The 250,532-nt window shown below is 37.0% G+C and overlaps 1 protein-coding gene across 1 annotated transcript; it reads right to left on the bottom strand.

Annotated features, from left to right (window-relative positions):
- Positions 1 to 7,453: 7,453 nt before the first annotated feature.
- On the bottom strand, positions 7,454 to 216,003 carry CAMK4 (calcium/calmodulin dependent protein kinase IV). The gene is made up of 11 exons (XM_059919407.1): positions 215,828 to 216,003; positions 106,171 to 106,249; positions 83,483 to 83,545; positions 81,409 to 81,491; positions 64,169 to 64,241; positions 34,741 to 34,831; positions 32,640 to 32,714; positions 17,803 to 17,878; positions 13,121 to 13,247; positions 9,078 to 9,230; positions 7,454 to 7,894 (listed from the first exon to the last, which is right to left on the bottom strand). Exons 1-11 carry the CDS (start codon positions 215,986 to 215,988, stop codon positions 7,454 to 7,456), a joined length of 1,422 nt encoding a protein of 473 aa, XP_059775390.1. The 5' UTR covers positions 215,989 to 216,003.
- Positions 216,004 to 250,532: the final 34,529 nt, after the last annotated feature.

Genomic DNA, 250,532 nt, shown 5'->3' with positions numbered 1-250,532 from the left:
AAGGCAAATATTGTGGAATGAATAATTTCTCTGTGACAGAAATAGACTAAGAAAAGGGGCCCTCTTGGATTTCTAAATATGTAAGAAAAGGAAAGGAAAGCATTTGCTCAAGGCCTTCTCTTTCCGAAGAAATGAAATATATAACACTCAGAAAAACACAGGGATTGGAAAGTAGCTTTCTTACATTAAAAAGTTGGCTATTTGCCTGTTTCCTGAGCTATTGATAAGCAAGTCATTGTCATAGAATGCCACATAATAAAGCATGTTATTTCCTAAAAATGATTAAATGAAAATCCAATTGGTATAAATTACTTGAAAATATTCTGAAGGATTCAGAACCAAAGGGGGCTCTCATTTCTTGGCTTACTAAATAACAGCTGCAGATTGACTTAAATGTGGGCAATATAAAATGTCATTTACATGATTTTAAATGAAAGGATCAATTTTCTAAAACATGCTTGATGTGCTAGAAATCTTTCTAATTCCTCTCTCTTAAACAAGTCAATTCATACTCTAAACTTTTCTTTTCAGGAATGATGCAATTTTGAATTTTTAGTTCTCTAGGGAAATTTTACTGTTAAGTTGTACTTCCAGCAAAATTATTGTTGAGACCATCTGCACAGAAACAAACCTCTCCTAACTTCCTAAGAAGCAAATGGGATAAGAACCCTAAGCTAAGGAGAAGAAATCTGGAGTATGGGAATCTGTATTCCTAGATGTTACCAAAAAGGCAGGGTGCCATGAAAAACCAGGGTCATCAATTTTTTTCTGTAAAAGGCCAGATAAACATTTTAGGCTTTTCTGGGCCATACAGTCTCTGTTGAAACTACTCCACTCTGTCCTAGTAGCATGAAAGCAGCCATAGCCAATGTATAAATAAATGAGCATGGTTGTGTTCTGATAAAACTTTATTTATAAAACAGGGCTCTGGTGGATTTGGTCCGTGACCCATAGTTTGCCTGACTCTTGAAAACTGATCTTTGGAGATTTAACTTTATTTCCTTGGGTAGTTATGTGGAAATTACTTTTTAAAAATGCACATATAAGTTTTATGTGTATATCACAAAGACCATAGATAAAAGAATGATTGGCATTCAAATAAGAAAGAGTATAAACATTAGCCCCTAACTTGTTTACTGATAATCCCTTTTGTCTGTCACCTGTCTGCTGTTGCCACTCAGTAAACTCAGAGGACATTTTAACATGTCAAGGGAAACACAGCAACAGCAGTCAGACATGGAATGCACTACTACTATTATGTTGTTTGGACCTAACTACTTAAAAAATGGGCATGTTAGGTAATTCTTTTGGCTTGGTAGGTAGGGGGTCATGAAAATATTACTGAAATTAAGGGTGCATGAATATAAACATTTTGAGAACTTCTGAAATAATAATCTTGACAATAAAAATCATACTCATGAATATGCTATTTGTATGTACCGTATATTAGCTGCATGATAGGCTATAAAAATAGGTCAAGTTAAAAGGAGGCAGTTATGAGATGACAGTTGTCACTTTATAGTCATTCTTACTTGTATCCTTTACAAACCAGATTAACTACCATACATGTATCAAGGAAAGGACAAAGAAAGGACAAACTTAGTAAATTTTTATCATCCACAACTGATTGTCAGAGTGAGAGAGTGCTTAGGGAAAACAACAGCTTTCAAAAATTCTAATATGAAGCCTGTTATATTTGAGTAGCCCAAAATAATCTTTTAAATTTAAAATAAATATTATATGATCTGACTGAAGATTAAGTATCTGTCATTTTTAACACAGTGAATCACAGAAAAGACTACACAGATATAAATATTCCATATCCATGGGTAATCCAGGTCAGTTTTCAAAATGTGCTGAAAACAACTAGTTAAGAACAGTATGATTTTGCTGTCTTAGCATTGCTGTTTAGAGTTTCAAACTAAATTCTGGGCCACCAAGGACTCTACATTTCTTCAACCAGTCTGGGATACTCTTTCCAGGATTTTAGAGGACTTCAGAATTCGAGAGGGCAGCTTGATGGCCATAGGGATGGAACAAAACATTGATCTGGGACAAGTGGTAGCAAACCAAGTCATGGGAAGAGCAAATGATTGGTGAAATCTCATTTTCCATTACTGACTAATGGCACTGTACCAATATTCAAACAGTATCACTGGAAGAGGTGTTTCCCATTTGGCTCATTTGAGCTCAACCAAGTCACATGCCTTGAGTCTTCACTAGAGCAATGTCTGATTCCTGTCAAGGACTCACATGGTCCACTCTCATGGCAAGGCTTCCTCCTTGTCCTAGGTAGACCTCTGGGCCAGGTGACAGAGAAAAGACAATCTTGAAGGAAGTTAAAATCACACAATCAAAGCCTCTAGAGTACACCACAGAGAGTATGTGAAAATTAGAATTTTAAACAAGCAAACATAAATTAGTCAAGTTTGTTATTGCTCTCCAAGAAAAGTATATAAATGGTTGGGTTATGTGAGCTGAGACTATATTATCTGATCTCAGGTGATATTTGAAAGTAATGATGACAAAAACTGGCCCTTAACAGATCAGGATGTAGAAAGAAGAAATGCTGAGCTTGGTTACTATGGGTGGATACCTGATATCTCTCCAGTGATCTTTTAGGTTCTTTTTCCATTTGTCAAGGAGCCAGAAACTCACCCTGAGTTGTGCCGGCGAAGAAAAGAACTTTGAAAAAGTTTCATAGAAAATTATTGGTTACATTTCTGCTTAACATGTGGTTATGAATATTATAATACCAATATTGAGATTATATGTGCATAAATGTTAAAAAAAAAACACTGAAGACACACATAGAGTCTAACCAGTAAGCAGTATTTAACCAGTAAATGCTCAAATGTTAGCAACGACCTTGATCAGAGACATATCAGTGCTGAACATTAAGGAAATTTGAATATGACCTAATAGGCAGTAACTACAAGGATATTACAAATCCTATTATGTAAGTAGATGTCTGAAAATTTGGCACCAGCTAAAGTAGACCTAGATAACCAGACTGAATACTCCGCAATGACAAGTAAATTACATAATGGCACTGTAATTATGTAATTGACTCTGCTCAGTATATTTATGTCAATTTATGTGGAGTCAGCCTCATCAAGAAAAACCTAGTGCTGATTCACTTTTTTGACTTTTTTTGCATTTGCTTTGCAAAGACAATCCTGAAACAGAATAAATGATTTACTGATTTTATCCTTTGCCTTTTTTGGCATTTACTTCTTTTATTTTCAGATTTGCAATGCAACCAGATGCTTCTGTGAAACAACTGAATTATGAAACAAAATGGCTTTCTCTAAATTTTCAGTCTATAGGCAATCTTCAAGCAGTTACCTTGCATGTGAAACTGGAAATAGGGATTGCTAAACATTCTAAATTACAAAATATGTTTAAAATACTATGTAATTGAGGTCACAGTAAAAGGCAAACTGTTCCTTTCTTTTAAAGTCTGCCACTAAAAATGGCTATAGAACCTTGAGGATTATTCTAAAATAGCAATATGTAAGAAAATTCCAAAAAGTCTTTTGAATCCATGTGTAATGGCAGAGTTGATTAAACTCTTCTAAGGAAATATAAAAAATGCCAGTGGATGGTCATATTCTCATTTTAAGGATAACTGGGGTGATATCATCCTTATCATACAGTCTTCATCATGCAAATTTGGTATATTTCAGAAGATTTCTATAAAGAAATATTGCCTGCAACACAAGGATGGTGTCCAGCCTTGTTGGTGGCCAGGCCTACAAAATCCCACTAAGATTCTGTGTGCAGTCCTTCCTGAATGAGGACACATGGTTCGCCCGCAGTAGATTTTGGTATGTGAGAACACGATTGGCTTCATGGCAGTACTCAGGAGACGCTAGCCTGTAGTCAAGATTCCAGGGCCCAAAGAGAGGAACTGTAGCCAACAGACAACTTGCCAATGCCCAGGAAAGTTCTCTAACCGTCATGCTGGGAAACACTTCTCCTCTGAAGCACATGAATAAGTAGACGTGGCCAACAGAGTTTTTACTCAGTCTATGACATTTCTGAAACATTTTCTTTTTGGCCTCCTACCAACTCATCAGTGTGGAAAACTGAGGCAGCTCAAATCTAAGCATAGAAATTCGTGTGTCATTTTGCTTTGAAAGTGCTCTAGACCAGTGCTCTTCCAGTACCACTGTAGCCACTAGTCACATGTGGCTATTGAGCACTTGATGTACTAAAGGTGTAACATAATCCTTCTTTTGAAAACTTAGTAGAAAAATAAAAAATTTAAAAGGTCTTGTTAATTTTTCATATTGATGATGCATTGGAATAATAGTATGGATATATTGGATTAAAGTATAGTTAATTTTACCAGCTTTTTTTTTTTCTTTTTACTTTTTAAAATGTGGCTAGGAGAAAATTTTAAATTACATATGTGGTTCGTATCATCTATATTAGGCAGCACTTGTTCTAGACAATAACTTCTACAACCATATTATTCTAATTTCTACCTTATTTATGTATTCATGGGACAAATGAGCTCTTACGGTTTGAGAAAAACCACTGGGATTCCAATTAGACTTTTTAAATGGGAGAAATAATTCAAGATTTTCCTTCTCTATGGCAAAATAGTCTGGTTGATGCTATGTATCTGAACTTATCTGAGAACAAAAATCAATAATGTAATAACTGTCATCTCTAAAATGCAAAATGTAATTTATTGTTTGCTGAAATTCCCTTAATTATTTGCTTTGTGACTATATTGTCAATTAAAGGAAACATTATGAAATAGTTCATCAAATTAAGGTTCTATCTGCATTAGTCTACTATTATAAATAAGTAATCTTTGAGATAGATAATATATCCCATTTTAACAAGCAATATAAATGTTTACTGTTTTTTCAAAAATGTTAATTTAACTATCCTAACTTACATAGCATCTCTGTGAAATCTTAGGTTGAATCATTTGGCTGAAATGACCGATTTTTGTGAAGCTTTGACTTGTTTTCCACTGAAATGACTAACTCAGTCACTTAGGCATTATCAGGACTTAATCTTTAACATACAAGTCAAAATTTAAAACTCCTGCTGATTTTTAGAGGGTGCAATTTATGGGTTAAAAAAGAGGAAATTACGCTCACACCCTCGAGTACGCACCAGGGAATAGGCATGTGTACTCATTTAAATGAGTAAATTCTTAAACACACACTGGCCTTGGCATTTGCAGTGCTCTTCACACTACACAGTCCGCAGGTCTGACCATTGCAGTCAGCCCTGAGTGTTGGGATGATATAACCACTGACCTTGGAACAATATGGAGGTGGGCTGGGAGGGACAATGTGTTCTCATCTTCCTATTAGTATTGCCACTTTCCATTAAGATTCCTTTCCCTCTCTTCTTCCCTTTTCCAATATACGGGACACTTACCATATACGCCTCACCATATACACCTGTTAAGTCTCTTTGGGAAAAGTATACCAGGCAATTGGTCTTTTAAAATAGAAATCTTAATGCTTAGGGAAGAAGGCATTCTTAAAGGTTGAAACTAGTGAGCCCCTTATAATAGCTAAAATGGAAATTCTGAGAGAATAAAGAAGGAAGGAAACAGCAGAGAAGAAGATAAGTACTCTCTACTAATTAATAAAGATAAAATGAAACAAAAAATCTTTCTCTGAGTCCAGATGATGTGCCCTTAAGGGCTTTTTCCTCCACGTCAGTGATCTGTCTGGCCCCTATATTATGGAAGACAAGAAGTTCTACCTTATTTTCTTCTCATGAGAACAGGAGTAAAGAAAGATTTGCACTTGGAAAGCAGAATGTCTCCAAGGTCCGATAGTCCCCAGAAACCAGAGGTTTAATTTAATTTTCTAATTTAATAGGTCTGAGGAAGAGCCAAAAGAATTTAAGATCTCTATTTTTGAGAAGGATTTTTATGTGATAGTCATTTTTATTCATAATTTTGGCCTGAAAATAATCCTTTTTTAAAATTAAGGAAACCTACTAAAATATGCTGGATAATTAATTTGATAAAAATGTTCATTTAAGCTCAAGCTAGAAATAAATCTGAGGTATTTGGAATTTAACTGTGATTTTTATAAGGGAAAACTGTTTATATGAAAACGAAAGAAAAATATTTTGAAAAAAATCATGGTAATGTATTAGGTCTAATGTTACAGCTTCTCAAGAGTCTGATTTGAAATCAGTGTGTTTTTCATTGTTTCTTTTTGTTTTTGTTTACTAAAGTAAATTAAAAGCTGCATTGTCCTACATTTCTGGACATGGAAACTTTCAAAAATGCATTGTAAATTATGGGTGCTTCCATTCCAAGTATGAGAAAAAGATATGCTAGCTTTTCAGAAATATCTTTAGTCCATAAGCCGTATATCTAAATAACCATCAGTTGAAGGAAAAAAAAGGACTTTTATAAAAACAAAGGTTTCCTTACTAAAGTCAATAATGGATGATCTTACAATGGGATATTATTCCCACTCTATTCAGACATTCTGGCATCAGCCTTTGGTGTAGACTTTTCTAAATATCTGAACCTTGGTAAGTATAGAGTTTATCCATAAAAGTGTTCCTATCTTTAAAATTGTACAAGCTTGTGAATAAATTCAATTTTATCTGAAAAATGACAAGGAGTCAGTCTTTATTAGTCTAAGCCCCAGTCTTACCTCCTTTTCTTCACTAAATTTCTTAATTCCACCCTTAAGTGTTGTCCATCAGAAGGACTTCTTGTTAGAGAGCAGGTGAAGGAAAGAATAAATTCCTCAGCGTGAGTTTGTAAAATAATTTTTTTAGGACTGTAAAATGGCAGATATTTGTAATAGAATGTTTTTGGTTATTAGTAATATGATGTGTATAAATAAAGACAAAATAAAAAAAGCATTCTGCACACAAGCTTTAGGGGCATATGGTTTCATAGCCCTTAAAGTATGCTTCAGTTTCTTACCATTATAAGTGGATTTGTTTTTTTGCACATACCATACAACTATAACCTAACCATCTTCTTGTAAACAGTTTGAACACATTACTGAAAAGACTGTGAATGTCATGGGAATACATCTTATAGCTCTACCTAGTATTAGCTGAGCAACAGTCCTTGTAAAGAAATCCAAAGGGTGTAGGCTGGCTAGGTTTTCAAAGCAAAAACAATTTGTTACTATTTAGTTCAAATGTGTGCTACTGGTCCCTGAAAATGTATGTTTTTAAATGTTATGTTGTGTTTACTTGCAATTTCAAATTTAATTCATCAGTAGGTATTTGGTATCCATTACATACCATAGAAGACACTATTTTTTCATAAAGCAGTCACATGCATTGAAGTTAGGATTACCAACTGATATATATGTATTTTTTTGCACCTTAAAAACAGAATCACTATAATGCATATCATGCTTCCACACCTTCCTTGCTGAAGGACAAAATGCATAAAGTGCCAGGATTTGGCTCCCAGATGGAAGGAAGCCATTTAGTACTCTGGCAGGATCACATCATTCTGCTGAGCTCCAAATTCCAGAGCAGGGTTTTCTTGCCCTTCTTTGGGGGCTGCTGCTTCCTCAACAGTCTTCAGCTTTTCCTCCACTAGGCCCTCCTCTATTTCTGGGTCAGCCTCCTTTATCCCATCCTCTAATGCCTCGGGCACCATCTTGGTGGCCTCAGCAGCATTTATTTCAGCATCTTTAACTTTCTCTATGGCCTGCACCTTCATCAGCTCAGCCTCTGCCCCCTCAACTGCCACTTGGGCCCCATCTCCTTGAATTTTCACTCCTTCCGGAATAGCTTTAACATCTTCATTGCCATCTTGTGTTGGAGATGGCTCTCGGCTGGCCTTCTGGCTCTCCTGGATGCTGCCATGGCTGCTGCTGGCGCTTCCCAACCGGGAAGAGGCCACCACGGCCTTCACTGCTGCCTGATTGGAAACAGAAAAGTGTCAGGTGTTACTTTCACTTAAAATCCCAAATCAGAGCTCAATTTCAATTTTGCATTTCGGGAGTTTGTTATTATATGTTAGTGTTTAATCTTTGAAAGTATATTATTCCAAGATTGTCTAATGAAAACTTGTTTGGAGAATGAACAGCAAAATATGTTTAATCTCAAATTAGCATATTTAATCATCTGGACAAGCAAAAACCTGAATAAATGCATTTTCCCATGGATTACCAATATTCAAAAATTTTAGATTGTGTTTCCCAAAGTATTTGTTTCATGGGACACTAGTTCCATGGATGTTAGTAGGCACTATGTAGATAAAAGAGTTCCACAGTCAAATTTGTTTGAGAAATCCTGGGTTAAGTCAAGGTTGTTTAATCTAGTGTATTTCAAATTAATATGACCATGGAACCCTTCAGGTTTATTTAGTCTGTATCAGCCTGTAAGTGATTGCTGAATAGAACACTATTTTTGACCCCCAGCTATTCTCTGAGATCCCTTGTATGTATAGCTAGTCCTAAATACCATTAAGTAAGAGAAAAGCACCTAATCTCTATTCCATATACATTCTATAAAAAGAGATATGTTTTCATAGATAATTTTCCCTATCACTTGAATTATTTTAATTTTTACCAAGTATAATTATTTGCCTATGTAATAAAACATAGTTTAAAAAAATTGTTTCCCAATTTTTGCATATTCACAAAGTAGACAACTTTCTGAATAAATGTTTCCTGAACAATGCTGTTCAAGCAGTTCAGCCTTAATTAAATGAGAAGCAATGATAATGGATTTGTTTGGTGAGTAAAGCTCAACATACAACACATTTCCCTTTATTAACAGTGAATTCTGGGAATTCCCTGGTGGTCCAGTGGTTAAGACTTGGCGCTTTCACCAAGATCCCACAAGCCGAGTGGCGCGGTGCCCCGCCTCCAAAAAAACCGAAAAAACAAAAATCCCCACAATGAATTCTTATGAGAGGATAACAGAACTACAATTGGCTTTATGCCAGCAGTGTTGGGATTTCAAAGCAGAATTTTTCCTAGTACCACAGGAGATGAATAATAGTATTAGATAAATAATAGTGGAATTATCTTTTATCATCAAGATATGAGAGAAATCTTTTTTTTTTTTTTTAATAAAACAAATAAATGCCATCTAACCTTGAGCTTGCGCCGGGCATTGAATTCTTGGAGCTTCTTTTGAGCTGTATCCATGTGTACAAAATTGGCTGCTTTACCTGTGACCCACGGGTGCTGGAGAGCTTGGAAGGTAGTCAGCCTTTTCTTAGGATCCAACACAATTAATTTTCTGACCTGAAATGATAAAGAACCATAGTCTTCTCAGGGAGATTTTTACGGTGACCTGGGCTTGCCCCTCAGCTCGTGAACTTCTAGGTCCTATTTAATTTCCTTGGCGGTACACTAAATATACATTAAACAATTTTTTTAAGTCCCCAGAGGTCACTGTAGAGATGGCTTCAGGTAGCAGTAGCTGAGGAATCTGAGAGTGGTGTGCGTAGGCTACCTGAGAGCCCAAACTGGCGGACAGCTTGCCCACAGAGGTCAAAGAAACAAGTCCTGCCTTGCCTGTAGACTGGAAGTTCTTTGAATGAGGACCAGCATCTGAATAATTCTCAGCCGCACTTCACATCACTTAGAGTTCAGAGCTTAAAATACACATCAATGGAGACGGAATCGTTCATGCATCCATCATTCTTTCTATGGGAATTGAATGGCAAACAATAGGGGCAGTATCATAGCCCTTATGATTATACCATGAGTCTATCATGAAGTTAATAGCCCTCTCTAATCCCTTGAGGGTACTTGAAGGAATAAGCCAAGAGCTGGGGTGAAAGCCTATTTAGAATCAAAGTAAAGGTGTCAGTAGCTTGGGGGTATGATTTGCTTAAAGGACTGAATTCAAACCAATGGTAGCCCATTCTGGGAGGTTTACCCTTGCTTGTGAGGATGAGCAGACAATAATTTGCCAGGAAGATCAACAACCAAAATAATCCCCAGCCCTAGGCTCAGAAGGGGTGACCTGGAATGAGGCAGAGACTATTTGGAGTCAGGAAGCATGTTCAAGTCCTAACTTATTCAAAGTCTCTAACTACTTTTGTGACCTTAGACAAAGACCACATGTGAATTGGGTGACTATGGACACCCTCCTGGGCCCTTTCTTACATGACCTCATTTCCACCCTAATTCCTTTGTATCAATAAATACATTCTTATAGACATATAACATTAAAAAAAACAAAACCATGTAACCCTGTCCATAACATTATCAATTAGTAACTATTAGCTCCAATTCATAAATGAGGGATGGAAGGAAGCTCAGAAAGATTTAGTGACTTGTGTAAGGTCAGACAACTCGTAACTGGTGGGGGCTGTACTCAAACTCGGGTCTTAGAGTTTGTCTCATGGCCACTACACCATAGTGCTTCCAAGGTAGTCAGCCTCTCTGGGTTTCAGTCTGCCAATATGTAAAATGAGGGGCTTTGGATGATTTAAGGCATAAGATCTTTTCTAACTCTAATAACCTAAGAACTGAACATAGGCTAACAAAATCAGGCAGCTAGTCAAATGAAGAATGAATATCTGGTTCTCCTTTCACTTCCTTTTTGTAGCATTTGCAAAGAAATGTGTGTGTGGGGTAGAGACACTGAATTTGTAAAGGGCAGAGATGTGAGACTGCTTAGGCTTAAAATCAGAGAGGCGGTGGACGGAGATAAGGATAATTAAGAAAAAGAATGCACAGTAGTAATACAAATTTGATAGTAGTCAGAGCTATCACCTGTTGAACACATATACTAATAATTTTATGTAAATGATACCTAATCCTTACACCATCCCTGACAGTTAGATATTTCCCTCTCATTTTCTAATCATCCGTTTCCTCTTATCATTACCATCCTCCTCCTCATGAAAATACAAAGAATTTACTGAAAGCCAGTATGTACCAAAATTTTATATATGTCATCATTAATCTTTACATTTGAAGATACTGATGCAACGAATTATTAAGAAACTTGCTGAAGATTAGAGAGATCCAGTGACCTTGTCAGGATTCAAACCCAAAGCCTTGCCATTATCCTACGGTTCCTCTTATAGCCCAGCTCCCCACTCATCGGCACCATAGCCTCTGCTCATGACAGAACAGATGCAGGTTTTGCTAATAAGTACACATTATGAGGCTCGATGATTGCTTTAGTTCTGAAGTTTTATAAATTTATTAACCAACAGGAGGTCTAGCTGAAGGAAGGAACATCACAGCTAACCCTCTTATCCATTTAATTTTTATGAGGGATAAAAAGAAATGGAAGGAGGACTAAATAATGGGGTTGTTATTGAGTTAGTTGGTGGTGATTACTTAGTATGTATTATATCCCTTAATTCTTCTAAAGACCTAGAGATAGGTACTGGTATCATCCCAGAGAAGAAAACTAAAGCACAGAGAGGGTAGGCTAGCCCAAGGTCATACCTGTAAATTAGAAGAAGGGGGGTCACTTGAATCCAGGCATGTCAGACTTTAAGAATCCTCGGTCTGTTTCCTGATTCATGGTTTCATTCAACAAATATTTATTGAGCCTGTACTTTATGTCCATATGGTACTAAGATCTGGGCACACATGCTTCACCCTCTCCCAGAGCTTACAATCTAATTAAGCAACACCTTTGAGCAAGTATACAGAAATGATGACCATCATGAAGTCTAGGGGGCAGAGGAACAAGTGGCAGAAGGAACGAACCAACTGTGAGAAGAATGGCCTGCTGAAGACGAAATCTCCCAGAGAATGCCAAATGGCAGCCAGGGCTTGAAGGTAAGAGTTACCTATGTAAAGAGGTGTGTATGTGTATGTAATGGTGGAGAGGAAGGAGGAAAGAACATCACAGAGCAGAAGAAAGAGCAATGGCCCATACCCAGAGCTACGTTGATGAGGGACTGCAAGTCTAGTGCTCTGGAGGAAAGAGAGATCAAGGGAGAGTGATGTGAAATGAGTGGCACAAGAGAGGATGACACTTATTTATAAAACCATTCCTCTGGATCCTGTGTGGAGAGTGTACTTGAGAAGAGCACAAGAAGAGGCAAGGAGACCAGATAGGAGGTTGTGGCCGTGAACCAGGAGAGGATGGGGCTTGGACTAGGCAGTTGTAGTGGAGGTGGAGAGAAGTGGACGGATTCAAGAGATGTTTAGGAGTGTGGGCCCTGACATGAGGGAGGAGTTGGGATGACCATTCCCACATCACACACACGGCCTCTCTTTCACAACCATGTTGGAAAATCCATGACCTGTAGGAAATCTGTTTTCATGAAAGAACACAGATGGTAAGGAGGGAAAAGAGCACTGGATAAGGGGTCTGGAAATCTGGATCCTTAGTTCCTAACAATGCCTTTCTGCTGAGAAGCTGTGTGAACTTGGACAGTCATTTCACTTCTCTGGGCTTTAGCAAACTCATCTTTAAAATGCAGGGAAGATTAGATGACTCCTAAGATCCCCTGGAGATCTAACCTTCTATGATTCAGAAGTCAGCTTTTAGTTATTTCTGCGTGATTTCTCTCCAGAGGATTGATGGTAAATGTTTCAATTACACCCTAGTATCCTCTTTATTTTAGAACAGGTGGGCCATCTCCCTAGAGGGTATGTGTTTCCTGAATGAAAACAAACTTCAATGTTACCTGAAGTGAGAAGCCAAGTAAAACAAACAAAAAAACCAAACAAAACATATAGTGTAACTTGTATAATGATAATCATGCATGATGGGACTTGTGTTACTATCAGGATATTTTAATAAGTTTGAACATTCAAGAAGCGATGTTGTTTTATTCAAAGTATAACTAATCTAGGTGATAGCAAACCATTTTAAAACAGAATTCTTCTGTGTAAATTATGTTTGGATTCACTTAGCACAGCTGTCTTCTAAGCAAGGTTCTGCATTGACTAGATGGTAAAAACTCATTAATTAATATGCCGTAATTTGTAATTTGTGATAATTCAGCTAGAGATGAATCAAACATATCTTTTTCATTATCTATAAGGAAAATGCATTAGTGTGCATTGTTTCATTAAAAATACTTTATAATTAAAAAGAAATAAGCATTAAGAGGGGTTAATTTAAAAAATGGCACTGTCCATTAATTAGATAAAAATGAATGCAAGGGATTTTATTTCATTTTGCTTCATTTTGTTTTGGTCACACTTACCAAATCCTTGGCATTTAGAGATACTTCATCCCACCAGGGGGAGATAAAGTAATATTCACAGTTCAGAATTCTCCTAAACATGAACTGATCGCCTCTTTCATCATAGAATGGTTCAAATCCACAAAGTCTAGAGGGACAAAAGATAGAGAATAAAATGTCTTTAAAAAGCCTAAGCATATTTCACCATTTTTTTTCAGAAATTCAAGACTGTCCTTTTTCACAGCTTCCTCTTATGAATGTAATCGCTCAGTTTTAGTATGTAATCACCTTCTTACAATTCACTTTTGATTATATAAACACACAGTCATGTCTTCAGGAAGTAAGAATAGATACAAAACCAATTTAAGATTTCTATAAAAAGTTATAATCATATTAATAATTATGACACAAAACAACAATAATAATAGCTAACACTATTCTAGGCATTATGCTATAGTGCTATTTCCATGGATTTTTTTCCACCAGGAATTGAGAAGACAGATTGATTAGAATTCCAATTGATTACAAAACAGAAAAGTTAGGATTTTGAGAAAAAAAAGGTTAAAAGGTGGAAAGAAAAGTTTTTAGTTGTTTTTATTCAGCCCTTTTCACTTGAATTCTTCCATAGAGATGAATAAAATACTCGATTTCTATCCCATTCCAGTTTGGATTTCAGAGTGAACAAACACAGGAGCTAACACTATTGTCAGGGAATGGCCTTTTAAAACTTACTACAGTGAGCAGATGCAGCCAGCAGAGGTGAGCAGCCTAGCGTTAGCTCAACCTGGTAAGTGACCCTCACTTTTGCACATCTTAAAGACATCTCACTATGTTCACCTTCATCTTCCGTCACGGGTCAGCATAAAAATGTATGAGAAATGTGGGAGAAAAGAAACAGAGAACCATCTCTGGCATCCTAAAGAGAGAGAGGAAAAGTGAGTTGCTGGTCTGGGACCACCAAGCCTCTACTGTTTATAGGTGGGTGGAGGTACTGAAATCACTAAAAGGGAACTCTTTTTTAAAAGTCCCTGCTAGGGCATGTGTTGCATCTAACAAGGAATGAAGGAAAAAGAATGAAAAACATTTCCCCAAATTCTTCCTTCAAACCGGCCAGGTTGGTGCCGAGAATGAAACGTTCCAGTGCATCCTAATGGAGTGAGTTTCTAGGAAGGAGCAATTTCTCATGTTCTTTTGCTCAGGGAACGTCCTGTTGGGAGAGTCTTCGTTTCTTTCAAATATTGTGGAGCCAGCCAGGAAAAGGCAAGCCTCAGGGAGTGCTGCGGCCTGGGCTCTGCCTCCTCCCTCTCCCACTGCAGCAGTCCACGCAGAGAATACTGCTCCAGCAAAAGGAGGGAAGGGAGCACAGGTCCACACGACGCCAAGGAGGCAGTTCAGCCTCACCTGGCCCTCCTCTGCCCTCCAAAACACTAGAAAAACATAGCCTGTTGTTGGCTAGTCATGGAGAAATTGGTCAGCTTTCCAGGCTTAGTTTAGGGAACTCTTAATGTTTCCCCTTCTGGAAATCTAGAGAGAAAAATGATAGTTCAGAAGGTACAGTACTCAAATGCCTTTCTTTCCTCTCAGTCATGTCAGCAAGTCTGTGCATTGGTAACAGAGGTAAAAAGTTTATCTCATCAGCCTGAAATGTCAAAAATGGAAGAAATGTGACAGAGAGCGGCACGCATGTGTGCGTGAGCACACAGACATACACACAGAGTGAGAAAACCCTTTAGAAATGGAAATATTTGAATGCTGACAATGACAGTTTAGGAGCATATTAGGATTATAAGGCCTGAAGTGTGACTGTATTACACAGGGTAGCTCCAAGCCGTTGAGCAGAACTGTAGTGTTGAAAGCTGAAGGAGAGAATTTGAATCTCTGATGTTATCTGATTCTGATTTTGACCTGAGAACTGTAGTAGTTGCTTTTGTCTGTGGGGACAAAGGGTTTTGGTTTAACGCTTTAAACCAAAGAGAGGGACCAGAATTCTTGTAAGAAACAAAATGGCCTTTATTTCCAGGCTACTGTCATCCTCAGAAATAGCAAGGTCATAGCACAGAATAGCCTGGTGGAACTCTTAATAATAATAAAGGAGGTACATAAGCCCAATGGCACAATCCACTGGAGAAAATGTTCCAATGAATCTTGCGTAGTGGACTTCATCAATTATTAATGGACTACAGATTAAATAAAAAGTCCCTAGGCTTAGGGGCTGACAGAAGTTGGATCAGAACTAAAGGATATTAGGGGCTTCCCTGGTGGCACAGTGGTTAAGAATCCGCCTGCCAATGCAGGGGACACAGGTTTGAGCCCTGGTCCGGGTAGATCCCACATGCCATGGAGCAACTAAGCCCGTGCGCCACAACTACTGAGCCTGCGCTCAAGAGCCTGTGAGTCACAACTACTGAAGCCTGTGTGCCTAGAGCCTGTGCTCCGCAACAAGAGAAGCCACTGCAATGAGAAGCCCGTGCACCGCAAAGAAGACTAGCCCCCGCTCGCCACAACTAGAGAAAGCCTGCGCGCAGCAATGAAGACCCAACCCAGCCAAAAATAAATAAATAAATTTATTTAAAAAAAAAAGAACTAAAGGATATTAGTTGTGAGCAGCACTGTTACTTTAATTTTGGGGGCTGCTACCACTTATTCAACCAACACCTATAATTAATGGCCTTAAGTGAACTAGGGGAAAGAAACTTGAGAGATTTTAAAAATTATTTTCAGGGTTACAGTAAGACGTTTCTCAAATGGCCACATTTTTTTCTCTTCATTTTCCCATGTTAGTGACCACATCATGGAGTTTTACTCATCCCATATTTCAGTTTTTCAAGGCAAACGTTACTAAATTTCCTACCTCCATCTCTGAGTTCTTACACATCCCCAGTGCTTCAACCCCTCCCATCACATTTCAACACGAAACTCTAATTGGGTGGGCACATTTACATTTTAGGGGCAAATCTGGAGCATTATTTGTAGTTCAGTTTTTCACTTAACATCACTAATTTGATATGTCACCCACATAATTCAGGAGACAACATTCTTTCGCAGCATAAAAGTGATCTTAAATGTAAGGTGAAGGGATTCTATGATGCGGCCTTGGGAATTCATTTTAATGAACTAATAAGCACTTGGTGTGGCAAACAAATTACCTAAAAGTTTTCAGTTTCCTAAGAAAAAACATGGTTCCCTAGCTCTCCAAATTCTTCTCAAGCTTTAATACATCCTGGAAACACAGGGAATTGATCACTGAAAATATCTTTTGACATTACATAATAGCAGATGGCTATTTTATGGGTTGCTTTTAAACATTTTTATGGTTCTTACTGACCAATATATCAATATAAACCCAGGTGAACTTAGAGTTTGCTAACTTGTTTGTGGGTTCTACCCTAGTTACCCTCTTCCTAGCCCATATTACCTAGACACTGCACTTTCTAAGATCACTATTAAATCAACCAAACCAAACCAAACCTCTTCCTACTATGGACTGAATTGTGTTCCCCCCAAATTAACATGCTGAAGCCCTAACCCCCAATGAGATGGTATTTGGAGATGGTGCCTTTGGCAGGTAACAGGGTTAGATGAGGTCAAAAGGGTAGGACCTCATGATGGGATCAGTGCCCTTATAAGAAGAAGACACCAGAGAGCTTGCTTCCTCTTTCTGCCTTGTGAGGATACAGTGGAAAGGCAGCTGTCTGCAAGCCAGAAGACAGCTCTCACCAGAACCTGACCTACTGGCACCCTGACCTCAGGCTTTCAACCTCCAGAACTACAGAACTACATTTCTGTTGTGTAAGCCACCGAGTCTATGGTATTTTGTTATAGCGGCCTGAGCTAATTTGCTTTCTTCCACACCCTTCAAAATCTCTTTACAGATTTGAATATTACAGGTTCCAACAATTAACTCTGCAGTATCCTCTAATTGAAAACCAAATCTACTTGGTTTGAATTAAACTTTGGAACTTACTGATATCTTGCTTTTGTAGTTGTTCTACAACAGCCTTCCTCCCCAGATACTCTTCCATTGTTCTTGATTATTTCCCTTGTATTTGTCTGCAATTCCATCATCTCTTTGGCAAACTGAAACCCCATGTTTATTAGTAGACAGGAGCTCAGGAATGGAGTTGGGGATACCAGAGGGTGAGAGATTTAGCCCCCCCTTTTTTTTTTCTACCAGAGAACAGGTTTCTCTGAGTTTAGGGTATTAAACTAAAGGTCCTTGAGAACTTAACAGATACAGGAACCAAAACTGATAGCCCAAATGCATTTAAAACATTCCTGATAAGAAATGTACCAGTTTGGGATTGCTTCAGAGATTAAACAGCCATTTGTCCCTTAAAAAGGAATAATACTCTAATCATTTGGACGAGATGCACATAAAGAAAATAAGTGCAAGTTTAATAGGTGGATTTGTTTCATGCTCATTACTATCATCAAACAATGAATTGTTCCCCAAATCTGCTATACACTGCATAGCAGAATGAGACACAGCAAAGCCCTAGACAGAAGTTCTGGCCCCAAGAAAATTACAAAATAAAAAGCAATGCTCATTTTCTGAAAATTCCATCAGTAACTACACTTAGTATGTCATAGAAAAACCACAAAAAGTCAAAAAGGAATATTGTTTTTTATGAGGACTATGAGTAACTAGAAAATATTACAGCAAAGGCAAACAGTATGCTTAGAGATTGCTTTTCTTCACTTACAAGATGTAGGTGATTATTCCTACAGACCACATGTCCACCTCAGGTCCATAGGCACAGCCTCTAAGAATTTCAGGTGCTGCAGAAAGAGTGAAAACTGTATTAAATTACAGTTTAACTTCAATATTCACATTTAATAACAAGCAATAGGGAAGAAATGAATTCGTCAACAGAAACTTCGGAACAGTTTTATAACCAATCTTCTCTCCCCAAACCAAAGTATGAGTCTACAAATTCTTATGTCTATTTTAGTGGGAGACATTATAGTCTCTCTGTGTTTGGGGTGCATAAAAATAAAGTTATTAACTTTAATAGTCTACATCAGAACATCATGATACTGCTCAAATCAGATAGAGCTATATTTCTGCTACAAAGGGAGCTGTGTATATAGAAAAGAAATGAAAGTTTAGCATAGTAAGGGGAAAAAGGCACAATCATGCCACCTGCGGCCTGGGGTGTCCATGAGTGTGTGTGTGTATTTGACAACGTGCAGGGCAGGGAGCAGGGCAGACAGTGAGAGGACTGGAAAGTCTCTAGTACTGGAAGGTTGGAACAGGAGCTAGGAGGGGCCCTGGCACATGTCTCGGTGCTGAGAACTACACATAGGTCTTCAGAGAGCAGCTGTCCCCAGTCAGTCTGGGATTATGAACTGAGAAAGGGGGCTTCCCAGTGTGCAAGGAGGCTGCTCCTATCAGCCCTGCCCACCATTGTGAAAATGGAAGGTCTTCTCAGCCATTAAACAGCCCTGGTAGTATAGAATAGTGAGATCTTCCATGATTTTATTACCTTAGAGCCGTGAAAATGGAGGGTTAACTGGGTCTAACTGTTTGCACTGAGGATTGGAGGTGTTGTTTGTTTGCCTAACTAACAAAGGAAGAAAAGAAGTGAGAGCTCTACCCTCTAGTAGAAATAGGGCTCAGGTTTAGAGCCCAGAGTAGCCCCTCTCTATTTTGAACAAAAGTGCTGTCTGTAGGTGTCAGCAGGGCCCCTGAGGAAGGAGCTGATTGATGAATGCTAAGGGCTCCTTGAGGGAGGCCTTGGGGACAGGGGCACCACACTCCTCCTTCCCTCAGGGGGGCAGGAGAGCAGGATCCCTTGTCCATGCAGCCTGGGAATGTCAATATTGGTGGAGATTATCAAAGTGAGCTCCTAAAGGAAGCTGTTCTCATGGGACTCAGAATTTAATTTACAGGAAGGAACACAGCAGATTTTCCACTGACGTCTTCCCATTCTATCCCCTTGTCTCCATCCTTTTCCAACCAGAATATTCTCTTCATATTTTATGTAGAAACTGTGTTACATAAAATAGAGGAAATGAAGAGCCTGTGTAATGATTGTGTGCATTCTAGCACTCTTGAGCAGCAATTCAGCAAGATGTACCCTTTGAGGAACTGGATCTGGGGCCAAGAAGTTTTTCTCATCTATGAGCAAATTATTCCTAGAAAATTTTTCTTTTAAGATTTAATTAACATAATTAAGAAAAATGCACGCTCAAAGCCAACACCATTCTCTCTGTCAGGTTGGCTTCCGTTTCCAGAGCCATCTGTACCCACAGACAGTTCCTTTGGGCCGCAGCAGCCCCCGCACTGAACTCCCACTCGAAAATGCTTTGCTCATCATAGCGCAAAGGGAACTGAGGTTCGGCTGCCACTTTCAGAAGGGCTGCTACTGTCGGGGAGCTGAACACATGCATATTTGGCATGCACAGTTAGTACCATGTGCCCTTCCCCACTCCAGGTCTCCACATCCGTGAAGCGTTATCAAGTCTCATACTGACATTTCAACATAAACACAGAGATATGTTGCGGACAGTCTTATATTTCCTGGGTCTTGGTTTTTACCTCTGGTAAATGAATTGAACTAGCTAATTTCCAAGTTTACTTTGAGTTTTAGCCACTGTGATGTGCGTAAAGGGTTAGTTATTAGAGTTTAAGCAAGAAGAGAGGACAAGCACTCCTGCTACAGAACCTGCTGAAATCCCATCCCTCCCACCGGAGCGCCTACTGTGTCTGTTGCCTTGCAGGCACCTATCCTGTCAGCTCCAGTGAAACCAAACCTCCTGTCCTGTGCTGTGCAGAGGTCAGCATGCTGTCTCCAAGGTCAGGTGCTCTCTCTGGCCATCCTCCATAGCTCCCAGGCCAAGGGCCCCAAACGAAGTGACTACTACGGAACAAAAGCCTTTCTGAATCCACTTTAGAGGGCATCTGGGTTTCTTACCTGATATGGCAATATCTGATCTCCCTTCACAGCACTGGGTGCAACCTTACTCTCCAAAGGCAATTTATTTCCTTGTAAGACCTTATGCTGCAATGTGAGTAAACTGGTGGTGTGAAAAGCTAGACTTTCCATAGTGAGGTTAACTGAGATGAAAGGAATATAGAACGTTTTTGCCCTCCATAATAAATTCTTCTTAAAAAGAATTTTTTAAATGAATTTAGCCTATTGAATATTTACTAATCCTAATACAAAATTTGGGTGAAACACACCTAAATTCCTAGACACAATTAGATATCAATTCACAGTAACCTTTAAATATTTTCACTCATTAGTTAATATGACCTTGACTTCAGAACCAGCAGAACACACCCTTGTAATCTATCTGAACCCTTTCCAAGAGCCAAAAGCTTTTCTAGAATACATTTCAGACGCTGGCACGCTAGCGCTTCAAGTCTCCTAGGTATCAAATGTCCTTGAAGGTAATTCTACAGATTTGTGATTTTCTTAGAGTGAGATATAGTTGACTACTTCCAATTCAGTTCAAGAAAAGGCATCAACTAGTGCACCTATTAATGCTATAAGCACTTCTGGATGTCCTTCATATATTTTCTTACCTCATTGCCAAAATAAATGCAAAATGGGGGGATAAAACATTTCAAGGTGTAATACAGTTTTTAAAAATGTATTTTAAGTGATTTAGAATCATCTTTTCAGAAATAGTCAATAGTCATTTATTGATTTTCCTGGCTCTCTTCTAAGTAGATCCAAGTTTTCTGCCACTTCCTAAAGTTATCTTATCAATTATGTTATTGCTCATTAAACACTAAATGCCACAGAACTCCCAGGACACCTCACACTCCAATATCTAGCAATTGAAGGTACATATAAAGATTGGAAAGAATTACGTTTTATTAAATAAAATCACTGTAACTGAAATTGGTTCTAAAATAAGAAGTATCAGGTATAGCCTGTGACACATTGATTGGTGCTAGGTTTTCCCTTTTTTCCTAAAGTCCTAGGAGAAGAATAGAGGGATAATTTAGGTCACTTCATTTTGTCAATGCCCTAGATGAGCTTTATGATCCCTTCCTACCTATGGAGTTAAAACTACAGAGTGGCATTCGTTATCGGAAGACTTTTTCAAACTACCGTTAACTGTTTTGAGACAAATCCAAGGGAGACTAAGGTGAATGAAATCAACAGGTTCATTCACTCAATCATTTAATAATTTAATTTATAATAAATTTAATAAATTAATAAATCATGAACTATTTGTTAAGCACATGCTGTATGACAGATACCATTGGGTGGTGCTGGGGAATAATGGGGAGTTACAGAGAACAAGTCTCCATCATCACGGAGCTTACAGTTTGGTGGGGGAGGTAGATGCTGATCACGAAAACCATACAGGGACTTCCCTGGTGGTCTAGTGGTTAAGACTCCGTGCTTCCAATGCAGGGGGCCGGGGTTCCACCCCTGGTCGGGGAACTAGATCCCGCAAGCTGCAAGGAAGATGCCCGCGTGCTGCAACTAAGACCTGGCACAGCCAAATAACTAAATAAATAATTTTTTTTAAAGTATCCTTTAAAAAAAAAAAAAAAGAAGAACAAAGAAAACCATACGTTTTGTAAAGTGGTAACTGGAAGTGCTTGGAGGGAGAGTGGCTCTAATAGAGGGCTGACCTGGTCAGAAAGATGGAGAAATGTGATCAGAGAAAGCAAAGTTTAAACAGATGTAAAAGATCTAGAGAAGTTAACTAGGCAAAGGGGGAGAGGTAGTGGTTGAAAGAGACAGAAGAGGGTTCTGATGGAGGAACCACACGTAAAGAGACCTTGCGGCGGGAAGGAGCAAGGGGCCCTTAGAGAACCAGAGCAGTCAGTGTGGGTGGAGCGTAGCCGGTGTGCGAGGCCCAGGTGCATCCAGCGCCTGGGAGGCAGGTCCAGGCCAGACTGCAGATTCCACTAGGTCACGGTTTTTTTTTGTTGTTCGTTTGTTTTTAAATTCTCTCCTACATTTTCATTTTAACCATTCAAAACATATGGGAAATATAGCCAATATTTTATAATAACTATAAATGGAGTATAATCTGTAAAAATTTTGAATCACTATTTTGTACACCTGAAACTAATATAATATTGTCAATCAACTCTACCTCAATTGCAAAATGGAAAAAAAAATCTATTTTCATCTTAAAGCCTGAATCTGACTTTACAAAACTACTCCCCCGCCCGCCATAGCTGAGGGAAAAACACTGTGGAGCTTTCACTGTAGAGGCTTATCCTGAATTCATAGTTTTCTTGGGGCCACAAAAATCCATGGCATCTTTAGAACTGAGTCTAGAAGTCTCTCTAAGCTTTGCCTCTGGGGAGTGAGCAGTTTGGAAGGAGGAGGGAGAGGGATTTATCTGCCAGAAGCAGAAGAGCAGTGTTTGGAAATTCTCTGCTTCTTCCCGGTTCCTAACTTGGCCTAGGAACCGGGAGGAGAATGCCTTCAGGGTAGCGTCCTATAGGTGGCAGCAAGTGCCCACAGCCGGGCAGACTCCAAACTTGTGCTTTTCTTAGCATCTGTACCATGTGTGGTCCTCTGTGACGGTGTCACATACATTTGACAAGAATGGGGCACAACCTTTTTAACATTGTCAAGTGCAATTTTTGCTTTGACAACAGAGAAGACAGGCGATGTCCCAGTGCTACATGTTATAACAAAGGTATGGAATGCATCAGACTGTGATAACAGTTGAGATGCTTCCAGAGGGGGTTGCCTCTGGCTAGGAGCAGCCTTGTCACTTTACTACAGTGAATCTCAGAATACTATCAATTCTTGCATGCCATGCTGTGGAAGCTTGAGAATGACAGAGGAGGAATTTGAAGCCCCTGTCACTTTAGTTATTTATAACTTGTTCGTGTAGAGCAAGAAAAAAGTTTGAAGGATGTTTTGAAACACAAGTGATAGGCTCTTTATGTTCCAATGCATCTTCTCTATTTTCCTTGGCTCTTGATCTTTTACACTGCAAATATCAGGCAATCCAACCCTCACTTGATGTTTTTCATTTTAGCTGTTAAAAAAGTCTTCCTTGCCACATGAATTGTATGACATTTCTCTTTGTATAAATCTTATAAATGGGTGAAGAAAGAGCCTGTTTATTTTTCTCACTTTACTTTTTTATTTTTTTAATAATACCCTGAAGAGATAATCAAATATTTGAGAACACCTAGTGCTTTCAGAAGAGGAAAAAAAAGAAACGTGACTTATTTTAATTACCCTGTGAAAGTTTCATTTCTATGAAATTCACTTTTCTATGATTCTATTGAGCTCTCCCATCTTGGAGTAATCACTGTTTGTTCCAAACCTTAATCATACCAAGTCTCCTGGTCACTTTAAAGCTGTGATGGATGCTGGCTGAGGGACAGCAAAGGAGTGTTAACTGTTGAAAAGCTGCCTTTCCATTTTTGTGGGATAAGGTAGAGTATAAATAAATAAACCATATAAATAAATTAACCCAACTCATCCTAATATTAACATTATGTAAGAATCTCTTTTTTATATGAAGATGCAGATATAAAGTAATGGACTTAGCATTCAAACTCTGTCTCATGTGTTAAGTATGGCAAATACTGTGTTTTTCTCCAAAGACGCTATACATCTTACTGATAATTATCAATAATAATTCTTTTGAAACTTTTAATGTTTATTTTATGCATATCCTTTCTGTAGCAAACATTCTAAAATGGAACATTTTGTGGGTGTTCAGGGCCCAAATAATACGTTTTAAGCAAGTCTTCTACCCACTTGCCATCAATCACCTCTCCCTTTTGACCTCTTTTCCTCCCATCATTCCACCCTCACATATGTAATAATAGAGCTGAATCCTCATGGCATGTGAACTCTCCAGCACAGTTGGTTCTGTTCTTGAAGTAGTCTCTTACAATTATAAGGAAGTGGGCACAGAAAATGATTTGTGATATTGAGACCCAGAAGTTAAGGATTAACAGTACATTAAAAGATTGCCTCTAAACTAAAAGGAGCAAGAGAAGTGAGGGGATGATGTTGGTGACAATCTCTTTAGACTCAATTTTATCAGCCATCTCAGGCCAAAATATACTTGGTTAACTTTGATTTAACTGAGTGGTTGTCCTCAACTTAGTTTATACATATAGAATGTATACACAGATTTTGTGGTAATATTATTTAATACCATATGGGTGATGAAGAAATTTGTAGGACTCTTCCTCCCCTCTCCTTGTCGATAACCCTAAATCCTGAGAGATGAGTCCATCAGCTTTTGTGACCATTTCCCAAGCTAGGGAGGCAGGCCTTTATGTTGCTGACAGCTTTAGATGTTAGAACATTGTTTTGTGTGTATTGAGCCTCAATTCTGTGCCTTACAACATCTATTCATGATTTCTAATTCTGTCCTGTGGAGCTTCTACTATTTGACAGTCTCAATGATAATGTGGTTTCTTCTCTTCTCTCTGGCCTTCTAATGGTGATGTTGCCCAGGGATCAGTCAGGGTCATTTCCTTTTCTGCTTTGGTGGTGCTAGATAGTCTCATGACTTTAAATAGCATGTATATGTTGATAACGCCCGTATTTATATCAACAGCCATGCCCTTGCTCCTGAATTTCAGACATATACACCCCTCTGCCCACATGTCACCTCCACTTGGATGTCTAACAGGCATCTCAAAATCAACAAGCCCCAAACCTGTTGCTCCAGAAGTCTTCCTCATCTCAGTGAACGTTAGCTCTATCTTTCCAGCTGGAGCTCTCTGATCCCTTCTCCGACCTACTCTTTCCCGCCTACTCTTTCTTGCCTCAGGGTCGGTGTGCTCTGTCCCCTCTACCTGGAATGTTCTTTCCCTAGATATCCATGTTGCTTGCTCTCTCCCTTACCTCTTTCAAGTCTTTGCTCTTATGTTCCCTTCTCATGTGAAGCCTTCACTGATCACACCTGTTTAAATATTAACTCAGGCTCCCAGCACTTCCTATCCCCTTTCCCAACTCTATATTCTTCCATAGAAATTATAACCTCTTTTTATATAATTTACACATTTACTTTGTTTATTATTTGTCTTCTCCTGCTAAAATGTACCTTCCTTAAAGAAAAAATTTTTTCACTGCTGTATCTCTAGCACCTAGAACAGTGCCTGGTGCATAATAGGAGTTTAATAAATATTTATTAAACGAAAAAAGAATAAAGTTCCACAGAATACCCTTTGTTTAGGTCAGTATCAGACCAATACAAAGGCGCCAAGAGACTCATTTTCCTCTAGTTTAAAATTTCCAAGACAGCTTAAAATAAGCCTGCACTCAACCTGCAGAGTCCCTGTCCTTTGGAAGGTCAAGAACAAGATGAGCTACAACCTTTCCTCATCACTCCTGTGTCTGTCCGCAGTCCCACTTTTTCCTTTACCTGGCACTTGTTCATTTGGATCAGGCACTGCTAGCATGCCGGGGACAATCCTATGATGGCCTGGGGACACAGCATATCTCAGGGAAAACGAAGGGCTGTGTTCAGAAAGGGGAGATGGATCCGGGACCAACCTGCTTATCCTTCTTTGCTTCCTTCCTCCAGCCTTCCCTACTCCCTTCCTATTGTTAACAAGCCCCATGGGAACCCTAGTGTACACACACCAGCCTGTCAAGGAGAAACTTACACACAGTGCAGATGACATTTTACTATATGTTTATTTCTTCTAGTATTTTTTTTTTTTTTTTAAAGTTCATTGCAAAAAGATAGGCATCATTGTGGGTATTTAATTAGTTCTCAGGTGAGATAATCCCCTACTTGATTAGATTATCAATGTAATTGGATACTCATTATTTCACCTTAACTATTTAGTGTTCTAGAAAGGAACAAAAACATGAAACTATTCGGAAAGCTTGTGTTTTAAACTATTAAATTTACTTCTTTTATCTCATTTAAATTTTCCAATATTTTTCATGGTGATGTGTGTGCTTGTAGATAGAAATCTCTTCTGACTGTAGATTGTTGAAAAACTGTAATTTTCATAGAGTGAATGTAATAGGTTATTTCTTTAGAACATTGCAATGTGGTAACAAGGAAGGATTATTCCTATAATAATGAGACCTGGCAAATGCCAAGAGGAAATAAATTCTTAATAGCTTCTGGATCCTGAAAATAGAATTTGGATAAACAGACAAGTAGGAATATAAAATATGAACACATATAGTTTAATTAACTAAGCCTATGAATAAATTAGATACTTGGTATTAGACAGAAACATTCTTTTATCTAACCACTTCCACACTGGTTTCTTTTTTACTCTAACAGCTTGTATTTCTTTTCTGGGATGGGCATGGGTAGGTCTGAACACCCACAGACTTCAAGCCTCAAATATCTGAACAGTTAAGATATTTTGGAAGTAATATTGCATAGTTACATTGTAGCACATTTATCAGGAGCCATGGCCCAATGGATTTTTTTTTTCTTGAGACCTGTTTCTTTTCCCAACAACAAGATTTTGAGAATTTCTTCAATGTTGACCCCCTCATGGACTATGTCAGAGCACTAGTCATTGATTCCATTTATCTGGATCACAAATTTTAGTTTTCTAGCCTGGAGTTAAGTTTTGACTGGGCAGATTTCCCAGGAAATAATGAGTATTTGCTTAAACACACAGCATCTGTGATATTTTTTCTTTTGAGATTCACTTATAGGAGAACTCTCTGTTATTAATAGCCTGGGGCAAAGGTTCTATAAGTGAGACTGATTGGGTAACTTTCCTTTTTTAATTTCCTGACAAATGACAGATGGTATGACATAAATACCCACTCTCTCCAAAGATGTAATTGAAAAAACCCTTCTATTCAAAAAACCAGATGCTGCGTACATAAGGATAATTGACCTAGGATGTAATCGGCCTTACATCAAGCAAGGAAACAAGCTCAGCCCTCCCCTCTCTGTCACTGTTCCAAGTTAAATGTAAAGTCTCTGTGTAAAGTAATGCTTTCTATAGCATGACAGTGATTCTCGCCAGTTTTGCTCTTGAGTGTCATTTCCAGATCATTCTATAAATAGACAGTTTCCTCCTCACCTAAATATTCTCAGAAGGCTACATGGCAAACTGATGACAGTACTTATATGTGGTGAGGGGAGAAAGGGCTAGAATTGAGGGTGATCCTCAAAGAGGGCTTCAGCCTTGTCTATAAATGGTCTATGCAAGAGGGAAGAAATATGGGAACATATGTGTATGTATAACTGATTCACTTTGTTATAAAGCAGAAACTAACACACCATTGTAAAGCAATTATACTCCAATACAGATGTTAAAAAAATGGTCTAATTGTTTCTAAGACAGATGAATATAAATATTACTATATTACATTAAAAAAAATTCAAAATCCTGCATCTTTCCTCCACTCTAGGTCACCTACATCCTGCGCCCTGGTGTTACTAGGACTTCTGTTTTTCCCTAACTCAGCTTTTTCAATGCTTTCAGTGTATCCTTAAAATCCTGCCCCCTCCTTTGCTCCCACTTGGAGGTAATATTCTAGTGTATTTCCTTTGGACTAAGAGTATGTATGAATATATGTCTCTTTATATATATATATATATTTTAAGTTTATTTATTTTTTGGTTGCACTGGGTCTTCGTTGCTGCGTGAGGGCTTTCTCTAGTTGCGTTGTTGCAGTACGTGGGCTTCTCATTGCGGTGGCTTCTCTTGCTTTGGAGCACGGGCTCTAGGCGCATGGGCTTCAGTAGTTGTGGCATGCGGGCTCAGTAGTTGTGGCTCGCAGGCTCTAGAGCACAGGCTCAGTAGTTGTGGCGCATGGGCTTAGTTGCTCCATGGCACATGGGATCTTCCCGGACCAGGGCTCGAACCTGTGTCCCCTGCATTGGCAGGCGGATTCCTAACCACTGCACCAACAGGGAAGTCCTCCCTCTTAATATATATTATGAACTTTGCTTTTTAAATTAAATACATTGAACTTTCTTGTTTTTGACTTCGAAGCCTGCCTCAGCCTATATGATAGTAATTCCACACATACGTTTAGCACTTGAGTCCACAAAGCACTTATATTTTCTCTCTCAATCTCCACCCCTGCCCCACCTTCCTTGCTGCTTTCTCCTCCTTTTTGTATAATATAGCAAATTACTACTTCCTGATGAGTCTCTACCTACAGCAGAGTGAAAAGATTATCTTGATCTTGTTCAACCACTCAATTCCCTTTTTCCCCATTACATAGCCTCAAGGGTGATATGGATATCTGCAGGGAAAAAAATAGCAAATGGAATATAAGCCTCCATTATGAGATGGCATTATCTGTAAGATGGGCCTGTCTTATAAGATGGCAAAGACAAGAGTCTGAAATAGTATTTTTACAATAATTTTATATTAAAAAAATAAACGATTGGATTTAGGAATAGACTGAATACATTATTCACTGAGAAGCTGTTTATGGAGTGACAGGAAAGAGCATTTACAATAGCTTTCTAATTTGTCTTCTTTTGATCTTTTTTCTCTCAAATCCATCTGTCATAATGTCATTATCAAGGTATTTATAAAATACAGATTTGATTTAAAAATATAATTGCCCTGATTAAGAACCTTTGCTGGATCACTATTATCTACCAAAGCAAGTCTGAATTCCTTAGCCTAATGTACAGATTCTTTTAAAATTTGGTCCATCCTATTTTTCCAAGTCCATCTGTATTCTCCGTACCAAAGACTCTATTTTCCAGTCATGCAAAGTGACAAAGTAACAAACAGTCCCTGAACTTTTCAGATGCTACCACTCCTCTGACTTTTCTCTTCCTGTGCTTGCTGACAAACAATGCCTTGTGGCCACTTCTTCACTTGTTGAACTCCTACTAATCCTTTAGTACCCCTCCTCTGTAAAGGCCCATCTAAGAAGGATTAATTGTTCCTTCCCCTCTGCATGCTTGAGCCTTTGGCTCAGATAAATATATAACTTATTACAATAAATTTTGATTTATGTGTACAGGTCTTTCTTCTTTTATAGCCTATGAAATCCTTGAAGGGCAAGATCATACTGTGTTCACTCTTATGATCTCAGTGACTAACATGGAGTCTATTAGACATTCAATGTTCATTTTATCAGTGAATGAATCATTCATTCATAGAATGACCATTCTGTACTGTTGCAAGAAAGATTTGCTCTTATCACTATTATTATTATTTATTTATTTATTTATTTTTATGTTTGGCTGCACGCAGGATCTTCGTTGCGGCATGCGGGCTTCTCTCTAGTTGCAGCGTGCAGGTTTTCTCTCTCTAGTTGTGGTGTGCGGGTTTTCTCTCTCTAGTTGTGGTGCGCAGGCTCCAGAGCGCATGGACTCTGTAGTTTGTGGTACGCAGGCTCTCTAGTTGAGGTGCATGGGCTCAGTAGTTGTGGCGCGTGGGCTTAATTGCCCCTCGGCATGTGGGATCTTAGTTCCCCAACCAGGGATCGAACCCGCATCCCCTGCATTGGAAGGCGGATTCTTTACCACTGGACCATTGGGGAAGTCCCTCTTATCACTATTATTAAAGCCACTGAAAGGCCTCTGCTATCTCTTAGTCACGGCAGGGACCCTGAGAGATCACTAGGGTAATTTCTCCCTGATCCTTCAATTTCAGGGCTGCTCAAGTCTCAGAGAATTTCTCCAACCTACCTACCTCCCTGGAATATTTATTGTTCAGTATTAGATAACGATTACTAAATTGTCCACCAGCTTTATTCTTGTGGGAAATCCTTAATTTGTTGTCTCATTCTTTTCTCAATCATCTTTCACTGTTTCTGTCAATTGGTCAGCAGTTAGTGGTCACAAACAGGCAACCCCATTTGGCATATAGTACTAAATTCAAGGTTCTTATTTTTCTCCATATTGTTGGCAATCTGGAGGCAGGAAAGAAATTCAGGATGAGGACAAATAAGGACATATGAATTAGAGAAAGGAAAAGTTCACACGGCATCATTAGAAGGGAAGGGTGATAGGTTGTCAGCTAACAGTTCTAAGGAAAATGAAAAAGAGCATGCCTATAAGGAACATACTGCAATGGTTTCCACATTAAAAAAATATTTATTTACTTATTAATTTATTTGGCTGCATCAGGTCTTAGTGGCGGCACGCGGGTTCCTTTCTAGTTGTGGCGTGTGGGCTCTAGAGCATGCAGACTTAGTCGCCCTGCAGCTTGTGGGATCTTAGTTCCCAGACCAGGGATCGAACGCACGTCCCCTGCATTTGAAGGCGGATTCTTAACCACTGGACTCCCAGGGAAGTCCTCACATTTTTTTCTGAGAATGAAAATCTTACTCGTAAGCCTGTGGTAGAGATAGTGAGTCATCTAATGCAATATTCATTCTTTGTAACAGAACCCTGAATTCATTTGGGACAGCAGCACGTGCAGCCAAGGGACATATTGCCAGTTTCCCTGGCAGTGTGGAGGCTATAACTAAGTACTGGCTAATAAGATATAAGTGGAAGTGACACGTGGGGCTTCAGCAAGCCTGTTTAACAGTGAAAATGTGCACTCCTTTTTAGATTTTTTCCCTTCTGGTTGTGTAGAATGCAGATATAATGACTGATTTCAAGCAGCCATTTTGGACTGTGAGGAAACATACTAAGGAATGGTAGAGTAAGACAGAAAAAGTCTGAATCCCTGACACTGAGATCCACCACACCTGCAGAGCCAGAGCTGTGGAACCCATCAGGATTGCCTATCTCTAGACCTCTAGCATCAGAGAAATTAACTTCTGTCTTGTTTAAGTCATAGTTATTTTTAGTTTTCTGAATTTACTCCTAATTGATAAATTACTCCTGTCCTCAAGGATCTTAAGATACAGAAGAAGAATATTTGGCACAATGTAACGATTTAACAGAAAGATAGGTACACAATTCTGTGTAATTACTGGATTTATGAACAATTCAGCTGCAAGAAAGTAATCTAAAATATTATTATTTTAGACCAGGGAAACTAACTAGTTAAAATCAAAATTATAAAATGTTTATGTGAACATGGAAACATGGAGACTGGTGTGGAAGAATGAATGAGGCTGTTAATATTGATTACACATGTTTGGATTTTCACTTCTTACAATGACCAAGTAATACTTTTGAGGCTTCAAAAATTAAAATAGAGAACATTTTAAACTAAAAGCAATAAATGATAAATATTTCTATGAGGGGAAACTATATTGATTTATCTATGTTGCTTTTTTGAATAGGGAATTCTATGAATCTGTTTTTAGGACCTTGTATACCTGGATTCTCATCCCTGATCCACTAATAACTAGATGTGGAATCTTGGGGAAGTCATACTCTTTTGACCTTAGTAAAATAAGAATGTTAGTAAATGAATATTAAAGTTTCTTTCAGCACTAAAATTCTGTGAATTTAATCATACATTTGCTTCAGTGACTATCTTGCTGCACCTCTACAGTCTGATTTCTATGAATTCAAAAGTTGTTACAATGAGTTAGTAATGTAGTTCTTATGTGTCTATTTCTGAGGTGGGGTGACTAACAAATATAAATGCCATAAAAGAATAAGACAGATAACTCCAAATACCACCCTTCTCCTGTGTCTCCATAAAGGCCTTTCCATATGCATAACCTGGTATTTCCTAAGGTGTGATACTTTTTTGGTTTCATGTCTGTTCCCTTATAGATTGTGAACCCCTGGGAATGGGGGTGGAGGCAAGAAATGCATCTTCCTGGTGCCAAGCACTGGCCTGAAATACAGCAGGTGATTTTGCTGAAGAGATGAGCGAGTGAAGGAAGATTTGTATAAAAAGACGATGATCCTAAGAGAAAATGACAGCTAATCTTATGACTGGTAACTTGAAGTCTTGTCTCTTTTCTTTGTAATCCAGATTTTAATTAATTTGTGACATATTCATTAGTCAGAAAAACTTTAGAAATTCTTGATAATTTTTGCGAGCTTTATTGGCTTTTAGGTTGTTGCCAGATTAATATAGCTGTCAAGAAAAGAAGGGCGAGCTTCATGCTGGCTTGGATCAAATGCTATTGTTCTGTCTCTGGATTGTGAACTGTACTCAGGGTACCTTCAGCCCATTCTGGGAGACTGGGCAAGAGGATGGGAGGACTGTCCCACACCTCATCTCTGGGGGACTCTGGCGGGGAAACCCCACCTAAAGCCGTTGTCCTAGTGAGGCTAGGCCAATGCCATCCATGAGAACCAGGGGCTACCCCGCTCTCACTGTAGTCTTATACACCATCAGAATTAATGATATATGCTCTCCTCACACACCGTCCTGAGTAAAAGCAAATAAGTAAAGTAACAAAGGGCTCATGGCTTTAATCCCAACCACAATGCTGTTTCCCTGCCCCTTTCCCCAGTGACTGTCTTTCTCTTCCTGAGTGGGTCCAAGAGTAGCTACTACCTAAAAGCAGGTACAGAGCACCCAGTCCTTCCTTCTGAGGGCCCCTCTCTCCCTGCTGTCTTAACAGGGGTGCCCTAAAATCAACATCATTGAACCCCTCATGCAGAACAACAGGTGGTCTGAGTGTCATTTATATATGCCTTCCTCATGGAGACTTACATCAAATTGTGTTTCAAATAGAGATATTAGGAGTTAAAAAAAATCAGATCACTGAATACAATAAAAGTAAAATATCAGTATTAAAGAACATACCGCAGTACCCTGGGGTTCCACATACTGTCTTCATGAGCACTTGATGTTCCACGATTTTAGAGAGTCCAAAATCAGCTGAGACAGGAAAAAAATTTAATGAAGCGAGTCTTTTCTCAGCTTTTATATGATGACAGATTACTTTTTTGTTATTCAAAGTAAAACTTATTTATTTGTTTGACGTTGGGGTGGATATAGATAGGGGCCAGTCACCTGGGAGAGTAAACTAAAAAAACTAAATAATAATTCAGGCCTTGCTTTAAATTGGAAAAAAATACCCCATGACTCCCAAATACATGTTATGCTCTTCTCTATAATTACTAGCTTTTAGTAAATAAGCTATTTCTTCTTGAAATATTAGTTGTGACAGATATAGTTTGTCTAATATTAATTCCGAGATTTGAAACTAACTCTAAAGGACAGTATAGAATTACTGATATAATTCAGAACTTTTAATCCACTGGAAGAAATCAAAATAAAAAATTAGACTTTCGTAAATGTCAGTAAAATGAACAGAAATATCAAAGGTTTATTCTGCTTCAAAATAAATAATTCTGTTCTCTAGTATATTTGACGGATAAGAATTTACTCTTGTATGAGGAACATATAACTTTGTGCAAAAATTCTTATTTATTTCTCAGAATGGTACCTAGATAAAACATTAACAAAAGTTGCTACCATTATGGTCTATTTGCTGGGCTACATCCTTCTCACCCAGGAAACATAAGGAAACAGTTCAAGGCCATTCTTCAAGAGAGGCAGGTACAGAATTGATGCCATTTTCGACTTCAAAGATAAACCCACATTTCCATGGAGGTGCTGATCCTTATCAGAAAAAGCAGCAGGAAGTCCTTCAGAAAGAAAGGCTCTCCTGTCTAATTTAGTATCTATCCATCCATTTAAAGAAATTTCTTGAAGGATAAAATCTTTGAAAGTGATGTTAAAGGAAATGGAAGCCTCCCTGCTGCCCACTGCCTTTCAGGAGTGATTATGAGAACAAGCTGGCTTCCCAGCACGACTTCAGTATTTTTTCTTTAGGTTCTTGCATTCATAAAGCACATTATGTTGTCTGAGCTCTTCCATGATATGTACAACGTCATTTTCAAAAGTGTTAACGTTTATAAATGCAGTGAACTCATCAGATTAGCATTATAACGGACAGCGCCAAAAGAGCAATGCCCTTTAGAGGATTTAGTACAGAGTCTACTAAGGAGATTTCATCTAAAATAAATTTTATAATTATTTTTGCAAACAAAGATTTGCTCTGTAAGGGACATGGAAAGTAAAATTTAACATACGTTTTTCTAAAATGATGATTTAATGATCTCTTTGGGTAGATCAGAACTTCCCAAATCGTCTTTGTAGTTCTTCAAAGTGCTTATTGGGGGAAAAGAACCAAACCAGGGTTTCCAGAGTCAAATAAGGTTTGGAAAAAGCCTCACAGACACTAATTTAGATGTCAGTCTACACATTAGTATTTTTAACTTTCTCAAAAGTCCTGCAGAAATAAAAATCTTGTTTAACTGTAAGTTGGCATTTCCTAACTTACTTGACCAAACTTAGCACCACCACAAACCATTCCCCCCGCCAAAGGGAGGGGGGAAATGGTTCACTCAACTGAGGACCAGTGTTCCGTGGAGTGTACTTTGGGAAATACAGATCTCAATTTATCTCTGTTCATATAAACAAATGATTCAGGGCCCAAATTCACTGATATGTACTAAGCACTTTGTGTCAAAGTTCTTCATTATCTAAAATTAAGCTCCAACTAACTTGTGCAATAAGAAGTGTCATATAATCTGTGATTTTCTACTATATAAACTTATCTACAAAATACGAGGTCACCTCCTGAAGTCCCTGTCATTTCCAAGAGCTGTGATTCCTTTGTGTGTCCAGCAATGAAGCACCACCTTCCAAGCACTAATTCAGGTAAATATTCCAGGAAAGAGCACAGATTTCCAAAACAATGCATTATTCCTTTACAGACACCAATATTTGAGGAAATTGAATGGAGGCAAAACTGGACAGAGCAATATTTACAAATTCCGTGGAATAAGTTTCTTCTGCTTTGGGAAAAGGGATCATAAGACATCAGGAAACATACCAATTTTGAGTGGTGCATCTGGGGCTGGAGTTGCATAGAGAAGATTCTCTGGTTTGAGATCACGATGGACAATCCCATTTTCATGTAGGTACTAAACAGGGAAAATAATTAAGTAACATTCATATAATTATATTTATGGTTCCAACATTTAATCTTTCCAGAATTATAATAATTTTTACTAAGTTATGTGATTCAACAACACACACACTGTGATTTAAAAATAAACACCATAAGGGAAAATATGTTTTAAACTATATGTCATTTGAGAATAGCTTATACATATTTTCCTAAAAGTGAAATGCGATTTAAATTGTATAGAACCAATTGCCAGAAATAAAATATTTACTTCTCAGAGAATATTGGTTGCAGTTCTCATATGCATATTACCATATCAGCTCAAATTGGCTAATTATTATTATAATAAAGTCAAGGTGCTCTGTGTTGAAATTTGTCTGATTTATTATCTGAAAAGCATAATTGTATGTGTCATCTTAGGAGTTCACAACCATAGCAAAGACTTCATAATTATCGTTCGAACAGACATTTAGATGTGAGTAATTAGTATAGAGAACTACCCTTCATATGAAAAATATTGTTTAATGACAATGAATGCTCTCATAGACTCTTCTGAGGATTAGTATATCCAGCTATCAATATAGAGTATTATACTTAAGATTATCTTAAAAATTACCTCTAACAACTCCATTCATTTTATTACATTTTAAATTATTTTGTAAATCATGTGTAATTAAACATGTAACATACTCTCATTGTGAATGTAAAAGTTCTACCTGACCCTGCTTCTCTTCCAGGGGAAGCCTCAGGTCCTCTCCAAAAGCAATCATTCATCAGTTTGAAATGGTGTGAACTTTTTTCTATGCATTTACAAATATGAGTATATGTACACAAAGAAATATCCCTGATTTTTCCATTTTCTTACATCAATGTATCATTAATAAAAGTTTTTACACTGCTCTTTTTTTCACTTAACATGTCTTTGAAATCTTTCCCATGTCACCACAGCTTATTTTATTTAATCCTTGCATCCATTTTTTGTTTGATGTCCATCACTTTTTATTTTGCTATTCCCATTTTGATGGACATTCAAGTTTTTAAAAATTACAGATAATGCATTAATAAACCTTCAGTACTTGGATATTTGAGTATTTTTGCTGGTGTTTCTCTAAGACAGATACCTGGAAGCAGGTCTGGTGGGGTCAAAAGGTAAATAGACTTAATTTTAATATATACTGCAAAATCACTTTCCTAAAAGACTCGATCAGTATTTACTCACATAAACATTGTAAGTGTATATGTTTTCCTAATATCTTCACCAAATTTATATTTTTAACTTTTGCTGAGCTGGAGTATAAAAATTATACCTTAAGTTTTGTTTAATTTGTCTTTCTCTGTTTACTGGTATAGTCTAGCTTCTTTTCATACCTTTATTGGTTTTCCTTTTCATAAATTGCCCATTCAAATCCTTTGCATAGCTTTCTGTTGGGTTAAGAGAAAAAGTTGCCAGGGTGCTGTAGTTTTTCTCCTTTCCAATCTCATAGGGGAAGGGAGGAAGTCCTTCTTTCTTTCTACTCAAGCCAAGTAAGAGGGGATAAACAGCTTCAAGGTCACTTGACATGTGTCACTTAGTGATTTGGGGAAACAGGAACTGATACCTGGCTCCCTCATGAAAAACTGGAAAATGGTTGGAGCAGGTGATTGAGGAGAGAGGGTCTCAGTGAGATTCAGCTACCCTCAAATAAAAGCTGGACAAAGAAGCACATTTCTTATGGGCCCAGTGTGGACTGCGCAGAAGAGAATCAGACACTAGTCTCCCAGAAAAGGTCCCTTTGCTGGAGTGTTTCCTGCTGGGATGATGCCACCTCACCTCAGCATCACAGAAAGCAGAACATGAGGGAGGTGACAGTAGGGCTACTCAGATCACCTGGAGTGAGAGAACTGTCCTGCAGTGAGTCTCTGTAGAGCTACCAATGGTGTCCCATAGGGAAAGAACAACAGGCATTTGTAACCTGCCACACCCAGAGATCACTGGTGCCAGCCCAGAACTGTGCCAGTCTGGTAAGGCCAAGTCTTAACCCTCCATCTCCTAACCCACTCTTCATCATCGCCTTCACATCCCCACCCTGGAAGGACCACAGTCAGCATCTAGCTGGTTGAAAAAGAGCAAGAAAAAAAAGAAGAAACTAACAAGAATTCCTACCCCCTATGTCTATAAATTACAGATCCCAAGGTGGGGAAGGGAAGAAGTTTAAAACTGGGTGAATCTTAAATTTTGGTCTTTTCATGAAAAGATGCTCAACATTGCTAATTATTAGAGAAATGCAAATCAAAACTACAATGAGGTACCACCTCACACCAGTCAGAATGGCCATCATTAAAAAGTCTACAAATAACAAATGCTGGAGAGAGTGTGGAGAGAAGGGAACCCTCCTACACTGTCGGTGGGAATGTTAAATTGGTACAGCCACTATGGAAAACAGTATGAAGGTTCCTCAAAAAACTAAAAATAGAATTACCATATGATCCGCAATCTATTCCTGGGCATATATCTGGACAAAACTATAATTCAAAAAGATACATGTACCCCTATGTTCATAGCAGCACTATTCACAATAGTCAAGGCATGGAAACAACCTAAAGGTCCATCGACAGAGGAATGGATAAGGAAGATGCGGTACATATATACAATGGCATACTACTCAGCCATAAAAAGAACGAAATAATGCCATTTGCAGCAACATGGATGCAACTAGAGATTATCATACTAAGTGAAGTCAGTCAGAAAGAAAAAGACAAATACCATATGATGTCACTTATATGTGGAATCTAAAATATGACACAAGTGAACTTATCTATGAAACAGGAACAGACTCACAGACATAGAGAACAGACTTGTAGTTGCCAAGGCAGGGGCCGGGGAGGGAGGGACTGGGAGTTTGGGGTTAGCAAATGCAAACTATTACATATAGAATGGATAAACAACAAGGTCCTACTGTATAGCACAGGGAACTATATTCAATATCCTGAGATAAACAATAATGGAAAAGAATATAAAAAAGAATGTATATATATGTATAACTGAATCACTTTGCTGGACAGCAGAAACACAACATTGCAAATCAACTATACTTCAATAAAAAAAGTAAAAAATAAAATTTTGGTCTTTTCCTTACCCAAGAGGGACTAGAAAAACTATGGGCATGGCCTGAAATTTTATTCATTGAGAAGAATGGATTCACAGGGTTAATGTGTCAGGACAACAGTGAGAAAAACATAAAGTTGCTTTTGTTCATGCCTTACCAGGTCTAGCTCACTCTTTATACTAGATCATTATCAGGTAGATAATAATACCATTCATGTCCTAAGCACTTACTATATTCCAAGCACTATTATAAACACCTTAGATCTCTTAGTTTATTTCATCTTAGCAGCAGCTCTGTGATGTAAATCATATAATTCTTGTTCTGGAAGTGAGAAAATTGAGGCATAAAGAGGCTAAGAGATCTGTACAATGTCACAACTAGAGATTGTGTTGTCAAGATTCAGACCTGGGCATCTGGCAGCAGAGTCCATACCTTTGCCCATGACGTGATTCCCAAGCAGGTGCTCAAGAAATACTTATTTCTTGATTTTGTAGGGTGGGGATGAGAGGAAAATAAAAATGAAGGAGAAGAGGGGAGAATAATGGAAGAGAGGGAAGGTAATAAGAGACTGGGAGGAGATATGAGAGAATGATAGAGGACCACACTCAGCCTCGAACGATACCCTGGAAAAAACCACCATATTGCTAAGGAGGAAGATACTATATCTCGTATATGCAGCGTTTGAAAGGCAAAGCTGTATCTCATATAATAGCTTTGGAGCATACCTAAGAATTGCATAGTTTGGGATCAATAGAAAATATTGATTTTCCTCCCTAATCTAACCCAATTTAGAAGCTCCACTGCTTTGGGAAGAAAATGACACTGAAAATAGCAACATAATAACAACAACAAATGAGATGAACTGACAAGTGTTGTTTTAGCAAGTACTAATTATGTAAAGATTCTCATTAAATGTTGTTCTGGCTTTCTTAAACAGAAATGGTGGTCATGTGTTCTAAGTCCAAATTTTAAAAAAGCAAGACAAAACAAGCAAAAACAAAACACCATTTGGCACTCCATAAAGGAGAACTAGACCAGATAACAGAAGAAAAGTTTTAGAGAAAATAATAGATTATTAAAAGTCATAATATAGTCATGTACACATATGGGAGGAGGCATTTAAGTGTATTTTATTGACAAAATGGCAATTTTACTTTTGCTTAGACCCACTGATTGCCTTTCATCAATAGTTAGTATTTTTGACTTTTACATTATCTCAAGTCAGGAAGCCAGGAAGAAGGAAAACATGGAGTATATGATCTTTTGTCTTCCCCAAGGAGATACAATCATTAGAAGCAGCAACACTTCCAGAGCACCAGTTCTCAAACTTTTTGGTCTCAGGACTTCTAGAAAGTTAAAAAAAAAATATTAAGAACCTCAAAGAGCTCTTGTTATGTGAGTTATGCCTAACATTTAGTTACTGTTTAAGTAGTTAAAACTGAGAAATTTAAAAATCACTTATTAATTTATTTAAAAATAAAATAATAAACTCATGACGTTAACATATACATTTTAAAACATAAATAACTATTTTCTAAGACAAAAAATTAGAGAGTACTATGCCATTGTTTTAAAGTTTTACAAATTCCTTTAATGTCTGGTTTAATGGAAAACAGCTGGATTCTCATATCTGCTGCATTCTCTATTGTAAAATCACATATCATGTAGACTCTGGAAAATTCCACGGTACTTTGATAAGTAAGGAGAAATGCTTTCATACTATGATGAAATAGTTTTGACCTCACAGACCCTGAAAGGGGTCTCAGGGACCCTCCAGGAATCCCTAGAATATACTTTGAAAACTTGTCTTACAGAATCTGAAGACATAAAAAGAGTAGTTTTTAAGAGCTGAATAATAGACACACTTCCCCTTATTTTCAAAATAGGTTTTAAATAAAATACATACTTCTAATCTCATCAAATGCTAATCTTATTTTGACACATCGAGATCACTGCCCATGGAGAAGTGAAGAAGAAAACGATATGAAGGGGAAAAATGCTCCTCAAAATTGTGTACTCATAGGAAAATGTGTAAAGACATTTTATATCATATAAATGATATAGAACTGATTAAGGAATATCTAATCACAGAGAAATAGACCTTATCAAAGTATTGGCATTTTAGCTACAGATTATTTAAATCATGGGGATTCAACATAAGTAGACAAAAGGATTAGAAAAACTAAGAAATGAGATTATTGGATATTTTAGAATAAACCAAGTGTTAAAAGTAATCATAATTAAAGTAATTTGAGGACAAGCAAGGAAACAGGTTGAAAACCTAAACAACAGTTTGGGAAAAGATCTATAAAATCTATATGAATCCAACAATTTAATAGGGAGCAATAATAAATCTGACAACAATTGTAGCAGCTAATTACTAAAGGTTATCTTGACTAATGGTAACCTTTAATAAAGAAATTGGAAAAGCAAACAACCAGGTGTGTATGAATTTAATTAAAACTTTGTGGAATAAAAAGAAGAAGGAGAAGGAGGAGGAAAAGCAAGCGTCAGAGGCAGAGAAGCCCAACTAATTTACTGGCTCAATTTTTGCAAAGTGCATTCTCCTTTTTAGGAAAAAAAAGCATTAAATGACAAGTATAATTCTATCTGGAGACTAATCAAGATAGGAAAAAAATACTTTTTAAGGATTTTATAATAATAAATTTAACGTTTTGGTGCCAAAGGCATATCTTTGCCGAGTTCTGTTTCAATATTATGCTCTTGGTTTTGATCAAGGGTTAATATAAGAAATAAAGCATAATAAGGTTTTGTGGTATTGTTTTTGAAATGGTTATTAAGGAAAAACATTATGAGAGCTGCTTTGGGGCAATTTACCCCAAGTATACCATTTATTACCTGTGCAACCTTAAACAATTTGCCCACCCTCTAAATCTCAGTTTTCTCATCTGCAAGGTCCACTTTGCAGGCTGTAGTGAGAATCGGAGATGGGGCATGGAAGCCCTTAGCATGTAGTAGATATTCTACTTTATAAACAGTAGTTATTAGGACTCTACCATTGTTGTTTCACGTCTCTTACAAAATAAATTACATTTAGAAATCCTTTGAGATTTGGAAAACTTACTCTTTTCTGAAGTATCAAAGGATACTTTGATCAGAAAATACTTGCTTTTTATTTCATCACATTTTCTTCTTCTGTCTTGGCTGCCAAAAAACTCAGTGAAAAAGAGGTTTCAATTACAATAACTAGCCTAATTTGGATTATTTACTTCTCCCTCTCCCTGCTTTTTTAAAAATTCTTTTTTCCACTTTAATAGCTTTATTTTGTATGCCTTTTCCATTTAATTTGCCACAACTTCTCTTCCCAAGAAGATGCAATATAAAGTACAGAGAGATAGGATGTGTTATATATATTAGTCTTCTTCACCTTTGAAACAGGTCTAAGTAAAACAAGGACTGAAATTGCTATATATGTGTTCATAGTTTATGGTAAGAATGTTTAGAAGTTAGAAAAGGAAGAAAGTTTGTGGCAATTAGGATTTGAAACATTCTTACTATGTTTTTCCCAATTGTAAAACAAAGAATGTCTGTGTTTTACAATTGGGAAAAACATAGTATACAGTATCTGTCATTGATAAAGAGCTGCATTTCAAAGCCTGTTGTTTTGCTTGTGCTCCATTCTCCTGGATCTTTGGTGGTTCTTCAAGAACTATCCCTGGATGCAGCTTTGGATCCTATCCCATGGCCCCTCCCTACTCAGAGGCATTGCCCCATCAGTACTGCCTTTTTTCCCACCTCTCTCCTGCTATTCCCTCTTTCATCATAGAAATATCACCAGACTAGGCCAGCCCTCCTCATCCTCAGGACTCAACTATAATGTCAATCTTCAGGGAGGCTGTACCTGCCCTTCCAAATTAACATGTTCTCTTATGTACACACTCATATATACTCTCATTGATGCTTCCTATTTTTCTTTATAGCATATTTGTTTCTTTGCAAGCTTTATGTTAAGGATGTCTCCCTCACTAGACTGAAAACTCCATGAAGACAAGGAAATTTTTACCTGGTTCCTCAGATACCGAGTTTCCTCTACAATGCCTTCACTAAACATGCACTCAATAAATACTTTTGAATGATCAATAAATAAATTTTCCTATAGACATGTATGTTATTCTACTTTTTAGTCACTAACTTGTAGTTACATATTCAAGAATGATGGTAATCTGCACCTTTTATTCATTTGCCATTATTAATGTCAGAAGTTTAAATTCTTGTGCTTACACTGTAGTGATTCCACAGCAACATTGCTTCGATACATTTAGCTGAAGTAAGGCTCAGCATTTATGTGTTTGTGAAACATATACCATACTTACTGGATAATAATACTTAAGTCACCTCAGAGGTGCTCACTGAGTTATCAGTTAGATGAGATTTGCAGCATCACTTTGAGAAAAGCCAAAATCCAATAAGAATATTTTAACTGTAAGAGCATGCAAAAAGGGGCTTCCCTGGTGGCACAGTGGTTAAGAATCCGCCTGCCAATGCAGGGGACACGGGTTTGAGCCCTGGTCTGGGAAGATCCCACATGCTGCGGAGCAACGAAGCCCGTGCGCCACAACTTCTGAGCCTGCGCTCTAGAGTCCGCGAGCCACAACTACTGAAGCCCGCGAACCTAGAGGCCGTGCTCCCCAACAAGGGAAGCCACCGCAATGAGAAGCCTGCGCACTGCAACGAAGAGTAGCCCCCGCTCCATGCCACTAAAGAAAGCCCACGAGCAGCAACGAAGACCTAACGCAACGCAGCCAAAAAAAAAAAAAAAAAAAAAAAATCAGGCAAATGGGTTTCATCTACAAAATGACATTTTGAATAATTACATTATTTTTTTTTCTTCTGTAGTAGCATTAAGTTGATAGTTATGGCTGAATTAATTTCTTCACATCCTTTGAAGTTGATTTGAATATTCAATACAACATAAGCCTCAGGGGAGTTTGGGGAAAGACACTTGAAAATTCACCTGTTAGTTTTCTCTTCAGTTTCCTTCATGTCTAAAACATTCATAAATTGTACGGGGCATTGTAATAAGATGGAACTGAGTTGTCCAGCCATAATAACTCATTAGCGAAGAGTGACCAAGCCAAAAGGCCTCCGTTTGTAAATGAAAGAGCAGCACTGGACTCCAGTAGTGAGCTTGAAGAGGACTGGGCCCGCTGCTGTCCCTGCAGTAAGGTTCCTACGTGGGCACCATTATTTAGATTATGGGTGTGGCCTGAAGTGTCTGGATAAAGCAAAGCTTTGCTGGAAAATGCTTGCTGGAGTGGCAATGTCATGGGGAAAGAGAGTAGGATGCTTTTACAGAGAGGATAATTATGAATGTCACTGGATAGGGAAACCTGTGGTGTCAGTTTAGAGTAGTTGATAGGTGAAGAGGTCAGGAAGAACAGTCAGACTCTAATTCTTGTTTCTGATTTTGGTACAAGTCTCCTGGTGTACAAAGTCAGAGTGGGGAAACATGGGTGCTTGCAACAGGTTGGAAATTCATTTTTCTATTTATATATGTGTATGTCATAAAAGTCTATTAAGTACATATTTCTAAGAATGGTCTATTTAGTATTGGTGGAAATATAATTTTACCTATATTATTTTCCTTAGATTCAATCCATGGGTACAAAGGGACTAACAGGTGGAGCACAAAGGGATTAGGGCAGTGAAGATCCTCTGTATGGTGCTATAATAATGGATATGTGCCATTATACATTTGCCCAAATCCATAGAATGTACAACACTGAGAGTGAACTGCAATGTGAACTATGGACTTTGAGTGATTATGATGTGTCAATTTAGGTTCGTCAGTTGTAACAAATGTACGATTCTGGTGGGGGATGTTGATAACGGGGAGGTTGTGCATCTATGGGGGTAGGGAGCATATGGGAACTCTCTGTACTTTCACCTCAGTTTTCCTGTGAACCTAAACCTGCTCTAGAAAATAAAATCTTTTTTAAAAAAGTATTTCAAGTTTTGTTGATTCTTTTAGATTTTCTAAATAGACAATCATGTCATCTATGAACAGAGACGGTTTTTTCCTTGCTTTCCAACCTACATATGTTTTATTTCCACTTCTTGTCTTATTGCATTAGCTAGAACTTTCAGTACAATGCTGAAAAGGAGTGCTGAGATGGGACATCTTTGACTTGTCCCTAATCTTAGAGGGAAAGCTTTGAGTTTCTCACCATTAAGTACGATGTTATCTGTGAGTTTTCTGTAGATATTCTTTATCAAGTTGAAGAACTTCCCTTCTATTCCTAGTTTCCTGGGAGTTTTTATCATGAATGGGTATTGGATTTTGTCAAATTTTTTTTCTGCACCTGTTAATATGATTTAGCCTGTTGATGTAATGGAGTACATTAATTGATTTTCAAATGTTGAATCAGCCTTGCATACCTGGAATAAATCCCACTTTTTCTTGGTGTATAATTCTTTTTATACATTGTTAGATTTAATTTGCTAATATTTTGTTGAGGATTTTTGCATCTACATTCATAAGAGGCATTGGTCTGCAGTTTTCTTTTCTTGTAGTGTCTTTGTCTGGTTTTGGTGTTAGGGTAATGTGGGCCTCATAGAATGAATTAGGAAGTATTTCCTTTGAGTCTATCCTCTGAAAGATATTGTAGAGAATTGGTAAAAATTTCTTCCTTAAATGTTAGGTGGAATTTACCAGTGAGCCCAAATGGGCCTGGTGCTTTCTCTTTTGGAAGGTTACTAATTATTTATCCAATTTCTTTAATAGATATGGGCCCATTCAGATTGTTTACTTCTTCTTGCTTGAGTTTTGGCAAATTGTGTCTTTCAAGGAATTGGTCCTTTTCATTTAGGTTATCAACTTTGCTGGCATAGTATTTTTTAGTATCCTTTTAATGTTGATAGCTCTGTAGTGATGTCCCCACTTTCATTTCTGATATTAGTAATTTGTGTCCCCAGTCTCTTATTTATTTATTTTTTTTAGTTATCCTGGCTAGAGGCTATTGATTTTATTACTCTTTTCAAAGAACCAGTTTTTGGTTTCATTGATTTTTTTTTTCTACTGATTTCCTGTTTTCAATTTCATTGATTTCTGCTCTAATTCTTATTACTTTTCTTCTTTTTACTCTAAATTAGAATACATAAAAGTAATTTGTTATGGATTTTCAAGTACTTCATATATGAATATAAGATATTTTTTGGTAATTTCAGTAATTCAGGGTTTACAAATACAAAAAGTTTTATCATTCCATTAAACACCACATTCTTTAAATTGCTGGTATTGTCAATTCAGGTTAAATGACATTGTATTTATTTAATGTTTTTCATTGTTAAATGACATTTCTTTAGAATTCACATGATGAGGCTCAGTGTTAAAATTCCTGAAGTGATATTAAGGTAGAAATCTAATATCAAAACCAAAATCAAATCAATGCATATCCAGAACTTTTTTTTTTCAGATTCCATATATATGTGCTAGCATACGGTATTTGTTTTTCTCTTTCTGACTTACTTCACTCTGTATGACAGACTCTAGGTCCATCCACCTCACTACAAATAACTCAATTTCGTTTCTTTTTATGGCTGAGTAATATTCCATTGTATATATGTGCCACATCTTCTTTATCCATTCATCTGTCGATGGACACTTAGGTTGCTTCCATATCCTGGCTATTGTAAATAGAGCTGCAATGAACATTGTGGTACATGACTCTTTTTGAATTATGGTTTTCTCAGGGTATATAAATACACTGCATCTCAAAACCAAAATCAAATCAATGCATCTCAATTTCCATTCCATGAAAATCCCATGTGAATATAAACGTGGTTCCTGGTACTCATGGAGAATAAGATTTTAATCATATGCAAATATAATAAGTTATTTAATAAACTCTACAATGCAAAAAGAAGCGTATTTGTACTGTGTTGGTTATATTGTCATAACAAACCATGCTAATTACTTTTAGCCTACCCATCATTCCCGATATTTAAGAAAAGTTGGATGAATGAATGAAGAAAGTTCTGAATTCAGCCAAGCTGAGCTCTCTTAGTCTATCTATTGTTTGACTTAACTTTGAGGAAAACAAGGATTGATTCTACAAAATGTCAAAGGAGGAGCAGGTAGATGCTTTCATTCTGAAAACATAGGGAGCTGCTATTTGAGAGTCAGCCTCATCATCAGCATGCCTGGTAAGACCAGTCTGAATAATCAGCCCATGATTGCTGCACTAATATTTATGACCCCCTAAAACTTGTGTAAAAGGGCAACTACTTGTGAAGAAATACAATAATTAAATGGACATTGAATTTGGCTACGAAGAATTTAAGTCTCCTCCCCAATTTCTTACTATTGACTCACATCAAGGGATGTTCAACTTTTGACACTACCATCATTCTGGATATAGACAAAGTGACAGAGTTGATTGCACGTGGAAGAGTTACATCTGTGGAGCTATCATTATTCCCACCTACTCTTGTCCAAAAAAGAATGAATTATGCATTTGCACATATTCCTAATTTATTTGAGACAGACTTAATTTTTAAATTATAACATGTAAAGTGATTCTCTCTCATTATCTCAAATAAGCAGTTTTCAAGAACTGAATCCAAGAGTAAGAAAGCAAAGGCAAACATAAACAGGCACACCTGCTGCAATGCACCTGTGTCTTTTAAAAAGGTGTGACTTTTTCCCTGCTATGTGATCTTTAAAATAGATGTATCTATCTCACTTGTCACATTTCAGTGTTAGCCCTTGAACTCCTTCCGTGCTTAGGCCTCTCTGTCTGTTCATCAGTGTCTCTGGCTTTGGGTCCAACATCGTCTATAACATAATATGGTAGAAAAAGGCAGATGGCAGAGGGATTAAGAGTATAAACTCTGAAGTCAAGTTTTATTTTGTGTTCTAATCTTGATTCTGCCACAAACCAGCTATGTGATCTTAAAAAAGTTACCTAACCTTTCTGAATCTCAGTTTCCTTATCTGTGAAATTAATGTAAAGAGACTGATAGCCTTTGAAGATTAAGTGAAATAATTTACATAAAGCTTTTAGCAAAAGCTTGGTCCACAATAAGTGCTTGATAACACATGGTAGTGATGGCTGGCACTATTACTATTGAGATAGTTATTATTAGGTCTTAGTCACATGTGTTTAACTGTATATTCCTCTCAAGATTCTTTCTTCTTTCAGTTTTCTAGCAGAGTAGAGCATAAGCATTTAGTTCCTTCACTAAATGGCCCATTATATATAAATAGAAGGTATGATCGATGTGAATCAGTGTTAAGAAGGCTCTTCCTCAGTGAAATTCTACTTACAATACGATGGCATTTCTGGAATTCTGCAGGATCCAGAAACATTAAGACTTGAGTGTGGCTAAGCTTCTGTAACAATAATTTCACAGGCAAAAGTCAGGATGGTAATTTAAAAGTTAGATACTGGTGTTCTAGATAGGTTCCAGCATTCAAGGGAACGTTTCAAAGAATAAATCACACAGATAGTCAGAACCTATGGCACATTCAACATATTATTCATAGAAGTCTAAGTGTTTTAAGGTTAAATTTTGAGAAGTAGAATCCAAGAGTAGAATGCAAAGTGTATGTGTGAGAAATTAAGTTTTTCAACATGGATTTTCCTCTATATCTATCATCATGTGAAGTTCTACAAAATTAGATATCTTTTCCAAAACACAGAGAAATACGCTATGTATATTTATTTAGATTTTAAAAGACTTTATATTCCATGAAATGTGCTCTCCTGCAGAGTTGGGTTAGCACTATCATTTTTGAAAGTAATGTGATTTAAGTGTCTTGAATTATTAAATGTGTTCGAAGTCCTATTATCTTTTAAAAATCAGATGATCTTGAAGTTATTTTTGTTTTACAATAAGTGCTACTGGCAAAGTTGTTTTTCATAAGAGTTTTGTGGGCAAATAAATATCTATGAATCAATAAATTAATCAATAAGAAAAAAATAAAAAGTAAAAATGAAGGATATAAGGCCAGTTCTAAAATATTCCCAGCACTCAAAATGCTGGTATCCTAAACAAGTTTTTGTAAATAATTGGATTCAAGTCAATGAATATATATTGTACCTATTTGTGCCATGAATACAAAGGCATATATGGGATGTGAGGAAAGGTGGTAAAGGGCAGAGGAAAAGGATGACAGACATAGATAAATAAGTCATTATTCCTGCCTATTTCAGGAGACAGGACCATGTACAACTAACCATAATACAGTGTGGTTAGTGCTGTATTACAGTGGTAGAAAATGCCATGAGAGTGCAGGGAAGAAAGTAGATTTGTTAAAATTCTAAATTTATATCTCTCAGGAAGAGAAAAGCACAGAAAATTATCAAAAGCCTACAAGACTGCTTAACTTAATCGACTTCTGTACAGATTGAAACTTAAAAGACCCAGAATCCCAAAGGCCAATAAGGAAGACTTGCACAGATACCTGGCAATGTGGTCAAGCCTAGACTGCGAGTTTTAACAGCTTTGGTTCCACTGTTTGAACAACCTTGCAAAGCTTGTTTGTGCACAATTGTAAAATGGGGGAAATGCTATTGCTGCTTTCCGAATAGGAAAAGAGCTGTGAAAACTGACACGCACCTGCTTAAGTAACTGAACTTCAAGGATAAAGAAGGGATTCATAGACCTCTAAGCAGAAAAAAGCAGATCATCTCTAAGAAGAGAAATATCAAGTTGATGTCAGATTTCTGTAAGACAGCTTTCAGTGCCAGGACATTACAGAGGAATGGGTACAGACTGCTGAGGTTAGGACCAAGTGTCCCACAAATGTTACAAAATGTCCTGCAAATTTAAAGTGACCATAAAAGTCATGAAATAACTTGGGGAATATATTGTTGCTATACCCTTCTGGGAACAGAAAAAACAAACCCAAAGCAAAACAAATAAACAAAAAACCCTCAGCTACTTGAATAAATCCAGCCAATTAAGAAATAAAGAGAAAAAACTGTGGTAAAGGGCTGGTAATGGGCATCAAGTCCATTTAAAGGTAGAACCCAAACAAGTAAGATGCAGATTATAAATGATGTAAACCTTACCAGTATAAAACAGAGATATGACAAGAGAGAATTTGAAGGTGGAGGTCAATGGAAGGAAGTGAATGTATATTAATTTCCTTATTTTTCTCAATGGAGAGAAAATATATAGTGCCTAAGTTTAATAAAATATAAAATAGAGGTTGAAGGATATTGTTTAAAGTTATAAAAGGTATCACCAGAGAACTAAAAATATAAATGCACACACAAGTTCACTAAAATAACAAACAATAATAATATTTCCATGTAAAGAGTTATCAAACAAACAAATGTGGATTAAACTAACAAAGACGTATCAATAGTAAGTGTGGGTTAAAGAGCTAAGAAAACTACGAAAAGGACAAGAACAAAACAAAATGACCGCAAAAGTATTTTAAGAGTAATTACATGAGATTTTAAGTATATATAGAGAGAGAGAAAGAAAGGGAGGGAGAGAAAACATGATAGGACTTCCTAAGAAAGATATAAAAAATATAAAGTCTTAGAACTGATGAAAAAAAACCTTACAAATTTGATCCCCTATGATAAAATTATGCAAGACAACATAAATAAAGCAAAACTAGGAGAAAATATTTACTCTACTATCCATCTGTCTATATGATATGGATTACACATAAAGATATATATAAGATTATACATATATGACCAAGATTAATATTTGAATATATAGAGAGCTCTTACATACCAACAGAAAAGCACATAAAAACACATAAAAATCACTGAAAAACAGAGCAAAGAATAGAAAAAAGAATATAATGATCAGGATTGGTCAGATGCACATGCTGTTAAAGAGGAAGATTCAAACTATTAGCAATATTGCAGATTGGTAAAGCCTTGAAATTTAGCCACATCCATAAAAGAATGTAAAATGAATATAATATTTGTCTAATAGAAGCCACTTCTTGGAATGTATCTTAAGGAAATATTTTCACCTGTGCATAATATGCCTCAAGGATATTTATTACTATATTATGTATAATTTTTAAAATTGGAAAAAAGTTTAATAACCATGTAGGAACTGGATAAATAAATTACAGAGCTCACAGTATGAAAAACCACATAGCAACTAAAAGAATGAAAAAGATCCATATGTATTAAAATATTGTAGACAGAATTATGGTCCCAAAGAAGACTCCATTCTCCAATTCTGGGACTGTGAACATGCCATGTAACATGGCAAAGAGACTTTGCATATGTAGTTAGGATTATGAATCACTGTTGCCTTAAAATACAGAGATTATCCTGGATTATCCAGATGGGCCCAATGTAACTGTATGAGCCTTTAAAAGCAGAAGAGGAAGGCAGAAGAGTCAGTGAAATAGATTCAAAGCATCAGAAGGATTTGATGTGCCATTGCAGGTGAGAAGATGGAGAAGGCCAAGTATCAAGGCAACTACAAGGGACTGAATTCCTCCAAGGAACTGAATGAGCTTGGAAGCGGATTCTTCTCCAGAGCCTCCAGAGAGAAGTGCAGCCCTGATGATGCCTTAATTTTGGAATTGTGAGAATCTAGTCATGCCATGCCTAACTTTTGACCTACAATATTGTAAGATAATATATAGTGTTATTTTAAGTGTTCAAGTTTGCGGTAATTTGTGATGCAGCAATAGAAAACTAATACATAAATGGAAAAAATTTCCAAGGCATATTGTTAAGCAAAAAAATAAGTTAGAGAGAAACATAAAAAAACAAATGTATGTTAAGTATATTGCATTTTTTTTTTTGTGCCAAGATGCCACACAAAGCCTCAGCCACATGCCATCATTCTTTCTTTTTGATCACTGATCCGTGTTTCAGTTTGTTTTCTAAGATATGGCAAATAGTTTTGAAAACCTCTGAAAATACTTGCTGTGGTTAATACTCTGAAGTAGCAGAATTGATTTCCTAACATATGAAGAAAAAAAAAAAAAGAACACCAGGAGAGAATAATAGAAGAGCATGAGAACACAAATTAAGTTCTACACGTTAAAAAACAAACCAAAATACTTGTCAGTGAATGAGTCTTTGAAAGCCCTGAAAACCAATGACATTCAAGTTTATCCTTGAATGTTGAACTTTGGATTCCTAATTTACTTTCCCATAGAATCCACATTTCGAGTTGATTAGACCGAATACATTATGTTAGAAAACGAACGCATCACACCTTTATTAGTAAGAGTAGGTTGGTCTGGGTGTAACAGGCAGAATTCTATGAATGACCCCTATGTGAAATTAGCTCTTATATTAAATGCTCTCCCTTCTGAGTGTGGGTGGAATCTACTAATAGATGAGGCAGCACTCCTAGGATTATATTAATTTACATGACAATAAGGAGGTTATTCAGATAGGTTTAATCAAATCAAATGTACCCTTGAAAAGCAGAGAGTTTTCTCTGGCTGGCAGCAGAAAAGGAAGTCAGGGATTTGAAACAATTTAGCTTTGAAGTTGGAGGGAGGCCTGTGCCAAGGAATGAGGCAGTCTTTAGGAGATGAAAGCAGTCCTTGGCTGACAAGCAGTGAGGGAACGGGGATGTTGGTCATACAACCACAGGGATGTGAATTTGGCGAAGGAGCTTGGAAGCTCAACGAGTTTGGAAGCAGATTCTTCCCTAGAATTTCCAGATAATTACCTGGACAACTAACAGCTTAGTTTCCACTTTGTGAGACACTAAGCAGAGAACCCAGTAGAGCCCCCTGGACTTAGACCTACAGATCTGAGAGATAATTAGTTGTTCTGAGTTGCTAAATTTGTGGTAATTTGTTAGTCAGAAATAGAAAATGAATACACTGGGTATTTTGCAGTTAGCAAATGGTAAACTAAATAACATAAATATAAACTCTTGGCACACACGTGCCATGTGCTCTCTTATTGAGTGTATAGTGTTAGGGTCTAAATATATGCTCAATAAATATTTTTAGTTGTTTGGTTAGGTGGTGAGTAAATGCATGAATGAATAAATGAATGAAGCAATAAACAATCTTTGGTCAGTCAAGTCATCCAACAAATATTTATGGAATGCCCAATATACACCATGAACCATTCTGAGTGTAGGACATAGTAGAAAGAGGTTCAAGACACCAGGTAATTTATTTTCTAGTTTCAAACAAGAGCTCAAAATTCCCTGGACTGGAGCTTCTCATGTTGGAGGAACAGAAGGTCATTGGAATGCCGTGAATGAAGGCCCATGGAAAGAGGATCATGAGGTCAGCAGAAGGCCTTTCCAGGCAGGACTTTGAGGGCCATGCATAGAGGGTGACTGTGATGGGGGGACACTGGAGGGTTAAGGGGGGAAATGGTGTGATATGATGTATGATTTTATCTTAAAAATCAAGAAGGATACTAAACATCTAAAGAAAGTCTTTTAAATAACACAAAATAAGTCTGAAGAAAATTGATCACTACAGAGATGCCAATGCAATAATCTCCAACTTGCAGGTGTGCTGTATCAAAATTAGAGCTGAAAGTTATACAGTGCACCCCCCGCCTCTTATTTGCCGGGGATACATTCCAATATTCCCAGCGGATGCCTGAAACCGTAAATAGTACTGAACCCTATATATACTCTGCTTTTTCTATACGTACATATTTATGATAAAATTTAATGTACAAATTAGGCAAAGTAAGAGATTAATAACCATACCTAACAATAAAATAGGATAATTATAACAATATACTGTAATAAAAGATATGTGAATGTGGTGTCTCTCTCTCTCTCTCTCAAAATAACTTTTTTTTTTTTTTTGGTGTGTAGAAACTCTATTCTGTTTCTTTAATCACTTTATCTCTCTCAAAATATCTTGTCGTAAAAATTTAATGACTTTTCCATCTTAAGCATTTATCATGCACTGTGGCCATAACTTCTGCAGTTTGAGGGGTTACAGCAAAACTAGCACAGATTTCTTTTTCTTTCTTCACAATTTCATGCATAGAAGATTCATTCTTACCATAGATCTTAGTAGACCTTCCTAACCTCAGCACATGATTTTTTTTTCTTTCTTATTAACCCAAGAACTTTGAACTTTTCACTTAAAGGAGGCACTTTTTGGCTCTGTTTGGCATATCCGAATTGCCAGTAACACTACTTTTGTGCTTTAAAGGGGGCCATCACTAAGTAAAATACGGGTTACCCGAACACAAGCACACAATACTGTGACAGTCGATCTGATAACCTAGATGGCAACTAAATGACTAGTGGGATATGCTAGACAAAGTGATGATTCATATCAGGTGCGAGATGGAGCCAGACGGTGCAAGATTTCATCACGCTACTCAGAATGGCGTGCAATTTATAAATTGTTTATTCCTGGAATTTTCCACTTAATATTATTGGACCATGGTTGACTGCGGGTAACTGAAACTAAGGAAGGCAAAACCTCAGATAAGGGGGACTACTGTACTTTTGGTTCAACATATACTGTGACATAAAGAAAACAAGGGACAGTTAAATGTGAACCTTCCTTGTCTACATTCCAAGTTATGTATATATACTATTCATTTTCTTGGTGGTCATCATTTGCCACTAAAATCATGCAACTTATACATATCTTTTAAAACACGTGGAACATTCTATTAATAAAATCTGAGTTTTGACTATTTTTAAGTGTCCAGAGCACAGATAAGTATTGATAGTTATCTATTTAATCCACCAACTGTTTATAACATAATAGGGAGAGCCCTGACATTCCAGCAAAATTTTATGGATTGATGATACGTAGGGAAACATTTCCTCGAAAAAAATAAGCCGAGCAGGCTCTGTAAACTTCAAGCAAAATAAATAATTGGGAGGAAACACTGAGGTCAGAAATCACAGAAGATTAATATTAAATATATGGCATGTAAAATGCATTAGAATTATTTCACACTACTTTCATGAGCCAAAAATAAAGAGGATATTGCAGAGGGGCCTTAAATTACATTTACAAAAGGCAGAAAGATAAAGTGGAACACTGGAATGAGAAAGGGTATTCTTGTCCTAGGTCAAGAAAACATTTTGAAACCTCTGGTGGTTACTGAAATTTTTCTTTAAACTAGGCAAAAAAGTTAGTAAGAATTGTTAGTGTGTCCAACACTGCATATATTGCAATGGTGTTTCCATTTCTTTAGATCTTTGGATGGTGATGATTCTCTGGAATTTACAAAATAAAGATAGGAAGGGAGAGAAGGAAGGAGGAAGGGAGAGAGGTTGAAAGTAAGAGAGAGGGGGAGAGAGAGAGAAAGACAGAGACAAAGAGACAGAGAGGGAGAGAATAGACACATTAAGGGGACAGTTGCACTTAGATGCATTGGAAACTGTGTGAAAGAATTTTTTCTTTTTTGTAGTCGCAATGTATTGGCCTCCTACTGGCATTCAGTGTACTGTATTGAGGTTAGTGGTATGGACTGAATGTTTATGTCCCCCCAGAATTCATATGCTGAAGCCCTAATTCCCAATGTGATGGTATTTGGAGGTGAAGCCTTTTGAAGTAAGTAGATTTCGATGAAGTTTTGAGGGTGGAGACCTCGTGATGGGATTAGTGCCCTTATAAGAAGATGAAGAGACCAGAGCTTGCTCTCTCTCCCTTGTGAGGACACGGGAAGAAGACTGCAGTCTAAAACCTAGGATACAGCCCTCACTAAGAATCTGACCATGCTGGCATTCTGTTCTGGGACTTTTAACTTCCGGAACTGTGGGAAACAAATGTTTTTTCTTTAAGCCACCCAATCTGTGGTATTCTGTTATAGCAGCCTGAATAGGTTAATATAGCCAGTGATGCTAAACACCTACAAAGAACTGCCCTGCCCAAATGAAACTCGTGTTCCTGTTGTTTCCATCGAGAAACTCTGAATCTTAGCCAAAGTGAGTAAGCTGGATTTTTTGTGAGCACTCCTTATTCAGGAGCTACACACTTGAGATGGGACCAAAGACAGTGACTAAAACAAGAAAACCAAGTTAACCTTCTGTTTCCATGAATCGTGCAATCTATAGGCTATGACCTAGGCCTCTACCTATTTGTTAATTTGACATCTTCATTGAATTGTATATTTCTCATTTATGAGTCAGGCAAAATACTTTGTAAAACTTTTGCAGAATTTGTTCTTGAATTATTTAATAATACTAAAATCAAAAGTCCATGTTCAAGGAATGAAGTTAACAGAGTATTATTATAATGTTGCCTGAAAGCTCTTCTTCTGACCCAGAAATAAAAAAATATTTACCTGACTCTTTCAGAGGATTATTCATTTTTCCACACTACTTCTGAATTAACCATTCCCAAAATAAAAACTCACTTTTTATGGGTCAAAGACATCATAAGTAGAAGATTCATATTCATCCTTATAATACAAAATAGGACTTCATTTCCTCAAGGCAGACAGTACTTCAGTTTTGGGGCAGACAACTGTTACCCAAGAGCAAGGAAATAAATTTCATGGTCCCATCCCCATGCTCCAATAAATAATCAATGAAAAAACAACATAGAAATAGTTAGCTAGAGTCTAACCTTAGTTACTCCACCATCCTTGGAGAGAAGCACACATACAAAGAAAGGATCACTGTTCACCTTCAAGCCACAATACTTTGATATTTCCCATACGATAATTCTTTCCTAAAAGGGGATCATTGTCAAAGGAATCTTTTTAGCTTAGAGTCATTCCCTTGCAGCCCATAGGTAGAGGTTGTCACACATAAACTATATTGATGTAAAGAAGAGACTGTCCTCCTAGAGAGCCCATTGTGGGTGGTAGAATTCTTTGCTCAGCTTTTTCTGAATTTTAGCTTTTCAGAGCATTCAGGGTCAGAGAAACAGAATACATAGATGTGCAATACTGTATCACAGGAACAGAAAATAGGCCAAATTGCCAATCAGAGTAAGGTTTGTTTAAAATAGAAAAGGTATCATGATAATATGATAATATCCTTCCTCTCATGGTCGATACACACCTGCTTGGAATAAGCATTTTTAAATGTAATTAAAATTTATTACTTTACTTAAAACCATATTCCCTTATAGCTTGAATTCCCATCTTTTTTCTTTTTCTTTATTCACATTAAATCTTTGTAGGTCATCTATAGAAACAGAAACAATGTGTGCCTTTCCTGACCTCACGAGGAAACTGCGGGTAGATCTCTATTACTACATTTTGTTTCCTTTTTTGTGCTTTTTTTTTTTTTAATACTGCCCCTGTTAACTAGAAAAATTTTTCCTACCCTTACTTGAGGTTATCCAATTCTCCTGCTCCAAAGACAAGGATTCTGTGAATCTCGTTCCTTTAGCAACTGAAGCCTGACAGAACAGCTGTGAATGAACTTCTAAAGACTGTAATGCAAGGACATCAAGTAAGAATCAGGTCATATCTACACAGTAACCTCATGTGCATGACATTTCAATGGGCTTTTGCAATAGTGAAGACATTCATCTCAATCCCAAGGTGTTTCCTTCTAAGAAAGATAACTTAGATGTTATTTTTTACCCTCTTTTTCTTGTTAAATCTTTCCAGGCAGGGACTGTGTCTCATGTTTACTTTCTGTAGCTCTCCTCAGGACCTACAGTGCATGTTGTGTGTAGGGAATATGGTCATCCTGGGCTAGAGGCTTTGGTTGGTCTCTTAAAATGTTTGTTATCTTTTGCTGCTGCTTTATTCATCATTTGTTCTCAGCTAGAGGAGAGGCAAAACAGAGTACAAAAGGGAAAAAAAATGTAGGCGAAGGAAATAGGAATTGAAGAAAAAGTTCATTAGAGGAACTGTGTGACTGTATGGAAGAGAATGGAGTAAAGCCTCAGAGAGCAAGTGGGCAGAGAGGTGAGGAGAAGAGAATGCATTGTAATGTTAATAAAGGTGAGAAAGTTTGATGAGAATTTCTTATCAATCCTCTAAGTCCTCTTCTATGCATGTTCCCCACTCTAGTTTATTTCTCATAATCTCTAAGTCTTCACATATGTAACATTCATAAATATTGGCAGTGAAGACCCAAGAGGAATCCTGGGCTTAGTTGTTAGCATATTTCATTCAGAGAATCACAAACCATGTCCTTTTAGATGCTTTTCATCTATTGACTGGACATTTTCATAACCTCTTAACTGGCTGCCCTGCTTTTGGACTTCATGCTGCCATGAAGGATGATGGTCCTGCAGCAAAAGTCCCTCAGGGTCTCCTCATCTACAGAAACATGGGAACTTCTTTCATGTAAGCCTCTCTGGACAGGATCCATACCTCTTGCTCAAACCCCAGTTCTCATCAAGTGTACTTTACTTTCTAGCAATATCCAAAGACCAGCAGTTCATGCCTTTGCATCTTTGGTCTATTATGTTCTATAAAAATTTGTGGGAGAAAAGGCGTATTCCTGGTATTCCCTTTTTTTCATACTGGCTGCCTACTAAACAGCAATTTTTCTTTCAAAACCCAACACAGACATAACATCCTCTGGCAAGATTTTTCTGACTCAGTTTCATTTTAGATGTTTTGAATAGGTTTCACCCTCCCTAATGTCTTTGAAGTTGCAAAATGCATCAATTGGTGCACATATGTCATCTTACAGCTATGTGCTTATGTATCTATCTGCTCTATAAACTAATGAACTTCTTAATCTCTGTATCCAAGATTTTGACACATACCAGAGAATCAGCTAATGGCTGAACTGAATTACTGACATCATTCAACATTTACAGAAAAAACAAGTCATTTAGAATGTAACAATTAACATGATATTTTGTATATAGTACTTGGAAAATTCCTAGATATTTACTCTAGAATTTATTGTGATTCCCTGGAATCACAAGAGAAAAGGCCACTTAGAATTTGATAAACTTTTGATGTCATTGTCGATAATGACGTACAGAAACATTTAATGAGAAAGGAACCTCCTTCCCAGGCATTATTTTTAGATCTCCAGGTTCCTAATATTGAGCTATAATTTTCAGAATGTAGTTTTTTTTTTGCTCCAAATTTTTTTTTATAAAATATCTATGCTATGCCTAAGCCATTGATCTATTTTATTCTATGTTTATAAATAAAAAAATTATAACATTAACAGAACTATTTGTTATTTCTTCTCTGGTGAATGTAATCTCTCAATTCTTAGTAAGAATATATAACCACTTCTACTTTTTACTGGTAAAATTATCATTATAGTGTTTTAATGCCTGAGCCTTGCATTAAAATCCACCCTCCAGAGATCAATGTTCAAATGGAAGTAACAAGAGACAAAATCTCCCCAGAAAAAAATGTAAATACCACAGGAACCGACAAACTTAAACAACAACCCCCCCCCCCCATTTTCTTTCTTAGTCTTTCATTGCTTAATTAAGTCCTCAGAAGAATCTTTTTACTGACAATAAGTGGACCCAAGCAGGAACAATACTCACAAAAACAAAGAACAAGTGTCAGAAGCAAGCTTATTGTTAATGACCTTAAACATCAGTGTCCCTTCAAATCATATTTAATCCTCATTTATCAGTATGTGGATGTGTGTTTTATGTTCAGTGAAGTTCAGTTTTTAGAAATGTGAGGGACCAGAATCTTTTTATCTAGGAGTATGCCCTTCATGTTATGTTTAGATAGACGGAAAACTATACAATTTGCTCTGAACACCGAACCATTATTAGTATATACTCAAAAGTTTATTTAAGAAGAAGTTCAGTATCTTTTTGCTTCAAGTAACAAGATATACAATTTAAAGTGGCAGAAATTTTGAGAAACATTATAATCTATGAGATATCAAGCAGGAGAATTCCAAAGATGTCTACTTTTTCCTCTGCCTTCTTCAACATTGTCATGTTTCTCTTCATAATTACAAGACAGCAAAAGCAGTTCCCAGCTTCATACGCAGACTCCAATATGACAGTGAAAAAGAGAAAAGACCTTTCCTCCCCTGGCTCTCCTTTTATTAAAGGGAAACTTTTCTAATAACTCACAAGCAGACTGCCCATCAAAACTCACTGGTGAGGATCAGGTCATATGCCCTTGCCTAGCTGCAAGGGAGGGTGGGAGAAGTTTTAGCCTTTTCCATCTTTATAAAAGTAGATTGGTTCCGTCAACAGGAATAAGAGGTCAGGTGGAAGAAGGCTTAAACGTGTCAAATAATGTAAAGTTGAATGACGTATACACTGCCCATTAAACCTATAAATGTTATCAAGCATAGTACTTGGTAGTAAATATAGATAGTAATTTTTTTTTAATATTTATTTATTTTTGGCTGCGTTGGGTCTTCGTTGCTGCGTGCGGGCTTTCTCTAGTTGCAGCGAGCGGGGGCTACTTTTCCGTTGCGGTGCGCAGGCTTCTCACTGCGGTGGCTTCTCTTGTTGCGGAGCACGGGCTCTAGGCGCGGGGACTTCAGTAGCTGTGGCACACAGGCTCAGTAGTTGTGGCTCGCGGGCTCTAGAGCACAGGCTCAATAGTTGTGGTGCACAGGCTTAGTTGCTCCGCGGCATGTGGGATCTTCCCGGACCAGGGCTCGAACCTGTGTCCCCTGCATTGGCAGGCGGATTCTTAACCACTGCGCCACCAGGGAAGTCCCTAGATGGTAATTTTTTTAATGCTGCTGCCCTTGTTTTGAATTCATTGACCTCTAGAACCATTTCACACACGTTAGTAAAGACTATGAAGACTTTAAAGAGTCTATGAATAGAAACAGAAATTTTGAGAATTGATTTTTGTTTTCAAATAACTTCCGGTACCATTTATTAAGCTATTGTATCTCAACTTTATATCTGCCCTTCTATAGTCCGCTTCGTGAAGTGGGGACTTGAGTTACAAGTGACACTTTTCCTCTGCTGGCTTCCTGTTTGGCTCTGCTATTAGAGGGCACTAGGAAGAGAGTAGAAGGCTTGAAGAGGATGAAGGGACTTGCTTCCTTTCTGAGTCTGTTTTTTCTGCTTGTTCTTCCCACGTACCTTTGAAACAGTTTTTAACCCCGCAGTGGCAGACCATTCCAATAGCAGCTGCTAATTCCACTTTGCACTTTTCCAGTGCTCACAGAACCAATCCCAGAGTCCCTCTTCAGTAACACCAGCACTAGCTGGCCAGAACACCGTTCTCAAAGGTCTGAGTGCCCGCTGCATGGGCAACGCCTCTGATGTCAGAAAAGAGACACCCGCCTAGCCAAGCAGTGAACTTTCACACAGGTCTATAGAGCACCTCCTTTAAACTTCTAAATTTTAATAATCTTAACCTCTTTACTTGGTTTCTCCAGTCCAATAGGAGGCTGCTTCTTGAAGCTGCTACCTCTACAATACATTAGCTTAGTGTTCCCCTTTTGCCTTTCCAGTTCTTCACTGTCTAGTTGTTAGTTCTTTATCGATTGATTCTCTAATAGGCTAAATTTGTTCTTTTTTAGGGGAGATTACAGGTTTTTAAAGATTTACCAAAAGGAGCTTCAACTATTTCTGCATCCTTATAATCATGTCCATTTCCTGTTTTTCTTTGATGTTCAGATAGCATATTTTTTTTCCATAACCTTAAAGGGTTAGATGCTTTTGTCTGCAACTTTTCACGCCCATCACCATAATATTTAAAACAATTTGAACAAAAAAAATCTATGTATTGGGATAGTAAACATATTTAATATTTTTTCAACCATTTCCATTTATTTTATTAAATTCAGTGTATACTCTATATTACAAGTTTCTCCAGGCTCCAAGTTCATGGCTTTGAAATTAATACATGCCCAAGAAAACTGTGGTTAGCAAAAGAGGGGAGGCAGCATTAGGGGTGGAAAAAAGAGAAGGACAGCAATTTTTTTGAAAACAGAGGAAGAGTAGGATAGCAATGATAAGGAAAGAACTAGAGGTGGTGGCAATAGTGAGCTGCCAGAGGAGATGAAACATTCCCTGGTTATCTCTACAAGTAAATGGAAAAGGAGGGCTTTAAGGTTTGGCCTTGTGCTTTATGACACATGACATGATGACCCTTCCTGAATGTCCAGACTGACTAGACCGTTTAACTTGGGACAACCTTGAATTCATTTCAGGAAGATAGACTACTCAAGAAGGCTTAAAGATCTGCACTTAAAGACTAGTTGAATGAATTCAAACGCAAAGGGGGAAACATCTTTCATATTCATTTAAAAAGCTTTCAAAAATGCTATTTAAAGCTAAAATGCAGAAGGAGCAAGATTACAGTCAGACAAATGGTGTGAAATATTTGGGGCAAGAATTGGGATGAAGTGGGGAGGAAGAGAAGGATTACAAGATTTGTTGCCTAAGGGGGGTAATTATGCCTGCGACATATTTCCCAAGAAATTTTTAATCTTTAAGTTTTATACTTCTGTGCTTTCAAAAACCAGCCTAGATACAGTCTTAAAAGTGTGTGATTCAGAGGAAATGTGAGATATATCACTGATTACTTTGAGTTCCCAACTGTCTTGTTTTTATAGTTATCTGTAGCCATGTAGTTGACAATAAACTATTTCATAAATGTCAGCTCCTTCTCACAAGTTTTAAATTGCTTGCTTTCTACCTGTGAAACACTGAGGGAAATTACTTTAATTTTTTTCTCTAAGTTAACCCTTAGGGGCAGCAATCAGAGAAACTCTGATTTTTATAAAACTTCTTTCAAAGAATGTTTGACTTGAATGCGGTAACCTGCTTCCTAAACTGGAGCTTTGTAGAGCTTTATGAGTAGGTAAAAAACACAGTTTTTCTTTTAAATTTAAGATTAGCAGTAGACTAACCAATCCATCTTTGCAGACCTGAAATAGAGTTCTAGGAACTCTAGTCCCTGTGTTCTATGTGGAGCACCTCCATCTCCATCTCTATTGGTGGTTCTTTTATCCCTCAATTGATGTAACTACAACAGGTGGAAAATCCTGATGCTGAAAGCATCCATTTCTCATTCACTGAATGAGAATTCTCCCAGTCAGCCACCCGAGGTATCACTAAATTGAAGCATGCCCACTGTGATAAGCCAAAAGAGTCAAGAGCTGACCTAAATGGATGGAGGCGACCAGAAAAAACATATTGAAGAAGGTAAGTTTTGGATGAAAGGAAAAGAATTAAATGATAGTAAGGGAGTAGAAAAGAATCTTATGAATGGAAGCAAGTTACATAGTTTTGTTTCATATGAATTGAGTAGAAAAATGATTATAAGAATGTTTCAGTAAATGTGACATCATCTAGAAAGACAAAATATAGAATAGTGGTTATTTCTGACTATTTTGATAAATTTTCACTTATTTATTCAGCAAATATTTTTGAGCACCTACCATTGTCATTTGTCTTTTATTTTAGTACTCAGCTGTGGAGTGTATATGTATATATAGATTTATAAGATGTAATACATCTTCAAATGAATATTCTGAGTCTGAAGTTGCTTATCCTCTTTTCCCTCTTTTTTGTAGATTGCTATGATTTCCATACCTTATTTAGTCTTTTCCACAACCCTGTTAGGTTGAATGTTATGCCTATTTTACATGCGGAAACTGAGGCTCAGAGGTGTTTAGTGATAGACCCAAGCTCTCACATCTAGAAACGGAACCCAGCTCTGTTTGACTCCCAAAGTACTCTTAACTGCTATACCAGCTGCCTGCCTGATTTGAGGAAAGTGATAGTGGGCCACTGCCAGCAAGTTTACTTGAATAGATAATCTATGGAACACAGTAGTGAAAAAAGAAGATTTAAAATGAGTATTTAAGAAAGGAATAAAACTACCATTACTGAACTCAAAAGGGACAAAATGAAAACAGTGACTGCAAAGGATAATTGATAGACATATACAGACATATATTTAGGGATAGGAATTGGAAGCAACCAGAAGTGTTTTTTAAAGTCATGCCAGAAATAGTCATAGCATGACATAGGGAGCAGGATTATGTTCATGGATACTTGAAGAGAGATTCAACTGAAGTTGGTAAGGTGGATGTGAGGAGAGAAGGTGATGGAAAAGTTAAAAACAATCCAAGTTGGAAAGCTTAGGAAGCCAAGATGGTAAATATATTGTATCTGATGAAAAATCTGGAATGGAGTGGTTATTTTAGGTGTGGTGAAAAGATGAATTTGATATTCAAAATTCATATAATCAGGAACTGCATTGTGTATTTAAAGTAAAATTCCATGGCATCTTCTCCAGCTTTTATCCACCCCAAATTCAAACTTTTAATCCCCCACCATAGCAAAAAGATCAAAACACTTTATAGGAAAAAATAATTTGGAAAGTCTGGGTTATAAAGCCATATGAACTTGGCGTTGATATCTCAATAATGGATTTTGTTAGATCACAGATCTTCTATTTCTAGTAGCCCTATGCAAAAATTGCGAAGACTGGATTTTTTTTCTTTCCACCCACAATTGGTACATAAGCTTGTTAGATATCAAGAGTCCTCCCTCCCTCCCTCTCTCCCTCCCTCCCTCCCTCCTTCCTTCCTTCCTTCCTTCCTCCTTCCCTCCTTCTTGTTTTGGCTGTAGGTAAAATTCATAGGACATGTACTTGTGCCACTGTGGCTCCTCAAGATATTGACTAATGATTTTAGTTATATAACTGACTCTGATTAATAGAATATATATTAATTCTGGGTATATTTTATAGATTTGTCTCTTTAACTGATCCTAATAAATATGTCCCTTTGGGCCCCATCCTGTTTGTTCAGAGAATAATTTGTTCTGGATTTATATTCAATAAATAAATCACCAAAGTGTCCCAGGACATACTAGACACCACTAATCTATAGGAAGACTTGCACCAGTTGAGTCCATTTTATTTAGGCAAATATTTCCTTATTAATTCAATACAAACCAACTTCTCAAAATTATATATATATATATATATTGGTAAATGTGTGTCCATGTTTCCATCATTAACTTACAAAACTTTATTCCAGTTTAAAATGTTAACATACTTCTCCCTTTAAAAAAAATAAAATTGTCAGAATTTTTCTCCTAATTTACTCATTTTTTCTCTTGAAAGAAAAATTAATAATCTCTATGCTCTAAGGTCTATATTTATCTCCTTGAACATTTTCCCACTTCCTTACCAAACAACAAAAACAATAAAGAAATGGAAAGAGAGAGAAAAGAACAACTATAGGCACCAAAGTCTCATCTGATTCATAATAATAGAATGGAAATGATTTTTACAAACTTATGGCATTACATATGAGGACTGCATCTTTCAGAGTTTGAGTTATCAATAGAAAATATAAATTTGTTCAACATTTTCTAGTAAATATTTCATACTGTTTTTCTGTAAATTTTACGGCTTGTCACAGATATATACTTCCTAAATGATGATTCTGTAAAAGGAAGACATTACCCAGTTACACTATAGCTGTCACTTCATACTTACAGCAACTGCCTCCAGGATTTGTTTGACAGCATCTGCAGCATCTCGTTCACTATAATATCCCTTTTCCACAATCCTAAAAAAAAACCATGAAATCCTTCTCAGACACATGCATCCAGTTGAGTAGATGTTAAAAGAAGTTGAATTAACGTTAAAGAAGATTTATCTAAACAATTGCAGCAGGCTACCATGACATGAGGGGAAAGATTTCCATAAGTTGGCACTCTAGAAGTCTTTAGGTTTATTTAGGAAAATGGAAACATTTATTTTGCCTAGGCTTGAAGTTTCCATCCTATTGAGGACAAAAAATTCTTTTTAAACTTTGCATTGCAAATCATTTTAAACATATACTAAGTAGACAATATACCATGAACCATCCCATTTAACTGTCACACTGCTTCAGCAATTATCAATTCATGGCCAATGTTGTTTTGTCTATCTAATTAATTACTTCCCCTCCTCCTTTATTATTTTAAAGCAAATATCAGACATCATATAATTTCATTCATAGATATTTAAGGAGGTATATCTAAAAATAAAGGACCTTTTAGAAATCATAACTACAATGCCACTACATCTATAAATTACAATTCCTTAATATTATCAAATATGCAGTGTTTCAACTTTCTAATTATCTTGAACATGTTAAAATTTGTTTGTTTTTTTGAATCAATATCCAAATAAGGTCCATGCAATTGATTGGTTGATATGTCTCTTATTCTCTTTTTACCTGTAGCTCCTCTCTCCCATTCCCTCACTCACTCTCTCTCACCTGCTTTTCTTTTCCAAATAAATGACTTGCTCTTTTTGTATAGATTTGGGCAAGAAATTATTCTTTGAAATTAAAGTCTTTCCTTTTTTAATTTCAAGAATTTTCCTGAGTTAGAATGTTTCATATTTATTTTCTTCCATTGTTTTGGTTTTCTTCTTTGGGGTATGCAATTACACACATATAAGAGGTTTTCTACTTTATGGACCCAAATAAACAAAATAAGAAATGAAAGAAGAGAAATAACAACAAATACCACAGAGATAAAAAAAAAAAAATCATAAGAGAATACCATGAACAGTTAAATGCCAAAAAATTTGACAACCTAGAAGAGACAGAAAATTTTCTAGAAACATACAACCTGTCAAGACTAAATCAGGAAGAAACAGACAATCTGAACAGGCTGATCAGTAGTATTGAAATTGAATTTGTAATAATAAAAAAAAAAAAAACTCCCAGCAAACATAAGTCCAGGAGCAGACAGCTTCACAGGGGAATTGTAGCAAACATATAAAAGAGAATTAATGTCTATCCTTCTCAGACTATTCCAAAAAATTGAAGAGAAGGGAAAACTCCAAAATTTATTCTCTGAGGCCACCATTACCCTGATACCAAAACGCCAAAGACAATACAAAAAAAGAAAATTATAGGCCAATATCTCTGATGAATATAGATGCAAAAATCCTCAATGAAATATTAGCAAACCAAATTCAACAATATATAAAAAAGGATCATACACTATGATCAAGTGGGATTTATTCCAAGGATGCAAGGATGGTTCAATATTTGCAAATCAATCAATGTGATGCACCACATTAACAAAAGGAAGGATAAAAATCACATGATCATCTCAATAGATGCAGAAAAAGCATTTGACAAAATTCAACATCCATTCATGATAAAAACTCTTCATCAAACTGGGTCTAGAAGGAACATATCTCAAAATAATAAAGGCCATTTAAGACAAACCCATAGCTAACATCATACTCAACAGTGAAAAGCTAAAAGCCTTTCTTCTAAAATCAGGAACAAGACAAGGATGTCCATGCCCTCCACTTCTATTTAACACAGCATTGGAAGTCTTAGCCACAGAAATCCAACAAGAAAAAGAAGTAAAATCATCCAAATTGGGAGGGAAGAGGTAAAACTGTAACTATCTGCAGATGACATGATACTATAATATAGAAAATCCTAAAGTCTCTACAAAAAAACTGTAAGAACTAATAAATGAATTCAGGCAAGTTGCAAGATGCAAGATTAATATACAGAAATCTATTGCTTTTCAACACACTAATAATGAACTACCAGAAAGAGAAAGGAAGAAAACAATCCTGTTTAAAATTGTGTCAAAAAGAATAAAATGCCTAGGAATAAACTTAACCAAGGAAGTGAAAGACCTATACTTTGAAAACTATAAAACACTGTTGAAGGAAATTGAAGGTGATACAAAGAAATGAAAAGATATCCCATGTTCTTGGATTGGAAGAATTAATATTGTTAAAATTTCCATACTACCCAAAGCAATCTACAGATTTAATGCAATCCCTATCAAACTACCCATGACATTTTCCACAGGACTAGAATAAATAATCCTAAAATTTCTATGGAACCATAAAAAACCCCAAGTTTTGAAAGCAATCTTGGGAAAAAAGAACAAAGCTGGAGGTATCACGCTCCCTGCCTTCAGACTATATTACAAAGCTACAGTAATCAAAACAGCATGGAACTGGTACAAAAACAGATACATAGATCAATGGAACAGAATAGAGAGCCCAGAAATAAACCTACACACTTATAGTCAATTAATATATGACAAAAGAGGCATGAATATACAATGGAGAAAAGACAGTTCCTTCAATAAGTGGTACTGGGAAAACTGTACAGCTACTTGTAAAAGAATGAGATTAGAACATTTCTTCACGCCATATACAAAAGTAAACTCAAAATGGATTAAAGACATAAGTGTAAGACCTGAAACCATAAAACTCCTAGAAGGGATTGTAAGCAGAACACTCTTTGAAATAAATCATAGCAATATTTTATCAGATCTGTCTCCTGAGCAAAAGAAGTAAAAGCAAAAGTAAGCAAATGGGACCTAATTAAATTTAAAAGCTTTTGCATTGCAAAGGAAACCACTGACAAAATGAAAAGACGACCTACTGAATGGGAGAAAATATTTGTAAATGATATGAACAATAAGGAATTAATATCTAACATATATAAAGAGCTCATACAAGTCAATATCAGAAAAACAAGCAAGCTGATTAAAAAATGGGCAGAAGACCAGAATAGACATTTACCCAAAGAAGACCTACAGATGGCCAACAGGCACATATAAAGATGCTTAACATCACTGATCATCAGAGAAATGCAAATCAGAATCATAGTGAAATATCACTTCACACCTTTCAGAATGGCTATCATAAAAAACCCCACAAATAACAAGTGTTGGCAAGGATGTGGGAAAAAGGGAACTCTTGTGCACTGTTGGTGGGAATGTAAATTGGTGCAACCATACTGGAAAACAGTATAAAAGTTCTTCCAAAAACTGAAAATAGAACTACCATATGATCCAGCAATTTCACTCCTGGGTATATATCCAAAGAAAACAAAAACACTAATTCAAAAAGTTACATGCACCCCAATGTTCACAGCAGAATTATTTACAATGGCCAAGATATGGAAGCAACCTAAGTGCCCATCAATAGATGAATGGATAAAGATGAGGTATATATACATAATGGAATATTACTCAGCCATTTTCATTCACAATTCGATTTTATCATCCATTCAAATAACTGAGCCAATCCAAATTTAAATGACAGATGATTTAATTGGGCTTTAGTAGCTGAAACTGCTGAGACACTATACACTTCAAGCTTCTGATGACTTTTAAAATGCCTCCAGTGTACACATGAATATAGGATACTTTTATAACCTCCCTGATGAAAACCTAATATTGAAGTAGCAGCTGAACCCAGAGCCAGCACTTAGTGGTAGAGGCTGCAGGTCTCTCCTCACCATCTTCTTTTGCACTTGGGAAGCACAGCAACATCTGGGTAGAGTTCTAGCTTGGACTTCTGTCTCCTTATCTCTCGGGGTCCATTCCTTAGCACGCTAACTTTTTTTTCTTGTTATGTTTGTATCTTGTTTTTTTGTTTGTGTTGGGCTTTTGTTTTCCCTTTGTGTGTGTGTGGTTTGCAATGATGTACTTGCCTAAACTTTGAATTGCACTTTTTAATAAATATTTGTAACAATTTAAAAAAAAATGAATGAAATTCTGCCATTTGCAACAATGTGAATGGACCTAGAGAGAATTATGCTTTGTGAAATAAGTCAGACAGAGAAAGACAAATATTCTAAGCTATCACTTATATGTGAAATCTAAAAAATAAAACTAATGTATATAACAAAACAGAAACAGATTCACAAAGAGAACAAACAAGTTGTTACCAGTGGGGAGAGGGGAGAAGGGAGGGGCACAATAAGGGTAAAGGATTAAAACACAAACTACTATGTATAAAACAGATAAGCAACAAGGATATATAGAACAGCACAGGTAAATATAGCCATTGCTTTGTAATAACTTTAAGTGGAGTATAATCTACAAAAATATTTAATCACTATGTTGTACACCTGAAACTAATATTGTAAAACAAGCATACTTTAAAGTTTTTCTACTTTTGATTTACATTGTTCTTCTTACTATGATTTTCTTAATTTTAGTTTATTTTGCAATATTAAGTTATAATTTCATCTATTTTGTGGGCATATCCTCCCGACATGCTTTCACTGTCTAAGGGGACCCTATTCTTCTCCTTATTTTCTGTCCTCTTATAATCACTTTGTATTGTAATTAACTGAGCCACATCTCTGCTGTTTAAGTTAAATTTGTTTTCTTAACCTTTTGACAGAGTGATAGGTCAGAATATCTATTCTAGTTTCATGGCTCTCGACTTTCTGGTTACTTTCATGAAGCGTTCAAAAATTGGACCTCATACTTTCTGAGATCTCTTCTCTATCTGGAACATCATTCCCTTTCCTCTACCATCTCTACTCTGATTACTAAAGTCTCTTTCCAGAAGTTTCTCCTAAACACAGGTTTTTTTTCCCCCCAAAGAGGCTTTAGATATTAATTTCATGAGTTCACAGGGCCTTGACTGCATTAGTCTCTTCAAACCTTACTGTGGGTGTAGCCCTCGCACTTCTCGAAAATTTGCATACCAAAAAGCCCTCAGCTTTCTTCTTATACTGGCCCATCCTGCTCCCAAAGATTTGGAGATTTTAGAGATTTGAGTGTTCTCCTATTCTTAGTTCCATCACATGCTTTCTTGCTTCCTTTGCTTCTTCTTACATAAATGCTAATACCATGTGGCTCTTGCAAACTGTCATTAGTTTGTCCTCATTCACTCATATTTTAGCTTCATGGAGATACCTTGTCATCTGGTTTTGCTATAGATATTGTCAGTGAGGTTTTGGTTTTTTAGTCCTAGTTTCTCTGTCTATTCTTATGGGGATATTTGGGAAGACTGAAAGACTACTTTGTTGTGTGGTTTCTGTCTTCCCAGAATTTCAAGAGAAAACATAGTTTTGATAGACTGTAGATCACCAACTTGCACAAGATGTTTTCAGCTGACAAAAAGTTGTGGTAAAGACATTTGAAAAAGGTCAATTCAAAACATGAGACACAACAACAAAAAACAATTCTAAAAAATTGTTGACTTTTTGTAATTTTGGATTGAAATTTTTCTTAGATGGTTAGTACCTCAAATAGTATAGTTATTTTTCAGAAAGTACCTTCTTTCTTTAATGTTGCAGCAAGAAGTTTTAAGTTCTCAAAGTAGCTGGTGTTAGAAGCTGAATTTTGAAAATGTTTACAAAATAGGGCATGAACAGAACAGATAGGACAAAATAAAAAGATGTATTACAAGAAGATACCTTAATGATCATAATTATTAAGATCCAGAAAAACTATATTGATGCAAAAATTCCAACGACTTTCTCCATTCAATTATTTTGAACGTTGCCAAGAAACACAAACTCATCATATTTTTAAAGGATGAAAGATGGAATATCCTTCCTCACCTTTTTATTTATTGGATACCTGTTATGCACCAGGGTCAAATAAAATGTGAAAATAGATTAAAATATTCAGAGGGTTATTATTAATTGGCCCTTAAAAATAAGTTTTCATATGATATTTCCTTAGAATACGAATTTTTCCAACTCATGATTAAGTTACATAATCTACTTACTAAAATTTTAATTGAAATGGTTTCTTGAACTATACTTTCTGAACATTGTTAAATGGAGTATGAGAGAAGGGGAAAAGAAGGACTATTGTGTCAGTGTAAGTTGAGAACGTCGGCTACCATTGCATCATCCTCTGCGTTGCTCTCTAAATGTGGATTCTGTGGTACATCCATCAGCCAACACAAATGTAATTAGTGCGTCCTCTGTGTGCTGCACCTGCGTGGTTTTCTCCAGTTGTTAAAGGAAGGGAGTTGTTACAAAGATGATGGAAAAGAATGGCTGATAATTAACTTTTTTTTCCATCTCCCATTCTCCCCAGAAGGGGAGAGAATCAATTACCTCCTGCCTGCCATAAACAGTGTGGATTTTCCCATAGTCACTCTTCAAGACTAGAGCTTTACCACAACAGCTTTGTGATACCCCTCCAGGGAGTGCTACTCATGGCTTAGTTTATGCAAGAAGTATTCTTCAGGGTTGTTACAGAACCAACTTGCACAACCATGTGCAGCCTTCCTGATGGGAATCCCTCCTTGTCTGTTAAATACACATGAGTTCTTATGAGCATCCCCACCCCTTAGAAAGGAAGTGCTTCAGCCACTAGAATTTCCTCTCTATCATTTGCTTTATTATGAAGTCTCAAGCTTTGACCTAAATATGATATTTATGCATTTTCATTTTGATATAATTTAGGGTTAAATGCCTGTGTTCAGAACATGTCCTTGTGTGAATGTCTAGTGACTGGCTGGATGGAGGAGTGAATTTTCTTGGGAGCTGTTTTCAGGTAGCATAGAGTTAAGACTAGTAGGTGTAAGAAGAATGGTGAAAATTTCATTAATTTTCTATAATATATATGTTAAATTAGTAATATGCTTCATCTAATTAATGGAGAGGATGCATTCTAACAAATATATCCATTCATTTACTTATTCAATAAATATTATGGAATGACCACTATGTGCTGGGCGCTCAGTAGTAAACCAGACATGGCCTCTGCACTCATGGGGTTTCTCTTGGTATGAGTAGACAGACAACAGTCAACACAGTGTGCTAAACGCTGTGATAGAGATATTAGAGAATGGCCTGGGAGCTCCTAGAAAGGGCAGGCAATTTATTCTGAAGGCTATGCAGGGTGAGAAAAGGATTCCGGAGGTAGTTCAGACCTGAAGGACGTACAGAAGTTTTCTAGCTGTAGGGAGAGTGGGAGCTGGGGGTAGGATAGGTGTAGGGGAGGAGTATGGGATTGGAGAGAAGGGAAACTGTTCTAAGAGAAAGGACCAAGACTACGGTGAGGATTAGATTGTGAGGATGGGGTAATGATATTTAATTAATATTTTAAACTGCCTAATGTGAGCCAGGTACTTGCTGGATTTAATAAAGAATAAGATTTGGGTTCTGCCCCAGATGAGACCACAGATAGTAGAGAAATTACTAATAAATACCTAATCATAGATGTAATATATGTTATACTAAGGTTTGTACAGCCAAGAGATTTATGAATTTTTTTGTCAGAAACATCTCTAGAGCAGACGTGGGGCAGGAGCACAAATGCAGGTGCCTTCCCCACCTCATCTCATGTGAACTCTCCACCCCATAGTTTGGTCCTACCATCAGAACTCAACTGTTTCTCTTCCAGGCTCCTTCTGCTAAAAGGAATTTTGTTCCCAGCTGATTTGTTCATCAGAGAGTCACAGGGATAGGTCTCTGAAACTCAGACATTCAATTTAAAATATTTTATAAGTTGAGCCAGGCCATCCATGACTGACTAGGAAGAGCAATAGCAGGGAACTTCTCAAGTTGCAAATGCACGTTTGTAACTTAGAGCTAAGGCTGTAGGTGAAGATATTAGTGACCAAGCAAAGGAAAGTGAAATCGTGCAATCTTTTTCTCTTCATTTAGGTAGCAAGACTACAGCAGATGCGTTTGGTCGATGTCTTCTGCTAGGTATTGTGGGAAAAATTCTTAGCCTTCTCACTAGACTATTGCTTTGATCACCCATGGAGCCTCGCTCCAAGCCTTGCTCCTAGTAGGCGGTCAATAAATATTTGTGGAATCAATACTAATTGCTACGTGAATGGATGCCAGAAAAATTTCACACTGTGGGCATCTGGACAACTCCTTTGCCTATGTTCCTTATCATGTAGAACAAAAGTACTGGACTGGGAAGTGATGCTCACTTGTTGCAAGCACACTGGCCATGGATCCAGAGAGAGAGCTGCTGTATGTATTCATGCTTCCCAAAGCAACATGCAACAGGTAGAAACGTGATTGTTGTCCTTAGGAATAAACTCACAGTTACATAGTTCCTAGATATTATTGTAATAACATGGATCATTTTAGAAACTTATTTTGAACAAAATCAAAGTGATTCAATTCAGCAAAATAGAGTATTTGTTTCATGAGGCAACAAATAACAATTCCTACAAAAAATTTAGTTGAAATTAAAAAAAAAATGCCAATTAAGTTGAACCACATATACACAGTTAAGAGTTTATAGCTTTATGCAAAATATACTAGTACTTCAATTTTTAGAAGCAACAATACATCCAATCATTATAGGGGTTTTAGGGCTGTAAAAATAAGAGAACAATTTTGGTTGATATTTTTGTCTTTTGTATTTAAACATACTTATCGCTATATTTCTCTTCAGATTTAGTAACTTCCTTTTCATGTTTCTTACATAATAAGAAGGCAGTTAAGATGCTACCAGCGCTTTAAGATCATTTTCAAAGGACCAGGGCCATGTAGTTTGTAGCTATGCTGCACAATTTCGTGTTGCTCCATTGTAAGCTGTGCTAAAAATAAAATCTCTCCTAGGATTTTAATCACAACACTGACCCAAAAGTCTGCCCTGGTGTCCCAGTTCCTACAGGTCTCTCAGTCACTAACAGGCCTAGCTACATCTGGAGATCTGGGAAGGAATCACAATGGGGTGTGTTTCCTTCGACTCTCAGGCTGTGATTCTTTGGCCTCAATAGGCGTTATCACTCCAAGACCATGCCTTTTACTTCCACTGTTTGCTATGTTGGCCCACATGCTCTTTCCCACAGTTGGGACTGTTTTTCTTCTCATCATTTTAAACTTGTAGGATGAGAAAACACAGGCAACGCCTGTTTCTCTCCAAGGATCTGCTTTAAAATATGACTTTTGTACATTTGCTTCTGTCACCTTAATTGCTGCAAATTGAATTGAGCTCATCTCCAGCCCAGCAGTTAGCACAGGCAATGCAGCTGAAGAGCTCTAATCCAATCATATCCTGAGGCCCTCAGACTTCCTGGCACAAAGATTAAGAGCCCTACTGCTCTCCCCACCAATGGCAGCTTTTTCTTAAATGGAGATGTTATTAGATGACTGTAAGTTTATATGAGAAAGACATTGGTCTGGTGAAAATGTGTACTGAAGGATTGAATGTCACAGGGTAAAAGCCCCAAATAATATAAGTTTCAGGAACCAAGTTTTAAGGGCTGCCAGTACATCGTTATGCTGCTACATAAAAAACTGTATTTAAATGAATTCCACTGTACCCTGTGTAAATCTACCACTCCTACATAAGCTTCATTCACTGCTTTTTCTTATTACATTCATGTCACCTTTGTCTGTATTGATGCTTTTTCTAAGAACTCTCCCAAAGAGTATTAAACTCATATGCTTTAAAAAAACAGTTTCAAAGGGTACTACTAGCACCTGTTAAATTTGAGAAGCTAGGGAGAGAGTGAGGGAATTGTGGATCATTGTGGGTGCTGGCCAAGGAGTTGACAGTATAGGAGAAAGAGGAGGCCAAATCAAATTGTAGACCTGGCAATGGGCCTAAGGGATTCCCAGTCCAATTCTCTCATACTGTAAATGAAAAGCCTGACCCAAAGATATATAAATTGCCCAAGAGCATAGAGTTTATTCAATCATTCATCTGACAAATATCTAAAAATTGCTTGCTTTCTGTCTAGAACAGCTTCTAAGATGGACATGAAGATACTCATATCTAATCCCCCCGTCAGTGTGCTCTGCCTTGGACATCACTTTGCCCTTCCCTCTACCCTTCCCTTCACCTGCTAATTTTCTATTTCCCATTTAAGATTCAGCTCAAAAGGCTCTATTAGCTCCCTGAAGTCATTTCTGGCTTAGAAGACCCCCTTAATTTATAACCAATGTACTGTGTTTATGCCCCAATTATAGCATTTATCTTCCCCACATGAATACTTACAGCCAAATTTGTGACCAGTCTCTAGCAAATGCAAAGTATCTTGTGATAGGTTTTTTGTGTACTACTGATTCTTATCTTTATTTTTTTAGTCCCTTGTCATCCTTTATTTTTTTATCTTGTGATAGTGTGGTTGTCTCTATAAGCCTAGTACACTTTTTTGGAGGTGATGGTAGTATTGAAAGTAATATTTGGGTCCATATCACAGTTTACTTTCCCTCTTCTAGACCATGAGCTACTTGAGGGTGAAGACAACGTCCTCTGGTTAACACGGTGGTGAGAAGAGAATAAAGTGGGTAGTGAATCTGAAATGGTAGAATGAGGCCAGACTATAAGGGGTTTTGTTTGCCATGTTTAGAAGAATTTACTTGAACTAAAAGTAGTGAGTAGGCTTCTGGGCTGATCTGTGATCAAATGAGTGCTTTAAACATAGATGGATGGAAGAGAGTGAAACTAATGCCAGTTAGGAGTCTATTGCAATGGGAAAGAGAAGGTGAAGGCTCAAAAGGACAGAAGCAATGGGAAAGGGGAGAGGGAATGGATTTGAGAGCTGCTCACAGAAAGAATTATGGGGAGGGGGGCAGGGAGAAGTGAGAGGAAGAGGGAGAAATCAGTGATTAGCTTAGCTATTAAGTCAGTTCACAGAGGTAGGGAGGAAAAGCAAGATTGAGAGTTGAGGGAAAGATGCTGAGTTCATTTGAGGACATATTGATTTAGAGGTGCCTATGGGACTTGTAGGTGAAAATGTCTAGCAGATTGTTGAAAATACTGTTTCCATCTCTGCTGAGACAACAGTCACCAATGTGTCTGAAGCCACAGGAGAGCATCCAATTTACCTATGGAGAATGTATGAAGAACTTTAGGAAAGGCAGACATTTCAGGGATGAAAAGAGGAAGAGGAACTCAAGAAAGGGATCAAGATAAAGAAAACCAAAAAGTAAGATAAAAACCAAGGGAAGAAGATGCTGTCAAAAACTGTACTAAAGATATGGAGAGATTTAACCAACAATATAAACTAACACAGACCAGATTCTCCAAAAACACACAGCCTCTGGCCTCGGCAGATCCTTAGTGCTTCTGGCAGATCCTTAGTGCTTCTGGAAATTCTTGCCCTTGTCTGTTCTCACATTTCCAAACTTTACCACTTCTTTCCTCAAGTGTTCTATTCCATTCTCTCCCAGCCATTGTTAGGAGATCAACTTCTCTTCAACAACACTGAAAGAATAGAACCTATCAAGTCTGAGCTACTTAAACCTCTTACACTCTCCTCTCTCCCAACACAATCCCATTCCCAGCCCTAGGCAACCACTGCTTTGCTTTCTGTCTCTATAGGTTTGCCCCTTCTGGAAATTCCAGATAAATGGATTCATAAAATATGTAGTCTTTCCTGTCTGGTTTTTTTTTTTTTTTAACTTAGCATAATGTTTTTGAGGTTCATCCATGTTACAGTATATATCAAAAGAACATTCCTTTTCACCAAGAACATTCCTTGGTGAATGATATTCCATTGTACATTTTATTTGTTCATTTGCCTGTTTATGGACAATATAAGTTATTTCCTCTCCTTGAACACACCCTACTCTGTCTGCAGGCATCCATTTGAGCCTGTTGTGATGCCCCCATGGGACTCTGACCAGGAGTCTCATATCTTTTCCCAACATCCATGAAGGTGTACAAGGCTAACTTGTTAGTTTGTAAGTAGGCTAGAATTATATCCCAGCCCTGATATTAAGTCCTCTTTTTCAAAATTGTTGCGACTATTGTAGGTCCTTTGATTCTTCTGCAGCTTGACTATGCTTCTGAGGAAGAGGGAAACTTTTTTTAAAACAAATCCTTTTAAGTGGCTCTAGATCTTATTCCTTCAGTGTCTTCTCTGGGATGTTCCAAATAAAAGTCCCTCTCACACAGATCTCTCCTGCTTCCCCATCCTGTAGCCTCCTTCTCATCAGCAAATTAATGTGTTACCAGCGTGCCAGCTTAAGATAATAAATAAGCCTCCATTTATCCTGTGTCCTTTTCTACTACCTCACTTTTATTTTTCCCTTTAGAGCCAAGCTTCTGGGAAAAGTAGACTTTAAATCTAGTCCAAATCTAAGTATATGTTTTCTTCATATGTAGCCAGATAAAACTGCATAAGGGAAGATGTATTTAAGATATCCATGGTTGAAAAACAAGTGTATATATATATATATATATATATATATATATATATATATATTAACGTTTAAGTTAAGCCAACACTTAAGCAGAACAAAATGTTACATTACTAATTTGAAGTTTTATTTTTACGTATTAAGAGTACTGGCATTTGCTTACATAGCAGCAGCATGGCATGGTAGAAAAATCATGTTTGGAATCCAACATACTTGAGTCCAGTTTCATTTAATTATTGTTGTTGTAATTATTAGATCCAATGTAAACTGAGTGACCTAATGGTAGTTAACGGAACACTCTGATCCTCAGTTATCTGGTCTACAAAATGTATATATATCAAGGCCTACCTTGTATATGTGTTTCTGTGAGGATTAAATGAGATCATGGTTAGTAAAATGCCCTGCCACTGCAAGGACCCCAAAAGGCACTCACAAATGGCCCTCATTATAGTGACCAATTATCCTTTTAGACAATAAGATTTTATAGGTCTTCACTTTAGACAATTACATTAATGACTAATTTTTGACACAATAGTCTTCACAAATTCAGATGTGTTCTGATTTTGGTTAACGAGAATACCAACCATGACACAACTCCATGGAGACTGGAGAAAAGACCTAAGTTCCATTTCTAGAATCTTTTCCTAATGACAATGTCCTGAAAATTCCATTTACTTCCACCAACAGTAAGAGACCCAAGAATGCTGAAGTAGAAATGACTATTAGGACTGATATACTAGGACTCTGTCAGGTAATTAATGGGGTAAATTCATAATCCGCAAACATAAGCACTACTTCTCCTGCATGTTGATGACTTGTTGTTTGGAAAGAGAATATTTTCACTTTTGGGAAATGAAAAAAAAAAAGTTTGTAGTCAGACAGATGTGAGTTTCAGGCCTGACTTTATGACTTATCAATTTCTACAGTTGGTGTTCTTGAAAAAAATGGGGATAATGCCTTAGAAAAACATGAAGGGTGATTGAGTGAGTTAAATACATACACAGTTTTGCATAGGACCAACCAATACATCAGGGATTCTCCATAAACACAATAAACAATAGTTTATTCCCTTGGAAATGATTTAAAAGGGGCTAACTGGATTTAATAAGAAAGACAGTGAGGTCATATGAGGAGGAAGAGTTGGATGAAAAGACACACCAGCTGCCTATTTGGGGAAGATCATTTACCTTGACTCATTCTCAGTTTCCACATCTGTATAGTGGGGACAATGCTCTTCATCTGCTTGCCCCAAAGGGTTGACATAAAAGAGGAAGACACACTAGTGTCTGTGAAAGAACTTGTAAAACCACATGTACTGAATTTTTGCTCTCAGTAATGGTGGGGTAGACAAGCGTACAGGCAAGAACAATGAAAACAAGCTAAATAAAATACATTTTAAAGTATATTTGAAGACATCTCAGAGTTACCAAGGAAGTTAAGGCTTTAGGAGCCAAGATCTAGAAGAGAAGAAAAACCCAGAAAAGCAAACCTGATATCTGATGCCTATGCTTTCCCTTTAAAGGCATTTACTGATTCTAAATCAGTAGCTGATGGGCCATCTCACAGGGTAGAGGGAACAGAAGCTAGCATTTAGGGTCTGTCTGTCAAGGAAGGGGGGCCCTGGCAAAATCCCCTGGCTAAAATTGGGACCCTTAAAGAGCAAAACCCTATGAGCAACAGTTGACAAGAAATAGATCCACCCTCAGGAAGCCCAGCTTTGAATCAGTCCACTGCCTGATTAGATTAAAGTGATCTGTTCCTTACCTTAACTGCCTGCTGGAGCAAAATAAAATCTGCTCTTTTGGAAGGCAACAACATTTAAAGCCTCAAATTCTAAAACCTTTTATACATAATGTTTAGCATTTGAACAAACATAATCTAGCAAGCAAAAACACAAGGAGAAAACAGAAAAAAAAAGACAATTAAAAATTCACAAGATATTCTGATACTGGAGTTAGACAAAAATCAGAAAAAAAAAAAAAACCTTAAAAAAAATTTAATTAGAAGACCAGAAGGACACTGCTAAATTAGTTATCTTAAAATACAATCATTTTCTGGAAAAAAAATACTTGAAAATTTACTCTTAAACAACCTCAGAACTTGTCCACTTAAAAAGTTCAATAAATTTATAAGAATTGTGACTAGATTGAGAAAGACGGAACAGAAAACGTTCTGGAGGTTTTTCCATGATATCGTAATTTTGTGGAAATTTTTTGGGGGGATTTTCTTGGACACAAAATATCACTGATTTTAATCCCTAAAATTGTAATCCATTGTCCTATGCAATTTACTATTCATACTCTACATGAAACAGCAGATTCCACTTGGATTTACCATGTTTCGGTTTTTAGGAGCACCGTAGAACAGATCTTTTGTTAATAAAATACAACCATTTTGACTACAGTGGACTAACATAATTATCTCTTCATCAGTTGCTCCATTAGTTCATTCATTAGATACTATTAGAGTCATCCTTAGACCAGAAATGAATTTCTATCATTACAATTAAATATGTTTGGTTTTTGACCTAAGTACAGGAAAAAGAGACCATATTATGATTTTTAACTCTCAAGAAAGAAAGCAATAAATGGATAATAATGCAGGATATGTTTTCAGTTTGATACAAATTTAAAGATAACTGTAGAATTAAGTAACTTAATGGCAACAGATATGTGGACAACAACATTCAGGGGGAAAAAAGCCTATTATCCACGACCACTAAGAGTTTATAGAGTAGTTGAGTGCTCTACTGGCTGTCTGCCATTCTTTAGATGTCCTCTGTTAAATCCAAATATTTCATCCATTTATCACTGTAAATGAAATTTATCAACAGCATTTAGTTTTCCACTCTTATCTATAGCTGAATTAACTCTATTCCATCAAAATCAACTAGACTGCAAGATGAGAGAACCAGAAAGGCTGGGGAGAAGGGAAGGAAAGAGACTCCTGATTCCAAAATGATTCAGACAAACAGAGGTTAGAAGGTAAATAGTTAAGTGCCATTGGTAGATGACAACTTCATTGTGAAATTCCTGTCCTGCAATTATTTACAAAGAACAGGAGATTTTTCTCTGTTAGACCATAATTAGCAGAGAAATATGTAAGTCTTCCTTAGGAAGATCTCACGGCTCCAAAGCCATCAGGATCTAACTATAATTTGACTCTGTTAATGTACGTAAAGAAGGAATATGTCCATGAAAGAGTCAGCTAAAAAAGTGTTGAAAAAGGACCAATTACTGGCAAATTTAGGCAACATTCAAATAAACTAGTCCAGAAGAGTCTTGACTAAGCATATGGGAACATGATAGTTTTAGGATAAGGCTATCCTTATAGTGGATCAGAGTGTCTCAGCTTCCCTAGGATCATAGTACAGCTTCAAATTTGTTCTGAGGTTCAGAGAAGTTAAGCAAACCGCTCTATGTTAGTTATTTGTTCCTTAAGTCAGGATTTAAAACCATGAGTCCAACTGACTATGAGCCAAATACCACAAGAAGTATCAATATATGTCTAGGCTACCTATGTTTACTTCCCTCAGGTGATTCATTTATTTGTGAAGAATGAATATAGCTTAAATGCTACAATTTTTAAAATCTGATAAATTCACGTAACTTGCTCTAAGGAAACTTTAATATACAACTGAACAAAATGTTGAAGATACATATGTAGCTCCAATCAAGGCCGTTTTGCTTCTTCCTATCTGAAGATCCAACTCTGCACTGGGTAACATTAAAAGCAGACAGGAACTTTGAAAACCAATACGAAGACTTTTGGAAGCTCTTGAAGAGGCAGTAAATTTAACTGGGTGGAGTAGGGGTGGGGAAGAAGGGGAGGCATGCTCTTCTCCTAACACATTCTAAACCCTTAGGTATCTTTCTCCTCAGAGTCCATTCACTGTAGCAGTTGCTCACTCACTCATTCATGCAGCAAATATTTATTGAGAATTTACTGTGCTCCAGGCACTCATGCTACATTAGCAGTTCATCAACCTCTCTTCTGTCTTCTGTCTTCAGTCCACTTCTCTCTTAACCCTTTCTTCAACCAACAAGACCTTTACATCACAGAAACTGCAGTTTCTTACCATTTCTGATATATACCTACTCAGTCTCTTTGTCTTCTTCCAATTCCATTCTTGCTTAATTACCCTGTTCAGCACAGCAAAGAGCTCCCAAGAGCCCATCAGGGCAAAGAGGGAATTCTGAGGAGATGAGGAGGGTAGGAAGACTATGGAAGCTTAAAGTGTGTGTCTCTTGTACAAATAGTGTACCTATATTATGCGCTACCAGATTTCCAGAAATACTCCCTGCCATCCTCAAACCTCTGCCTTGAGTGATGAACATATGAACAGACAACTAAAATTGGTTATAATTGGATATAACAGAACATGTTTTTCTCTGCAACTTGGAACTCTTTACACAGCCTAACAAAGAAAGTAGGCCTAGAAACAATCATTTGGAGAGAATTGATTTTTATGGCTTTTGGATCATAATAAAGAATACTATTATAATACATGTTTAACTTTCTATAATTCTCATTGAATATTTTCTCACAAAATATTCTCATAAATCTTACTATTTAGTTTAGACTTAGTATGACTTTAGAAATTCTGCTTTTTATCTAGAAGTAAATGTTTGCAGAAGTAAATAGTACCATGTTTCTATTTTTGTTCACTAAGCTTCCCAAATTTTCATCTACCCACATCTTACCAAATACCACTCTCTTTCCATTCTACACTCCTTTTAAGATCTATTTTAGTAGAAGTTATCAACTGGCATAATATGTCATTATGAAAAATTTCAGGAGAAATTTCCTTTTGGTTATTTTTGGTGACTGGAAGCAAAACCTTACTGTGGTTACATTCCCAGGACCTACTCACCTGTCAAACAGCTCTCCTCCTGTGACGAGTTCTAGGACCAGACTGATTTCTATAGGGGTTTCAAATATCTCTTTAAGTTTTATCTGGGAAAAGATATAAAAAAAATCACAAATTCTTTATTTTCAACTTTCTAGGAAATAGTTCAAATTATAGCTACAACAGCACTCTCTGTAATAGCAATATGTTGGATCATGGTTAAAAAAGCTTCCTTATTCTCGTACCAGGCAGTCATTTGTCACTCTCTGGTTGTTTTTATCAGTTACCTCATTTATTCAAAGGTCCTTTTGAGTTTTTATATTTTTCATTTTGATAGTTGAAAGATACCTGCCCCAGAAATGTTTCTTAAATTTTGCCAAATCATCCCAATTTCTGCATTTCAACAGAATTAAAAAACAAACAAAAAACAAACAAAAAAAACAAACAGAAGCAAACAAAACTTCCTAAACCGTTTGAAAGCATCATGGTTGGTAGAGATGCAAATGCCTCTTTCTCCTAGAAAAGGACTTCAATTAGGGGTCTGAGACAGAACAGGACCAGGTTAAAGTCTGTCTGTAGGGAAAGGGAATCCCTTAACAGCTAAAAAGTTGCTGGTAGATGAAAGGATACTCAGAAAAGTAACAGTGATAGTGATTTGATTCACCATAACAGGGTTTTCATCACATTCAGATAATCCATCCAAGTTTGGATATTTTCCTTCTGAGAATCTAGTGACCAGGACTGATCTATATTTGAGGAAAATTCCATATTGACTTCTCTTTGAAAGAAATAAGATGGATAATGTAAAAGTGGTGATTATATATGGTAACTTTTGTTAATTGCTTACCCAAAGTCCTTCTCCCCCTACTTTACTGCAAACAGAACCCTGATTTGTTTAGGGAAGCAAGGTACCTAGCCTTAAATTATGGATTATGTTTGGTCTAAGCCACTTATGATAACCCTACTCCCTAATTTTCCAGTCTCCATGCAGTTTAGGGTGATCTTGTGACCAGATCTTGTGGCCACACACTGAAGAGAATTCTACCGCAGCTGGAAATTCTGCAAAAAGCTTTTACGCTTCTCATCAGACTCTGCTTGTTAAGCCTTTCCACTACTTTCTGTCTTGAATATAGACCTGAAGACTTGTGAACACTGTGGAGCAGCCATTTTAGGACCATGAGGGAAAAGCATGAAGGTGAAAGCCAGTGCACTGAAGATGGGCAAACCAATGGATGGAAGGTGTCTGGGTCCTGGATGGCATCACTGAGGAACTGAACGAGTGTTAACAACTGCCTGCCTTCTGATTTCTTACAACATAAGAAAAATATTTGTTTAGACCACCATATTCAAGTTTTCTGTTATTTACAGCTGAATGCATTGCTAACTAATATACAAGTTTTAAGCACTTTGCCTTGAGCCTAAGCATTGCAGGTAATCCTCGGGAACACCACAACTTTCTCAGAGAAATGAGTAAAATATTTTAAGTAAGTGACTCAATTTATAGAAACAAGTTATGGCCTGGAAAATGATTTTGTTCTTTTCACTTCATTGGCTCAAGAAAGCTTTTCCCCAGCCCTTCTTTCCCTCCTTTGTCTGGACATAGCCTAGAGCAGAGCTTGGGAGGACGTTTTATTTTCCCCATTCAAGTACATTATTTACTTGAATCTTCACATTGTCTCTGACGCAAATACTCTCTCATAGGAGACTGAAATGACTATGGAAAGCAATGCATTTTCTTCACAGGCGTTTTCAGCAATGGCATATTAGTAAGATAGGCCCACAAAAGAAAAAAGTCTGTGTCTTATTAGAGTGAAAAAAACTCTTCAATTTTAGTTATCCTCTTATGCATGAAAACATCAATGGTATATATTGCTGAACTGCCCATTTTGAAACTCTTTCAAGGGGTATAATTCTTAAGATTTATTCAGTTAAAAAGAATTGAAAAACGGGATCAGATGAGGACAAGAGCTAGGCCAACGTGGTTACTTACTGGAGGTGGAAGAGTCCCTTTCTCATCATCAGAATGGACAGTAAAGAACAAAAATCTCATCCTGTAACATTGGAGATTATTTGAAAAAACAGGCTAAAAACCACTTACAATGTTTGGATGTGAGAGGCGAAGAAGAACTCCTATCTCAGTTCTTACGATTTTTTTGTCCACCTAAAAGGCAAAATGAGAGAAACTGAAAGATACTCCCACCTTAGAAATATCTTCATTGTAGCAGAGAGTCAGAAACAGCAATAACCACCTGGATGAATCAGGTCAATGGCAGAGGTTAATTTCTAAGTGTTGCCTTCCTCCCTTTTTTGTCCAGCTGCATGTCTTTCCTCTCTGTTTCAGACATAAAGAGAACTAGTTACAAATATGGGTCACAACTTGTCAGACCGCTTGTGTGGCCCCTTTGCTATCAAAAATTATCGCTATCACCACAAAGGCACAACTACATCTCAACCTATTCCTCCTCCTTCTCTTCCTTTCTTTTTTGGATCCTTGACCCAAACCCATTGGAGCTGTCAATCACTTCGCCTGCCTTTTTCCCACAGAAGTGAGCACATAACCCAGCCTAACCAATCAGAGTACTCTATTCTCTGGCCAAAGTGACTTGAGTCTGGGATATCCACCAGATCCAAGTCATTACAATCTCGGTCCTCCCCCCAAATTTTGCTCAAATAATCAAGAAAGAGGTATTCTCTTTTCCTCTGAAATTGTGAGAGCAAGAGTATAGAGTCTGCCACTACCAGGGACCATTTTTGATACCATATGGAGATCACTTCACTGAAAATGGAGCCAACACAGAAAAAAACATTGCTAGAGATGAAGAATGAGTACTGCTGACCATGTAATCCACTGGATTCAGTTATGCATAAGCTAGTTTGCCCTTTGAGCTGTCTTATTATGTGAGCTACTGAATCTTCTTTTCTAGTTAAGTTATCCGGAGTTGCTTGATGCTATCAGTGATGTAAGCTGAAGGAAAATAAAGGGGTCTAAGGAAATGATGACTCGATATGAAAGGCTGGAGTAGAGATTTGGATAAAGCAGTTCCTCAGATCTATGTGTTTTCTGGGAGGGAAGACGATCTACAACATTCATCATATTCTCCAAATGTCTGAGGCAGAGGAAAGCCTAAAAATCTGATCTATTTAAAAAAGAGAAAATGTGTTCCATGGAACTGGGGAGTCAAGGATCTCTCTTCAATGTATACGTAATGAATGTATAGTACATAGTAAGGGTCTAATATAGTTTTTAATGTGCTCAGCCTCATGTTAAACAATGCTGGGCATATGAAAAAACACACAAAATATCATCTTTTTCAGAGGAAGATTAAAATCTAATTTTGGGCATAAGACTCCCCTAGAAGATGCCATAAGAAGATAGAAGAACATAAGTTGTAAACAAGTTTTGTTTTAAAAATTCCATTGTTCAGTGGAAGATCATTTTTCTGTGAGTCAAAATACTGCTATCATTCAAACAGTGGGCTAACTCTAAAAGACTTTGAAATTATTAGCCATTAAAAGTCATGCTATTGGACTTCCCTGGTGGCGCAGTGGTTAAGAATCCACCTGCCAATGCAGGGGACATGGGTTCGATCCCTGGTCCGGTAAGATCCCGCAAGTCGAGGAGCAACTAAGCCCAGGTGCCACAACTACTGAGCCCGCATGCCACAACTACTGAAGCCTGCGTGCCGAGAGCCTGTGCTCTGCAATGAGAAGCCACCGCAATGAGAAGCCCGCACACCGCAACGAAGAGTAGCCCCTGCTCGCCACAACTAGAGAAAGCACACGTGCAGCAATGAAGACCCAATGCAGCCATAAATAAATAAATAAATAAATTTATTTATTTATTTAAAAAAACAAAAAAGTCACACTATTGTTAATATAAAATGAAGAAAGACTTGTTAAAGTGCGCACAGGTGATGCTAGTGTGATATGTGGGCTGCTGATGGCCACTCAGTGATATCAGACAGCCCAACACATGGGATATTGACAGCATGGTCTGTGGGTAATGTAGTATTAGAGGGAAACGCTATAAAAGTTCTTTTATCTAGTTAAGAAATCACATATTTCATGAAAATTTGCTATTGAGCAAGAGTCATTCTACTTGTATCAAAAGGGAGAGCTCTGAGAAAGAGGGGCATTGCTAAAACAGGCAGATGACACTGACAGATCTCTTCCAAAGAGTTCTTGGCTCACACTCCATTTCAGTTCTGTAGATGCTGTTGAGGAAAATTTGGATATAGATGATAATTTTTTAATTATTTTAAAAAATTTAAATTTTTTTCTAGCTTTGCTGAGGTATAATTGGTATACAAAAACCACATGTAATTAATGTATACAATGTGGTGGGTTTGGACACGTGTATAGATTCACGTTACCATCACCACAATCAAGGTAATAAACATATCCATCACCTCCAAAAGTATCCTGTGTCCCTTTGTTGTGTGTGTGTGTATGTGGGGTGTGTGTGTGTGTGGGGGGGGTAAGCACACTTAATGTGAAATCTACCCTCAACAAATTTTTAAGTGAACAATACCTTATTATTAACTCTAGGCATTATGTTGTACAGTAGATCTCTGGAACTTACTCATTCTGTATAACTGTAACGTGATACCCATTGAACAACAAATCTCCATCTCCCCCTCCACCTATCCCTTAGGAAGTACAATCCTACTCTCTACTTGTATGAGTCTCACTATTTTAGATGCCTCATATAAGAGGAATCATTCAGTGAATACAGATTTTTTTTTAACGTTTTTATTGGAGTATAATTGCTTTACAATGGTGTGTTAGTTTCTGCTTTATAACAAAGTGAATCAGCTATACATATACATATATCCCCATATCTCTTCCCTCTTGCATCTCCCTCCCTCCCACCTTCCCTATCCCACCCCTGTAGATGGTCACAAAGCACAGAGCTGATCTCCCTGTGCTATGCGGCTGCTTCCCACTAGCTATCTATTTTACATTTGGTAGTGTATATATGTCCATGCCACTCTCTCACTTTGTCCCAGCTTACCCTTCCCCCTCCCCGTATCCTCAAATCCATTCTCTAGTAGGTTTGCGTCTTTATTCCCGTCTTGCCCCTAGGTTCTTCATGACCTTTTTTTTTTTTTTAGATTCCATATATATGTGTTAGCATACGGTATTTGTTTCTTTCTGACTTACTTCACTCTGTATGACAGACTCTAGGTCCATCCATCTCACTACAATGACTCAATTTTGTTTCTTTTTATGTCTGAGTAATATTCCATTGTATATATGTGCCACATCTTCTTTATCCATTCATCTGTCGATGGACACTTAGGTTGCTTCCATGTCCTGGCTAGTATAAACAGAGCTGCAATGAACATTGTGGTACATGACTCTTTTTGAATTATGGTTTTCTCAGGGTACATGCCCAGTAGTGGGATTGCTGGGTCATATGGTAGTTCTATTTTTAGTTTTTTAAGGAACCTCCATACTGTTCTCCATAGTGGCTGCACCAATTTACATTCCCACCAACAGTGCAAGGGGGTTCCCTTTTCTCCACACCCTCTCCAGCATTTATTGTTTGTAGATTTTTTGACGATGGTCATTCTGACTGGTGTGAGATGATATCTCAATGTAGTTTTGATTTGCATTTCTCTAATGATTAGTTAGGTGTTGAGCATTCTTTCATGTGTTTGTTGGCTATCTGTATGTCTTCTTTGGAGAAATGTTTATTTAGGTGTTCTGCCCATTTTTGGATTGGGTTGTTTGTTTTTCTTAAATTGAGCTGCATGAGCTGCTTGTATATTTTGGAGATTAATCCTTTGTCAGTTGCTTCATTTGCAAATATTTTCTCCCATTCTGAGGGTTGTCTTTTTGTCTTGTGTATGGTTCCCTTTGCTGTGCAAAAGCTTTTAAGTTTCATTAGGTCTCATTTGTTTATTTTTGTTTTTATTTCCATTTCTCTAGGAGGTGGGTCAAAAAGGATCTTGCTGTGATTTACGTCATAGAGTGTTCTGCCTATGTTTTCCTCTAAGAGTTTGATAGTGTCTGGCCTTACATTTAGGTCTTTAATCCATTTTGAGTTTATTTTTGTGTATGGTGTTAGGGAGTGTTACATGTAGCTGTCCAGTTTTCCCAGCACCACTTATTGAAGAGGCTGTCTTTTCTCCATTGTATAGTCTTGCCTCCTTTATCAAAGATAAGGTGACCATATGTGTGTGGGTTTATCTCTGGGCTTTCTATCCTGTTCCACTGATCTATATTTCTGTTTTTGTGCCAGTACCATACTGTCTTGATTACTGTAGATTTGTAGTATAGTCTGAAGTCAGGGAGCCTGATTCCTCCAGCTCCGTTTTTCTTTCTCAAGATTGCCTTGGCTATTTGGGGTCTTTTGTGTTTCCGTACAAATTAGTGAATACAGATTATTTTTTATCACAGTCTTCTCTTCCACAGGACAATAAGGATTTACTCACTAATACAAAATAAATATATTTTTCATTACTGCATGATGCTTAAAAAGATTTTAAGAACATGGGTATCTCTAAATTAAGATTTGTTAATATTCAAACCTATTTTTCTCACTACACATTTAGTGCTTATGTAATATAAAGTTTTCCCCCTTGTTTTTTATGTTTTTGATCCATATAAAATAAGTGTCAGAGAGATCCTTTAATTTTTTCATATGACACAGTAAACAAAAACTTTTTAATACAAATAAGAATTTTAAGCAAATTTATTTTTTATCATGTTATGTCACACATATTGGGATGCCTTCAAAACTTAGTTCTTTGAAAGTTATCTAAACTCTGGAAATATTCATAACATACTAGATTATTTAGACTAGCAATCTTCTAATGTAGTTATTTATTTTTAATTCAGAATTAATTTTTCTTTAAAGGTAATTTTGAAACGGGTAATTATTTTCCCACTATACCCCAGATCAGTGGTTCTCAAAGTGTGATCAGAGGACCCTTCTGGGTCCCTAAGACTCATTCAGGGTATGTATGACGTTCTCCCTTTTCCAACTGCACATCTGGGTAAGGCTAGATTTTTTCCTATACTTGAAACAAAACAACATATTGAATGCAGAGGCAGAAGAGAATCCAACTGTCTTCTATTAAGCCAGATAATAAAGAGATTTACAAAACAATGCCACTCTTCTAAGTATTTTTTTATTTTGGAAAATATAGTTACTTTTCACTAAAAATGTTATTTATGTTAAAATGTACTGGGTTTATTACTGTTATAGTTTTAATTAATTAATAAATACTTAATAATTCTTTAATCTCTATTACAGTGGTCCCCAACCTCTTTGGCACCAGGGACTGGTTTCGTGGAAGAAAATTTTTCCACGGATGTGGGAGTGGGGAAGTGGCAGATGGTTCAGGCGGTAATACGAGTGATGCGGAGCGGCAGGTGAAACTTGGCTTGCTCACCCGCCGCTCACCTCCTGCTGTGCGGCCCCATTCCTAACAGGCCGCAGACAGGTACTGGTCCGCGGCCGTGGGGTTGGAGACCCCTGCTCTATTATCGAGATTCTTTAATCTCTAATATAGTAAATGTGTATAGCTATTTGGGATTCTCAGTAAGTTGGAGCAAAAAGGGCTCCTAAAGCCCAAAAGTTTGGGAACCACTACTCCAGAAAACTTAACATTACACATTTGAAAACGGAAAATAGAAAAAAAAAGAACAAAATTGTAGTAATAATTTAAATGAAAGAAAAATGTGAATGCGGTCTCCTTCCTGCTCGAATGCTGTAGCCCAGGTTGAATGCAGGTCATGACTTAAATGGAGCCTGAGAAGAATCGAAGAATGAAGTTATAGAAAAATGTGGTATTAAAAACCATCAATCCACAGAGAGTAAACTGAGTGACAAAATCTGGACTAGAAGCCAAAGTAATGACAACCAAGGAAACCAGCAGGCGGTAAAGTTGAGAGGGAGAAGTGGACAAAAAAGCAGGCAGATAAATGACTGAGAAGCCAAGGACAAGACAAGGATGAGGTCAGAAAATCCTTCCCAGAGAGGTTAGCTGAGAATCATTTGTCATCTCTTGAAACAAAGCCTAGAGGTTCCTAGGCAGCCGGACTTTGGGGGTGGTTCCTCCAAAGGTGTCATGTCTTGGAGGTCACAGCGGTGTGTGTCTTGACAGCCATTTCATCTGATATCTTCTCAATATTTCTCTAGTTCCAGGAGCTGTTGTTTCCTTCCTACTTCTGACTTCCCCTTCCAAATACCTGGGTAGGTCAGGATAGGGTGTGAGCACTGGCACTGCCATTCAGAATAAGTGTTGTTTTCCTAGAAAATAACTGTTAAGCAAGTTAACTGTTAAGCAACTGTTAAACGAGTAGAGACTACTGCTGTACTTCTTGGATTCAGACAAGTAAAGCAGCATTTCCACATAAAATGCTCAGCTTCATCTCATTTTCTTTGCAGGGAATTCCCTGGTGGTCTAGTGGTTAAGACTCCATGCTTCCACTGCAGGGGGCACGGGTTCGATCCCTGGTTGGGGAAGCTCTGCATGCCTTGAGGTGCGGCGAAAAAAAAAAAAAAAAAAAAAGAATTCATTTTCTTTGCAGAGATTGAGACCATAAGTCTTATTTTGTCTCTCTGCTATTTCTCTGGCTTCTTAGGCTCATTTTTGGTTTTAACAATGACCAGAGAACATGATGTGAAGTACAGAACTGTGCTCCTCAAATCCTTTGTGGAAAGAGGCAAAATGTAAATTATTAATGGGTAAATAAGCAGACAAATATCTTTAAATTTTCACAATTCTTTTCTGCATAGCTTCTGCTTAATTTAGCATCCTGTTTTCTGACATATCAACAAGTACATGCTGGCACTAACATGCTTGGTGAAAAGACTTGACAACTGGAGCTTTGTTAAATTCAAGAATGACAGTTTTAGCCTACAAGGATTTGAAAGCTAGGAACTGCTATTTGAACATGCAAAAATCAAATGTGGGACACTGAGAAAAATACTGAGGTTTTCCTACCTGAGGCTAATATCTCCAAAAACTACAGAATTTTAGCCAAGTCTGACTATTCCTTTATCTTCTTGACCTAACAGAAACCTGGGCATCTCATGACTACCTTACTTTCTTTAGGGTCTTCCCAAGTGGTGACTTGTCTTCATGCCAGTAGGAAAGGTACCATAGGGCCTGGAAGGAGGACAGGGTGTCCTTTTCGCTACTCATTGCTATGTCCAGACCATTTCTCCTCCCTTATGCCTCCAACAAAGAGGCCAGTTTAGCCAGAGGAAAGTGACAGAGGAGGAAAACAATAGATGATGACAGAGTCTCCTAATGACCAGAAGCCAGGATGAACATGGTAAGGACTTGATATTTTTGTATCAGAGAGGTCAGACACATTTGGAAGATTTTGAGAGAGGAATGACATGACCTCAGTTAATTTTTAAAGGGATACTCTCACTCTTGGGAATTCCCTGGTGGTCCAATGGTTAGGACTCTGCGCTCTCACTGCTGAGGGCCCGGATTCAATCCCTGGTTGGGGAACTAAGATCCCACAGGCCAAGCAGTGCAACCAAAAAAAAAAAAAAAAGAAGGATACTCTGACTCTTGTAGGGATGAGGATGTGAGGATGATTGGAAGAGTTAAATCAAAGAGACTCAATAAGAAGTTATGGCAGTTATCCAGGTGAGAGTTGATGGTGACTTAGACCCAGGTGCTAGTGATGAAGGAGGTGAGTGAGAAGTAGATGAACATTTTTTTAAGGAAGAACCAACAGTATTTGAAGATGGACTGGTTATGGGGTATAAGAGAAAGAGAAATGCAAAGGTTGACTGCTTGTTTTTCCATCTGAGAAATGGGTAAAATAATATTGCCATTTACTGAGATGGTGAATAAACAGGTTTAGGAAGATGCTAATAATATCGTGTCCCTGTCCATTGTACTGAACTCACCTACCATTCATCCCCTTTTACTACAGCTCACTGATCATCGAATTGATCTTTCAAGAAGCCAAGATCATTTCCACTTCTGAGCCTTTCCACTTTGTACTTGATAGTTTTTCATCTTGAATGTTCTTCTCCCAGATATTTCCGAGTGACTTTGGACTCAATGGAGAGGAGAACGGTAGGCGCAGCTACACAGAGGAGGTGATGGTTCAGAGGTGGAGGCAGTGATGAGCAACAGATATGGTGGGGTGGGACCGACAGAAAAAGTAAACTGTAGAGAAACCAGTATTCTATTTTACATTTAACAAGACTAGTATAATGCCAATCTGGTTCTGACCAGTATGAGAAGACAGACTAATAAGCATTTCAGTCAGATAAGCTTGGTTTTGAAAATTGTGAAACAGTATTCTTTGGTAGTTCTGTAACAGCCACTTCCTACTCTCTGCAGACTCTAAAACATTTGGGAGGCAAAAAGGAGAAAAGTAGAGCTTTCCAATGGAGGAGGATCCCAAGGATTGGAACTGAATTTAAGAAGACAAAAATGGCTCTCAGAAGCTCAACCCAGAAAGAAAAACACTTGTCTTTCAGAACCTGAAACCTCTGTAAATCAGGTAGGTTCAGAAGACAGCAGCTCTTCCAAAGGAGGTAACCTCTCCTCCTTCATTCTTAGAGTCTAAAATATAAGACTTCCTGCTTGCAGATGCTAGAAATTCTTTCACGGGGAACAGTCTTTTACTTTACAGTGAATGAAGGAGGCTTAAAATATTCCTGGGAGAGATAACAAGCTGAACAAAGTTTATACAAAAGATCTGGCTGATGCCAGACTTTCTCTAGAAACAGGTTTGGCTTAACAGAGGGAGAGAAAAAAGGGAAGAGAACATGATATATAAAGTAGAAAGGACATTATATTTTATACACCTCCCTCTGCTATTTCTTTCATCTCTGTATCTCTCCCTGGCATTAAGAATATATGGGGGTAACCCTCATTTAATACCTCTTATCTTTAAAAAGATCTCACCCCTCAGTCCCTCACCCCTCTTCCTGCTTCCAAAGTGTAGCTCTGCTCCCCTTAGCAGAAAACCTCTCCAGAGCTGCCTCTGCATTTTCTCAACTTCCTCCTCCCTTTCCCCGTATATTTGTCAGTGAAATTCAATCTGGCATCATCCCAAGAACTCTTCCAAAACTGCTTTTATAGAAGTCAGTGGTCTCCTTGGAGGAGACTAACTGCTTTTCTGATCTTATCTTACTCTGTCAGCAGCATTCGATATATTTGATCACTCCCTTCTTCACGTGAAATTGATTATACCATGTCACCATTTTGGTCTGACTTACTTTAAAGGCTGCAGAAGTATTTTAATACTTCCTAACTAGTCTCCCTGCTTTGATTCTTAGTCTTTGCAATCATTCCCTCTGCATACAGCAGCCAGGGTGATGTCTTTAAAATGTAAATCAGATCCTGTCACTCTCCAACTTAAATGTTGGCATCCCATGGTTCTAAGAGTAAATGCAAACTCTTTACCAAGGCCTTAAAACTCAGGATGGGTTGGCCTCACCCTTTGGAGCTAATGTCATTTTTCTCTCTCTATACAGGCCACTCAACTCCCAGACCAGGTTCCAAGGCCTTCACACTTGCCACACCCTCTTCCACTAGACCTTCTCACTTCACTCAGAAAACAAATGAGAGGCCTTCCCAGGTCACTGCATCAAAAGTAGCTACACACACATACACATATACGCATACCATAATCATCACTCTAATCCCTTTATAAAATTTACACAAATCTATGTTACCATTTAGTTACAAATTCATTATTTGTTTCTCCCACCAGAACATAAGCTCTATGATAGCAAGGGCTTGTCCATTTTTTACACATTAGTACCACCAGCATTATTGACCAACACCTGGTATATAAATTTATTGAATAAATAAATAAGGGATGGTACTAGTGTTTGAATACAAAAGGTTGGGGGCTCAAAGGAAAAAATCCCTGGTTTAACAGCTCTGGTTAGATGAGATTAGACTTGGTTAGTCACTTCTCCTGCCATTCAAATCCGTATGAAATTTTTGTCATGTTATCAACACCAATGGAGTGGAGAATGCCTGTCTCACAGGCAGAGTTAAGTACCCAGATCTTCTAGAGACTACACAGATAATAGCTTGTGATTTCTAAATTGTGAGCCACAAAGGGTCACTATACCACTTATTCAAGATTGCACTCTCCCATGGGTAAATGGGGAATGTTCCAAGAAATATAATTAACAAAATCTCTGGTGAAGTTACTGACTTTCTAAATCCACTGCAGCAGGTACTGATATTCCTCACAGGATATAGAGCTTTCACAGCTTCTTCTTCAACCAGCACACCTTGCTGTTAATTTGTGTGATACATGCTGTGTATCAAACATAACCACAGAAGAGATTAAATGAGAATGAAATGATGAAAATTAGAAAAGAGAAGTGTGAGAACTGGAGTATACTATGCATTCCCAAAGAAGGAGAAGTGAGATCCTTGGTAAGCAGAGAATTCTAGGGATGCAACTGTGAATTTTCTGCTTTGTCTTTGTGCCAGTCAAGGGACAGTTCAGAAGAAAAGCTTTGCTCGGTTCCTATTCACATATTCCCCAATGAGGTGACTTCAATACCCGCATGGTCAAATCCATGCAAAAAAGAAATTGATATCAGGTGCTTACAAAAAATGAACATAATGTTAGCCTCCCAAATTTTCTTTTATGTTCATGTTGCCAGGGTTGGAAGAAAATAAACACATATTATAAATTTTTATAAAGGTATCAGCCACTTTTTAAAAAAAATGTAAAATATGAAAAATAAGAGTGAGTACCATATCTACCATTGTAACATCATCATTATCATTTTGGTTTATTTCCTTTCAGTTTTTAAAACTGTGCATATTTCCTTATATATTTCAAATATGGAAATACAATTTTGTTTCTTACAGTGTTCACTGAAAATACCATAAAGTTTTATGAATACCCAATGTTCATAAGCAGAAGGTAAAACAGAGCTTCCTAATGGCCCCGTGTCATTAATGGCTATCCTATGGTTAGACACTTACAATTGCCTACATTTTGTTACTAATATAAATCATTCTGTAATGAACATCCTTGGTTGTACTTTTTTTAAAAATGCAATTTGGATTCTGGCCCTACCATTTAGAGCCCTTTATAAAGTCTCTTATCCTATGTGAGGATTATTTCAATTTCTTCACGGATAAGATGTGGATAATAATTGCTACCCTACCGTGTTATTGTTGTAAGGATTAAATGAGAATATATACGAAATCTCCTGGCCCGTGGTAGATGTTCAGTGCCTTTCCTGAAAGAATTTGTAAAAGTAAGGTAAACATTTCCTAGTCTTCTATTTCCAATTTTCTAAGTCTTCACATAAAAATTAATCCAACTAAAACAAAGTGTAGAAATATAAGTATTTATGAGGGTATTCCAGCCCTAGAAAGGAAAAATGCCTAAAAAACATGAAAATATAGCTTTATTTATCTTTTTTCCCCTAAAAGTGTGGAAGACAACTTCATTAAAATCTTAAACTGTGTCCAATATAATCTTCTTGCTGAATGGTAATCAAAGAGGGGGATTGGTGTCTATTTGCATTCAAATTTAAACACCTTCCTTCACCTTTTTTTGAAGACTGGGATGAGAGCTGTACTACTGTGGTTAAGCTCCATGGAAATTTTAAGGCCATTTCTCATGTTTATTAATTACTGTTGACCATCAGGGTCACACCTGGGTTACTACAGACCTGAGTAACAGCCAGGTCCTACAGACATTCAAGTTCTAATAGAACTGAAACAAATTCATCATTTCTTTTTCGTTCTTTTTAGTCGTTTTCACACGGTCAAGGCAGTACTTTTCAAAATACTTTAAAAATTACCAAGAAGGCATGAAAACAGCAAAATTTAGTTCTCATTTTATATTGCTTTCAGCTGGACAGCAATGACTCGGTTGCAGAATTCCCAAACCATTTGAAGTGAGCGGCATATATTTTCAGAGGCCCTGAGATCTCCCTTTGATCCTAAAACTAAGTGATCATCTATGAGATACTAAACTGAGAATTTACATATTCAAGAAGTTTATGACTTTGTAACCTGTCAAATAACAAAAACAAAAAGTACTCCTGGAAATATTAGCATTTAAGTCTCATCAGTTACATCTTGGGGTTGAATCCCTTACTGAGGATAGCTTTGAATAGGGGAACACCTAGACACTCTTAGAAGCGTTAGCTCCTTGATGTTCTAAGACAATTAAGACTTTCAGATACCCTGGTTAATATTGTTCAAAAATGCTAAAAACTTCCTTAAAAAAAGGAAAAGAACAGGCTGTAGACACAAAAGGCTTTTAAATGACCCTAAAAGTGATATAATAATGCTCTGGGGCTGGAATAGGAAAGAGATACAAGAAATCTTAATGATTTAAGGTTTGAAAAAAAATTTCCTTGTTGCTTTTGTTCCACGGCAGTGTCAACAACAAATTGGCAGTTGTCAGCTACCTCTACAAGGATTAAATCATGTGCTGCTGCAGCTGCTGATTTTCAACACCCCCTGAAAGGAGTTCAGGGTGGAGAGCAGAAATGAGAAACTCTGTGCTCTGGGAAGACTGGCAGAACAGGTCTTCAGATAGTTAGATATTTTCAGGATTCGATTTTATGAGCCCAATTCTTGTATCTCCTCATATCTAGAAAAGTACTAAAATCCTTCATGGTGACCCCTGCTCCTGGTGACTAGCAGAAACTTTCTGCAAAAAATATGTGCTTGATTGTATATACTCCCCCTTCACCAAAATCACATATATACTGATCTTCCCCCCTACTTCTTTGGAGCAGTTTCTCAGAACTATCTGAAATGCTGTCTCCTGGGCTATAGTCCTCATTTTGCCCCCAAATAAAACTTGACTCACAACTCTCACGTGCATGTTTTTTAAGTCCACAGCAGTAGCTCTTTCTCTTTGTATAAGTCTGGATTTGCCTTCCTTGGTGAGGAAGCATCTTAACATCTTAACCCAGAGCTTCATTTTTTCTGAAGAGTTCAGATGTTTCCAGAAATCAATAACTAAAGCATGTCAGCTCAGTCCTTCTCAAAGTCTTTCTCTTTACAGTGATATGCATCTCCTCAATGCACTCCCATCAGCGTGTCCTTAAATCTCTTCTGGATTAAACGGCTCAGAGCATAAAAGTTCCATGTATGACTAACTGGGTAGATATGCATACATTCCTTGCTAATGCCCTACCATTGCTTCCTCTCTTGATAGTTTCCAGGACTGTCAGGGCTCAGAGAGGGCAGTGGAAAGGGGCCTATGATTCATGCAGTGGGCTAGTCTTGTTCTGTCTCTGAATGTCTGATCATTATTCAACCCCATGATGTGTTCCCCAGCTGTCTATAGCTGCTAATGCCCTTGCCTAACCCCGTCTCTGATGTAGTCAGCATCTGGCGATGGCTGTGGTGCATGGCTGCTTTATCCTCACTGTAGAGACCATGCTCCCATGTGTTACGTAGCTGCCCTTGAACCCAGAAGCCAATGTGGTAAGAACAGAGTGAGGGAGAAACAGCTCTGAGAGAGAGCTGAGTTTACACTGAATACTTACTCTAAAGAAATTCTTTTAAACTAAAAGAGACTCTTAAACTGTAAAAAACTGAGATATCTTTGACTGAAAAATTTAAGTACTTTTCCCCCCAGATATCCAGTTGGTACCAGATTCAGGAAGAATTTTAATCATCATAGAACGCAAAGAATACTTAAATTTCTTTTTTTTTTTTTTGCAGATATAAATATGGTAGGTAAATCGTGACACTCATCCACATTCCCCTTCATAAAATACGTCAAAATTTAAAAGATGACAATAGTAATCTTGGATCCACTTTGATTTATCAATAAAAGAAAGCATTCACAGCCTACAGTACTTCAGTATGTATGTCACACCTTGAAACTGATCATGACACCCAAATATGTCCTGATGCTATGATGGAAAAACAGTTCTAAACTATTCTGATCTCAAAATTTCAAAGAAAAATCCTCCCAGTGACAGTGTGGTATTCTGTGGGGAAAAAAGCATTGTAGATATAACTACCCATTTGATACATTTTTCAGACTTCTGGGGTAGAGATAAGTATGAGTAGCTTTGAATGTACTGAATGTACCCTGTGATACTGACACTTAGAGCAGAGAGCAAACTGGAACTCCATATACACAGCCACACGTGGGACCATCACTGCATCCTACCTACCCATGAGACAAAAGGCAAAGAGAGCCACACCCCGCAATGTTTTGTACATTACACACTCCTTCGTTATTCTTCTTTCATTTGTTAGTGGATATTGTATACTGAGACGCATTAAACTAAGGTTTTAATAACATTTGGAAAAGAAATATGTTGCTTGTTTTCTCTGCACACAGGAAACTCTTGCTCACTCACAGTGTGACCTGAACTGCACTCAGCTTCTCTGTGTCTGTGTGTCAACAAAGGCTTTTTCATCCTTTATCAGATTAGCAAGGAGCAACATCTAGTTTCAGTCCCAGATCTGGGCCATGCTTATTCCTTACTTTTTTTTTTTTTTTTTTTTTTTTTGGTCTTTTTCTCTTTCAGGACCTAGCTGGTATCAATAGAAAGGGCTCAGATTTGGGACGCAAAAGTCTTGCGTTCAAATTCTCCATGCTATTGTGCCCTTCGGGGAAACATCCCTTCTCTAAAACTCCCTTAAGTAAAACACTCCCATGAGGCATTGTTGCGTTAACATATGAAAGGGGCTACTACATATTGTTGAATAATTAAGTGTGGGTCCCATTCTTATTAGCATTATGCTTCTTTACTGTTAAAATTGCTGGAGTGGCATATGGTGATTTGAAAATGCTTACTTTTAAAAAAAAGCTGTTATAAGCTAATTCAATACTGAAAATTATTTGGATCTCTTCTAATCAATATCCTTTGCACACAGTCATTCATTTCCTCTCTTTCAGCAAATTAATGGTTTTGGAGTTCCAGGACTTGATCTTCTCTTAGCCTTCTTTCTCTCCGCTCTTCTTACATTGTCTGGATGAATACAGCTTTGACCATCATTCAACTTTGTACCATAAAGAAATATAAAAATAAAAATTTGTTAAAATGCTTTTCCCTGTTAACACTAAGATTATAGCTTTTCCCCTTCTCACTAAGATAGGAATCCTAAGTTTGCTTTGAGGCTGATCTACTGTGTTCCTTCTCAGCTTTCCTGTTTGTGGTCGATCAGGCACCACTCCCCAGCTCTGATCTCCTTGGGCTCCTCTCAACTTTCCTGCTGCCCAGCACCTCTCCTTTGGTTACAAGGCCTTTCCCATTCAGTTCTCTGAGAAGTTTCTAGTCTCTTTCTTCTACTAGGGTATGGTAACATAAGCTCTTCCTCTAAGATTTCCTCTGGTTTGGGCTAGTCACCTCCTTTTTTACCTCCATAGACTTCATATAAAGGGTGAAGATCACTTTAGATCCAACCACTCACTACTTGTAAAAGTACCAGAAGGTTGGGACTTCCCTGGTGGTGCAGTAGTTAAGAATCGCCTGCCAATGCAGGGGACACAGGTTCGAGCCCTGGTCCGGGGAGATTCCACATGGCGTGGAGCAACTAAGCCCGTGCACCACAACTACTGAGCCTGCGCTCTAGAGCCTGCACACCACGGCTACTGAGGCCCATGCACCTAGAGCCCGTGCTCTGCAACAACAGAAGCCACCGCAATGAGAAGCCCATGCACCACAACGAAGAGTAGCCCCTGCTCATGGCAACTAGAGAAAGCCCGCACGCAGCAACGAAGACCCAATGCAGCCAAAAATAAATAAAATTTAAAAAAGAAAGTACTAGAGGGTTAAATGTGATAACTTGAGTAGATGATGTAACTGCAAAGTATGTTTCTTTCTGGGTAATAGCACACAGGCCGGTGCCTGTATTATCAATCTCTCTCTCCCTACTTCCCTTGTATCAGCTTGCCTCTGAATTATGTTTATTTTTTAAAAGGCAACAAAATGCCTGTGAAAGATCAATAAAATGAGAGGATAGATAAGTGAGCTGAACTGTGACAGATTCTAGCAGCGTTTCTATCAAGAAAGAAAACAAATCAAACTGCAACGACTAGTTCTCTGCAAGAATGTTCAGACTTCCAAGTGGATCTTTGAATGGTAAAGCATACAAATCAGGCCAAGATTTTAACATTCCACCCTGCTACCTCTCTTCTCTTGTAGACATATACTTGTCACAAACTAAATAGAAATATCCCTATTCCTATTCCAGGAAACCTGGCTTAATAGTCCCTATGAAAATCAATAGGTTCCAACTGACAGAATGCTTGAAGAAGTTTCACTTCACTTGACACAGCTTGTTATCGGCAAGCTACTTTCCTTAATGTGTTCTGAGACCTCAATTGGGCCCAAAAAGTCTATTTGAGCTAGTGATTTATTATTTTCCTCTCCATCACTGACCAAGGGCGACCTTGACTCCACTTCTAGAGCATACCCATTAGTTGTTAAAAGTAGTTATAGCAGTGTTTAATAGATGCATATCTTTAACACAGATTGACCTAGCCATCTCTCTTACGTATATCACAGAAATTGAAAAATGAATGGCCTGTGGTCAGTTTTCCATGTTCCCAAAGGTTAGATAGAAAGAGACAAGAGCAGGTAATCCTCAGTTTACCAAGTGGTATAAATGTTATTACTTCTGTTTCAGAACTGAAAAACCTGAAAACTTCTCTAATGGAGACATCCCGGAGATTCAACTACCAAGAATTTGAGGGAGGCCTGTGTACATTCTGTAATTTAATCTAGAGCAACTTTTCAAAGTCTCCTGCAGCATCATAGTTACGTACTCAAAGAGCTAATTCACAAGAACATAAGGAAAAATGAATACAAATTAAAAACTAACTCATAGAATGATTAGCAAGTCACAATGTGTGGCTCTTCAACTAACTGAGAGGAGGATAAAAGGCCTCTTTTATCCCTTAGCACTTAATGGAAATTTTATAAAAGTTAGGAACATTTACTAGGTGAATGCTAATTAAATTATTCAAGAAAAGCCTTTCCAGAAATCTATAGATAAGTTTACATTACAATAACTAAAATATGACAAAATTTAGACCTAAAACAGCTTCTAAACTATGGATCAAGTCACAGTTGTCCAATGTCAAGAATCAGAATAGAGCAGTAGGGTTGAAAGTGTTCCAAATCTAGGAATCACGGGCATCCAAGATTTGTTTAAGTATGAGGTCATACGACCAGAAATCTTTAGTGTCACATTAAATTTTATTGATAATAGTAAAATATACACCCATTTTTAGCAGATATTTTAAAAGCAATCCCAAAATGATATAATTAGTTTATTCATACAGCAGTATACAATATGTCTGGTGCTGCTTACTGCTTAGTTTTCAATCAAGCTAATGAAAACATTAGAATTACATAGAATGAGCTGGTACTATTATAATATAAAATATCTGTGTGGACCCATTACAATTAATAATAAGAACAATGTTCACCATTTATTACATGCTCCCTAAGGTGCTGAGAAATATTTTACATAAGTTATCTCATTTTAATTGTCACTAAAATGCCACAGGCTAGATGTTCTTAAACTCATTTCACAGATAGATTGAGAGATTTACATAACTGTTGTAGGGTCACGCAGGTAGTAAGTGGCAGAAGTGATCCTGAACTCAAGTTGTCTGGCTCCACAGCCCATGATCTTACCCCACAACTACATAGCCATTCTTAAGGAGAGTCAGAAGACCTATACATTCTGAACTTACACACTGAGATTGGCTCTCAGACTCATAAATTCTGAATTTACACACTGAGATTAATTCTTAGACTCAATACTGGGTATTTCATGAAAGGATTTTATAGCAATCTGAATGCAATCTTTTTCAAGAGTTGAGCCACATGGCTAGAAATGTCATCAGGATTTTAGAATTCAAATATGTGTCTTCAAAATTCCAGGGACACTATAAATGATTGATGATCATAATTTTCTTAAATCTCAATCAGTTCTTGAAAATGAGCCATATTGATAGGCCTGAAGTGTGATTATTTAGACACACCCTAAGGGATGTACTCCTTAGGAAAAGAGATAATGCCTGTGACTCATTCCTGAAATAGTGACTCCATTAACACCAAAATTCTTCAAAAGTTGTGATTCCATTTAACTCAGCAAAAGTCAGTCCAGACTGAAGGTTCCATCTGCATAATCTGTTCAAATTTTGACATTTTCTTGAATCTATTATTTTCCTTCTGTGCAGTTTTAAGTTTGGCATATTCAAAAGTCACGTAACATCAATAAAAAGGTCCCATCTTGTAAATCACTTATTGTCCCACTACCCGTGTCTGTCAGAATCTTTTAATGCCTCAAAGTTGTTCATCTGAGGACGCAGCTTAGAAAATCTTTCTACTCTACTTCAATTTCTTCTAAATATCGCATAAAATGGAGATGATGAAAGGCTCATGAGTGAAGGAAAAAAGGAGGCCTTGTTTCCTTCACCCTGGATTCGTTTTACAAAGTTCACAGTAAAAGTTTCACTGATATCTGCAAGCCAATTACATACAAGGTAATGAGGTATTTATGGGCAACAAAAATGGCACTGCCTGTAAATCTGTAACTGTTTTAAAATAAAAAGTTACAAAATGGGTCACCTTTCCCAGGAGGAGAGTAGGTATGGCACTCCCAGTGACTTGATGAGTTCTTCAGTCCAAGGATCTCTAATACTACGTGGAAAAAAATTAAAAAAAATAAACAACCAAAAGAGCCCTTCAATTCATTTTCCTCTCTTGTTTACTCTCACTGCCCTCAAAGCTTTATCCTCATTAATGACTTGATGAGACAAATGGATATTGTTTCTGGAAAAGTCCAGGATTTTCAGTATAGTAAAAAGTTGGTTCAATTATCATTTTCTGTTTTCTGGCACTTCAATACATCTATAATAGAGAGTCACTGGTGTTTATCAGGACATTTAGAAACTGTAAGATCTTGTAACACTTTCTGAATGTCCAGAGAAAAGTTATGTTGAACAGGATCTCAATGTTGAAGTTTGGTTTAACTCAAATTTTTCGTTATGAGAATTTTCTCATATACTGAAATTCTGAAATCCAGCATGGACCCTAGTACACTGTCCTAAATTTAATAACTATTGATTTTTGCCATATTTTTTTCTCTCTCTCTCTCCCTATATGTGCACACACATACACACATGCACACTTTTCTTTCATTGTGAACTATTTGAAAGTAAGTTGCAGACATTAATGATGTTGGTCGATATGTATTTTAATGTATTCTAATTCTAGAAATTGTAGTTGTCTATAGCTAAAGAACATGGTATTATATCCACATATAAAATATATGGTAATTTAAAATATTTTTGTTATAATTACATGTTAAGTTCCCACAAGGATATTTTATTAGCCAAAATACCTAACTGTCTGAACATAACAAGCTACTTTATGTTTATTATCAGTATTAATTCTGTCCTGTACCTGACAACCAATGGAATGTGGATTTCTCCACAAGAGTAGATGCTTTAGTCTGTCTTCCTATGGATAAATTAGAGTCTTTGTCTATCACTCAGACATATGAGTGCTTAATGGATTGTTAATGACAATCAGGGTGTTTTATAGGGGGAGTAAGTCCCTTATTGCCAAGGTAAACTAAATCCTTCCTAAAATATTAAGCTATGAGAAAGGAACATAATATTGGCCACAAAATAAAATTTGGGTAAACTGTCCTGAAACAGCTTTTAAACAGATCCTGGGGAAGAGGATTATTGTTATCAAATAATTAACTTGTTGAAGAGATAGGGAACTTTTCTTAGACTTAAAAACATTTATATATGAATCTAATCACCTATAAAATGGATAGGTTTTCTTATGTTTATTAGTTTCTTGAATGTGATAAAAGTTTTATTCAACTTCAGATAGATTATTGAGTAGAATATTTTGAAATTCACCTTAGAGGTCCTCTTTTATTGATAGGATTTTGGGTGGAATTGTGTTCCCCCCTCCAAAATATGTTGAAGTCCTAACCCCCTAGTCCTTAAAAATGTGACTTTATCTGGGAATTAGTGGTTGTAAATATAGGTAGTTAATTTAAGATGAGGTCATACTGGAGTAGGGTGGGCCCCTAATCCAACAGAACTGGTGTCCTTATAAGAAGAGGGAAATGTGAACACAGACATGCAGAGAAGGAAGATGATATGAAGACATGCAGGGAGAAGACTGCCATGTGACAATGAATACAGAGATTAGAGTGATGCAATGACAAGTCGAGGAACATCAAACATTGCTGACGGTCACCAGAAGCTAGGAGAGAGGCATGGAACAAATTCTCCATCAGTGCCCTCAGAAGGAATCAACCTTGCCGTCCTGCCCCCTTGATTTCAGACTTCTAGACTTCAAAACTGTAAAAGAATAAATTTTAATTGTTCTAAGCCATCCAGTTTATGGTACTTTATTACATCAGCCCTATGCAATTCTTACAGATAGTTGATAGATGATAGACAGACAGATAGATGTAGATAGATAATCTTTCAAACCTCTTAAGTTTGGGTCTAATCATAAAATGAGGACCCAAGAAATTATCCAGTGAAGTGGTATAGTAGCCCCAAAGTTGTTAGTTGAACCACATAAAATTGTCATTTTTTATAGGTCAAGAATAGTTTAATAGATGCAGTTTTATGTGTGGCTCAATCTAATAAATAGATTACCCAGATCATTCAAGTTTTCTGAAGCTCACTTTCCCCGTCAAGAGCAGATCTTTAACTGAATTTGCTAGAAGAAGACTTTGTTTCCCCTGCATCACTTTTCCTCCAGAAATAGATTCTTAGTCTTAAAATAAGATCATAGGCTTCATTCATTTCATTTGGATAAGGAAGTTCTGTCTTCATGACCTATATAGAATTAAACACTGGAGGCAATTTCTCTTTGAGGTTTTGCCTGCTATTCCTCTTGTTTACACATCTCTGGGCATGGTTGATTCTAGGAGACAATGCTGGGAATTCCATCTAATTTATGTTCAAAACTGAGGTTTCTCCAGGGGATTTCTCTCATTCCATTTGGTACAACAGTAACTGTGTTTGACAACATCTGCCTTACTGCATTGCTCTGCAGTTCCATCTGACACTTGGTTCCCGTCCACATTTTCTTCGTGCCTGTCTTCGGAGGAAGATGTTTCCACAGCAGAGGTGGAGAAGAGAAGACAGGGAAGGCAAATCAGAGCTTTACTTTCTCAATGAATAAAAGTCATGAACCCACCAAGGGTCTTCACTTATCTCTTATTCCAATTCATCCAAAGATTTTTGACATAAACAAATATTCTCTAAACCAGCCCCTTGTCCTTTGGGATTCTGAGCATTCACAAGTCATTTCTGAATACTCATTTTCCTAGATGTTTATATAGCTAGTGCCTTTCAAAGTTTCCTCAACTATGAAAATAAAATAACCACACACAAATTTTACTGAGAATTTTTTAACCAGCAAGAAATGATACAACCAAGTCCAAAAACATCTCTTGTGTCACTACTGCTAAAGCATGCCAATATATTTTCATAAAAAGCAGATGTTTAACAGGAAATTCTATTTCATAAAATTTTAATACTCCTTAGTTCAAATACATTTTATGACTATAAGAAATTGATTTAAGAGAAAACTCCAAAGCTTATCAATCAAAAGCTGCCTCTACATTCTGGAATCATTGGCTACACCAAATAGGAAATCCAGAATAAAGACCTTATTAGGAACAATTGCCATTTAAACTATTACCTTCTTCAGTTATACTGTTCTTGTTAGTTGAATGGCCTTAAATTCTAACAGATTGTTTGAAAATGTCATTCTACTTCTACTTGACTGAAAACATTGTGCCATTATTCTCTTCTTCATTATATGAGAGTCTAAAATTTCCCTGTGCCAGACAATACATAAACAGTTGGTGATATTAAGCTGACTTTAGAAAATAAAAAATCCCTTGGCCTCAAAGAGGTATTATTTGACTTCAAAAGTTACAGTATGTCTCTCCTCAGCATATGTTACATCTGGGTTTTCAGAAATATATATATTTCACATATTTGTTCACATAAAATTTGAGAAAGGAAGAATTTGCTATAAAAGAATATGTTGTCTTTTTGTGGTTTTATAAGGGGAAATTACCTAAGGACAGAAAGTATAAGTAGGGCATTACAATGACAAATATTCTCTGGGGCACAGGGAGTACAAAAATGCCAGTATTACATGCTGGCATTTGTATTTTGAACTCTCACCTTAGCATTTCTTACTTATTGGAGATGAGCCTAAGTAACTTTTGCCCCCTCAGCTCACCTACAAGTTTAGGGCAAAAACAAAAAAAAAATCCAAAAACAAAATCCTTCCTTCTTGTTCAAATACGAACTTCTTCGAGGAGCAGGTTCAGTCCCAGATACATTAGCATTTGCCTAGTTGTACTTTACTGAAGTAAACCCACCATCTGAAAATCAAGTTAGAAGCTGATGACTTCTTTAATAAATGCATCTATTTGTGTTTCATTTAGGTATTTTTAAATAGCAACCTTTTCTAGTATATTAAATTGTGATTGGAGGTTATATAAATGTACATATATATCTGAAAACATGACAGGTATACAAAGCAAAGTTTACCTGGCAACTCTAAATGTCTTTCCATTCCATACTTCTCCTCCCCACAACCGTATCTAATTTGAGATCCAGTTGCTTTCAAAGAATCACAGTTTCCATCAGAAAACAACCGATTTGGCTGCACTCTCATAATCATGATTCAAATGAGTTAGTTGCACATAGCAGCTCTCTGGTCCTTTTGTCCTTTGAATCAGGGCTCCTGCCTTCTCCAGGTCACAGATCCCTTAGAGATGCTATTATATAATGAAATAAACTTACTGTTTTCTTTAACACTTTGAGAGCATAAGGCTTCTGGGTCCCCTTCTGTTTGCATCTGTATACAATGGATGTAGCACCCCTTGAGGGGGAAAAAGACAAAAAGAAAATGTTATGCTTTGGACAAGAAATTAAGGGGAAAGCTTGAAAATAAGTATGTCTTACAGTTACCCTCATAACTGACAAGTGTTTATAAGTTCTATTATAGGACTGGCCCAACTGTTGAGAGGATTTTTTTCTCATAACTAAAGATAGTGTGCTAAGATTTTCCTGTCTGCTTTTTTTCTCCTAGCTCAACGCTATACAGGTAACCTGCCTAAGGCTGTTGCCTTCAGTCATCTCTGGAGAAAAGTAAGCCTTATGGCTTCAGGGAGAGGGTTTAATTTCAGCACTAGGCTGTAAGGGTCAGGAAAGTCTCCACTACTTGGCAAAGGTGCTGGGGACCCTTGAGAATTTACACCATTTCATTTGGTTCCCTGGCATTCTCCCAGAGCCAATATTAGTCCCATAGAGATACCGGTTCCTTCATCTTGGTGAATACTGCTACCACTTACTTACATGTGCCTAACAAAAATGATTATGTGAAATGTCCAGGAGAAAATCCTATTAAAATGGTCAAAGATATACAGAGAAAAAGTAAATTTATCCCTCTATAAAAAACTTGGAGAAGTAGAGAAAGTTTTTTACTTGTAAAGGAGAATGGTAAGAAGAGAATAACTATCTTTATGTATGTGATACATGTGTGAAGTTACTAAAAAGAGAACATTAAAAAGCAGGACATTGTGGTCCTGATGCTTCCTCTCCAGTCATGAGAGCAAGAGAACAAGACAGAGATAAAAAGAGACGGAGCAGGCTTAAGTACAACCTTAGAGAACTTCAGATAAGTTTTAAAATAAGATCAGCTGAAGTAAATCTGTCATACTTTGAAGATTAGGCCAAAGGACCTCTCATGATACATTCAGTCCAGTGGTTCTGAAATTCTAAGAAAGAACAAAAGAAATATACAAATCAAGCATATTCCTAGCTACCCATGCACATCAAATTTTTAATAGACCCAGCAAGTCAGGAAATGGTGGTGTAAATGCTAATAGGTAAGAACAATTTCAACACATTTTTTTAAAACTGTGGTAAGATATAACATATACACAAAGAAATAAAGAGTTGCAACGGAATAAATGGAGGTAAATATAAAATTCTATTTTCCTTATTTTTAATTGCTCTAAATGATATCTATAAAAAGCAAAAATATTAATTCACTGTGTTTATGGCATATGTAAAAGTAAAATGTATGACAACAATAGCACAAAGAATGGGAGAAGAATTTGAGAAAATACTGTTAAGTCCTTATATTACATGTTAAGTAGTATGATATTATTTAAAAGTAGACTCTGATTAATTAAAGGTGTATATCGTGTAACCTAGGGCAATGAATAAAATAATTTTTAAAAGCAAAAAATCAATAATGAAGCTAAAATGGAATAATCAGAAATGAAATGCTGGGGAACAAAACAAAATAAGAGATTAAAAAATAAAACAAGTAATAATATGGTGTATTTCAATCCAATCATATAAAAATTACATTAAATGTAAACTTTATAAGCATATCAATTAAAAATAAAGATCATCAGTCACATGCTACAACAGACTCCACTTAATCTTCAGTCTCAATCTGTAGCAATGACCTAAACAAATAATTCCATGTTGTTTTAAGAAAATTTTGTTTATGCTGAAAATCTACCACCCTCCAAATTTTCTGTCATATGTAAACTCGTTCAGCCAATGACTTGCTTCTAATAAATGACTCATTACTTCAGGTTCAAAAAAAAAAAAAGTAAAGATCATCAGATTAGACTGAAAAAAATCAAGACCAAACTATACACCATATACAATAAATCAATTTTAAATATAAAGGGTAAATAGCTTAAAAATAAAATGATAGACTAGAGATACTATGCAAACACTAAACAAAAGAAAGCAGGAGTAGCTATATTAATATCATGTCAACCAGACTTTAAAATAAGGATAAAGATGAACACAACTTAATTATTACAAGGTCTATTCCACAAAATGACATAACAAATGTAAATGTGTATGCACCTAACAACAGTGCTTCAAAATACATGAAGCAAAAACTGATAAAACTGAACAGAGAAATAGACAAATCCACAAAAACAGTTGGAGACATCAACACACCCTCTCAGCAGTTAATAGAGAAAGCAGAAAAATTACCACTGAGGATATGGAGGACATGAACAACATTATCAACTAAACTAAGTTAAATGACATTTAGAAAACACTACACAAAAACAGCAGAATACACTTTCTCTTTGAAGTTAAAAGATTCATATACTTGATTTCCTGACTTAGTATAAAGCTACAGTAATCAAGAGAGTGGTATTGAAGGAAGAATAAACATGTAGACAAATGGAAAGGAAAAAAGAATCCAGAAGTAGTTGTACACATATATGGCTAATTGGTTTCTGACAAAGGTAAATAAATAGGCAATTTGGTGGCGAAAGGACAGTTTCACCAAGTATAAATAGTGCTGGAACAACTGGATACACATATGCAAAAGCAAAAACAAAAAGCCTTTATCCAAGCTCATACTCTATGAAAAAATTACTCAAAATGGATCATAAATATACATGTAAAACCTATAATTCTAAAACTTAAAAAAAAGAAGAAAATTTTGTGACCTTTAGTTAGGCAATGATTTCTTACATACACAGCCCAAAGCACAATAATTCAAAGAACAAATAAATAAATTAGACTTCATTTAAATTAAGAATGTCTGCTTTATGAAAGACACAGAGAGGGAGAAAGTTTTTATAATCACATATCTGATAAAGGACTTGTATCTAGAATTAGAAACAAACTCATAGCCCAATAAAAAGAAAGTAATGCATTTTACAGATGGGCCAAAGATTTGAATATATACTTCACCAAAGAAAATATATGGATGGCAAAAAGCACAAAGAAAGATGCCCAACAACATCAGTCATTAGGGAAATGCAAATTAAAACCACAATGAATCACTGTAGAAATCAAAGAGGAAATCAAAAAATACCTAGAAACAAATGACAATGAAAACACAATGACCCAAAACCTATGGGATGCAGCAAAAGCAGTTCTAAGAGGGAAGTTTATAGCAATACAATCCTACCTCAAGAAACAAGAAACATCTCAAATAAACAACCTAACTTTACACCTAAAGCAATTAGAGAAAGAAGAAAAAAAAAAAACCCAAAGTTAGCAGAAGGAAAGAAATCATAAAGATCAGATCAGAAATAAATGAAAAAAAAATGAAGAAAACAATAGCAAAGATCAATAAAACTAAAAGCTGGTTCTTTGAGAAGATAAAAAAAATTGATAAACCATCAGCCAGACTCATCAAGAAAAAAAGGGAGAAGACTCAAATCAATAGAATTAGAAATGAAAAAGGAGAAGTAACAACCGACACTGCAGACATACAAAGGATCATAAGAGATTACTACATGCAACTATATGCCCACAAAATGGACAACCTGGAAGAAATGGACAAATTCTTAGAAAAGCACAATCTTCTGAGACTGAACCAGGAAGAAACATAAAATATAAACAGACCAACCGCAAGCACTGAAATTGAGACTATGATTAAAAATCTTCCGACAAACAAAAGCCTAAGACCAGATAGCTTCACAGGCGAATTCTATCAAAGAGCTAACACCTATCCTTCTCAAAAATCTTCCAAAATATAGAAGAGGGAGGAACACTCCCAAGCACATTCTATGAAGCCACAATCACCCTGATACCAAAACCAGGCTAATATGTCACAAAGAAAGAAAACTACAGGCCAATATCACTGATGAACATAGATGCAAAAATCCTCAACAAAATACTAGCAAACAGAATCCAACAGCACATTAAAGGATCATACACCATGATCAAGTGGGGTTTATCCCAGGAATGCAAGGATTCTTCAATATACACAAATCAATCAATGTGATACACCATATTAACAAACTGATGGATAAAAACCATATGATAATCTCAATAGATGCAGAAAAAGCTTTCAACAAAATTCAACACCATTTATGATTAAAAACCCTCCAGAAAGTAACAGAGAACTTATCTCAACATAATATAGGCCATATATGACAAACCAAAGCCAACATCATTCTCAATGGTGATAAACTGAAACCATTTCCACTAAGATCAGGAATAAGACAAGGTTGCCCACTCTCACCACTATTATTCAACATAGTTTGGGAAGTTTTAGCCACAGCAATCAGAGAAGAAAAAGACATAAAAGAAATACAAATCAGAAAAGAAGAAGTAAAACTGTCACTGTTTGCAGATGACATGATACTATATGTAGAGAATCCTAAAGATGCCACCAGAAAACTACTCTAGCTAATCAATGAATCTGGTAAGGTAGCAGGATACAAAATTAATGTACAGAAATCTCTTGCATTCCTATACACTAATGATGAAAAATCTGAAAGTGAAATTAAGGAAACACTCCCATTTACCACTGCAACAAAAAGAATAAAATACCTAGGAATAAACCTACCTAAGGAGACAAAAGACGTGTATGCAGAAAACTATAAGACACTGATGAAAGAAATTAAAGATGATACAAATAGATGGAGAGATATACCATGTTCTTGGATTGGAAGAATCAATAATGTGATAATGACTCTACTACTCAAAGCAATCAACAGATTCAATGCAATCCCTAACAAACTACCACTGGCATTTTTCACAGAACTAGAACAAAAAATTTCACAATTTGTATGGAGACACAAAAGACCCCGAATAGCCAAAGCAATCTTGAGAAGGAAAAACGGAGCTGGAGGAATCAGGCTCCCTGACTTCAGACTGTACTACAAAGCTACAGTAATCAAGACAGTATGGTACTGGCACAAAAACAGAAATATAGATCAATGGAACAGGATAGAAAGCCCAGAGATAAACCCACGCACATATGGTCACCTTATCTTTGACAAAGGAGGCAAGAATATACAATGGAGAAAAGACAGCCTCTTCAGTAAGTGTTGCTGGGAAAACTGGACAGCTACATGTAAAAGAATGAAATTAGAACACTTCCTAACACCATACACAAAAATAAACTCAAAATGGATTAAAGACCTAAATGTAAGGCCAGACACTATCAAACTCTTAGAGGAAAACAAAGGCAGAACACTCTAAGACATAAATCACAGCAAGATCCTTTTTGACCCACCTCCTAGAGAAATGGAAATAAAAACAAAAATAAATGAATGGGACCTAATGAAACTTAAAAGCTTTTGCACAGCAAAGGAAACCATAAACAAGACGAAAAGACAACCCTCAGAATGGGAGAAAATATTTGCAAATGAAGCAACTGACAAAGGATTAATCTCCAAAATATACAAGCAGCTCATGCAGCTCAATATCAAAAAAACAAACAACCCAGTCCAAAAATGGGCAGAAATCCTAAATAGACATTTCTGCAAAGAAGATATACAGATAGCCAGCAAACACATGAAAGAATGCCAACATCTAACTAATCATTAGAGAAATGCAAATCAAAAGTACAATGAGGTTATCACTTCACACCAGTCAGAATGGTCATCATCAAAAAAATCTACAAACAATAAATGCTGGAGAGGGTGTGGAGAAAAGGGAACCCTCTTCCACGGTTGGTGGGAATGTAAATTGATACAGCCACTATGGAGAACAGTATGGAGGTTCCTTAAAAAACTAAAAATAGAACTACCATACGACCCAGCAATCCCACTACTGGGCATATATCCTGAGAAATACATAATTCAAAAAGAGTCATGTACCACAATGTTCATTGCAGCTCTATTTACAATAGCCAGGACATGGAAGCAACTTAAGTGTCTGCCGACAGATGAATGGATAAAGAAGATGTGGCATATGTATACAATGGAATATTACTCAGCAATAAAAAGAAATGAAATTGAGTTATTTGTAGCGAGGTGGATGGACCTAGAGTCTGTCACACAGAGTGAAGTAAGTCAGAAAGAGAAAAACAAATACTGTATGCTAACACATATATATGGAATCTAAAAAAAAAGGTTATAAAGAACCTAGGTGCAGGACAGGAATAAAGATGCAGACGTAGAGAATGGACTTGAGGACACGGGGAGGGGGAAGGGTAAGCTGGGACGAAGTGAGAGAGTGGCATGGACTTATATACACTACCAAATGTAAAATAGATAGCTAGTTGGAAGCAGCCGCATAGCACAGGGAGATCAGCTCTGTGCTTTGTGACCACCTAGAGGGGTGGGATAGGGAGGGTGGGAGGGAGATGCAAGAGGGAAGAGATATGGGGATATATGTATATGTATAGCTGATTCACTTTGTTATAAAGCAGAAACTAATACACCATTGTAAAGCAATTATACTCCAATAAGAATGTTAAAAAGAAAATAAAAACAAAAAACAGAATAAAACCACAATGAGATACAACTACACTCGTATTGGAATGTCTAAGAAAAGAGAGAGAGAGAGGCAATACCATGGCTGGCAAGGATGCAGAGCAAGTGAAATTTATACACCGCTGGAAGGAATGCAAAATGATACAGCCCCTTCGGAAAACAGCTTGGCAGTTTCTTATAAAATTGAGAATACCATACCATTGAAAGCTGTGTTCACTCACAAACTTGAACATGAATCTTTACAGCAGCTTGTCAGTAATCAGGAAACACTACAAACAACTCCCATATCCCTCAACTGAGAAATGAGTAGAATACTCATAAATAAAAAGGAATGAACTAGGATACACACAATAACTTGGATGATTCTCTAACATAGTATCCTAAGGGAAAGAAGCTAGGCTCAAAAGGATGTATATTGTACTGCACTTATATAATATTCTTGCAAAGGTAAGACTGTAGGGACAGAAAATAGATCAGTGGCTAAGAAGTGGGGGAGGGACTGACTACAAGTGAGTATGGGAGAATTTCCTAGCATAATGAAATTGTTCTATATCTTGACTGTGGTGGTTTTTACATAACTATATACATTTGTCAAAATAGGTAGAACTGTGCAATAGAACAGGTGAAATTTATAATTATATAATTATATAATTTAGAGTTATACCTTAATAAAAATACAGTAAAAAACCTTTCCAAGAAAACCGTATTGTTCAAAAGTAAGATTAAAAAACCACAGTACCAAAATGTAACCTATAATATTCAACTTACTCTATTTCCATTTAATGGCAACTGGTGAAATAAAAAAAAAAAGAAAGAAAATAAAAAAGAGAAAATAAAGGGAAGTGATTTGCAAACATTGAAGAAAACTAAAAATTTAATTTTTATACCAATTGAAAAATTAATATTATTCAAGAATTCATGTAAAAGAAAATATATTAAATAGCATCCATTCCTTAATTTCCTTATCACATTAAATTAACCTATCAATAATTTCAATATATAAATCATTACCATAACAACAGCTTTCAAAGAAATTTTAACAAAATACATTCTTGTCTGATCAACCTCAAGATACAAGTATGCTAGAAATAACTTAAAGTTTTTTTAATTTTTAATTTTTGTGTATGAAGAATCCATTAAGAATGTCCAATTTATTTTGTTAAGTAATAGTCTTGTTAATATTAATAGAACTTTTAATTTTTTCCCAGCTCTACTGAGATATAATTGACACATAACAGTGTGTAAGTTTAAGGTGTACAATGTAATGCTTTGATATAAATAGGTATTGCAAAATTTATACCACAATATAATTAGTTAATATATCCATCACCTCACATAGCTACAATTTTAGAAATAACTTTTTAAAGGATGTAAAGATCAAATTAAAAGAATAGAACAGCCCAAACAAACTTATATGAAAATAACACCTCAGTAATTTAATCTGTATTCTTTGCTGAAATTAAACAATTAATTTAAATCATTTAATGTCTGTAAATATAATTTTAGAAAGAAACCACACTTTCAGTATGTTTATATAAAAATAAAAATATTTTGTATATTAACAGTAAATTTTTAATACATAAAGAAGTTTTTGTTAAAGTGTTGTATCTACATTTCAAAATAAATTGTATAAAGAGAGAATCGCCGTAAAATTTCCTGAGATATAAAGGAAGCAAGAAGATTACAATAGAGGATTTTATATTCATGGAGTTATTCAACTGGAAAAATATTCACTACTCATTTCTATTCATTTATAACATATTCTTTAACAAAAAGGCCAAAGAATATAGAAATTATTTTGGTTACAATTTTTTTTTTCTATAATTTTGATGAGGAAGTCAATACTTTTTTGGAGTCTGGGCCTAACTTCCACTTTCACATTAGTTTTCTTTAAAGAAATTTTGTAACAAAATCACTTTTTAAATACAGCCTTGTCTAATATGGCTGATAATTTTAAAAAAAGTTAAAAGCAAGAAGTTAAAAATGTCAACTACCATGTTTCACTGCAGAGAAAGAGAAGGTAGTCAAACCTACAACATGTTTGTAAAATCACTTATCGTATGTGTATATGATAACCATAATACTAGGTATATGCTATTATATACACATACTATATATAGTATATATATATATATATATATATATATATATAGTGCATATACATAGTGTATATATAGTGTATGTATGTGTGTGTCTGTGTGTGTCTGTGTGTATATATATATATATATAAAATGCACACACATACACCATTGCCCTGTAAAGCTGTGAAGAAGCACTTGATGTTGGTACCTAGCACTGTGTCCAAACTTATAAATATGGGGGAAAAGCACCAGATATAATGTTTGCCTGAAGGCATTTCAAGCAGAGCCCCTTGCTACCACATTTAGGACTATTTAGTACAGAAAAGGGGGTTGTTTATCCTACTGCTCACCTTTACAGGCTCCTCATGGTCAACACTTAGGAGACAACTATCAAAAATGTTTTTCATCTCTCTTATAACACAGGGTTTTTTTCTTTTCTTTTCTTTATAATCTCTTTATTTCTTTTCTTTATAATCTTTTTACTCTTCCTTTTTCTCTTTTTTCTTCTATTAAAAAAATAAGATTGGCTAAAGATTGGTTTAATTTTTCCCTTCAAACGAAATCCAAGTGCATTGACATAACTGTCCACCCACTGGCTGAGAGATAGATATTCAAATGCATTCAAAGGGCCAGGCAGAGGTCAATCTGCTTCGAAATGGAAGCAGGAAGTCCGAAGTCTGGATTCACGTCAGTGTTTTAGGGAATTAGGATGATTGTGCAATGTTAAGACAGTTTAGAATCACTGGCATTCTCCCATCAAGGGAGGTTATAAATCAGAGACTGGCTTTCAGGAGGAGGACCTAGTGGGACATTTGTGACTGGGTTGAAGCAATAGAGCTTGGCTTCCCTTGGCACCAAACATAAAACTTGCTTTTTGGAAATGCAGGAGAACTTCAGGTATGGAATCTCTTAAGATATAGAAGTCTGGAAGGACTGTTGACTACTCTGTTGTTTGGCCCCAGCTGCATCTTTGTAAAGACATGCTTCACAGCCATGTAAAATGGTCTTTGCTAAGGATATTAGACCTCATAGGTTATTTTTTTTAATTAATTAATTTATTTTTGGCTGTGTCGGGTCTTCGTTGCTGCGTGCGGATTTCTCTAGTTGTGGCGAATGGGAGCTACCCTTCGTTGCGGTGCATGGGCTTCTCATTGCAGTGGCTTCTCTTGTTGCAGAGCATGGGCTCTAGGCACGCTGGCTTCAGTAGCTGTGGTGCACAGTCTCAGTAGTTGTGGTTCGCAGACTCAGTAGTTGTGGCTCATGGGCTTAGTTGCTCCACAGCACGTGGGATCTTCCCGGACCAGGGATCGAACCCGTGTCCCCTGCATTGGCAGGCAGATTCTTAACCATTGCACCACCAGGGAAGTCGTAGGCCTCATAAGTTATTAAAGACTTTCACCTTTTATTTTTTTTTTAATGGGAGGAGTCTTGAAATGGAACCAAAGAGTCTTGTTACCTTTTTCTGATGTTGAAGGTGCTTGGTTAAAGAATATAGTTATGTCAAAATATTAACCATTTCTAAACATTTCAATGCATTTATTTCTTGTTCTTCTGTTTGTTTTTACATTTGATTTTTAAATTTTTTATTTCCAAGGTGTGTATGTGCGTGCAAAAAAGATCCTCCTAACGTTCATTATGAAAAGGTTTAAGAGCAAAGATGTGATTTATAAGAACTGTCAATCAGATGTTGAAAATGTGTGTGCGACTCTGTATAGCACTGTATTTCTTCCACATGATTGACTTGCTATTATTTAACAAGCCTATTCTTTTCACTGATTTTGATTAGATGAATTATTAAAGAAGACTGGTTATAACCTCAAAATTGATTCTTCTTGGGGGTGAAAGTAGAGTCATTTTCAGGAACAGGAGGCTGAAAAGTCAAAGTCTCTGAGTGTTTAATGTCAGCATACATCTGGCTCCATTCCAGCGACAGTTTTTCATTGTTTCATTCCCTATCTCCGTCAGCTGCAACGCCTCAATGTTCTTCACTACTTAAGTGTTTCAAGATGTTCTTTGGTCACCAAAGATTAAAAAAAAAAAAAAAATCTAAACCTTAAACCAACAAAGAACAGAAGAAAAAAATTGCTGAAATGATATAATTACTGATTTGGCGTTTTCAACCTACAACTTGAAGAATGGCTAACGTTTAGAATTTAGAAAGTTGCTATTAGACCTGGAGTTTTTCCAAGCCAATTAAATTTTACAATCTTAAAGTAAATCTCAAAAATACCATATCAAGGAATGATACTGAACCCCAGACCTTAAGAAGTGCTCAAGGCCCAAAGTTTTAATAAGCTTGAGTTCAGAGTCTATCCATAACTGCACTCCCTTCTCTGGTTCATTGACTTGCTAAATCCCACAGGGAGCAAGAGCAAGCACTCCATTTCAGCATCAGGGTCATAGCACATCCTCTTACTCGGGGAATTATATTGACTCTTGTAGCTGTCTCCCTGAAAGATTCTCATTTGTCATTTCACTCTGAGGTCAGCTTAGTCTATATCCACTGTATTTTATGTCTAATTCCTGACCTATATTCCCTTCCTCAAGACCTATACACATTGCCAAGTGTTTAACTTTTTAACTCTGATCACCAACTCAGATCATAAACCATTATATTCTCTACTTAGTGTGCCTCTAGTTTTCTCACAACCTGCTTGTCTGGTTAACAATTTCTTTCAATGGTTGCCTGACAGCACCTAGTTGTGACTTTGCTCCTAGTGCCTGAATCTCTGCAAGAACTGGCTGAAACATGACCCCTTTTGTTCCAAAAATTTAACAAAACCCCTGTCCTAAGGTAAACTGAGAGCTTAAGAAGCTTTAGAATCCAAATGCTGAATTTTGGCCACCACAAAGTAAGTAAAAAACAACTTCAAATTATCAGGCTGCCTTAAGTATTTATTCTCAATGACAAAGTGATGCGACAGTAAAAATTGTGAATATAAAAGGTCTTGGGCTTCCCTGGTGGCGCAGTGGTTGAGAATCTGCCTGCCAATGCAGGGGACACAGGTTCGAGCCCTGGTCTGGGAAGATCCCACATGCCGTGGAGCGGCTGGGCCCGTGAGCCGCAACTACTGAGCCTGCGCATCTGGAGCCTGTGCTCCGCAACAAGAGAGACCGCGATAGTGAGCGGCCCGCACACCGCGGTGAAGAGTGGCCCCCACTTGCCGCAACTAGAGAAGGCCCTCGCACAGAAACGAAGACCCAACACAGCCATAAATAAATAAATTAATTAATTAAAATGGAGATTTCTTTAAAAAAAAAAAAGGTCTTAATACTGTTGGCCATCAGTATCAATTAGATACATTCTTTTTTAAAAAATTTTATTTATTTATTTATTTATGGCTATGTTGGGTCTTTGCTTCTGTGCGAGGGCCTTCTCTAGTTGCAGCAAGTGGGGGCCACTCTTCATCACGGTGCGTGGGCCTCTCACTATCGCGGCCTCTCTTGTTGCGGAGAACAGGCTCCAGATGCGCAGGCTCAGTAGTTGTGGCTCACGGGCCCAGTTGCTCCGCGGCATGTGGGATCTTCCCAGACCAGGGCTCGAACCTGTGTCCCCTGCATTGGCAGGCAGATTCTCAACCACTGCGCCACCAGGGAAGCCCCCAAGATACATTCTTTTAGCAACTTTCAAGTATATAATACAGTATTTATTGTTAACTATAATCACCATGCTGTACATTAGATCCCCAGAACTTATTTACTTTGTAACTGGAAGTTTGTACCCATTGACCTATATCTCCCCATAACCCCCATCTCCCAGCCTCTGACAATCACCATTCTACTCTGTTTCTACGAGTTTGGCTTTTTTATATTCCACATATAAGTGATATCACATAGTATTTGTCTTCCTCTGTCTGACATTTCACTTAGCGTAATGCCCTCAAGGTCCATTCATGTTGTCACAAATGGCAGGATGTTCTTTCTCATTACTAAATTTCCCATATATATATATATATATATATATATATATATATATATATATATATATACACACACACACGCACACACACACACACACACAAACACACACACACACCTGTTGATGGACACTTAGGTTGTTTCCATACCTTGGCTATTGTGAATAATGCTGCAGTGAACATAGGAGTGCAGATATCTTTTTGAGATACTGGTTTAGTTTCCTTGGATATATATCCAGAAGTGATATTGTTGGATTATATAGTTCTATTTTTAATTTTTTGAGGATCCTCCATATTGTTTTCTATAGAGACTGCACCAATTTACATTCCCATCAACATAAAGTTTCCCTTTTCTCCATATTCTCACCAACACTTATCTCTTGTCTTCTTGATGACAGCCATTCTAACAGGTGCGAGATGACATCTCATTGTGGTTTTGATTTGCATTTTCCCAGATGATTAGAGATGTTGAGCATCATTTCATGTACCTATTGGCCATCTGGATGTCTCCTTTGGAAAAATGTCTATTTGGTTCCTCTGCCCATTTTTTAATCAGATTGTTTTTCACCTTTTAATGGCAGTATTTAGTTCATTTACATTTAGTATTACTAGTGATAAGATTGGGTTTAAGTCATCCATATTGCTATTTGTTTTTTGTTTCATTTGTTCTTTGTTCCTTTTTCTACATTTTACTGCTGTCATTTGGATTGAGTATTTTAGTATTTTCAGTATCTATTTTATCACCTCTCTTGGCCTTTAAGGTAGACCTCATTATTTTGTTAATAGTTGTTCTCAGGATTACAGTATACATCTTTAACTTATCATAGTCGGCTCATAGCTAATACTGTAAAATACAAGAACCTCAAAACAGTAATTCCATTAACCACCTTCCCTTCTTTCTCTATTCTTTAGTTATTGTTTTTGTATATTTTACTTCTGCAATGATTTTATTTTGCTTCAAATGACTAGTTTTTAAAAAGATATTAAGGGAAGGGTGAAAACTATTTTATATTACCTATATTCTTCTATTTCCAATCTGAATTTCTGTCTGGTATTATTTCCCTTCCCAAAGAACTTCCTTTAGCATTGCTCGTGCTTCATGTGCAATGATAGTAGATATGCCCAGTGTTCATTTATTTTTAAATGTCTTTATTTTACTCTCATTTTTGAGAGCTATTTTCACTAGCTACAGAATTCTGAAGTGACAGTTTTTTTTTTCCAGAACTTAAAAGTTGTTGTTCCATTATATTCTGCCCTGTTTTTTTTCTGATGAGGTATTAGCTGTAATTTATATCACTGTTCTCTGTATATATCATATCATCTTCAGTTGCTTTAAAGATTTTTCCATTTATCTTTGTTTTTTGGCTTTAGACTATATGCCTAGGTTTGGTTTTCTGTTCATTTATTATGCTTGCTGCTCAATGAGCTTCTTAAATCTGCAACGTTCTTCACCACACTTGACAAATGTTTGCCCATTATTTCTTTAAACATATTTCTCCTGCCCAATTCTTTCTCTCCTCTTCCTCTGGGACACATATTATGTGTATAATAGCCTTCTGGATATTTTCCCACAAGTTATTGGGACGCTGTTCTTTTTTTAACAATTGTTTTTTTCTCTATTCTTCAAATTGGATTTCTATTGATTGTCTTCAAGTTCACTGACTCTTTCTTCTGCAGCCTCCAATCCACTCTTAAGCCTATGGATTTTTAATTTCATGTGATGTGCTTATCAATTCTAAAATTTCCGTTAGGCTCTTTTTTATAGTTTGCATTTCTGTGCTGAGATACCCCATATGTATACTCATTATGCCCAACTTGTTGTTTCACTTTCCTGACTGTATGTACCACAGTTGCTTTATACTCCTCCTCTGCTTATTCCAACATCTGGGTCATCTCCAAGTCTGTTTTATTAACTGCTCTTCTCCCTTGATTATGGGTCTAATTTCCTGCTTTTTTGAACATCTAGTATTCTTTGATTGTGTAATAGACATTTAAAAATGATACACATTAGGTAGTCTGGATTATATTATCTTGTTTTAAAGAGGGTTGACTTTTTTTTTTTTTTTTTTAAGAAATTCACGTTCTTTTATTTATTTATTTATTTATTTATGACTGTGTTGAGTCCTCATTTCTGCACGAGGGCTTTCTCTAGTTGCAGCAAGCGGGGACCACTCTTCATCGCAGTGCGCGGGCCTCCCACCATCGCGGCCCCTCTTGCTGCGGAGCACAGGCTCCAGACACGCAGGCTCAGTAATTGTGGCTCACGGGCGCAGCCGCTCCGTGGCATGTGGGATCCTCCCAGACCAGGGCCCGAACCCGTGTCCCCCGCACTGGCAGGCAGACTCTCAACCACTGCGCCACCAGGGAAGCCCGGGTTGACTTTTTTTAGTGGCAGGCAGTTATACTGTTGACAAATCTTTCTGATCCTGTCAAGTTTGGTTTTATTTGTTATTAGAACAGATCAATTTGGGTTTTTCTTGGTCCATAATCATGGCCCTTGCTCAAGGGTATGGTCTTTACTCATAAAGGTAAGGTACAAACTTTTTGAAGTCTCAACCAAATATCTAAGGTGCTCAGTGAAGTCTCTCCACCCTGGCTTGGCCAGAGACCCAGTGTCTTCTAAGAGTACATGCCTATCCTTCTTTTTGATATCTCTGTTAGCTCTCAACCCATCCACAGGAGCACACTGCTCGTGCTTACCCTCATAAAGTCTCACCATACATCATCCTCAGTTAGAGAGCCAAGATGAAAATGGCACTCAACTTGTGATTTCCTTCTCTCAGGGTTCAAAGCCCTGTGCTGCCCATTATTTAATGCCTGAAAACAACTGTCTCATGCATTATGTCCAAATAGTTTTTGGAACTGTAAGTGTAGTATCTTGTACTCCATTATTTCCAGAGCAGAACTCCTCCTTACAGTCTTAATTTTTATCACCTTATTAAGTTAATATGAGACATTATTGCAAAGGAGAAAATATATTTATTCTTTATGCATTTATTAATAGTACGTTACAAATGTTGACAAAGCTTTGATTGAAGGAGATTAGCAAATGATAAATCTATAAGGGCAGAATTAAGAAATTTCCCTTTGGCATTCCCAGAAGCTTTTTAAACATCAACAGTTTCTGTTACTGCTTCTGGAGAAAAAAGGAATTTTGAGGCATGAGATATAATTTTCTTATGTCAAAACACTGTGCCTAAGAATTTTTCCTGTTGAATAGATGATCAAACAGGCATATTTTAGGACAAAATAACTAACTCATTTTAGATCACAGGCCTTGAGACTACCCCCAATGCCACTTCTAAAAGATTTTTGTGGCTGAAAGCTGTACCAGATGGCTGATACAAACAAGGAAGAGATTTCATCTCTCCCAGCTGTGACTTAGTTTGTCTCTGGCATTTAGCTATGTCTAGCATTTAATGTTATGAAAATGTAAGGATTAGAAATCAGTATGAACACTCCTTTAACAAGAAGCTTAGCAGAGGCAAGGCTGGTAGCTTATTTAGCACACAGATACGTTTGTTTGGCCTGCACAGGGTTTTTTTTTTAAATGTTGAATATCTTGCCAACATTTAAATATCGAGAGATTTCATCAAAAAATTCAGATTTCCAGTTTCTCTTGAATCTGGCAACACTAATTTTTAATTTGGGTCCAGTAGTAGTTGGTAGAGCCAGAGAAGCAACTGTCTTTTAGAAATGGCTTGTGGTCGCCTTACCTTTATACATTTATACCACCTCCCAGCTCCTATGGCATACATTTGCCTCCTTCAATCTAATAACATTCAGGAAGTAGGAATAGTTGGCAACCAAAGCAGATAAATGTCTAAAAGCTCCTTTCCAGAGATGTAGGTGGGGTTATCAATTCCTAGAACTTATTCCATTTCTCCACTTTAACACTCAGTTTAGTGGTTAGAAATGCATGATTATTATTCCATTTCACTGTATTAAAGACACCATTGATTTTAAGAGGCATCATTATGCTTTGATCACTAAAAAAAAAGAAAGCTCCTACTATTTAACTATGATATCCCATGGACTGAAAGCTGCATCTTGATTGCAGAGATGTGAAAATGTGAAAGATTATGCATATGAATATGATTAATAAAATGCTTTCTAGTTTACAGATCAATTTCAATTTCTTCATAATTTCCATTCTCAATGCCATAACCTCTTAAATAGGCTCCAGGCCTCTAGTCTTACTCCTCTTCGGTCCTCCTCCATTCAACTAGTAGGACTATCTTTCTAGAACAGAAATCAGACCATGTCTGTCCTCTATGCTCCAGTTTCCTTAGCATGTCATGTGAGACCACACCCTACCTTGGCTTTCTCTTTTCTGGTCTCACCTTCTCTTGCCCCTGCTTTTGTTTCTAGCAATACCAAATTCACTGAGTCTTTGAGCATGCTGTCTTTTTTGTTTAAATCACCTCTTCCGAACTTTCTGGTTAATCAGATTTTAGTCATTCTTTAATTCAGCACAGTCACAACCTCTTATGGGAGACCTTCTTTGGTACACATACCCATCCTTTTCATTCCATTCTGGGGCCATCTGAAATTAGTTTGGTCTGCTTCTGCACCTACCTACTATTTGCCTTGTGAGTTATTCACATGCATGCATGCATGCCTGTCTAGACCAGAGCTTGCAAATGACCAGTTCATAAGTTGATTCCACCCTTCACAGACACATTCTGCCTACAAAGTGTTTAGACAATTTTTGTAATTAGATGTCTACATTAAAAATAGGGACTTTTCACATTTTAAGAAAACTAAGTCCCTAGAAACATGTGACTAGCATTTCTGGATAACTACAACCAGCTGAAGCTGACAGAGGCTGCCCCATCCAGAGTAGACATACTTTCTACAGTGTATCAGGGAATTCATCAGTCCCCCTGGTTTTTTTTTTTAATTATTTTATTTTATTTTTTTTAATTTATGGTTGTGTTGGGTCTTCGTTTCTGTGCGAGGGCTTTCTCCAGTTGCGGCAAGTGGGGGCCACCCTTCATCGCGGTGCGCGGGCCTCTCACCATGGCGGCCTCTCTTGTTGCGGAGCACAGGCTCCAGACGCGCAGGCTCAGTAGTTGTGGCTCACGGGCCTAGCTGCTCCGCGGCACGTGGGATCTTCCCAGACCAGGGCTCGAACCCGTGTCCCCTGCATTGGCAGGCAGACTCTCAACCACTGCGCCACCAGGGAAGCCCCCCCCTGGTTTTTTAAATGTCTTTTCACTTGTTTACAATACAGCCCTGGCCTCTATAAGCATCAGAGTTTACAACTTTGGGTGTGAACTGTGAACTCCTTGACATAAGGGCGTATCTTACTGATCTGTGTACCCTGGTGCCTAGCACAGAGCCTGGCATATGTAGTTGGAGTTCAAAAAATATTTTATATATTGAATTGAATAATCCGATATGATAATTACAACAGTCTAGCAAAGAGGCAAGGTAGGTATCATGATTCACAGTTGATAAAGACACTACAGTTTGGAAAGTCAACTCTTGCTCAAAAAGACATAGTTCATAAGAGGCAGAGATGAGGCCAAACCCAAATCTCTACTCCATGTCTTAGGATTTCTTACAAAGACACACAGTCTTGTGTGGTTTTCTACCTGGTGAGGTCATGAAACCTCAATATTTTTTCTATTGATAAATTAATCTCCACGTCCTCTGTATCCCCACCATTACAAAACTTATCACGCATTGCTTTGTATGACAGTTCACTGTGTATGTCCCCCCCAATGTGACTTGATGTTGAAGGCCTGTGACCAGCCAGTGCCTTTCATGTAGTACACCTGCAATAGTGGCTTGGAGAATTTAAAGGAATTGAATGAATAAGTCTCTATTCTCTATTATTTCTATCATAACAATGCCTTAAATCCTATATGAAAGGAGGGAAGGAAAAAATGAAGGGAAGAAGGAAAGAAGGAAGACTGTTGTTATAAAAGAAGAAAAATAAGCATGCAAACAAGAGTTCACTTATACCTAGTTACTGTTTCTCATTTTTATCAACAGTATTTGTCATGATAAAACTGATAAATTCATATCGTTTCCCATCCATTTAGTATTTAAAAGTGTTAATCACATCATTGTCATATTTACTCTTCCAGATGCTTGTATTTGTTTCCACCAGGTCATAGCCACCTCTCTGTTAATGTATCACATGTTTCTTTCATTAATGCCAAATGTTTTGTTCCATTAGTGACATTTCGTGACAATTTAAAAGTCAATCTTACAATTAGAAGTAACACTGCTCTTCTGGACAGTGTTGTCTGAGTTGAATTGACTCTGACTGATAGCAGAGCTTGATATTCCCAGTTTGTTGGGGTCCCCCCCCAAAAACCGTAATGTCTTCTTCCCTCTTCCCTTTAGGTGATAAAGTTCAGATGGGAATAAAATAAGTGTCATTCACAGCTATGTTAAGGCAATTAACCCTAAAGGAGTCTTATGCTCCATAAACAGTACTAAGTAAGCCTCTCTGACTCAACCCAGAAAACAGGAACCACACTTAGGTTTTACTATCTGACAACTTCTGGGCTTGACACAGGTATGTGGATCATAGGAATAGTGAATTCAGCTAGCCATATACTTTGTCAACTTTAAATCCAAATATGGAAAGCTTGATCATTTTTCTTAGGGCTATTACTTAGTAAGTCATTTAGTGTCAGGTAAGTATTGTACTTCCTCCTAATGCATTTACTAAATTAAGTAATATACCTACATAAACCAACCATTACTCTTTTATAATTATCTTCTTATCATAAATGGAGAGCTAGGGTTTGAAAGGATTAAATAGCTTGTGTAAACTGAATTAAGTAGTTTAGTTCTCTCTGCATGTATTACAAATCTGTCTTTCTTTCTTACCTACCTATCTTCCTACATTCTATTAAAAGGTATCCTTTCAATACTTTTTAAAAAAAAAATAAATTTATTTATTTATATTTGGCTGCGTTGGGTCTTTATAGCTGCGCGTGGGCTTTTTCTAGCAGCGGCGAGCGGGGGCTACTCTTCATTGCGGTGCGCAGGCTTCTCATTGCGGTGGCTTCTCCTGTTGTGGAGCACAGGCTCTAGGAGCGCAGGCTTCAGTAGTTGTGGCTCGCGGGCTCTAGAGCACAGGCTCAGTAGTTGTGGCACACAGGCTTAGTTGCTCCGCAGCATGTGGGATCTTCCCGGACCAAGGCTCGAACCCGTGTCCCCTGCATTGGCACCAGATTCTTAACCACTGCACCACCAGGGAAGTCCCAATCCTTTCAGTACTTTTTATGCTTTTTCATATATTATTCCTCTAGTTTTAGGGTTCTGGGTTCTACATGTATTTAAAAGGAAAACGTAATTTTGCATTCAGACAATACAGTGCATCTTGTTCAAAAATTGTTAAGAATTGCAAAATGGTGACAGCAAAGCATTAAACCAAGTGCAAAGATCCCGAATAGCCAAAACAATCTTAAGAAAGAACAAAGCTGGAAGTATCACACTCCTTGATTTCAAACTATACTACAAAGCTATAGTAATCAAAGCAAAGTATGGTACTGCCATGAAAACAGACACATAGATCAATGGAACAGAATAAAGAGCCCAGAGATAAACCCATGCATTTATATCAATCTATGACAAAGGAGGCAAGAGTATACAGTGGAGAAAAGACAGTCTCTTAAAAAATTTGAGTTGGGAAAACTGGACAGAGATGCAAAAGAACAAAACTGGACCACTACCTTACACTATATACAAAAATAAATTCAAAATGGACTAAAGACTTAAATGTGAGATGTGAAACCATAAAATTCCTAGAAGAAAACATAGGCAGTAAGCTCTTTGACATAGGTCTCAGTGATATTTTTTTGGATCTGCCTCCTCAAGCAAGGGCAACAAGAGCAAAAATAAAACATGGACTACCTCAAACCAAAAAGCTTTTACACAGCAAAGGAAACCATCCACAAAATGAAAAGGCAATCTACTGAATGGGAGAAGATATTTTCAAAACCTATACCTGATAAGGGGTTTAATATCCATAATCTATAAATAACTTATACAATTTAATGTCCAAAACCAAACAACCTGATTAAAAAATTAGCAGAGGGTCTGAATAGACTTTTTTTTTTTCCAAATAAGATATGAAGATGGCCAATAGGCACATGAAAAGATGATCAATGTCACTAATTATCAGGGAAATGCAAGTGAAAACCACAATGAGATATCACCGCACACCTGTCAGAATGGCTATTATCAAAAACACAACAAATAACAAGAGTTGGTGAGGATGTGGAGAAAAGGGAACCCTAGTACACATTGGTAGGAATATAAATTTGTATACCCACTGTGAAAAACAGTATGGAGGTTCCTCAAAAAACTAAAAATAGAACCACCATATGATCTGGCAACTCCACTTCTGGGTATATATCCAAAAAAAAATTTAAAAAGTAACTTGAAAAGATATATATATCCCAATGTTCACTGTAGCATTATTTACAATAGTGAAGATATGGAAGCAACCTAAGTGTCCTTCGATAGATCAATGGATAAAGAAGATGTGATGTGTATATGTGTGTGTGTGTGTGTGTGTGTGTGTGTGTGTGTGATGTGTGGTGTGTATATGCACAAAATGAAATATTATTCAGCAATAAAAAAGAATGAAATCTGGCCATTTGTGACAACATGAATGGACCTACAGCATGTTATGCTAACTGAAATAAGTCAGATAAAGATAAAATACGTATGATTTCACTTGCATGTGGAACCTAAAAATCAAAACAAATGAACAAACATAACAAAACAGAAACAGACTCATAGATACAGAGAACAAACTGGTGGTTGTCAGAGGGGAGGGTGGTTGGGGGCTGGACAAAGTAAGTGAAGAGGATTAAGAGGCACAAACTTCCAGTTACAAAATAAATAAGTCATGGGGAGGTGATGCACAGCATACAGAATGTAGTCAATAATATTGTGATAACTTTGTATGGTGCCAGATGGTAACTAGGCTTACTATGGTGATCAAATCAAAATGTATGTAAATATTGAATCACTATGATGTACACCTGAAACTAATACGATATTGTTTGTCAGTTATACTTCAATAAATAAAAGGACAAAAACAAGGGTAGAGTTCTTGTGAATTGGAACCTGTGTGATTGTACAGCTCACATTTCCATGAAGGTGGCCCTCACCAGATGCAAATCATTTGGCCTCCTTGACCCTCAGATTGTTCATCTACAAATGTGGCGTAATCACACCTGCCTTGTCCCTCTCACGGATGTTGTAAGGATCACATGAGATAAGTTCACATGCTTTGTAGGCTCCAAAACACTTTAAAATATATGTTTGTTTTACAAAGTTATCGGTTGATGCACATTTTTTTTTCATTTACTTAAGAAATATTATAGAACACTTCCAACAGGCTTAAGTTTGAAACAAATGAGTATTGTATATTTCCCTCTGAAAACACAAATTCTTTCTTAAAACAACAGGCTTTACCAAGATTTTACACCAATTATATACTCTGGGAACAATAACATATCCCTTGAAACAGGGATAGATGAATAGATGTACCTAAGTACAAATGGATTCCTTGAAACTAAATTGAACTGTTTCAAATCACTATGTCATGGGACTCTGAAATTTTACATTCATTTTCTGACACATCCAGTCTCTTCATCAGCCAGCCCTCAGCTTTACAATTCCCCCACCCCACCCCAACCTGCCTAGTTTCTGGGTAGAAGATCTCCTAGCATGTGATCTTATCAAATGCATTAATAGGCTCTATTTATTCTTTCTTGCTGAAATAAGAATTTGTGAAGAGGGAAGCCTGAGGTCTCCTCAATTCTGAGCTCTTTGCCTTTTTGTCAGGATGTCCTATCTTGTGGGAAGATGCTTTTTTTTCTTCTTCTTCTTTTTAAATGTCTCTTCAGTAATTTTCCTGCATTTTGCTTTTGGGTCAAATGCAAAGGAGACAAACTTAAACCAGCTAGAAATTTCAGAATGAATTCCTATACGTTCTTGATCCTCAAAGAACACTCCAGGATCCAATGACAAAATTTACTCAATTTTTAGTGTGAAGGTAAAATATCTTCACTTTTTGTTCTGGTCTTTGTTCTTACTCGGTCTTCCAGGGAACATTTAAATAGTTATGAAACAGATTAGAATATTGCCATTCCGATCCCTGAAAATGTAATATTAATTGAAATTATAGATTCCTTGTTCCCAGTGATTTAACAACGCTGCTAAAACATTGAGACACTACAGGCTCTGTACCCTTTTTTCTTGTAGTAATACAACCAAAATGTAACATAACTATTTTTAAAACAAGTAATTTAAACAAATAATGTAGTTCTCCACTTGAACACGACCTTATCTATGACTGTAGAGGAGCCTTCTCTGTGCATCTTCATGTACTTACCTCAGGATCCATTTAGAGCTAAGGGTCTAGCCCTCAGAGCTGGAAGAAAATCAATCACTCAATTTATAACAGAGGCTCAGAGTTAAAAGAAAAGCCACCTTGGTGTCCTAATCTTCAAAGAAAAAGTAAAGAAAAAGGAGGTTACAACTCAAAGTGTGTTGCCAAATGTCAGATTGGGCCTCCTGGGCAAATCTGTGGTGTGGCATTAGATGGTTGAGAACAGCTAAGTGGGACAGTGGCGATCACAAAGTATCCCAAACTGAAATCACGAAGGCTGGCCACAGAAAAGGACTGAGCAGATGCTTTATCTTCCCCAGGGAACTGGTGACATCTCCTGTCCGTTCTGTGGAGTGGGATGGCCAAGGGAGGATGGGAAAAAGGAATTAGAGTATTAGGTCACATGCCAGGGCATTGATGCAATTAGAAATGATTGGAAATCCCTTGGGAGAATGTCAATTTCCTCTTTATTATTGGTAATGTTTGCTTAGGGTCATGAAATAATTTGAGCTGGCCTAAAATGCAATCATTAATGGCTAAAATGTAGTGGTCTATTCTGTTTCCTGCATTAATTAGAAATGGCATCTAATTATTGCTTAATGAGCCAAACAAAATAAGTTCCTTTGCGCTCTCCTTAACTTTAATCTGAGACAGCCTGAGCTGCTTCCTGAAGAAAGCAGTAAAGCATGTATAACTTATACAGACAAAACAGATTCTGTTTATGGCATTACAGACCCTTGCAATCATTCAGGTGACGATCAAAATTATCTAGTAGCATAAGCTGCCACTGGCTGCAGACGGAAAAATTGAGCCCTTTCAACAAAACATTGTTGAATTTGTCTAAACATTGCCAAACAGAAAATTGTTTTTTCTAAGCTAACTTTTATTTAGCTCCCCCTATGCACTTTGAGAGAGAAGAATTAGTGAGTTTAAGAATTAGCAGAAAAGAAATAAGAATGAGGTAAGAATGTTTCTTCATATGTAAACAATGGACATCATAATCCTCAACAAATAAGGTTGTCTTGAGGATTAAATTAGATATTTTATGTGAAAGATCCTAGCACAGTGTCAGGTGCATAAATGGAGCTAAATGAATTTTAATTTCCTCCTTTTCCCCTTAGTGTATCTGATTTCAGAATCTCAAGTGAAGACTAACCTAGTCAGATAGACACAGACTCATTAATGAATGACATTCCCTGTTCTGTTCACCACCTCAATGTTATCATTGCAAATTAACCTGAACAAATCAATACTCATTAAATTGCACAAGGCAAATAGTCCTTAAATTAAAGTAGCTCACTGTTTCTATCCCTTATCAATTGAAAAACTAATGCTAGCAAAAGTTTCTAATTATCTGGGCAAACAGTGACCTTTCCCTTTGACCACTGATTTTGTGGAAGAAATAAAACCTTTCAACTGACAGTTTTCTTCTTAAAGAACTCTGGCCAAAAGGTCACCCAAAGGCACATTCATTTCAAATAAGGTATGAAAGAATTTCCCAGTTGACCCAGCAATAAACAAGATAATAAAATGTTTATCAGGAAACAAAGTGTCTTGAACAGAAAGAGCCACGTGGAATCATGTATGTTATCCATTTGTCATATCATTCTGCTACTGCATTCTCTTATCTTTGATAAAATACTTTTTTGATATCAAATCCATCTATTTCAGAAATGATATTTCATCATCTAAATTGATATTATTGCTTCATCAAAATGTCAAGATTAAAAAAGCTCTCTCAGTTGTTTGTAGTTATTTCTGGTTTAGTTTATACACAATAAAATCTATATTGGTAAATATCAACTTTCCTCATCTGTATATTGTTCATTACGAAGATGGAAATAGTAAATTCCACATATTAAGAAGACACTTGGGGCTTCCCTGGTGGCTTAGTGGTTGAGAATCTGCCTGCCAATGCAGAGGACACGGGTTCGAGCCCTGGTCTGGGAAGATCCCACATGCCGCGGAACAACTAGGCCCGTGAGCCACAATTACTGAGCCTGCGCATCTGGAGCCTGTGCTCCGCAACAAGAGAGGCCGCGATAATGAGGCCCGTGCACCGCGATGAAGAGTGGCCCCCACTTGCCACAACTAGAGAAAGCCCTTGCACAGAAACGAAGACCCAACACAGCCATAAATAAATAAATAAATAAAAATTAAAAAAAAAAAAGAAGACACTTATTTCAAGATCTCAGTGGTTTTCAATCATATTCAAGAACAGAAAAGAAACATAAAATTATACTGGAGTATATCATTATGTTGATAAGAATAAATTAATTAATTCATTAGCTTCTGTAGATTTTTAACTACCAGCTTTTTAAAGTTCTCAAATATGAAAATATTCTGAAAAGATGATGGACCATGTTTGTTTCTTTTTTTAATTAAAGGTACTATTAAATTTATTGGTCAATTATAAAGCATATTTTTAGAATGTAAAATATATATTATGGGGCAAATAAGCAGTACTTTATATTCACCAGAAGAATATAAAGCAATTTACATTCTTATAAATATGTTGAAGAAGAACAATACTTTATGTTCATTAATAGGCTTCACTGTTACAAAACTGGATTATGATATACTCTTTACTAATAAATGGATTTGCAGATTCATGATTACAAGAGTGTTAGAACAACATGACTTTCCATTACATGGATTTTGATGTGCTATTGGTTAAATCTTCTCTGGATTTGGACAAAGACAGTAAAGGTGAGTCTTCATGAGTAGTTTTAAGAGCACCAAAAAGTGTCACTACCTTTCCCTCAGAATTACATAGTCTGTAACTAAACAAATCTTACTTTAAAAGAAATTCCACTCTAATTAGTAGCCATATCTTATATATTAAATAGGTGCATTCCCCAAAATATCATAATTAATATTGGACTGCTTTTTCCATTAATTTCTATTACACTTTAGAGCTGTGGCTTCTACAGGAAAAAATTGCCTTAATGGGGAAAAAAGATACACTTAAGAATTCTAATGTCCACTACAAGGAAGATTCTACTCCTATCACTTTACATGCCCACACAATTACTGCAAGAAATTATTTTAAAGGACAATTTACATCACCTCATACATCATTTCAAAGAGTAGACATTAAAGTTAGGTCCCATTTCATTGGCCTCCCTCTTAACCCCACAACAGTAAAATATCCAAGTAGCATATAGGTATGTCTATATTATAGGTATTTTGTAGAAAGAAAAAATTCACTTAAAGAGGGTGTTTTGGATAGTTCCAATGGTAAAGAACAAATAGTCAACATGTACTGAGCCCTACATTCCAGGCACTGTATGGACCCCTTTGCACACAGGATTTCATAACAGTAACTTATTTGAAGAGATGAGACAACCAAGGTTCAGAGAAGTAAGGTAATAAGACCAAGGTCACAAAGCTAACATGCAGTGGGAGGGAGGATTTGATGACTTGCATAATTGATATTTTTAAGAAAAGTTGTGTTGCTATTCATATTACTTAAGTATAAAGACAGATTAATCGATAACAGATTTTTTAATAGATCTTTCAGTAGAAGGGTAAAACATTTCAAGTTTTAATTCTGTTAATGAAGAGATTCCCATCTCTGTTCACTCACTTACTTATTCAAAAAATCCTTCTTGAGTCTCTAATTACGCACACTGCTGGAAGACCAACTGATACAAGGAAAAAGCTCAGAAAAAGGCAATGGTAGCTTAAAGAAAAGTGATGGAATCAGGGAAAGCTTCATGAAGGAAGCATCATTTGACTCTCCTTAAAGGATAAGAAGAATTTCGCAGGAACAGATGAGAGCCATGGCCAGTCCATGAAAAGGAAGTGAGCAATGGCTCAGAAGCTGGGATTCAAGACACACAAAAAGAACAGTGAGAACTCTTAGGCTATTCCATTGGGTGGATGAGGGGTGGTCTAATGTGAAAAAAGATGAGGTGTGAGTATGGAAAGTTTTACATGCCAAGATTGGGAATCTGTTATCAACCCCGTAGGCAGAGGAAAGTTATTGAGGTTTCTGAGTATGGGAGTATTATGATCAGTGCTTTAAGAGGATAAGAGATGCAGGATATATTGGAGGGAGAGCAAAACCCAGGAGACTTATAGCTGATTCACTTTGTTATACAGCAGAAACTAACACACCATTGTAGAGCAATTATACTTCAATAAAAATGTTGGAGTATAAAAAAACAATTTAAAAAAAAAACCCCGGAGACTTGGAGAAGCCATCACAAAAGTGGAGGCATGCAGAAGGGCAGTGGTGGTGGGAAAGGAGAAAAGGGAAAGTTGTAGGAGAGATTTCAAAAGTCGTCTTGATGACTGAGAGAGGTGGGATGGAGACAAAGACAGATGGACAGAGAAGTCAGAGGTGATTCAGTTTGAGCCTGAGCTATTGGAAGAATGGTGAACAGAGAAGAAAGAACTGGGAGAACGGGAGGTTGGGAATAGGGTTTTGATACATGGAGTTTACAACTAAAAAATCCAGTCAAGATGTTCAGATTGGAAAGAGTTGGACATCATATGACTAGAGGTGATGGCTGAGGCCACAGAACAGGATAAGTATAAAGACAGAAGAGGCTTAATGAATACCTCCAGAGGACAGAGAGATCAAGGGGAGAAAGCAAACTTCCTCAAAGCAGCGATGTTAAAGTCGCACAATTAGACCTGTATTAAAATTATCAATGCTAAGTAGCTGCACTTAATGCAGTGGCTCTCAACTGGGGGTGATTTTGGCCCTTCTCTAGGTGACATTTATCAATCTCTGCAGACATTTTTGTTGTCTGAGTGCAGTGGGGTTTGCTACTAACATCTTGTAAGTACAGGACAGAGACATTGCTAAAAATCCTGCAAAGCACACGGTGACATCACTCAAAAAAAAAAAAAATCAAAGAATTATTGGCCCAAAATGTCAATAGTGCTGAGATTGAGAAACCCTGGCTTAAGATGAGACTTACCCAATTTAGAATTGCAATTTGTTTAGGAACACAGGATATCCAGAATAGAAGGGACATCCATCTGGTGTAGTAAAAATTCCTTCATACATAGCTTAAGTTAAAGTTAAGTTTTAAGTTTGCAAAGAAGTTAGTTTTAATTATATTTGCCCAATGATGGAAAAAAGGAATTCTATTACTAACTGAAGTCTCCAAAAAATATACTATAGCCAATGTTCCAAAGGTTGCCCCATTGAAGGTACAATATGCAATATGAGTTGCAGGGGCCCTCCACCAACAAATCACATGAACCAATGGGTTGCTGGCCCTCAGCTCATTCCTACACTGTGTTTTAAACTCAAAGACATCTCAGAGAGTTTCTTGGACTGTTCTAGAATATTTATAAGGCATAGCCTGAAGAAGTCTATTAATCTGCAGTTGAAGTATCATCCGTTTGGGTCCTGAAACTTCTACTATCACAAGAAACTCCAGAATATCTCAAAAGGAGAAGTCAAGGAAGCCTCTTTATGTTCTGACTAAGCCTGATGGGATCATGGAAAATATGAACAAATCCAGGTATCTCAGAAACAATAATAATTAACACTTAATAAGCAGTTACTCTAGGTCAGGCATTGTGCCATGTTCTTTTTCTTTTTTTTTATAAAGAACTTTATTTATTTATTAATAAATTTATTTATTTTATTTTTGGCTGTGTTGGGTCTTCGTTGCTGCATGTGGCTTTCTCTAGCTGCAGCAAGCAGGGCTACTCTTTGATGCGGTATGTGCGCTTCTCATTGCAGTGGCTTCTCTCATTGTGAAGCACGGGCTCTAGGTGCACAGGCTTCAGTAGTTGTGGCATGTGGGCTCAGCAGTTGTGGCTCACAGGCTCTAGAGTGCAGGCTCAGTAGTTGTGGCGCACGGGCTTAGTTGCTCCGCGGCATGTGGGATCTTCCGGAACTAGGGCTCGGACCCGTGTCCCCTGAGCTGGCAGGCAGATTCTTAACCACTCTGCCACCAGGGAAGTCCCTGCGCCATATTCTGAAGAATACATGTGAACATGTGTTATCTCATCTAATTCTCAGAACATATGGGCATAATTCTTTTTTATGCCCTTTTACAGATGAAAAGATTGAAGCCCAGAGAGGTTACTTACTTGCTCAAGGTCATTCAATTAGCAAAAGCTAAATCTGGAACTTGATCCCAGTTCTCTCTAGCATTAAAGCCACTGCCTGTAACCACCATGACACCTGGCTTATTTGACAATCCCTCAAACCCACATCCTCTGAGTGTCTATGAGGGGTCCTCCACTTTGGTCTTAAGGTCCTGGCACTCAGCTGCATGAGAAACATTTGTGCCATGTTGCAGGGTGCATCATCTTGCAATGAAATGGAAGTATTTCCTGGAATGAATAAGTTCTTTGTACCAAAACTTATAATTAGAAAACCAAAGAATATGCTTTGGTTTAAAAAGAAAAGGACTAACACTTCCAGAACAGAAGTCCATCCCATATTTTTAGTTCTTTGACTTTTCTAAAGAACGGTGTAACTTTTAATCTGGCTTTCTAAATATACCAAGAGAACTGGCAGTGAAAAAGTACCAAAGAAACAAACAAACAAAAAAACCCCAAAAAGAACAGCAACAACACCACAAACCCACCTCACTGCTACTCAGATTGAGAAGATGGACAAATCATCCACATTAATTCTATACCGGAATGAGAACAAAGACAACAGCAAACACAGCTGTTTTTATATAATATTTACAATGATCAGGCCTTGAGAAACTTCTCTAGAAAAGCGGGTAATCCTTCAACTTTCCTTTGAATGACAGCTCTGCCATATGAACAGAGGGTGTGATGCTGGCTCTATAAAACCTGAATATCCCCCTACACATTCTGTGGGTGTCACAGATTGTCCAGCTGGTGTCTTATCCATTATGTAGACTTTCTATTATCTCCTGATCTCCTTTTTCCTTCCAAAGAAAAAATGGGTTAACATATCACCTGTTTAGAGCTTTTCCATTCAAAGCTCAATTCATCTTCGAACAGCAATCACAGAGGTACAAAGCAAGCTATATAGTATGCTAATAGCAGCACTCTCTCTCTCAGCAAGTCTTCTCCAAAGCCAGCAACTGTGCAGGTGGTGGCTGCCACACGGCCCCAGGCAGCCCCCTCCATCAGCCAAGTTTAGAAAATATCAGGAAGAGGAAGTAGAATAATTTTTTTTCTTTTTGCCTTGGACCTCATTACAACCTTATGCCAGCTAAACTGATGCCACATCTCCTCACAATAGCAGAGGGTGTTGGGGGAAGTTGTAGAAGGGGGGATTTGAAGTTTTTCACATTCACCCAGGCAATGCTCTGATTATAGAAAGATTGATGATGGTCAGATTCTTTAATAACATTCTCTCCACACAAAAACTTCACTATTTAAATTCAACTATATTTTAATGACATTCTTGGGTAGGTATGTGTGAGATCTGTCATATGCCTGTGAGAATAATGCTCACCACTGCTATCAGATGAACACAGCTAAGAGGACTCATAATACTCCTCACAGCCCAGAACGCTAGATAAAGCTTCCCAAATAAATACAAATAATTGTTTTGTGTGCGAGAAAAGAAAATACTCTTACAATGACTTTTTGTAGTTCAATAAGTATAAAAAAAGGACTACTATGCTTTTTTGTAATTCACTAGAATTTTCTTTAAGTGAATGTGTCAGAATATATTCTTAATCTTAAAGCTATACTGTGTTCAGTAGAACAGGGATTACTGAAACATGAAAATACTAGCTATCATTATTGAGAAGTTCCTACAAACTAAGTGCCAAGCTTAGCACGTACATACATACCCTCCAAGCCATTTTCCACACTACTGTCAAAGTAACCTTGGGCCTCAAAGCTGATATTGTCATTCTCTTTTTTAATAACCCCCTACTATTGATGGATGAAATCCCAATTCCTTAGCATGACATATAAGGTCATCTATCAGTTGGCTCCTGCCTGCCTCTTCTGCTATTAGTGCCTTCACTTCAAGCCTTACTGAATTTCTGGCAACCCCCTGACATCTCATTCACTAAGCAGCATAATACCATTTGTGTATATTAAAAGCCTGATTATATAGAAAACACTGAATTTTATAATGATACATTCATTTCCAAAGACATACACCAAACACATTAGAATGGATGCTTACTGGGAGTAGAGGTAGGGAGGTGGGATGGCTGGTGAAGAAGAAACAAAGAACGAAAGCCAGAGAAACCTCATACAACCTGGCATATAGCATGCCATGATTGAGGAGGATGGTTACATCAGTTCTGCACCATTACCAATAAAGTTGAACATGCCATGTTAGGCTAAGTAACAGGTACACACCAGGGAGGATTACTCAGCAAGGTGTCACCTACCTTGTACTCATTTTTTTTTTTTTTTATACATTTATTTTATTTTTTATGTATTTATTGTTGGCTGCATTGGGTCTTTGTTGCTGCACGTGGGCTTTCTCTAGTTGCGGTGAGTGGGGTCTACTCTTTGTTGTGGTGTGTGGGCTTCTCATCACGGTGGCTTCTCTTGTTGCGGAGCACGGGCTCTAGGCACGCGGGCTTCAGTGGTTGTGGCTGACGGGCTCTTGAGCACAGGCTCAGTAGTTGTGGCATGCGGGCTTAGTTGCTCCATGGCATGTGGGATCTTCCCAGACCAGGGATCAAACCCGTGTCCCCTGCATTGGCAGGCGGATCCTTAACCACTGTGCCACCAGGGAAGTCCTTTTTGTACTCATTCTTAATCTAAGAAACTATTTGTCTGCTTATTTCCAAGCATTTACAAGATTGCACATTTATTTTCCTGCAAGTCAAGGCACCAGACCAATAAACATCCCTTAATCAACCTCTGCCCTCACCTCTAAATGACACTGAGATGACTACTGGTCCTAGAGATGGAATAAATCCCAAGTCTTGAGTCCTATACCCAGCTCACATTCATTTCAAACTCACTTTTTAAAAATGAGCAAAGTTAAATTTTAATGAGATGATGGATATGAAAGGGTGGTGGCTGGGGTCACTCAATGCAGGGAAAGCGAATTGAAGCAGGTGAAACAATCTACATACTGTGAGAAGCATGGAGGCCACAGCAACCCTAGGGGAAGAACTACCAGACTAAGCAGACAGTAAACAGCTCAGAATCAGGGTCAACACAAGAGGGCCAAAATGTCAAAGTTCACGTCTTGGTTTGGCTTTAGCTTAAGAAGCTTCAACTTCAATGAGTCCTTATGAGGATGGTTAAGTGCAGCAAAAAATGCCTACACATTTCCTCCAAGACTGGCTAGGTCCCCCAGGGAGGGATTGAGGTGTTGACCCCGGACCCTGAAGAGTTCTATACAAATGCATGTCTTTAATCATGCTGCCTTATTTGTCTTTCACTCAGGAGAAGTGATAAGATCATTCAGGTGGCAATTGATTTGGTGTGGATGCTTACTGATAATAGAATATTCTTAAGTTGTAAAGTCCTGGAATCATTAACCTATGTACCCTCATAATGCCCTGAACCAACAGTTGTCACAACCTTGTAACACTGCATCACTCTTCTGTGTGTGCATGTTTGTCTGAACCCACAAGACTCTAAGATCCTAAGTCCAGGGATTAAGTCTTATTCATTCATGTTTCCAGCATGGATCATAGGCCGTGACACCTAGTAAGAATTTAGCACATGTTTGTTATACAAAGAAGTCAATCAGTCAATGAAATTAAACAAATAAAACCACAACATAGATAAACCCAATATGCTAAGTGGAAGGTTAACAACATCTCAATTATTATATTTTTTATCTACAATTAAACAAATGTTATTTTCAAATGACTGGATGTTTAATTTTCTTTTGCTTTTTAAATTATTAACTGGGTTTCAGTTTGAAATTATAGAAGGCATTTTTAATGAGTTCAATATCTAGGGCTAAAGTCCAGATAATTAGCTCTTTTTTCCCATTGCATAAATGATTCCAAGAGTATTTTACATAATTGACTTTTTCTAAAACCCGAGTCAACCAAACTGAACACGTCTAGATCACGTAATGTTTTTCCACTGCATTAAATTTCAATTCCAGAGATGCTTTGCTGTCATTTTGAATTGATCTTCAAAGACAATGGCTCCCAAAATTGTTTTAAATTTTATCTGCAAACTTTGTGACCTATAGATAAATATCCACGTATAAATAATGATAAGTACAGGAAAAAATTATCTTTAAAGGGAACATTGAGTATTTCATGAAATAAAATATTCTTCTGTAATCCTTATTATCATCTCCTTTCTTATAATTCTACATATTTGGATTTTTAAACCCTAGGTTTTTAAGGCACACTTATATTTTATTAGTAAGTTACATTTAAAAGCAATAACTGGTTTCAATACATTTATAAGGTGACTCTGGAATCCTGAAAACTTCAGGCCGTTTCCAAAAATGTTTAATTCACAACCAAGCAGTAGCTTGGAAACTGAGAGAATATAACCTATAAGTGTAAAATACTTTAACATTTCCTTTCAGTCCAAAGTCAATGGTAGTTTAAAATGGTAGTTTAAAAGATTCCAAGGCTTTATTATTTAAGAACATTCACTCTTTAGTAAGCATCCTTGCCTAATTCAAATGCCAGTTGATTAATTATATCAAAAGGTCTTCAAAATAAATTATTCTTAACTGAACAAAGAGACTTCTCTCTTTCTCATATGAAAACCAACTAAACTTAGTCTTTTTGCAAGTGAATTGCAGAAAGAAAAGGTAAGTGATAGAGTGAATATGCAAAGAAAACTACAATAGCTTGTCCTTCAGTCCTGTCCTAAAAGTGAATCTAAATCTGTAAATGGAACCAAATTTACGTAAAGGTAAATTTTGTAGAGCCTGGTTAAAACAAGGTCCTCAAAATGTAGTGGGGAGAGGGCATAAGGAAGCTGGACAGAATGGAATTAAGTCTCTCTGAATTGGGAGAATCCAATTCACTTACCTAAGTTATGGTCTCCAATTCAGCTATCTCTATGAAAGCTACACTTACTAAGAAAAATTCGTCTTCCTATCTAGGTCCTTTCCCACACCCCATTCAAAGAAAAATGACTTTTCTTCACGGACATTCCAATCCCAGGCATGACTGGAATAAAATCAGGACTCATAGTTCCTTTAGCCACTCCAGTAAGAGTTTCGCTAACACTCGAGTGGAAATAGATCAGCAGTTACCACCAGAGTCACTCTGTTATTCTTATCATTTGAAGTTAGTTAAACGTACACATTTATATTCATTGTGACTGACTGTTTTAGTGTGTAAGCATGTATGTAAATCATTCTATAGAATGAGATGAATTATTCTCCAAAAAGTCTTTTGTTGCCATTGTCCAGTAAATAATCTTTTCCATTATTGCTAGGAAGAGATTTTGCCTGAGATATGTAGAAGCAAATAGACAAGCTAGCTGGTGAAGGAGGCAAGATACCTCTTACAAACGGTATCTGAAGGGGGCTGGTTAAAAAAATAATTAGCCATAAAGCCATCAAATCCTTTTCCAGTATGTGGATTTTCATTAGGGGTCAGTTCAAATCACATATTTGCAAACTGCAAATTTTCCCAATGGTAAATAAAATTTCTTTTCTAAAATTATGGTTACTGAGTTCATGAACACAAGGACAGAGATATTTTGAATCCACTTTGGCTCTCAAGAGGTTTCTTCCCCCTCAGCGAAAATTAACTGGTAATTTTGATGCAAACGCATTCAACTAAATCTAATGTAAAATGCAGTTCAAATTTTTGACAGGAGAGTTCTTAGGACATGTTAAAAGGTGATGTTAAAGTAAACTAATTTTTGCTTGATTCCAACATTTATGATCCCATATTTTTTCATAACATCTCTCTCAAGCTAATTTAAAATACGTTGCAAAAGTTTAAATGGGTCAACTCCTTAAAGTGATGAAAAACTCATTTATTCAGTGAAAAAGTCAATTACATTCTTTTCTTCAGCAATTTGTCTATGACATCTACCACTATAGTATCAATGGCCAAGAAGCAGACAGTGAATTAAATATTTTAACAAAAAGGGGAAAATAAGACATTTATTTAATTTTTTTTCTTTGAGAATACTTGAACAAAAAGACTATTACTGCAATGATTATCTATACTTTTCATCAATGACTTCATTTTTACTAAACAATACATATTACTAGGTGTTTTATTCCAAAAGGAAATTAGAGAATCTCAAAATAATTCAAACAACTAGATGAAGTGAAGAGTCATACACCCAGAAAAGTCAAAGGTTCAGATTACCAAGAAGGAAAAATGCAGCCAGTCCAGATGTGCTCTTTCACTTTTGTATTTTTCACTTGTATTAATGGTAGCAACTCTACTTTGTTTCACAAATCTTATGAGCAAAGCAGTCCCATGATTCAGACATTAATAGACAATTGGTCTATCATTTTTATGATTTCAGCTAACTTCATCGTCTCATGCTTTGTCTCATTTCTCATTCTCTTTTTTCATTTCCTTTAAACTCTAGGTGAAATGATAGATGAAAGTGACAGGAGGGCAGGGGTGCAAAAAGCACCCAAGTATGAGCCCAACTCTAACTGTCTCCTGGATAGAGCTGGGGGCTGCTTGCAGGCTTGCTCAATGTATGGACCCTATGAGAAGTTCAGCATAGATGCAACTTTATAATATTGTACAAGTCAATTTGGTAACTGAAAAGAAAATCCTGCACTCTATCACATATAAGGCACATGATTAGAAGTCAAAGAAGGCTTTTAAAAATATATGTACATGGGGAGGAATCATATTGCAGAAGTCATTTGTTTCCACACTCTTGTGTTATATAGCATTTAGAATAGCACTGCCAAATAGAAGCAAAATGCTAGCTATGAATGGTGGCCATGTATGTAATTTAACATTCCCAGTAGCCACACACAAAGAAAAAATATTAAAAACAGCAAGGGAAAAGCAACAAATAACATACAACGGAATCCCCATAAGGTTAACAGCTGATCTTTCAGCAGAAACTCTGTAAGCCAGAAGGGAGTGGCAGGACATATTTAAAGTGATGAAAGGGGAGAACCTACAACCAAGATTACTCTACCCAGAAAGGATCTCATCAAGATTCGACAGAGAAATTAAAACCTTTACAGACAAGCAAAAGCTAAGAGAATTCAGCACCACCAAACCAGCTTTACAACAAATCCTAAAGGAACTTCTCTGGGCAGGAAACACAAGAGAAGGAAAAGACCTACAGTAACAAACCCAAAACAATTAAAAAAATGGGAATAGGAACATACATATCGATAATTATCTTAAATGTAAATGAATTAAAGGCTCCAAGCAAAAGACATAGACTGGCTGAATGGATACAAAAACAAGATCCATATATATTATGTCTACAAGAGACCCACTTAAGACCTAGGGAAACATACAGACTAAAAGTGAGGGGATGGAAAAAGATATTCCATGCAAATGGAAATCAAAAGAAAGCTGGAGTAACAATTCTTGTATCAGACAAAATAGAGTTTAAAATAAAGAGTATTACAAGAGACAAAGAAGGACACTACATAATGATCAAGGGATCAATCCAAGAAGATATAACAATTGTAAATATTTATGCACCCAACATAGGAGCACCTCAATACATAAGGCAAATGCTACAGTCATAAAAGGGGAAATCGACAGTAACACAATCATACTAGGGGACTTTAACACCCCACTTTCACCAATGGACAGATCATCCAAAATAAAAATAAATTAGGAAACACAAGCTTTAAATGATACATTAAACAAGATGGACTTAATTGATATATAAAGGACATTCCATCCAAAAAACAACAGAATACACTTTCTTCTCAAGTGCTCATGGAACATTCTCCAGGATAGATCACATCTTCAGTCACAAATCAAGCCTCGGAAAATTTAAGAAAACTGAAATCTTATCAAGGATCTATTCTGACCACAACACTATGAGATTAGAAATCAATTACAGGGAAAAAAACTGTAAAAAACACAAACACATGGAGGCTAAACAATACACTAATAAATAACCAAGAGATTACTGAAGAAATCAAAGTGGAAATCAAAAAATACATAGAAACAAATGACAATGAAAACACAGTGACCCAAAACCTATGGGATGCAGCAAAAGCAGTTCTAAGAGGGAAGTTTATAGCAATACAATCCTACCTCAAGAAATAAAAAACATCTCAAATAAACAACCTAACCTTACACCTAAAGCAATTAGAGAAAGAAGAACAAAAAATCCCCAACGTTAGCAGAAGGAAAGAAATCATAAAGATCAGATCAGAAATAAATGAAAAAGAAATGAAGGAAACAATAACTAAGATCAATAAAACTAAAAGCTGGTTCTTTGAGAAGATAAACAAATTGATAAACCATTAGCTAGATTTATCAAGAAATAAAGGAGAAGACTCAAGTCAACAGAATTAGAAATGAAAAAGGAGAAGTAACAACTGACACTGCAGAAATAGAAAGGATCATGAGAGATTACTACAAACAACTGTATGCCAATAAAATGGACCACCTGGAAGAAATGGACAATTTCTTAGAAAAGCATAACCTCCTGAGACTGAACCAGGAAGAAATAGAAAATATAAACAGACCAATCACAAGCACTGAAATTGAAACTGTGATTAAAATTCTTCCAACAAACAAAAGCCCAGAACCAGATGTCTTCACAGGCGAATTCTATCAAACATTTAGAGAAGAGCTAACACCCATCCTTCTCAAACTCTTCCAAAATATAGCAGAGGGAGGAACACTCCCAAACTCATTCTACGAGGTCACCATCACCCGGATACCAAACCAGACAAAGATGTCACAAAAAAAGAAAACTACAGACCAATGTCACTGATGAACATAGATGCAAAAAATCCTCAACAAAATACTAGCAAACAGAACCCGACAGCACATTAAAAGGATCATACACCATGATCAAGTGGGGTTTATCCCAGGAATGCAAGGATTCTTCAATATATGCAAATCAATCAATGTGATACAACATATTAACAAACTGATGGATAAAAACCATATGATAATCTCAATAGATGCAGAAAAAGCTTTTGACAAAATTCAACACCCATTTATGATAAAAAAAAAACCTCCAGAAAGTAGGCATAGAGGGAACTTACCTCAACATAATAAAGTCCATATTGACAAACCCACAGCCAACATTGTTCTCAATGGTGAAAAACTGATACCATTTCCTCTAAGATCAGGAACAAAACAAGGATACCCACTCTCACCACTATTATTCACCATAGTTTTGGAAGTTTTAACCACAGCAATCAGAGAAGAGAAAGAAATAAAAGGAATCCAAATTGGAAAAGAAGAAGTAAAACTGTCACTGTTTGCTGATGACATGATACTATACATTGAGAATCCTAAAGATGCTACCAGAAAACTACTAGAGCTAATCAATGAATTTGGTAAAGTAGCAGGATACAAAATTAATGCACAGAAATCTCTTGCATTCCTATACACTAATGATGAAAAGTCTGAAAGAGAAATTAAGGAAACACTCCATTTACCACTGCAACAAAAAGAATAAAATACCTAGGAATAAACCTACCTAAGGAGACAAAAGACCTGTATGCAGAAAACTATGAGACACTGATGAATGAAATTAAAGATGACACAAACAGATGGAGAGATATACCATGTCCTTGGATTGCAAGAATCAACGTTGTGAAAATGACTATACTACCCAAAGCAATTTACAAATTCAGTGCAATCCCTATCAAACTACCAATGGCATTTTTCACAGCAGTAGAAGAAAAAATTTCACAATTTGTATGGAAACACAAAAGACCCCGAATAGCCAAAGCAATCTTGAGAAAGAAAAATGGAGCTGGAGGAATCGGGCTCCCTGACTTCAGGCTATACTACAAAGCTACAGTAATCAAGACAGTATGGTACTGGCACAAAAACAGAAATATAGATCAATGGAACAGGATAGAAAGCCCAGAGATAAACCCACGAACATATGGTCACCTTATCTTTGATAAAGGAGGCAAGAATACACAGTGGAGAAAAGACAGTCTCTTCAATAAGTGTTGCTGGGAAAACTGGACAGCTACATGTAAAAGAATGAAATTAGAACACTTCCTAACACCATACACAAAAACAAACTCAAAATGGATTAAAGACCTAAACGTAAGGCCAGACACTGTAAAGCTCTTAAAGGAAAACATAGGCAGAACACTCTATGACATAAATCACAGCAAGATCCTTTTTGACCCACCTCCTAGAGAAATGGAAATGAAAACAAAAATAAACAAATGGGACCTAATGAAACTTAAAAGCTTTTGCACAGCAAAGGAAACCATAAACAAGACAAAAAGACAACCCTCAGAATGGGAGAGAATATTTGCAAACGAAGCAACTGAGAAAGGATTAATCTCCAAAATATACAAGCAGCTCATGCAGTTCAATATCAAAAAAACAAACAACCCAATCCAAAAATGGGCAGAAGACCTAAATAGATATTTCTCCAAAGAAGATATACAGATTGCCAACAAACACATGAAAGGATGCTCAGCATCACTAACAATTAGAGAAATGCAAATCAAAAGTACAATGAGGTATCACCTCACACCAGTCAGAATGGCCATCATCAAAAAATCTACAAACAATAAATGCTGGAGAAAAGGGAACTCTCTTGCACTGTTGGTGGGAATGTAAATTGATACAGTCACTATGAAGAACAGTATGGACGTTCCTTAAAAAACTAAAAATAGAACTACCATACGACCCAGCAATCCCACTACTGGGCATATATCCTGAGAAATCCATAATTCAAAAAGACACATGAACCCCAATGTTCATTGCAGCACTATTTACAATAGCCAGGACATGGAAGCAACCTAGGTGTCCGTCGACAGATAAATGGATAAAGAAGCTGTGGCACATATATACAATGGAATATTACTCAGCCATAAAGAGAAATGAAATTGAGTTATTTGTAGTGAGGTGGATGGACCTAGAGTCTGTCATACAGAGTGAAGTAAGTCAGAAAGAGAAAAACAAATACTGTATGCTAACACATATATATGGAATCTAAAAAAAAAAAAAAAGATTCTGATGAACCTAGGGGCAGGACAGGAATAAAGATGCAGAAGTAGAGAATAGACTTGAGGACACGGGGAGGTAGAAGGGTATGCTGGGACGAATTGAGAGAGTAGCATTGACACATATACACTACCAAATGTAAAACAGATAGCTAGTGGGAAGCAGCTACACAGGGAGATCAGCTTGGTGCTCTGTGACCGCCTAGAGGGGTGGCATAGGGAGGGTTGCAGGGAGTCGCAAGAGGGAGGGGATATGGCGATATATGTATACATACAGCTGATTCACTTTGTTATACAGCAGAAACTAACACAACATTGTAAAGCAATTATACTCCAGTAAACATGTTAAAAAAAAAAAAGTAATAAGGGGGACTTCCCTGGTGGCGCAGTGGTTAAGAATCCACCTGCCAATGCAGGGGACATGGGGTCATGCCCTGGTCCGGGAAGATCTCACATGCCACAGAGCAACTAAATCCGGGAGCCACAACTACTGAAGCCTGCACTCCTAGAGCCTGCACACCACAACAAAGAGTAGCTCCCACTCGTTGCAACTAGAGAAAGCCCGCGCGCAGCAACAAAGACCCAACGCAGCCAAAAAAGAAATAAAATGTTTAAAAAAGAAGTAAAGGAACAGGTAAAATTAATTTTAATAATATATTTGATATAATCAATGTATCCAAATTATGTCCAATATAAATTAATCTAAAATATTGTCATTTCAACATATAACCAATATAAAATTATTGATACTTTACATTCTTTTTTGTCCTTATGCTAGGTCTTTAAAAATCTAGCATGTATTTTACACTTAAAACACATCTCAAGTCAGACCAGCCACATTTCAATTGCTAAGTAGCTACACACATGGCAGGTGGTACTGTACTGGATAGTACAGGTCTAGAACATTAGATGCAACTCAGACTCTGCTACTGTGACTACTGTCACTAAGTATTTTGCCCTTTACAATCAATTCCTTTGATTTTTTTTAGGAAACTGCAAAATTAGACATTATCACTAACTATGCCTAGAAGACAGGTTCATTACTCATTTCATGTCTTGACTTATGCTGTTGCCCAGAACAACTTCTCATGTCCTTTCACGTTTTTAAGTTACGCCCATCCTCAAAGTCACCCCTCAGATTTCCACCTCCTCCTACCAGCCTCCCATGAACACTCTAATTGGAGTTTTCTCCCCTTCTCCCAAAGCATTTTATTCCTCTCTGCTCTCCCAGTCCTCAGTACCTCTTACAGCCTAACACGGGTGCTTGCATTCTTTAGGCACTCAGTGATTCCATGATAAATAAATGAAAAAGTCACTTGCTCATTTATTTTAGCACTTAATTCTGGACTGCCTTGTACTGTAAACATAAATAGGTGTCTCCCATTCCTAAATTAAATGTTATTTTCCATAAAGCAAAGACTATATCTAAATTTCTTACCATTACCGTAATCTTCTGTCTTCTTCCAGGAAACATATGAGACATTTTATAAAATCTTAGGGAAGTATAGTAACCCTTAAGCAAAATAGAGCCATATTTCAAACTTCTCTTAAAGATGGCAATGTATTTCCCTAAATATCCTCTAAATATACCTTTTATCCTTGTCAGGCCCCATCCATTTTCTCCTCACATTACAGTACTTTTCTTCAACTCAAACTTGGAGCTTCCTTTTTCCTATGTTAAAACATTGCTGGTAGACAGAAATACAGGAGCTGCACAAAACAAATGATAGTAGCAAAACATGGAACTGTTTCTACCACGGGCCTAACTATCAGTTGGGGTGATGAAAACAAATTTGGTCACAATTCTCTACACAATCAACAATATAACTTTTCTCTCCTCTTTCCAAACAATGGTACAATCACACACCTATTTGACTTAAATCGGGTCACTTATAAGGAGGAAAGGATCAATAATATTAAATGCCATGGACTAAAATCTGCTCTTTGGACCAGCTACTTAGAAAGTCAGTACTGATTTTAGTGAGAGTGGTTTTCTTGGAGTACTATAGGTCGAAAAAAGGTTATAGAGGGATGAAGATTAAATGGAAGTTTAAAAAGTCGAGACAAAGTGCCAAATATGTTTGTTTGTTTGTTTTTAAGTTGTTAAGTCTCTCTTCAGCCACCACACTTCCAAAGCTTATGGAAATGGCACAGTGTCAAAGGGGGCCTCTAGCACAATCTTGCCCTCCACTGAGCTCTGAACTGCATTCTGCAGCTCAATCCTCCCACTGATTCCACGTGGCTCCAGACCTTTCTGCCTACCCACTTTGAGCTTCATTCTCCCACTCTCATCGTGGCCTCATTTTAGATATCTCTCTTGGCAGCATTTTCTTAGTTATAGTCTTGTTTTTTTTACCTTGACAATAATTTGCATTTTTGTAACCTGCTTAAACTAACTCAGGTAACTTGGGTTAACTCTGCTTCCATTATTGGGCCTTGGGACTCCTGTCTGCTGCCCCTCATCCCACTCTGCTCTCACGGGCAATGTCCTGCGTGCATAACCAGGACTCATGAGTATAATAAGGCAGAGGAAAAGCGAAAGAAAATGTAATTCTCTCACTGGATAGAGTATGATCATAGCTGAGTTCCCTAGCTATACTCAGAACTCTGCAAAACAGATCACAGTAATCTAAGTTAAGTGTACTGTGCATTAATTATACTTCAGTGAAAAGTGTACTGGTCTTACGGCAAAATATTTCCTTTTACTATTCTTGATTTTATATGGGATCCAATTTGATAATGTATGTTTATAATCTTTATTTACTTAGAACTTAGCCAGAAAATTTTTAAATGGCCAATAAAGAATTTTAAAAATAAAAGATGTTGAAATATATACCATTTCCAATTGTAAAATGTTCTCATTACAGAGCAGCTTTGAATAATATTAACCAATATTCCTACCTTAGGGGCTATGGAGAGCACTGTACTTCATCAATTTAGAGGCACTACCGGGGGAGATTTTAGAAATTATGAACGAGTTATTAAGTTGCCTACACAATCAAGTACTGAAAATTAATTGCATGGTACCCATAAGGGGGTTAAATACGGAAAAAGAAGAGAATGTGTCATTGTTTTAAGTTAAATTCTAAAGTTTTTCTAGAAAGAACTCATTTTTACAGTAGGATTCTAACTGAGCAAATTTTCAAGAAATCAAAATTCTGTTGGGCATTTTAGTCATAAAAGTGTCTGAATCTTTTGTACCCTAAAGAAGCTTAAGAGAAAAATTGAAACTCCACCAGCCAAAGCAACTGAATGTGGTATTTTTGCCAATTCTAAGCAATTATGAGCAGAAGGGTTCATTAGGGTTTTTCCCTTTTAGAACCTAAAAAAGGTTCTAATCAATACCAATTTCGTTGCATATAATCATTTTCTTGATTTATACCATACATGTATCTAAAATATATTTATCAGGACTGAATGACTGATAATCTTTTCAGTATTATGGACAGAACCAGGATTGCTGGTACTGAATCAGAAATGTCTGGCCCTGCAGAGATTGGGTCCATCACCCAATAGCATTTCCCACAGGTTGTAACAGTATCATAATGAAGCCAATATTCTGAGGGTGTTGTTCTGTTTTTGTTTAAACTCCTACTCATTTGGTTGTCAATATCTTTTCACACCAGATCAATTTCTTCCAAGCCATAGGTCATTTGCCTATCCATGCTAATTTATAGCGCTGTCTTATAAACAAAGTATAAGATATCTTGGAAGATATTTATTTGATAAAACAATGGCAGAATGCAAATGCAAATTTAAATAAATGAAAAAAAGCAACTGACAGCAAAGATTAGAGTTAATTATCTTTCTCTTTTAAAATATTTGCTGCTGGGACTTCCCTGGTGGCCCAGCGGTTAAGACTCCATGCTCCCAATGCAGTGGGCTGGGTTTGATCCCTGGTAAGGGAACTAGATCCCACATGCCACGACTAAGACCTGGTGTAGCCAAATAAATAAATAAATAAATAAATAAAGATTTGCTGCACCAGGAATTCTTGATTAGACTTCTGAATATACAAAGGCTACCCATGGAAACTTTCCTGACTATTTTCCTGAGGGATGGAAAGTAGGAGTGAGTTTAACAGAATTGTCTTCACTAGACTTAAATATCCCCTCACATTTCCTGAAGGGGAAGCTTGACTTCTTTTAGAGGAGGCTTATGTTGAGCTGCCAGATGCTTCTTTCTCCAACACAGCCAATGAACGTGTATTGATACTTGCCATACCTGCAGGGGTGGAGGTGGGATGTTGAGAGGGTACCAAAAAAGCTGCTAATTTTCTAGAGGAAGTCATGTGGGTTGTTACTGTTTTTGTTTTTAGCAGGTGAATTTCCTAAAAGAATACATGTGTTATCTTTCCAAATAAAAACAGCTTTGAGGACATATTTTCATTTAGCATTATACCATTAATTAGTGAAACCATTAAAAGTGAAATAAGCCAGACAGAGAAAGACAAATACTGCATGGTATCACTTATATGTGGAATCTGAAAAACTAAAAAAAAAATCAAACTCATAGAAACAGAGACTGAAAAAGTGGTAGCCAGGGTCTGGGGGCTGGGAGAAATAGGGAGAGGTTGGCAAAAGGGTACAAACTTACAGCTATAAGATGAATAAGGTCTAATATAAAACATGGTGACTATAGTTAATAACACTGTATTTAATTGAAATTTGCTAAGAGAGTAGAACTTAAATGTTCTCATACACACACAAAAAGATAAATATATGAGGTGATGGATGTGTTAATTAACTAGATGGTGGGTCTCCTTTCACAATGTATACAATAAAAATAATACAGTAAAAAACTCTTATTTGAAGGAAGTCACTATGGTCAACTACACAGTAAATGAAGACCAATAACAGAATCAGAACTCATAATTCATTTAAAAATCCTAATTTTAGCTTGTATGCTTCAACCTCATTTTTTTTAAACAGTATGACCAACAAGAAAAAAAAATTGTTGGTTTGAGTTGTCCTTGCTCTCTTCTCATTTTCTGCTCCTTCTGTTTCCCATACAACCAGACAACATTTGGGAGAAGAAGGAGGGGCCCTGCAGCTGAATATTTTAATATATTGTAGATTCCTCCCAGCAAGTAATTTGGAGTTAAAGAGTAAATAGAGTATTCTTTCCTATATGTTCCATCAGCCATAATTCCATGACAGCTTTAATAAGGACCTAAACGTCTTTGCCTTATTATAGGTAGAGTTTTTACAAATACAGATCTGAGTTGATTTCATCTTGCACACCACCATGAATTATGGTTTTCACATGCACCAAACTGGAGGCTAAAGGATAAACTGTTGTAACTCTTCGTAATCATTTTAAGTCTAGAGTTCTTGAACGTAAACCAGAATTCATTATGCTTCACTTTCAATTTTAGAGTAATAGAGCACTGACAATTTCAGATTGGGAAGAGAGCATGGTGGTGCATCTAAATGATAAATCTGTTGAATACGAAGGGACTTGAAAAACAGTCATACAGTCATACTTTTAAGATATTTATTGTTGGACTTCCCCCACCCCCACCCCCAGGTGCTGGTTTCCTTTTCTATTTTAAAGTCTTAAATAAAAGGATAAAGGGGAAAAGCCAATTTGGGAGAATTATTATAAAGAGTTAAATTTGAAAGCCAGAACAACTGTTAATAAGCTCTACTAAACCATAGCTGCTGGCAATATATTTTTAATTTGAAATTTAGATCTGCAGAGACTTTTAAAGTCATAAATTTCTAAAATGAAATTTGCCTCTTAATGTTTTATAGGAAGAGTTACTTCCCTGTAATAGATATCAGAGCTGTATGACAATCAGCTTTTTATCGCTTCAAATTTAAAGTGAAAAATATAACAGCTTCATGCACTGAACAGAGCTTAGCAGCATCTGCAGCAATTTCATAATTAGTTATAATAATAATAGCTAAACTTTTTATAATTTTCTTATGAAGAATGCAACCTGCTTTTTAAAAATGGAGGAAACACCCACAAGTTTGGGCACATGGCATTAAAGCACCAAGCGATTCTGCCACAGGGCATGTTCAGTATCACTCAGATGCTCTTCTGAGCCCCCACTGGATTCTCTCCAATACCCTAGGAATCAGCAACATTTGCAACATAACACAGAACAATGTGCACCAGTTTTTGTGTTTCTGTAGCTTAGATAGTGCTAGTATTCATATGATATCACCATCTTGCTTTTGTACTCGAATAATATATATATCTCAATCATAACTCTGGAAACCCCAGGATGAAAATAAAAGAGGGAGAATGTGGCATTCTGAATCTTTCATGTTGTTCCTTCTAATTTAATATATCATATTAATGTTAAATAAAAAAAGAATGTAAAAAATGCACATGCTCTATGCAGCTTGTTAAAATTATTCACGCATGTATGTATAAAATACCTAGAAGGTACTGTGCAAAGCTAAATGTGATGGAATTATGGGTGATTTTTTCCCCCCAAACTTACTGATTATAAGTAACATGCTTAACATCATGAAATTTGTAGTTTTAAAAGCTCACAAGTCACTTACAGTTCTTAACTTTCCTACTGTAAGAATGTAAGAGGCTACCATTTCCATTTCATTCATAACAACTGTGGGCTCTCTATGAGTATTTGTTTGAATACATTAGTGAATGAATAGGTTAGTGAATAAGTAGATAAGTACAAACTAGTGAATAAACTTTACACCATTTTCAAGAAAGCAAATCATTTTTAAAAATTATAAGAACACAAGGATACCAAATAAAACCTAATCCTCCATAAGCATAGTATTTTCCTTCAGAAATTTAAATTTACCTATAAGCTTGAGTTAAAAAGTCTAAAAACCTTGAAATGAATATTTTCCCAGGGAATTCCACTCAACAATGAACTGAATGTGTGTGTCAATTATCAAGGATTGGCATCTTAGTCCTCTATCTCAGAATCCAGAACAGCGTGTGGCTCATGCCACTTCTCCATACATGGTGCGGCAGGAAAGAGTACATGTCGGCGGCAATGATGTCTCTTTTACTGCCTTTTAAACGAAGAGAAATCATTGGTTATACTCCTCTGAATATCAGTTATATTGACTTTAACAAAAATCAAATCCTTGCTCTGTCAACTCTTCCAATCTAAAATTATTTTAAATATAGGAAACCTGCAGGTCATTAATGCCCGGTTTTAAAGGCAGCTGTGTTGCTGCATTTAAACATTAAATTCCACAAAAAATCTATTTAGAAGAGATACTTCAAATATATTTTAATGATCCAAATTCATGATTATCTAAAGGCTAATAAAGGACACAGAATTTTCATACTATGCTATTAAGGTGAGAAAAAAACATATTTTTCTGAAGCTAGATTGTTATTTGTACTATTAAAATAATGAGGTAAGCTTTTGCTACACATGTTCTCATTTATTCACATCATATATACCTATCTTATATAGCAGTATTTTATTTCTATAATAATCTGTGGCTGATATTGTAGAGTTTGAAAGCAAATTTTAGAGGAACTTAGATAAATTTACATGTGATACAGATACAGAAGTTTACTTAAAGTCAACCTGTTTCACACACACTATAACATTTGAGGGTGACATCATGGAGATAATTATGAGGAGACATAGTCTCTGATGTTATTGTAAGACTGACTGATTGCACCCACCCAGTGTTAGCATGACCTAGGTTATGCATTTATGGTTTGATGGAAATAAAATTCACTGCAAATGTGCATTTTCTTTATTCCCCTGCCAACCACAGATTATGATGTAGGATATTAGAAACATATACCCACTGTGGTTTTTTTATCTCCTTTTCTTAAGCACCTACAAGTTATTGTAAGACAGGTCCCATTTAATGTTTATAAAATAGTATATTTTCAAGAGAAACCCAAGATTTCAAACAATTGAGAAGTATCACTTCAAAGGTAGATAAAGAAAAGACCCTGGGGAAAAAAACCCACTATGTACAAGTTTAAAAATACAGATTGATTAAAATCTTAATAGAGCCTTCAGATACTGTAAGGCACCAAGGAGATAGGTACTGCAAAGACATATGATTGAGTAGAGATTTCCACTTGTTTCGGTTAACTTTAAAGAAAAATGATGCATGCAGTGTGTCTACAGATAGCAAGAAAGAAACTGTCTTTTACATAGAAAAAAATCAGTTATTTCTTAGCCCTTTTGCCATTATTTTTTAAAAATATTCATTATATTTTTTCTGATCACAAATGTAATATATTTCTTATTGAATATTCAGAGAATACACAAAAGCATAAAGAAGAAGATAATTTAAGCATGGAAGATAACCATTGTTAACACTGAGATTTTGCAGACTGTCATTTTTTTGAACACATAATGAACATAGCTCCTACATTCAATCATTAAATCCAATGTATATTTACATTAGATGATTTGACATAAAGATAAGTGATTCTTTAAAAAAAATTGAGCTTATTTCACTTATAATTTTCAATCTCATGTATATGCAAACCACAGGAACATGGATTCTGAGATTCTTTCCTTAGAATTCTCCATGATAACATAAGGAGCCATGTGGCATTTTCCTAATTTAAATGACATTTGGACTATAAGCCCAAATTTCATGATAGAATCCAAATCTGCACATGTGGTTACTCAAGTTTTAGATATTTACTTTTATATAAATCTGAGAGAAGTGTGATTTTAGACCTTAGCGACAATAGCAGAGGACTTTTGGCACCTTACCTAATGTCTTCACAATATCTCTCCCACTTCCTACCATGGAGTTTTCCTGCTGATACCACCACTGGACCCACCTGGCACCCACAGATGTGCGATCCACAACTGTGGGCAAATTAACACTCGTTAACGCTCGTCTATGACCAATTCAAGAACCAGTGGACAAATTCTTCCCCTGTGCTCTCCCCTCATCCCTGCCTCTGATGGATAGTCCTGAGAAGCTGTTTATAAGGCTTCTCAGGGAGCAGTCCCATGGAATCGAACAATCAGTTACATTTAGTGCTTGCCAGCAAAATAAAACATCTTCATATCGGCTCTCCTTCATTTTCTAGTTCATTTCTCTTTTCCCTCACTCCTAATGCCTGGGATTTAATTCCCTAATTGATAGCTCAAGGATTTGGCCTCAGGCTCTGATTTCTGGCTGGGGGCCGTTTTATGGCAAGAAGGTGCAAAAATGTTCATGATTGTGGAAAAAAGGGTCATGTTCATGGGAATCCCTGGTCTTACTTCAAAGATGAAAAGCAGGTGGCTTAATAGCACAACAAAATGGCTGGTTATTAAATTGTTTTAGGTACCAGCTCAGGGAATATTCCATGAGGTTGAGGGGCGTCTATTCTCCAAAACAAGGTTTATGTATTGAACCAATGGCATATATATGGTATGGTACTGGTCTGGAATGCACAAGTTTGGGAATTTACGGGGAGAGGTAGGATTGGCTTTTCTCACCAATACTCCCAATGACCCACTTGTGGAATTTGTATTTCCTGTCCCTAGAAGCTTAGACTCTGCCAGTGTAGAATATTGAGTTTCCAGGAAGATACTGCCTCCTCAGGAGACATTGTAACATTCCTCATGCTTGAGGTTCAACAGACAAATAAATGAGTTACTGTAATATCAGGGGTAATCAACCTTGATCATCAAGAGGAGCTAGAGTTTCTGCTACACAATGGGGGTGGTTTGCTGGGCATCTCATGGTGCATCTGTGATAATGGTGAATAGGCAACTGCAGCAGCCAACAAAAACATGGCATCTAAAGGTTCAGATTTCTAAGAGATATGGAACTATTCACCAGGCAAGCAACCAAGATTGGCAGAATTGTTCTCCAAGAGTAAGAAAAAACCTAGAACTGATGTTGAGAGAAATTTACTCTGCATATAAACTACAGTCTTGAGATTACCTGCAACAACGGAGGCTACTACTTGCTTCACTATTCCTCTTGCCTTAAGTCTTTTAGAGATTGTGACAGGTCACTACCTTGAAGGGGCTACTGAGGAGGACGTCTTGTATTCTCAACAAAAAAGGCCCCATATGAAAGTTGGATACTTTACCTCATACCCGTGTTTCAGCCTCTCTTCTCCCACCATGAACTTTCCTATTGACACTGCACTAGCAGACCCCACTCAGTACCCACATATGTGCAACCCAGAAGTGTGGGTTAGTTAACACTCTGTGGGTGGACCTTTGACCAGTAGGAGGCAAGAGCTAGCAGATAAATATTTTCCCCTTTTCCTTCTGCAATGGAAGATCTTGGGAGGCATTTACTGCTCTTGGGGGACAATCCTCTGAGATTGAGCAATCAGTTGTACACAGCAGCAGCCTGCTCAGTAATTCATCCTTTCACTGGCCCGCCCTCTTTTTCTGCCTTACTCATCTTGTTACTTACTCCTTCTCTTTGGGATTGCACTTCCCAATAAAGTAATAGCAGATAAGCCCTCTATCCCACACTCTGCTATAAGGGGAAGGACAACTAACAGCTTGAAACCAAAACATATAAAGTATTTTCATAAATCAACACAAAAAAGATAGCCAACATAATAGAAAACTGGCTAAAAGGTCTGAAAGGAAACTTCATAAAAGAGAAAATCTACATAGGCAATAAATATATGAAACAGTGCTCAACATCATTTGTAATCATAAAAATGCAAATTAAGATAATTGAGGCACTAAATCAAAACAGTGTGTTTTGGCAAACATGGGAAGCAATTTAGACTCTCATACACTACTGGTGGCCATGTCAGTAGATATAATCTCTTTGGGAAAAAACTTAGCATTATTTAATAAAGCTAAAATATGCATCCCCTATGGGCATCAATTCGACTTCTGATCACCCACCCTAGAGAAACTTATGTATACCAGGTTTCAAAACAAGATGTTCAGAGCATCATTATTTGTAATAGCCAAAACCTGGAAGCAACCCATCTGTCCATGGACAGTAGAACAGAAAAATAAATTGTGGTTTATGTTTACAGTAGAGTACTATACAGCAATGAAAATAAATAGCTACAACCATACTCAAAACACAAATAAATCTTAACAACTTAATTTGAGCAAAAGAAACAGACCAAAAGAGTGTTACTTCATGATTTCATTTATATAAAGTTCAAGACAGGCAAAACTAAACTATATTATTTAGAAATGCAAACTTAGTGGTAAAATTACAAAGGAAAGCAAGGAAGTTGATTACTATAGAAAGGAAGGAAATATGATTAGGAAAAGGCAGGCAAGAGTGCTGGTAATTTTCCATTTCTTTATATCTATGGGGTGTTTTTGGCAATAAAAAGGTTAAAATGCAATTTTTAATTTGTTTTTTATATGAGGTACCCACTTTTTGGATATTACATCATCTCTAGCAGTCAGATAGTAAATGCTACAGATATTTGAAAGACAAACTATTATATAAGTATCTAATCCTTCCTTCCATCACTTTATAAAGTATTAAAATATAAAATAGAATACAAATACATTCTGACATTTTGACAAAATAGTCAAAACAATATAACTGTCACAGTAAATATTATACATGCTTGAAAAATAACTTTTCTTGATATTTAATAATTCTTTCAAATTAACAATATCAAAATTCAAAACAGAACAAATGAAATCTAAATTATTCAAGATTTCATGTAAAATATAATATGAAAGTTGCATTTTCTACTTAAGTATTAACCAAATCTTTTTGTTGATCTCTTCTAAACTTTACTACAATCACTCAATTTCACACCAACTTTCTCTGGGACTGTGCTCCTATCCTGCCCTATCTGGCTTGACTCATTTCTCCTACCCACTTTAGCACCACCTGTCTACTCTAAACAGTATTCAGGTTTTTTCCCTAGTGGCCTGTTTATACTTTTGGAAAGAAAGAAGGAAAGTGCAGTGGTCTTCTGTCTGTAGGTACCTATAGGAATCTGACATAAAGAAAAATTTAACAGTTAAGGTTCAGTGAGACCATTCTTATCAAAAGATACTAGTATCCCCACTAATTAGCAATCTTTTAACAAAGAGGTCAAAGAAGTCATGAAATTTGATTACCTGTGACTTCCAAAAAAAGACTCAGGAGCACATACAAAGGCTAAATGCTTTGCTGAGAGAAGAGAAAGCAAGAGAGAGAGACAGAAGGAGAGAGAGGGAGAGAGAAAATGAATGAATGATAAGCATCAGGAAGGGATGAACTTGTCTAAAAACAGTGAAAACTTTAACTTCAAAGAGCTTCCCCTATTAAGGAATCAAAAAGTCAGATTTAGTAGCAGTTCTCTGGTTTTTCTTTCTAATGTGCATCAAGTCACAAGCTCCTAATAGGATTAGGTTAAACTTTAGTGCTCTATATTTGGATACCTGGCTATTAGAAATACTACTTTAAAAAAATAATTTATAATATTAGTGGTTAATAAAGTATTTAAAGCAGCAAAATTTTCATAAAATAAACTTTTAGATTACTGTTAGATACACAACAAATAGCATGCAATTTGGGTCCTGAGGTACTGGGTTTAAGTCCTGGCTTTGAAACTTAACAGCCTTGTGATTTTGGGCAAACTTGAACATTCTGGGCTTCAAAGCCTTGTTAAATAGAATATGGTATATAAAACCTGCTATACAACTTATAAAAGTACTACCAATGTTCATAATTATTATGCTAATTTAATTTTATATTTAGTATTCCTATAATATGGACACATAAGCAAAAATTAGTCAACTATACATTATCAAGTAAAAATTTTCTATATGGTATTGCAAGATGCCAAATGGCACAGCTATATGATCCTGGAGAATAAAGTTTTACTGTTGCAGGAGCTCCGCTTCATCTTTACGAAGAGAAAATGCTAAGAATTACCTCAAGAGAGCTGTTATGATGATTAAATGAAATGTCAAATGCTGCTATGTACAGAACCTAGAACCCTCTAACTCTTAGATGTCACTATTATTGTTCTAATATGGATTTCGTTGCATCTTGCATACCACCATTTTTTCTTACAGGCGTGTGGTTCCCAGCCTAATAACATATATTTTATATTCTGGTCACATATCAACTCAGGCTGTAACAGATTCTGGCTAGTATATCATTCATTCCAAGCAAGCTCAATGGTAGTATCATAGCAGCACTACTAACAGCAAGTTTGAGAGGGATGAAGGGTCCTCCTCATAGACTGTTGAAACTTTTCCTATGAATTTATCAGAAAAATGGATTACCACAAGGAAATGCCATCACAGGGGCACCTACATAATGATAGACCAGAGATTTACCTGCTGATGAGAAGCATTAATTGTGTCATTTTGATCATAATAGCCCTAATGAGGAACATAAACAACCCACCTTTAAGGGGACTACCATAAAAACAGATGACTATGTCACTTTATTCTAAGAGCACAGCAGAGTTAGAATTACAGTCATGGAAAAAAAGAAAAGATATGAGAAATTATCTACATGAAAAGGCATGAATGTTGAACGCATTAAGAAACTGCATCCATTGGAGCCACGTGTACAGCACAGTGGGTGACATCAGTTTTCACCCACTGTGAAAATTGTAAGCATGGGATCCTCAATTTTTGCAGCACTCTTAAGTGTGTTTATAGATGTCTTAGAAAAGCTAAAATGTGTCATCTTGCTAATAGCACATGACACATTATGTTATTGAACAATTAAGTTAGTGAAGTACCAAGGCATTCTGATTTTCATGAAAATCACATTGCCAACCTGTGAATTGTGTAAACACATCAGAGACTGTGAAAAGTACAAATTTAGTGGGATTCATTACAATGCACAAAGAGATACACGGACAACTCAGATGTTTGTGTGTGTGTGTGTGTGTGTGTGTATTTCATTTTCCAAATCGTATATAAGCTGTTCATTAGTACACTTATTTCTACATATTCTGAAATATGTAGGATTTTTTTCCTTCTGGTGTACCATGATCATTTTAAGACAATTTTCATTTGTTTCAATTCCTTGCAATAGGACTTTATTTTTATGCTCCAGCCAAAAGAACAGTATGTTATAGAGCTCTTATTTTATTGACAGATATTCCATATGTATCATGTATGAAATATTAAAAAATTAGAAAATATCCAATATTTCCAGGCTGTGTAACATATGACACAGCCTATGATTCTATGATTATAGAGTCTACTGATGTATAGTTAGGTTCCATATGTGATTTTGTGATGAAGTGAATTTGCTGTGTTTTTTGAAGATATCTTCTTCATAGCTTAAAAATGACAAAGAAATCAGAAACAAAAGAAAATGTAAACTAGGTGGGCAACGAAAATCTCACTGCAGTCTTACTTATTTCCATAGGGTTCAACAATACTGGAAAGGCATTAGTACGTTTAACTTTCAAATTAGCAATAATAACTTCAGGAAGAAGAGGCAATAATGCCCTCAGATATTTCTCCCTTCCTTATGCTTTTGCCTGTCAGGAGGCTTTAAATCTCGAGTTCTCCTCCTGCAGTGCTCCAGGGAAGCACTTGCAGCTCTAAACTAAGTGTCCTGTTAGAATGGGGGGGTGGGGGGGGGCTGGGTAGGTGGAGCAGGAGGGGCTACCTGAGGCTGGGGCTCTGCCCAGATCTAGAGAGGGCTTCTGTCTGTGCCTGGTACAGAACCTGCACATGTACGTCTCCAAATCTGAAGTGACAAGTGAGAAAAAAGAAACGATTCTGAGCAAGGGCCATAATGGAGAGACTAGATAAATTTTTAGTTTCACGTTAGTTCATCTTTATATTTCTCATATTACCCAATATAGTGCCTTGCAATATCAAACTACCAGTGTAAGTCTTTTGAATGAATATACTGATTAATATTTATTTGACAAATCCATATTTATATTTAAGTTTAAAAATGTCAGTGCCACATATGAACTGTTTGTTGCCTGCAATCATCTTCTATCAATGTAAATTTTGAAAATCTTCTGGCTTACAGAGTTATAAGTGAGATATAAAGTGCAGCATTTAAATAATTGATTGTGATAATAGTATGTTTAAACAGGGGAGACTATAATTTTCACTTAACAGTTACCTTGTCATTAATTTAGTTATTTTAATCACATATTAAAGTTTAACCATATTTGAAGTGCTTTACCTATTTTACAAAAGTCTCACAAGTTACCTGTTTTAAACAGTAGACACAATTTACAAAAATAGAAATATTTTTCAACTGAAATAGAATAGCGAGAAAAGGAAACAACCTAAATGCCCAAGAGTAGAGGGACAGATCATTAAAATATGCTATAGATTTTAAAATGGAATACTATAAAGCAGTTAAAAAGAACGAACTACTGTATTTCACCAATTCCAAGATGTATTTCTTCATCCTTTATTATATGAAATAGGGTTGCTATTTACAATCAATTTCATCATAAAATCTCTGTTCTCTAGACAGTAGACATGCTTCTGTTGCCATTGATTAAACATGCAAAAAAATGGGTTGTTACTCCTAATGGCATGCATAAACAAGTACAATCCTGTAAAGCTGCACTCAACAAACCATTTAAGAACTACTTGAAGAGGGCTTCCCTGGTGGTGCAGTGGTTGAGAGTCTGCCTGCCAATGCAGGGGACGCGGGTTCGAGCCCTGGTCCGGGAGGATCCCACATGCCGCGGAGTGGCTGGGCCCGTGAGCCACAACTACTGAGCCTGCGCGTCTGGAGCCTGTGCTCCGCAACAAGAGAGGCCGCGATAGTGAGAGGCCCGCGCACCGCGATGAAGAGTGGCCCCCGCTTGCCGCAACTAGAGAAAGCCCTCGCACAGAAACGAAGACCCAACACAGCCATAAATAAATAAATAAATTAATTAATTAAAAAAAAAACAAACTGGTGAATTTAAAAAAAAAAAAAAAAAGAACTACTTGAAGAATTAATATGAATCCTGATTGTTATCTGTAAACATCCCATTCACCTTCTGGACAGACCAAGAAAGTGTGAGCATCAAAACTGATACAGTGGGTATCAACAGCTTGGAAGAAAATACTGGAGATAATGATAGAGCATTCATTAAAGAAGTGCTCTTTCATCAATACTTTCAGTGGCATAGAGGATGATACTATTTAGAAAAAGGCGAGTATCAGCCAATCAGTGATTTAAGAAGAATTTAACTCTAATGTGAAGAGGTTTTAGAAACATCTTAACTAGCTAATTTTTCTTTTATTTTCCTTTCTACATACCCAGAGTAGTAAGTGATAAAAATGTACATCTAAATAAGTCTAAAAGAGCTCTTTCAATATGTCAGTTTAACTGGAAAATTTTTTTCCATTTCAGTGATACAAAAATACTGATGAGTCAAATATGGTAGATCTATATGCAAATACAAGGATAGATCTTGGAAGCATATTGTTGAAGAAAAAAAGTAGGTTGCAAAAATATAACATAGAGTATGATCTTATTCACATAGACAGAACATAAAACAACCTACACATTTGCAGCCAAATATACATGCAGATCAACATATTAAAAATGAACTGAAAGGAAACACACAAAGCTAATTATAGAAGTTAATTTGGGCCAGGTGGAGGTGGAGGAATTAGAACTAGGGATAATAGAAAAAGGTGATCTAACTTAATCACTCATAAAGTTCTACTTCTAAAATGGGAAACATACTCTTATATTACTGATATTTTTCAAGCACTGCATACCTAGGAAAATTGACTGAAAGTAAATATGTACAGACATTAACCAGTGGTTAATTACCAGTGGTTAATGGGACTATCAGACTTTATTTTTTAGTTGGAAATTTTTTCAATTTCCACATTAGCCTCCAAACTTCTGAAAGTAAAATAACATTAGGAAATTACACATGTATTTGTATTTTAAATGTCAGATAAAATAATCAAGCATGAATTTGATTATTCAGCTTTCTATCAGAGCCATCCAGCAGTATGAGACAGTCCTGTAAGTGCAATGTCTCTTAACTCTCTCTTTGGAGAAAAAAATGCAACAAATCGAAATTGCATTGCCCTAATTCCAGGAAATTTCTTGTCAATTTGAGATAACAGCTCTTTGTGAGAAGCAGCCATTCTTTCATCTTCTGTCTTGATGCATTTAAGTTGCAAACATGACCTTAAACCCTTATGAACTTGACTTCTCAGATGAAGTGTTTTATCTTTATCTCTCTTGATAACCTTCTCATGTTCCAAAATGATCTCTCTGAGTTATTTAATGAATAAGCTTAACCCCTTTCTCCTAAAATGTTATTCTCCTCTTCCTTCTAGAGAAAGATGAATGAGGTAAAGATGTGTGTTTTAATACAGATGTGGGGCAGGGAGGTGGAAGACGAAATACCTATATTTTATTATATGAACTGCATCAGTTAGGTTTGGGTTGCAGGAAAGAAAATGTATTCTAGCTCTTTTAAGCTAAAAAGTTAATACAGGAAACTAGGAATTTGCAAAATCACTGGCAGGACTGGAGCTAGCAGGCTTTAGGCTAGGCCACTAGGAGTGAGTCCCAGAACAAGATGGCAGAACTGTCCCCCATCACCATCAGGAATTTTTGGACTTCCAGATCCATGGATGCCTCTACTTTGTCTCTTGACACCTACCAAACTAGCACCTTGGCTGTAGAATGCTGTAATAGAAAAAACAAACAAATAAAACTTCTCTACAACTTACTTGCCAACATCAACAACACTGCAGAAACACTGCCCCCACTTTACTCTCTCCTTCCAGATCCTATTTGAGTGAGTATAAAAGGCAGGACCAAATCACATCCAGAAGATGTGAAGGAAGATTCCAAAAAATCCCTGGCCTTCCCCACTATTGGTATCATAGCAACAATACAACCAATACTGATATTCAATTAATAGTCTGAAGAAGTATATCCAGGCACTCTGAATTCTGTTCTGTGTTTTAATTAAAATTCTCAGAGGTCCACAGTGAGATAATGTTTCCTCTCTAGCTTGCTTCCTTTCTGGTTTTGGTCTCTGCCAATTTGCATGTGGAGCTTACTGTGTCACAGTTACCATCTGTTTAAATAACCCACATCTCAGAGATTTACACGGCTGCACGTGTCTCAGCAAACCTTTCAGTTTGTAGATCTAGGTCAGTCAGCCTAGATTTTTAACAGAACAGTTGGCTTTCCTATAGAAATAATTGTATTTATAATTCTGGAGTGTTCATTTTCTTTGCCAAGTTCTTGATCATCTGCATATATTTTAATTATAATAAAGCAGCATGATAGTGGGGAAGAACCTGGGTATTAAAGACAAGACTTTTGGTAGGTCTCTTAAAATATGGTTAATAACTAGGTTACATAACTGGCAGACTTACTTTGAGTCTCAAAAAACAGTAAAAGAATTTGAACTATTGAATTATTTTTCTGTCTTTTAAGATACAATAATACTTGTCCAGTGACTTCAGAATGCTTCTTCATATCAAGCTTGTAATTTCCTGGAGCTGCAATCTCCTGATTTTCAAAACCAAGAGGTTATCACTATTACCTGACAAAATATTAGAAGAATCATTTAAAAGCTCGTTCTGTTTCAAAATGGGCCCCCTTCTGTGACGGCTGGGTAATGTCCTTATTCCATTAGTAAACAACAATCAGATATATGAAAACACTCATTAAAAAAATTTATTTTAGTGAAGTATAGTTGATTTACAATGTTGTGTTAGTTTCTGGTGTACAGCAAAGTGATTCAGTTATCTATCTATCTATCTATCTATCTATCTATCTATATGTAATAGTTTGCATCTGCTAATCCCAAACTCCCAATCCATTCCCTCCCCAATCCCTCCTCCCCCTTGGCAACCACAAGTCTGTTCTCTATGTCTGTGAGTCTGTTTCTGTTTCATAGATAAGTTCATTTGCGTCATATTTTAGATTCCACATAAAAGTGACATCATATGGCATTGTCTTTCTCTTTCTAATTTACTTCACTTAGTATGATAATCTCTAGGTCCATCCATGGCATTATTTCATTATTTTTTATGGCTAAGGAGTATTCCATTGTATATATATATACCACATCTTCTTTATCCATTCATCTATCAATAGACATTTAGGTTGTTTCCATGTCTTGGCTATTGTGAATAGTGCTGCTAGGAACATGGGAGTGCATGTATCTTTTTGAATTATAGTTTTGTCCAGATACATGCCCAGGAGTGGGATTGCTGGATCTTATGGCAACTCTATCTTTAGTTTTTTGAGGACCCTTCATACTGTTTTCCATTGTGGTTGCACCAATTTACATTCCCACCAACAGTGTAGGAGGGTTCCCTTTTCTCCACGCCCTCTCCAGCGTTTGTTATTTGTAGACTGTTTAATGATGGCCATTCTGACCAGTGTGAGGTGGTACCTCACTGCAGTTTTGATTTGCATTTCTCTAATAATTAATGATGTTGAGTATCTTTTCATGTCGCTATTGCCTATCTGTATCTTCTTTGGAGAAACGTCTATTTAGGTCTTCTGCCATTTTTTCATTGGGTTGTTTGTTTTCTTTTTTTGTTACTGAGTTGTATGAGCTGTTTGTATATTTTGGAAATTAAGCTCTTGTTAGTTGCATCATTTGCAAATATTTTCTCCCATTCCACAGGTTGTCTTTTCGTTTTGTTTGTGGTTTCCTTTGCTGTGCAAAAGCTTGTAAGTTTGATTAGGTCCCATTTGTTTATTTTTATTTCTATTGCCTTGGTAGATTGACCTAAGAAAACATTGGTATGATTTATGTCAGAGAATGTTTTGCCTAAGTTCTCTTCTAGGAGTTTTATAGTGTCAAGTCATATTTAAGTCTTTAAGCCATTTTGAGTTTATTTTTGTGTATGGTATGAGGGTGTGTTCTAACTTCATTGATTTACATGCAGCTGTCCAGTTTCCCAACACCACTTGCTAAAGAGACTGTCTTTTCGCCATTGTATATTCTTGCCTCCTTTGTTGAAGATTAACTGACTGTAGGTGTGTGGGTTTATGAAACCCTTATTTTGAAAGACATTCTTGTGCTCTTTATGAAAACTGCCTTCTAATGTTTTTGTTTACAAGCTGCACACTAGAATTGACAATTCTGTTTCTATACTTAGGCTTTGTAACACTCCCTTCCTCTGTATGGTCACCTCCAATACACTCAACAATTAAATCTAGTCAGGAGTAGTTCTACCATTCATTAAATTTAGCCATTGCCAATTATCTTCAACAATTCAAATAGCATTTATGGAATGCCTAGTTAAGTGCCAGACATGGAAATAGGTACAAAGGACACAAGGATAAATACCACATAATTTTCATCCTCAGAGCACTCAAAATCTATTAAAAAACACATGCACAGACACAAATACACAATAAACATACACACACATGCACATGTTTGCATGAACACTGCAAACAAAAATACAATAATAATGAGTGCCATACATGCAGTATAAAAAATAAAGTTCTTCAGGAGCTCTTAAAGAGAAGCAGTTCATTAGCAATGGGAGTCAGAATTCACTGAATTAACTGTATTTTGACACAAAACAGAAGAGTTGTATTCTATAACCTATTATTTCTATCATATAAAGGAAAAAAATCACTTTCAGAGAAAATTTCCTCCCTCTGGCTCATCTGTGCTTGGTTTGTGCATCCTTCAGTGTGTAGCATCTGGCTTTATCGTAAATGGATTTGATGGCTTAAGGCGGGAGTTGATTGGCAGAGACAGCTTAAGATCTGCAGAAGTGGTCCCAGTGTTGCTATGGTGACAGAGCTCCTGCTTCCAAGTGGCTCAGTCAGGGTATGTCATATTGAACTGCAGTCACTGGGCCAGGAACCCAGGTCCTTCTGAACCCTAGCCTGACGTCACTCCTTTTCCCCAGTAGTATCCATTATTCTATGCTGACTTCTCAGGTCAATATACACAATCAGTTCAAGCCTATGACTAAATTTGCTTCAAACAAAGGGAATTTAATATGCAAACCGGATTCATTTCAGGCAAATGACGCAAGATCATCTCTCTGAGCAAGTTCCTATGTTGCAATACCCCAATGGGGTGCCATTCACACTAGGCCCGAGTTCCAGGGGCACCATTCACTAGAGTATTCTCTGAGGGTTCTCCCCAGAGGCTATATTGAGGTACCCTACTGCGACTGAGTTAGTGTCTTAAGGCACTTTACAGTCCTTTCTAGAACTGTCTAGGATCACTTCTTTCCTATGAAAGAAGATCTGTTATATGTATGTATATTTTTAAATTTTCTATAGTCACTTCGAAACCATCCCTTTTTTTCCTCCCTCTCATTTCTTCAGAAAGGAAAGAACTGAGTGATTTTTTGCAGGAGGCAGAGACCCATTTATTATAAGATGTCTGGTAAGCCTTGGTAAGAAAATAAACAATTATAAATTCATAGCACTTAATAAATATTTCTATATTTAGTTCTGTCAACTATCAATTCACATAGACCTAATAGGATCTGTTTATAATATTATAATGTAATACAATATATAAATTGTACATGTATTTGAATGTTACAAAAGCACATTTCTTTTAAACTTTTCATTAAAGTTTTTAGTAGTTGAGAATGGCCTTTCTCAAATTATTCTGAACTATTTAAGTTTCACTGCAAAAAAACCCAACCAAATAAACAAATGTTCAATTCTCAAAATTTCTTTTTTTTAAAAAATATTTATTTGGCTGTACCAGGTCTTAGTTGCTGCATGTGGGATCTCTGTTGCGGCGTGCGGGATCTTTGTTGTGGTGTGCGGGATCTTTTAGTTGTGGCATGAGAAATGTTAGTTGTGACATGTGGGATCTAGTTCCCTGACCAGGAATCGAACCTGGTCCCCCTGCATTGGGAGCGTGGAGTCTTAGCCACTGGATCACCAAGGAAGTCCCTCTCCAAATTTCTTACTGAAACTCATTATTGCATAAATCTATGAAATGCAATGATTATGTGGATTTGAGTCAAGATCTTTTTCCCATACAAAGTAGGTATGCCCGAGTGTCCAGCGGTATACAAGTGACTCCAAAGTTCCCAAGCATTTTCTTTATTGATCACTGTTTAAAGTGCTGTAACTATTCATATAGGAGGGAAGCAAAAGCAAAACTCTTGCCCTTGTGGACACTATCATCTCGGTTGCGAGAAATAAAGCATACAGAGGAATGACCTAAAAACATTATTACAGCTACTGAAACATAAAGTAACAGAATAACTTGACTCTTTAAGGTCTAACACTGCAGAGCTTCACCATATACTAGCTTTCTCTCTTCCTCTGAGTAATACCACATCCTAAAATTAAGTAATTATTACCCATAATGATCAAACATTGCCTCTGGCAGTACTGAATTAAAATTTTTTCCAGATTCACAATTTTTATATGTATATACAGACTTAGCCTTATAACACAATCTAAATTCTCACCAATAAGAAGCAGTTTATAATCATTTGGTCCTCTAAGCATCAATAAAAGTAGTGACACTTTAAAATGTACGAAATGTACATGTATGTACATGCAGTGTAGAAGCTAAAGTTGAGAGACACAAAGACCTGTGTAATACAAACTTAGAGAAGAAAAATGTGACTGAGTTTCATGACAAGCATGTAAAAATTCACAATTTGTGGGGGTTTAAATACCTAAAAACTATATTGATTGCAAGTTAATACAGACTCTTTATCCTTTTTGGAGCTGCTGAAATTTATGATTCCTTACCAAAATTGAAGTCACTGTAAATCTTATTAGAGGAAATTTTGAGAGGAAGGTAAAAAGGGAAATAAAAATAAAATGGCTTCAAGTTAGTGGAAATTGTAACAGGCAACTGGCTGAGGGAAATATTACCTCTAATCCCAGAAAATCAGTTTGCAGGGAGTCTCTATGATGTATTATGCTCCTAATGTTTTATGACATAGCACACCCACATGCCACTATTTTATTCAATGGATATTTTTTCAGCCAGTTGCTACAAGAACAAGCCAAGGACTTTTTCCAGCTTCTACTAGATTCCAGTTTTAGTGGTTGAAAGCTTGCAGCCTCTAAAACCATAGCTGACACCTCTGGGATTCAAATACCACATTACTCATGGAAGTTCATGTGTTGTATCCATAAAATCCAGTTTCCCAAAGTTTATCATCCATGTGTTAAAATCTTAATGAAAATTAGATAGGAGATAACTTTCCAATAGTATATTTTGGGCTGTGTAAGCACATCTCCTGAAAATGGAAATTCAGTCAAGTGGAGATTTTCATTTAAAACAGATCATTTCAATCTAGCAAAATACTGTCTATGGCAAAGGGAATAGAAATATACATGCTTAATATTAAGACCAAATTCCTTACAGCCTTTGAAGGTTAAAAGGGCCAAACTCTTGTGATTGGGAAGGACCACAAGTAAATGTTAACAGAAAGATGGCCAAAAATCTTTTTTTTTTTTTTATTAATTTGTATTGGAATATAGTTGCTTTACAATGTGGTATTAGTTTCTGCTGTACAGCAAAGTGAATCAGTTATACGTATATCTATATCCCCTTTTTTAGATTTCTTTCCCCAAAATCATATTTTTAACAAAGTTTCAGTAAAGAGTCTTCTGTCTTAACATCTCTAATGTTTAACTATGTTTATGATAGAGAAGTTATTACTATTATCTGACCCTTCATTAAGGAAGGGATGGGATCAAGATGTCAGAATAAGAACTTATTGAAGCCTCCTATCCTGCTCCAAATCCATACAAATGTCAGAAATATATTTGAAAAACAAAACATTCACAAAGCTGGTGGAAAACAAAACATGACCTAAGTGAGAAAGAAATATTTAAATGACAAAATTCAGACTGCTACAAAAAAGATGGAAGACAGCCCCAAGACAGCAATAAACTTGGGGGTGGTGGGAACAGGTACACTGACAATTAGAGAAGTGGAGGTGGCCCAGTGGCTAAGGGTGTTTGGCTGCATCACCAATCACATGCCTCTCCATAGCCAAACCTGCCTCTATATAACTGCCCAGCCTTACTTACACCCTGAAGGAGAAACTAGGGGTGTCCAACTCCGGGGTAACTTGAGCAGGCATGTCCAGGCAGAGTCCCCAGAGACGGCCCCCAACAGCCCAGAAATGGGATACCTCATCGCCAAGCATCTTCTGCCACTTTTTCACAATCATGGGTAGGGAAGCATAAGATGCTGTAAACAGGTCTTAAACTCACAGACAAAGGTGAAAACACAACATGGAATTACCATATGAAAGAGAGGCCCAAATAGGACACAAAAAAATGACCCAGACCATAGAAGAGAAAATAGAACAAAAAGAAGTAACACATTTAATAGAACAAATCACCCTCCATGTATATCACACACAGAAAACCAATGAGATCTTAGAAATGAAAAAATTATTTTTTAAATTAAAAACTGAATAGATAGGCTAAGAGACAAAAGAGATGTAACTGAAGAGTGGATAGGTTCAACAGAAATAAGTGCATATGTCCATAATATACTTGTACAAGACTGTTCATAGTACCTTTTTAAAAAATAGTCCAAATGCTCATCAATAAAAGTCTAGACAAGCAAATTGTAATATATTCATATAATGACATACTTCTCACAAAGGAACAAACTGTTGAGACAGACAATACCATGAAAAAAATCTCATAGACATATTGAGTGAAAGAAATCAGATGCAAAAGAGTACATGCTAATTTCATTCATATAAAGTTCAAAAATGGGCAAAACTAACTTATGGTGATAGAACTATCAAAATAATGGTTGTCTCCAGTGGAGGGTGGGGATTGCCTGTAAAGGGGCCCAAAAAGACCTTTGGGAATCATGTAATTGTTCTATATCTTAATTAGTATTAAGCACTTGGGATCTGTACATTTTAAAGTATATAAATTCCATTTAAAAAGAGTGAGGAAGTGAGCTGGAAAATTGAGCAAAAAAAGTATACCAGAATGCAACAAAAAAAGGAAAAGAAAATGAGAGCTTGAAAGAAAAACATAGAGACCTCAAGGATGGATATGAATCTTTAAACATTTATATAATAGTAGTTCCTGAAACAGAATAGATACAGCCAAATAGAGGAAATGCTTCAATAAGTTATAACTGAGCATTTCTCAAATCTAAATAAAGACATTAGCCCTCACAATCAAAGAGATGAGAGAGTACAGAGGACACAGATCACAGTCAGTCTGGGAACACTAAGAATAAAGGAAAAAAACAAAAAACTAAGCTTCCAGTATAAACACTGAAGAAAACAAAATTAATATTAGGTTTAAACAGAATTCTCAGTAATACTTGATACGAGAGGACAGTGGAAACATATCTTTAAAGTTATGAGATATACTACTTTGAACTTAAAATTCGACACTCCTAAGCTATATAATTCATATGTGAAAGCAAAATAAGGACATTTTCAAGTATGTGAAACTCAAAGGTTATCACTCTCAGACACTGTCTAAAAGAATTACTACAGGAGATATACTACAGTAAAATGAAAAATAAACATGAGAGGAAAATGGGACGTGGAAGTAGTGGTGAGCAAAGAAAACAGTAAAATGTAGGGTTAAGTGCAAACAAGTGTAAATTATAAATTTTTTAAATTGCAGTAACAACGTGTAATTTAAATCCCAGGTGCAACCAACATGAGAAGTGTCAAGGAAAGGAAGGAAGAAAAAAATTCAAGTTTCCTTAGATTCTGGTCTTATCTGGAGAGACTATAGCTACTGAATAACTCTGGTAATTGAAGTAAAATGTGAGTTTAAATCTTTGTTAAAAATGAAGGTTTTCCCACTAGCAAGAAAGCGAGACTATAATATTCAATCATTATCAGTCCAAGTTTGGCCAGTGCCAGTGCTTTGCCTGGACAATTCAGTTATTTTTAAAAAAAATCAAATTAGTTGTCAAAAATACTTAAAAATGGAAGTATTTACATAAAATCCAGATGGTTTGGCAACTCAATTTTAAAAAAGAAGGGAGGGAGAAGAAATAAGGAATAAAAAAGGGAACATTAAAAATAGTTGTGAGATTTATAAAAAATGATAGACGAACACTATGAGAAGTTTTACACAATAAATCTGAAAATCTAGGCAAATAATCTCTTTAGGAAAACATTATCAAAATTGGCATAAAATAATTCAGAGACATTAAAAAGTTTGAAAACAACAGAAGAGATGGAACATATCTACCCTTAAAAAGTTAGTTGTTAAAATAGTTTAATGAGTGAATTTCCATACTCCTTTGAGGAGAAAGATAACTTCCAGCATATAACAACTGTTCTGTGGTATGGAAAAAGTGAAAAAGCTATTGTAATCATTTTATAATGCTAAAATAACTCCTATACCAAAGCCAGACAGGGCAATATGAAAACAAAAGTCAATCCTATTTACAAACATGTAGTAAAAATTCTAAATAAAAATAGTAGCAAACCAAATCAACTATACTTCAATAAAATTTTTTAAAATCCTATAAAAATAGTAGCAAATCAATTTCATCAAGACCAAGTGTTTATTCCAAGAATGCAATGGTTTTTCAATAGTAGAAAGATATCAATGCAATTCACTATACTATAGACAAAAGGAGAAGAAAAAACCCACAGGAGGACCTCAAACAACATCATACAAAACTCCCATTTCTGATTAAAACAAAAACAAAACTCATAGAAAACTAAGAATATAAAGCAAACTAAGAAACATTCTTGACTCAATATGGAATCTATAAGAAAACAAGAATAATCACATTTACTGGTGAAAACTAAGGCCAGGAACAAGAAATGGACTCTCCTGTGTCTTCTATTATTCAACAGCACACTGAACTTCTTCAAGGTGGCTTATAAATCAAGAAAAAAAAAAGAAAGGAGTGATATAATATTTAAAAGGAAATGAATTTTAAGGTGGAAACTAATAGTTTCCTATGAAATCATACTATTTCTTTCTTAGCAAAAGATTCCAGTTTGCCTAACAGACAGACAAACATTGAAAAGTTACATATAGTGTTGTCAAGGATATGAGGAAGGAAATATATGCTCCCATATGGGAGGGTGTAAATTGGTATAAACTTTTTGGAGGGCTATTTTCCTTGTCTATTAAAATTTTAAATATTCATACATGTTAACCCAAAGATTTTCCTTATCAGAATCCACCCTAAACACACCTATATGTATATACATAGAGACATACAAGAAAATATTCACTGTGACATTGTTTGTTATCGTGTAAATCTGGAAACAACCTAAATGTTCAGCAGAAAGGGAAGAGTTAAATAAACTAAACAAACTTCCATACTAGTCACTTATTCACAAATATTTGTTGAACACCAATTATGGGCCAGCTACTATAGTAGGTCTTGGGGATATATCAGTGAACAATCTCTGAAAGTAAGTTCTACATTCTAGTGGAGGAAGACAGATAATGAAGAAATAAATCTATTACATGCCAGGTAGTGATAGGTGTCAGGAAGAAAAAAAAAGGTTAAGGGGAGATAGATGAGACAGAGGGAGAGAGAGAGAAGAGAGAGAGGAGAGAGAGAGAGAGAGAGAAGCTGAATGGGAGGTTGCAGGAGATGCAGAGGAACAGCAGAGAGCTTCTGATGAGGCATGTTTGAGTGGAGACTTGAATGAAGTAAAGGAATGAAGAAAAATATCTAGGAGTGGAGCTTTTCAAGTGGGAGACATGAAAGGGATTATGTTCAGTATGTTCCAGAAACATTAAGGCATAGCCAGTGCGGCTGGAAAGGAGGCAGCAAGGAAGATAATGAGATGGGGCGGCCATACTCCATGGATCCCATCAGGTAAGGATATAGGATTTTATTTTAAGTTGACTGAATAGTGTGCAGCTATTAAAATATATGTCCTGGTACAGAGTCTGCGAGACACACAGAGTAACAAAAAAGTTGTAGAATAATACATGCCTGTAACACCTTTTATATTAAAACCATACACACACACAAGACAAAGCTAAAATGTCCTCTGTGTGTTTGTGTATGTATGTATATATGGACACATTTTTTTAAAAGCTGGAAGGATACATTCCAAAGAGGAAACACTGGGGACAGCTCTAGAATGGGGAAAGCAGTCAACAGGGATTTTAGTAAATCTATCCATATATATTAAATTTCTTTATGATGAGAAAGAATACATGTATTATTTGCTAAATTAAACAAGAGGGGGGAGATATGGGGATATATGTATATGTGTAGCTGATTCACTTTGTTATAAAGCAGACTAACACACCATTGTAAAGCAATTATACTCCAATAAAGATGTTAAAAAAAATTAGATGAAGAAAAATAATGATCATCATTAACCATTCAGCAAACTTTGTATCCTGAAAGAATGGGTATTGTTGCTACACTCTTCTCCAGATGAGCTCTTTGAAATCTTACAAGTAAATTTCTATATAAATGGTACATGAGCATGCCAATTACTCATAAAAACTAACTTTTTCTGGAAAATTCTGACTTTCATTTGTGTGTGTGTATATATGTGTATGCGTGTGTGTGTATCCTGTGAAAGGTGTTATGCCATCAGCAGAAGTAGTAAGAAATATGAACTGAAGAAAGAGAAACTATAATGAAAATCATGAGTGATGATTGGTGCAAAGATAACAGTCATATAATTTATTTACACAACAATGTGTCCAACATGGCAAAAGTTTCTAGGTTTATAGAAAGGCGAGTCACAGCGAGGCACCTCTTTCCAAAGATTCCTGAGTCAGGGAAGCACAGAAATAGACCTGGTACTTGTGTACCTTCATGGAAAGATAATCCTTTAGATGCATACTGATGATTAAGTTGAAACCATGGTCCCCTAAATCATACCTGAATGTATCAGAGTGAGGAAAAGTGATGTATACAATCTAACGATTAGGTGTGGAAGGCCCTAGAAACTTAATTTTCTTATTGCCAACTATTTCATAAACACTGTGCTTGGTGACGCAGTGAATAAGAACCCGCCTGCCATTGCAGGGGACACGGGTTCGAGCCCTGGTCGGGGAAGATCCCACATGCTGCAGAGCAACTAAGCCCGTGCGCCACAACTACTGAGCCCGCGAGCCACAACTACTGAAACCCACATACCTAGAGCCCGTGCTCCGCAACAAGAGAAGCCACCGCAATGAGAAGCCCATGCACCGCAACAAAGAGTAGCCCCCGCTCGCCGCAACTAGAGAAAGCCCACACGCAGCAACAAAGACCCAACGCAGCCAAAAATAAATAAATAAATAAATAAATAAATTTTAAAAAATAAAATAAATACTGTGCATAGAGACAAAGATCTACAGATAAATGACTCAAAACCTTTTTAAAACAATGGCCTCTTTAAAAGTCTTCTGTAAATTCTGTAGAGATACCCATGACTCCCTTTCTACCACAGCCACATTTCCCACTAAAGAATTTAATTCCTTCAAACTGGCACTCAGACATTTTGCAACTTTGTGGAAATACGTGAATAATTTTATTTACAACATTTCCAAGTAATTAATTATCTCAATTACAAAAACTGAAATCTGTAACATTACCTAATTTCTAATTTGCAATCACTGGCATAGTGCATGACATGAATATGTTAACTCAAGCGTTAAGCTTTATGTGAATTTAAGTAAGCTGTAGTCTCTCATGATTATGGTCCCAAAACATATTGTTCAAATCTAGATTCAAATCTAGGTTCCTGCCATTTAACAGCTGTATGTCCTTAGGAAATTTATTTAACTTCTCTGTACTTCAGCTTTCTCACCTAACAATGGAGGAGATAAAAATCTACCTCTTGAGTTATTATTATGGTAATCACAATTTTTTGTGGGAATCACAATACATTAAGTGATTACCTAATATATATGAAAATGCTTAACACCACTAATGGCATCTATACATTGGTTCCCTTCTCTATACCATAACATAGATGAAGACTGAAAGGAAAGAAAGAAGGGAGAATGGAAGAAAGAAAGCAATAGTGGTCATGAAGAGACCTCTTTAGCAGAAATAAAGCAAAGAAATCCAGAAATCATAAATTGGAACAAAAATTCTCACCACATCTCTCAGGATATCTGACCTTTATGGTAAATTACTCATCTTTTAACTTCACTCAATAACCATAAACACACACACACACACACACAACTAGGACTGTCTTGGGGCTAGACACAATAATTAGGACTATGACCACAGGGCAGAAAAAGGCATACCTTATTCCCTCTATGGGTTTATGGGTTGAGAGACACTCAGAGAAGACTTCTCAGTATATCTAAAAAGACCACTGAAGAATAGGGGGAGAGAGAGAATGTTCCATTAAGTAAGCAGTAAGGAAACCAATGGTATGTGGATGACAGTGTCCATTTTGTTCTGTTTCTTTGCTAAAGCTTCAAATACAGAGCATATATGAACTTTTATGGCACATTTAGAGAACTAGTGTCCTGGTAAGAAAACTTGGGAACTAAACATGAGAGGGTAGACTGATGATTAAGAGAGGGGGAAAGAATGAAGCAAGGACGAAGTATAAGCCCAATCAAAATCTAAGATGTAATCTTGTCAAAAATTAGGATGATTCTGTTTTTCTACGAATTTATTTGTATAGTAACAGTGTACCAAAAAATAGGCACTGGGCAAAAAACACTGTAATTGAAATACTACATCATTTTACTAACCATTGAGAGATACTCCCACCTACTGCTTGCTATGATCTCACATCTATCTAACTTCCAGCTCCTTGCTCCTCTCCTCTCACTAGCCAGTCCAGTCATAGCTATTTGGTCTACTGAAGCAATGTGGCAGAGAAACTCAAATAAACCATGGTGCAAGTGTAACTGACTGGTCCATTCGGCTTCAACAACTACACAATGGTTAACATGCCTTAAAGGGCTCCTTGCGCCAGCCCCTTGCCCAGTGACTTAACCTCACTGCACCTCTTAATTCCTCACGTACGGTAGACACTATTTTATCTTTATCTTAACGGTGAAGAAATTGAAATGCAGAGATGTTTATTAACATGCCCAAGGTCCTTCGGTTTAAAATGTGGTACCTATGTCTCATCCAAATTCAATGGTCTTAAATACTACCCCATATGTATTCCACAGACTTCTTTTCATTCAGTAAATACTAGGTAATTACTATATGCTAAGCACTGTGCTTGGTACTCAGAAATCCAGGTTGCAGGTTGGAGAAACTGGACAACTAAATTGATGCAAACTGAGGTTTTGCCAGAATGATAAAATGAAGAATGATGAGGAATTGAGGATACTTTCAAGATGGTATGAAGGAGTGGTTCATGGAATTTAAGAGAAATGAGAAAAAAGGGGACAAGGGGAAGCTGATAGGCAAGAAGGGAACTGAGGAGCCAAAGGCTGAAGAAGAAAGAGTATTTTAACAGTAATCATGTAAGAAAGCAGAAAAGAAAGGCTGCAGTCCAAGATTGGGATGCAGGAATTAATACTTTCAGGTGTGGAGCCATTCTGTAATTAGGTTAAGGTCACTAAGGACAAAGAGGATGAGGAATCCAGAGGCCAGGGTGATGGTGGTCACCAGAGGGAGAAAGCAAATGTGATCTAAGCACTGAGCTGTTCAGTGTACGAGGGAGAGTGACAGTGAAGAGATGGACAGGAAGGAGAAAAGGTAGTGGATGGGACAGTGAGAGCCTAAGGAGAAAGGAGCGTCACACAACCATTTACACCAGAACCTACATCTGATATTGTTTTTATCACTGTAACAGGGTTAACATTTAAAACATATTGCCTATATGTGTTTTCATTTCTCTTCCCAGGAAATCATGTTTTCCAGCAGATATTCTGACATTATAACAAAATGGAAGGGGAGGGGGAAACTCTTCCTTGGGATGGAGAAGGGTATTGCACAGGAAGCCACTGTAAGCTTGGAGGAGGGAATGAAAGGCTGCCAGATATAGCCTAGTGGACTGTGGGAGCAGAGGAGAGATACTGGCAGGACTGAAAGGCAGATGCACAGGTCCTTTACTTTCCCACTCTGGGAAGGGCAGAGCATTATGTAAACTTTTAGGTAGGTATAGGTAGCTCTAAAACACTGCAAAGTCTGGCTAGTGGCACACTTCCATGCATGCTGTCTGAGGAAGTGCTTCACATGCCCACACCCAGCATTGTAGGACATATAGCAGAGCACAAGTAGCTGAAAGTGGCTCAATGGGTGAGCTGAGTTAGAGCTCCAAGGCCCCCATGCTCTCTATTAGGGCATGCAGGGAATCCAGGAGAAGATGAGGAGGTGCTAATAGGGTTGGAGTGGGACTAAATAAGCACAGTGTGCAGGGACTTTGTGAGCAAAGACAAAGAATTTGGACCAGGGGCAGCAGCTGTAAGTGCTCATGTGGTACCCACATTGTAAGTCATGCAGACAGACTTCAGCAGCCACAGGTCTCGAAAGTGAACCAAATCAGTCCCTGCACAGCAAAGACCTAGGAAGGTCCAAAGGATGTGGATTGGTTATGTGACTCCCATTAGTCCCACTAAGATATCATGTAAGCCCCATTCCCTCATACAACCAGATGCCACTTTGGAGAAGAAAAGAAGGAAAGGAAGAAATATGTAAGAGATTGAATATTCACGTGAAAAAGACTGAGCTGTCCAAAATAGGTTACTTAAGTCAGAAGATAATATGATACAATAAATTGTCAAGTTTAAGGTTTACCTTTTCCATTCTCCCCAGTCAAACCCTTCACAAACCCCACTACTCAATGCAAATCAGCTCACAAACAGGACATTAAGTACCTCCGTTTTCTTGGCAAATATGCATACAGTGTGCAAAGTTACAGTTTCAACGTACACAAACATAGAAAAGTAATTCTTTCAAGTTATCATTATTGGTACATATTAAAATACTTTTAAACTAAATTTCCCATACCTTAATTTCATCTTATTTCTTCTAGTCATATACCTCTACATCATCAAATCAATCTTCCCTGCTTTTAGATTTTTCCTTTGCTGCTTATCATTATTTATATATAATATCCTTTCTTAAACTGATATAATTCAAGTTGTATATATTTAGCTTCTATAATTTTTCCTTTTAAATGAATCCCCATGTTTCCTTAATTTGATTTTTCCTGTTCTACATGTCATTTCTTTATTTTTAATACCTTTCAGGTCTAGAAGCAGCTAGAAAGGAATGCCTTGTGAGTGATGACTCATTAAAATAGGAGCAGAAAGAAATTATCCTTGACATGCCACACATCACACATTGGCCTTCTCAGCTATTAAATCACCACATAAAGGTATACAGTATGATTTCCACTACCATTCCTATTTCCTTCATACTTAATATTTTCAGAGTTAAATTTGAGTTTAGCTGCCCCAAAACCTGCTGCACAAAAGCTCAAAAGACCTTACTTTTTTCCTCATTAATTTCCTGCAAATGTTAAGATTTCCTTGTACAAAGTCACAGTTCGCACAGTAAAACTGAGTGGAGCACATATGATATGGTAAACCTCTGTACCTTCCTCTTAATCTTGCTTTGAACCTAAAGCTGCTCTAAAAATATTGAGTCTCAAAAAAACTGAGTGGGGGTCATTCATGGGCTGGTAACCCAAGGGACCCTGCTGGTGTGAAAATTCCAGCCTTCCCATTATTCCTGTTGAAATCTGTTTCAGCTTCCCTTTTTCTCCTAAAGGATGAACACTTATATATGTTATTCCAAAATGAATCCATTAAACCCCTTTTCTATCCTAGATCTATTACAAACACACCTCCATCTTTATGTGAACAACAATTAAGATCCTCTCAAAGTAGCTTTCAAGGAATTGGCCATTAAAATATACCTTAGTAGGAAACAAAAAATCAGTACTATGTTCACTGGAAGAAAAGCATATAAAAGGAGAATTGCTGATCCCTAATGGACCTAATAATTTCATGAGTGTGAAAGTTCTCTTTACTACAAGAGGAGTAAAAATAATGAACTGTAGAGGGCCTACCTCTAGCATCTACCAGGTGGCTCTTCACAGTGAAATATACTGGGCCTAATGATACCACTCTACTTCTTGAGTGTGAAATTCCCACTAGGGTTCTCTTGGAATCCACTGACAACCTCAAGTATAGAGAAGGGAATACTGAGGAAAAATCATTCCTATTAATCAGTACCATTTGTTACGCAAACAAATAAATGATACTGTGGTCTGTAACTTTCTAAATCTATTAGAATATGTGCACAACATAGTCATCAGTATTCTTACTAACATTTTCTAAATCAAAAGCAATATATAAATCATACTGGTGGTGATAGTGTTAAAACTGTTATTCTGAGGATATTGTGTTTGTAATGTGGGATATTCTAATTCTATCACCCCCTGTAGCCTTCAGAACCAAGATTCTCAATGTGGAAGAAAGAAAACCACATAGTCCTAAATCTGAATCATAAGTATTAATGTTAATTTATGTATATATAACGAAAAAGCCTAGAAACAATGGCAAATCCTGTCTCAACGAGCACCACTGGGCCCAAATTACAGTCTTGAAACACATTTACCACTAAAGAAAACCAGGACTTTTTGGAGAAACGGCTGATCCCCGGTCTAGGGTAGGGAAGGTATAAGGAGAGCCCAGAATATCTTAACAAAGTAGATAGCAAGGAAGCTATCAGAGACTAGTACGGTCATTTATAAAGGATTTAGGAGCCAACCTGAAGAGCATCCTACTGGCCAAAGATGTGGGAATGAAGCTAACAACTGGGCCAGTATTCAGAACTAGAAGAGAAGAGGAACTAGGCTTTGGGAAGTGTCAATATGTAATGGACAAGTAGAGAATATTCCACTAGAGAAGAAAGAGACTAAGAGGCAAAGAGAAAAAAAAACAAAACACAGAGGATGTTATATCATGGAAACTAATGGAAAAAAATGTTTCAAGGACAGAGTGGTCATCAGCATCAAATATTCTAAGAATTCAAATAAGATAAGAGTTGAAACACATCCAATGGATTTAGCACTTTGACACCCTTAGCTGGGGCTCTGGTACACTGGTATATGGCTCAACTAAAATATATGAATGCGATATACAAACAAAATGTCACAGTGATAGACATGTGACTTGTATGGCAAAACATCTCTGAGACAAGTATGATTCAATCTGGTGTGTGTGACACGTGTGTGTTGGGGTGGGGGGAAGGGGAAGGAGTGAAAGATTTACAGAGAAAATTAGGCCAACTAAGCCAATCTGTTGAGAAAGCCTGATAAATAGCAAGCCAGTAATTCATAAAAAATAAAGACCAAACTCAAGTCTGGATGTTTCAACTCTGCCAAAAGTGTGAAACATTTTGAGGATACATAGAGATAGTAAACGTGCTTTTAAATACATGAGAATAGTAAAATGGACCCAAAAAACTATTCCTGATATAACCTACAGGAAGAGATAGTTCATAGGTATAAAGGTAAAAAAACTTAGGTTTGAAGAATGGAGTAACTCCAATTCAGGATAAATGTATAAAGGGAAAAGTTCCTTGTGAGTACACAATTTGTCTCCGTGTGTGTGTGTGTGTGTCCTGAATATATTTCTTTAGGAAGACTACCATCCTACCAAACCATTATTCCATCATCTCTGGACTGTCATATCACAAAAGACTGCTAATCAGTTGGTCTTCCTGCCTCCAGTTTGTCTTCACTCCAATCCATTCTGCTAAAAGATGTCTAATTTACACTGTTGTGCTAGTGGCACTCTGGCTAAGAAGTGGCTCCCACCACCTACCAAAGACATTTCAAGGCCTTCCAGCATAGAGGTCTATTCCAAAACTTCATGTTGATGCTGCTGCTCATCTGAAAAACTTGTCATTTCCTTTATATGTGCCATTTCCTCCATCTGTCGAAATCATAGTGATCACCAAAACCCAAGATGAAACATATCTATTAATGGAGCGTTTCCTGTTCATCTCCTCTCTGATTACTCCCTTTTCTGGATCCTTCTATTATTTGTTCTGCCTTTTTAATGGAATTTATAAGATATAGCTTTATTTCATGTTTATCAGAATACAAAGTTTATCTCTCCCTACTAAATTTCATATTCCTTGAAGACAGGGTAAACATCTTGCTCTCATGTGTATACCTCATAATAAGCAGTAAAAAGCTTGCCTCTGTACCTGATGGATAAAGCCTTATTAAAGCGAATAAATAATATGTGTATAATGAGAGAAGCTAAATTTTAGGAGGTTCCTTGGAAGTAGACATAGAGTATAGAGAACTCAAAGTATCTGACTACTCGTGAATATTATCAATTCATCTTGATTCCCCAAAGTTAAATATAAACCCTAAAAGACAGCTTGATAACCAGATGCCCAGATAAAGACAACAGCCAGTCAGTAAGCCACCTGATGTATGGAACTGTGCAATACTCATCTCTGATTCCCAATCAATGTTGCATTGGACCTGGCAGACAGTAGGACATCAGTAAGTGATATTTATTTAGAAAACTGATTAATTAACTCACTCAACTATCTACTGAGCATATCAATGTTCTAGGGGTGTTCTTGGTGCTTTGGTTACAGCAGTATATAATTAGAGGCAAGATCGTTGCCTTCATGGGGCTTATATTCTCAAAGCACCTTGACAAGCAAAACAAAGAGATAAACAAGAAAATTTTCCGGTAACTATAAGTAACAGAAAGGACAGTGTGCCTGGGGATCGTGATCCAGTGGGAGAGTGGTAAGAGGTGAGAGGTTAGGTGGATGAGGTAGGCAGAGTCTAAAGTCTATTGGGTTTCGAGGGTCACAGTTTGAAATTTATTTTGAGTATACTGGGAAGAAATGGGAGAGTTTTACAGATATTAGGAAGAACAATTTGGTTTAGTTTACATTTTTAAAGGCTTACTCTGTGTAAAAAATAGATATTATAGAGGCAATAAAAACTGCTGTAAATCCAGCTGAGATGTGAGAGGCTGGCTTGGAATTGGGTTGAGACAGATAGAGAGGGCAATGGTGATGGGGTTTGGTGAAGCAGGCTAGTGCGGGAGCAATACGGCAGGAAAGAAATGGATCAGTGAACAAATGTGGCAATACAAACGAAGATAAAAGTGAAGGAATGAATCACAGTATTTCCTAAAGAGCTCAAGTTATTGATTGTCCCCAAACAGCCTTCACTGACCACTCAACTTGAGGCAGGAGATAGATGGGTCCCCGGGGCAAACAACTGGAATTTGTTCTCTGTGGACCGATACTCCAAGACAAAAAGAGCAGGACAATCGAGGGAGAAGGCTGGGCCCTGCCCAAGAAGATAAGAGACCACATATTTCTCATTCTCAAAGTCAGGAGACCTCCCCAACTACACATGCGCAGAAAAGCTCCTTAGAGGTCAAAAAGGGAGGGGGAGCCACCCCATAGTAAGCGATGCTAACTACGCATAGACCTCTTCGCTAGAGTCCATCTTGGCTAAGAGATGCGCACGCACACATGGGAGGATCCTGAGATAAACCAAGTACGGACTGTGAACCAGGCAAATCAAAATGACTGGCCAAAGAAACCCAGAAGAAATGCCCCATATAAGTGATTTAAACAGCCACGGAGGCGTGACTCTCTCTCTCTGAGCCCACCTGTGTGTCTATCCACACGTACTGTACTCTTTTTTCCTCCTAATAAACACGTTACTTGTTTCACTACTTTCCATCTTTGTGGGAATTCTTTTTCTGCAAAGCTGAAGAGCCAGGGCCTTGTCACTGCCCACTGGTCTAGTGGCTAGCATTCGGTGCTCTCACTGCCGAGACCCGACCCCAATCTTTGGCCAGGAACCGAAACCCTGCTGCAAGCCACTGCGGGCCAAGGCCACCCGAGATCAAACTCAGTACCCTGACCGAGCTCTTATCTTTCCTTTATCTTCCCCAATTCACGCAAACTTTATATAATATGTCAGGTCACAATGCTAATTATGATATATGTAATATAATTTAAAAAACAGGCATGGGAAACTAAGTCAAACACCGTTTCCACCAAGTGAAAAAGAAAAATCATCTGATGTAGTCAAGAATCATTCTTGAAAGTGTACCTCCTAGAAAGATGGTGACGGTGAACTATGATCTCTTTGTGTTGTCTTACTGACTGCTACCCTTCCTTTTTAACTTATATGCTTTCTGGTTTAGTATGATTCATTTATTCTAGAAACAACCCGGCTAGGGTGCTAAATTACTATTTTCTATGCTGCAAAAAAGACTTACCCTAATGGGTATTTCCACAGGAAAGAGAAAGCAATAATACAAATCAGTCAAACCAAAAATATTTGCCTGTGTGATAAATGCATTCACCTTATAACAAATACAGAGTCAGAAGGAAGAAAAGAGTGATAATTGCAAAGCATTTATTTTGAAGTGTTTTTTCATGTCTCCTCAAAAGGACATAACCTAAGAGGGAAATTATTCACAATTATAGCATATTATTAGGCTAAATATATAAAAATTGTATTAATAATGGTACCTGCCCTACTGCACAACCCATTTCACTGTTATTGATGGAATATGAAAAGCCACATGAAAGCAAGTTAAGTGGGTCATTATTTACCTTTTAGATTATGCTTATCCATCTGACCAAGATGGACTTAAAGTTGTTTGACTGAACTTTAGACAGGTTTCTTCCTGACTATAGTCTCCTGACCTCCCTTTCCTTAGAGAATTTACTTTAGAAAACTGTCATTTATAATTTTTTCCTCTGCCCCTTTGAGATATAAATCTTCTATAACCCAGGAATGTCTTTTTTTCTCCAGGACAGGGGAACTATCCCTTTGAAATGTGACCATCAAGAAAGATAGCATCCTTATCTTCCAGTCTCTATGTGAAGGTAGGAGCCTAACTTCCGTAAGCACTGATTAGCAGATACAGATGACCTAATCACATTGACCAATCTCCCCACTAGTGTCTTCCAGTACTTTTCCACTAGCTCAACTCAGCACTTAAAAACACTCCTACCTTTTATTTCAGTGGAGTTGAAATCAAGCTCAACTAATACAATAATCTGTCTCCTATTACAATAATCTCTCTCCCCTACTGCAGTTGTCTTGTATAAAGTCTTCTTTGCTGATTTAGCTGGTTTGGTGAAATTTTTCTTTAATACAACAAAGTTGCAGAAGGAAGACCTAAGTTGGGTCTTCACAGCCCATGAAGATATAGTGGTGGAGTGATGAGCCCAGGAATCCGTGGAAGGTGCTAATAAATGGACACAAGAATGAATCTGCAGAACTAAGACTCCTAAACTGTTAAACTATCAAGGATAAGGGCCTCTCTTTAATGCCTTAGGCTATATACCTTGAAAAAGAGAGATACATTGTACAAGTTTTGACTCTGGACAATGGTTAAACATGTGGGGAAAAGAAATACTTTTAAGAAGGGCACAGTGCCAGTCACTCAGATTGGTACATATTCCAGTCCCAGAGAGCTTAAGCTGGTTCACAAGAGGAGAAGGTCTGTAAGGAACAGTAAGTCATGGGATAAGGCCTTATTACTGAAGGGATAAGAGGTAAATTATGCTTGTGACCAATGCATAAATTGGAAGAGAATGCAACACAAGTGGGGGGAGCATTCCCCCCAACTTTTGCACAGTAAATGTGGGAACCAAATAGAGTGACTCTCTCCCAATGTTAGAAGCACAGAAAAGACCTCACTATGGTGACATGAAAGGCAGTTAGTTGCCAAAGGTAGAAGATGAAATCTCAAGGATGATGAGGTGAGGAAGATGAAGACAATTATTATTGTGATTGCTTGTGACAAAGTTGTGAGTTTTAGAAGAATCAGGAAAAACTTCACCATGTATGACAATGAAACTGTATCGCAGAGAATGAACAGGGGTTCATCATATGACAAGGTCTGACAAAAGGCATTCTGAGAAGAGTGACAGTGCATTTTAGGATGGAGGTGCCAAAAATTAAGCTGGCAGCCAATTTACATATCCAAAAGTGCAGGGAGAGATCAGATTGCAAAATGTCTTAAGAACCATGATTGAGATGATCAGATTTTAATTAGAAAGATATTTCTGATTTTATAAGGAGGCAATATATTCTGATTTTATAAGCAGGGTAAATGTTAAGGGGAAGAAATTAGGGATCAGGATACATGTTAGGGTACCACTGAAGTAATAATCCAAGTGTGAAAGATTGAGGGCTTCAACAAAGTAGTGGCAGTAGAGATATAGAGAAGCTTCTGGACTTGAAGGATCTTCAGGGTTGGGAAGTCAGGGAGTGAACTGAGAGATAATAAGGCGTGAACAGAGCCAAGGAAGAGATTGAAATTAACCACATGGGAGCTTGGAAGTGTAAAAGCAGGTATATAAGGAGAGAAACAGGAATTTTTGGAGGGAGATAAAATATTCAGATTGGAAAATCAGGCCTACAGTTCAGAAGAGAGTTGGGTGCTACAGATACATATTCAAGACAAGAATACTGAGTTATAACCAAAAATGTTGGCACATACAAGATCACTGAGCAAGAGCTGTAGAGGAAGACAAGAAGGCTGAGGGTGTAGCTTGGGGGAAGCCTACACTTCAGGAATAGACCAAGAAATAAACAACAGTGAAGAAGGGAGAGAAGGGCCAGTGAGGTATGAAGGAGATTTTACCAGAAGACATGGTATAAGTGGAACCAAAGGAAAATGTTTCCAAAAGTTTTGATGATCAAAGCCATCAAATGCCAGAAAGAAGTCAATGAATATAAAGACAAAAATTCTGTTGAACTTGGCTAATAAAAGAAGATCTTAGTGTTTTAAGTTTTAGTGACCTAGTAGGACAGAATCAAGATTGATCTAGATAGAGAATGGGAGACCAAGATGAGGAGAAAACAAGTGGACTGACTTCTCCTTCAAGAATGTTAGCCATAAAAGGAAAAAGAGATACACTTATTTTGTCCTTTAAAAATCTTTTCAGCTATTATTTATGATGATATCAAAAGAATTTATAGACAATGTACAAGGGTATATAATTGATATGTTCTTGCAAAATGGCTTATAAATTGAGTTACTTTCTCCTTAATTCATCTAAAGTTTTCAGGAATACTTTGTCACTTTTGATCAATCTTAAATTGGCATTGCTTCCTAACACATCAGTTTTATATTTTTCTATTTCCAGATCTGTCAATTTGTTAATGATCTATAAAAACCCACTTTCACACCCTAAAGGAGTTCACTCGTACATGAATGTCACAGGAAATACTTTGATAACATGAAGCTCTCTTGAAAGACTTTTAATTAGTTTTATACAGTGGAAATTTTGTGAATCACATTTTCTTAATAGAAATAAGAACAATTAGGAGATCACACATATGGCTATGGTATTTTAAAAATTACAACATCTTCTAATCACTTGGAGCAGTGCATGTGGGTCACTGTAATGACCTGGTGAAGAGAATTCAGGGCAGTATAACTTTACCTATCCTCCAGAGACCACAGATCCCTGTTACTTCCAATGGATTATCAGAAATGTGCCCATTTCTCCTTCAGTATTCTTCTCATGGATACCATGAGTACAGTAAGAACATCCTATTGGGTACTTAGGTTAAAATCACTTTTTCTTTCTTTTCTATACTTCAAATCAAATTACACTAAGAGAATCCATTAGTTGCTGCAATTTTTCCCTGGACTGCACTCAGTTTTAAAAGAATAGTCAGTATCAAAATACATATGGCTATATATGGGGTATGTGTGTGTGTTCTAAAGATGAGAAAACTTACTTTAAAAGGAATAGTTTTGTCTTTACACTATTAGCTTTAAAATTACTTAGTTCCTGCAATACTGCAGATTCCAATCCATTACCCACATGTCCAAAAATACACTGGAGGAGGTTGGTATTTTAAGTGGTGTAAAACAGCGTTGTGGTAACTAGGAAATGAGCTTTTAATTAGAACATCATCAGAGACTCCAAATGATCATAAGATGATGATGCAATGAATCTATAAATGCAAAGCTTCTGAGACTACAAAGATAAATAATGGGGACTTTACGAATACAGCTTGGGGCTCTGGGATGCAAACATACAATTCAGCTCTTGTTTTCATTCCCAGCTCAGCTTAGGCTGAGCTAAGGTGCTGAAGAAATTGTTACTCTAAAAGTGGGCATTAGAGATCTTAGGGAACTTTAGATAATGGCTTTTTAAAGGCTCCGCTGCATTTACTCAAAACTCTGACCTAGCTGAAGTTGTTGGCAAAGATAAGCAGTTTGGTAAACTCTACCAAGAGATACACAGAAAATTAGAAAATCAGCCTACTACACACAAAAATAAACTTGCTGGGCATGAGTCCAAGATTACCCACTCAGATTATAATAAAGACTGCTGCGAACATTTTCTCTTTGTAAGGAGAAATATAATTGCTTGGTACCTGGAAAGACGTTTTCTATCCACAGCTCACCAAGTGAGTAGATCCGATGCAGGTAATGAGGGCATGGGATGGGCAGACCAAAGTTATTTGTAAGACACAGGAACCAGGCCCCCTGGCCATCAAGAACAGCTCAGATAACATTCAACTATGCTATTAGACCATCAATAAATTCAGTCAGAAATGTACTTCAGTCACACCAGGGAATTCCAGTAATCAGCCCCAATTTAGAAGACACAAAAAACTGCTCTATTTTTTTTTCAAAGTTCTAAGTAAAGGTTGGACAAAGGTCAGCTTTAGGAACATTGAGACTTCATCGGATTCTTTTGCAGTCACTGAGCTCACTGCAGTGCTATTGCCACATGGTGCTTCAGGTTTCCCCCAGCACCTGATGTGGGCCCCATCAAAGTCAACACAAGTAATTACATAGGGTATGGAAATAAGCCCCCAAGAACCAGAACCCCAGAGAAAACCAGGGAATTGAGACCAGTACCTTCATTACTCATAATTAGCTTTATTTTTACCACCATCACCCAAAGAATTGTAGATGCCAATGTTGATGCAATGCTGAGGTATCAGCAGTGACAATCCCTTGCCCTGTAGATGCTGGCGATCATAGGTGATAAAGAGTAGATGGGAAGAGCAGATGTATTTATGAGAAGGGATTTCTGAATCCTGAGAGAAACTGACCTCTTGGTCCCTCAGTTTCTCTCTTAAAATGTTAATTCTACATATCTTACATGAACATCATCTCTGCCACACTTTAAAATTTGTATTTTGATGTTAATATCAGTTCATGTCATCACAGAGTGAGAAGGAGTTAAATGAGGCTGACAAGTCTATTCCCTGTGTTTTATCAAGGGTGTCAACCCTGCTCACAATCTAGAAAAGGCTTCTGAGCGGACCTGGGATCATCTTACAGCCCACACTGCAATGGTCACATTGCAGCAATCTGCCTCCTGGAGGGTCTGCCCACAATGACCTCCTTTTGGGTCTCACATGCTCCCCACCCTAATCCCCATTTTCTGTCAGCTTCTCTTTTTGTGTCAAACTCATAAAATGAGTTAATAGGATGCAGCAACATATCGAGTTATATCCCAGGAGGCAGAACTAAAGCACTTGCCCTCAACTCCCAAAACAGACCTTTGACTATGTTTGAGAACAAAATTGGAGTCCCTTCCATCTCTAGGTGCAGCAATAATCTAGAGGAAGATCACTTATTCTGGGCTTCTATTTTTCATAAGCCAGATTCAATGTTCCGATCTTAAACTGTCAGTTTTACCAGAGTTCTATATCTGAGCACCATAAGACTTCTGAAATGCTTTCTAGGTGAAAAGAAAATATTTATATATGACATAACAAGCAATTCATTATTTAAATAACTGAAATTTATTTGGAAATTATTCAAATAATGAATTGACCTGTCATTATGTAGCTTAATGGAGTTGATAATGACAAAAGCCTTGTCTGAGATGAAGAAATATCAGTGTGCATATAGGAATATAAAATTAGAAAATTAAAGTGGCCATTTCTGGCACACTTATTTTTTAAAAATAAAAAAAATGTATAAAATCTCAATCGCTTCTTAATAGCTAAATCTTTTTAATCGTCCATAAAATTAAATAAATACTATCAAGATCATTGTAGTTAAGCGTTTTAGCAAATGTGCCATGTTCATTTCTGTTCTTTTTCTTTTTTTAAAATACCATGTTTCACTCTCATCAACATTGAAGCTGTTGACTATTTTGATATGGCATTGCGTTCCCCTTTTCTGCTTCTTTTTGATGAATAGTAAATAACGGAACATAAAACAGTATTGGAGTTCTCCAGGTGACAGGACTGAGAAAAGCAAATGCTGGCCATCTGCTGAGGCAGAACAGCCCGGCCCTGTCTGGAATTGGAAGTGACTCTCCTCCCAGGCTTCTAGGGCAAGCGGGCAGGCAGCACCTGCGGTTGGTTGGGGATATCTGCTCAAAAAAGGCGCATGAGCACGTGGCTCCAAGGCTGTTCCATATGCAGCTGCCAGAACCCAAAGGTGCTTTTGGAGGAAGATGAAAGGCAGGAGTGGTGGTGCAGAAGAGGCACAATGAAGTATCACCCATGCAGAAATGAGTGTCCACCTCCACATCAGAGACTAAGACATTACCAGCGTGAATGTGTGTATGCTGCTATAAAAACTAGTTATTTAATCAGCAAAGGCCAAATGACAAAGAAATAAGTCTCTGTAGACAAGGAAACAGGCTTAACAAAAATTAGAAAGCTAATACAAACGCAAATACAATTTACAGCCTTATATCTCTTCATACATTGTCTATGCAGAGCTCTCACCAATACAGGTAGCATCATTTGCTATTGCTAAGTAGTTGTCAGACGGGTGAAAATTTGTAGACTACTGGAATTATTTTTCTAGTCCATGCAATGCTACATTAATAACTATCATTATGTTAGGGGAAAGTTCCTTATCCAGTCCTTATTTTGAAAATCAGTGGAATCAAAGGTAAAAGAATTTCTCCAGAAAAAAAACCAAACAAACCTGTAGCAAGTCACAAAATATTTAGTCAAAGTTTTTCTAGCAAGTTCTTTTTATAAGCATCACATCACAATTAACTTACTATTGCAACATTATTATTTTTTAGGTACTAGCCTATTGCTAAGAATGTCATAGATTTTTAAAATTAAGTATTACGTATACATTCTTATTGAGACCTATAAGTAAGGCTCATAGAATTTTGTTACACTAACCATTAGTGTAACCATTAGTAACCACAGTTCCCCAAAACTGTTTTCAATTTAAAATGGTTAAGTGGAGAGCCCCAGGGAAAATATAAAAGAAAATGCTGGTCTTGAATATATCATGAAGGCCTAAATAAGGAAGTAGTCTTATTGGTGTTCTTCCACACTTACCCATACTAAACAAAAATATGTAAGAAGGCACTTACTCTTTCTGGCTTTACAATATGCCATACTATTTACAGCATGAGCCCTATATCTCTATGTACAGATGGTACTTTGGCAGCCAACGATGAAGAACCCACATGAATCAACTGAAGAAGCCAATACAAATGACGTTGACAAAGTTTAAAATACACCTCCAAATAGATCCATTCTTGGAAAGTGTGTGACTACAGACTTGGGGAGTAATTCCCAGAGTTGTCATGAATATGATGGTGCCTTGGTATTCTACAATGATGACTATGCCTTGGCATCCCATAACTCTCTGCCCTAGCCCAGATGCTTTCTGTTATGCTAACATGAATCAAGAAGCAATACAAGCATAAAGAAAAAGAAAATGTACATATATGCAAGAGTTTGGACTCATAATTATTCCCTGCTCTCTCCCATCAAATCTGAGTTCATTAATGGCAAGGAGACATGAACACTAAAGACCTGGTGAACCCCAAACTCACTGCCACAAAGTCATATACTTACACCACACAAAATGAACTAGAAAAGTATGAGCTGCCTCAATGTACATCTGTACCAGGAAGCATTCACTGATGAACACATATTGAAATTTCCCTTCCATCACAGTTACGTATCACATTCTTACTTATTTAGATTTGATATTTAGAAGCATTTAAAGGGAAGGACAGACTAGGCAGAAAGGACAAAAATTAAAAGCAAATGGAGAGAATTAAAGAAAAGCACAGACACCAAAAAAATCACAGAAAGAAATAAAAACACTCTCAGATTGAATCCTCATAGCTGTATTTTTTATTTTAAAAAGAAGCTAAATGAAGAGACGGCTGTAATTAATCAGCCCTGCCTTCCCTCTAGACGTGTGATGCAGCGGGCATGGCAAACACACTGAATGTGTCTTGTTAGGTAGTTCCTCTCTGTTATGGTCTTGGAGGTTTTTTTTGTTTCTGTTTTTGTTTTTAAATTACTACCAGTGGCACTTGTATATTTCCAAGATCAACTTGGACACCCAAGCAGACAATACCTCTGCTGGACTAAATGACCCTAGAGAAAGAATTCAAAAAAGACACCTATTCCTCTGGAATGAAGTGGCTTGGCCAGGGCAGAATGGACTAGATGTCACTTTTTTGGTCAAAAGCCTTTTTACAAAAGATTGCTGAAGAGTAAAATATAATCAGATTATTAACAACGCAAGAGCCCTTGTTCTGGTAATAGAACCTCAGGAAAGTGCAGCTAAGAGAAGTGGAAAGTATAAAATGCAGCTACCCACATTATACTTCTTAAAGATACAGAAATGTCCACCACTCTAGAAGCTCAAGTTTTATCTAAGTTCAGGAGGCAACAGCAAAGAATGTCCAAGAATTTACAAAGCAAAGGCAGTTGTAAGGCTGACAAAAGTCACCCTTCACTGAGCAGTGGGAAGCGCTAGACAAAGAGGATGAAAAATACGCGAAAGCTCAAGGAAAGGGCTCAGTATTGCCTGGCACAGGAGTCGAAGGTCAACGTGGAAGATAAAATGGTAGTCAGGACAGAAGATAATGGTGATTGGGAATGGAAAACTGAAAGAAAAATGAAGAGAGAGATGGTAAAATGGGATCCAGGTAAGCATAGAAAGTATGAAGAATGAAGCAGATACGAGGAAAAAAAAGTGAATGTTGAAGGGATGGAGGCACTATACGAAGAGGCAGCAGTATACTGGGAAATGGCATTGAGCCTTCAGTTATGTGTGCATCATTCTAGAAGTAAAGTTGGCACGTAATGAGCCCATAGGCACTGATCATGGATAAAAAAAATAATATGGGTTATCAGCTAAAAGTCACCAATTTTGGTCTTCTGATACTACTTTGAGGCCATTATCAGAAACAAACCTGATTTTTAAGAAAAGCCTGTATAGAATATCTTCTTTCTTTAAAGAAGTGCATCATGGCTTCAATCAGATAGGACCAGCCCAAAGGACTCTCTCCCCCAGCTCTTCACAGTTCCCTGATGGTACAGTCACATGGTACCTCTGAAATGTGAAAGCACTCTGAATTGCCTGTGTCAGGTTTTGAATATCAAATTGGTGTGCTTGGGCAATTTGCTCATAATTTCATTTCATTATATCTTAGATATTTTGTCTGGGACCTAGTAAATTCGACAGAGAATTCACTTCAGAAGAAGCAATGTGATAGTTTTAAGAGGTATAAGCTTTGGAGTCAGACAGATAACCAGACCATCCTGGGCCACGGCGCTTACTGCCAGTGTGAGCTGGCAGGTTATTGCTTTCCCCAGGCCTCAGTTTCCGTGGGTTAATAATGCCCACTTGGCAGGTTATTGTGAGAGTTGAGGACAGTAAAGATAACATGCCCAGCTCATAGTACATATCTGTTAAAGGTCAGCTGCCATCGCTGTATGTGATTTTGTCTACTCAATGAAAGAACACATTAAATATGTTTTTATATTTTATATAAATTATATAAAAGCATATTAAAATCAATCAACAATAAATATATTTGTAAATTTATAAAACATTAACCTTAACCCTAAAACAAAGTAACTGTTTGGGGAGATAAATAATTAGATGAAAACAATTACACACATATACAAATACAAAAAGAACTGAGTATAACGTGAATAGTGATCATTTCTGAGTAATGGGATTAAAAGTAATTTTTATTGTATGCCTTTTGTTTATCTATCATTTCCAAAATTTCTACACTTAAAACAAATTTATGCTATAATTATTTAGATATTTAATATATTTAAACATATTAATTTGTAATAAATATAGATACCTTTATATATATTATATATAAATATGGTAATATTTAGGTTATTCACTTTATAATCTGGGAAAAAAGGTTTTAAAGCCAGCTTTTTTCAGTTTTCAGGTTATTGTCTCAAACAGAACAGGCAATTTCAGGACTGTCTCTGTCCTCAAGAAGAAGAAACCTTTTAAGTTTTACAAGGTTGGGCTTTACCCCAACTTCTAGACTGATGGCAGCTTTAAAGCCTCTTTTTCTTTATGACAGTGAGGAAATGAACAGGAAATTAATATGGCCACTTTTTCATGCCTACACATACAAACTGGCTTTTAAGTATTCTGGTTGAATTCAATCAAACTTGCTATTTTAAAACAATAGTTTCTTCAGATTCAACTAGTACCTTTCTAATAATATCAGACTTTAAATTTTGATTTATTTTCCAAAAATATGTTTACTTGTTCACAACATCCATGCAGACAAATTAGGGTGGCCCTCATACAGTAAGCAGCTCAGAGGATTTGTCAGGGATCCAAGATACAGCTCGCATGCACAGGGACATGCAGGTGACAATCACATCTGCCTTTCATGCTCCACTGCCTCTCAGGCAAATGGATCTACCCACAACATGATTTGATTACTGGTCATAGCCTTTGGCCAGGACTTTAAGCCACATCCAGACTCTAAACCATCTCTAGACCGTGTGATATTCCTGACAGTTTACAGGAGAGCAAATCTCAGCTCTGTTTGATCTAATAATTTGTCATCACAGTAAGAATGGGTTTAAAGCAGAGTTAAGGGAAAATATTTTTCTCTTCTAAGAGTCAGGCACAACATATACCAAGCACCGAGAGTAAAGCAACATGCTGGATATTGTGAGAGGATAGTAAAGCAAAACAAAATCAAAACCAGAAACACTTTCAGGGCCTTAACCTGTCCTGTTCTTTTCTTTCACTTGTTTTCTATGGATTTAAATAATCTCTTAAGTGGAACAAAGTTATAGCCTGTCACATTAAAAAGTAAAAGTAATAAAATGAGACACTGTGTCCAGGACATAGAACCTGCTTCATCGTACTGAATGGTTCCCCACAGTGAGAAAATCTCCAAAGGTCAGCAAACAGTTTAAAGCTATTGCAATTTAATATCTGCCAAGGGGGAGTGATGGCTCTGAGCAAATATAAAGATCATTAGCCCAAGACTTAATAACAATTCATTTATCTAAAAATATTTCTCAGTCAACATTATTGAATTTCTACTTAGTGAAAACACAAAGTGTGATCCCAAAGGGGCTTATAATTTAACAGAGAAAGAGGAGCACACACTAATACATTTAAAAACACAAACAGAAACATACAGAAAAATAAAATTGCCCATAGTTACAGTAAAACCTTTTTTCTCAGTCATAATTTAATCCAGTGTTTCCCAAAATGTATTCACTAGTACAGTGAGATAAGTCTTCAGGGGAACAAAAACATGTCCCTGATCAAGTAAGTTTGAGAAATAGTTCAAAACCACAATGTACTTGAGCACATTAAAGAATGAAAAGTCCTAGAGCAACGTTTAATATAACATTTCTCAAATTTGTTTAAACACAGAACCCTTCTTTGACCTTACAATTATTAACATCTGTGATGGTTAGTTTTATGTGTCAACTTCGTTAGGCTATAGTAGCCTGTTATTCAATTAAACACCAGTCTTGATGTTTCTGTGAAGGTATTTTGTAGATCTCATTAACGTCTATAATTAGATGACATTAAAGTATATGAGGTTATCTTCAATAATGTGGGTGGGCTTCATCCAACCAGTTGAAAGCCCTTAAGAACAAGACTGAGGTTTCCCTGAGAAAGAAGATATTCCACCTCAAGACTACAGCATCAGCTCCTGCCCAAGAGCTTCTAGTCTGCCTTCCTGCCCCACAAATTTTAGGCTTGCCAGCCTCCACATCACATAAACCAATTCCTTGAAATGAATACATAATATTTAAATGAGTATTTATTTATATTTTATAATATTTAAAATATTACTTAAAATAAATAATCTTTAAATAAATGTGCATTTGTGTGCATGTGTGTATTAATTACTGGTTCTGTTTCTCTGGCAGAACTCTGATGAAACATTCCAAGGAACTAATGTTTTACATAACTTTCTTTAGGGCACTCAATAAAGTCCCATCTTCTACCTCGGTAAAATCGTATCTTCTACAGCATAACTGCAGTCAGATACCAGGACCTGTATGCCTGAACCCCACTTAATTTAAGGGACATAATAAATATTGTTAGCTGCTACTCAGCATCTTTCCTACCAGCACCTACAGCCACCTCCAAGTTGGAAATGCCAGAGTCCTAAAAGTAGACCCTGACTAACACTAATCAAAAACTGTAATCTCTTCCCCTTTGTCTCCATGACTTGTTCAAGTATGGTGGTAATACAGGCTTAAGTCAATTAATGCACTGACGCCCCTAGACCATGTTGATTGATTCTGCTTTATTAAGTGGTAGAAGGAAGTGAAGATCCTTACTGTCCTGGATGATGATGGTTGGTTGCCAACATCAGGACTGAAACTGCTGCATTTTGCTACCATGAGGAAAGCTGGCATGAAGACAAGCCAACAAACTTAGGAGGGCAACGCTGAAAGAAATGAAGAAAAATAAATGTGTTCCAAGTCAAACCACATGTAAAACCTGAACAACCTCTGGACTTTACTTATTTGAGCCAATTAATCCATTTTGTTGTTTAACATAATCTGAGTTGGTTTTCTTTTGGCACTTCAATATATGCTTGTTGAATTGCACCTGCATATAACAGTATCCTAACTAATTAAAGGGAATACAGAAGAGGTAAAAACTGAGTATATAAGAATATAAAAATCTCTGTTTAAGGATAAATGGACTGGGCAGGGCAGCAGAAAAGGGAAAAAAGAAGTTTGCTAAATGATTAGGTCAATACAAGCTTCATGCTACCCAAATGCTCTGAGCAGATATAAGAATATATATGTCTGGGTAAACCTCAAACATCAAGGCTGCTTAAACACCTTTGAAAATTTGATGAAAGCTATGGTCACTTTCCTCAGAAAAATGATTACACACACAATATTTTGCTTTCAATTTCAGGAGTTTCATATAGTCCTAAAACATAGGCATAGAGGCCTATGGATTAAAGTTAGGAATCCCTGCTCTACATGGTGGCAGGGAAAACTGCCAACATTGATTCTTCTTACAAATAGATATTGAAGAATAGAACTAAAAATGTGGTTTGGCTGAACACAGGTTATACACTGTGAGAACCATTTGCTCCTGGGACTTGTGAGAACCACTTGCTCTGGGACTGATAACACTGTTCACATGATTATGAGCACCCAATAGAATCTTATGGTAAGTTTTATTTACATCAGTAAACTTTGTCTATGAATGCTCAGCATTTCATGGCACGCAGAGCATGGTTATCTTATCACTTTTAAAAAGGTAAGGGAAAATTTATCAGCAGATTGACAGGCAGTTAAGAGGTTTAAGAAGTGAGATCAGAGAATCAATTTGGGAGGTGGAAGTCTAGTGGAACTCACCTGTCACTTTTTAATGGAATTATGAGGATAAAAACCAGATTGAAGGGGCCAAAGTAGAAGCTGTTTGAGAGAAATTTAAAAATGGTTGTGCTGACTCATGTCAGGGAAGGCATACTAAGAAAGGAAGATGAGATAGAGCATTAAATATTATTAGCGTTGCATTCTTCAGCACAGGCTTAGATATAGGCATGGGAACAAAATAAGACATTGTTGCAATTTTCCCTGTTGTAGATAATGAAAATTTCTGTCATTTCTATCAACAATTAATAAAAATAGTTTTTGTTAGTTAAAGGAATTCAAACCTAACTTGACAGCCTATCACTGTAGTCAGCAAAACTACTGGGGTTAGGAAGAAAAAACAAGAATATTTATTTAATACAAATCAGATGCTGGCAGCATTAATTGAAATTAAGAATAAATATCCAATATATTTCTGTTATAAATAACTTTTGGAATCAGTAGCATCCCCAGCTATAAGAAAATAGCCTTGGTCTCACGACATGTGCAGGCACCATAACAATACCTCCATGTAATTTTTCCAGTTCCTAAGTAGTGCTAAATATTGGAGTAATATATTAATTCATCTGCTCAAACATTCAATTTTCCTGGACTCAGGAAGAACAAAGAAAGCCTATTTATTTATATTATAGTTTAACATAGGTAGCCATTTTAAAGTGGATGGGGCACTTACATATTTGACTAGTTTCTTAATGAGTTGTATAAGAATGAGAATCTCAGCCCCCAAAGACCAACAGGAACAGATTGCACTCTGATTGCACTCTGACATGCATGCTAAGACTCTTAAATGTAATTTCAATACATTTAGGGACAGAGGTTTTTTTACAAGGTGAATGAACACTGTCCAAAATGTGAAAGAAATTAAGTGTAAAATATCCAATGTTTAATAGTTTGGCTGCATTTTAATTTTTAAGACTACATCCTCCGCAAAAAAAAAAAAAAAGAAGCACAACATACAAAATAGAAAACAGTGCCAATTTAAAAATCATAATCTGTAAGAGCTTCTTGGAGATTAAGGAATGTTGTATTCTGAAATAACTCAGGAAAGCTCTAGGAGGAAGAGCTTGGAGTGGCTTAATTTAAGCCCTGGTCTCTTAAATGGCACTCGTGAGGGAAGGAAGTGTGTCACAGAGTCAAAGTACAGAAGGCCAAGGTTCTGGCCCACTTCTACTACTAACTAGCTTTGGAGAGCTGGGAAAGACATGTGCCTTCCCTTGGCTTGATTTTCTAAGGTGCTATCCAGCTCTACAGTCCTGAAAATCTAAGTAAGAATCTTAAGAATGGTGTAGATGTACACACATTTTAGTCATATGCACATTTAGTCACGATATTTTCAGTGTTTTTACAATTTGAGGCTTGACAATGCCACCAACAGTGTCCCTTTTTGAAAACAGGAGAGAACCATTATCTATGCCCCTCTCCCAGATATTTGCCTGAATCCTGCCTCATCCTCTCTGAAGCTTCAAAAGATGAAAAGAAAAAAGAAGAGAAAAGACATGGTTGGCCTAGAAGGGAACAGGGACCACCACAGGGCTAGTAAAACTTTCAGTTATATTAACTCAATCAAAATATAACCTATAACCTTAGCAGAACAGTAAAAAATCTTCCCTCTGCCAGAGCCTGTGCAGGCACATGGGAATGAAACTATCTTAGAAGCACCCCAATCAAGATGCAGAGGCAGGGGATCCTGCTAGCACTACACCAGAGCTATAGAAGCAGAGTGTAAGACGGCCTTCCTCTGAGTCAGGCAAGGCTTTCCTGTGCTCACACGAAGAAGAAAAAGGTGTTGATATAGTAGACAAGGAGTGTATGGTGTGAAGGGTGCTCACTGGGGAAAGGACAGTGGAGGTGCTGAACACTGCACACTGAAATGGGGCAGCATGACAGATCCTACATAAGGAAAAACAGCTGGTTGGGCTGGAAACCAAGGTGAGAATGCAGGCTTGGTGAAGGTAAGACAGGAAAGCAACAGGAGCTGTTCTGAAAAGACCTGCTGTTCGTGCAAAAGGGCTCCACATCCTAGATGGGGTGCAAGATGTTAAAAGATTCTAAGCAGGGGAGTGGCATTATCAAACTTGGTCTTTGAAAGGTTACCTTCCAAGCGGAGTGGGAAGTGGATGAGAGTAGAGACAATATTTAAGATACCAGTGCAGTACTCTAGGAAAGAGTTCCTAATTTATAGAACTAAGAGGACCAGGACCCCTGCTTTAAAATATATTTAAGAGAGGTCACACCCAATGACTTTCATTGAATTGTGCAATATACATCATGCCAAGAACTTTATAATGCATGATCTCACTGAATCCTCATAATAAATTTATGAGATTATTATACCTCTTTTGAGACTCAGAATGGATAAGGGACGTTCCCAGGATCATATATCTGTTAAGTGAAAGAATATGTCTTATTAGCAGGGGTGAAGGAAAAATCCAGAATGTCTCCCATGATCCTAGGTAGGGAGCCAAGGTAGATGGTGATAACATTTACTGAGATGGAATATACAAATAGAGACGCAGGTTTGGTAATGGCTGTTGGTTGGAGGTGAGTGGAAGATGGAGTCAGTTTGAATAACCTGCATCACAGTTGCCTATATGGTCTTCCAACAGAGAGTTCAGCAGGCCATCTGAAATGAGAGCCATTCCTATTATGAATTATGCACCTACAAGACACAGAAAGAGACCAACTACTGTCTAGAGCCTATCTACCTCCATCAAAACAAAAGAGAGTTTTTGACTTCACACCTTCCCCTTAAACACACATCTCCAGTACTCTCCATTGTCTAAGCACAAGATTCCAGGGACAGCTTCTACCAAATTCAAAGTTTCTCACCATCTAGTACATTCCTAACTGCATGATGTATGCTGGCAGTATATTTTTTAAAAAAAATTTGGAAAATGACTTAAAGTATCCAATCATCTTACATACATATAAGAATTTATTAGTAATAAAACAATACCTCACAAAGCTTCTCTACAGAACTACAAATAATATGTAGATATTCCTCCCTCCCAGAGGTGGAGCTTAATCACCCTCCCTCCCAAGAGTTGGTTATTTTAGCTTTAGCGACTCAGTTCCAAAGACTAGACAGAGTAGGGGAAGGGATAAGTAGTAACCGTACAGCAGAGAAATCTGGCAAACACCACCTTCACCAAGTGATGAAGGTTAAAATCAACAGAGATGTCAGGTGGCTTCGAGTACCCCTGATAGGATGTGACAAGAAGGGCACTTCACCTCTGTGGTATTCTTTCCAAAAACTCACTACCCCAGTTAATCATGTGGAAAAATGACAGGAAAACCCAAATTAGGGGGCACTCTACAGGACACCTGTCCAATACTCCTCAAGACTGTCAAGGTCATGAAAAACAAGGAAAGACTGAGAAACTGTCACATATCAGAGAAGGCAAGGAAACATGCCAACTAAATGCAATGTGGTTGCCTGAATTAGAGTCTGGAAGAGAGGGAGGACATTAATGGAAAAGCTGATGAAATCCAAATAAAGTCTGGAGTTAATAGTAAAAAAATTTATTATTATTATTAAAATAAAAAGTCTCATGCAGTATGTGCACAGCTTTTTTGCTTAATACAGTCACATAATTTGTCTTTTTAAAATCTTTGCAATAATCCTGCGAGAAAGGCACTAGTATTTTCATTCTACAGATGAGGAAAATGAAGCTCATTACAGTTTAAAAGATTCATTAACAATAGACAGCTAATAGGTACCAGAGTTGGAATGTATTTTTACACCATAGTTGCCACTGGGGGTTCTATTAATATCTGTTGGAGTCGTGGGTTCATTTTATATGGCCTCCTTCTTTACAGAGAGCCATTCCAGAATTAATACCCCTTACCTGAATGACAGTCAGTAAGACACCTCCTAAGTCATCTGGTCTCTATTTTTTCCCCCTTTTTTCCTAGCCATTTGTATCTCATTAACACCTTCCTCAAAGTTTATTCATTTGTTTCTTAAGTGCTTCAAAGAAATCCCTTCACCAGAAAAGAGACTAAGACAATTAACAGCAGCTACTAAAGAAACGTATGATAAAACCAAAAGTCAAACTTTATTTTACTAGTTAGGTACCAAGTTAGAGAAATATATTCTTTATGCATGGCTAATACCGATGTCATTTTAACACAAGAAGTCTTTTTTATGTGATATGTTTTTATCAGTGTACACAGACTACAGTCTGCTTTAAAATATTCCTAATCACATCTGTTTTTGTTTTGTTTTTTAACATCCTTAAATGATTTCCAGGACTCTCCTATTTATTTCTGAATCACAGTCAAGTTGCAGTGATTCTGGGTCTGGTTATTTAACTTTCCAGTGAAGAATGCATTATTCTCAATAAAAAATTAATAAATATATGACAAAGTTAAAGTTGGCACAAATAAGATCTCAAAGCTACAAAATGATTAATATTCTCTAATTTTAATGCTCTTCTTATAAGAAAAGCAAACTGTAAAAATTATACAGAAAAACCCATCTACAGCAGTTATTTTAAACTGTCCAAACTATCCTTTTGTCTGAAGATATGGAAAACCTTAAGGTTATACCACACATTATTTTCAGTATGTGAAATACAAAAGAACAGCATTCAGATATTAATAAATATTAAGATCTCCTTTCTTGGACTGCCTCAAGCTCATGCAAAGTCATGCAGTGTTTACTCCATGCCTTCATGTCTGTTAGCTTCTCAATAACTGAGGAAACATGAACCTGATTCTTGAGAATTAACAATTTAAGATATAAAACTGACACAAACTATCAAAGAAGGCAACCTAGTGCTAAAGAAACACTGAACAAGTTAATAAATTCAAAAAGACCAAGTAAATGTTGGTAAACTGGTGCTCAACAAATCACAAGCATCACAGGTTACTCCAGGTTGGAAACTGCATTTGGAACAAGCAGGTGAAAGTGTGGTCAGAGACCCATAGGAACACTGGGTTCTTGGTCCTGAGAGAGGTGCATGACTGAATGAGTTGTGCCAGAATGCAGATCCAAGTTCTGATGGAAACATATGATTCTCAAGATGGGCCAAGTTTTATTTTTTAATAGCTGAGCTTCTAGTTGGCAACAAAAAAATCCTGTGCCAGCTGCTGAGGAAATAATATGCTGGGAGCTGGCAGGCACGGGCACTTGGAAAGCCAACAGGTATGGATATGGATGCACAGTGGATACCAAGGTGGTAATGCCAGAAGGCAGCTCCTAGATAAAGCCAAGGCCGCACTATACTGCCTGTGAAGTGGGCCTCTTGACTGCATCCCCCAACATCTGGGAGAAGAACAATGGTGGGCATCTGGGAAAGGAAACGTACATCACTATCCTCAAGCTCTGCTTGCCACGTTAGCCTAGATTAACTCAGGTTAGTCTCTGAGACACTGCAGGCAGATTCTGAGGTTGTGACCAAAGTTAGATAGATATTCAAAGTGGGGGAAGGGGTACATGGGCATCTTGGTCGGCTCAACTGCCATAGCAAAATACACTGCGGGACTTAAACAACAGACATTTATTTCTCACAGTTCTGGAGGCTGGAAGTTCAAGATCAGGGCGCCAACATGGTCGGGTTCTGGTGAGAGCTCTCTTCCTGGCTTGCAGACAGCTGACCTCTTTCTGTGTCCTCATATGGCAGAGGGAGAGAGAGTATGCTCTCCCATCTCTCTTCTTACAAGGGCACAGATCCCATCATTAGGGCCCTACCCCCATGACGTCATCTAACCCTAACCACCTCTCAAAGGCCCCTTCTCCAAATACCATCACATTGGGGGTTAGGGCTTCAACATAAGAATCCACGGTGGGGACACAAGCACTCAGGCCATAACAAGGGGAGATACAAGGAAAATGAAATGGACCTGGGTTCTTGTGGGACAACGGTAACAGGGAGAAGTCAGGTAGGGACAGAGAGGTGCTTGTGGGTTGAGGTGTAGCTAACTCAGAAAACAAAAAATAGCCCTAGGTGAGGAGTGACCTTCCTTCCATCCCTCAGCTCCATCTCTGCCCCCCTCTCTCCTATACACAATCTTTCTTTCACCATACTTCCCTGGCCTCTGTCATCAAAAATAGAGATGGGGACATATACATTTTCCAGAATAATTATTGGGCTGGCCAAAAAGATCGTTCAGGTTTTTTCCATACCATCTTACGGAAGTAAAAATGAGCAAATATAATAATGAGTACATGTTTCTAAAAAAGAGATTAGGCATTTAAAAAGTACAAAATTAAAAAAAAAAATTATTCAAGGAGCCTCCAACACATTTACAAAGCCTTTGGAGCTTAGAACCCTACTAACTCCAAAAGTTGCTCTGTCTCCTGAACACTCAGTAAAGAACTAAGGTAATCATCCAGAGAATTCAACTGGAAGAAAACATAGATGCACAGATGCTTGTGGCTAGAGAGTACCTTCAACAAAGATGATCTAATCACAGAAGGTCACACGATTCCCAGTTCATTCAGACATGGGGGGCTCTTTAAGACAGAGCAGCCTGATAAAAGACCAGAGCCCCTAGCATTACAAAGGACTTTCAATTGCAGATGCCCTGCTGGTACAACTGACTCATTTACTCAACAAATATTTAATGAGTGCTCACTACACACCAGGCATTGCAATAGGTCTGGGGACACAGTAATGAACAAAGAGACAGAGGTCCTCCCCACAGAGGCTTACATTCTAAAGAGAAGGACAAAGACAATGAATAAGTAATTTCACAGTGCACTGGTTTAGCAGAGGATATGCGTAGGAAAAACATCCTGAAGGAAGAGAGATTTAAGAGTGTGCTCATTTTCCTGCAGTTGTTCATCTAATTCTTCTAATATTTATTCATTCACTCGCTATTCCACAAACACTTATTAAGCACTTATGGGGGGCAGCTAGTAAGCTGGAGAATGGGCTTAGTAGTGGGGACAAAAGATGGATAAGATTCGGGGTTTCTCTGTCTAAGGAACAGATGCTCTGGTGGTGAAGGCCACAAAGCATTTACCTGTAAGACAATAAATGTGTGACATGGTATGAGAGCCGGGAGGCAGGAGAAACCTTCGGCTTAGGGGGCAGGGTGACTCTCTTGGAGGAATTAGAAGGCAAAGGGCGTTTCAGGCCAGGAGAGTTTCACGCACAACACCATGGAGGTATGAGGAGCATGAGGGGTCCCTTGAGGATGGCAGGTAAGAGAGGAGCACCGCAGTCTGACAACCTGGTCTTGAATCCCAGCTCTGCTCCCCTCCCCAGCTGCGTGAGCTTGGACAAGCTGCTTGACCTTTCTGAGCTTCAGGCTCCTCATCTGAGAAATGATGCTCGGGTTGATCACCTTGCTGTATTATTGAAATAATTAGCAATGCACATAAAAAAAAGGAAAATCTCAACACCAAGTTCCTGGTAAACACTCCATGGTGGTAATTAGAAGTGGTGGGGAACAAGGCTGGCAGGCAAGTTGGGGTCAGAATGCTAAAAGACCCAAGTAAGTTGGACTAAGGTTTTTTCCCTGTAGCTACCTAATTTGGAATCATCATCCCCTACCTCCCACCTCGTGTCCTGTCTGGGGCATGATACTAAGCTTAAGTGCCAACCATGGAGCTAAGGGTTTTTACATATGTGATCTAATTTCATCGTCAGAGCAACGTTGTGGTGGATATACTACCACAAATCTTCATTTTAGAAATGAGGCTTAGTGAGGTCTAGTGTTATGCCCAAAGGGACCCAGCCATCAAGCAGCAATTTTATCCTTCTTGTTTTCCTGCCTGCACCCTGCACCCTGCACCTTCTAGCTCAGCTCCTGGCTTAGCACCTGCCTGGCTCAGCAATCCTCCTTCATCTCCACTCTCAACTGTCCAGAACGCCCTACTTGCTGCCCCAGCCTCAAAGCTTTCCTGAGTAGCTGCCTTGCCCAACTGCCCCCTTGGGCTGCGCCTCCCTGAGCGTCACTCCCCTCCGCCACCTGCCAGCTCAAGCCGGGACTGGAGCTCTGCTGCCCCCTCCTGGTCTGGGCCAGAACCTCATCTGCTCCCTGGGGCCCTCAGCTCAGTCCTGACATTCCATTTCCTCAGCACCTCAAGATTTGGAAGAACTGTACCATTTGCTGTGAATTATCCTGACAATTTCCTCAGGTTTCCACTCTGCTGATGTGGCATATATACACATGACAAGCTCTGTTTATTATTATGTGTTTAATTCGCTTCTAGATACAGGTTACACTCAGAAGTCACAAGTTTACTTCACTGAACATTTTTATTACCTTACATCTTCACACTGAGGGAAAAAGGAGAGGAAGGACTCAGAGTTCCATAGGAACCACTAAAAATGTTTCCACTCACACAAGAAATCTTCAGAGGCCTATTATGACTGAACACTCTAGGCCAGGCTGATTTACTGAATTATATAATTTGAACTTGGTTACATTTAATAACATAGTCTTATTTTCTCAGAGCTTGTCCTAACAGGGAGCTTTGAAAAAAATAGATGAGATTCACTTGAATGAATAGGTAGCAGTGCATTTATATCTGCTTAAAGGTAACACTTGGACTGACTAGTTGTCACAACTAAAGAACAATTTTGTACGTCTGTGAAAGTCCCACATGGACGGTTGTCACTTACTAAGTTAAAGAGTCACTAACTATCCCTTCAAGACAGTACAAGAAGTAAGGCAGACCAAGCTGAAAAGTACAAGAGGGACTTCCCTGGTGGCGCAGTGGCTAAGAATCCACCTGCCAACGCAGGGGACACGGGTTCGATCCCTGGTCCAGGGAGATCCCACATGCCACGGAGCAACAAAGCCACAACTACTGAAGCCCATGACTAGAGCCCATGCTCCACAACAAGAGAAGCCACCGCAATGAGAAGCCCACACACCACAACGAAGAGTAGCCCCTGCTCGCCACAACTAGAGAAAGCCCGCGTGCAGCAACAAAGACCCAATGCAGCCAAAAATTAAAAATAAATAAATTAATTAATTTAAAAAAATAAAAAGTACAAGATTCTGGGCAATGCAAGCAAAAGTCCCTACTAAACAGTCCATGAAGACTGAAAGTGGGAAGAAATCATTCAAATACTGCATTATAGGTAACAATAAATGTGTGAACATAACTACGGATTTGCTATCCCCTACTCTTCTTTGTTCTGGTTTGTAATATTAGTCAAATTCTGTCTATAATCATGACAAATCAAAGAAAGTACACTTTTAACGAAGAATGCTACCACAAACTGGTAAAGAAAACAGTTAAGAGCATGTCATATGTATTACTTTTTTAGCAGACCATTCTAAACAGACTGTTATCTCTAGTTTTTTTTAAAAATATTTTTGCACCAAAATTTTGGTGAATTTTTCAACCGTATTACCCTGAAGCATGACTTAAGAAGTAATTAACTGATGACAATGCATTTGTTAACCAAGTTAAACTCAGCATCCTGGCACTAATGCTCACAACTCTCCAACCCCTGCCCGCCAAACACTTCAGGCAAATGCAGTCAGCTGCTTAAGCCAGCAGTTGACAAAATTTACCATGAAGTAAGTTAGGTATTTTGAAATTGAGGTTCTTGCCTATGAATTTTGGGTTCAACAACAACGAAAAACAAAATTCATTAAACCCTCTGCTTGATGGGCAAACTGTATTCCTTTTCTCTTTTTTCTTTACTCTGCCATATGACTTTTTTGGTTACAATGGCAGTTACGTTCTTATCAAAATCTTTCATCGGGTAGTCTTAAAATGCATAACAAGTGCACATATGTGCCCACTTCCCCTTTCTGCACAAAGTCACACCTTGCAATATGATTTCTTTGTTTGCATTTTGATCTATGTATTTGCTTTAAAATCATTTTCATAAAGCAAAATGTTAGTATTTAAATATAAGTAAAAAACGTATTCAGTAACCACTTAGAACTACCATTCTTTGATCCAGTAATCATCAAATAAAATGTTTTGAGCACATGCTCCCAAATTGTGTATACTTATGTACCTATAAATGCAATACATATGCTATTGAACCAATATGTAATGTTCTTTTCAAAACATTTTAAAAAAGCAAAAATTAGAAAAAATAATATGTTCTTCTAGCATCCCATTATATCATGCACCCCCTGGATGTGAACATCCCACTTTGGAGACCTCTGCTCTAGTTAAGATATGAGTGACTGCTTTAGTTAGCTCTAAACTCTATTCAAACTAAGAAAGAATAACTTTTCTTCAAAAAAATGCTTATTTAAACAGTCTCAACTTAAAGGACCTTAATTAGTCCACCTGTCATATGTGTATGGCATATAGAACAATTATTCAACATGCAGATAATATATTAGTAAACAGAAAAATGAATTAATTAAACTTTACTAATTAGAAGCAAATCTTTATTGATTATTTAGCATATTACTTTATAATCACTGTCACTTCAAATATAATAGAAGAATGAGCAGCCTGAAATCTAATTATTATACACAAAACAAGTGACCCTCCAATAGTCTTTGAATGTGAATGCTGATCATGGTATGGAAATTTAACTTAAACACCCTTCAAATAAAGCTACTTCATTTTCAAAAACATGAATGATGATTGGAGCTAGCCAACATGCTACGTAGGTAAGAACTGCAACTGATACAGTTTCAACAGATGTAGAAAGAGGATGAGAATGCACTTAAAGCCTGTGCTCACTGGAAAAACTAATAATATCAGGTTGACATGTTCAAAGTAAAAGGGAGATCAAAGGTAATTCCTTGAATAAATGAAGTTTTGAGATCATTTGAACCTGAAATTCTCGTATAACTGAGGAGGAGTAGAAGTTTACCTTGACTGATCTAGGTCAGGGGTCAGCAAACCTCTGGCCAAGGGCCTAATACAGCAGTCACTTATTTTTGAACAGTCCACAACTTAAGAAGAGTTTTTACATTTTAAAATGGTTTTTAAAAATCAAAAGAATGTGATGTGAAAATTATATGAAATTGAAATTTTACTGTCATAAAGTTTTATTGGAACACAGCCATGTGCATTGGTTTCTGCATTGTCTTAGGCTGTTTTCACTCAATCATCAGAATTGAGAGTTGCCACAGAGATCTGTAGCCCACAAAACCTAAAATAGTTACTGTCTATCCCTTTACAGGCTCTTTACCCAGTGTAGGTAACTGATCTTAATCCCCTCAATCCCACACTTCCCCTTTCTTATTCTAGTCTAGAGTGCGGGAGGGTTTCTTTTTTCTTTTTTTTTTTTAAACCAACATGGTAAGTTCTCTCTTACCCACCCCCCTCACTTATCTACATTGTGAGTTAGTGGCAAGTTCTGAGTCCCACATCTTTAGCCCAAGAGGAAGCTGCTTCTATAGCCACCTTTTTCTCTCATAATGGTTTCTTTCTCTTTATCTATAATTTTGGTTTTTGGTTGATACAAACTCAGTCATTTTTTTTACAGGCTTTCTTTGGTCTGATAATCAACTTACCCTCCCAACCTTATCTGTCATTACAATGTTCATGCTTTGTAAAGTTTGCAAAATAAAATATACACCCCGCATTCTTCTGCCAGGTATTTTTTTGCCTTTTTCTTTAGAATCTATTTTCCATCTGGAATGCTCTTCACCAAAGCTCTACCTTGTTAAAATCCTGCCAAAATTCAAGATCCACCCCTCCCAATGAAGACAGCTCAATCTTCCCAGTCAGAATTATCACTCTGTTGTAAAGACTGCTGTAACTCATTATCTCCATCTGGTATTAGTTTTATTTATTTATTTATCTCATATTAGATTGTTGGTGCCTTACAAGTAAACTATACATGTGGAGGCCAAGTAGTGTTTTATTTATCATATTCATTCATACTCTATCCCCCTCACCCTGCCCCCTACACCATAAATTGCCTAGCTCATAGTTATTCAAAGGATCAGACCTGTAACAGAGAGGACATTAAGTGGCATGAAGACATGGAATTAAATAACAAGGAATCAAAAAATGACAATATCATTCTCTTTTCAATTATTTTCAATTGTCTGATTACATCAAGAAGAAAACCTCAATTTGTGCCACTATGGTTTTAACTTTGCTAATCTTTGCTAATCTTTGCTAATCTTTGACAATCTCTTTTTTAACAAAGAGAAAACAATTCTCAGGCTTGGAGCTTTCTGGAGGCAAGCATTTCTAGCTATGATTTAGTAAAAATGCTTTGTTCTTATTGCCTCTATTTATGGGATGAATACTGGTTTTCAATTTAATGAAAATAAGTATTCTCAGTAAATAAATTTAGGTTAACAAAAATGAGGTGATTTAAACAAAAATATTAAGCAAATTATAGCACAGATGGTATGCATATACAGCAGAAATCAACGGTAATACACAAAAATGTCAGAAACATTTGGTTGTAGCAGATAATCAATAAAGCCAAATGACTTTATTCCATCAAACTCCTTGTTAACCATCTACATAACTAAAAGAACATCATGTAAAAGACTAGCTTCAAGCTTCTGAGACAGTGGTTCTCAACAGAGGAGGGGGTGACACTTGATAATGTCTAGAGACATTTTTGGTAGTCACAATTGGTGGGGGTGGGGTGGCTGGGGGAGGATTGCTACTGGCATCTAGTGGGCAGAGGCCAGGGACACTGCTAAACATCTTACAATGCACAGGACAGCCCCACATCAAAGAATTATCTGGTCCCAAATGTCTACAGTGCCAAAGTTGAGAAACTGTTCTAAGAGAAAGAGCAAGCTTTACAGGTACTACCCTTTGCCCATCATTATAAATCATCCTCTATGCAGCACTCTGTCCTGATTTGATCTGCCACTGATAAGATTGCTGAGGAAAATCTCCCACCCAAACCTTTCATTATTTTACATCACCCACACAGCCACTGCCCTCCATTAGCAATTAGAATTTTAAAAATAGACTGCACTGAAGAGGACATGTCCTTTATATGCTAATACTATGCCATCAATATTTAGATCTAACTTCCTAATTAAACCATTGGAGTTATGAAATTTTCAGATTATCCTGCACTATCAAATAGATTTTTAAAAATAAGGCAAAGATTAATACAATTTGAGTAAAACTTTGATTCTAGCTGCTATTGACTTCATGTAAAGTTATTCTTTGGCTTGAACTATATGGTTCATTGACTCAAATAATATATTTTGCAGAATAAACCTGACCTTGAAATTTTTAAAATTCAGTATTTTTTATTAGATGTTAGCTTTAATGAAAGGGAGTCTAAAGAGAACTACTTTTTAAGCTAGCAAAAAAAAACCACTAACATAAAACAACATAACAATTAGTAGTTGAAACAGTTCGCTTGGCTACCACTCAGTACTTTATTCTCAAAAGTATTATTGCAAACACATAATCCACACAGATGTGTCTGAGGGTAAAGCATTTACAAGAAAGGTCTTTGAAGCTATTTTGTGGTTAGTGTTTTCGTTCTCTTTCTTTCTTTTTTTTTCTTTTTTTTAAAGTAAAGTTCACCAGAACAACTTAGAAGCTGATAGCACCTGTGTCTTTTTTTTTTTTTTTTCCAAATTAGGAGTTATTTTTACCCTTGCAACAGTATTTAAACATGGAAAAATAGTGCATTCTTAAAGTAATGATCCTATCATAATCTTCACTTGACTTTAAGGCTCTTTACAATGAGAGTATTTTCAAATTTAGCATTTACTATGTATTAACTTTAGTGGTTGGCATAGCTTGGAGGCATTTCATGCTTTTAAATTCAAGTTGATTTAACTCCTAATTCTGACATGCCTGTGGTAAAATGATAGTAAAGGTGAAACTGAATCCCTTTCATTTCAGAGCCACAAAGCACTCTGCCAACAGAAAAGCAGCATTATTTTCAATACCAACAAGCTACAGAGGTGGCAGTTATCAATACTGCCAAGAAAGAAAACCAATGCTGAGTGAGATTAAGATCATGGTCACACACGTCAAAACAGGTCACCAGATTTCCCTTTCCTTGGGGTCCTTAGAACTGAGATCATCACATCAGGACCCACAGTGCCTGGCCCACTTTGTTATCATTCATTCATTCTCTTCAAAATCATTTGTTGAGCACCTGCTGAGTACTGAGCACTATGCCAGGCAATGAGCACACAAGAGTGAACCAGCCAAATCTACACACCCTGCCTTCCAGAACTTGTAGCCAGTGTTGGTGAGAAGAGCCTGTGCAGCCCCAGTTTCTGTTCTCCCAATTGCAATCCCACCTTGCTACTGGGTCAACTGCCTGAGAAAAGAATCAGGTGCACAGAGAACAAGAGAGGGACTGAACAGGTATACTTTAAATCCCTAGTGAGATAAAAAAAAAATAACAACATCATCCCCAAAAGAGCTTAAGATACCAAGTGCAGTGCGTGTGGCAGGAGATCCATAGCCAGCTGTGGGGATACGCTGGATAGGCTGTGGGGCCCTAAAGGACAGTGTGAGGGAAAGACCAAGAGCCCAAGAAGCACTGGCTAAGAATGGCTCAGGAATGGACGTGAACAAATGGAAGGAAGGGAAAAGGGAAAAGAGAGGATCCGATTCCTCCCCAGCCAGGAGCACAGGTTGGAGCCCTCCTTTCAGAAAATGCACACTTTGCTGTTTCCTTACAGGAAGCATTTGCTGACCGTTACCTGGGAACAAAGTTACGTGTTACCAAGTGGACTACAGCCCTGCTCAGGCCTCTGGATTCCTCCACTCCACAGTGAAGGTGCTCCTGGTCCAGCCTCCTGAACTGCTCAGCCAGTCCAGAATACACTCCACGCAGTAGGCCTCGTGGAGAAACCAGAGTTTTTCCAATAGTGTTTGAAAAGGGAAACCCAATAACGTTGGAAGGAAAGATAGGGGGATTTTTCTTTACAGAGCTATGCAGTCGGACACTACTGAATGTTACCAATTGGTCTGCATGGCATCTTTCGAAAGGAAGATACTCATACTCATACTTTAATCTGGCGTACACAGATTTACGGCCTAAAACAGCACTTTTCAAACTGAATCACAGCCTACTAGAGGGATGTGAAATCACGTAGGTTCAACCAAGATTTTTAAGGAACTAGAATAAAATCAAACAGCACAGAATAGGAAATATTAGAGTACATTGCTGGTAATAAGAATAAACATTGTTTTATGAAGCTTTTTTTTCCATTTTATATACACATATGACTCACTATCAAAATTTGTTTCCTGAGCAAGAACACACATAGCAAGGGATCCTATATAATTATGCTTAAATTGGGTTGCTATATAAGTGTTTTTTTTTTTAAATTGTGAATCAAGTTGGGTGGTGGGCAGGTACTGAAAGTCATTAGTCTAAAGAAACAAAAGTGAAATGTAATGGAAATTAAAAAAAAAAAGATTCCAAAAACTCAATTTCTATGCTGAAAAAGAGAGCAAACGTAAGTATTTCTCAAAATACTTTAATTCTGTGACTTTCACACTCTTATTCTCTTGTCCTAATTATCTTTCATTTGCTTCCCTGAACTTGTGTGTGTGTGGGAATACATCTGATTTTGTTACAAACATTCTTTCAATCTCATACAACAGACAGAAACAAAAGGTGAGAAATAACTGAAGACAGAACATGGGTTTGGATGCACAGGGCCAAATCATCACCACAGAGCAGCCCAGGCCAAATCCTGTCCCTCTGTTTGCCATACCACCCGGCAGCATCTGGACCAGAGGGAGGCTCCCTTCTCCCTTGGAAAAACCTTTAAAACACCAATTTCTCAAATCACTGGGCAAAGGACCAACCACTCTTTACGATATGGAGTCCTGAACAGGATCACGGCCAATTCATTTTTTTGAGTAGAATTGAATTTGCTGTAAACTTGATTTTTGTAAACTTTTAAACAAATTTTATATAAACACAGCAGTATTTTCAAATGTGGTTTTTGGGAAAATAAATTAGTTTGCCTGAAACTCTTAGATAATTCCTTTCAACACCCTTCGGCCCCTGCTTCAGCCCCTGCTTCAGCTCCTACCTCACCCTCATCCTGAAAAAAGAAAGCTATCACATCTACCCTGGTCTGAATGGCTATATGTGGATTGGTGCTGTCAGTACCATCCAGGGGATTCAAGTGGTTACAGCTTTGGGAATTTTGTTCCCTGAAATCCCCAAATACATCCTCAAGCTATGTTGCCCTAATGGTCATTTGTCCAATTTTCCTGAATTCAGGAGTCACTACCTTACAACATGTAATTGTAATAGATTACTCTATAACTTAATCTATACTTGATCTGGAGGGAACTGTCTATATCCTGGAACTAACCACAATGGCGCCACACAACACTAGGGGCATTGTTCTCTTACTCTTAATAACAACTGTGTTACTAATGAATTAAATGTTTTGGCTTTAGAGTCACCACTGGCAGGCAGACTTGGCCCAAGACTGGGAGTAAAGAGAGTAAAGATTTGAAACCAATCGACTGAGCCTCAACTTTATCACTTGTGAGGAAGAAAACTTGTCACTCAGTCAATATCTACAATTATAATTCTGTTGCATTCTCTGGCTTTATAGATTCTTACTAATTATATTTGTAACAGAGTTGCTTTATGTTTTAGGTTTATTTTGTTGAAAAAAAAAACTTTGACCATGAAGTGATAAAATTTCTCAAAGTCTCAACCAAATGGAGTAAGTATGCACCTCACCAATTCTGCCATCTACAGAGAACTTACCTAATATACATGAATACTGAAAAAGAGGACAGAAGTAACAATTTTAAATCTCTTCTCAAAATATTTTAATTCTGTGATTTTCATGGTAATCAAATGATTAGCTAGCAGAGTGAGAGTCTTAGCAATATATAATTGATTTATAGTCACGCTCCAAAATTTAGTACAAAATATAACAAGCTGTTTTAAAAAGTATAATAAACTCCAAATTCCTTAGGTTTTCCCTATGAAGTCTACCATCTTGTACATATACACAATTTGTAGTTTATTTATTTTCCTACCCATTTTCCCATTCCTTACATTAAAGGAAATTTCTTGAGCTTCCTGAGGGCAAAGCTTAATCACAAAGATAACGTGTGCTGATGGTAAGTCATAGCCAATTAGGAGCATCTAAGGTAAACGTTACTCAGAAAGCAGTTAGATTTGGTGTTGAGACAGTCCCTGGAGCGCCATCAGGCACTTCCTCTACTAGGTGGCAGTTTCTAAAACTCACCAATTTTAAGTAGATTATCACTTTAATCAGAAGTTTACACTGTTCCACTGCAGCTCATCATACAATTATGTAGGCTTCAAATCTTACAGAAGGAGATATTTCATTTTCAACCTACTAGGGGATGCATACTACAGCAGATCTTCAGATGAACATTGAAAAACTTGATCAGAACAGGATGTTTATGTATGCATTATTCAATGCTCAAATATTCTGAAACATTTTAAAGCAGTGGCAACTCCTAAATTTTCATTCAGAAGTTTTGCTTTTCTTCCACACCTTCTGCACTCAGTGAGCCATTAATAGTAGTGGCAATTCGGAGGGGAAAAGTGGACCTTACACAGTCCCACTAGGTACCAACATCCAGAATCCCACACTGTAGTCTCCAATGACATAAAAAAGAAAATGGCTGTTAGCTAAACTGTTTCCAGCAAAAAAAGAATGGAAAATAAAATTGCAAAGAAACAGTAAGTACAGAAGCTTCAACTTGTTAAACGCTGAAATTACATCTTTAGATTTCCTATAATAAAGGGCCTGCTTCTAAAATGAGTGTTGAAAAGAAGTCCCTTACCTATGGATAGCAGAAAGGAGAAAAGGAGAAAGGAAGGAAGGGAAAAATATTTTTCAATGGATAAAAATATGAGAACATATGGCATCATTCACATGGCAAAACCACTACCTGTTTGGATCTTCAGAGAAGGGATGAGGAACATTTCTACAACCCCAGGGAGGTGGTTTTCTGCATACATAATTTAAACAAATCACTCCAGCACATGAAAGAAGAGCCGCAGAACTCTTCTCACTAATTACCACCCCATGTGCTGCTTTTTCTTTAAAGCCACACTAGTTCATTATTCTGCCTTCAACTCTCTTAAATGATTCATTTCCCCTTCACTCCTGAGCAGACTCTGCAGGGAAGCTAGTGTTTAAGTTTAATTTCTAGTGCCACTTGCTTTGAAGAGCTTGATGAGGGGAAAGAGAAAGAATCTAATTTAATAATTCTGTCATGATTTGGAGAGGCTCCCTCCGCCCCCCAACCCAAAAAAATAACTAGACAAACAGGACCCTCTGGCAAGATATAATCGTGAGCAAAGACACCAGTTGGGAAAGCAGGGCCCACGTGCGGTGGGAGCTGTCACGCAAGGGAAGTGGCAGCCGGTGAGGAGGAGGGAGAGTGGGAGAGAGTCGGGCTGCTGCTAGCAGCTGCACCGGCCTGGGCGCTCCCGGGGAGACCCGACTTGCACTTGCATGGTGCTGAGCTCTCTCCCAGAGCGGGTAGAAACCGAAGGGCAGGGAGGCCGGCTCCCGCATCCTCGGGAGCTGTCGCTGCGAGAGGGAGAGCGCCCGCTGCGCGCCGCGGGCTTCCCCAGAAGCCCGAGCCCGCGCACAGGGCGCCCGGCTCCACCAGGTCCAAGGCGCCCCCCAACGCCCCAGCTCGCCACGCCGCCCCCCTCCGCCTTACCGTCCCAGCTCCGACTCCACCTCGAAGAAATCGTTCAAAGCATCCCTGTTGGAGCCGTCGATCCAGTAATCCGGGACGAGGCTCCCGGCCCCCGGGGCCACACTGGCGGTGACCGAAGAGCAGGACGAGGCGGAGCACGAGGGCACCGTGACTTTGAGCATCTTCGCGGCGGGACTCCGGAAGCCGCCGCCGCGGTCGCCACCGTTGCCGGAGCGAGAAGCCCCGCCGCCAGTCACCGCCTGCGAACGCAGGAGCGAGAGGTGGCGTCCTTCAAACACACGCACACACCCACGGCCGCCTCCCCCGGCGCCCTCAGCCGCGCTCGGGCTGCGGTTCCCTTTCTGCACGCTCTGGCAGGAGGGTGGGCGGAGAAGGGGGCGAGGAACTGGGAGACGGTGTGGAGGGAGAACCCCAGTCGCCGCTGGCGAGAGAGAGGAGGCGGAGGCACTGCAAAGGAGAGCGGTTCCCTCCCCCTTCGGTCCTTCCCTCCCCACCTCCCTCCACCGAGCCTTTCCAACCCCCCTCCCTTTTTTTCCTTTCTTCCTCTCTGGCAGTGGCTGCCGTGGAGCCGGCTAGGGCGCCTCCGGATGCTGGAGACTGGGGAAGGCACAAGGGCCAAAGCATCATCCCACGCTACCTCCCGCTGGAATCGGGTGCCTGGAAGAGACTGAGCGCACAGGGACAATCGCTCCGGGTGTTGAGCGCCCAGCGCGCTCTGGGAGCACATGGGTCCGGGTGGCCAGCAGGATGTTGAGAAAGGGACCTGGCTGTTGGCGCAACTCATCTCTCCTTGAGCGCGTCTAGGTGGCGAGCCCCTCCCACCCAGCACCAGCTAACCTGCCATCCCTTGTTCCTCCCTCTGTCAAAGCTTATACTGACAGCTGGGAAGGGTGTCCTCTGGTCGCGATCCTCCAGGGCTCGTATGCCCAGAGCCAGTGAAAGCTGGAGGAAAGGGAAGTGCCTGGGTCCACGGTGACCTGACTCACCTTTGAATGAAGTCTTCAGTTGTAACAGGTGCTGTCGTGCTGCTGTTGGCACTGCCTCCTGTGGCACTTCTGGAGCTCCTGAAAGGGCAGGTATTTGCTATGTCTAGTTGACTCCCAGCTTCTGAAGGCTAGCAACAGAAGTGACACAGAGAATTACAGGTTTGGAAGGGCCCTGTGGAAGCCAACTAGTCCAGCCCTCTGCCTTAACGCAGGACTTGTCATCATTCATGACAGAGAAGATTGCTACATTTAAAGCTCTTTCCTCTTCCCAAGAAATGTGTCCCATCACGAGCATTCTAATGTCTGCCCATCAACCTTTAGGCTATCCTTCTAAGTATTGGTTAAATCTATATCATTTATATTTCTACCCTTGAACTTTTTTTAGATTTCAGCAGAAATGAACAACAATTAGTCATTATATTCTGTAATAAATCTTTGTATATATAAAGACATTACATCATATCTCATTTCTGGCTAAATAACTTTAAGCCCTTTATTTAATCTTACTTCACAGGTATTACTTTTAGTCTTTTTTTTTTTTTTTCTTTTCTGACTTTCCTGCAACATGCATTAAACTCTTCTCAGTGTATCCCCATTCCTGATTACACCAGTAAACACGGTCCAATAGTTTCCTCTATTACTGATTAATTTTTTACCCTTAAGAGCTTTTGTGCTATATTGGTGAACTACCAAAAACAAAGCAAAACCAAAAAAAGCAAAAACAAAACCCCCCAAATCTAACCAATTAATGACCCTTAGTTGATAGGAAATGAAAAATAAACTATATAGAAACTATTCTTCACAGGTAATTTTATGAAGATTAGCATATGATCAGTTTACAAATGGCCTAAAAATAGCAAGTACATGTAGATTCATACAAATTCAATTAATACTGAATTATATGGTGAAAGACAAAATGCTCACGACTTGTTACTTGTCAGAGAATGAATTCACTAATCTTCACGTTAGAAAACCAAGTACACAAGCAAAGCAAGCTGATGAAGCTCTTGAAAGTAAATTCTAGTTCTTACTAAATCAGTTTCCCTTGGCACTGACTGGTGGTGGGATGGGCATAAAGTAGTGGCTAGGCCACTTTTATTTACACCTTTTTGAGGTAAGTCCTGAAGTGGCAGCACTGCATGTAGATACTTGTCTGTTTTGAGCAATTCTTTTATTCACAATTCTTTTCAACTCATGAGTTGAAAGCAAGGATATTACACTGAAAGAGATGGTAAGCCTTTTTTTCTCCTGCTATTTTAGGGAACAATAGCTAGAGAAACACAATTTCATAACACAGAGGTGATAGTAGAATTGATATTTACATTCAACATTGGTTTAGTTATTTGACACCTATGCTTTTCACAACGGACTTTTGTAAAAGTGTTGTTAGCTGCAGCTTAAAAAGAGGGTATTTGGTTTCATGAATGTAGTTTATTTAAAAACTGAAGATGAAAAAATGTATTTTAAAACAGATGGAACAGGAATAGAATCTATGCAATTTATTGTCACTCATTATGAAATATCACCTAAAACGACAGAAAAGAAACAAATGCATATATCCACAAAAAGAAAGAAAGAAATAATATCAACTAAAACTTAAAATCTTGGAATGAACAAATGGTCACTCACTCAGAAGACTGGGTAGACATGAAACCCAGATTTGCAATGGGAGAAGCCAATATGAAGAAATATAATTCTTACCACAGAATTCCAGAAATGCTCAGGAATTAGAGTACCAGATCTTTCTAAAAGTGGAGTGAGGATAAGACATTGGTTCCGTGTTTTTTTTATAAGAAGCTCTTAGGCCCCTACATTTCTTCTTCTATCATTCACAGCCAAAAAACACACTTCCTAAGCTCTTCAAAAAGAGAGCACATTTAATCTTTGGAAATTTTGAACAAAAAATGAAGTATGTCTTAGATCACAAGGTATAGCTACAAATGTATTAAACATAGAGGGATTCATGAAACTCTACATAATAAACAGTGAGACTTCCAGGTCCAACAGACTCCCAGGATGCTGAAAAAGAGGCTTGTATCTATCACAATCTCAGCCATGCAGAAATTGGAGGATTCCTCAATGAGAAAACTAAACAACCCAAGGGGAGGGGGATCTGTGGATACTGACAATTAGGATACTGCCCCCGCCAACAAAGGAACTTGGCTTTTGTTAACACCATACAGTGAAGCCCATCATTAAACAGGATCAGGAACCCAAAGCTACTAACGAGCTATTTTATGTCTCACTCAAATATAAATGGACAAGTTTCCATCCTGGTATGGCAAAGTAGCTGGTATGACTAACTTTCCTGAATATGACAATTATAATCTCTGAACTAAGTATAAAAACACTTATTTAAATGTGCAGAAAGAACCACCAAAATCAGAAAACTGGAAATGATGCAACCCATGAAAGAAAGGAACTCTTCTGAATAAGATGCACATTTATTCAGCTTTTCGTGTGAGGACTCTGCAGGCAGCACAACTCTTAGTAGCTTGAGGTGTCAGAAAACAGAATTCAAGCCTGGCAGAGAGGATAAAAATTGAGGAGGAAATTCCAGAAAGAAGGGACCACAGTGGAAGAATCCAAAAATCTACATGTAAAATGTGCTCAAATAATAGGCTAATCTCTGAGCTACACATATGTGTGGGAAATTCTGAGGAACCCAGCAAAAAGGACAAAGCAATAACTGGAAGGATGAAAACACTAAGAAGAAATTTTAGCTGTTCTTCACCACAGGGGAGACATGGTTTGAAGTATGAGTCCCATCAAATTTAACTGTGGGTTAGAAGAAAAAAAATCTCTTCAGGAAAAAGATAATGGAATCCAGAATCTCTCCAAGGAGTCACTGACAATCCAGTCTACACACACGCATGCACAAGCACACACACACAAAGACTAGATACATGAAGTGGTAGGAAAATGTAAACCATAGTCAAAAGAAAAATCAGTCAATAGAAACCAACCCCAAGGTGACTCATAGGTCGATATTCATGGACAAATTATTTTAAACTGCTATTATAAATATGTTCAAATAATTAAAGGAAGACAGTCATAATTAGTGTACAGATGGGTATTCCTATCAGAGGTATGAAAATGATTCAAAAGAAGCAATTAGAAGTTTAAGAACTGAATAAGCAAACTACCTGAAATTTGGGGGAGAAAATCACTCAAAGGGTTTACAGAAGTGTGCAGATTGCAGGAGAAAGGGTGGGTGAACTTGAAAATAGAATATGGTATCCAACCTCCAAGATCATCCCCACTGATTTTCACTTCTTAGTATTCATGCTCTTCTGAGGTTACCTATCACATTAAATTAGGGTTGACTTATGTGACAAATAGAATATGGTGGAAATGAAGGTGTGTGATTTCCAAGGTCATAAAAGCATTGCAGATTCTGCCCTGATCTCTTGGATTGCTTATTCTGATGGAAGCGATGACATGAGGATACTCAAGCAGCTCCGTGGAGATGCTGATGGGGAGAAGAACCAGCTTGCATGAGAGTAAGCCACAACTGAAGTAGATTCCCCAACCCCAATCAAGCCTTCAAATGAAATGACTGCATTCCCAGCCAACATTGGACTGTAACTTCATGAGAGACCTCAGCTGAAACCACCCAACAATTCAGAATTTCAGATGATTCAGAATTCTGAATTCTGAATTCATAGAAACTGTGAGAGCTAAATGATTATTGCTGCTATAAGTCACTGAATTTTGGAGTAATTTGTTATGAATCAATAGAGAACTAATAAAAACAGAAATTATCCAATCTAGAGAACAAAAAGAAAAAATATTTTTTAAAAAATGAGCAATTCTCAGTGAATTTTTGGACAATATCAATATATCTTACATGTAACTGAATTTCCAGGAGGAAAGGTGAAAGATTCGGGCAGAAAATTTATTTGAAAAAATAATAGTTGAAATGTTCTCAAATTAGGTAAATGACATCAACTTACAGATTCAAGAATCACAGAAACCCAAACAGAATAAATAGAAATAAAATCACACATAGGTCCATCTAAGTCAAATGCTCCCAACAATAGATTTCTTAAAAAGTTCTGAAAGCATCCCCTTCTGAGAGAGAGGAAGAGGGGGGAGGGGGAATATATTATATATAAAGGAAAGTAATACAAATGACAGATGATGCCTCATCAAAAATACTGTAGGACAAAAAACAATGGAATTATATCTCTAAAGTTTTTTAACTTTGAAGATATTTAACTACTGAAAGAAAGAAAAAAAAAACCAGTAGATCCAGAATTCCATACCAAAGGAATATTTTTAGGCTGAAGGGAAATAAACAAGATGGAAATTCAGACATACCAAAAAAAAAAAAAAGACAGCAAAAATGGGATATATGGGTAAATAAAAAAGGCTGTATTTCATATTCTTCTCTTATTTAGAAGACAACTCATGGTTTAAGGCAAAAATTATAACACTGAATTTTGTGGTTTATAATATATGTAGAGGTAAAATACAAAATACTACATATAATTCCTTCTAAATAATATCCAAGAAAAGGCAAAATGAAGTGACAGAATGCAGACTGGTGGTTCTCAGGGGCTAAGGAAGGGTAGAGGATTGACTGAATATGGGTTTGGGGGGATTTGGGTGGTCACAGAAAGTTCTGCATCTTGAGTTTGATGGTTGTTACATGATTTCATGCATTTGTCAAAACTCTTCAATTATACTTTTAAAAATAATGGATTTTATTGTATGCAAATTGTATCTCAATAAAGCCAAATAAAAACTGTAACAGTAGCACCAGCAATTCTTTTAGGTAAAATTAAAAGTCCATAAATATTGAAAAGGAAGACATTAAACTGTTCCCATTTATAAATGACTCGATTTTTACATAGAAAATCCTAGGATTTGACTTAGGTTCCTAATATTAATAAGTGAATTTGGCAAGGTCACAGGGTACAAGGTCAAAATAAAATAATCAACTATATTTCTACATGCTGCAGGAAACAACTGGAAATGCAATAAAAATAGTTCATTCACAACAGGGGTCCTCAACCCACGGGCTGCAGACTGGTATCGGTCCGTGGCCTGTGAGGAACCAGGACGCACAGCAGGAGGTGAGAGGTGAACGAGTGAGCAAAGCTTCATCTGCCACTCCCCACCACTCGCATTACCAGCTGAACCATCCCCCCCCACCCCCGTCCGTGGAAAAATTGTCTTCCATGAAACTGGTCCCTGGTGTCAAAAAGGTTGGGGACCACTGATTTACAATATAATAAAACAAGCATAAAATATTAGGAATCGATTCAACAGAAGGTATTCAAATCTTTTACAGTGAAAACCATCATATAGTGCTAAGAGAAATAAATGGAAAGATATACCATGTTCATTGATTGAAGTTTCAATATTGTTAACAAATCGATTTTCCCCTAATTGAGATGTGGACTAATGCTAGTAGGCTTTGTTTGGAGAAATGGAAAAGTTTATTCTAAAATGTGTAAAGAAATATAAAATACCTGGAATATAAAAACAATCCTAAAAAAGAACAAAGTTGGAGGTCTCATTATATCTGATTTCAAAATTTACAATAAAGCTACAGAAATAAAGACAGTGTGGCATTGGTGTAAGGAAAGAAAGAATAGGTCAATGGAAAAGAATAGAGTTTAGAAGTAAAATGATACACGTGGTCAATTAATCTTTGAAAAAAGTAACAAAGCAATATAATGGGCAAACAAAAGTCTTTTCAATAAATAGTACTAGAACAATTGGATATATAGGTAAAAATGAACCTCAAAATTTTCCTTGTACCACAAACAAAAATTAATTTAAGACGGATCATAAACCTATGCATATAAGCTAAAACTACAGTAATACGTTTAAAATTAAAGACTAAATCATATCTTCAGGAACTTACAGTAGATAAAAATGTCTTAGGACAAAGTGAGCTCTAAACATAAAAAAATTAAAAATTGGAATTTATCAAATTTTAAAACTTAAGTACAGCAAGAGACACAGTTAAGAAAGTAGAAACACAAGACACAAACTGGGAGTAAATATTTTCAATAGAAATATCTGACAAAGAATATGTAACTAGAATACATGAAGAATTCTTAGAAATCAATTTAAAAAACTAAAAAAAGATTTCTGGTTTCTGCTCAGGATGTAGAGCACTACAAAAAACATTGCTTTAACCCTTATAATACAACAATTAAAAGCCAAAATGCAAAGTCAAGATTTCCTTGAACGCTTCAGAGAACTGGGGTCACAGGACAACCAAGTAGTCTAAAATCTAAGGAGAGACGAGTGTTCACAAGGAAAGATGGCAGTTGCTTACCTGCAGCAAACACAGCCACATACCAATAAGAATTTGATATGAAGACTAACAAATTGGGGGATATTGAATGTGGGTTAACAAAAGAATGTGAGCCTGGGAGCCACATATAGAGGAAGAGTTCGCACCTTCTTGCAGGTTTTTCTCCACAAACTCTACTGGGCACACAACAAAAGATGGTTGAAAGTCCTGAAAAAGCATGCTTGATAGTGCAAACCTGGAGAAGGAGAACAGTAGCTACTGTGCCTACAACAAACAGTGTCACTGGCATAAGCCCACAGCAGATGGGGAAAGGGAACAGGAAAAATCCCTCTACGCTAAAGAGAAAGGCAGGAATATGTCCCGAAAACAGAACTACAAATGGTGGAAAGGAAAGAGCTCTAAATAGGTCACATCCCCAAGATCCAGGGACACAGGGCCTACCTAAGACTAAAGATTTTTTAAAAAATTTTTATTGGAGTATAGTTGATTTACAATGTTGTGTTATTTTCTGCTGTACAGCAAAGTGAATCAGTTATACATATACATATATCCACTCTTTTTTAGATTCTTTTCCCATATAGGTCATTAGAGTATTGAGTAGAGTTCCCTGTGCTACACAGTAGGTCCTAATTAGTTACCTATTTTATATATAGTAGTGTGTATATGTCAATCCTAATCTCCCAATTTATCCCTCCCTGCCTTTCCCCCTGGTAACCATAAGATTGTTTTCTACATCTGTGACTCTATTTCTGTCTTGTAGATAAATTCATTTGTACCATTTTTTAGATCCCACATATAAGCAATATCATATGATATTTGTCCTTCTCAGTATGACAATCTCTAAGTCCATCCATGTTGCTGCAAACGGCATTATTTTGTTTTTTTTATGCCTGAGAAGTATATGTACCACATCTTCTTTATCCATTCCTCTGTCGATGGACATTTAGGTTGCTTCCATGTCCTGGCTATTGTAAATAGTGCTGAACTGAACATATGGGTGCATGTATCTTTTCGAATTATGGTTTTCTCTGGGTATATGCCCAGGAGTGGGATTGCAGGACCATACGGTAGCTCTATTTTTAGTTTTTTAAGGAACCTCCATACTGTTCTCCATAGTGGCTGTACCAATTTACATTCCCACCAACTGTGTAGAAGAGCTCCCTTTTCTCCATACCCTCTCCAGCATTCATTGTTTGTAGATTTTTTTGATGATGTCTATTTTGACCACTGTGAGTTTTGATTTGCAGTTTTGATTTGCATTTCTCTAATAATTAGTGATGTTGAGCATCTTTTCATGTGCTTTTTGGCCATCTGCATGTCTTCTTTGGAGAAATGTCTATTTAGATCTTCCACCCATTTTTTGATTAGGTTGTTCATTTTTTTGTTATTAAGCTGCATGAGCTATTTGTATATTTTGGAGATTTTTCTTCTTCTATCTGCTAATATGGGTGAAATATATGGTTTATTTTAGAATAAACCCAACTGTGTCATGATATAGTATAATTTTTATGTACTGCTTAATTAAAAAAAAATTAGCTCATGAGTAATACTGGCCTTAAAATTTTTTCAATATAATATAAACCAGCTTATCCTGGCCTCAAAAGAGAAAGAGATAGAGGAAGAAAAATCATGTGGCCATCTCATTAGATGCAGAAAAAAATGATAAAAGTCAAGTCTGTTAATTATAAAAACCAAGAAGATATTTTAAAAAACTAAGATAGAATCTGCAGCAAAAAATCATAATGGTGAAATGCTGAGAAATTTCCTTCTGAGATCAGAAATGGTGAAAGCATGCTCTCTACCACCACTCCTACTTTTACTCAGTATTGTACAGGAGGTCTTAACCAATGTAATAAGGCAAGATTAAAAAAAAAAAAACCTAAAAGGAGTAAGTATTGAAAAGAATCTGTCATTATTTACAGATGATAAAATTGCTTATGTTGAAAATCCAAAATAATCTATAAATGAATTCTTAGAAGTAATGAGTTTATAGTCACTGAATACAAAGGCAGTGTGCCAAATTCAATTCAAAAATTGTATTTCTACATAATGGCAACAAACAACTAGAAAAGAAAAACAAATTAAACTTTACTACTCAGCAATAAAAGGAATAAACTACTAAAATACACAGAAACATGGATGAGCCTCAAAAACACTAAGCTGAATAAAAGAAGTCAGACCTCCAAGAGTATATATTGTATGATTTCATTTATTTGGAATTCTGGAAGAAAAAAGTAAAGGTAAATGACCCACATCAAGATATATCTTGGTGCCATTTAAGAACACTGAAGTTTCTGGAAAGAAGAACCCGGTTACCTACAAAGAAACAAGTCAGAATTTCATCACACTTCTCATCAGTAACACTGGATGCTAGAAGACAATGAAGCAACCACTTCAAAGTTCAAGGGAAAAACTGATTTTGAACCTATATGTTATGCCCAAGCAACTACCATTTCAAATAAATCAAAATAACATTTTCAAACATTAAGGGACTAGGAAAATGTATCACCCTTTCAATTCTCTCAGATATAATCACCATAGTATTAACTGCAGTAAAACCTTTAATATGTGCAAGAAAGTGAGTGATATAGAATATGAGTGCTAACTGAAGAAAAAACTAAAGTTTTAAAAATTATTAGTGCACAATATAATAATGTGGATTAGTATAATATATTATTCTACAGAGGCAGCAGAGGAGAGAGGCTAGGATCAGAAAACACATAAAAGTAGATTACTAATCCCATCCCTTCCAGGCAAATTAGAGATATTCTGATTAAATATAGACATTGATAGAAAGTTATAAGGTTAAGTATACATTCAAAAATGTAAGGATAACAGTGAGAAGAATAAAAAGTGTTTATAGCTTTCAAACAACAAGGTGGGGAGAGGAAATAGGACAAAGAAAGTCTGATAGACAAAAGGCAGAGGGGTAAAAAAAAACAAAACAGTATTACAAAATATTTTAAATGGCACTATAGTGGATGTTGTAGTGTACTGTCAAGGATGCCTCACTCAAGTTAGCCCCCTCCCTGCTCCCCGGGGGCAGCTTGCATCCAATTACTCATCTTAGACTTCTTGCCTCAATTCAGGACAACTCTAAAGGCCCATCCCATCTCCAGAGTCCCTGTGGGATTGGCTGAAACCTCTGGGAGAAATGTACCACAGTTCAACCTCTCCTTCTGCCCAGTCCTTCCCTTACTCCCTTGCAGGCATTGTTCCTGATTGCTCCCCAATAAACTTTGTGCGTACACACCTTTTGTCTTCTCTATCTCAACAAATGTTTCTAAGGGGACTTGATTTCAGACAGTTGGTGACAAGTGGTCCAAGGAAGCAGACTTTAAGGATGGAATTTTGGAGCCAAATCACTCACCAGCTGGCTAACAATAAAGACTCCATTATTGGTAGTGAATGGAGTATGGTAGCTCCTGCCATACCATGGCACCATATTATGATTACAAATTGTTTCATTTTGGCCAGATCCATGGGGAAAGAAAAGGGGATGTATGACATTTACATGTAGGATACAGTAAAACTGGGACCATGTTAGGAAACTAGCTACCACAGAGTATAGTTGCTAAAATTTCACTAGTGATGAACTGAGGTTGGATCACAGTAGGAGGAAAAACATTGATGGGTGCAATGTCTCAAATCTTTGAAAGGTTTGGGGGAAATCATAATTATAACAACAATGAAATCAGATGGATTTTGTTGAGTGCAACCAGCCACTGGAAAAAAGAAAATAAAAGGCCAAGGATGATTAATCACCAGTTTAAGGCAAAGTGAAAAAGCTGGTGGGTCTCCTTGGTAGCTTTTGAAGAGACTCTCGCCTCTGCAGCAGGACAGCGGAAAGAGCTGTGAATCAAGACTTGATTATAAAGATATCTAGTTGCATTAAAAAAAGTGAATTCTCAATCCTGGAAAGCCTGCTATACCAAGGTAGCGCCTTTGGTAGAAGGAATGGGACCCCCAAGTCTTGGGATGGAACTATCTTGGTTGATGCACTGGAGAAACTTGAAACCCCAGATTTCCCTGAACCATCTGGGCCTGTAGAAGTGGCGCACCTCTCATATTAAAGGCTGTAACACCTCCATTGCTTGGAGATGATACTGAGGCTTCAGTCTTGCAAGACAGTACCCATCCCACTCAGAATCTTTCCTCCCACCATCCTTCTTAGTCTAGAGGCCAATAACTAGGGTCAAGTCACAACACAATGTAACACACCAGGGAAGTGGGGCATGCTATGCAAGGAAAGGGATTAAACTCTGAAGGAGATACAGGACCTAGCCAACATGTACTGGCATGAATTTGGATCCTGAGGTTCCTGAATCAAGGGAGTCAGAAAATAAAATTACAAAAGGGAGATTTTATAAGGCATGGGAACTGCTCCCTTGATGCTGGATTGAAGCCCTCAAATAAAAATCTCTGCCCACATAGAAAAATCTTCATCATTCAAAAAAGAAATCACGGGCTTCCCTGGTGGCGCAGTGGTTGAGAATCTGCCTGCCAATGCAGGGGACACGGGTTCGAGCCCTGGTCTGGGAAGATCCCACATGCCGCGGAGCAACTAGTCCCGTGAGCCACAGTTACTGAGCCTGCGCGTCTTGTGCTCCGCAACGAGAGGCCACGATAATGAGAGGCCCGTGCACCGCGATGAAGAGTGGCCCCCACTTGCCACAACTAGAGAAAGCCCTCGCACAGAAACGAAGACCCAACACAGCCATAAATAAATAAATAAATAAAATAAATAAACCCAAAGTTTAAAAAAAAAAAAAAAAGAAATCACACAGGACAAATTTTCTTACCAAATTGCAGTAGAATTAGAAACTAACAACAAAAAGTAGCAAAAGAAATCATGCATTTGGAAAATTTTTAAATGCCCTTCAGATAAAACTAAAATTCAAATTATAAATTATAATTTATATCCTTTATAATGAATGAAAGTGAAAGCACTAATTACAATAATATGTGGAATATAGTCAACATAGTACTGAGAAATATTCATAATTTTAAATGTATGTATTAGTAAACAAAGTTTGAAAATAAGTGAGTTAAGACTAGCTAACTGGTACGCTGAACTAGCAGAAATTGATAGGATGCAAACATAATGCAAATTCATTTTCAAATTCATTTCACTATCTTTTAAAATCCATTCTATAGTCTCTTTCTTCCCCTCTCCTTGGATAAAATATTGAGAAACGGTCATAGCTTTTCTGATCACTCTTAAAGGGTAATAAAAAAATCCTCCAGTCACCTTTAGTAACGGTTTTGGTCTTATTTAGATAACTAAAATGCCCATTTTAGTGAAATAGTCTACATTGGGGTTTTATTTATGTTTCACTTCTCCCTTTCCCAACTCAGGTTCATTTCAGGCTGGGACTCAGCGGGGAGCGGGGAGGGCATTGCGTGGAGACTCCTGTCCTTGCTTTGTCAGCTCCTCCTCACCCACTCCCACACTTTCAGCTATGACATTAGGACCCTCCAGAGTTAGATTGGGCAGAGTCAGAGATGGGATAAGGAGGTAAGGAGTAAGAAAAGTCTAACTTGATAGGGTAATGGGGGTTTTGATGTGGTGATATGCTCTCTGGGTTTGCTGAATCTTCATTGCTGACTTCACGAGGGTATTTTTGTGGACTTTCTAGAGATTTCTTCACTAGAAACATCGAATTGTAGCTCCCTAGATGTGGGCAGAGCTCTGTCTCTGGCCTGGCCACTTAAGATTTTCCCCTCAGGTTCAGTATCTAAGGTGACCTCTTTTTGGTCTGTTCAAAGCCAGATGGCTCTCCTTTTTATGATTCATGTCTGGTCTAGGGAAATACATGCCTCTGCTCAGCTGGCAGTGGAGAAGGCACCTCTCTTTGCTCTTCCTCAGGCAGACAGCTCCAGCCACATAGTTTCTGCCTTTCATTTTCTCACAAACTGTCTCTTTGCTCCCTCAAACAGTAAGGGCAAAGAAAGACGGCAGGGATACGAAATCCTACAAGAAAGACTCTTTGAATCCATCTAACTTGTCTTGAGGTCAGGGGGAACATCCCTCCACCCACTCACCCCACACACTGAGGAGGGGAAGTATGGATGGAAAATGCCACCAAGCAACAACAGTTCCTCAAAATATCTGCTCTTCCCTGGCTCTCCTACCTCAATCCTTCTATGTCCTCAAGTTGGGTGCGGGACCAAGGTCACAAAACTGCTTTTCAGCTACCTCTTTTGTCAGTTGTACATAGATGAACTAGACTGTCATTTTGAAATGTAGGGGGTCCTTGTCACCTATTATTTTGGCTTTTGGGTTTCAGACAAAACCGAGACAGCAAATATCTGATTACTCATCCTGCCACACACATAAACTTAAGGAACCAGAAAAGATTGACAAAATAGAACAAAAGCAAGTTAAAGAAAAGAATTAATAAAAGCAGAAACTGATTAAATAAAATGAACATTAAGCACAATCAGTAAAAGCAAAACTTTGTTCTTGGAAAATCCCATTAAATTGAACTTCTGGTAATTATAAGGAAAAAAATTAGGAAAGACACAGGTAAAGAACATTACAGATGGAAAGGGAATATAAAATTACATTAAACAAGGTAAGAATTATAAGAAAGTATTATAGTTATCCTTATGCCAAAAATTTAGAAAAGTAGGTGAAGTGTATCACTTCATAGAAAAGTGTATGTTATTATAATTAATTCAAGAAGTGTAGAAGTAGAAATAGAAGTTTTATTAGCAAAGAAATGACCAAGGAAATTAAAATCTACTTTTTAAAAAAAAATTTTATTTATTTATGGCTGTGTTGGGTCTTCGTTTCTGTGCGAGGGCTTTCTCTAGTTGCGGCAAGCAGGGGCCACTCTTCATCGCGGTTCGCGGGCCTCTCACTGTCGTGGCCTCTCTTGTTGCGGAGCACAGGCTCCAGACGCGCAGGCTCAGTAGTTATGGCTCACGTGCCTAGTTGCTCCGCGGCATGTGGGATCTTCCCAGACCAGGGCTCGAACCCGTGTCCCCTGCATTGGCAGGCAGATTCTCAACCACTGCGCCACCAGGGAAGCCCCAAAGTCTACTCTTTAAAAGATCTTAGGTCCAGGAGATTTCATAGAAGGATTCTACCAAACTTCAAATAGCAGATTATTTTCCACATTATATATAAACTGTCCCAGAGTACAGATTTTTAAAAAAGTTTGGTAAATCATTCTATGAGAATAGCAAAACTCTACTATTGACAAAGGACAAAAAGTATACAAAGAGAGAAATATAACCTAATTTCTTCTCATGAGCATGAATATTACAATCTTAAAGTAAATGCAGCTGCCCCTTGAACAATGCTGGGGGTTAGGGGTGTCAACTCTTTGCACAGCTGAAAATCCACGCATAGCTTATAGTCCGCCCTCCCACATATACAAGTAGGAAGTTCCTCTGAATCCAAGGTTCCGAATCCTTGGATTCAACTAACCTCAGATCATATAGTACTGTAATATATACTATTTAAATAATCCATGTATAAGTGGACCTGTGCAGTTCAAACCCATGTTATTCAAGGGTCAACTATATTAACATTCTAAACCCAGCAGAAATTAAAGGATACCATAATCAAGTAAAAGTTATTTCTGTGTTGATATTTGCAAAAATCATAGAAAATTTGCTTCTCTGGGTACACACACACACACACACACACACAAACACACAATAAATAAAGAGGCAGAAATTTCAGTACATTAAGAAATTTAGGAAATAGAGTATTTTCCATTGACCACTGATTGTATAGCCAATACAATATTACACAATATTCAGATATTTTCACACTGGTTTCAGGCTTTTGTTGATGAGAAACTGTTTCTTTTTTTCATGTATCTGAACTAATACTAACCCCTTTTTTTCCCCACTTCATGTGAGGCAGATAGATCTGTATCTAATCTCTCCTAGTGCAGCTGTGATCAGCAGTGACCCTAACCAGTTATAACTCTATTACCTTACTCACACTGGTTAAATGGTCAAGTTCTTCTCTGTTCTTTGGTAGGATAAGGAGAGGAAAAAATCTTGAAATGTCCACGTATAAAGAAGTGTCTAAGCGAGGGTTTCTTTTTTTTTTTTTTTTTTTTAAAGAAATTCACGTTCTTTTATTTATTTATTTATTTATTTATGACTGTGTTGAGTCTTCGTTTCTGTGCGAGGGCTTTCTCTAGTTGCGGCAAGTGGGGACCACTCTTCATCGCGGTGCGCGGGCCTCTCACCATTGCGGCCTCTCTTGTTGCGGAGCACGGGCTCCAGACGCGCAGGCTCAGTAATTGTGGCTCACGGGCCCAGTTGCTCCGTGGCATGTGGGATCCTCCCAGACCAGGGCTCGAACCCGTGTCCCCTGCATTGGCAGGCAGACTCTCAACCACTGCACGACCAGGGAAGCCCCCTAAGCGAGGGTTTCTTTGCTTAAATATTATTCCTGGTTAAATATTAGAAAATAAGTGTATATATCATTATTAGCAAACTAAGGAAAAAATCTATTTGATTATTTTCAATGTTCTTTAATGACTTAAAAAATTAGCAAGCATAAACTAAAGAAGAAATATCCTCAGTCTAATAAGGGGTGCTTATATGAAATCTACAGAAAATATCATAGTTCATGGCAAAATATGAGAAGCATGACTACAGACACAAGAAAAGGATATCTTCTATAGCAATCCTCAGTGTAATGAACACATGGAGAGAAAGAAATAGGAGGCATCAATATGAGAAACGCAGAGATAAAGTTAGCGCATTTCCTCTTATGAGCACTATCCAGCGAGGAAAATAGATCTTATTAAATATAAGATACCTAGAAAATACCCTTCATTTTGAAATGTAGGAGTCCTTGTCACCTTATATTTTGCTTTTGGCCCTTGGGTTTCAGACAAAACCAAGACAGCAAATATCTGATTTACTATCTATCTATTTTCTCTGAAGATGCCACAGAAGAGACAAATATATCTGAAAAAGACTATCAATGAGACAGGACTTCTAAATATGTATGAATACATACTATGAGCCCTATACTAATTAAGCCTAGAGAGTTTAGGAATAGGGAAATAAAGTTGAATTGGGTACATAAGCAGACTCACATATATGTAAGACTTTATTATTTGCCTGCCCTTTTAATCAGTGGGAAAAGATTGTGTGTTTATTAAATTGTAGGGAAGTAGCTCTCGTATAAAAAAAGTGAAGCAAGATACTATGCCTCATATTATTTACTAAAACAAATTCCATGTGGCTTAAAGCACCAAACGTTAAGCAAGAATATAAATGTGTTAGAGGAAAATACAGAATACTTTTAAAGCCTTGGGGTACCAAAGGTTTTCTCAAGTGAGACCCCCAACCCAGAAACCATCAAGTATATGTGACAGATTTTTCCTAAAAAATTTAAAGCTTCTGTGTAAGGGGAGAGAAACATAAACAAGTGGCAGAGAGAAATTACTACAACACATTTAGCAGACAAGGTATTAATAACCAGAATGTATAAAGACTGCTATAAGTAATTTAGGAAAAGGCAAACAATACTAAAATGAGTAAAGGATGCCAGATGGCAATTCTCACAAAGAGAAACAAAATGGCCAGTAAACATAGAGGATAGTCATTCTCACTGGTAACTCTGTGTGTGTGTGTGTGTGTGTGTGTGTGTTTTCACTTATCAGATGGCATAAACTGTCAAATTTGGGAAAGGTATAGGGAACCTGGTACATTTGTACGCAGTAGATAGAAGTCTTTTGGGAAGGCAACTAGGAAGTATATATTTTGAATCTTAAATTCCTTTGGGCTAGCAATTCTGCTTTTAGCAATACATTTTCAAGAAATACTTTCTCAAGTGCACAGTGATATATTCAAGGCTATTCATAACTTTACTGTATATATCAGTGTAAAACTGGAAACACTGAAATGTCCATCAATAGAGAAGTTGTCAGTGGAACTTTATATATGGCATGTAAAAGGAATGAGTTATATATATATGTGTGTGTGTGTGTGTGTGCGTATAACATGAAAAATTTTCCAACCATATTATTTTTTACAAGTTCAAGTACTAGGATATGACCACTTTGTGTTAAAAATTAGGAAGCAAATATATATATATATATATATATATATATATATATATATATATATATATATATATATAAATACATGGCAATGGTTGGAAGAATGCATATCAGACACATGACAGTGGTACCAACTCAGAAATGAAAGTAGGAGTAGCATACCACAGGGGTCATTTCAGGGTTTGCTCTTAACAATGCCAAATTTAAAAAATCTTTTATAATGAGAATATATTCATGCATTAGTGGGATAATTAAAAAGACAAAACTATTAGAGGAATGAAATAGTAAAGAATTTCCTTTTTGGTCCCTGGCCACTTCTGTTTGTAATGGACAAATTTGCCCCATTTTGGCCACTCCATTCATTTTGGCCATTTATTAGTCATGCTTTGAGACAGGGCTAAATTTTCAGTGGATACAAAGGAAAAGAAGTAGCAAATTATTCACCAAAACAATCACCTCAAAAGCCTTCACTTTAGATACGCATTTACTTACCTTCCACACTTTCTCCCACTGGAATTTAGAATTTTCCTTCTTGAAACTTCTAGTTGCTAAGCAATATTTCCTCCTTCTTCTCTGATGAGCTTGGTTGCCATATTAACTTTTCATGAGCTTGATCTTCCTCCTTTTTTTTTCCTAATCACCACCACCACCACCACACAAACACACACACACACATACACACACACACACACAGAGTTTTCTAGAGCTGTTCCACACACAAGGTGTTTATTCATTCATTTGCTTTGTAAGAAATTAAAGTCTTATCTTTTTTTTATTGTTGCAAACTCATAACCAAAAGGATGAAGAGAGAATACCTCTTTCTTATTCTAAGAAGATAGCTACCCCAGAGATGGCTTTCCAAAAATTAAGATGAGGACTGATTTGAGGGTTAGAGTTTGAGGATAGAGTCCTAAGTTTACACATTACTTTAGGGTGATGTCTTTCAGATGGTTAAGTCCTATTACAATTTCATTCAGTAAATATTTATTGGGCTACTATCATGATCCCTATAATGTACTAGATATTGAGAATGCAATAGTCAATGAAAACAGGTGCCACTCTCAAGCAGGTTACATTCAGAGGATGGTATATGAATGCAACGTCCCTGCCTCCAGCCTATCCAAACTCTGCGCCAGCTTCCAACTACACCTTCCCCTGAGCTTGACAATGGCTGTCAGGTGCAAAGCCTTCTGCCCTACCTGGGTTCTGAAGGGGCTACAGGATGTGTCCTCATTTGGCCAACGGAGTCTGAAGACTGGCAGTGGAGAGGCCTCAGGCAAGAAACTGAGCCCTGGGATTACTGGCGAGATTTTGGCCTTTGGAGAGCCTTGGTCCTTCTGTAGGAACTACCGGTCAGCTTGGCCCTGGAAGAGCTATTAGGGATACAAACATGAATAATGCTCATGTGGGCAGAATAGCATATTCTCTTGCTGTGGACAAAGAACACCTGGATTTGAGTCCTGACTCCATTGCTTCCTAGTAGTAAAAGCTTGGGCAAGTTTCTTAACTCTTCTTTTATAAAATGGAGATAACAGTGTATAGATCAAAAGGTTGTTATAATAGGAATCCTTAATTGTTATAAAATGCTTAGAACAGGACCTGAAACTATATGGTCAAAAAATGTTGCCTTTCTATCTCTTTAGCCTGACACTAATTCTGTAGCTGAGAATGGAAAGGAAAGAGGCTTCCTTAGGAAGAAGCCATGTTGGTCTATCATCAACTCACAAGAGTACATAATGCCATGTCTCCCACCATTTTCTTGATTCTACTGCTGTTTGTATACCCAACAAGTCAATTTGAGCCCTGAAGGCAATAAAAGTCAGGGTCCAAAGGGACCCATCATCAGATGGAGGAAGAACAAGCAGAGTTTGTGCTTCCCAGTAAAAGGTAGCTCCTGGGATCAGAACTTCTGATGGGGATAGGCCACACATTTAACACCATTAACAACAAAATAATAAGAGCACTTAAGGATATACTTTCTGGAAATAAGAGGTATGGTTTTTAATCTTTTGAAAAATGCAATGCATAATATGAAATGAAGAACAGAATGAGCAGTGCTGAGAATTGGATTACTGTCATGGAAAATCAAAGTATAGAAATGCTTCAAAAATGGAGCAAAAATTAAAAGAGATATAAATCCTGAGGGAAGAAAGAAGTGATTTGGAGAACACATGAAAGTTTAAGTAAGCAAATGACAGGTGATCCAGGACAGAAAGAAACAAGGGAAGAGAAGCGATAATTAAGTACTAGAGAAAAATTCCCTGGCTTTAAGAGAGATTTGGTTCTGCAGGTTAAAAGTGCTCACTGAATTTGAGCAAGATTGACTTATACAAGATAACATCTATTTTAAAAAATGGTTCTGACGAACCCAGGGGCAGGACAGGAATAAAGACGCAGATGTAGAGAATGGACTTGAGGACGTGGGGAGGGGGAAGGGTAAGCTGGGACGAAGTGAGAGAGTGGCATGGACTTATATACACTACCAAATGTAAAATAGATAGCTAGTGGGAAGTAGCTGCATAGCACTGGGAGATCATCTCGGTGCTTTGTGACCACCTAGAGGGGTGGGATAGGGAGGGTGGGAGGGAGACCCAAGAGGGAGGGGATAAGGGGATATCTGTATACATATAGCTGGTTCACTTTGTTATACAGCAGAAACTAACACAACATTGTAAAGCAATTATACTCCAATAAAGATGTTAAAAAAAATAACACCTATGTGTATTATGATAAAATGCTTGAATCCCAAAGAATAAAAACAAAACATCATAAGCTTCTAGACAGAAAGAATTGGTTACAAAGGAAAAAAGAACAGACTGACATCCGATTTCTTGCCTGTTATTGTGGAATCTAGATAGCATTTAAGTAACATCCACGGGCTAGTGAGAGAAAAGAACTGTGAACCAATAAGCAAGAATTCACAGACGGTATCAGCACACATCTCATCTGAGAATACATAATAAAGAACTTTAGCCAAATGAGTGAATCAGAACAGAAATCTTAACATAAGCAAAGGTGAAGGAGAAAAAAATGGTGATGAAAAATGATTTTTGCAATATATGGGAAAGTGACTCAAAATAATTTAGGGCTTTGAAATAAAATGACACGCTCTAAAATAATACAAAAGGACAGTTTAGAATTAAAATACAAAATAATTTCACCAAAACTTTTGTGTTGAGAATGAGGAGAAAGGAAGAGAAGTAATAGAATTCCAGTCATGGCTTGGGGAGAGTAGGGAATTAGAACACTAATCCATCTAACGGGGGAGCAGGGAGGAATCAGATGTGCCTTGGTTGGGGGGACTGTCTCCATTCAGATTGCATTCAGCTACACAAAATGAAATCTGACTAAACAGGGCCTCGTATTTCTCATATAACAGAAGTTGGGAGCAGGCAGTGCAGCAAAATTTCCCACCACCAACAAGGGCCTGAACTCCTGCATTCCCACGGCCCCTATTCTTGTGGCTGTTGTCATAATGATCACAAGGTGGCTGGTTCCACCTTCATGCATGATATCTACATTTTAGGTATGAAGAATAGGAAGGGCAAAGGGCAAAAATACATGCCGGCTGAGTATATATACTATTGTTCTCCCTAAAGCCCCAGCCAATGGATTTCTGCTTATATATCATTAGCCAGGAAGTAGTCCCCTGGCCACTCCTAGTCTAAAGAAAGCAGGGGAAATCAAGTTTGCAACACTCCCTCTCCCCCAAAGAAATCTGCATTTTGATTAGAACAGAAGGAGAGAATGTTATAGGTGGGTAGGTAACTACCACTGTCCACAAAGGGAACACTTAATATTTTGCTTTTATATCACAAGTGAGAATTTCCGTTTGCAATGGGAAGGTAACCCCTAGTGCAATGGAAACATAAAGTTGAACTTTCAAATTAACAAGAGGAAAAAAGAGAATAAAGTGTAGTTTGATCATACCAGGAGAAACAGGGAAAGTAAAGAAGGAAATAATAAAATAAAAAGTAAATATTAATACTGCAGGAAGTATATAAATTCTTACTTCACATATGAGAGAGCCAAATTGTTCCAATTTTGTTTAAAAAACAAAACCCCAACCTTGAGGGCATTATGTTAAGTAAAATAAGTCAGAGAAAGACAAACACCATATGATGTCATTTATATGTGGAATCTAAACAACAACCAACTAACCAAATAAATAAACCCCGAAATGGAACTCATAGATACAGAGAACAGATTGCTGGTTGCTAAAAGCAGTGGGTAGAGGGTGGGTGAAAAGGGTGAAGGGGGTTAAAAGGTACAAACTTCCAGTTATAAATAAGTCCTGAGGCTGTAATGTACAGCATGGTGACCATAGTTAACAATACTGTACTGTATATTTGAAAGTTGCTAAGAGAGTAGATCTTAAAAGTTCACATCACACACAAAAAAAGAATTTGTAACTACGTGTGCTAATGGATGTTAACTAGACTTTTTGTGGTGATCATTTTGTAATATTTACAAATATCAAATCATTATGTTGTACACCTGAAACTAATATACTGTTAAATGTCAGTATAACTCAATAAAAAAAGAAAAACCAAAACCAAAACCCAACTATGTTATCTGTAAGAAATATACCTAAAGCAATACATTTTAAAATGATAATAAAATGACAGAGAGGGCTTCCCTGGTGGTGCAGTGGTTGAGAATCCGCCTGCCAATGCAGGGGACACGGGTTCGAGCCCTGGTCTGGGAAGATCCCACACGCCACGGAGCAACTGGGCCCGTGAGCCACAATTACTGAGCCTGCGCGTCTGGAGCCTGTGCTCCGCAACAAGAGAGGCCACGAGAGTGAGAGGCCCGCGCACCACGATGAAGAGTGGCCCCCACTTGCCGCAACTAGAGAAAGCCCTCGCACAGAAACGAAGACCCAACACAGCCAAAAATAAATAAATAAATTAATTAATTAATTAAATGATAGAGAAATAATTACTAGGCAAATATAAATAGAAAGAATAAGAGTGAATACATATATGTATACATACATATATAAAATAAGTTACAATTTAAAAATACAAACATTATTCAGCCAAAAGGGCCATTATATAATAAGAAAAGGCACAGTTTTTTAACACAATGTAATAGGCTACTTGTATGCACCAAAAAAACACAGCGACTAGAAACACATGGTAATAACTGTTATAACTATAAAACTGAAAATTATACAGGGAGATTTTAATATATCACTTTAAGAGTTAGGCTAATCTAATAGAAAAGAAGCTTATTTTCCAGTAGAGTTATTGGGAATGAAGGAATGGAACAGACAAGCAGACAGCAATTATAGCATAGGGAAATAACTGCTATGCTAGAAATGAATACAGGCTGTCCTTAACCCAATTTCCTTTCTAGTAGATGCTACACACACAAAGTAGGTTAAACAAGAATGGTGTCTGCCTTCTAGGAGTTCACGATTAGGTAAATTACATTCTGGGGCATTTTTCTGTTTCTAAAGTTTCCCCTGGTTTAAAAGTGAAGATTTAATAAGTACATCATCAAAATAACTTATGATAAATATATATGACTTTACTAAATAAAACATTTTAAAAAAAAGAAAATGTGATTTGTTTTTTAGATCATTGATATCATGTTATTAAATATTTTTAATGAAATAAATGTCTGGGAAACAAATACTTATCTAATTAGTCATTATTTCTCATTTATACCTGAGTGTGTGAGAACAGTTGTCCACAGGTTCTTTAAAATAACCACTGTTCCAGGACAAGTGTTGATATGTGACATTTGCTGTTGTAAGCATCTGCTTGACAGAAGTTCTGAGGGGCTCCCAAGATTGTGACTTCATCACTTAGTTCACCCACTGCTCCCTTCCTCCTCCAAATTTAACCACTTTCAGTTTTTTCCTGAACTTATTCTGATACAGTTACTGTTATAGTTCTGAAGAGTACTCATTTGTGATTTGAATATGTAATAGTTACTGGAGCATATTGAGACCTTGAATATTACAGTACAGAGAACTGTGAATTATATAGTCCAGTTGAAACAGTGCCTTGTTAAAATGTCAGCTTAGAAAGATGCTTATAAAATATATACACAAAATTACTCACAAAAACCTATGTGTACAACAATTAGATACGAAATTTTTAAAATAAGTGTCATGTTACCTGAGACTATAATTTCATCTCTGCATCTCAGATTTTGAATTTATTCCCTCCTGATTGCCTTACTTCTTACAGCTCAGTGAATGCTGATCATTAAAAATCATTTAGCTGTCTTTCAGAGCATTGTTGAAAGTTTTCATTCTTTGAGTCTGATCCTGGCAAGCTGATAATTAACATCTCTGACAGTGACTTTCACTGAAGGTTGTACCATATCCTAGGGAGAATTCTGTAGATCTGAGGGGCCATTTTGAGTCACTGCAGTGATTGAGGAGTCCTAATTGAATTTAGTGGATAGGGCAAGAGTTGTTAGGGGTTCTGCAATACAGGGAACGTTGAAGAACTGCCTCACATGAACATAACTTTCCAATATCCCCCCAGATGCTTATGCAACTGAAAGGCCAATTTATAACCAAAAGAGCTTAAAATATTTGACATATAAACACATATAAAAATTTAAAATATAATCACAAGGTATTTTCTCATGGTTTTAATATTTTTCAAGAATGCAACTAGAATGTTGACCATCATTTCAGGAAATTATTTTATGGAGAACAATGCTGTTTCTGGTTTTAAGTTGACAATACAATACACCACCATTGACCTACATACTTATTCTTAGTTCACAGGCAAACATGTAACAGAGGAGATTGATTCTCATTCTAACAGATTTATAGCTAAATAGTTTTAAATTAGCAGAGACATATGATGCATGCGAATCTTACCAATTCATTAATAAAAGGTTTTTACATTTTTCATATTAATAACCTCCTATTTAATTTTTAATTATAGTACAGTATAAATCTAGGTAAATTACATATTAAAATTATTTCTTTGGAGTGACTTGTTACTCTTACTGTTTTCCTGTCCCCAGTCTACCACACAACCTCTCTGTGGTCCCTGGTGTTTCTTCTGTTTCAGTCCACCTTCTACCCCTGGCCTCCAAAAATCCAGGACTGAAGGTAATTGCCTGTAACTGTCTGATATATTATCCCCATGTTAACTGAGGTTAGTTTACTTTTATTGTATTCAAATAAGTCTTGTCTGTTATTACTTATCCCAATGCTAGGTTTTATTTTTATGTCCTCTGTATCTCTGCTCTATGATTTTCCTGTGTTCTCATACTGAAAGTGTCAGATCAACTTCTCATAAATCCAGATTTATTCCTTATGTTAAAGGGCAAATATTTGGTTTCATTATGTTTTCTGCTGTTGTAATCTTAATTAATAGTTACATATTGAAATAGATATATATTTTTATGAACTATTTTCCATTTTAAATAGAGTTAGGACATTATATTGGTTTTTCAAAAGCATATTTTTTAGGTTTTAGTATCTCTAAATTTAATTACTTTAATTAATTTCCCCATCACCTTTATTGGAGGTAATTTTCTTTTGAGCCTGAATTTCCATAGCACTATTTTAAAGCAAATATATATATATGTCATAATCTTTCTACTTTGTATTATGGCTATTTATATACATGGCTTAATTTATCATACAAGCTCATAAACTCCTTGAGGGCAGGATATTTGCTTTAATTTATTATCCCTCCACCATGTGCTTACCTTGACCAAATAAATAAATAATCTGTAATCTACTAGAAGCCTGAATTCCTGGGAATTCTGAACACAAAATAATTATTATTTTCAATATTAAACTTAGCTAACTACTCTTAAATTTAATTGGGCTTAAACTTGACATATATAACATATATGCATACTAAATAAAAACTCCAATACAAAAATACTGAAATTTAGAAGGAAAAATATTAGTGTTTCATGTACAAATATTTAGACCTTTTGATAACACTTCTGCTGAAATTTAAGTATGGTTCAAATTTCTAAAGGATGTTTCCAATAAAAAGAGAAAGAGTCCTATTAATATCACTGTGGAAAGATCACATGGTTCAACAGAGAAATGGATATTTCACAAAGGAAGATGCTATTTGGATTAATGGGTAGGTGGAAACATCTAGTCTAGTTCTTTCTTTAGCACAATGCTGTAACAAATTGTACTTGAATGTAGAAGCATTTATTAAAGCAAATTCTCTTTCCAGAATGTCAAGGATTTTGTGTACTTCTAATTCCTTTCCGTCTTGAGCTTCTGAGCCTCATAAAATAAAAATTATTTATTAGGATAAAAAGCAATTAAAATCAGACCCTCAGGTTATATATCACAAGTTTAGAGTGGACCAAACTTGGGAGAGTATAACCAGAGAGATACTGAATGGGGAACATCCAGTGGCAGCCATGTCAGTAACAGCCTCAGGCCTTGCCAAACCCACTCTGAAGAACCACACACAGATTCTGTAAGGTAAGGCATAGTCAGTACTAACCATCAAGAGGATTGTCCCAATACTTTTAATAGAGAAAATGTACAGCTTGCCAAAAGGATGAAAATCTAACAGAAAGTTTTAGTAATTATGCCTTTATGTCTTAATGAAAACTCATACTAAAAAAATTTAGTCATTTCATGTTTTAAATTTTTATTATGTTGTACATTATTTAAAATGTACATTTCTCTCCCAATGCCCCCAAAATAGGATTGCAAGTCAAGATTTTTTCTATTTTGGATATTTTACTGCTATCTACATTAATAAACCTTTAAAATTTGTACACCTTTTCCTTGACTTATTAAATAATAAATGTATCAGTTAGGATCCATTTATGAAAACAGAACCACACAGTCATTTTAACAGGGTAAATTTAATTTAAGGAATTGGCTAAAGAGTTATTGGATGACTGAAAGGTAAAAGGAAGCACTGAAGTAACAGATAAAGGAATTCAAGAGAGCAGCTTCTACCATTAGACCTGGAGGAACAAAGAGAAAGGATGAGGTTATTAGAACTGAGCAGCTGATGTTGGTATCCCAGGAGCTTCGGAAGAGAGACCTGCAGAGTTGGGACTCAGAAGTCTAAGGAAGGGCCACTGAAGGGGCAGCTGCAAGCTGGTGCCAATATCTCTGAGGAGGCAAATGAAACTGTTCTGGGAGCATGGGAAACAAACTGTTGCTGCCATGACACTGACATGAACAGGAAGCAAAAGCAGAAGAAGCAAGTCCCCTTTCCTGCCTCTAGTTTTTCCTTCTGCCTCTTGTGCCCCCAATTTGACAGGGAGCCAGATGGCAAAGAAAAATGTGGCTTGCAAAGTTTTAGCCCAAGAATCATACAAAAGAGTAGAGAAGGTTGGGCTTGAAGCTAAGAGATAAAAGCTAATAATCAAAAAGTATCAGTAATTATACTTTTACATCTTAATGGACATGCATACCTCAAAAATTTAATCATTTAATGTTTTAATTCTTCATTATTTCTGCATTATACCAAATGCAACCCCCCCAAAAAGATTAGAATTGCAATTAAACTTTTTCATTAATATCACATTAATGAATTTATAAAATGTGATGCTTTTTCTTTGCCTTGTAATAAATAATGGATTACCTGTGACATAACTTTATTTAAGTTGACAATGACACCCTGAACTATCTTTTGGTTTATGACACTGTGTTAGAATTTCTTGATTAAATTACAAACCTGCAACCAATCTCTATATATTAATTAATCTCTAGATTCTTCTTCAAATATTAGTACTAGTTATAGAAGGAATATTATAAAAATTATAACATGAAATAACATAATTTGGGATCAATTAGGAAGTGTTCTTTATAAATAAAAACATACAAATGTTTTATTTCCCAGTTTAACTTTCAAATATATACATAATGTTTTTTTCGGTCAAGCTTCATACTTTGAAATAAATAGTAAGAGTATGATCTACCATTCTCACAATTCTCTCTCCAAATATAGCTATGTCCTTAGTTGTGGTTTGTAATGTATATTAGGCGTATAGCTTAATCCATAAATGATGGAATAACAGAGCCTCAGAGTGGGAGGGGACCTTAATAACAATGATCTAATCTAATTAAAAAAATCTCTTCATAATGCAATAAAATTTATTAAGTATTTGCTCTTCCTAGGCACAATGCTATGTGGTTTATAGGCACTACCTCATTTCATCCTCACCACAACAGAATAAGTGAATATAGTAAGGTTGCTGGATACAAGATCAATGTACAAAAATTAATTATATTTCAATATATTAGCAACAAAAATATAAAATGAAATAGCATCATTTACAATCTTATCAAAACTCACCAAATACTTAGAAATATATTTAGCATATAGTGGGTGAAATTCTATACTCAAAAATACAAAACTATAAAAATACAAAACATTACTGAAAGAAATTAAGAAATACATAAAATGGAGTGATAAGCCATGCATATGAATTAGAAAACTACACAGTGAAAAGATGTAAATGTCGATTCTCCTCAACAATCTATAGATTCAGTTCAGACCCAGTCAAAAACTCAACAGGTTATCTTTTTCTGTTTTTGTTTTTTGCAAAAAATTGACAAGCTGACTTCAAAATCTATATAGAAATGCAAAGAGCTAGAAATAGTCAAAGCAATTAGGGAAGAATGAAGCTGGAAAAATTACAAAAAGAGATATCAATATGTATTAAAAGGTATATTACTTTAAAAATGTGGTATCCGGACAAAAATAAGCAAATTGACTAGAGGAATATAAAAGAGAGTGAAAAAACATAATTTCTGGCAAAGATGGCATTACTGTCTTTTCAATAAATAACACTAGTCAATAAGATATCCATATTTTTAAAAAAAGATATATCTTGACCCCTACCTCACATTGTACACAAGAATCAATTTCAGGTGGATTGCACATTTACAAATAAAGGCAACAAAACAAAGCTTTTAGAGAAAAACATAGGAAATATCTTTAAGATTGTGAACTACGCAAATATTTCTTAAAGTGGGGCAAAAGAAAAAAAATGGATATATTAAACTATATTAAGATATATGACTTCTTGATGACTTCTGTGTATAAAATACTATTAAGAGACTAAAAAAGCAAGCTATAGTGTGGAGACAGCATATATATAAAACAACTCATATCCAGGAATATAAACAACTCCTACAAATCAATAAGCAAATGCAGTCAACCAAATAGAAATATGCACAAAATACAGACACTTACACAAAGTACAAAAGGAGCAGTAATGTAACTGTGCAGTTAGAAATGAAGCAGATGGTTTTCCTTGTGGGAATTGTGACTGGAAGGAATTACGAGGGGAGTTTGTGGGGTGCTAGTAAACTTCTATTCTTTGAAATAAGTACCATCACACAGGTGTGTTAAACTTGTGAAAATTCAGTGATCTGTATATCTATGATGTTTTCACTATATATGTTATACTTTAATTAAAATTTAAAACACATATATCCTTAGACCTAACAATTCCTTTAATTCCATAAAAAACAAATGACATGCAGGTAGGAGTTATGTACAAAATGTTTATTGTAATATCACTCCAAGTGTCAAGAAAATTGGAAGCCACTTGAATTTTAATTAATAGATGAAGGGCAAAATGTGTTGTGCTTCATTCACCACAGAATAATATGGCAATTAAAAAGAATATTATTGGATTTCTACCAGCTGACTCAGAGGAATTTGTATTGTGTGTTATTAAGTGAGAAAATCCATAGAGAAATATATAAATTATTATTTCACATTTTTAAAATGAATTATCTGTGTGTGTATTTGTGTGCCTGCAAGGGTGCGCTGATATCATCATACTGATAACATTGGTTACTTGGGGTGGGTGGGTGCTATAGAGTAAAGAAAAAAAGAGGACAAGAGAATTTCACAGAGACACACACATATTCACAAAACTGCATTTTGAAAAAGAGGTTCAGTGTTAAAAAAGAAAGAGTCATATATGCTCTGCTTTCATGCATGGGCTGTTGTACATGGGCATAAATAGATAAATAAAGATTGGTCTTTTAAATGTTAATCTCCCCAGGTTATGGGATTTCATGTGAATTTTTAAACTTTATTTTTCATGCACATATGCATTGTTTGAATTTTTACAATGTGTATGTGCTAATTATATGATCAATTCTACTATTTATAAAAATAAATCAGGGGGCTTCCCTGGTGGCGCAGTGGTTGAGAATCTGCCTGCCAATGCAGGGGACACGGGTTTGAGCCCTGGTCTGGGAAGATCCCACATGCCGCGGAGCAACTAGGCCCGTGAGCCACAACTACTGAGCCTGCGCGTCTGGAGCCTGTGCTCCACAACAAGAGAGGCCGCGACAGTGAGAGGCCCGCGCACCACGATGAAGAGGGGCCCCCACTTGCCACAACTAGAGAAAGCTCTTGCACAGAAACGAAGACCCAACACAGCCATAATAAATAAAAATAAAAAATAAAAAATAAATCAGTGGTAGGTGAAGAAATTGGTACTTACGAGAAATTTTAAATAAATATTGATAAAAAGGCTACTGAGTAATTTTGGAAGGTATTTAAAAACAAGGTGTTACTAAAGTACAATTCTGTATTTAATGTTAAGTTTTATATTGATAAGAAATGAATGTAATTTTTGATTAATTTGAGACTTTAAAAATTAGATTTATATTACAAATGTATGAGTAAATATTAAAAGAATAAAAATAAAGCATATAACTTTCAAATCTATAGAGGAGGAAAAAGTGGAATAATAAAAGCTCAATTACTCAAATACAAGGCAATAAAGAAAAAAGAAAAAAAAATCATGGTAAATAGGAAGCAGTTAGGATTCTAGACACGAAGAACATAAAAATTATGAAGAACAAAAGAACTTGAGGGTAAAAAGTGTAACCTTAAAGAAATATGCTTAGTGACTTCCCTGGTGGTCCAGTGGTTAAGACTCCATGCTCCCAATGCAGGGGGCCTGGGTTCAATCCCTGGTCAGGAACTAAGATCCCACATACTGCAACTAAGCCCGTGCACTGCAAATACTGAGCCACTGCACTCTAGAGCCTGCGTGCCACAACTACAGAAGCCGACACTACAACTAGAGAAGCCTGAGCGCCGCAACTAGAGAAGGCTGTGTGCCACAATGAAGACCCAGCGCACACAAAGTAAAATAAACAAAATTTTTAAAAAGCCATTTAGTCAATACATATTAAAAAAAAAAAAAGAAAGATACTTAACGAGAAAAGTACCCATGAATTTTAAGGAGAAAACAACAATGAATACTCTCTTCAGATAACTACACCATTCATTCATTCATTCATTCACTCACTGTTCTATGTATACAATAAAAATTTGCTAAGCACCTATTATGTCCCAGGGACTACACTAGGTCCTGGAGTTACAACCCTAAATATGAAACAAAACCAAATTAAACCATGCAACTGGGTTATACAGACTGTAGTGAGAGAAACTTCAAACATCTGAGTCTTCTTTTTGACTAGGTGCTCTTAAAACAACCTAAAATCATGCAGTGAGAACACCGACTGACAAAACATTTACTATAGTTCTGGACCTGCTAGCTGATGCAATTAGATACCAGAAAGACAAATATATCAATATAAGCAATGGAAAGGAGAAAGAAAATATATTATTTGTAGATGATAAAGTTATATTTCTGAAAACTACAAAAGGGAATCTAATAATCTAGGTGGCTGCAAAACTAATACTGGAAAATCACTAGCCTTTTCATAAACAAACAACAGCCCATTATAAGATATAATAGAAAAAATCTAGTTACAATAAGTAACAAACTTTAAAAGCGTATAAAATCTGTAAGAACAAAACTATAAAGCCTACTGAAAAATATAAGAGAAACTTTGATAAATAGAAACATATACCTGTTCTTGGTTAAGAAGAGTAAAAATTATAAGAAGGTGTCTTCTTAAATTAGCTTATAAATTTAACACATTCACAACAGTGCCAAGTATCCTCTAAGAACTACATAAGTGCCAGATAGACAGACAGATAAAATAAAAATGGATTTTTTATGATGGCAGTAGAAAGAGACAAGTTTCTTAGTTTATATGAAAAAAATAAACTAAAACAATTCTGAAAAACAGCGTACAGTAATTAAAAGTTTGATGTTAGCATACCTTGAATAAACTAAGCAAAGAATCTAGAAATAGACCCAAATATCTATGGGAATGTAGTATATGATAAATGTGGTATTTTGAATCAGTGAGGAAATTTGGGTTACTTAAGAGATGAGAATGACCATCAGTAATGAATTAGGTTGTTACAAGCTGATCTAAGTAATTGGGGTATGTACAGCTCAGTCTGGGTATATAATAGTAGCTACTGAAAACCATTGAGGAGATGGATGTAGTCAGATATTCCTGTGTTAGAAACAAAGCAAAGACTTCCAAAACTATGTTGAATAAAACTGGCGAGAGTGGACATCCTTGTCGTGTTCCTGATCATAAAGGAAATGCTTTTAGCTTTTCACCATTGAGTGTGATGTTAGCTGTAGGTTTGTCGTATATGGCCTTTATTATGTTGAGGTATGCTCCCTCTATACCCACTTTCTGGAGAGTTTTTATCATAAATGTGTGCTGAATTTTGTCAAAAGCTTTTTCTGCATCTATCTATTGAGATGATCATATGGTTTTTATTCTTCAGTCTGTTGATGTGGTGTAACACACTGATTGATTTGCGGATATTGAAAAATGCTTGCATCCCTGGGATAAATCCCACTTGATCATGGTGTATGATACTTTCAGTGTATTGTTGGATTCTGTTTGCTAGGATTTTGTTGAGGATTTTTGCATCTATGTTCATCAGTGATATTGGCCAGTAATTTTCTTTTTTTGTGGTATCTTTGTCTGGTTTTGGTATCAGGGTTATGGTGGCCTCATAGAATGAGTTTGGGAGTTTTCCTTCCTCTGAAATTTTTTGGAACAGTTTTAGAAGTATAGGGGTTAGCACTTCTCTAAATGTTTGATAGAATTCACCTGTGAAGCCATCAGGTCCTAGACTTTTCTTTGTTGGGAGTTTCTTAATCACAGTTTCAATTTCAGTACTTGTGATTGGTCTGTTCATATTTTTTTTTAAATTATTTATTTATTTATTTATTTATGGCTGTGTTGGGTCTTCGTTTCTGTGCGAGGGCTTTCTCTAGTTGTGGCAAGCAGGGGCCACTCTTCATTGCGGTGCACGGGCCTCTCATTATTGCGGCCTCTCTTGTTGCAGAGCACAGACTCCAGACGCGCAGGCTCAGCAATTGTGGCTCACGGGCCCAGCTACTCCACGGCATGTGGGATCCTCCCAGACCAGGGCTCGAACCCGTGTCCCCTGCATTGGCAGGCAGATTCTCAACCACTGTGCCACCAGGGAAGCCCTGGTCTGTTCATATTTTATATTTCTTCCTGTTTCAGTCTTGGGAGGCTGTACCTGTCTAAGAATTTGTCCATTTCTTCCAGGTTGTCCATTATATTGGCATACAGTTGCTTGTAGTAGTATCTTATGATCCTTTGTATTTCCGTGGTGTCAGTTCTAAATTCTCCTTTTTCATTTCTAATTTTATTGATATGAATCCTCTCCCTTTTTTTCTTGATGAGTCTGGCTAAACATTTATCAATTTTATCTTCTCAAAGAACCAGCTTTTAGTTTCATTGATTTTTCCTATTGTTTTCTTTGTTTCTATTTCATTTATTTTTGCTTTGATTTTTATGATTTCTTTCCTTCTACTAACTTTGGGTTTTGTCTATTCTTCTTTCTCTAGCTGCTTTAGGTGTAAGGTTAGGCTGTTTATTTGAGATTTTTCTTGTTTCTTGAGGTAGGATTGAATTGCTATAAACTTCCCTCTTAGAACTGCTTTTGCTGCATCCCATAGGATTTGGGTCATTATGTTTTCGTTGTTACAGACCAATATCACTGATGAACACAGACACAAAAATCCTCAACAAAATACTGGAAACAGAATCCAACAACACATTAAAAGGATCACACACCATGATCAAGTGGGATTTACCCAGGGATGCAAGGGTTCTTCAATATCCACAAATCAATCAGTGTGATACACCACATCAACAAACTGAAGAATAAAAACCCTATGATCATCTCAATAGATGCAGAAAAAGCTTTTGACAAAATTCAGCACACATTTATGATAAAAACTCTCCAGAAAGTGGGCATAGAGGGAACCTACCTCAACATAATAAAGGCCATATATGACAAACCCACAGCAAACATCATTCTCAATGCTGAAAAACTGAAAGCATTTCCTCTAAGATCAGGAACAAGACAAGGATGTCCACTCTCACCACTATTATTCAACATAGTTTTGGAAGTCCTAGCCACAGCAATCAGAGAAAAAAAAAAGGAAATAAAAGGAATCCAAGTTGGAAAAGAAGAAGTTAAACTGTCACTGTTTACATATGACATGATTCCATACATAGAAAATCCTAGAGATGCCACCAGAAAACTACTAGAGCTCATCAATGAATTTGGTAAAGTTGCAGGTTTCATAATTAATACACAGAAATCTGTTGCATTTCTATACACTAACAACAAAACATTGGAAAGAGAAATTCAAGGACAATCCCATTAACCATTGCATCAAAAAGAATAAAATACCTAGGAATAAACCTACCTAAGTAGACAAAAGACCTGTACTCAGAAAACTATAAGACACTGGTGAAAGAAATCGAAGAAGACACAAACAAATGGAAAGATATACCATGTTCATGGATTGGAAGAATCAACATTGTCAAAATGACTGTACTATCCAAGGTAATCTACAGATCCAGTGCAATCCCTATCAAATTACCAATGCCATTTTTCACAGAACTAGAACAAAAATTCTTAAAATTTTTATGGAGACACAAAAGACCCCAAATAGCAAAAGCAATCTTGAGAAAGAAAAACGGAGCTGGAGGAATCAGACTCCCTGACTTCAGACTATACTACAAAGCTACAGTCTTCAAGACAGTATGGTACTGTACAGAAACAGAAATATAGATCAATGGAACAGGATAGAAAGCCCAGAAATAAATCCATGCACCTATGGTCAATTAATCTACCACAAAGGAGGAAAGACTACACAATGGTGGAAAGACAGTCTCTTCAACAAATGGTGCTGGGAAAACTGGACAGCTACATGTAAAAAAATGAAATTAGATTATTCTTTAACACTATACACAAAAATAAGCTCAAAATGGATTAAAAACCTAAATGTGAGACTGGACACTATAAAACTCCTAGAGGAAAACATAGGCAGCACACTCTCTTGACATAAATCGCAGCAAGATCTTTTTCAATCCATCTCCCAGAATAATGTAAACAAAAACAAAAATAAACAAATGGGACCTAGTTAAACTCAAAAGCTTTTTCAGCAAAGGAAACCACAAACAAAATGAAAAGACAACCCACAGACTGGGAGAAAATATTTGCAAATGATGT

This window comes from Balaenoptera ricei, chromosome 3 (assembly GCF_028023285.1).
Source record: "Balaenoptera ricei isolate mBalRic1 chromosome 3, mBalRic1.hap2, whole genome shotgun sequence".
Classification (NCBI taxonomy): domain Eukaryota; kingdom Metazoa; phylum Chordata; class Mammalia; order Artiodactyla; family Balaenopteridae; genus Balaenoptera; species Balaenoptera ricei.
The sequence above is the reverse complement of the archived record's forward strand: the minus strand, read 5'-3'. Positions and strand labels throughout refer to the sequence as shown.

Excerpts from the sequence above, each read along its gene's own strand:
- CAMK4 (XM_059919407.1), bottom strand. The coding sequence starts at position 215,988 with ATGCTCAAAGTCACGGTGCCCTCGTGCTCCGCCTCGTCCTGCTCTTCG. Across the intron at positions 32,715-34,740 it reads AGATGCACCACTCAAAATTG|CTGATTTTGGACTCTCTAAA; the intron begins GTATGTTTCCTG and ends TTCCTGTCTCAG. Across the intron at positions 7,895-9,077 it reads ATGCCCGGCGCAAGCTCAAG|GCAGCAGTGAAGGCCGTGGT; the intron begins GTTAGATGGCAT and ends GTTTCCAATCAG.